This window comes from Ochotona curzoniae, unplaced genomic scaffold (genome assembly GCF_017591425.1).
Source record: "Ochotona curzoniae isolate NIBS_2020 unplaced genomic scaffold, NIBS_Ocur_1.0 scaffold_4701, whole genome shotgun sequence".
NCBI classification, from domain to species: domain Eukaryota; kingdom Metazoa; phylum Chordata; class Mammalia; order Lagomorpha; family Ochotonidae; genus Ochotona; species Ochotona curzoniae.
Genome location: NW_024467122.1, coordinates 16,275,052 through 16,560,987, shown reverse-complemented (window position 1 = coordinate 16,560,987; position 285,936 = coordinate 16,275,052). Strand labels below are relative to the sequence as shown.

General features: G+C 46.7%; 6 protein-coding genes and 2 long non-coding RNA genes across 21 annotated transcripts in view; 5 read left to right on the top strand and 3 right to left on the bottom strand.

Annotated features, from left to right (window-relative positions):
- Positions 1-2,578, top strand: part of LOC121148884 — a 5,918-nt gene extending 3,340 nt beyond the window's left edge. The window contains exon 2 of the long non-coding RNA XR_005882598.1: positions 226-2,578. This is a non-coding gene — a long non-coding RNA (uncharacterized LOC121148884). The remainder of the gene's footprint in view (positions 1-225) is intronic.
- A 2,050-nt stretch (positions 2,579-4,628) lies between these two features.
- On the top strand, positions 4,629-18,886 carry MAPK1IP1L (mitogen-activated protein kinase 1 interacting protein 1 like). 2 transcript variants are annotated; one of them, XM_040968668.1, is made up of 4 exons: positions 4,629-4,761; positions 11,683-11,700; positions 13,291-13,989; positions 14,790-18,886. In XM_040968668.1, exons 2-4 carry the CDS (start codon positions 11,683-11,685, stop codon positions 14,799-14,801), a joined length of 729 nt encoding a protein of 242 aa, XP_040824602.1. In that variant the 5' UTR covers positions 4,629-4,761; the 3' UTR covers positions 14,802-18,886. The 2 variants fall into 2 exon arrangements, with proteins under 2 accessions (XP_040824602.1, XP_040824601.1); XM_040968667.1 differs by having other exon boundaries at positions 11,679-11,700.
- A 24,180-nt stretch (positions 18,887-43,066) lies between these two features.
- Positions 43,067-74,924, top strand: LGALS3 (galectin 3). Of its 2 annotated transcripts, XM_040968666.1 has the most exons (7): positions 43,067-43,240; positions 62,292-62,360; positions 68,545-68,566; positions 69,018-69,287; positions 71,094-71,182; positions 72,998-73,163; positions 74,620-74,924. In XM_040968666.1, the coding sequence occupies exons 3-7, from the start codon at positions 68,549-68,551 to the stop codon at positions 74,773-74,775; spliced, it is 699 nt and encodes a 232-aa protein (XP_040824600.1). In that variant the 5' UTR covers positions 43,067-43,240; positions 62,292-62,360; positions 68,545-68,548; the 3' UTR covers positions 74,776-74,924. The 2 variants fall into 2 exon arrangements, with proteins under 2 accessions (XP_040824600.1, XP_040824599.1); XM_040968665.1 differs by lacking the exons at positions 43,067-43,240; positions 62,292-62,360 and adding an exon at positions 62,783-62,866.
- A 2,316-nt stretch (positions 74,925-77,240) lies between these two features.
- Positions 77,241-117,860, bottom strand: DLGAP5 (DLG associated protein 5). Of its 4 annotated transcripts, XM_040969241.1 has the most exons (20): positions 117,752-117,860; positions 115,297-115,535; positions 109,222-109,415; positions 105,704-105,763; positions 104,035-104,119; positions 103,826-103,945; positions 102,681-102,751; positions 100,811-101,085; positions 98,288-98,412; positions 95,674-95,797; positions 95,104-95,189; positions 94,303-94,463; positions 92,317-92,412; positions 86,467-86,686; positions 84,388-84,556; positions 83,756-83,781; positions 82,519-82,568; positions 81,817-82,033; positions 79,818-79,867; positions 77,241-77,650 (listed from the first exon to the last, which is right to left on the bottom strand). In XM_040969241.1, the coding sequence occupies exons 2-20, from the start codon at positions 115,532-115,534 to the stop codon at positions 77,498-77,500; spliced, it is 2,520 nt and encodes an 839-aa protein (XP_040825175.1). In that variant the 5' UTR covers position 115,535; positions 117,752-117,860; the 3' UTR covers positions 77,241-77,497. The 4 variants fall into 4 exon arrangements, with proteins under 4 accessions (XP_040825175.1, XP_040825174.1, XP_040825176.1 ...); XM_040969240.1 differs by lacking the exon at positions 83,756-83,781 and having other exon boundaries at positions 77,244-77,650; positions 82,519-82,579; positions 84,364-84,556; positions 117,752-117,859; XM_040969242.1 differs by lacking the exon at positions 83,756-83,781 and having other exon boundaries at positions 77,244-77,650; positions 82,519-82,579; positions 84,364-84,556; positions 86,563-86,686; positions 117,752-117,859.
- A 3,934-nt stretch (positions 117,861-121,794) lies between these two features.
- Positions 121,795-151,824, top strand: LOC121149099. The gene is made up of 4 exons (XR_005882616.1): positions 121,795-121,906; positions 132,596-132,834; positions 149,053-149,121; positions 151,716-151,824. It is a non-coding gene; the product is annotated as an uncharacterized LOC121149099 (long non-coding RNA).
- Positions 151,825-172,312: 20,488 nt separating this feature from the next.
- On the bottom strand, positions 172,313-172,930 carry LOC121149385 (translation initiation factor IF-2-like). The gene has a single exon (XM_040969986.1). The coding sequence runs from the start codon at positions 172,928-172,930 to the stop codon at positions 172,313-172,315; it is 618 nt and encodes a 205-aa protein (XP_040825920.1).
- FBXO34 (F-box protein 34) lies at positions 172,398-245,595 on the top strand. 9 transcript variants are annotated; one of them, XM_040970271.1, is made up of 4 exons: positions 225,324-227,215; positions 228,248-228,304; positions 234,051-234,156; positions 242,438-245,595. In XM_040970271.1, the coding sequence occupies exon 4, from the start codon at positions 242,448-242,450 to the stop codon at positions 244,569-244,571; it is 2,124 nt and encodes a 707-aa protein (XP_040826205.1). In that variant the 5' UTR covers positions 225,324-227,215; positions 228,248-228,304; positions 234,051-234,156; positions 242,438-242,447; the 3' UTR covers positions 244,572-245,595. The 9 variants fall into 9 exon arrangements, 6 of the variants coding, with proteins under 6 accessions (XP_040826209.1, XP_040826205.1, XP_040826204.1 ...); XR_005882666.1 differs by lacking the exons at positions 228,248-228,304; positions 242,438-245,595 and adding an exon at positions 237,568-237,590; XR_005882667.1 differs by lacking the exons at positions 228,248-228,304; positions 242,438-245,595 and adding an exon at positions 236,276-236,309.
- Positions 245,596-254,055: 8,460 nt separating this feature from the next.
- On the bottom strand, positions 254,056-284,806 carry ATG14 (autophagy related 14). The gene is made up of 10 exons (XM_040969003.1): positions 284,571-284,806; positions 272,862-272,924; positions 269,789-269,831; positions 267,040-267,121; positions 264,816-265,053; positions 262,225-262,454; positions 261,100-261,217; positions 260,567-260,657; positions 260,402-260,487; positions 254,056-256,478 (listed from the first exon to the last, which is right to left on the bottom strand). The coding sequence occupies exons 1-10, from the start codon at positions 284,789-284,791 to the stop codon at positions 256,172-256,174; spliced, it is 1,479 nt and encodes a 492-aa protein (XP_040824937.1). The 5' UTR covers positions 284,792-284,806; the 3' UTR covers positions 254,056-256,171.
- Between the last annotated feature and the right edge of the window lie 1,130 nt (positions 284,807-285,936).

The following is a 285,936-nucleotide window of genomic DNA, read 5'->3' as shown; positions in this document are numbered from 1 at the left end:
GTACTTTGATTTTAAAATTTGAATCCAGACTTGTGAATCAATTTAATATTAGTTTGTGGAATAATTTATGTTTCATATTGTTTTGTGACTAACTTACTGTGTATTACACATATCTGAAAAAAACAGTGCATGGATTATGTATACTGTGAAAAATTATATATGTGTTTTAAGATTTGTCTTACATCAAAATAACTTGTACTAACTTGTTACCACATGTCTGAACAGGCTCTGATTTGAGACAGTGAAAGGATAAAACATCGGTTTGAAACTCCGTCAGAGCAACATGAATTCTGTTAAGATTGAAATGAGAAGAAACATCAAGTTCATGGTGAAGCTTGGGTGGAAGAATGATGAAGTCATGGATGCTTTACGGAAGGTGTATGGGGACAACGCCCCAGAGAAATCAGCAGTCTACAAGTGGATCAATCGCTTCAAGGAGGGACGAGACGACGTCGAAGATGAACTCCGCAGTTGCACCCCATCCACGTCCATTTGTGAGGATAAAAAGTAATCTAATGCCTGCCATGATGAAAGGGACCAGCAAGTAACAGCAGAAGGAGGCAACACCGTGGATATTTCAAATGTTTGGACTATATAACCCTGAATGAAAATTTTTAAAGTGGAGCAAACTTTCCACTTGACATGTACCAAAAGTCTCGTAGCCAAATCAGCTGCATACAACACTAGAACTATCCGTGGAAATTTCAAACAAGTAGGTTCGAGATCATCCTTCTTCAAAGAGTTCTAACTGCAGGTAAAATTTGGCTTAACCAGTATGACCCTGACAACAAAAGACAATCAAAGCAATGGCTATCAAGCGGAAGTGCATCGGTCAGGAGTATTGGATATGAAAATAGTTTCAGAAGAGTGCTCAAGGGATTTGCTTGTTGGGTTTCTGGAGGAAATGGCATCTCCTTGGAATAAGAGTGCTCCAAGAAAGTTCAAGAGAAAGGCTTCCCTCACCACAGCCATCTTGTTCATTCCTCTCTTCCGGCATGAGTGATTTCCTGAGAGGTTTTTTGAGCTGTCATTAAGCACCCACCTTCCCAGGAGTGCTTCGGCTTCTCCCTTCTTTTTCTTAACCTTAAATCTTTAACCCATTTTTCTTCAGTCACTAGTGTGTAAAAGACCACGTTGATGTGGCTCAGTCGTTGAGATCATTAGTTCTTGAAGGATAGGACGGAAGGGCTGGTACCATCACTTGCAAGGTTTTGCACTTGATAGTGAGATACAGTGTGCATTGTTTAGTTTTGCTCTCCGTTTCCCAGAAGCTTGACTTCCCGAAGGTTAATCCTTCGGTGAGAGGTGACCCTTGGAGCACACTGGAAAGTAATGGACATATACCCCAAGGACTAACACGATGATAGGTTTTCAGAATATCCTGCATGGTAGACCCTGTGCTATCACATCCACTCGTGGTGACAGACAAAAACAACACAATTTGAATTTGTAGTGTAGTTCTACAACTAGATGAACATTTGCCATTTCTTCCTAACATTTTAGAGTCTGTAGAAAATTGACATTTTGCCTCACTTTCCTTAAAAAAAAAAAAAATCCATTTGGGGTCAGTGTTGAGGTATAGCAGGTCAGACTGCCACTTACAATACCAGCATCCCATATGGGTGCCGATTCAAGTCCCTGCTGCTCCAGTTCTGATCCCAACTCCCTGCTAATGAGCCTGGCAAAGCAGTGAAAGACAGCCCAAGAACATGGGTCCCTACCACTCGTAAGGAAGACCCAGATGGAGTTCCAGGCTTCTGCTTTTGGCTTGACCCCACTCTTAGCCATTGCAACCATGTGGAGAATGAATGATTAGATGGACAATAACGCTTTTTCTGTGTTCTCTTCTTTGTAACTCTGCCTGTCAAATAAATAAAATAAGTCTTACATAAAAGTGCTTCTGGGATCAGTGCTGCAGCATACAGGTAAACTGCCACCTGCCGTGCCGGCCTCTCCTATGGGCACAGGTTTGGTTTGCATCCTGGCTGCTCTACTTCCAGTCCAGCTCCCTGCTAATGCACCTGGGAGAGTAATGAAGGGTAGCCTTGTCCCGAAGTGGGACACCTGAAAGAGGCCTCAGGCTCCTGGCTCAGGTCTGGCACAGCCCACTTGTGACCATCTGGTGAGTGAACCAGCAGATAGATGGAAGATTGATTCTCTGTCCATTCCGCTCCCTCTCTGTAACTTTGACTTTCAAAAAAATTAAATTTTTTTTCTTTAAAAATTGCTACAATTTGTAGGAAATAGAGATGATCACTTCTACCATGGTTGTAGTCAAATATAAACTTTCAGACTTGATAGCCATGGTAATACTGAAGATCTACTCTAATTATGCTTTATTATTAGAGAAAAAAATTCACTATTAAGCAAATATGGGGGATATATGCCTGAATAAATAGCTTAAGTAGTAGCTATAATTGTTGCCAGTCTTGTATGACCCACTACTTACCCAAAGCAAATAAATGATTCCATTTGTTATTTCTAATCCTGAAGTTGAATTTTTTTTTTTGGATGTGAATTCAGATAAGTTGGTCAGAAAATTTTTACTTCTTCTTCATTAAACTTCATATGTAAAATCCAAAGCTCTTGTCTTATTTTGAAAACGTATATATTGGCATTATACATACCAACTTTGAAAAGGAGAAACTGAAACATCGGCATGCTGACACATTTGGATGTATTATGACACCGTTAGGCTTCGTGTGTCAGTGTGGGTCTTCCGGAAGCAGCTGCTGTCTACAGATTAGATCTGGAGGGAGTCACCTCTGGAGGCTAACAGGGAAGAGGGCCTGTCTCCAGACCTTACAGTCTGATACTAAGAACACGTTCACGAAGGGATTGGCTAGGGTGGGCCTTGGATTGCAGAACATCCTGAAAAAGGCCAAATGAGAAATGAGCCAGGCAGGGCTGCATGTGGCCAAGTCCTCTGGGGCCAAGTGGCCTCGGAATCCCACAGTGCTCCAGACTGGCCTGCTGCAGGCAGGGGACGCTGGGGACTGTCCCTTAGCGTCATGGAGCCTGAGCACTGGGGAAGACGGTGAGGTGACTTACCTGGGTATGAGCTTTTTTTTTAAAATAAAAAAACTAAATGAGGAGCTTAATATTTCAAGTATGTAAAATAAGTTCATGTATGAAACAGCTACCATGAACAAAATAAAATTTACATCAAGACAAAAACATAATTCCTGGGGCTAAGTGGTAGCTCATCAGGCTGGCTCTCTGCCTTGCAGTGTTGGCATCCCATATGGGTGCTGGTTCTAGTCCTGGCTGCTCCATTCAAATAATAAAACAGTAGGTCTTGGGGAAAAAACCCTGCAATCACTGGTGTTTCACTTTGCCTCAAATCCCAATGGGGGGGGGGAGGACAGTGCAATGGCTCAATTGGCCAATCCTCTCCCTTCAAGTGTCAGAATCCCATATGGGTGCTGGTTTGTGTCCCAGTTACTTCACCTCCCACCCAGTTCTCTGCTTGGGGTCTGGGAAGCGAGCAGAGGACGGCCCAAAGCCTTGCACCTTTCACCCACATGGGAGACCCGGAAGAAGTTTCTGGCTTTGGGGGAATGAATCAGCAATGGAAGGCCTCCCTGTCGCTCTATACCACTCTTTCAAATAAATAATTCCATATATATGCGTGTCCCATAATGTATGTATTTGCAAAAAAAGATTAAGACACCTTTACTAGTTAGCAGGCTCTTTAACGGCTGGAACCTGTGTCTGTCATCTGGCTGAACAAGGTAAATACTTGAGAGAGAGAGAGAGAGAGAGAGAGAGAGAGAGAGAGAGAGTGTGTGTGTGTGTGTGTGTGTGTGTGTTCAGGAATGAAAGGGGGCGGACACATTGCAGAAAATCTACAGGGGCTCGTGGCGTGGACCAGCAAGTTCAGCTGCCGCCTGTCGCCTGTCGTGCAGGCATCTCCTGTGAGCAGTGGTTCCAGTTCCTGCCCTTCTTTTTCTGATCCAGCCCTCTGCTAATGTTCCTGAGAAAGCTAAGGACTGTCGTGACACTTGGAAGACCCAGATGGAGTTCCAGGAGTTCCCTGGCCCTGCCCCTGCTGTTGTGGCCATTTAGCGAGTGAGCCAGGGGGTGGAAGATGCTCTCCCTTTTTCGCTTTCAAAAAATACATATATATGTGTGTGTGTATATATATGCATATATGTATATGTATGTATGTATGTATCAGCGAAGACACATGATCTTGTAACAAATATCAATGTGTCACGTGTAAACGGCTTCATTATAGAGTTTTCCCCAGTCTTGCCCTGATGTGCTGCAATCCTTCATCTGTTTTCCTCCCACACGAAGCAAATCCCAGGCTTGATTAAAAGCCGCTGCGTTTCGGGAATGCAGAACCTGCTCTCGGGGCAACCTGTTAGCCCTTTCCGCGCGGGCGTGTGCCCCGATTGCTCTGGTCCGGTCCACGCGGGCAGTTTTCCCGCCGTCTACCTGCGGAACACTGGCCGGGCTCGGGGTCCCCTGGCCTGGGGTCCCCGCGGCTCCCCCTCCGCAGTGCCCCGGGCGGCCTGCAGGGGGCGCGCCGGGGCCAGCGCCGGCGGGAACGGCGTGCGGGGCGGGGGCGGGGGCGGCGCGCTCGCGCTCGCGCTTCCTCTTCCGGCGCCAGGAGGAGCCTCGCGCTCTGCTGGTGCCGCCGCTGCTCCCGCCGCCGCCGCTGTGTTCAGTCCGGCTGAGCTCCGTTGGTCAGCCTTCAGGTCCCTCGGGCCCATCGTCGACTCTAGACTCTGCTGTGCGCTCCAATCCGGCCAGGTGAGGCTGCTCCCGAGCGGGAGGCGCGCGCCGTGACGGGCTTGCCTCGAGGCGCCGTCGGGGCTTGTTGGGCCGCGGTCCCCCCACCCTCCGCGAGGACCCGAGCTAAGCGCGCGTCCCGGCCGCCTGCCTCGCCGTTTTCGGGGTGTCCCCCGCCCGCCGGGAGAGAAGGTATAGGGGCACCCTGACGTCAGGCTCGGCTGGGGGCGGGGCGGCAGCGGGGCCGCCCTTCCCCCCTCGATCCCCGGCCCGCGCGACCCACTCGGAGGCCGGGTCGCTGCGGTCGATCCGTACTCCCTTTGTTCGATCGGCCCCGCAAAGGTCAGTGAGCCTGTTCCTCCTCGGCCTCCCGGCGCCATTCATTAATGTCCGGTGGGCGCGGGAGCGCGAGGCCAGCTCCGGGGATCGGGGGGCGCGCGTTGCGTCCTCGAGAGGCCGTGCTGGCGCTGACCCGGGGGACCCTCGTGGCCCCCTTGGGGAGCGCACCTTCTGCCTGGGGGGACCGTTCCCCACACAGGGTTGGAGCATCACAGCAGGCCCACGGGAGCGACACGACACGGTCGCCTCACTGCCTGGGACGTGCCCACCGCCTGCACCGGTGTCTGTCACGCGAACCCGCGTCGCGCGCAGAGGTGGCCTCGGCCAGCGCTCAGGGCTGCTTTGCTCAGTCTCGGGGTGGGGCTGGCGGTGAGGGACAGGAGGGATGGACAATGTGGTGGCCGCAGGTGTCTCAACTCCTGCACAAAAGCCCCCCGGACACTGCGTGGACTCGGGAGTGTGAGAACGCGCTTCTCTTCTCTCTGGGAGGAGTGGGTGACGCCCCACCTGCTTTCCGACCAGGAGCCTTGGAACAGGTGTCTTGCGGCATTCAGCAATCTTTGCACTTGATTTAGAGATCTCATTGTATAGACGGAGGTGACGGAGCCCGGGAGGAGGGCTGGGAGGCACGTGAATGGCTGTGCCGCTGTGGGTGTGGATATTCCTTCGACCGGGGTTCACAGAAGCCATAACTAACCTCAGATGTTGCCACCGATTAAGCTTTGTACCAAAGCTGGGAAAGTTTCGTTTCCAGTGACTTGTGTTTTGAGAAGCAGAGTCGGGGTTGTGCACCTGTACTGATGCTAGCAGCTGATTCTTGTGGAGTGTTTCCTGTTTACCAAGGAGTCATAGGCATGATTTGTTTACATCCCAGAGCCAGTCTGTGAGCTGGGTGCCACTCCTGCCCTCCCTCACCTGTGAGGCCGGGAAGGCAGCTTACCCAGAGTGCTGCCAGCCAGGGAGGATCTGCGGGCCTAGCCAGGCAGCTGTATGGCAGCTCAGCCACTGGCCTTTCTCTCCACTCACAAAGGGAGAGGAAGAGTGTGTGTGTGGTGCCCACCTGCTGCCGTCCCAGAACTGTTGTGGCGCTCATCTGCACACAGCGGGCCTGGCCCGTCTGCGAGCTCGGAGGACCAGGTGCCTTCAGGTAGTTGCTGAGCACTGAGGTCTCTGTAGTCCCAGACCCCGGCCTCTGCGCGGGGGGGCCCTTCCCACTGATTCTCAGGCCTGGCTCCTCCTCACCTTAGAAGCCGCCCTTCCCCTCTCTCCTCCCTGCTGATTTCCTCATTCTTCTGGCCAGAAGACACCACTTCCCGGGAGTTTGTGGGCAATCCCACTGCTGATCATATAGTCTAGCCTCATGCCTGGGATGGTTGTTTGCATCTAAAACACATTGCATATCACCTTACAAATGAGCGTTTATAAGAAAGTACATACCCTTATTCAGATTTATAGTTTCCGTGAAGTACAGGCCATCCTTGACCCCACATCTTAGTACTAGAGAAATCAAAAGTTCTGATATTCCTTGTTGCTTTTTTCTATTTTAATTATTTTAAAGATCTGTTTACTTTTATTTGAAAAGCAGATTTATGGCGACAAGGAGACATGCAGAAAGATCTTCCATCTGTTGGTTCACTCCCCAAATAGCCACATCTGAAGCCAGGAGCCTGGAGCTTCTTCCAGGTCTTCTGCTTGGGTGCTGGGGCCTGAGGACTAACCCATCTTGCTATGCTTTCCACAGCGGGAAGCTGTACTAAATGTGGAGCAGCTGGGACTTGAACCAGTATCCATCTGGGATGCCTGCACTGCAAGCTGAGGCTTAACTTACCCTTGGCTCCCCACACCCTGCTTTTTGATAAACATCTTAACATGTGTTTTGCATTTCTAGATAATTGTTATTCTTAATCACCTGTAAAGATAGCTAAGTGTTGTAAGTTTCACAGTTGGCGCAATGGATTCCTGTTTAGAAGCTTGCGTTTTCCAGAGACGTGGAAGGATGGATGTGCCTGTCTCACAGCTGTGGTCTAACCCAGTGTCTCCCTGGCGGCGGTGGCTGGCCTTGTGAAGGACAGCTTGTCAGCACTGGGCATTGGTGGAGTTCAGTTGCTTACACTTCCTGACTGAAGTATCATGTTTACTTTAAATGTCTCAGGATTAGTAGAACCTTTTGTTCTACTTTCCTGTGATAATGTCAGAAGAAATTGTTACTGGTTTGGAGTTGTTAGTTTTACTGCTCAGAAAATAATGTTTTATTATTATTATGTTTGGTAGATAGTGCCATTAAATGGTAATAGAAATTTTAGAAGTAAAAAAGCTAACGGGGAAAAAATTTTGATTTTACTACCTTTTTTAAGTTCAAGATTACAGTTGAGGGCCCAGCGGCGTGGCCTAGTGGCCAAAGTCCTCGCTTTGAACACGCCGGGATCCCATATGGGCACTGGTTCTAATCCCAGCAGCTCCACTTCCCATCCAGCTCCCTGCTTGTGGCCTGGGAAAGCAGTCCAGGACAGCCCAATGCTTTGGGACCCTGCACCCACCTGGGAGACCCGGAAGAGGCTCCTGGCTTCCGGCTTCGAATCAGCACAGAACCGGCCATTGCACTCACTTGGGGAGTGAATCATTGGATGGAAGATCTTCCTCTCTATCTCTCCTCCTCTCTGTATATCTGACTTTTCTATAAAAATTTTAAAAAATATTGCAGTTGAGCTCATCTTAATTAGCATAATCCAGTTATTTTGAATCACTTTTTAAAAATGTCAGTAATTTCATCTTCCTCACGGAAATGCAGCTGTGTATCTGCCTTCTGCGGGGGAAGGGCAGAGTTGCCGAAAGGAGGGACAGGGCTGCATCTGCTGGGTCGCTCCCCAGATGGCTGCTGTGGCCGGAGCTGGGCTGAGCTGAAGGCAGGAGCTTCTTCTCGCTCTCCCACATGAGTGCAAGGGCCCAAGGACTTGAGCCATCTCCCACTGCTTTCTCAGGCCAGAAGCAGAGAGCTGGATTAGAAGTGGAACCATTGGCACAGGCGGAAATGCCCGTGCGGTAGCCTAGCAGCTAAAGTCCTTACCTTGCGCATGCCAGGATCCCATATGGGCTCGGTTCTAATCTTGGCAGCCCTGCTTTTCATCCAGCTCCCTGCTGTGGCCTGGGAAAGCAGTCAAAGATGGTTCAAAGCCTTGGGATCCTGCACTCATGTGGGAGACCCAGAAGAGGCTCCATGTTCCTGGTTTTGGATTGACACAGCTCCAGCCATTGCAGCCGCTGGGGAGTGAATCAACGGATAGATTTTCCTCTCTATCTCTCCTCCTTTCTGTATATCTGACTTTGTAATAGAAATAAACTGAATCTTAAAAGTGGAACAGTTGGGACTTGAAATGGTGCCTGTATGGGCTGTTGGCACCACAGGCAGAAGCTTAGCTTACTACGCCACAGCACCATCACCCTCATTTTTTTCTTTATACAAAACTGTCTGGGGGGAAGAAATGAAAGTCTTCAGAAAAAGTGAAGTAACTGGTAATAAAATTTGCTTGATACATTATGAAGTTCAATCTTTGTAAGGCTGGCACCCTGAATGGAGGCTGGTTTGAGTCATGGCTGCTCCACTTTTATTCTGGCACCCTCCTGATGGCTTAGATGAAGCAGCAGAAGATGGCCCAAGATTTTGTGCCCAAGCTCCTGGCCCCTAGCCCCTGGCTGGCTCAGCTCTGCTGGCCCTTGTGGTCATCTGGGGAGCAAAGCAGTGGATCAAACATGTTTCTCTGCCTCTGCCTCTTTCTGCTGGAATTGGATTGAACTGTTATCATGCAGCGCAGTGAAGAGCCTCAGAATACTCCCGCAGGGAACGATGCAGACCCTGCTTGGAAGGCCAGGCTCTCCAGCCTGACCAGCCTGACTGTCCCGTTTTTGTTTTTGTCTGTTTAAGATTAGGATTTGTTTATTTGAAAGGCAGAGCAGGAGAACATTGATCTTGCACCTGCTGGTCCCCTCCCCAAATGGCTGCAATAGCCAGGGGCTTGACTGAGGTGAAGCCAGGAGCCCAGAAGTCCATCCGGGTCTTCCCATGGGAGGCAGGGGCTCTGATCCACCCGCTTCCCAGGCATGTGGGTAGAGTGGGTTGGAAGCAATGGCTGTCCTGACCCCTGACTCGCAGCTCTTGTGGATCTGTGGGTTGGTTTTAACCACTGTGCTGCAGTGCCAGGTCCTGAGCCTGGATGGGAACCTCTGCTTGTCGCTAGCTTTGTGGCCTCAGACATACTGACTTGTTAAAATCCTTTTCTCTAGCTGTAAACCTTAAGTGATATAAACACTTCAGTCCTGGAGCTCTGGAACCGGTCATTGAAAATGGGCTACAGTGCCTGCCCCATGATGTGCAGTCAGAGAATTGTCCTGTGCGTCGCAGTGCAATGGCCAGGATACCTTGTCCAGTTCCTTGTGACTAGTTAGGTTGATTATTCAATAATTATTGTTTGGAAGAATTGAAAGATTTTAAGTAAGATGTTAAAACATAAAAATACTGTAAATTCAAAACAGTTTAAATCTCAGAGCAGTTCTTTGTGAATGTATCTCAAAATTCAGAGGACACAAAGTAAAAGATTGAAGAATTTTGACTGTGAAATTTAACACTTGTAATAAAACCAGAATTTGGGCCCGACACAGTAGCCTTGTGGCTAAAATCCTCACCTTGTACACACACTGACATCCGTATGAGCTCCAGTTCATGTCCCAGCAATTCCACTTCCCATCCTGCTCCCTGCCTGTGGCCTGGGAAGTCAGTTGGGGATGGCCCAAACCCTTGGGACCCTGGACCATTGTGGGAGACCTGGAAGAGGCTCCTGGCTTCAGATGGGCTCAGCTCCAGCTGTTGCAGCCACTTGGGGGTGAATTGGCGGATTGAGGTCTATCTCCTCCGGAAATCTGTCTTTCAAGATTTACTTGTTTTTATTGGGATATATCTTTCAAGTAAATCTTAAAAATAAACTATACTATATATATTAAAAAGTAATAACTTAGTGCATTCTCATGACAGCATGCCCAAGACCTGAAGATTTCCTACAAGGCTCCAGCGTTTAGCATCTTCACACTGAGGATAAGCTTCTGTACTAACCATAGCCTCGGACTGTTCCGTTTAAAAGATGTTCTAGCTTCCACTTAGTTACAATTTTATTTTTATTTTTTTTAGAAGATTTATTTATTTTTATTGGAAAGGCGGATATCCAGAGAGGAGGAGAGACAGAGAGGAAGATCTTCCGTTCCATGGTTTACTCCTCAAGTGACCGCAATGCCTGGAGCTGAGCCAATCTGAAGCCAGGAGCTCTTCCAGGTCTCCCACGAGGGTGCAGGGTCCCAAGGCTTTGGGGTGTCCTCAACTGCTTTCCTAGGCCACAGTCTGGGAGCTGGATGGGAAGCAGTGCTGCCGGGATTAGAACCAGCGACCTTATGGGATCCCGGCGCATGCAAGGCGAGGACTTTAACCACTTTTCTATCACTCTGGGCCCTAAAGTTACAATTTTAGACAAACGTGTATTCATTTGAAAGACAGAGTGACAGAGAAAGAAATCTTGGGTTTGCTGATTCACTCTCCAGAGGGTCACAGTGGCTGGGGGATGGCCAGGCAGCAGGTGCCCAAGCGCTTTGACTACCATCTACAGCTTTCCCAGTGGCACTGAAGGGAGCTTAATCAGAAGTGGAGCAGCCATGACCTGGGGCAGCTGCTCTTGTAAGGTGCTCGCTTGGCAGGCATGGCATAACCCACTATGTGTTGGACCCAATTTGCCAGTTTTTTTTAAATCATAATTTAATGTAATTTATAAATAAAGCAATATCCCTGGTAAAAGAAGTTAGGAAAAAAGGGTGACTGTTTCAACTGGTGTTGGGTTTTCAGATGCATTTTAGGCACACGTCATCTTTTTTTTTTCTTTAAGATTGATTTTTATTTTATTTTTATTGGAAAGTCAGATATACAGAGAGGAGGAGAGACAGAGAAGAAGATCTTCTGTCCAATGATTCACTCCTCAAGTGAGCACAACATCCCATGCTGCGCTGATCCGAAGCTGGGAGCCAGGAGCCTCCTCCAGGTCTCCCATGCAGGTGCAGGGTCCCAAAGCTTTGGGCCATCCTCGACTGCTTTCCCAGACCACAAGCAGGGAGCTGGATGGGAAGTGGGGCTGCCGGGCTTAGAACTGGCACTCATATGAGATCCTGGTATGTTCAGGGTGAGGACTTTAGCCACTAGGCCACGCCGCTGGGCCCCACACATCATCTTTTGACTCTTAAATCTACTTCTGGTGCTTTTTTTTTTCCTGATGACATGATTTCACATACAGAGGGGATTGTACAGAAATGTTCCCTGTATGGTTGTTTACAGCATGTGGACTGTCACAGTAAGAGTGTGTAAACTAAACTTCGGGTTCTTGTGTGATATGCAACTGTTGAAGGGACTGGCGCTGGTAGTGCTGTAATGAGCTGTTATGGGAAATTTCCCTAAATAAAGGAAAGCACATAACCGCTGAAGGTTCCTGAGAAGTCAAACAGCGTACGTACAGAACATAGAAACACAGAAAATGATGAACAGTGATTTCTGAATGTTTCTTTTTTTCTTTCAGAAAGATGTCTGAAGAGTTTTCGGTAAGTTGATACATTCATTTTTTTAAAAAAAGATTTATTTTTTTATTGGGAAGGCGGATATACAGAGAGGAGAGACAGAGAGGAAGATCTTCCGTCCGATGATTCACTCCCCAAGTGAGCACAACGGGCCGATGCTATGCCGATCCGAAGCCAGGAGCCTCTTCCAGGTCTCCCACACGGGTGCAGGGTCCCAAAGCTTTGGGCCGTCCTGGTCTGCTTTCCTGGGCCACAGGCAGGGAGCTGGAAGGGAAGCGGGGCTGCTGGGGATTAGAACCAGCGCCCATATGGGATCCCGGGCATGCAAGGCAAGGCGAGGACCTTAACCACTTGCGCCACCGCGCTGGGCCCCTGATACATTCATTTTTGACAAGTGTTTGTTCTCAGAAAAGGCAGTGTAATCCTGTAAGCCATAGGAAAGCTGAGATTTTTGTGATTCTTGGGTTTTTTGGTCATGATTTTGATAGGTTATTTGCATTGATTTACTCTGATATTACATAATTGAGAATATCCATTAGTGTTTATGAATCCTTAAATGGAAACTTCTAAGTGTTGCTTTCATTGTTTTTGTTTACCCTAGGCATTAGTGAGCAACATTTATTGAAATTATAGTAGGCACTAAGTGTAGTCTATTTGCTTAAAACTTCTTAAAAATAGTTGTTTATTTGAAAAGCAGGGTTGCATTAATGAGGAAGAGAAATGGTCCTGCCTATGCTGGTTCACTCCCCAGGTGTCCACAGCAGGCAGAGCTGCACCACCCCAAAGCCAGGAGCCTGGACCTGCAGCTGCGTCTCCCGTGCGGGTGGCAGGGGACCGGGCTTGTGGGAACCGTAACCTGCTTCACAGTGCTGGCCGCTAGGAACTTTTATTTATTTTTAAATTTTTTTTATTAAGATTTTTTTTTTAAATGGAAAGAAGGATATTCAGAGAGGAGGAGAGACAGAGAGGAAGATCTTCTGTGCTTTGATTCATGTCTCAAGCAGCCGCAAGGCTGGAGCTGAGCCAATCTGAAGCCAGGAACCAGGAGCTCTTCTGGATCACCCACGCGGGTGCAGGGTCCCAAGGCTTTGGGGTGTCTTCAACTGCTTTCCCAGGCCACAGACTGAAAGCTGGATGGGAAGTGTGGCCGCTGGGATTAGAACCAGTGTCCATATGTGACGCTGACGTATTCAAGGCAAGGACTTTAACTGCTACGCTATTGTGCCGGGCCCTTGCTAGGAACTTTTTAAAAACAAAATTGAGGCTCAGAGACTGTGTTTTGTTTGGAGTAAAGCCAAGATTGAAGTCCAGCTCTCGACCCTAAATTTGATCCTTTTGATTATTGTTTTTCCTATTAATACAGTACACAAGTGAAATACAGCATGTTTACTTGTATTTGGAAGACTTGATTCTCTGAGGAATTTGCATTGAAGTTGGTAGTCTTGATAAAACCTCAAGCTTTATATCAAGTGAAGTGGCTTTTTAAAATGGCAGGCTTAGCTTGTGCAGATGTTGTTGTGGTTTATGGTCCCTGAGTTAACTGTGGTGTTGTACTTGGTGTGGCTGGCTTGTCCCTGAATCAAGGAGATAAGACATGTCTGCTTTGTATTGCAGTTGGCAGACGCACTGCCTGAGCACTCTCCTGCCAAAACCTCTGTGAGCAGCACCAAGTCTGCCCAGGCGCAGGGCTGGCCGGGCTCCAGTCCCTGGAACACCCCGAGTGCTCCGCCTTCTGTGCCATCGGGACTCCCGCCAAGTGCAACACCCTCCACTGTGCCTTTCGGACCAGCACCAACAGGAATGTATCCCGCTGTGCCTCCCACTGGACCACCTCCCGGGCCCCCAGCCCCCTTTCCTCCTTCTGGACCATCATGTCCCCCACCTGGTGGTCCATATCCAGCCCCAACTGTGCCAGGCCCTGGGCCCACGGGGCCATATCCTACACCAAATATGCCCTTTCCAGAGATACCTAGACCATATGGTGCGCCCACAGATCCAGCCGCAGCTGGTCCTTTAGGTCCATGGGGATCCATGTCTTCTGGACCCTGGGCACCTGGCATGGGAGGGCAGTATCCTACCCCTAGTATGCCATATCCGTCCCCAGGGCCATATCCCGCTCCTCCTCCCCAGGCCCCAGGAGCAGCACCACCTGTTCCGTGGGGTACTGTTCCGCCGGGAGCTTGGGGACCACCAGCACCATATACTGCCCCTGCAGGATCGTATCCTACACCAGGACTGTATCCTTCGCCCAGTAATCCTTTCCAAGTGCCTTCAGGACCTTCTGGTGCTCCGCCGATGCCTGGTGGCCCCCACGTGAGTGTTCAGTTTGTTGCTCAGCACACAGATAGTCGTACACGTAACTAACAGATTGAGAATGTGTCAGAGGTGGGAGGTATGTATATAAAAGTGAATTGTATAGCCTCATATAAAGCCTTGCACAGTGTAAAGCATAAGCTAAGCATTGCTAGTACTGAAAACAAGGACAAAAGCTTCCTAAAGATCCCAAGCAGCTTGTGGTGTGATAAACAACACCCTGGTGGGGTCCTTGAGGTGAACTCGGAGGTGCTCGGCATTGCCTGATGCGGCGTTTTAGTATTTTGTGGTAGTGTTACAGCACAAATACCATCAGGCTCTGTTTGGCTGAGTCTTGAGGTTGAGAATCCAGGGTGATTGGTGTGTGATGCTTTGTGCTTTACCTCGGCCAAGTTGAAGTAGGATTGACTTCTCAATGTGAGTTTGTCTTGGGCATGTGATTGAATAGAAAAGCACCCCGCTTTTCCTTTGGAGGCTACGTGACTATCCATAATGCAGCCTTGAGCTGCTGCATGAGTGGGGAGATCTGTTAGCTCCTAACACACTAGCTAGCTCCTCACAGCATGCCCCTCAGCTGTAAAGGCAAGAAGGAGTTAAAGTGCCTCAAACTGCTCGCTTCCGTGGTGCAGCTACATGCTTCCTCTGTGTATATAGCCTCCAAAATGTGTTCTTTGCTAAGTCTGCCAGAATAAATGAGATGACGTGCTGTTTGGATGCTTAAGCAGTAAATTTAAGCTTCAGTAAGGAGTTAATAAACTATTTATAAAATCTAGAAGTTGACTTTCTTTTCTCTTTTGCAGTCTTACCATTAAGTTAACAGTGGCTGAAGAGATGAGGCTTTGCTCTTGGAAGCACCTATATGGACACAGAATGCGTGTATGCCGTTTGCTGGTTTCATTATCCTTCGAGGGCATTCATGATGGAACAACGTGCACCTCTCAGAAGTACTTGGATGTGCAGTGCATCAAATGGAACAATCATACTACGAGTCAATCATTCAGATGTGATTTTAATTTGGTTTTCATGTAAAGTGATTAAATGTTAATTCATTGATACAATTTGTTTGAATTATGAAGCAGTTGAAAGATTTAAAATGATGTGGATTGTTAGAACCTGCAACCTCATTGGCAAATTTCAAGTATTTTCTATAGTCACTTTTCCTCCCTAAGTAAACTTGGAAACAGTCACGTTATAATGTAAACAAATGATGACTCTCACCATTTAGAGCTGCCCTATCTACAGGATAAATAAATGTAGTCATCTTGAGGTTATGTGTTAGATATTCATTTAAGACTGTCAGTGATTGGTGTTGAATGTTGAGTGCATAGCCAGCCAGTATTCATTTTTTACCTTTGAGCTTATAGCACCAACTTGTGGTTTATTTTTAGCCATAAGGGTCATACAGCACTAAAATCTGTCATTTATGACAATTGACTTTTTTCTTAACCCAAGTCCACTTGTATGTAGGTGATGCTCTTAGAGAATGGATGCTCTCTTTATTGCTTTAGGGTGGGTTATGAGACGTGAGATAACGCTTTGGAAAGAGCTCAAGGACAGACGTCATTGACTCCTGTTGGGAACCTCAAGCTAGATAACCCCTAGAATGGCTTCCTTGCAGAGGCAGCTTTGCTGTGGAGCTGGTGGCTCCCCATCGCTCAGTCCTGACCAGAAGGGCATCCTACCTGCATACTCTAGGAGTAGAAGAGTCTGTCCTGCAAACACAGAGCAGGCTTACATTCAGAGAACTGGAGTCACACACACGTGATGGTGACTGCTCTCTACAAGTGGGCATCAGAAATCTGTCCGATTAAGCAGTGTCATTGTCTCCTGCATAATTTCCTGGATCTGCTTGTAACATGCTTAAGTCTGAAGTTCAGTTCTGTGTTTGTTGACAGGTACCTAAGTGAAACAAGTGCCATCTTGGAAAAAACAACATCTAGCCCTAATGCTGACCATAAGAACTTCTAGATCACTGCAAGGGAGTTTAAAGCAGTGTTACTGTATTGCTTAAATATTAGGCATTGTTTAAAAGCATCATAACAACACTGATTTTGGCACCTTACCTTTGAAATCAGATTCTTAGATTTCCAAAGGACCTGAGCTTATGTATCAAAGAATATTTTGAAATTTTGAATGTGTCATTGGATTTCTAAAGTGTATTTTGAAAGTTTTCAGATCAATGTAGGAAATATTTATGCCGGAACTCTGCTTTTCCTGAGAAAGAAAGTATTCTCAAGTTTAATTCTTCTGTAATTAAAATATCAAGAATGCCAACTGCTGCCAACTTTATGTTTTGTTAGCTACCTCCTTTTAAAAACAAGATGGTCACTTTTGAGAGGCACTTTGAGCATTCAAGCCTCATTTATTTTAGGGAGCTGATAGGTTCAGGCTTTCGGGGCTGACAAAAGTAAGGACTAATTTAACTTTCCAGATTAGAAAATGTGGCAAGAGTGTCTTTGTTTCTTTCACTTTGCAAGGACAGGTGGGATCTGTGGAGTCTGTTGTCAAAGTGCCCTCCGGCACACGAGGCAGGCAGCCTGGGTATGCCACCCTACAGCAGCAGCCAGTGCCAGAATGGAAGGAAGGGATGATGGGGAAGTGAGGCAGCAGTGGGGCTTTCTTTCTGTGGTTATTCTGGCTGCCCTGTACCGGCTTCACATGCAATATTATAACACTAGAAAGATTCTATTTTGACTAAAAAGAGATGACAAGTGTATGTAAGGTCTGTAGCTGGGTAGTCCATTGGTAAGAAAAAATGTTTTGCTAAAGGATTTGAAGGTCTGTAAATACAAGATTTTGAGATTACAACTCACAACAATAGAATAAATTGCTAGTGGCCCATTCTGCTCTCGGTGTTCTGTAAACTGCCATTTGGACGAACCCTTTGCTTTCAAAGACTTTATAAATGGTAGTTGGTAGATTTTTTTTCAGTGTCAAAGATATAAATCAAAGGGATAATACAATTCACTTTTATATTCTTTTTAATTTTATGGGACAGCATTTCTCCAGTTGTCGTGGGTGCTGGGAGCCACAAGTGTTATTAGATTCAGGATGGAAATAAAAGCAGTGGTTTCACCAGATAAATGGGAAAGCCGCAAGGGCGGGAGTTTTCTCCCCTTTGTACAAAATAATTGCAGTGCTTTAAAGGTAGGTCAGGCTGGGCTGAGGTCAGTTTAAGGAAGGGCTGCCTGTTCCTCTGGAGTATGCTGATAGTGTAGATAGTTGAGAGGTGGTCGGAGATAGTATTTCTGAATTCGAATGTTAGGTCTTGAAATGCTGAATCCCCAAAATGACAAACTAATGAAACACAGAGCTCAGGTCCTCATTCACATGAAGTTGTCAAGAACCAAATGCTCCTTGGCAGAGGAGTGTGCCCTGCGTTAGCTCCACTGCCACCTCTCTGTGCATTTGAAAACACTATTTTTGGCTCTGTTTTTGTACAAAGTGATGTGCTGAATATTTCAGAATTAAACAGTTGCCACTATTTAGTTAAGCAAAGACCCTCCTTTTTTTTGGTCCTTTTTACTATTAATTGTCTTCAGAAGAGAGAGCTTACTAGCAGGGCAGAAAAGAAAAGGGGGGTGAATTTTTGTCCTCAGTCACACCACTATAATGGCTGTTGGAATATTTTCTAGAGAAGTCAGCATGCTGGTGATAACCTCTCCCACAAAACAGTAGTGCTACCTATTGTATTCAAATGTATATAGCCTTTGAAACTAGATTGAAGTAGCTCTGCCCAAAGCTTCCCCTGAAAGACTGTGCCTAGTTTTGCATATCAAGCAGTTGCCTATGCTTCTAAAGTTAGTGCCAATGTCTCCCTCACCCTGAGTGATGTAAGCTCTGTCAGATGCCAGCATCATAGACTGCAGAAGTTACAACTCTGGCCAATTGAACTTCAGCACAGAACTTCCCAAGTTTTTGAAAGCATAACCCTAAATTCATATGACTCACATTGACTACCCTGTACTATGCATACAAAGTGGTGGGTGGCTTTCAGGGACAACTAGTTAAATTAATAAAGCAATATTTATTGTTGGAAGACAGATGCTGTTCTTTTCGTTTTCAGAATTTCTGCCAAGCAAAACAAAAATTGTCAGGAAACAAATCAGTGTTAAATGCCATGCCAGCTTCCGGCTGTGGAAAACATCAGAAAGATTACTTTGGTTCAGTAGTGGCTGAACTGTTGACACAGGCGCTATACCACATCAGAGAGGTGAGAGTCCCGTCCTTAAGAGCCTTGTAGCCTAGAAGTGACATTACAGGTGCCCGGGAAACACCACTTATTCACCTAGATAAACATTGTAGGCTTGCTGGTGGGAATTCCAGACCAGCCTGCGGGCGTTTGTAAAGGGTACAACGGGGGTCTACCTTTTGACTTTTTTTTTTTTAACTACAAAGTGAATGATGTTCGAGACTGTAGTGTTGATCATTGCGACTATTCAAGTGTGCAAAGCAGTGGGACATTTTCCTCCTCACTTCCCCAATAGAGGCACTTTCACTGCCTGTCACTGATTAGCAGATAACTGGTTTGTTGCCATTAAATAAACTTGACTTCTTAACGTGTGTTCTATAAAGGTTTTTGTAATTTTTCTTGAAATTGTGATCTTTCCATTGACTTAATGACAAATTTAATGTATGTAATTGTCTATGCATTTTAAGTTAAATTGCCTAAAATGTGATTTGAGACCTATACATTTGTATTATGAACTGTAAAAAAAAAAATCTGTTTGAGATACTAGGTTTTATCACCTGCTGCTGTATTTGTAAACAAAGACAAATGTTGCTTTAAGAAATAATTATGATTAGGAATAGGCTATGGATGTGATACTTGATATTTTTTAAGATAAACTTGTTTGCTTTTGTGTATTATATCTGAAAACTTTTTTTAAAAAATGTATTTTCATGGTTTCACGATTTTTTTTCACGTACTCTATTCTTAAGCCCATAGCCTGATTAGCTGCAGCTTCGTTGTGGTGAGGAGAATGGGAAAAAGACCCCGTGATGGCTCGGCCAACCCTCTCAGCAACACAGTGCCCGTTGTGGATCCCATCCTGCCAGGGCGAGACTGCCCTTCAGCAGCAGCTTATCTGGAACCTCCCCCACTTTGATTTAGGAAAGCTGGTTCTGTTTTTACTGCACCTGCCCTGCCTTTGCTGAGAGCTCCACTGTTTGTCCTGGTGGCAGTTACCCTTGCGTTTTCACAGGAGGTTCATAACGCTTTATGCTTTTGGCAAAAGGACTGCCTGCCTTTTACCTTATAATTGAACAAAATGCAACTGTAATTTTAAAATTGTTTTTGGTATCTTTTTCCTAATCTCCTGAAAGTGCTCATCTAAATGGAGCTGTAAAATGATGACTGTATGAACAGGACCAGCTTTTTAGCTTTCTTTTTTTCCTGTGATGAAATGATAGATACCCCTCTGGCACATGCATGCTGTCCTGGGTTACCTGACCAAAATAGGACTGTTATTTAAGTTAGAGATAAAGTTAACTTACTCTCCAAATTCCTGTGAGTCTAGGCTGGGCTGGGGTCAGAACCAGGAGCACGGAGTTCAGTCTCCACCTCACGGAGAAGCAGGAACTCAGGAAGCTGGAGCATGCCTCTGCCTCCCTGGTGTACCCATTTGCACGGAACTGGAATTAAGAATGCAGCTGTCACTCCAACTCTGGCATCCCCATATGGATGCAGATATCACCAGCTCTTAACTGCTGCACCAGATGCTCCCTCCAGGCAATTCCATCTTTAACAACATATTAATACCTTTAGCCCCAGGCCTTTCACAATAAATCTCTAAAGCAAAATAGAATCCTAATGTGTTAGCCCAATGATTTCGAATAAGATGTGCCATAGAATTCCACTACAAGAAGACCTAAAGGTTTTTGTTAACTTGGGTAGATGAAGCAGTTTCCTGTTAGGCTGTATTGCAGCTGACACACACTCCTGCTCCGGTGGGACTATTGGGGGTTGAAGCAAGGGGGTTCCAAGTTTGAAAAAGAATGACGTTTGCTAGTTAAGGTTTGCTCAAGTCACAATTGCAGGTTTCTAAGTATGACTAAATTGTCCAACCATCCTGGATTCTACATCATTCTGAACTGTTAGCATCATGTTAAAAAAAATACATTCCATTTTCACTGTAGTCATGTTTATGTCAGAACTCACCAACTATTTAAACTAGCATTCTTTAGATAGGTAGATAGCGAAACAATAGCCTCTTAGTAGAGATAAGAAAGCCAAGTTTAAAAGATTAAATTGCTCAGATCACACAGCACCAACGATGGCGTCAGTGCTGCGTCACCCAGACCAAGTTGTCGGGCAGCATTTGGCTTCGGTATTCAGTACCTTTTGGTGTGGTTCTTTGTTGAATCCAAGACCTTTGCCTTTTCCACAAGGCTTGGCTTGTTCTCTTAAGGGCCCTACTAAGTAAGTTTTAAAATTGGAAAACTGAGAACACTGAACTAACTTTATAGAAGAAGAGGCGAGAACTGCTCTTCGCCATGCGTTGCCGTACTTGTTAAGGAGCTTCGTTACCTGGGAACTAGTAATGGTAACTATTTGCATTTCATTTTTTTCACTCACCCCAACATCCTGCCTGTGTTTGCAGTGAGGTTGACACCACTTAACTGTGCTCTGTCCCATTTAAGCTTCACAACAAACTTCTAAGATGTATTATGTAGGGTTCTGTTCCTACTGCTTCTTACACATCTCAAGAGAAATGCCTAGTTTGCCGAATTGCAGCCGCATTATCTTCAGGAAATGGCTACAGCAAGAAGAGCACATTCCATGCTGAGATACGCAAGAACTTCAGAAAGTTTATGGGAGATGCGTTTTATAAGAATATATGTGGATTTCAGGGATTTTGCAGTACGACAGATGTACCTTTTAATGCCATTTCCCATGGCCTTTTCTAGACCTTGTGGTGGGGCTTGATCAGAGGAGGAGGAGCAATGGGCGTAGGGCGCCTGCTTTTCTGGGCATCTCTCCCAGAGCTTCTGGCTCAAGGGCTCAGTCATATATCTCTCTTTCTCCCAGATCGGAATGCAATTTGCTTTAAACTCCAAGTTTTTTTTTTTTTCAACTTAATCTCACAATTGAGGAGCATGGGAAATTACGTCCTTTTTAAGGGGCTGTCTTGATGGCTACGGAGTTAGCAGTAGAATTGCCTTGAGTTTGCTGCTCCTGTGGGTGACAGACATGTTGCTAATTCACGGGCCTAGGGGAAGGGTGGCAGTGAGGTCTTGATGTGACCAGATCCTTTTCTGGTAGACACTGGAGAGACGCCTGGAAGGCTGGAGGAAGCGTGGTCCGCCTTTGGCGGTTGAGGCACGTGTTTGAATACTAGAATTTGTAGCTAGAGCTGGCCATCACAACCAGTTGTTTTTTTTTTAGATTTATTTATTTTTATTGTAAAGTCAGATATACAGAGAGGAGGAGAGACAAGAGTGGAAGATCTTTTGTCCAGTGATTCACTCCCTAAGTGATCACAATGGCTGGAGCTACACTGATCAGGAGCCAGGAGCCTCCTCCAGGTCTCCCACATGGGTGCAGGGTCCCAAGGCTTTGCACCGTCCTCTGCTGCTTTCCCAGGCCACAAATGGAGCTGGATGGGAAGTGGAGCAGCCGGAATTAGAACTGGTGCCCATATGGGATCCCAGCCCATTCAAGGTGTGGACTTTAGCCACTAGGCCACTGCGCTGGGCCCACAGCCAGGTTCTTTCACAGTTTCCCTGCAAGGTTCTTGTGTGTTACAGGCAACAGCTATCACTCAGCACCTTAAAGTCACCACTGGTGATGCCAGCATTCCATAGTTGAGCGCTGGTTCAAGTCCCAGCTGTTCGCTTCTGAGCCAGTGTTTTGCTCATGTGCCTGGGGAGCAGCGGTGGTGCCCACGTTGGGATGCATGTGGGAAGCCCAGCGGGGAGTTTCAGGCTCTTGACTTAATCCTGGCCCTGCCTAGCTGCTGCAGACATTTTGAGAAAGAACCAGAGGATGGGAGGTCTCTCTCTTTCCTTCTCTGTCCTTCAAATAAAATAACTTTTTTTTTAAAATACATATCTTCCCAATTTATGGCAAAAAATTCATTCTGCACATTGCCTGCAGTGGTGACATCTCAACACGGAATTGAACTGCAGGACACTGATTGCAGCATTAGAAACGGGACAGCATCCATTGGCATGGAAAGCGCAGCCTCACAATACCCCAGCCTGAGTATCTGCTCCTGTGCCTTTCATTACAAAGTACTTTGGAGTGACATCTGCCCTGCCCAGCTGGGTTACCACTCTAACAATTATGCCCTGGATGTAATGAAAAGCCTGCTGACGTTGCTGGGGAAGGGTCACAGGGAGGAGAGTGTGGAGGGCTTGATAGGCTGCAGTCATGCTCTGCCAAGTGCTCAGTCTATCCACCCGGCTCCAAAGACGTAATGCTCCAGCAGGGTCGGGTGTTCTTCAGAATGTCGGAGACCCTGAGCTGCTAGTTCCGAAAGGAAACCCCAGCTTCCTCCCAACCCTAGGAGAAGTGGACAGGCCTGACTGCAGTGATGACTCATGGCTGAGGTGTGGAAAGCACCGGGAGGCCACACGTAGTGGCAGTGTTTTTGCTTCATGCTGACAGCTGCAGCATCTGTTACTTTAGGAAACATGCAGCCGTGGTGAAAACCACAAAAGCAATGGGGTCTTCCCAGGGGCCATTCCACCCAGGGTTTAATCTGGCAATAAGTGCCAAGATGTTTTTTTGTGAAGTTGCTTAATTGGGTCATAAACAGCTTGCCAAATCCAGCTCTACACATGAGAGGAGATGGTTGCAAAGAGCCCCGTAGCATAGGGCTGCTACAGAGACAACACAGAATAACAGAAGACAACAGCAATGGTAGCTTTCATTGTAGTATTAGAGCGTAAGTGGAGAAAAACAAGAATGCTGAATGAGGGTCAAGGTGATGTGGAAGGGAGGGGAGGAACACAGATCTGGAAGCCAATCCCCTGTGCTTCCCAGGTGCAGTGCCGTGGCTGAGTCACTTAACCTTTTGGTGTCTGCATTTATTCATCTGTAAAATGAGACTTGCAGTGAGACTTAACTCCATAGGATTTTTTTTGAATATTTTCTTTTTTTTTATTATTTATTTTTATTGCAAAGTCAGATAAAGAGAGGAGAACAGATGGAGAGGAAGATCTTCCGTCCGATGATTCACTCCCCAAGTGACTGAAACGGCCAGTGCTGCGCCGATACAAAACCAGGAGCCATGAACTTTCTCCAGGTCTCCCACGTGGGTGCAGGGTCCCAAGGCTTTGGGCTGTACTCGACTGCCTTCCCAGGCCACAAGCAGGGAGCTGGATGGGAAGTGGAGCTGCCAGGATTAGAACTGGCATCCATATGGGATCCCAGTGCATTCAAGATGAGGACTTTAGCCGCTAGGCCACGCCGCCAAGCCCAACTCCACTAGGATTATGTGAGTTAAATGTGGTCCAGGCAAAACACTTAGTACCTGACGGCATCTGTGAGCTCACCCAGGGCAACCAAGAGGAGTTGAACCTACAAGAGTCTTACAGTCTAGCAGAGGAAACAGAAGTAGATGAGTCATTGTTTTTGTATTTTCTCAAATGTTCTTTCCTCAAGAAATGGAGTCTCTATCCATCTGTTTGCTTCCCAAATGCCTGCAATGACGAGGTCAAACATGGGAGACAGGTTCTCTATCCGGGGTTCCCACGTGAGTGTCAAGAACCTGATTTCTTGAGCCAACACAGCTGCCTCGATGGGCCTGTATTAGAGGAAGTTGGAGTCGGAGCTGAGGCTTTGTACCCAAATACTGTGAGGTGGGATGTATGCATCGTAAGCAGCAGGCTAAAAGCCCGCATCCTACAGGCCATTTCCATCCAGGCTGATGTTCCTGCTGCAGGAGATGAAGGCTACTGTGTGGACAACCTAGGACCATGGAACAGCTAGGCACCTGCAGTTAGCGATCACAACGATGTCTCAGACCAAGGGCTTTCGTCACATTCTCCCCACGTCCTCACAGCTTCACTCCAGCAGAGCACACAGCATGTCCTTCCCCCTTGCTGATGTCTGGTGCCCTCCGTGCATCGAAGCACTTCTGAGAAAGACCTACCCCAGAGGGAGAGAGAACAGGAGTGAGTCTGTCCTCACCTAAAGCTGTTTTGCCCCTCCCGGCCGTGTTTCCAGTCAAATCCGTAGCTAAATGTTCACTTCGGGTTGGCGTTGGGGAAATCACCAACCTCAGGCCTGAGTGTATGAGTGAGATTCAGGAAGGGACAAAGGGTGGGTGGGCAAGTGCTCTCTGTGCGGGGACAATTCTGCCACTGACTAACCCTAACATTCCAGGGTAAGGCTCCACCCTGGGTCAGCTGGGCGTGAGTCAGCCACAGTGACGTCAGAGCCCACCTGAGAACAGAACATGCTTCTTGGCTGCCCACAGCTGTCCTGTTCCTCCTTGCTGGGTTTTGGGAAGACAGAAAACCTAATCCTTACGGTCTCGGGCCCGCTGGAAAGGGCAGCATTAACTTCCTCATCCTTACATGAGAAGATTTTAGCCTGTGATCAGCCATTCTTCTGATGGGTCGTAGATAAGAGAGGCGATCCTTAGAATTGAGTGTGGGAGGAGCTGAGCCCTGGACAAAGCCGACTTTGACCTGGGATAAAGGAAGACAGGACAGTGCTTAGATAAAGGAGCAATAGTCAGTTAAAGCCACTGGCGAAAGAATCCAGGTCACCTGCCAAGTAGGGCATGGGGTTTCAGTTCTGGCTTTACCTTGAAGAAGTTAGGAAAACCCTAGAATTGAATCATTTTCTCAGTTCATGCCACAAGTCGCTTTAATTTCCCTGTCTTACTGCTTGTTAGAATTTAGTTTTTCTTAACTCGGAAGAACCTGATTTTTAAACCTTGCAAATAGGTACAGGGAGACTTCAGCCGCTCGGTCAGTGGCTGCCATGGTAAACATTTACACTTCCCAGCCCTGTGAAGGCCCTGGGTGGGACCGCCCTGGGGGCAGCGCTCCTCCTGAGAACGCTGATAGAGCTGCTCTCAGAATAAAACACTCCGGGACCCACTAAGTTGGAGGACACGGCACAGCCACTCACGGAGAGGAATCACTCATTAGTGCATTAGGCCCCTAACCAGTAAAAATCCCAAGATTCCCCACGTATTTAACCACGTAAAACTTTTGTTTGCATGACTGTGTATTTCCATAATAAAATGACTAAAAGCTGTTTTTTTTAATTCATTTATTTAGTTGAAAGAATTACAGTGAACCAAAGTGTGAGAGATCAAGCTTGCTTCTATTGATTCACTCCCCGAATGACTCCAGTAGCTGGGACTCGGCCAGGCTGAAGCCAGGAGCTAGGAACTCCATCTGGGCATCCTATATGGACAGCAGGGGACCAAATATTTGGGTCATTTTTCACTGCTTCTCCAGGCGCAGTAGACTGCGATTGAATGAGAAGCAGAGCAACCAGGGCTCAAAACAGTACCCATACGGGATACCAGCACTGTAGGCAGCTGTGCAGCCCGCTGCATCATAATGCTGGTACTCTTAAGGCTTTTATGATTTTTAAAAATTTATTTATTCTTATTGGAAAGGCAGATATACAAAAAGAAGGAGATACAGAGAGCAAGAACCATCCACTGGTTCACTCCTCAAGTGGCCTCAGTGGCTGAAGCTGAGCCCATCCACAGCCAGGAACCAGGAGCTTCTTCTGAGTCTACCACTTGGGTGTAGGGTCCCAAGGTTTTAGGCCATCCTCGACTGCTTTTTCAGGCTATAAGCAGGGAGCTGAATGGGAAGTGGGGCCACTGGGATTAGAACCAGCTCCCATATGAAATCCCAGCATGTGCAAGGCAAGGACTAAAACCAATGAGCTACCATGCCATTCCTATTATTATTATTTTTAATGTTAGGTTTATTCAGCGTTATGTGCAAAATGTGGTGTCACAGGGAGGTGGGAGAACAGCCGGAGAAGGTTGACTGCCTTTGGTAAATAGCAAACTGCTCAACTCTATTAAAGGTGATCAGGGGAATGAGATGGGTGAACGCACTGGGCACATCGAGTGTAGATCAGTAATTCCTATGTAGAGCATGTATGTGTTAGCATGGAGGGGAAGAGCAGGAATGCTAAGAGAACGTATGGTAACAAGCTAACGGAATCTGGGTACCATATATTCTGCAGTGCACCAAAAACGTGTGGAATGCCCAGAATTAGGCAAACCTCAGAGCTGACTGGTACTTGCTCAGGGCCTTGGGAGACAGGGGCCAAGGCAAAAGAGCTCCTGCTGGACCCAGGGATTCCTTCCAGGCTATCAGCTTTGATGAGCTTTGCTTGTGGTGATGGATGCACCACTCTGAATATTGTAGGAAAACTGGGGGGCTGGTACTGTGGCGGCAACTGCCTGCAGCACTGGCACTGCTTATGGGAGTGCTTCAAGTCTGGGCTGCTATGCTTTCCATCCTGCTCCCTGCTATTACCTAAGGAAGCAGAGGAAGATGGCCCGAGTGCATGGGCCCCTGCACCTGTGTGGGAGACCAGATGAAGCTTTGGCTCCAGCCTGGCCAGCCTTGGCTGTTGGCAGTCATTTGGATAGTGAATCAATGAATAGAAGATCTCTCTCTCTTTCTCGCTCTGTCTCTCTCTGCCTCTGCCTATCTGTAACTCTGCCTTTCAAATCAATAGACCTTTAAAAAATAAAAAAGCAAACTACTGAATTGTGCACTTTTTTTTTAGGATTTTTTTTTTAATTGGAAAATCAGATATACGGAGAGGACGAGAAACAGAGAGGATTCACTCCCCAAGTGACCGCAGCAGCCAGAGCTAAGCTGGTCCAAAGCCAGGAGCCTCTTCCGGTCTCCCACACGGGTGCAGGGTCCCAAGGCTTCAGGCCGTCCTGTCTTGCTTTCCCAGGTTACAAGCAGGGAGCTGGATGGGAAGTGGAGTAGCCAGGGCATGAACCGGCATCCATATGGGATCCTGGCACTTGCAAGGTAAGGTTTTAACCATTGAGCCATTGCTCCAGGCCTTTATTCAGTCAGGAGAGATGAATAAGGAAACAGAGCTTGTATCTTTTTGGTTTATTCCCCAAATGCCCATAGTCTCCCAGCAGAAACCAAATCTTGTAGTAGGAGACTCAATCCAGGGCTCCCACAGGGTGGCAGGCACTCAGCCACCTTAGTCCTCCCTGCTGCCTTCCAGGGTCCACAGGGGCAGGAAGCTGGGGTCAGGAACAGAGTGGGACTAGGGCACGCACACCAACAGGCAATGTCAGCATCCTGCTCGCGTTTTAACCAGTAGGCAAACGCCTGTCCCCAGATGCTTCAAATGGAAAAATGCAGGATTCAGAGCCTTGGTGAGCTCTCCCACTGCTCCGTGTTTTTGTGTGTTCATCCCTGAGACAAAACCTTGAACCTACTGCTGCCATGGCCTCTCTCTGTCTCTGTCTCTCTGTCACTCTGACTTTCTGAATAAAGAAATCTTTTAGGAAATCATTAACTGGGGCTGTTTTCTGTGGCACAGCTAACTAAGCTTCTGCCTTTGACTGCAGGGTCTCACATGGACTCTGGTTTGAGTTCCGGAAGCTCCACTTCTGATTCAGCTCCCTGCTAATGGTCTGGGAAAGCAGTAGAGGATGGCCCACCTCCTTGGTTTCCTGTACCCATGTAGGAGAACATGGAAGAAGCTTCTGGATCTAGGCTTTGGACTGGCCAATCTTGGCCATTGTGGTCATCTGGGGAGTGAATCAGGGGGACGGAAGATTTCTCTGTCACTTCTTGTACATCTATCACTTTGTCTTTCAAGTAAAATAAGTAAATCTTAAAAAAGGAAGAAGAAAAGAAAGGAAGGAAAGAGGGAAAGAAGGGAGGGAGGCAGGATGCTTAGAAGTAGGGTAGCTGTTACTTGCACCGAGCACTCTAACAAGGAATGGGGGCATCTTAACATTTGGCTTAACTGTTTTTTTTTTAAATGTATTTTGAATTTTGAATTATGTGGTACAATTTCATATAGGCTGTGATTCTTCCCTCCAAACTCCCACCCCTCAACAGATTTTTCCCATTTTGTTACAATAGTGTAGTCTGGCTTAACTGGTTGTATCACAACAGCTACCCCAGAAACAAACATTAAGGGAGGAAGAGGAGAAGGAGAAGGCACCACTAACTTAGGGTGCCTTCACATTAATAGCTACTTATTTGAATAAAGGGCCTGGTGTGGTGACCTGGCAGCTAACATCCTTGCTTTGAATGTGCCAGGATCCCCTGTGGGCACTGGTTCTAATCCCGGCAGTTCCACTTCCCATCTAGTTCCCTGCTTGTGGCCTGGGAAAGCAGTCAAGGACAGCCCAAACCCTTGGGATTCTGCACCCATGTGGGAGACCCAGAAGAGCTTCTGGCTTCTGGTTTCAGATTGGTGCGACCAGCCGTTGTAGTCTCTTGGGGAGTGAATCATTGGACAGAAGATCTTCCTCTCTGTCTCTCTTCCTCTCTGTATATCTGACTTTGCAATAAAAATAAATAAATCTTTTTTCTAAATAGTTACTTATTTGAATACAGAAATAAAGTGGGCACATTACAGGCATTTTAGAAAACACTGCAGAAAGCATCACGCAGCAGTGCAGGTTGCTTAAACCTTACACAGTTCTGTGGGTCCATTATTAATCATCCTGTCACTGAGAATGTGGGTGTGTGTTTAAGATTTACTTATTTTGATTGGAAAGGCAGATATATGGAGAGAAGGAGACACAGAGAGGAAGATTTTCCATCTGCTGGTTCACTCCCCAAGTGGCCAAAATGGCCAGAGCTGAGCCAATCTGAAGCCAGGAGCCCGAAGTCTCCTATGTGGCTGCAGGGTCCCAAGGCTTTGGGCCATCCTCAACTGCTTTCCCAGGCCACAGGTAGGGAGCTGGATGGGGAATAGAGCAGTTGGGATTAGAACCGGCACCCATATCGGAACCCGGTGCATGCAAGGTGAGGACTTTAGCCTCTAGGCTCCCATGCCAGGCTTGGGAATGTGGTTTTTATGCTATGGATCAAAGCCCTTGTTCTGGATAGCCAGAGAAATGGACCACCACTCCGGTTTGCCTGGTTGCTTTCCACAAGCATCAGGGTTTAAAGATGCACCTGGTTGCCTTGTTCAGCTCTGAGTTTTGGTTGCCATGGCTGGTTGCATAGCAGATCTGCCCATGTGACTGGCCTTGTAAAAAGCCTTGGACTGTATGACTCAAACAGGCTTCCTTAGATAAAGACATTCCACTCCTGTCCCATGAGTAACTACTACAAAGTATTCTTCTGTGACCTCAGATAAGGAAGGACTTTGGAAGTCTTCTCTGGACCCAATTGATGCTTATCAAGTCCCGGTTGCTTTGTAATAAACACAGCAGTGAGTTGATCACCTGTCCTGGTGAGTCACTGAATTAAATACAAACACCAGAAAAACAAAACAAAGGAATCCAGCCTCTCCATCTACAAATAAGGCTTTGTTGAGTTTTACCAACAGGTTTTGACCAACTAGATCATCTTGCAAAAGTTCCTTCACACTGTTACGAACCAACCCAACAACACTGCAAATAAAACAGATGCTAGGGCCCGGTGCGGTGGCCTAGTGGCTAAGGTTCTCGCCTTGAGTGTGCTGGGATCCCATATGGGTGCTGGTTTAATCCCAGCAGTCCTGTTTCCCCTCCAGCTCCCTACTTGTTGTCTGGGAAAGCAGTCGAGCACGACCCAAAACCTTGAGACCCTGCACCCATGTGGGAGACCTGGAGAAAGTTCCTGGCTCCTGGTTTCTGATGGGCTCAGCTCCATTGTGGCCATTTGGAGAGTGAACCAGTAGATGGAAGATCTTCCTCTCTGTCTCTCTTTCTCTTTGTATATCTGACTTTCCAATAAAAATATTTTTTTTTTAAAAAAGATGCTAACAGCTGGTAGGATAAGGGTTAAACTGGACAGAAGCCTGATATTAAGAAAAAGAACTTTTGCTCAGGCACTTGGGCCATCTTCTGTTGCTTTCCCAGACACATCAACAGGGAGCTGGATTGGAAACAGAGCAGCTGGGACTGAAACCAGTGCTCTTGGGATGCCAGCATGGCAAATGGTGGCTTAACTAGCTTTGCCACCATGTCTTTCCCAGTCTTTATTCTTAAAGCTTTCAGGTGATGCGAAGCCCTACCCCCATGACGGAGGGTAGTCTGGTAGCCAGAGCTCACCCACGACAGCGTGCATGCCGGCATTTAAAGACCTCACCAGCACTCAGCCTCGTGTTGGACCATGTACTTGAGCACCACAGTCTAGCCTGTTAATACATGCAGTCGTTCATTGAGGGTGATTTTTCTTTTTGACAGAGGAGAGGATGGAGCCCTAAAATGACTTCATCAGGTCCTATAATAGCGTCAACATGGATCTGCCCAGAGCAGGCCACTTGCTCAGACACAGCCATGCAAAGGCAGCATTGGCCAGAAGAGGGCGCTGCCTCCTGCTAGTGTGGCCACCTGGGCACCCAGGATCCTCGCAGTCTTTTTCTTCGTTTTTCACAACACTCAATTGCACTTGGCCCAACGCTTAGAAAAATAAGTCTGTAGAGTTTCAGTCTTATTGAGAACCAGGACACTAACAGTTTTATTATCTGTACTTAAAAAATATTTTATTTTCTATGTTAAAGGTAGAATTGCAGAGAAAAGGAGAGACAGAGAGAAAAATCTTCCATCCCTTGGTTCACTCCCAAGTGGTTGCAGCAGCTACTGCCGAACTGATCCTGTCAGGAACCAGAAGCTTCTTCTGGCTTAACCTGCTGTCTCCCATGTGCATTCAGGGTTCCAAGGACATGAGCCATCTTCTGCTGTCCCAGGCCTTGAGCAGGGAGCTCGAATGGAAATGGAGCAGCCAGGCATCCACATGGGGTGTTGTTGCCACAGACAGAAGTTTAGCCTACACCGTGGCCCTGGCTGCTATTATTTGTATTTTTTAAATGTATTGGAAAGGCAGGAAGACAAGTAGCTCTTCCGTATACTGTTTGTGATGCTGAAATGAGTGCACCGTCTAATTTGTTTTTCCATGAACATTCTGAAGTCCCCTTGCATGACCCATCCCTCGGGCAGGACAGTCGTGCGGAGTAGCAGGTCTGATCTGCCCATCCTTTGGAGAGGTGAAAGCTCCCAGGAGTGTAGCTGTGCTCCTGTCCCCAGCTCAGGACCAGGAGCTGCCTACTAGGCTTGTCCACTCTAACGACTGCTCCCGGTTGCTCAGTGTGAGTCCGGGCGGGTATCTTGCCCACCACGCCGCAAGCACAGGAGCAGGTGTGAAGCCGAATGTGGAACGTGGCTTCCTTTGGCTCTCTGAAAGCCAAGCCTGGAAGGGCCAGAAGACTAGGGTTTCATCTCATTGGGGCGTTCTCTCCCCTGTTGAAATTACTTTCTTGGACCTGGCATGATGGCTTAATTGGCTACTCCCTTTCTAGCAAGCGCCAGGATCCCATTTGGGCGCTCATTCAGGTCCCAGCTGCTCCACTTCCCATCCAACTCCCTGCGTGTGGCCTAGGGAAGCAGTAAAGGATGGCGAGAAGCTGGGCTGCTACACGTGCGTGGGAAACCAAGAAGAAGCTCCTGGCTTGAGTGTGCACTTTAAACACTATGTCCAACCAAATATGCTGTAACAGCCTAGTTTGAAACAGCTCAACATGGCATCGCTGCAGACCGTGTAACTCAAATGTGGGGTCTTTCTATTACAGGGATTTCTATATATCCATGTAGTACAGAAGGAAACACAGAAATGAGAATGAACGATCAAGATCTGTAGGCAGGACCCGGCGGCGTGGCCTAGCGGCTAAAGTCCTTGCCTTAAACACGCCGGGATCCCATATGGGTGCAGGTTCTAATCCCGGCAGCTCCACTTCCCATCCAGCTCCCTGCTTGTGGCCTGGGAAAGCAGTCCAGGACGGGCCCAAAGCTTTGGGACCCTGCAACCCGTGTGGGATGCCTGGAAAAAGTTCCTGCTTCCCGGCCTTGGATCAGCATTGCATCGGCCATTGCTCTCACTTGGGGAGTGAATCATCGGATGGAAGATCTTCCTCTCTGTCTCTCCTCCTCTCTGTATATCTGACTTTCTAATAAACATAAATAAATCTTTAAAAAAAAAAGATCTGTAGGCAAAGGAAATGAATTTCACGCATGCATAAAGCCATGCTGTTTGAAAGTTAAGCAGCAGGCAAAATGAACACCAGGTGTGGAAGTCAGCCTAGCAGTTCAACTCCACGGAACTGGTTATTGTCAGGGGAAGAGGGGTCTCTAGGTGGCACTCATCTTTATTTATTTATATATGAAGGATTATTTGGAGACAAGGAGACAGAGCTCCCATTTGATGATCCACTCACCAAATGCCAACAATAGCCAAGCCTGAGCCTGGATCCGGGCCCAGGCCAGGGCACTCGCGCAGGTGGCAGGTGGCAGAGGCAGCCAGTGCACTGAGCCATCACAGAGCTCCTGTAGCAGAAAGCTGGAGTCAGAAGCCAAAGCTGGGAGGCCAAGGCAGTGATGGAGTAGGTAATGCTGGCATCCCGTGAGGCACCGATTTGTGTCCAGGCTGCTCCACTTCCCATCCAGCTCCCTGCTCGTGACCTGGGAAAGCAGCACAACATGGTTGAAAGCCCTTGGGTCCCTGTACCCATGGAGGAGACTGGAAAGAAGCTCCTGATTCCTGACTTTTCAAACCACGTAGCTCCAGCTATTGTGCCCATTAGGGCAGTGAACAGCGATGGAACCTCTGTCTCTTCCTTCTCGCTTTGTCATTGTGTCTTGCAAATGAATTAATTAAGCTTTATTTTAGAAGAAGAAGAGGCCCGACGTGGTGGCCAAACAGCTAAAGTTCTCAGCTTGAACACGCCAGGATTCCATATGAGTGCTGGTTCTAATCCCGGCAGCCCCGCTTCCCCTCCAGTTCCCTGCTTGTGGCCTGGGAAAGCAGTCGAGGACAGCCCTAAGCCTTGGGACTCTGCACCCACGCGGGAGATCTGGAAGAAGTTCCTGGCTCTTGGCTTCGGATGGGTGCAGCTCCATTCCGGTCACTTTGGGAGTGAATCATCAGACAGAAGATCTTCCTCTCTGTCTCTGCTGCTCTCCGTATTTCTGACTTTGCAATAAAAATTAAGTAAATCTTTTTTTTAAAGATTTATTTTATTTTTATTGGAAAGGCAGAGAGGCGGCCGCAACGGCTGAAGCTGAGCCAATCTGAAGCCAGGAGCCTCTTCCAGGTCTCCCACGTGGGTGCAGGGTCCCAAAGCTTTGGGCTGTACTCAACTGCTTTTCTGGGCCACAGGCAGGGAGCTGGATGGGAAGCGGGGCTGCTGGGATTAGAACCAGCGTCCATATGGGATCCTGGGCGTGAGCAAGGCGAGGACCTTAACCACTGCGCCATCGTGCTGGGCCCTAAGTAAATCTTTTTTAAAAAGAAGAAAAAGAAGAAGAAAAGCATAGCAAGCAGCCATGGCTGGGTGCTGAACCCAGGTTCTCTGCAATGATGTAGGCACCTCCACCTTCTAGGTCCAACACCCATCGTTAATGTTCCATTTCTTCTCCTAGCTAGTGTCACCTGTGTAAACTTGGTACACATCCTCCACGCTACACACGTAACTGTGCGTCACTGCCAGCATATGCTGTAGATGTTATATTTAGGTAAAAGGTTGCTTTAAAAAATCAGCTCATCTGGGCAACTTCCTGTTGCACAAGCGAGCTTTGGTTCTGCCTGTTTAGCTCATCACCAATTTAAGAGCAGCAGATCCTGCTCTGACAGAGAGATGGCACCACCATGCCAGGAGAGGTTCCACAGGGTTGGCCGAGCAGGCCAGCCTCTGCTGTGGCATCTGTGGCACCAAAATACATTTATGGGGACCAAATTCATGCAGCAAGTTCACGCCCTGTCTCCAGTGCTAGAAACTTCTGCACATTCCCAGTGTCCAGAAAGTAGCAGAATAGGGGCAGGCCAAATGCAGCTGAGGTGGCATCCCCGTGCATAGCCACCCTGCCTGCTCCTCCGTGAACGGCCACGCACACTTGCAATGTTTGACAGGGAAAGCAAGAAAATTACCTCTTATCCCCAATGGGCAGGTACTGCCTCCAAACAAGAGGACCGTGAACTGCAGAGCAGCAAACTAAATCGGCTCCAGCCCTGACACAGAAAGATCCAAGTTTCCGAGTCCCCAGGTAAGACCAGTTCCTTGCAACTCACAGGACTACAGTTGGAAACCTGAAAATAGGGCTGAGGAAAAAGGGTCGCTAAGGTCTTGGGGACCGCCAGCACAGTGATATAGCAAACTGATCCTCTGCCTGTAGTGCTGGCAGCTCATAGAGGCACAGGTTCAAGTCCAAGCTGCTCCACTTCAATCCAGCTCCCTGCTTCTGGCCTGGGAAAGCAGTGGAGGATGGCTCAAGCCCTTGGGTAGATCCCTGCACCCAATGTGGGAGACCAGGAGGAAATTCCCGACTGCTGGCTTTGGATTGGCTCAGCTCTGCCTATTGTGGCCATTTGGGAAGTGAAACAGTAGATGGAAGACCTCTCTCTGTCTCTCCTCTTTCTGTAAAATCTTTTTTTCCAATTAAAAAAAAAAATAATCCTTGGGTCTGGCGTCGTGGCCTAGCGGCTCAAGTCCTTGCCTTGAACATGCCGGGATCCCATATAGGCACTGGTTCTAATCTTGGCAGCTCCACTTCCCATCCAGCTCCCTGCTTGTGGCCTGGGAAAGCAGTCGAGGACAGCCCAAAGCTTTGGGATGCTGCACCTGCATGGGAGATCTGGAAATTCCTGGCTCCTGGCTTTGAATCAGCGCAGTACCGACCATTGAGCTCACTTGGGGAGTGAATCACTGGACGGAAGATCTTCCTCTCTGTCTCTCCTCCTCTGTATATCTGACTTTCCAATAAAAATAAAATAAATCTTTTTTAAAAAAATAAATTAGCCTTAAAAAAATTTGCTCTGGCTCTGCCAAGGCTACCCCAGGTGGGACTCAAATTCTGTAAGTCTATAATAGGCTAATTTTTAAATTGATGATGTTGTGCGGCACCCAAGAATGACACTACAGGCATTAAGAGAGGAACTGGCTGGCTTTGTTCATTGGCCAGACATTTTGTCTAGAGCTTCAGACACACGCACTGCGCACACACCCCTTCTGGGCCCTTTGCTGCTTTGCGGAGCTTCTACCACCACTTGAGCTCCTTGTACTTTCTTAATTAACCAAGAGTTCCTGGTCCACCAGTTCACACCTCCAATTGTCTGCAACAGCCGGGCCTGGGCCAGCCTGACCAGGCGAGATTCAGGGGATGGGGCTGGACATGGGATATTTTTTGAAAAGTTCTCCATGATGATTCTCATGAAAGCCAAGAGTTCCACTGTGGCCGTGCACATGGGTTACTACAATGGGAACTAGCCAAGCCATCACCGGCTGTCTTCCATGGTGCGTATTAGCAGGAAGATGGACTGAAAGTGGAGGAGCTGGGACTCGGATAGGTCACTTCCACGTGGGGTGCAGGCATCCCAAGCAAAGACTCCACTGCGAGCCAAACACCAGACTAACTTTCAGTGCTGCCTATCATTCTTTACCCTGTCTTTCTCAGAATTGCCTGGGGAGCCCAACTGCAAGCATATATCTGGACCCATAGGATTAACATTGTTTTATATTAGTAAATGTCCAAGGCTGAATAAATAGAACTTTCTGATAAGCAACTTGACTATATCATAAGTCTGAAGCATCTTCATACTATCTTGTTTAGCAACTAAGAGTTTCATCTAATGACATTTTAAAAACTCATATTAGGAGAACATAGGTGATGACTGTTTTCTTTATGGTTCTCTTCCCAAGAACTATAACTTTCTAAGAACCAGACAGGAAACCCAATGCTGAACGAACAGCAGGTGAATGGTTAACTAGGAGTGCTGACTCCACAGAACATTTCAGCACATTTAAGACAGTAATGGAAACCTATAATATGTAACAAATGTCTTCATGGTAAACTTGGGACATTTTTTGGCCCATAAGTACTTTTGTCCTAATATAAAAGTTCATCTAAGGGGAGGGAACACACATGTTTAGGTCCCCTCCCAGTCTAATTAAATCAGATATTCAGTGGGTGGGGCTGGACTTTTTTGAAAGTTTCCCCAGATGATTCTCATGTAAGTCAAGGTTGAGAAACAGCCATCATTACTGGGGCCAAAGGAACCCTCCCAGCGCGGCTGGTCTAAAGATCTCCAAGGGCAACGCTTCATGGTTGGTCCCTGGCCTTGTCCCTTGCATGTCTTTCTCATGCACTTAGGGGGTGAGTGGCAGCCCCAACAGGAGGCTAATCACAATTTTGGGATAGAGACCAGCTAGCTTTCTGTCTTCCCACAACCAGCAACCAGAGATTCATTAGGAAGGAGACAGTTAAAATAATCCAGGAGAGGGGACGGCACCGTGGCTCAACAGGCTAAGCCTTTCCATCTTGAAGTGTTAGTGTCCCATACAGATGCCAGTTCATGACCCACCTGTTCCACTTCTGATCCAGCTCCCTGCTTGTGGCCTGGGAGGGCAGCGGAGGATGGCTCAAGTCCTTGGGCCCCTGCACCTATGTGGGAGTCCAGAAAGAGCTCCTGGCTCCTGGCTTTGGATCAGTTCAGCTCTGGCTGTTGTGGTCATTGCAGAAGAGGGTAGAGGAACGGGGATGGGGGTGAGGGCGGGAAGTGAAGCACTAGATGGAAGATCTTCATTTCTCCTCTCTGTAAATATGACTTTCCACTATAAATAAACATTAAGAAGAAAACAGAATAATCCAGGTGAGGGTAAGGGCTGGAGCTGGGTCAGGACAGGTCCTCTTGGGCAATGAAGCATTCCCATTTATTGCTTTCCTTCTAAAATGCGGGCTCCTCTCGCCCGAGGGCTCAATGGCTAAATCCCCTCCTTGCAAGGACAGGGATTCCATATGGGTGCTGGTTTGTGTTCCAGCTGTTTTACTTCCCAACCAACTTCATGCCTGTGACCTGAGAAAGCAGTTGAGGGTGGCCCAAAGCCTTGGGACTCTGCACCTGCATGGGAGACCTGGAAGAAGCTGATGGCTCCTGGCTCAGCTCTGGTTGCTGTGGCTATTTGAGGAGTGAACCAGAGGATGGAAGATCTTTCGCTCTGATTTTCCTTGTTTCTGCAAATTTGTTCTGCCTTTTCAATAAAAACAAATAAATATTGTTTTAAAAATAAAAATGTGGGCTCCTGGGTTTGGAGCTGGAGTGCAGTATTTGAAATCACTGTTTGCAACGCCAGCATCCTAGATGTGTGCCAGTTTGAAATCCAGTTGCTCTACTTTTGATCCAGTTCTCTGTTGATGTGCCTGGGAAGTAGTGAAGGATGGCTTGGGTGCTTGGGCCCTTGCACCCATGTAGGAGACTTGACTGAAGCTCCTGGCTCCTGGTTTTTATCTCCTGGCTTGGGCCTGGTCCAGCCTTGTGCCATTGCAGCCATTTGGGGAGAGGACCAGCAGATGGAAGATTTCTCTTTCTCTCTTTCTCTGCCTTTGCCTCTCTGTAACACTCCCTTACAAATCAGTCAATCAATTAAAAAAAAAAAAAGACTTCGGAAAAGGATATTCCAAGGTTATTCCTTAGACTCAGCAACAGTCTGGGGAACTAGCTTGTGATTTATGCAAACTCTTTCAGTACCTTCTCTGTGCTTGGTATTGTGCTGGGAACTCAGAATGAAAGCCAGAATCACTTCTTGGCCTTTTTGTTTTAAAGATTTTTTTTTTAATTGGAAGGGCAGTTTTATAGAGAGAAGGATTTTCCATCCATTGGTTTGCTCCCCAAGTGGCCACAACAGCTGAAGCTTAGCTGATATGAAACGAAGAGCTAGGAGCTTCTTCCAGGTCTCCCACACAGGTGCAGGGTCCCAGGATTTTGGGCTGTTCTTGACTGTCTTCTCAGGCCACAAGCAGGGAGCTGGACGGCAAGTGGATCCTGGAGCATGCAAGGCCAGGACTTTGGCCACTAGACTACCAGGCCAGGCCAGCTTCTTGGGCTTTTGTCTAAGATCAAGTGTAATGAAGACAGAACTGATCAGGGGCTGAAACTGACACAGAAGCAAAAGAGATCATACATGACCCCGCCACTTCCCTGCAGGAGTTTTCTCCCTTGCTTGGGGAAAAGGATAACACACAAAAGACACAGACTACAGCGAGCAACTGCGAGGCCAGTCCAGAGCCAACGTGCAGAGCCAAGCTAAGTATCTCCAGGTCAAAGGCCTTTTCACACGTGTTCATCATTGAGCCACATTAACCCCTTTCCTCAGGATGCCTAGAAAACAAGCTATTGCAAACCCACTATCTCCTAAACAGTAATAGGGCTGCAGCTTCCTGGTTCTAAGCACTCCCTTAACTTCTGCTCTACACCAAGCCCCGTTCTTGCAAGGCCAAGTGCTTTTGAAAGGGAATTATTCATAAGCACTCTATGGGCGTTTACATAAACATGCACACCCACATTTTTTCACTTCTCCCCTCAACCTTGGACCCTGGCCACGTCTTGGGGGTGGGCTGAGGAGTTTCACATTTACTCAAGGTCCAACAAGACACATGGTTTCTGTCTGTCACGGTCATGCTCACAAGGTCCCCTTGTGAGGACGCCTCCCCCACTCTGTGCTGAGGCAGTCCTCAGTGGGAGGAGTGGACAGGGACCTTCTCCAAACTGCAGTTACGAGGCAGGATGTGGGGAAGGAGGAGCAGGCTGGCCTGACTCCAGGCAGCAAGCAGCGCCAGAGAGGGTGGGATAACCAAGCCTTTCAACCAAACTGTCATTGGTACATGCTGTTATCCTGGAAGTCCATTGCAGACCAGAGAACTGCTGGGGCTCCATTAGGAGTGCAGGGAAATGGTGCGTGGCTAGTGCAGTGGCTAAGACACTGCTTGGGACATTTGCACCCTGGGTTCAAGTCCCCACTCCGCTTCTGTTTCCAGCTTCCTGCTCACAAGTACCGTGGGAGAGATCAGGCAACGGTTTGAGAACTAAAGTCCCTACCATCCATGTGGGACACCCAGTCTGGGATGCTGGCTGAGTTTGGGGTGGCAGAAAGTGAGGGCAAATCTGGGTAAGCTTAGGAGTACGCATACAAAAGAAAATTGAAGATTGGACATGGAGGAGAATGAGCTATGGACGGGAAGAGTGCAGATTAGGGCACCAGGTGTCAGAGCTGGACACCAGGGAGGCCAGATGATATGTGCAGACAGATCAACATGCTGGGAGAGTGGTTCCCTCTGGTGTGGGGGAATTGGCTGGGAATAGTACCATTGGCTCAGAGAAGACACAGAAGCAATGTGCCGTGTCCTAGAGCTCTGGGTTACAACCATGCATTTCTCTCTCTCTCTTTGTCAAAAGCTATCAAACTATATGTTTTGGATTTCTGCATGTAAATTTTACCTAAAAATATATCAGAAACAGGGTCCGGTGGGTGGCCTAGCAGCTAAAAGTCCTCGCCTTGAACATGCAGGATCCCATATGGGTGCCGGTTCTAATCCCGGCAGCTCCACTTCCCATCCAGCTCCCTGCCTGTGGCCCAGGAAAGCAGTCAGGACAACCCAAAGCCTTCGGACCCTGCACCCATGTGGGATACCCGGAGGAAGTTCCTGGCTCCTGGCTTCAGATCGGCATAGCATTGGCTGTTGCGCTCACTTGGGGAGTGAATCATCAGATGGAAGATCTTCTTCTCTCTCTATCTCTCCTCCTCTTTGTATATCTGACTTTCCAATAAATAAATAAAATAAAATAAATCATAAACAAATTGGACTCTATTTAGGTTTAATTTTGGCAGTGTTATAGGCTAGCAGTTTGAAAATCATGTAGGTTCTTCCAAAAGTCCATGAAAAAATTTAATTGAAAGGTAAAATCGCTTTAGTGCAAATTTTTTGAAATCTACATATAGCTTTCCCATAAAAGGCATTTTCCATGAACTTTCTTGAAAATACTTCATTTGCATTATTTCAATTATTTTTTGCTTCGAAACAAAATTACCTGGTAATTCCACTTTTCCATGAATCTTTGGAAATCTACCTATGCATTTTGTATTCCTGAATTTCAGATTCATGGAAGCCAGATTTCTCACTATTGGGGAAAGAAGTTGCAATATGGAAAGAGTGTTGATTATAATTGTAGCCTGGGGCCCAGCGCAATGGCTAAATCCTCACCTTACAAGCACAGGGATTTCATATGGGCACTGGTTTGTATCCTGGCTGCTCCACTTCCAATTCAGCTCCCTGCTTGTGGCCTGGGAAGGCAGTGGAGGATAGCCCAAACCCATCCCTGTACCCACATGGGAAATCTGGAAGAAGCTTTTGGCTCCTGGCTTCAGATCAGTTTAGTTCCGGCCTTTGCAGCCACTTGGGGAATAAGACAGCAGATGGAAGATATTCCTCTCTGTCTCTCCTTCTCTCCATATAACTGATCTGCATTTCCAATAAAAATAAGTAAAATTTTTAAAAAGAAAAATTGTAGTATGAATCCATGTTTTCCAGTATATATCTGTGTCTCCATAGCTACCTATTTCTCTGTGTGTATAATATTGCCTAGTGCTGTCTACTGGGACGGTCTAGAAGTGAAGACACACCAGAAAGGAGATTTGGAGGCCAGATCTTGATATCTAAGACCATTTCCCAGGAAAGGAATCAGTGAACTTTAAAACATGGCTGCTTTCCGCATCTGGGACAAGGAGAGCAGAGAAAGAACTTGGACACCTGTTGTGGTAAGCAGGAAGTGCTGAAATGAAACTCAGCACCCACTCAAGTGGGTGCTCCCACTGGCCACATTTGGGGCAACTAAAGCATCAAGAAAAATGAGGCTTGCCATGGCTAATGCCTCAGTGAATACAAGGAGCATATGTGCCGACATAAACGCCTGGCAATGAAGGGAAACTCAGAAACACATTGGGAAGATGAAGGAGGAGCGCCATCAATGGTGACTGACACAGCAATCCACACCTGTGTCCCCATCAGAGAGGGATCCACTCCTGATGGCAGCCTCCTGCTCAAGCAGACCCCGGGAGGCAACTCGGCAAGGCTAGAGTATTTATTTGGGTCCCTGCCACTCACCTGGATGGGGCTCCTGGCTCCCAGCTCTACCCAGCTCAGCACCGGCCTTGAGTGTAGGAGATCACCCCTGGATCTCTGCCTGCTTAGCGTATGTGTAAGGTCACAGGTACACGGCACACTGTGTCCCTGGGGAAGCCCCCTGACAATGGTTTCTGCTAACTGAGACCTCCACCTGGCCTGTTCACTGGTCATGCAGGTGAGAGTGGTAGGCTGCACTCTAGTCTCTCCTCTCTGAGCTTGGTTGAGCTGTGCTGGGACTTCCTTGAAAAACAACTCTAAGATGTCAAATGAGACCCACAGCTTATTCATGTGACCTGAGGCACAGCTTCCAGATGTGTCTAACACAACCTGTGACTTGGTTGGAGGGTCCAAAGAGATAGACATGCCTTCTAGCCTTCAGTTACAGGGTCATTGTTAGGTCAGAGAACTGTCAGGGGATGCCCTTCCACCTATCCTAGTCTATATAAGTTGTGCTTGCTTTACAATAAACGGATGTGCTCCATCAGCTGTCCCAGGTGGTTCATCAGCTGTCCCAGGTGGTTCTTGCAACTCGGAACACTGTGGCCTCACCTCCTCGGTGGTCTTGGGCAGAAAAAACAAACAAACAAACAAACAAACAGAGATTTGAGGGCATTTGGAGAATCAGACAGTGGGAACTGTCTGCCTCTCAAAATTAGTAAATAACATCATGAATGAAAGCTAGAAAAAAAAACGGTGAGCAAAAGTTTGGTAAGAAATAGGACTACAACACAGTTGCAATGTATGCTCCCACAAATCACTTACCAATTACAAAGGGGGAAATAGGAACTTGCCAGTGTTAGCCCCTTAAAGAAGCCATCAAACCTAACATCACTGTGTTGGTATAAGCTAATCCCAGCCTCATGTGCCTCCAATTCAGAGACACAACACCGATTCTGACAGTCGTGCAAAAATGCATATGTTGAATCTAATTAGGAGCAAACATGAGACAAACCCAAACATGCTACAAGTAACCGGCCAGCACACTTTAAGAATATGAGGGCACAGGAGGAAGGGGATTTGCTCCCCTGTGGATGGCTGTCCCCCATATCTGAGTACCTGGGTCTGAGCCCAACTTCTGCTTCTGATGCAGCTTCCTAGGAACACGGTGAGAGGCAGGTGATGGCGGCCCGGGTACCGAGTACATGTCTTGTGTTGAGGAAGTGAATAAGCTCACTCACTTGCTCACGCTCTCTGACTTTCAAATACGGAACACTTAAAAACTGAAATATGAAGGTCTTCAAAAGCTCGTGGGAAATATACATTACCAACAAATATGCAAGGTTTCCAATTTTTTTTTGCATCAGAATTCTCTTAAAAATTGTTTTAGTTCTACTGGTTAATCCTCATCCAAGCACAGCTTCCCATATGGGTGCTGGTTCGTGTCCCAGCTGCTCCACTTTCCATCCAGCGCCCTGCTTGTGGCCTGGGAGAGCAGTGGAGGACAGCCCAAAGCCCCAGGACCCTGCACCTGTGTGGGAGACCTGGAAGAAGCTCCTGGCTTTGGATTGGCTCAACTCTGGCCTTTGTGGCCATTTGGGAGTGAACCATAGAATGGAAGATATTTTTTCTTTTCTCTCTGTAAATCTGCATTTTCAATAAAAATAAATAAATCTTTATCTAAAAAAAAGAATTTCTTGTTTGTGAAAGAGACATACACTGACACAAATAGGGGGTCAGGAGCATCATATCTGTGCCTTTTCTTCACATGGTTTAGGGAGAGAAAGCACGGGGAGGGGCCAGAACCAGAGGCAGAGAATGACAAAGCAAAAGCAAAGAAGGCAAAAATGCAACAGCTAGTAGCTGGGGAGGGAGGAAGGGAGGATTTCCCGGTACTGTCCTTGGGGTATCTCTGTAATGTGGAAACTATCGCATTCATTAAGAACCTGGCCCCAACCAAGCAAACCAACACTTGGGTGTGGTCAGGAGCCAGGAACTGTCTGGCACTAGCTTTCACTCGGCCTACACTTTCTGTGGGGGCCAGGACCAGACCCAAGTGTGGCTCCCTGGGGCCCAGCAGGAGAGAAACTGGCCTGGAGGCTAGGCCTGGCTGCCTGGCTAGCACGCGTCAGGAGTGGATTCTGACACGGGCTTAGGCTGTAGCTGGGGCACAGGGCCTGGTGGAGCCCTGCCTGTCCGTGGAGCAGGAGGCCTCATAGCTGTTCCAGGTGAGATGAGTCAGCCCTGGGGCAGCCCCGAGCGCGGGCGTGGGCGGTGTGTGCAGATGAACCCCTTGTAACAGGACTTACTGTGAAGTCTGCTCTTGTTGCAGCTCATTTCTTTCTTTTTGTTGTTGTTGTTGCTTTCTTTTATTTTTCATGATGATTACATGGTTGATCAGGGTGGAAGGATCGAGGGTGAAATTGTTGTGCCAAATTTTGTAATCCCCAGAAAATCATCAAGTCTGAAGTCGGTGCTAAGGCATAAAGGTGGTTTATTCAGGTTAACCTAGGTCTCCCAGCCGCCTCTCCCAGCAGGGCTGGGCAGGGGAGGAGCAGCCCCAGCTGAGGCTGCTGCAAGATCAGCAGGGAGGGCAAAAGAGGAGAGAGAGGCCTCCCACACCCCCCCGTTGAACAGCACAGGTGTTCTTATACATTTCAGGCTATTCATTATACAGTCATGATTTAGCAGGTTCCCATTGGTGGGTTTGAAGAAATCAAATTTTACAAAGTACAAATTGATGAGCTATAGGGCGGTGGATCTTATCAAACACTAGGTACCTCCTTCCTGAGGAGTTGTCTGCCTAGATACCTGCCAGGTTCATGTAGACTATCAGGCCTGCAGTTCACACAGCCCCCAGTCAATCAATTAAGGCAGGAATTACAAAAGGCAGAAAACACTAGGTTCTTCAAAATCATTGTTCCCAAAATTGCTATTGCAGCTCATTTCTTAACACATGGTGCATGCATTTTTGCAAGGAAGTCTGAATTTGTTTCTTTTTTTTTAATAAAGCATTTTTTTTTCAATTGGAAAGTCAGATATACATAGAGTAAGAGAGAGAGAGAGGAAGATCTTTCATCTGCTGATTCACTCCCTAAGTGGCTGCAATGGGCAGAGCTGAGCTGGTCTGAAGCCCGTCTGAAGCCCATCTGAAGCCAGGAGCTTCTTCTGCATCTTCCATGCAGGTGCATGGTCCCAAGTCATTGTGCCGTCCTCGACTGCTTTGCCCAGCCCACAGGCAGGGAGCCAGATGGGAAGCAGGACCACCAGGATACCGGCGCCCATATGGGATCCTGGCACATTCAAGGTAAGGACTTTAGCCACTAGGCTATCATGCCAGGTTTTGAATTATTTTCTTATTAAGATGTATTTTATTTTCATTTGAAAAAGGCAGAATTACAGGGAGAAAGAGAGAGAGAGAGAGGTTTTCCATAACCAGTTCCAATGACAAGAGACTGGAACTCCATTCGGGCCTCCCATGTGGCTGGCAAGAACCCAAGCACTTGGGCCATCTCTGCTGCCTTCCCAGGCACATTAGCAGGGAGCTGGATCAGAAGTGGAGCAGCTAGGACTGGAATGTCAGCATTGCAGGAGGTGGCTTATAATGCCAATGACTGCCAAAGCTTTTTTTTTTTTTTAATGAGGCCATCTATCAAGGTCAGAGGAAGCAGGTGGAAGCCAATGTCCTCTCGCCACATGGGAGTTCTTCCCCACCTCTGACGTGCTGGCTGCTTGCAGCTGGGAAGGGCCACAGGGGGCACAGTTGCTGGGGTGTGACAGTCCTGCCTTGTCCCTCTGTCCTCATGGGTGCTGGGAGCCCTTTTCACTCCCACACCGGCTCACCCAAGGACCAAACCGTGCAGGGCCTGGCAGCACCTGGCTGGAGTCAGCGAGCAACCCCTCCCCTGGAAGAGCCCGGAAAACACGAACTCATTAAAGCTGGGGCTGACTCATTTGGGTGTGGAGGCTGTTGGGGCACATTCTTGCGACATAACCAGAAACCAAAAGGACAGGACAGGCAGAACCCATCAGCGATTCAAGGACACTTCTCTGAGGCCAGCAGTGAGAGAAGAAATAAAAACCGAGTCTGTCCCCAGCCCCCAGTGGCAGCAGTCAATTTTATAGGGAGCTAGATTGTCCCCTTGAGATCTCCTCACTGGGATCTAAAGGCTCTGGTGGTGGCAGGCCATCAGATTTGGTCAATGAAAAGGTTTACGGTCAGGCAGTGTAACTGGGAAGCCACCTCTCTGTCAGCACTCCTCCTCCAAGCCTTCAGCTGTTCTAAAACTTCAGCAAGTTTTACTCCTGTTGGTCTTGAACTTCCACCAGGTGGACAGAACTTGTGAGAGCAGAGGCAGCTGGGCTGGGACTGAGGTCAGCTCTCAGGGTATGATTGGTTTGGGTTCTGACTCAAGAAGACACAATTCAAGTGTTTGTTTTTAGAGTGAAATTCTTTTTTCCTAACATTTTGTTTCCAAACACATTTTTTAAAAAGACTTATTTTTATTGGAAAAGCAGATATACAGGGAGGAGACTCAGAAAGATCTTCCATCTGCTAGTTTACTTCCCAAGTGGTCACAACAACCAGAGCTGAGCCAATCCAAAGCCAAGAGCCAGGAACTTCTTTTGGGTCTCCCAAGTGGGTGCAGGGTTCCAAGACTGGGCCATCCTCTACTTCTTTCCCAGGCCACAGGTAGGGAGCTGGATGGGAAGTGGAGCAGCTGGAACATGAACCAATGTCCATATGGGATACCAGTGCCACAGGCAAGAATTAGCTTGTTAATGTAACTCCAGCTTGTTACGGATCAACAATCCTGGGGAGGCTGTCAGGAGTGCATGGACGGCAGGCACCACAGTCTGAGGGAACCTAGCTTGCCCTCCTCAAAGCTCAAAACCAATTCCCCAGGCAGTGCCCTGCAGGGGTCCTCCAGGCCTTGGGAACAGACCACTTTATGGTCCCCATGAGCAGTCAAGGCTTCCAGCAGATGCAAGATGGTGGGAGAGGCAGAAAGGAAAGGGTGCAACCAGGAAGATGAGGAATTCTGCCGTTGGACAAACTCCTGTTCCTGCCCTGGAGTTGTGGGTCTGGGACCCAACTGGCTGGCCTGTCCCCTGGTATTCGGGCCGTTGCCTCTGCCACAAGGAACAGCCAGCACTTCGCAGGTGGGGCAGGTCTCTTCTGGGGCCTGTGCGCCATTTTGCCAATTATAAGCAAGGCTGTGTGGATGGCATGATAAGAATGTATTTTTCGCTCTGAAAAAAGAATTCAAAAGGCATACCTTTCACAGGGGTGGAGTTGTTTGCTTCTTTTAATCTGAGAGGCAGATGGCAGGGAGAGATGGGAGGGCTGGGTCTTCCAGGTGGATGGCAGAGACCCAACCAGCTGAGCCCTCACCAGCTTCCTCCTGGGGCTGCCTTCGGCAGGAAGCTGGGTTCAGGAGCAGCACCAGGCCGAGGCCTCACTGTGGTAGAGGACACAGGTGTCTCAACAGGTGTCAGCTGCTCAACTAGACACCTTCCCTTTCCCTTTAGAAAGGCGTGCCTTTCTAAGCCTGGGCACACGGTCTCTAACATTTGTGTATGGAGAGACTTAAAAAATTTGGGCTCTGGTCTGATGGCTCAGTGGCTAAATCCTCACCTTGCACACACCAGGATCCCATATGGGTGCGAATTTAAGTCTCAGCTGCTCTACTTCCCATCCAGTTCCCTGCTCGTGGCCTGGGAAAGCAGTGGAGGATGGCTTAAAGTCTTCAGACCCTGAACCCACCTGGAGATCTGCAAGAAGCTCCTGGCTCCTGGCTTTGGATCAACTCAGCTCTGGCCGATGCAGCCTTTGGGGAGTGAACCAGTGAATGGAAGATCTTTCAGTTTATCTGGCTTTCCAATAAAATAAATAAATCTTTTTTAAAAAGGTACGTTTATGTAAATGTTTTTGAAATCCAGGTATACTATTTTCAAACTATGCATTCCTCATGTCCTTTTTTTAAATTTTTAAAAAAGATTCTTTATTTGAAAGGCAGAGAGATGACATTAGGACTCAGGCTCCTCCCACCTGCATAGGAGTCCATGATAGAAACCCAGGCTTCTGGCTTTGGTCTGGCAAAGCTGCAGGCCATTGTGGCCGGCTGGGGAGTGAACCTGTGGGTGGGTCGCCTTCTCCTTTCTGAATCTGTGTGTGTGTGTCACTCTTTCCAATAAATAAATAAATCTTTAAAAATGTAAGAAAGGTCTTCCAAACAGTTCATAGGCAATACATTACAGGAAAACTAGGCTGGGACTTCAAAGTTTTTCTGTCCTCTCCTACTTCCTGGAGCGTGCCCTCTCTGCTTCACACTGTCTAATATTTTTCCATCTGTTTAAACGTGTCCTTTCCCTATTCCGCCATCTTGATTCTCTGACTTCAAAACCTTTATGCACCAAAAAGAACTTATTTTTTTATTCCATTTTTCATAAATAAAAAAATTTATTTTTATTGGAAGGGCAAATCAGATGTATGGAGAGAAGGCGAGGACATTGGCCACTAGGTTACTGTGCCGGGCCCTTTAATGTACCTTTTCAATAATTTCCTTTAACCTTTCTGACATCTGGCTTTGACATACCACTGCTGTTCCTATCAAGATATCACCCATGTCCCGCATTCCAGAAAGTTTTGTTGAGCTGCTTTCCATCACCAGCATCCCTCCCATCTCTAGTTTGAGGTTATAGATCTGCTCTGGGTGCTTGGGTGGGTTCCTGTTGCGGGACTCCCACGTACCCAGCTTAGCCGGTGCTGCGGCTCAGAAGCGGCTGCTTGCGTCCCGTTCTTGTCATGCCTCAGTGGAGAATTCTGAATGGATGTGTCACCTGCCATGCGGGCTTTTCTGCTTGCCAAAACCAGCTCTGGATTAAGGCCAGGCAGTTTGCCTTAGTGATTTTGGCGCCTGCAGCCCTCAATGGCGCGCCTGGCACCAGCCCCTGACTCCCACATTCTGCAGACAGGACAGCGGGAGGCAGCCCTGATGGCTCACGGGGCTGGGTTCCTCCCACGCGCTGTGCGAGGCCTGGGCTGAGTTTCCTGTTTCCAACCTTGGCCAGGCCTGGTCTCAGCCGTGGCAGGCACTTGGGGAGTGAATGAATAGAAGGGCGCTGTCCCTCCCATCTCTCGGCTCCTCTCAAATAAAAGCTCTCTCTCTCTGTTACTATGGATATTTCATTTTATATTTAGGAAAGGAAATTTGCTGGATTTGGGTAGTTTTCAATGTTCTTGTATTTCCTTTTGAAGCCTGGGTTTGCTTAATGAATAGGCAAATGACAAAGAAAGCAGCTTTAAAATATTTGTTTACCCTGTGCAAATGGACCAAGCAGGAGGACTGAGATTGATGGGCAATGGCAATGGACCGACTTAGGCTAATCCAATTCTCTGTTCATCAAGACATTTTCAAATATTGACTTTATTAAGGAGTAGATGCTAAGCAAGTTTTTAACTAAAAATATATATTTGAGAGTTGTTTAATTTTTCTCTTTTTTAATTTTATTTTTATTGCAAAGTCAGATATACAGAGAGGAGGAGAGATAGAGAGAGAGGAAGATCTTCCATCTGATGATTCACTCCCCAAGTGATCGCAATGGCTGGTGCTGCCGATCCGAAGCCAGGATCTAGGAAACTCTTCCAGGTCTCCCATGCGGACGCAGGGTCCCAAGGCTTTGGACCATCCTCGACTGCTTTCCCAGGCCACAAGCAGGGAGCTGGATGGGAAGCAGAGCCACCGGGATTAGAACTGGTGCCCATATGGGATCCAGGTTGTGCAAGGCAAGGACTTTAGCTGCTAGGCCACTGCGCTGGGCCCTCCTCTTTAATTTTTCGGAAGTAATGTTAAAACTTCATGCAAGATCGACCTGAAAAAGTTACATTATGAAAAAGTTTGTTGCCCACACTCTAGGAATCCTTTGAGTAGGCATAAAGACATGCTGGGCCCTCAAGCTCTTCACGGGAGGTTCCTGTCAGCATTCTTGGACTGCACCTGTTGAAAGCATGCTTTGGTGCAGCGCCATGCACAGTAGCGGACTTCCTGTCTCCTGCCCCAGATTCCCTAAAAGCTGCCTTTTTCTTCCAGGCTTGTTTGAAAAAGCCTTTAACATGGGGGCCCAGAGAGACAGCCTAGTGGCTAAATCCTGACTTTGCAAGTGCCAGGATCCCATATGGGTGCCAGTCTGTGTCTTGGCTATTCCACTTCCCATCCAGCTCACTGCTTGTGCAGAGCATGGCCCAAAGCCTAGGTACCCTGCACCTGCATAGGAGACCCAGAGCAAGCTCCTGGCTCTTGGTTTCAGATTGGCTCAGCTCCAGCCTTTGCGGCTACTTGGAGAATGAACCAGCAGATGGGAGATCTTTCTCTGTGTCTCTCTTTCTTTCTGTAACTCTGCCTTTCCGATAAAAATAAACAACTCTATAAAAATAAAGAAAGAAAAGCATTCTGGAAATCATTTCCTGAAATGAAGCGGGGGCAGAAGGCCAGGGCGTGAGGGCACTGAGTCATCGCGGAGCAGCTGAGAGCACGGGGCTGCAGGTGTGCCTGGGCAAGGCTGGCTTCCTCCTGCACAGGGTAGAGGTCCAGAAGCTGAGTGGGGACAGGGGTGGGGGTGAGGGGCGAAGGGGGCCCCACAGGAACCCTAGAACAAGGCCAATCTGATTCCAGTGTGGGCTGAAGTAGCCCCCGTGCCCCTCACATGGTAAGAGGGTGGGCAATGCCTGTGCAGGGGGAAGCTCCTGCTAGTGTTTGTAGGATTCAGTACTGCGGGGGCACCGGTGAGGTTCCCTCGCTGTGGCGGGCTCACTGCCCTGCCATTGGTCGCCTTCATCATTCTTTACCATACATGGAGATGATGGACGATCAAGTTGTGGCATGGACATCGTGACTTTGTCACTGAGCAGTTGTGTGAAACTGGCCATGTGTGGCCAGTGATATGACATAGAGGGTAAATGCCTATGACACCAGCATCCCACGTGAAGATAATCCATGAACTGGTTGTTCTGCTTTTGATCCAGCTCATTGCTAATCCACCTTTCAGTCGCTGGTTTACTTACCTCCCCCCAAAATGCCTGCAACAGCCAGTGCTGGACCAGACCAAAAGCAGGGGCCCAGAACTGGTTCTGGGTCTCTCACGTAGACAGCAATGTTGGGCCATCACCTGTTGCTCCCCAGCCCCGGGGTGTGCATTAGCAGAAGCTGGCTTGGTAGCTGAGAATCAGGACTTGTATCTCTGATGCAGGAAGTGGGTGTCCCATCAGCTGTTCAGCCACTGCCCCAAACACCTGCTTCTCCTCCATGAGATGTATTTCCTCTCGCAGATGGAGAAACCAGCTCTGCTATTACTTCTCTTTTCATACGTGTTCTTCCGCAACTTGCGGTGGTGAGGTTATATTTTTCTGACTTTTGTTAGGTTTGAGGGGAACATAGCAATCATTTGAAATGTTCCATGATGCTCTGCCAAGATGTAGCTTATGTGTGTTCAACACTTTGAACTTAGGGTTTTTCCAAGTACCTGTAGGTTTATGGAGGCGCAGCGCCATGGTAAGTTGAGGAGCATCTGATACCATGAATGAATAGGTCTTTCTCACCCTGCCAGGGGCCCATCAGAGGAGTAAATCCACTTGGGGAGGAGACACAAAACTTAGAGAGAGAGGCATCTGGAAGACTAATGTCTACTCTCATCTGCCTGATAGAATCTGTACATCTCTCTCTCCCACCTGCCATGCTGCATGGAAAAATCTTGCTTCAGCCCCTATATTCCCTCCCTGCTCCCTACACTCCTGGGTGTCAATTTCCCCCAACAAACTCTTCTCTTCCTGAATGGTGCCGCCTCCTCTACTCTTGGGTCTTAGAACTCTATGCCAGTTTTGGGGCATAGCATGACTTACTGAATTCCAATCACTTTCCTATTAGCTAACTTCAATGTGAGGTTTTCAGAAGAATGTTTACAATTTATAAATGACTAAATCAGATTTTAAAATTAGAGTTGGCTTTAATTTTTGATTCTAAAATTGAACTTGTATGATTACCGTTTTCTCCTTCACCTCCAGAAAGTGTAACTTTGTGGCTGCATTCAAGGCCCCATTTGCAGGCTGTCCACATTTGAGATATTTGCTGAAATGAGAGCTGGGTCCCTCATCATACCTTCTTATCAGTGCCCCCCACCAACTTGTATCAGTCCAGGCGCATGGAGTGTGTGTGGCTTCCAGTAACAAGGGGCCACCTATGGCACCTGCAAGCACAGAGGCTCCCTGGGGATGTGACCTGCTACCCATCTGAAGCAAGTCTCCTGGTTGTGAAAGTCCTTAGTGCCAGCTCAGCCCATAAACCATGCTCAGAGGCTTGGGTAACCTTGATGGCTTCCCTGTATGCACTGGAACTGGGAGGACACTGGTTGCTTAAATGCTTAGGGACATGCACCTGTAACAACAGGGACGGGAGAGATGTTTGAAAGGCTGTGTTGCTGAGAGAAGGAAGGGCACAAACAGATCTTCCATTTGCTGGTTTACCTTCCAAACAGCTGCAATGGCTAGAGCAGGGCTACTCTGAAGCCAGGAGCCAGGAGCTTTTTCTAGATCTCCCACATGGGTTCAGGGGCCCAAGGCTTTGAGCCGACCTGCACTGCTAAGCAATGACCTGGAGTGACGTGCATGTGGGATGCCAGTGCCATAGGCAGAAGATTGGCCTACTATGCCATGGCGCTGGCCCCGGGGTTCTCTTTGGCTTGGAAACGTGATAAACGCCTCTAAAGTCATGCAATCAGGAGGAGGGACTGTGATGCCCGCCCCAGAGCATGTGCTTTGAGCTTCACCACAATAAGAGAAGGAACTGCTAGCTCCTGGCATTGTGTTTGACAAGACTATGGCTTGGGAATGATGGTCATGAGATTTCCTTGGAATCTGCTTCCTGAAGAGTTGGGGGGACATTGAACTGTGGGTTCCCATAAGGTCAGTTGATTTCTAAGGAAAAACCTTGCTGAATTGTCTTTTTTTTTTTTTTAAGGGAATCAGCAGGGAGCTGGGTTGCAAGTGAAGCAGCCAGACTCAAACCAGCCCTGTGATGTGGGTACCCTGGTTGCAGCCAGTGGCTCAATGTGCTTTGCCACAACACCGGTTTGGGTTGTCCTTTCTCCTCAGAATTCCAAATCTGTGTTGAGGGCCTTAAGAAGGCCAGGGTTTAGCTCTTACATTCCACATGAAAAACAGGGGTTCCCCCCTTCTAAAAGGGGGAACCTGGGCCTGGTCTGTCTTTGGCAGGGTGCCTGATATTCCTTAGCTGGAGTCCATGCTCAGTTGGACAGATGAAATTGTGGCAGGGGATTGGGAGGGATGCTGTCAGAGAGAGCCACCTAGGGAATTCTGCAGCCTAGGGATTGCTGATTGTAGAAACACCTGCCCTTTGGACAAGCAGAGTAGCCATTGTGAAGGAACAGAATGACTCAGCATCGATATCACCAAAGGATGGGAATGACCTTTCCATATCAACACTGTCTTCATGATAAAGAGGCATGGATGTGATGGAGCTGCCGCTAGTGTGGCTTTGGCAAACAGGTGTGTAGCTTCCGTTTCCCATGGGCTTGTAGCAAATGAAAAAAACATTAAAAAAAAAAAAAGTGAAATTCCAAGGGAAGAAAGACACAAGGAGAAGCAACTCCATCTCCCTGCCTTCCTGACATGGTCACATTTTGAGAAAAGAAGCACAGCTGTTTTGAAATCTTCAGCCCAGCAGAGAAATGCTAGGATGTAGAGTTGGCTCCCTCGTAGCTGCCTTGGGTGTCTGCTCATGAAAGGAGAGAAAATTACAATGGAGCACCACAGCACTCATGAACGAGTGGGCTTCGACTAGAAGGCTTCTAGAACATACTAGAGAACTTCAAAGCCCATACAAAATGGAATTCCACTGTAAAGCACCCATTCCAGATGTAATTTTTTCACAGTACACAATTTTCATGAATTTTTAAAAGATCCCCGGTATGCATAGATTTTAACATCTTTTGATACTAAAATAAAGTGACCCGTTGCATGACATTTTCCGCAAACTTTTTGAGGTCTACTCCTGTTTGCAATGGAATATCAACAGCTGCCTCTCGTTCCTTCCTTTGCTTTAGGAGTGAGGATTCTGAAAGAGCATTTCTGTGACTTCTAGGTAGATTAGATCGTGATCCGCAGTCCCTCCCCGCTGTCCCCATCCTCCACTGGTGTCCTAATCGCCAGCTGAGATCGGTGGCTCCACCCCCCTCATCTGCAATGTCGGCCCTCCTGACTCTTCTTGGTGTCTCAGCACTTCCTTGGTGGCACTCAGCCCTTGCTGGGCCCTGCCCAGTCAATGCTTGGGATTTTGCTGGGCACTAGTGATAAGACAGTAACCAAACAGCAACAATCATAGAGTCCCATGAAATTTTGCTGTTCTTTCCAAGACGAACTCCTCCTTGTTCCTCTGTTCATCTCTCCTTGCCTTCTCCTGCCCTCAATTCCCCTTCCCTGAAGGGAGCCTTTCTTTTCCTGAACCCCTAAGCCTGTCTCACAGCTATTCACATGCTCAGGTTTCCCCCTGAAACCCACCTCCAAACATCTAGAAGAATTGCTTCCTACTCCTCATCATCTTTGTAGTCACCAAACCACACAAGCTCATGCCCATGCCCACGCCATCCCCCGTTCCCTGTCCCCCCACTGGGTTCTACCATATTGTTCCCCAGGATTGCCTTCCAGGTGCCTTGTGAGGTGGCATAGTGGGTTAAGGCCCAGCCTGCAGCACTGGCATCCCATATGAGCATCAGTTTGAAACTTGGCTGCTCCTTTCCCTGCTAATGTGTCTGAAAAAGCAGCAGAGGATGGTCCAAGTGCTTGGGCCCCTGCCACCTGTATGGGAAACTCAGACAGGGCTCCAGGCTCCTGGCTTCGGCCTGGCCTAATTCTGGAAGTTTCTGCCATTTGGGGAGTGAATCAGAGGATGGAAGATCTCTCTTTCTCTCTTTAATTCTGCTTTCAAATAAATCAATTTCTTTTTTCAAAAAAAAAAAAAAAAGCAAAACAAAACAAACACAGAAATAGCACACTGCTTACAAGTTTCCCTCCCAAACTGGATCCCAGTGGCCACCTTCGCTGTTGTTCTTGACAGCCCTGCAGTATCCAGTGCCCCTAAGCACTTGCGTCTGGAAGGGGCTCCTTACCAGCACGTTCTTCCTTCTCCTCTCACCACTCAGGGTCTGGGGCCAACAAAGTTCCCTTCTCAGCCTCCTCTGTCTTATTTCCCTTTGCAGAATAACAGTTTCTTTCCAAGTTCATTGACACTCTCCTGTCCCAGTTCCAGTTGGAGTCTCTCCTGAGCTCAGCCATGGGTTCACTTTCAGATGCTCTGTCCGACCGGCCGACCACAGATCTGAACCCGTCCAGCTCCAAACTCCCAGCTGTCTCTCCCAACCCACTCCTCTGCTTTCCAGTGCTATCCACAGCGTTCATTGCCATTGAGACAAGTCTGAAAGCATTAGATTATCCCTGCCCCAAACTCAAACTTCCTATGTGCCACAGAGTCCTGTTGGAGTCTGTCTCTGAAATAGCTACCTCAACAGGGACTGCACATAGATGGAATCTGGTGTACCAATGCTGCCCGGAGCACCGTGTTGAGGATTCTGAGGCAGCCTCTGGCCGCAGCAAGAGCAATCTGCCCATGGTCAGTTATCAGTTCTGCCTAGGGCACCAGGACACATGCCAGGTGTTTTTTCCACCCAGCTCTCAACCTTCCTAATGTCCTGTTCCATGGCCACTACCCTGGATACACAATCGGCTCTAATTGGTCTTCTAGCTTCTGTCTTTCTTCCTCTGCCTCCCTCCCTCTGTCATCCATTCATCCAGTCCTTGCATGTGCCACTCAAGGCAAATCCAGCATGGTAGAAAAAAAGCACAAAAGGTCATTAACCGACCTGCTTTCCTGGGTCCCAGGAGAGCGTGGGCAGGAGGTGTCCACATCACAGGCTGAGCCCTACCTGCACCATGTTTGGTGTCAAAACAGACCTACCGGTTGTGTGACCTTGACCAAGTTATTTGGCTTACTGTGTCCAAGTTTCCTCATTCACAAAATAAGGAAAATGATCATCTTGAGCTTATAAGGTTGTTATGAAGGAGTTAAAGGAGACAAAATGCCCAGAATTCTTCGAGGCACACAATAAACCCAGTGCCAATATTCTCTCTTATCACTGCTGCCACACCTGCCAGCCTGACCCTTGGGTGGCTTTGGTCAGGCCATTCCCATCAGCCCTGCCCCGGCTCTCCCTTCTTTAAAGACAGTAAATGATTTCTTGCTTGGTTCTCCCTAGCCTGTGTCCTGCTTCTCCATTACAGCGGTTGTCATGTTCTACATCAATGTGTGTGTTCGTGTGTGTGTGTGTGTGTGTGTGTGTGTGTGTGTGTGTATGTATTTGGGGGGGGTGACTGGGTGTGATCCATCAGTTAGGGGTCCACTTGAGGCCAGGCAATGTGACTTTCTGCTTCTGTCGGAGTGCCTGCAGCAGACACAATTACAAACGCTGACACGAAGGAGTGGAGGAATGGCTGAATGAATGGGCAGCAGAGGCCGGCCAGGGATGATGGCTCTAATTGACACAATGGTTTATCTCCAAGGGCGATATAACTCCACAGCGTACTTCCTGGAACACCACACCCAGCAGGTGGATGTTGACTTTATGCGGGTCAATCAGTAGGCATCAGCTACCCAACTGAGACTCTTTCTTTGTTATTCACGACCATGGTTCAGTGCTCATTCTTGTCCTTATCAATGGAATCCCTCCAAGTCTATGCTGGGCTAGGTTCAGGCCTACAGACACTCACAATCTGGCATTAATAGGGCCCTTGACCAGACTCTGTGGGAGGTTTTCACCAGCGTGAATGTCATGACTGCTGGCAACAACCAAGGTATTTGGAGAGCTTTGACTGAGCAACTTGAATAATAAAGTATCAGTCCTCTGCTGAAAAAAAAAAAAAAAAGCCTGCCACTCTTTGCTGCCTCACCCTGAGGCTGCAACCTAGAAGGTTCTGTGGTCGTCAACAGACTTTAATACTTAACAACAAACCAGCTTCCCTACAGCTTCCGGCTTCTCCGTGATGATGGTCACCTTGGGGCCGCCCTTGTGGACTCAGAGCCTATGGCATGCCTTTCAAAAGTGCAGCAAGCAGGAATTCCTCCACGTCCTGGGATTTTTCTACACAAACCGCATCTCCCCGGCAGGTGGGGAATGGGGTGGTGGGGTGGGAAGGTGGGTCCCAGGCTGGTGGTTTTAGTTGCTTGCCGGCAGAAGCAGTAATATGCACAGCACATTGGTAACGTGCAGAACGGGAAGACCCTCCCAGCAGGTGCCTGTCCTGTCAGGCCTGTTCAGCCCCACCCTGCTGCAGCCTGGCAGGCCTGTGGTTCAGTTAGCCCTGGAGGCCTGCAGCACAGAAGAGATGCTTATCAGTAGGTAGATGCACTCCCAGCAGCCCCAGCGCTCAGGCTGGCAAGTGGGAGGGTTTGGACTGTTCTAGTTAAATAATAGCTGGGACAAAGTCAGAGCAAACCAGCCTGCAAGAGACCTTCTTGGAAAATGCATATTATGAAACAAATTATGCGTGGCCTTCAAATGTTTTTTGCACCAAAAAAAAAAAAAATACATTTCTTTTACTTCTCTTTTTCATCAACTTAAGATTAGTTTATTCGAAATAGACAGGGAAAGAGGGTGGGAGAGAGAAAGTTTTTCAATCCACTGATTCATTTTCCAAATGGCTACAGCAGCCAGGTCTGGACTGGGCTAAAGCCAGAATCCATGAACATCACCAGAGTCTCCCCATATGGGTGGCAAGGCCCAAATACTTGAGCCATCTTCTGTTGCCTGTTATGCTAGCAGGGAGCCGGATTGGAAGTGAAGCAGCCAGGACTTGAACCAACACTCCGACATGGGATGCTGGTATCACAAACAGGAACTCACCCAACTTCGTTGCAACACCAGCCCATGTTCTTGCAGGGAATATAACCTGACTTGGTGGCAGAGAAGAGGGAAGAGCAGAATGTGCCGAGGGCCTGATGAGCTGTGGACAGGGAGTCATGGTGAGCTCTGTGAGAACGCAGTTGGAGCCATGGACACTGGGTGGGTAGAAGGTCAGAAAGTCACAGATCTGGGCAACCCAACACCAAGTTCCTTGAAGAGACTGCACCCAAGAGGAGGATGGGTAGTCTGGGCTTTATGGGAAAATCCTAGAACATGAGTCCCAGCAGAGCAGTCATGGCGACAGCCCAGAATGCCAGTTCTGACTGGTGCACCTGCAAGACCCAGCGCTCTGCAAGCCACACCACTTCCAGGGAGGCCGCAGAAGACCTGCGTTCTGGGCTAGGACAAAGCCAAGACCCTAGGACTCCACCCAGGTCTCCCGCGCTGACTGAGCCATCTTCTCTTCCTTTCCCAGATGCATTAGCAGGGAGCTGGATTGGAAGTGGAGGTGAGACTCAATCCTAGGCACTCCAGGATGGGATGTGGGCATTCCAAATGGCAGCTTAACCAGCTGTGCCACAGCACCAGCACCTGTGAGCCACGCTTTGATGAACTCATCTGTTCAGTGAGCTGGAAAGGGGGTGGTTTGATGGCTAAGGTGGATATTAGGTCCCTGCTAATGTCGTGGGAATGAGAGCCGACAACTCGGGGTAGAACCAGGGAACAACCCTAAATGTTTTGTCCTGGAACTAAGTTGCTGTCTTCAAAGCGTAAAAACTGTTTCCATGACATCCAGTCCTTGCTTCAGGCTTGCTCTGCCACCATGTGTCTGCCTTTCCAACTCAGGAGCAATTGTCACAGAGAGGTCTCGTGTCCCGTGTCCCATGTCCCGTGGTGTGACTCAGCTTCTCACTGTCACCTGGCAATGTAACACTGCTCAGACACACAGCTGCATGCTCCGGGGCCCAAGGGAGAACCTGGACAGAACCCGGCTCTCCTCCTGCCAGGTCTGCCTGCACTTGCGATCATAAGGCCTTTGATTGATATTCCCTGGGAGATGCTTTCCTTGTTTAACCCATGGCTGTGCTAGTTTCTGGAGAAACTTCTCATCTCTTTTCTGCCTTGTTCTAGAAGGACTCATACTTTTATTTGATGTATTTTTCATTTTGTCTGAAAGATAGACAGAGCTTCCATGTTCTGGTTTACTCCCTAACTGCCTGCAACAGCCAGGGCCTGCAGAGGGCAAAGCCAGGAAGGCAGCCCTCCGTCTGAGCAGGACGCCGGGAGCGGGGAGAGCAGAGCCAGGTCGCAAGCCCAGGCACTCGGACAGGGCACGCCTGCCTCCATACCTTTCCTATTTCACTCCTCTCTGTTTTTTATTCTTCCTCTTTAGTTCCATTTTCTTGTTTAAAAAATGACTCTTAAAAGTTTTGGCTCTGCTTTCTCCTCCAATGTATTGTTTCCTTTCTCCTTATTCCTTACCACAGGGGATCTTTTCATTGTGTTCATTGAGTGTAAGGAAAGGACTTTAGCTACTAGGCCACCGCACTGGGCCCCGTGTTCTCTTCTTCTCCAGTCAAAGTTCCCCTGCCTTATAGATCTTCCTGTCTTCCATCAATTTCTTCCAAGTTTTTCCTTTCCCTCCTCATGAGACACTTGTCTTGGGATCTTTTTTTTTTTTTTTTAAATCAGATTCAAAAAGCAGGTATATCAGTAGTACTCAGCCTATTGGGGATTGTCACAGTGGCTCCCCAGGGTAATCCTCTGCCTTGCAGAGTCAGCATCCCATGTGAGCATTAGTTCATGTTCCAGCTGCCCCTTTTCCCATCCAGCTCCCTGCTTGTTGCCTGGAGAAGCCTGGAGGATGGCCCAAAGTCTTAGCACTCATATGGGAGACGGGGAAGAAGCTCCTGGCTTTGGATCAGCTTGCGTCCGGCCGTTGTGGACATTTGGGGAGTGAATCAACAGATGGAAGATCTTTGTCTCTCCTTCTCTCTAGAAAATACATTTTCAAAAAAAAGTCAGCCTGTCTCCTGGTTAAGGGTTATGGGCTTGTCCTTTATTTCGAATAGCATAGTGATCCATACATAAAAGTTACTCAATGATATTTTTATTGGCTTTATGATACTGCTGTTTATAGTTATTTTAGAAGACGCATATATGTATAGGCTTTGGGTTGGGTATGAATGAGCCATTTAGTGAGTATGTCCAGATTGTAAATTCCCAGGCACACCCTGATCATATTGTAAGTTCCTTTTGTTAGCTCTCCCGGGCATGAAGTTGGCACCGAAGTTTCCACAGGGATGTTCAAGCAAGGACGTGAAGCCAACAGGATGTCCCCTCAGATTCCGGTGTGGGAAGCCCTCTAATTAGCAAGAACCTGGGGTTTATCTGTCTTTGAAATGACCAACCATTGTAAAAAGCAAAGGCAGGAGTGTGACTCATCCGTTGTTTCCATAGCAGCCCTGTTGACCCTCCGTCTTTCTTATTACTAGTTAGCCAACCCTGAGCTGCCACACCTGGTCAAGTGGCCTCATGACTCAAAGTCGTAAGATCTCGAGCATTTTCCTAAGAATCAAAGGGCACTCTCGTGGATAAGTCCTTTATGATGCCCAGAGATGAGTCATGTACTGAGATGAGCCAGCAGGTGCACGGGGCAAGGCCACCTCTGCAGATAGAGCTGGCATGTTTCTCTTGTCCCAGGCACATGGTAACTTGTGCCTGCCAGTTCAGAGGGGATGAGGAGGGAGCATGCCAGCCACCAGAACATCTCAGAGCTCTCCATGCGGATGCCAGACCTGGGCATCTCCCTGCCATGTGGCGGGGGGGATAAATGAAATATTTTTATGTGAGGCCCGGCGTGGGGGCCTAGCAGCTAAAGTCCTCACCTTGAACTTGCCAGAATCCATATGGGCATCAGTTCTAATCCTGGCAGCCCCACTTCCCATCCAGGTCTCTGCTTATGGCCTGGAAAATGTCAAGGATGGCCCAGAGCCTTGGGACCCTACAACGGTGTGGGAGTCCTGGAGGAAGTTCCTGGCTCCTGGCCTCAGATTGGCACAGCACTAGCTGTTGCGGCCACTTGGGGAGTGAATCATCAGAAGGAAGATCTTCCTCTCTCTCTGTCTCTCCTCTTCTCTGTATATCTGACTTTGCAATAAAAACTAAATAAATCTTTAAGACACACACACATAAAAGTTAAAGAAATAATGTTAAAATATATATATACATATTTTTTTATGTGACCAGATACTTGCTGCTTCAGGGAAAGTAGGAATTATTTGGGAACAGCATCAGGATAAGCCAGTCTCTGCCTGGATGCTGTTGCATGATGCCTGGATGCACCTTATTCTGTATCCTTGGGAGCACACATTTCAGACGTTGCAAGAAGCCTGCTTGGGTCCTGTCGTGTCAGTGAGATCAGATCACACTTCCTTTTTCCATTGTGGGTTCTGAGCAAACCACTGCCTTAAACATAGAGCAAGTGTAACACACGGTCAGGTACAAGCACCCACTGGTCAGTTCTGGTCAGGCCTCCTTGGTCTCACGGGATTACTCCTGGGCTTTCCACAGTCCCTGTCTTTGCACCTGCAATGGTCCCTCCCCTGCTCAATGACCCCCTACTCCCAGCCCTGTGCTCACAAAGCAGCCAGCCACAAGGTCTGCTGTGTATCCTTAGGACAGTCCCATTGCCTCCCTAAAGCATCGTCAGCAGTCCTCCATGCTGGGAGCGCCGTCCCCACCCCAGCAGGGCGGTAACTGGCTCTGAATATCCACTAGGAGCCAGCCCAGCCTGGTGATTGCGCACAGGGAGAACAAGGGCTACTCCCGCCTGCACACTGCGCTGTCACCCAGGCTTCCAGGGCCTCCCCCTCAGAGCTTCGCACAGTCAGCCCCTTTCCTCCTCCCTGGGGCTGGACCCAAGCCACAGAGACTAGACAGAGACCTGTGGTGACAATCCCTTGTCCTCACTCCTTTCTCTGCTCCCCTTCCTCCCCAGCCCCAAATTCCAAAGCTCCAACATATATATAGGCTCAGGCAGGCCCAGGGCTCTTCTCACGTCCATTTGAAGGCAGACACAGTCCAGCATGAGATGGGAAACTTGCTTGCTCCACATTGGAACATCAGAGCAGTTCTGGGCGCAGGTGTTTGGCATCACTGCTTGGAACGCCTAGAGATTGTTTGAATCCTGGATATGCCATAGGTACAGGTGATGGCTCAAATAGCTGGACTCCTGCCACCCACATGGGAGACCTGGCTGGAGCTCCAGGCTGCTGGCTTTGGTCTGGTGCAGCCCTGGATGTTGCTGGCAATCGGAAAGGGGACCAACAGGTGGATGAGCTCCTTGTGTCTCCCTATGTGTGTGTCTCTGAGTGTGCATCTGCATTTCAAATCACATGAAAATAATCACATCTTTTGTTTTTGAATGAGCCCGTCCACCCCTCGGTTCTTTCAGAGGTAATTCCACTTGTGGGCAATTTTTCTTTCATTTCTGGATGATCCCTTCCAACTTCTCAATCGTCTGTCTTTTGATGGCCTGGTAGGATCAGATCTGCATTCTCTCATTTTTGACTTCTGTTTCCTGTTTCCATCTATTCAATAGCAAGTATCCCATTTCCAAAACCTTAGACCCTGACTCACTTCCTACTTGATATCTGTTATGATCTGGGTTGCATCTCACTTTTTCATCTCTAAAGTGGAAATAAAAATAATAGCTACCCTCCACGTGCAGGTAAAATACTAGGTATGGTGCAACATACTCAGTCTGTGCTTGGTGAGTACTAGCTGGTGTTATCTGAAAAGATTATCTGTCTTGAATATCCTAAACCATTACATTCACCTCTTAGCCAGCTAGATGCTACCGGTAAATATCACCTCTCCCACAGCTTGGCCATTTATTCTACCAAGTGTTCATATAACCATGTTTGTCCTAATCCTGCCTTGATCAAAAGGGCCTTGTTATTTATGCATTCGACTTGAAAGGCAGCGAGGCAGACGAAGCAAGAACTTGGATCTGCTGGCTCACTCCCCAGTGTCTGCAGTAGCTGGAGCTTGGCCAGGTTGACACTGGGAGCAGGTGCTCAGTCTAGGTCTCCCAAGTGGGTGTCAGGGACACAAGCACTTAAAGCCGTCACCACTGCCTCCCTGGGGGTGCACTGACCGGAAACAGGAATCAATAAGGGCACTGGAACCCAGGTGCTAGTGCGAGATGAGGGTGTGCCAAGCTGCAGGTGCCCCCAAGCTGTGGGCTCAGCTTTAGGCCAAAGGGATGCCCTATCAAAGACACCTGTTTAGCGGTTCCCTGTTCTGCAGGTCTCTCCAGAATCTGCACAAACATCCATTTGTTCCTGCATTGTTCATCAACTATTTCCTGACAGCCAGGTATGCACCAGCAGTGGGAAGCAAGCCGAAGGAGGGCTGAGACTGGGAGGTGTCCCCACTCCCTCCACGCACACTCCCTCGGGGATCTCATGGACCCAGTCACTGCGCATTCCTGTGGTACGCTTGGGTTCCTTCTGGTCAAGTCCAAGAAGTAAGGACACACGGTTAGGACCAGCAGGTGAGCAGAACCGGCGAGGACGCGCCCACCGACAGCAGTTTCGCCCGCAGCGCGAGTCTGCGTCCTGGGAGCCGTCGTGGGGTCTGGCAGGGCAGCATGGATACCGCCTGCGTCACGGTCCCACCTATCCCTGTCCCCCTGACTTCTGTGCCCTCGGGGAGGTCCAGCCTCGGTGGCCGGTGTAGGGGAGGCGAGGCCGAGCGGGCAGGGCGCCGCCCCGCGAGGGCCGGGCCGGGCAGGGCCGGGCGTATTTGAGGGCAGAGCCGCCGCCCCGCCGGCGCCCGCACCACCTCGGCAGGAGCCTCCCGAGCAAGTGATCCGAAGCGAGGTGAGCAGCGGGGAGCAGGCCCGGAGAGCCTGGCTTTGTGGGAACTGTCTGGGCTCGGACTGCCCGTGGGGCTGCAGTGTGGGGCATCGGGCAGCGCCTGCAGAGTCCGGCGCGTGCAGGTGCTCGGGCGGGGCTGTGCACGCACCACCCTCTGCCAGCCTTTCTCGGCCGGACGGCAGGGCGGGCCGGGGCGAACCGCTTCCTCATCGCAGGGTGGACCCAAGCGACCCTGCCAGCTTGGTGTTAGGTGCCAGGATCTTCGGGATGTCTGTGGTCTCTAGGGCGCCTCCATGGTGGAGCAATATGCTTAGTCCTAGCAGATCTTGCTCGGAGGGGCACGAGTGAGATGCTCGCTCGGGTCCGGCAAGAGGTCCAGTGCCTTCGAACGCTAATCCCGCAGAAAAAGGCACTGCCGTAGGCCTCAGAGGGCCGGAGCCCGGCTTAGCAAACTGCGTACCCTAAGCGTTTGCAAACTCGTGACTCATCCCTGCCCGGCCCAGCGCATCCTGGCAACAACAAGCCGGACTCTGGGCTGGGGAGCTGAGGGGTGTGGCAGGGCAGGGGGAGTTTTGTGGAGTGCCCTGGCTTGGGCTTCACCGAGCTGCGTGACCAGCTGCACACAGAAAAACTGGAAGTGCCAGCAGCCTGTTCTAGCGGGGGGGGGGGGGGGGGGGAGGCACCTTGCTAAGGCCATGACGTAGACCAAACCCTTCAAGGTAGATGATTCCTATCCCAGACGTTGTGGAATATTTGAAAAGTGACTCCTGGGCGGTTGGGTTGCAGGGCAAGGAGAATGCCCCAGCTTTAGTGATCCCGTGGCTTCTGGGATTCTGGAAGAGAATGGAAGGAAGCAAGGCTCAGGTGACTGACTTCTGCAGAAAATGGCAGTGTAATGGTCACTTCCCCCCGCCCAAGACAGGGCAAACACTTCCACCAACTTCCAGAATTTTGAAATTGTTTGTCTCAAGTTGTTTCTATAAACTATTCATACTTCAAAGTTGGATTTCCATAAAAGCTACAGTTTCATATGAAAAAGTGTACTTTTTCTAGAACAACAGTCTTTGCATTGAATAGGCGAGAGAGCTGCTATCCGCTGATTCATTCTGAAAATGCCTGCAAGACCCAGGATTGGGTCAGGCCAAAGCTAGAAGCCTACAGTTCGATCCAGCTAGACCTGGTCTTCCCCAGGAGTTGGCAGAGCCCCAGCCACTTGAGCCATCGCCCTCTGCCTTCCCACAGATTCTATGAGCAGGAAGCCGGAACAGAGTGGAGCTGGGAGTCACACACGAGGTGGCAAGGGTCAGCCAGGTTGCTATGCCCAATGTTTGTCCCAGTCTTGTCAGACCTTGACATTGGTTCCTTGGTGGAGGCTTTTTCAGGCTCAGGATGGTCATTGCCACTTGTGGTCTTGAGAGGCCTACACCTGCTTCCTGGGGTCACAGGATTTGGGAATTCCATTAAAAACTGGCTCCTAGTCTGTGCTCTGGGGAGAATTTGGATGAAGGCCCTTAAATGGCTAGATCTTAGAGGTGGCAGGGGAGGGGTGAGGAGGACTGCTCGAGGGACTGTGCCCAAGTGGAACAGGCGAGTCTCGCTTCAGACATGCATGGTGCATTCTAGAAGCTTGTCCCTTACTGCTAATGAGGCCAAGAGGCCAGTAATGGTCTCATCTCTAAGATATCAATTACAGCTTTGCCTGGACCTCATTGTAGCCAGCCTCTTCTTTCTCTCTGCAGCAGAGAGCTATATTCATATTGGGTCACTTGAGAGTCTCACGCTGACAGCATGAGACCTTCTGTCCCCTGGGGACTGATCTAGAACATTGTCCTTCTCTCTTAGATCTTTGGAAACACAGGTTTTGGCTGAGACCGTCTGGGTGGTTCTTGGTACCTGGGCTGGTTCTTCCTGTTAAATTCTGTGTGGGTAACCGACGAGCCAGCCTGCACAGGGCTTGCCAAAACCTCCTCCCGTTTGCTGGTGACTAGCGTCACATGTCTGTGCTTGATTGCTCTGTAGCTTTTCCAGAGGGGGGGCGGAAATCACGGGTAATCGAACCGCTTAGGGTAACCCTACCTTTCTTGATCCTGGAGAACAAGTAAAAGAAAGTGATCCTAGGAGGGCGCTAGTCTCCTGGATCCCAATTCGGCACTGCTGTTTGCCCCTGGAGTGACTTTCCCCTAGGCTCTGCTTCGTGTTTCAGTTCTCCTGCGCTGTTTGGAGAGGAGCTAGGTTGGGAGGACAGTATCCCAAGGGCTTCAACAGAGTCCTCTGAAGGAGTCCGGCTGCATAAAAGCTGGAGCGATTTTGACCAGAGATTTCCAACTTATCCCTGGGAATGTGGATGGTGGGAGTGACTGCTGGGTGGGCTTGGAATAGCACAGTGGCAGGGCTACCTGCTCTTCATGAAAGGGAATGCTTTGCAACTACCAGCCAATTAAAATGGTCTGCATTCTAGCTCATGTTTATGTGCCCTACTATAAAGTCATACCTAACCATTTCCAGGACATGATTCCAAATGGGTAGAATTTCTCAGGTTAGGGGTTTATTTTTGATGACGTCTCTCCGCCCTCCATTTCTCTCTCCCTCTCCTGGTTTCTCTAATTTCTGTAAATTCTAGGAAAACCAGGGTGGAGCTTGTATGGTCACGGAATCTTCAGAGTGAGAAAATATCTTTACATTTGATTAGGTGCATCCTTATTTATCAATTGCACATCAAAAAATAAAAAGAGGGCAAAAAAGAAACAACTTGCAGGCAGCCAAGGAAGTATTGATCTTGAGATATCCTCTTGTTTTTCTCTAAAGTTCTCAGGCTGTCAACTTTGATTTCAAAAATGCATCAGTTATAACTGAACCCACTTTGAAAAAGAGTTGGGAGGGGTGGAAATACATCTGACCCAAATAGAGCTTACCAAAGCTCTGGAAAAGTACACTTTATTGGTTAAAAAATGTGGTTCCAATTAGTCCAGTGACTGTAGCAAATGGCATCCTACATAGAATGACTGTAGCAAAGGGTGCCTTACATGGAACAAGTCAGCCAGTGCTTTTTTTTTTTTTTTTTTACAAACAGCATCTTCTTTTGAATTTGTTTACAACTTCAGCATGTTACTTCTGGGTGAATAAACCAGAGAACTCATTTCTCAACAACATCTTGAACACTTGTGAAGGACTATTCTTTGCCATGGCCAAGTGTGAGGTTTTGTGTTCATGCAGGAGTCTGTGTGAGGAGTCCGCAGACGGGGGCCCTGGTCTTGGAGCTGCTGTGGACAGGGTGATCTGGGACTGCCATGTTAGCGCTTTGAACTTGTTTCCTGCGAATGCTTGTGGTCTCCTGTCACTCTCAGAAGATTGTTCACCAGAACCAAAGTGTGAAAGTGCTTTGTAAACAGACAAGCACCACCAACAGGGTGTCTCAATTCCAACGGGTGTGTGTGTTTCATCATATGACCCATATGTCAGGCCAGGTCTGTGGGGAACATAGTGGAAATACAGTGAAATACGCTTTGCTCTTCAAATTGCACTTGTTCAGGTTGGAAACTAAGCAGGCCAGAGCAGAGACTTAGAAAAAAGAATGAAATATGAAATTCTGAAAATGCATTGTTCATAGTTTCTGATTGTAGTTTGCCTTTAAGTACATCTTACTGAGTCCCTTTAATGAAGAGCTGTATGCAGCAAATGATCCATAGATAGCTTGTAGTTACCATGGAGATCTCTTAGGTCTCTGTTGACCTCTCTAAACACACCCATGCAGGATACGCATGTTCACCAGCCTACAGGAGTGGTTCTCCCCATGGATGGTTCTTACCATTGATCTTTGCTCCAGGGCATATCTGGCAACATATTCTTGGCTGGCACAAGTCTGAGGGTGGCATGCTGCTGACACCACTGGGGTTAAAGTCACAGATGCTGTGAAGGACGGACTGCAGTGTCAGCAGACAGGTTGAGAACAAACTCCTATATGGTGGGCACCTAATGCACAGCAAGTTAGAGCTGGGCTCTGCCGGGGTCCCCAGGGTTGGAAGGCGCATGCGTCATCCAAAGAGCAAAGTTCTCTGCTTTCCTTGAAGTTCAAGATCGAGTATTACCCGTGTTCAACGTGAGAGGCTTTATTTGCTGGGCTGAGACATTCCATTCCTTTCCCTTTCTATGACAATTCCCCTCCCAACTTCCTTTTGCTGTAGTAGCATGTTGTCTCGCGTGGGGGTGTGGCAGTCTTTAGGGAAATGGGGGCACAGGCAGAGCTGCTAGCTTGGTCTTTAGAAGGTCAAATCCTGTAGGAAACGCAGTGAGTGGACAGTGCGGAAAGTGCTGGGGGTCACTGTGACTTCTTTCTGAAGCTGGCTGCAAGCAAGGAGTCACACATGTAACTAGTGAGACATGTGATTGTGAATACACGCCAGGGGACGTCTAGAGTATTGAGTGTGTCAGTGACAAACGTTAATTCCCAGGAAGGACTCTGTGACAGACTGCTCCCTGCTAGGGGACAGCCCAGGACCACTTCCACATGGTAGAGTGACCATGTGAGGGAATGGCCACCAGGATATATAGCACTGGGCTTTTCTACATCTTAGGTGTGGGGGATGGAGGATGGCGGCAGCTTCTCAGTTCGTGCGTGCTTGAGTTTTTACAGAAATACATATACATAGTCTTTGGGACCTATCGGTTGTCATCATTAATTTGACCTCTTGGGGACAATGTCACTTCCTAAAAAGGATTTAATAAATATCACAAGTGGGCAAATCAGGAAACATGACTCCCCGAGAATGTCAAGATCTGGCTAACTTGGGTCGCAGCAGACTACTTGGAATCTGGAAACAGCTCAGTCAAGCCCAGGTGCCCTATAGTTCACACTGCCTGTTGTCTATACCAGGGGACTTCAAAAATGGAATAAAAAGAGGTTAATTTTGATGCAGAATTGTTTGAAATGCACACATAGCTTTTTCATCACTTACTCTGGAAACCCTTTGCTTCTACAAGGATTCAAATTCCTGCTGCACCTGCTAACTGCACTGATTTCCTAAACTTCCCTTTTTTTACACATGGGTCCCATCCTCTCTAGTGGATCACAAAACCTTTCGGCAACCCATACGTTGACCATCTCCTCTTCCCAGTTAGGCAGGACCCTGACACTGTGTCAGGCAGGCCCAGGGTGGCTCCAGAGTGTACCAGTGAAGGAATGAATAACCAGGCAGCAAGCAGGTCTACGTGTTTTGTGTCTCAGTAGGAATCCACCCACATTGCTGTTCTAGAACAGCAGGCAGGGCAGGCGGGCCACTGGAACCCACTGAAGCCTTTGGAGAGCTCCAGGCTAATGGCAGGTGGTGAGTGCCCAAGCAAGAGGCCACCACCATTTTACCATTATCCCCCTGGCACAGGGACAGCTATTTCTCCTTCCTACTTCCTTCTCCATCTTGCATCTGGCCTCTCCCCACCACGAGTCAGAACACGGGCTAGTGTGCTGCAAGTTGCAGTTTATGAGTTAAATAAGGTTCTGCAATCCAGCTGGCAGGCAGGCACCTCCGCCCCAAGAAAGGTTCCTGGACTCCCCACTGCCAAGTGAGGCGTTGCACCTGGAAACGGACTGCAGCTGGGCAGTGGACTCCACGAGGTTGCTTGCAAGAAATCCACGAGCTCCCTTCTAGCCTCCAACATTCACCTGTCTCTTTTTGCTTCCCTCACAGGAAAATGGCTGACGGTTTTTCGGTGAGTGTCTCCTGCTTTCTCACCCTAACACCCATTGCCCGGGGCCCGTCTACTAGTCTCCTAGCCTGTGGTTTCCCTGTGGCTCTGTGCAGATTCTGGAAGAAAGCCAGGCACAGGCGGGCCTGGAACCTCTGTAATGGCCCAGGGGTGGGTGTTGGTAGCTGCTTCTCTCCTGTTGATAGGCAAGTGAGAGCTTGGTGAGGAGAGCTAGCTCCTGGCCACGCAAATACAGCCCTCTCTGCTCTGAGAGGAGCCAAGAAGAAAGTGGAAAGGTCCCATCTCATCAGCTGAGTTTGGTTTGGAGAACTCTAGACTATTAAGAGATGGGAAAAACTCCTTACTGTTTTAGACCTTTTCCACAGCCTTTCAATTTGTGCATCACATTTTCTTTGCTTTCAAAAAACTGTGTAACTATTTCCTATTTTGTAATTATTTATGTCTTTCTTTCCAGCTCCACGATGCCCTGTCTGGGCCTGGACACCCAAATCGCCAAGGATATCCTGGCCAGTGGGGGAACCAGCCTGGTGCACCAGGCTACCCGGGGGGCCCCCATCATGGACCCCACCCTGGGCATGGACCCCCTGGCCCCTACCCTGGCCCTGGAGGCTACCCCGGGCATCCAGGTGGACCTGGCGCCTACCCACCACCACCCCATGGACAGCCAAGTGCTCCTGGAGGTTACCCAGGCGCCAGCCCTTACAGCACCCCTGGTGGAACACTGGTAAGGCGGGGCTGGGCATTTTGCGTGCTTGCCACATCAAGGCCTTCAGGGAGCTCATCCCAGCCACAGTGCCTGTCTGTGCTCACATTGCATTACCACGTGTTCTGACGCAAAAACACAGCAGCAACCTCGTTTCTTGTCTCACACGAAATAATAATTTTCATGTGGACAATTCCAGTTGGCAAAGCAGGATTTATTTAGGAAAAAGGGGGAAAAAGGGTTCCTGCCATGGTGTCCTGAGGAAAAACCCCAGAACTCCTGCCATAGTGTCAGGAGGAAGGAAAAACACTCAAGTTAATGGTGGAGATGGTGTCTTGTATGAATCATCTCAGGGGAGTTATTACAAAAGACAATGGCACCTGGTTTCGAATCAACCCTCATAGGGGTGGGACTGGTTAACTTCCTGCCATTCTAAAGATAACTGATCACGCAGGTACCATCTCTGACAGTGGCCCAGAGATGAGATTAGATGTGTCACTTCTTGCTTTTGTTACAACTTTGAGATGGTGAATTCCTATGTTAATAATTCTACCCCGTGTCTGGAGAAATTAAGACATGGGGGAGAAAAACAATTTTATATTTAAAAAAAAATAACTTGGGGAGCAGAAAAACCCTAGCTGCCTAGTGTCCCATCTGACCCCTAAGACACTGTGATGTACCTTTTGCAGGCATCACTAAGGGTGCTTTCATAGAAGCTGCATTAAGGTCACAGGACTGGGGAACAAACACCCCAAGTACCTAACACATGCAGCAGTGGTGCCAGCACACAGTAGACCCACCTGTAGGATGCTGTGGTTATGCCTGGTTTTCACCTGAGGAAATTGGCAGGAGATGCCTCCCTAAAGCTCATGCGAGACGTGTCTTATGGGGAAAAACATGCATGGTTTCAAAACCTGGTAGTAAAATGTATGCATCTTTGTGTTCCATTTGCTCATGATCTCTCTGAAGTCCCTTTGGCAATGGACCCAGGGTCATGGTAAGAGTAAGAACCCAGGTGACCCAATTGTGAAAGACAACATGGTGGTTATCCAAGGGTTGGGTTTTCGTTACAACAGTGGAAACATTAAGGCATAGAACAAGGAAAGTGCCAAATAACTTAGTGGGATCAGATCACTCTGGGACTCCAAGGAAGTTCCTCACATTGGAGGCTCCAGAAGGGAAACTTTTGGGGGACAGAGTGGCAGAGACCCCTGCTGTGCTGGAAGGCACTACTGGCAAACTGACAGGAGGATGTGCAGGGGTCACCTGGCTCTGGGCTAGAGACATCTGGGTGCAAGTTGAATGTGGGGGACACACTGTGAAGGGAGACAGGGCCACCAATGGGGTTTTGGGGATAGCCTCAGACTGGGAACACAGAGCATCACTCATTTGTGGAATGAACTGTGCCAACTAAAAAGTGTTCAGGTCACAACTACCGTGTGCCTGACAAGTAGGAGAGCCCCAGCATGCAGCAGGGTGCCTGCCTTGAGAGCAGGACAGCCACAGCAAGGCTGTGAACAGGATCCTAAGAGTGCACGAAGCACCCTAGCTAAAGCCTGACCCCAAAGAGTCCATGGGAGTGACAGCTGGGAACAGCCCAGGTCATCCTGGTGGCAGTGTTCCATAAGGGAGCTGCTTCCTCATAGGCAAACTCGTGTCTCCAGGCGCTGAGCAGGGTGGCCTTGAAGTCTGGAAATACAGCTTTGGGGAGGGTTGGGTGTTCCTCACTTGCAGTAACAGTGCCCAGGCTGGAACACCACCACCGTTCTTTTTTCCCAGCAAACCTGACCCCTAACTGTAATATGCATGTGCCCTTCTCTCTTGCAGGCCCTGCCTTATGAGCTGCCTCTGGTTGGAGGAGTCATGCCCCGCATGATGATAACGATTCTGGGCTCGGTGAAGCCCCATGCTGACAGGTAAAGAGGCCCAAACTAGCAAGCCCCAGGTATTTGCTGCTGGGTTGTTTCAAAAAGAAAGGTCTATGTTGAGTTTAAAACTTTCATGTATGTATTTGAAATGCAGAGTGGTGGTCATGGGGGGGAATCTTCATCTGCTGGCTCACCCGCTAACCATCAAAATGCCCATGACGGCCAGGGCTGGCTGTGACCCTGGAGTCAGTACGTCAATCCAGTCTCTTGCCACCTTCTAGGGAGTTCATTAGCAGAGGCTGCAATCAGAAACAGAGCCGGGACCCAAACTCCGGCACCCTAACATGGGGTGTGAGCCTCTTACGGGGTGACTTAACCACTGCCAAATGCCTGCCCCTTATCAGGCTTTTAAAAATAACACACTGAGACTTATAGCTTGGTATACAGGTGAGGTAGGATGCTTATACTCACACGTAGTATGAGGAGGCGGAGAACACATTGAAGCCACTCAGTGAGCCCGACCCTGGGGTTAGCTAAAGCCTTACCAGTGCATGACCCAGTGCACAAAAGGTTCACCTCTAGCCATGTGCACAGGTTTATTCCAGAATCCATGAAGAGCCCTAGGAATGTCCACTGCATTGCCCCCTGGGCAATTGGGGAGACAAAGCATGGCTGCCAAGATGAACCCTGTGGCTGTTGGGCCAATTCTGCACTCACACAGTGCCTGCACTCGCTCCCTCTGCAGCAGCCCGCTCTGCTCCTGCTCGATGCTCGATGCCGCCAGACTAAACTCACCCTTCTGTCCGCACAGCCGGGAGAGCTTCCCTAAGCACCCTCTGTCCCTGCATGTTTGACAGCAAGTTACAAAGAATATACCAAAGCACTACAAGTCCTGGGCAAAATGGATTAAAGAGGATTTCATTTTGGCTAAAAAAAAAAACAAAAACATTGGGGCTATTGGTTCTTTGCTCCAAAGGAATCCTATTGTCATTTTCCTCAATTTAATTGTCTGAGGATACACCTTACTGGGAAGATTAAAACATCCTGAGAATCTTTGTTAATCAGTCTGCAGTATAGGCCTTATTTTAAAATTTTATCATCTTTAAAGACAAACAGGGAAGGAGGGAGGATCTTCCCTTCACCAGTTCACTGTTGTCACCTGCAACAGTCAGGGTTGGGCCAGGCCAAAGCTGGTCAAGCAGAGCTCTACCCACATCGCCCAAGGCGGTGGCAGAGACCATCTCCTGCTGCCAGCCAGGCCGCAGTGGTGAGAAGCTGGTAAGAAACGAAGTATTCTATACAGGCAGCAGATGTCCCAAGCGGGGGCTTCACCTGCTGCGTCATGACGGCCCACCTAGGCCTTGCTTTAGAGCAAGAAGCTCCCCAACTCTGGTTTAGTCTCCCAGCAACACACCTGGGAAAATCAGCCTGGGAAACACAGGGGACTCTGTGTTATCATCCAAGGACAGGCTCCAAAAGCAGCACATGGAACGCTGAGTATTTTTATTGTTATGACTTTATACCTTGGCAACAGGGCACCATGAGGATGCTCGCTATCTGCTAACTTTGGAGTTGCCCATGACAGGCACGGAAAGCACCAAGGCAGGGCAGGAGAGAGAGAATCATTAATATCTGCAATACCTGGTTCTAACCCTCTCCATGGAAGGGCTGGCATGAGTGGAATCTGAAAGGGAAGGTATTAGAACGGAATAAGAACGGTATGACCCAAGACACAGACTTAAAACAATTTAGTCCATAGTCTTGCTGACTTTATGGCCATGCATAGACTGACTACTTGGCCCAGTGTATTTGCAGTTGGAACCCACACTCATCGTAGTCACTGTGGTCTCTGGTTTGAATCAGATTTGCTCTGAATTTCGAGAGAGGGCATGATGTCGCCTTCCACTTTAATCCTCGCTTCAATGAGAACGGCAGGAGAGTCATTGTCTGCAACACCAAGACAGACAACAACTGGGGAAAGGAAGAGCGGCACATGGCGTTCCCCTTTGAATTTGGTAAACCCTTCAAGGTAAGTAACCGCCGCTCTTCTGCATTGATTACGTGTATTTCTCAAGGCCAATCTAAAACTGCAGTGTACCAGTGTACTTAACATGAAACTATTTTTAACTTCTATTATAAGGGGGGCCTGGGGAGACAGGGAGAGGACATGGTCTCATTGGTTCACTCTGTGAAAGCCCACAAGAGTGTAGGCTGGACAGGGCAAAGGCAGGAGGAGCCGGTGAGAGATCCAGCTACTTAAGCCATCACCCCGAGGGGTCTGCATGGTACGACAGTGGCATTAGCAGCAGAGGTAGGACTTGAACCCAGGCCCTCTAATGTGGGATACAGGTATGTAAAGCAGCATCTTAACCAGCATGCCATATACCTGTCCACTGACATGAATTTCTATCACTGGTCCTGGGGCACCTAAGCCACTGGTCTCTCCACCAGGCCGAGAGCAATTTTCAGGAGTGTCACACTGCCAAGTTCCTTACAGTGGCCTCCTCAGTATCACTGTGCCACCTCTCCAAGTTCAAGCTTTCCGGAAATGAAAAACAGTATTTTCAATAATTTTTAAAAATCACATGTTTATGGCACAATTGTATTGAGACTTAGTTTTTCTTTCTTTCTTTTTTTTTTTTTAAGATTTATTTCTTTATTGGAAAGTCAGATATAGAGAGGAGCAGAGACAGAAAGGAAAGCTACTCCCCAGGTTGCCACAACAGCTGGAGCTGAGACAATCTGAAGCCAGGAGCCTCTTATGTGTCTCCCACATGGGTGCAGGGTCTCAAGACTTTGGGCCGTCCTTTCCTGCCTTCCCAGAGCTGGGTTAGAACTGGTGCCCATATGGGATCCTGGCACGTGCAAGGCGAGGACTTTAGCCACAAGGCTACTGTGCTGGGCCTGAGACTTAGTTTCTTAAAACACAGCATGGCGATCATAACTAAGCTTCAATAAAAACTGTAGAATGAATGAATACATTTGTTTTATGAAATAGAAAATCTATAGATTTTTAATTGAGTTTTCCATCATTTAGCCCTCTCATGTCCTCAGAGGTTACACCCTGCTGACCTATAACCACCGTTTTATACAGCTTTTTGTTGGGGGCTAGCATTGTGGTATAAGAAAAGGGCATTCTGCAAAGTTGGCATCCTTTGTGGGTGATGGTTCAGTCCTGGCAGCTCCATTCTGTGAGCTCTGTGCTCATGTGCATGGGAAAGCACTGGAAGATGCCCAAAGTGCGTGGGCCCCTGCACTCATGTGGGAGGCCCAGATAAAGCTCCTGGCTCCAGCCTGGTCCTAACTGTTGGACTCGTCTGGGGATTGAACCAGTGGGTGAAACTTCTTTCTCATCCTGAACTCAGGACAGACTAACTTGAAATTATTTGGCATCTCATTTCTACATTTAAAATTTGAGATATAGATGATGTGTCTCTGACATACCTGAGACTTCATCTAACAGTGTAGTGTGTGTGCCATTTCAGATACAAGTCCTGGTGGAACCCGATCACTTCAAGGTCGCGGTCAATGACGCCCATCTGTTGCAGTACAATCATCGCATGCGACACCTCCGGGAAATCGGCAAACTGGGAATTTCCGGTGACATAAACCTCAACAGTGCTTCACATGCTATGATATAATCTGGAAGGGACAGACAGCTTCAAAAAGCAAAATTTAGTCTAAACCTATGTTATAAGTTTTATGTTCACTATGAGGGAAAGGCTTCACATTTATTCACCAGCATCCTTCTTGTAGGTCATCCTTTTAATAAACATTCTTATGCCAACAACTGCCTGTCTTCATGTCACTTATTGCAGCAAAGTAGGTAGTGATACTAAAACAGTATTAGAGTCTCCTAGACTTTTCCATTCTTGTCCTTTTTATCCCAAAATGACAAGCACCAGGAAATGCTACAGGGAAATCACTTTCATTTTCTTACCTCAATAGTCGGGAAAGCAAGGTATTTCCACAGTTTCGACGTCTGTGGGGCCAGGACAGCATGACCCTGCTTGAGGAAGAACTCTGGGTTTGGAGGACCCGTCGGCATAGAGGGGCCAGGTCTCTGCCCCCCAATCAGGCTCGCTCACTGACTCCAGGATAACTGGAACATGGTGCTGGTGCCACTGGCCCAGGCAGCTTTCTCCAGCTGAGGCAGCACTCCTATGGGGGGAGGGGGAGAAGGAAGAGGGGAGAGGGGAGAGGCGAGAGGCAAGAGGGCAGAGCTGAGGGCTTCCTGCCATGGTGTTCAGCAGTGAGAAGTTTTTTTTTTTTTTTTAAATAATAATTACATGGTGGATCAGAGTGGGAAGGATCGAGGTTTAGGGGAAATTGTGTGAATTCATTACTTCCAAATTTGCTCTTTCTTCTTGTTGTTTCTGGGGGAGGGGGAACCACTCATGACTCTCCACATGTACCACTGTCCAGGGCTGAGGAACCACCACCTCATATCAACCCGGAGTCTCACTGTGCACATATTCCGAGGGTTCTGTCCAAGTGGTTTGGATAGTTCTGAAATGCTGCTGATTTCACTGATCCAAGGATGATGTCACCCTCCCAGAGTCCATCGGCTCCATTCACCGAGATTTTTTGCTGTCATCGTTTGTTCGGGGTAGTTGACCAGTTAGTTCTGTTCTGCTACAGCACCAAGTGAGCTGCCATATTGTCCTTTTACAACAGGGCCTGTATCCACTGCCCCAACTTTATCAATAAGTAGGGCATGTTCTTGAGAGTCCAAGTAGCTGTGTCAGGTGTCCCAAGCATTGCCGGATCCCCCACCCCTGGGGTACAAGAACTCGACATCCACCTAGAAGGCAGTTCTCAGGGCCCGGGACAGGAGACCCAAGCCCTGCCAGATCCCTGACCCCAGAGTTCATGAAACCAACACCACCTAGAAGGCAGGCCCCAGGATCTGGGCCAAGAGACCCACCCCCGCCACTGGTTCCCCTGTCCCTGGGGCTCAGGAACCCACCTTCACCACACATGTGGGCTCCATGACCTGAGCCAAGCTACCCAAGACCTGTCAGGTCCCCAGTCCCTGGGATTCATATATTTGGCCCCCACTTGGCCCACGATGGCATGAAGTTGTAAGTGCCTAAAGACATGGGATGGTACATTTCAGTGTATATTTCAATAACTATGTGAATCACTATCCTCAACTGTCTTGCTTGTATAAATAAATGGAAGAACACATAAAAGAGATTACTTGATTTCTGTAAAATTAAATTACCTGAACCTTGGTTTCTGTGATTGTAACAATGTGCATCATGTGAAGAAACCAAGTATACACTAGAAAAATATAATACCCAAAGCTGTTACAAGCCAATATATTTAAAATTCAAACTAAGGGGCCTGGCGCGATAGTGCAGTGGTTGAAGTATTCGACTTGCACGCCCAGGATCCCATATGGATGCTGGTTCTAATCCCAGCGGCCCCCGCTTTCCATCCCTGCTTGTGGCCTGGGAAAGCAGTCAAGGATGGCCCAAAGCCTTGGCACCCTGCACCTGAGTGGGAGACCCAGAAGAGCTCCTGGCTTTGGATTGGCTCAGCTCCAGCTGTTGTGGTCGCTTGGGAAGTGAATCATCGGACGAAAGATCTTCCTCTCTGTCTCTCCTCCTCTCTGTATATCTGCCTTTCTAATAAAAATAAATAAACCATAAAAAAAATTCAAACTAAGAATTAAGCATTAAAAATATAATATAAATAATCCTGGGCCCAGCATGATGTCTTAGTGATTAAATCCTCACCTTGCACACGCTGGTATCACATATGAGCACCAGTTTGTGTCCTGGCTGCTCCATTTCCCATCCAGTTCCCTGCTCGTGGCCTGGGAAAGCAGTACAGAATGGCCCAAAGCCTCGGGACCTGCACCTGCCTGGGAGACACAGAACTTCCTGGCCCCTGGCTTTGAAATGGCTCAGCACTGGCAACTGTGGCTGGCCACTTGGGAAGTGAGCCAGCAGATACAATATCTTTCTGTTTTGCCTTCTCTCTCTAAATCTGTCTTTCCAATAAAAATAAAAAATATGTATACAAATATAAATAATTCTGTCAAAGTTTAATATAGTATTTCAGTTGAACCAAGAAGCATTTATAAGCTCTAAGTGAGTATAGTTAACTTTTAGTTTAGACATTTTAAACAAGAGGCAATGCATAATACTTTTTATTCTGCATGGTTAATGTATAAAATGTTCCACTATCCACAGAAATATATCTAAAACACAGTTTGAGAAATGCAGAATATTAACCCATTTTATGATACTATATAGTGAATCAAACAGAAATAAACAGAAATACATATTCTACAAATTTCCATTGTTGAAGAATATATCACAGCACTGATAACGTGAAGGAAAATGTTCTGATTTACTTTTGAACTCTGAGTTCCTCTGGCTGCTCAGCACCGACGGGCCTCAGAGGGGAAAAGGCAATCAGGTTGCCCCCAAAGGAGACGTGTCGGCCATGATCCAGAGGCCGCCTCTCCATCGGGGTGTAGAGATGGCCACAGTTCATACCTGGCTATAGAACAAATTCAGAAATGTTACTTACGTAATTGTCAGGAATGACTAATTAAATCTTTACACAACTAATCACATATGTAACTAACATAGTTATTTAGAAAACCAATAACAAATGTTATTTGTTTTAACAAAATTACTGGGTAGAATGGTGGCATTTTTCAGATCTATTTTCAAATATTCTAATTTTGATACTTAAGAAGGTGATTATTATCTCAATGGTCTTAGCGTATGCAGGATAAATATAACGGAGACCAGCTGTTAAGACATACATGCATCTCCACAAATCCTGCACCTGTAGGCTTTTTACAAAGAGAGTCTGCTGGGAATTTTCTCCATGTTCAAATGCTGCTATGGGGCAAGTTAAACTCTGGGCTTAGAGCACACCAACGGACTTCTTTAAAAAAAAAAAAAAAGAGAGAAGCCTTTAAATTCTTATGATATGCGAAAATGGGAGAAAAAATAATGTGAAGCTAAATCATAAGATAAAAAGATTAAACATTTGTGTCATTGATAACAAAGACAGTATATCAAGATTCATTCATTTCTATATTTACCTAGATCATAGAGGGTGAGAGCCAATCAACAATGTATATTTTAGACCAGAAAACAGGAACAAATCTTTGTTACAGAAGTTGGCTTATGCTGACACCTCCAACCCTCCAGGTCTGTATTCATTCAAAGAAGGTGAAGGCCAGGCCCAGCTGGGGACCTGGGTGGCTGGGGTCCTAGCCTTGAGCGCCAGGATCCCAGAGGCGTGCCAGTTCCTATCCCAGCTGCTCCAATTGCTATCCAGCTTGTGGCCTGGAAAAACAGTGGAGGAAAGCCCAAAGCCTTGGGACCCTGCACATGCATGGGAGACCCAGAAGAAGCTCCAGCTCCCTGGCTTAGGATTGGCTCAGCTCCAGCTGTTGTGGCTGCTTGGGGAGTGAATCAAAGGACGAAAAATCTCCCTCTCTGTTTCTTTTCTGTCTATCTGACTTTCCAATAAAAATTTAAAAATAAAAGTAAATAAATTCTACAAAAGAACCAGCCTACAAAAACAGTAATCTTAAAGAATTAGAATACAGGACCTGGCGTAGTAACCTAGCAGCTAAAGTTCTTGCCTTGTACAAGTTGGGATCCCATTTGGGCACTGGTTCTAATTCTGGTTGCCACACTTCCCATCTAGTTCCCTGCTTGTGGCCTGGAAAAGCAGTCGACGACGGCCAAAGCCTTGGGACCCTGTGCTTGCATGGGAGACTCAGAAGTCTCCTGGCTCCTGGCTTCCGATTGGCTCAGCTCTAGCCCTCCAGCCACTGCAGCCACTTGGGAAGTGAATCATCGGATTGAAGATTTTCCTCTCTGTCCTCCTCTCTGTATATCTGACTTTCCAATAAAAATAAATAAATCTTAAGAAAAAAACAAAACAAAAAAGAATTTGAAAGCAAAAAACCAATGACGTCAGACATAGCCTAGCAGCCATGGTAGCTTAGCAGGTAAAGTTTTTGCCCTACATGTCTGAGATCCTATATGGGTGCTGGTTCTTACCCCGGTGGCTCTGTTTCCCATCCAGCTCTCTATTGTGGCCCGGGAAAGCAGTAGAGCATGGCCCAAAGCTTTGGGACCCTGCACCCATGTGGGAGATGCAGAGGAGATTCCCAGCTCCTAGCTTCGGACTGGCTCAGCTCTGGGCACTGTGGCCGCTCACTTGCGGAGTGAATCAACGGACCAAAGATCTTCCTCTCTGTCTCTCCTCTCTGTATATTTGACTTTGAAATAATTAAAAACAAAGAAAATAATAAATGTCATAAGGTGGGATACCTACCTCTCCTCAACCGTGTCTGTCAGAAGGGCGGTAAGCTTGCCGCATACTTTTCTTGCATCCCTGGCAAATAGCTAGCATAACCTAAGCCACATACTAGATTTAGAATTATCCAATCAATCTGTCCTAACAAATTTGATGCACAAATCATATTGGAAAACAAATCTTGGTTTACACAACATGACACCTTTAAAAGCAAACAAGTTTATAGAGATTTTTCCACTCAGAAAAAGATAATTCAAGAGTAAGCAATGCAATGACAAGATTAAAATTCAATTTGTATACAAACTGAAATATTAGTATTCATTTTATAAGACAAAGAGACAATATAAAGAAACTTACAAAATGAAGTTAGAAAACTTACTGAATCAAGAAGGTAGTGTTCAGTAGTGAGACTTCCATTATCAAATAGTACTGAAAAACAGAGAAAAAATTAGTGATTTCTAGCTTTAAAAAACACTCTCAGTCAAGTGTTGGCAGACGCGAACCAACCCCTAAAAGGTAAAATTGCACATGGCAAATACAAAAACAACAGAGGCATAGTTACAGAGGAAGGGAGAGAGATCTTCCGACTGCTGGTTCATTCCCCAGACGGCCACCACAGCTGGGCAGTCAAAGCCAGGAGTGTGCAACTTCATCTCCAACATGAGTCAGGAACCTTCCCCAAGAACTTGATCTGACACCAAATGGGATGCTAGCATCACAGGAAATTTAATCCTCTAGAATGCAACACCAGTTCTTATAATTATTTTTTTTAAATTTATTTTTTAAAGACTTATTTTTTATTTTTACTGGAAAGTCAGATATACAGCGAGGAGGAGAGACAGAGAGAAAGATCTTTGGCTGCAAGGCTGGAGCTGAGCCCATCGGGAGCCAGGAGCCTGTTCCAGGTCTCCCACGCTCCCAAGGCTTCGGCCCATTCTCTACTGCTTTCCCAAGCCACAAGCAGGGAGCTGGATGGGAAGTGGGGCTGCTGGGTTTAAAATTGGCCCTGTATGAGGATCCTGGGGCATGCAAGGACTTTAGCCTCTAGGTTTCTGCACCAGACCCCTGAAAAATTATTTTTAACATAGGTAAAAATTTTGGCACAAGTTCCTTTTAGAACTATTTATTCATTTAAATTATTTGACATATACACAGAAAGAAATCTTCCATCAACTGATGCAATCTCCAAATGCCCCTGGGACTGGGCCAGACTTTAAGAAAAGAGTCAGTATCTACAGCTTGGTCTCCTATGTGGGTGGCAGTAATCGAAACACTTGGAGCTGGAACACAAGTGGAGTAGCCAGATTTCAAGCTGGCGATTATATGGGATGCCAACACTGTAGGCAGCAGTTTAACAAACTGTGCCACATGCAAGCAAGCCCTGCTCTTGGTAAAGTTCTGATCCTTAATTTTCGCATTAAAAAGTTTCTTGTAAACAAATTTCATGCATATAGCAATAAAGGTACCCAAAACATGAAGAACAGCTGAATAACCTGGCGATAGTTATAACATTTTTTTCCCTTGGGTCCCAGCTAAGTCAGCAGCAGAAAGTAGCAGGAAAGGGCCCGGTGTGGTAGCCTAGTGGCTAAAGTGCTTGCCATGCATGTGCCAGGATCCCATACGGGCACTGGTTTGTACCCCACCTGTTCCACTTCCATTCCAGCTCCCTGTCTGTGGCCTGGGAAAGCAGCAGAGAATGGCCCAAAGCCTTGGGACCCTGCACTGCGGGAGGCCTAGGGGAAGCTCCTGGCTTTGGGTCGGCTTAGTTCCAGATATTGTGGCCTCTTGAGGAGTGGACCAGCAGATGGAAGATCTTTTGTCCCTCTCTCTGTAAATTTGAATTTCCAATAAAAAAAATTAACTTTAAAAACAAACAAACAAACATCAGCTAAATCTGGCATACAGTACTATATGTAAAAAAAAAAATCTAAGAGCTGTTTCCTACTGTAGAACAATCCCACTAAAGTAGTTAAGGATAAGATAAAAGGAGGAAAAATGGGATTGTGAAGGAGGAAGAGGAAAAACAAGATGCTGAAGGTTTGCAGATATTTGTTGAAAACGTTAAAATGTGAGGGATAGTCTCCCGAGCTTTCACTCACAGTGAAGGGTCCCCGGCCACTCGATGACGCAGAGTGCCTCTCACAGCCAGACCGGACTGGCCCTGCTTGTGGCTTGTATTAGACTCCAGAGTTCAGAACTTGGGTGAAGAGCGGAGTATCATTCAAGCTAATATTTATAAGCTATTTATAGTGAATGTCCAACTTTACAGTCTTTATGTTTGGAACAGAAACTCATAGGCATTTGTGATGCGCTAACATCTTAGTCCAGGTTTATGTCCCTAAACAAAGGCTCACTTCAATACACTTGGAAAATCTTACCTGAATGAGAAGCTTGAGTTTCTTCTGGCGACATGTTATTTAATGATGGCATAATTTTTTCAGGGCTAGTCATCAGAATGTCCTGTAGAACCGCTGGAGCATTTACTTTCATTTCTTCTTTTCTATTCGCATTAATATCATCTGCTCCTTCACCAACATGAAGAGGCAAGCTTATTCTGGATAAAGAATCCACCTCCAAATTTATCTTATTTACATCCTGAAAATTAAAATGCCATTAATTTCATTATTGAAACTGGGACAAATAAAAGCTTAATTAATAAATTAGAAATACCAAGAAGAGTGACATTTTAAACACAGGTTAAAGAACATTATCTCATTTTTTTTAAACAACTAGTTTAGACACTATTATAGAAACACCATGGTTGAAGGCAAGTTTCTTAGTATGTTACTAAGCTCTAGTTAGGCAACTGACATTTTCTGTGAATGAAATAGTAAATATTATGCTTGACACTGGGTCTTGTGTGAAAACTATTCAACTTTACCAGTCCATTGCAAACACGGCTGCACGTAATACGCAATATTCCACAGTGTCACTTCAAACAACCCAAGGCCATTGTAATAAGAGCCAGCATTCTGTATCAGTCATCCAGACTTCCCATGGAAACCCGAGGTGCTGGTTGCTAGTTCAGTCTATTCAACGATCAACAGATGCCATAGACTGCTGCCTCTGACAGCACTTACATGGTTTCCTTCAACAAAACCTTGTGCTCCGGGACACTGAGAATCTTCTACTACTTGGTCTCTGAAAAAGAAAAAAAGGCAACATTATGCTCAGATAATTAAACATTCTATTACCACCTATGATGTTTGCAGCTTATCTTTTATGGAGAGAATTAGCTTGGGAACGGACCAAAGATGATGCCAGGACCCAGCCTGACGCAGACAGCGAGGCTCTGGACTCCTGCTGCAGCAGGCGGCCTCCCAGGCGTCGGGCTAACACGGCCATACTTTGAACCTTAACAGTCAAGATGAAACTGATTTCTGAGTGAAAGCACAACTTCCTATCAGATTTACTACACATTTATGTTGCCTAAGTAAGGTCTCTTCAGGTAATTTTGATGCAGTTGTGTTAAAGGAACCATTGTGCAAGACTGCCCAGTGTCCAGTTTCACCAACTAAAACGTGAATACACTAAATTACAACCTTTAAGTTTCTCACTTAAAAACTGGGTGAGTGGGTATTTTGTACCTCACGGGGTTGCTATTAAACGAGATACTGTTAAAACCAGAATCACGCCTGGCCCATAACGCATGTTCAGCACGCGTTAGTCCTCTAGCTTCACGCTCTGCCATCTGTCATGATGACTATGTCAAGGGACTTTCCGAGAAGGATAGTATCAAAGTGCCTACTTCTCAAAGACTCTGGAGGGAAGCATCCCAACTGCCTCCTGAGCTTCTTCATTCAATCCGAGAGGCAGAGAGCTGCACAGAAACAACTCCCATCTGTGGGTCACTCCAAGCACCCACAATGGCCAGGGAACCCAAGTCAGCTGAACCAGCTCTTGCATGTGCATGACAGGAACCCGGTCGCTAATACAGGAAGCTGGAATCAGAGCCAGGGCCAGGAGGCAAATCCAGGGATTCAGATGGGAAACACGGGCAACTCAACCAGCACCTGAGCTGCTAAATCAAACACCTGCCCTAGCAATGCTTTTCACAGAGGCTGAAAAGAGTCAATGAACTTGCCCCAGAGTTGCATGGTCCTAAGTTATGAAGCTGATTCTGAGCTCAGATGTGCTGAGCACCAAAGCATACTGTACTGTATCCGTTTCCTTAGTGCCATCCTCCCTGCTGCAATGCAAGTGCTGGCGTCCCATATGGATGCTGGTTCCTGTCCCAGCTGCTCCACTTCCCCTCCAGCTCCCTGCTGTGGTCTGGCAAAATAGTGGAGGATGGCCCGAGGCCTTGGAACCCTGTACTCAAAGTGGGAGACCTGGGGAGGCTCCTGGCTTCAGATCGGCTTAGCTTCAGCTGTTGCAGCCAACTTGGGGAATGAACCAGCATATGGAAGATCTTTCTTGTCTCTCCTGCTAATCTTTCAAGTAAAAATAAATCTTAAAAAAAAAAAAAGCCTGTATGTTACAGCGTCATTGTGAAATCCAATATAAAATATATGACGCATTTTACTAGCTTAACAGTTTAAAAATGGTAAGCATCTATTAAACTTCTAATAACATGTTAAAAGAAATAGCTAGGGCAGGCTTGATGGGTCAATTGGCTAATTCTCAGCCTGCAAATGCTAGCATCTCACATGGGTGCCAGTTCATGTTCTGGCTGCTCCACTTCCCAACAGCTACCTCTGCTTATGGACTGAGAAATCAGTGGCAGATGGTCCAAGTCCTTGGGACCCTGCACCCATGTAGGAGACCTGGAACAAGTTCCTGCCTCCTGGCTTTGGATTGGCTCAGCTCCCGCCATTGTGACCATTTGAGGAATGAACTAGCGAATGAAAGATCTTTTCTCTGTCTCTCCTCTCTGTAAATCTGCCTTTTTTAATAAAAATAAAGCTTTTTAAAAAAAGCAATACCTGCTTTCAGAAGCGTCAGCACACACAGTATTTCTCTCTTCGGCATGATCTTGGCTGGTGGCTTGAGAAGCTGGGTCCTCCGCAGACACAGCCTGGGTCAGGTTCGTGTCAGCCCTGCTCTGAGACCCAGCTTTGCTGACATACCTAGGTGTTCCCAGCCTTTCCGAATTCCGATCTGAAGAGATAGAAAGTCCTAGAAGATAGAAGAAATCACCTTAATAACATCAAATAGTTCTTTAAGTCTTTTTAATAATGAGAAGACAGTGTAGATTCTAACAAGCAGCCCCTATCTCCTATTAAACAATGTCTGTTACTATGAAAAGCTAGTGGCTTGGGCTGGCGGTTAGAACAGTGCGTTAAGCCCCCCTCTGCAGCACCAGGATTCCATGTGGACACTGTTGTGTCTTGGCTGCTCTACTTCCAATCTATTAGCTCTCCGGTAACGGCCTGGAAAAGCAGAAAATAGCTCAAGGACCTGAGCCTTTGCAACCATGGGGAAACCAGGATGAAGGTTCCAGTTCTTGGCTTTGGCCTGGCCCAGCTGTCTTTTGCAGTCATATGGGGAAGTAAATCAACAAATGAAACATCTCTCCAACACTTTCAAATAAATAAATAAATATTTTCTTTCTGTAAAAGATTTATTTTTATTTTGTTTGGAAAGGCAGTACTGTGGAAACCAAGGTGGCGTGGTAGGAGGGAAAGCACTTTGCAGGACAGGCCCTACTCACAAGTCCAGAGCTTCTAGCCAGCGCCTCACACCTTATCCTTACTAGGAGTAAGCAATAAGGAACCACCAGCATGAAAGCCAGGAAATCTCCCAGCACGCAGAATCAAACAGCAAGGACAATAAGCAAACATAAGAGTCAAAGACTTTTTTATCCACTGATCTACTCCCGAAATGTCACAATCACCAGTTCTGGGCCAGGAGGAAGCCAGGCCCCTAGAACTCCATGAGGGTCTCCATGAGGGTCTCCCTGACGGCTGGCAGGGGCGCAGGTGCTTTGGCAGGAGGCGGAGTGCACTGACCATCAACTGGCACTCTGATACAGGATGGCAGTGTCACAAGCACAGTCTTACATCCACTGTTGCCAACTGAACAAAGTCCTAATACAAATGAAAATAAAAACCAACTGCCTCCTTAAAGCATTCGTTTTAGAGCCTAGTTAGAAAAGTGTGCTGGTTTGATGCTGGTTTCCTTTTCATCTTAAATTTAAGCCCAACTTTTAAACGACTTGTGAGGTAACAAAGTAGTGAGAGATGTAAACTCACTTAGAAAGGTGGGTGTTCAGCCTAGCAGCAGAAATACCCAGGTTCTGTATTAGAATACCGGGTGTAATCCTGGCTCCGGCTGCAGGCTCCGGCTTCCTGCTGACATACACACTGGCAGGCGGTAGTGATGGCTCAAGTACTTGGGTTCCTGCCACACGTGTAGGAGCCCTGGATTGAGTTCCTGGCTCCTGGTTTCAGCCCAGCCAGTCTCAAACATTATGGGCATTTGGGAATGATGACTAGATATGAACTCTAACACTTTCTCTGCCTCTCATAACAAACTAAATAAACAGATACAAAAGCCACATTAGAAGACACGTCACACTTGAGCTAATCTGATTAAATCCAGCAAAATGTGATACTGTATTTCATTAAAATGAAAAATCTTGGGCCCAGTGTGACAGCATAGTGGCTAAAGTCCTCGCCTTGCACACACCAGGATCCCACATGGTTGCCAGTCCTAATCCCGGTGGCCCTGCTTCCCATCCAGCTCCCTGCTTGTGGCCTGGGAAAGCAGTGAAGGACGGCCCAAAGCTTTGGGACCCTGCACCCGCGTGGGAGACCCAGAAGAGGCTCCTGGCTTCGGACCGGCATAGTATCAGCCGTTGCGCTCACTTGGGGAGTGAACCATCGGACGGAAGATCTTCCTCTCTGTCCCTCTCCCTCTCCATTTATCCGCCTTTCAATAAAAATAAATAAATCTTAAAAAAAATAAAGAAAAATCTATCTCTATCTCTTCATATGAAAACTTTTCCACAACTTACATAAGTCCTACTGATTCCAAATATCTCTTGAACAGTCTTGGAAGAAACAAAACAATAACAAAAAACTAACCTGAGAATGATTTAATGGGGCTCTCAATTCTGAAAAATCCAGCATCAAACACAATTGTATCAACTTCTGTTGGCATCACTGAGGCTGTTGCCTCACCTCGTTCTGCTTGCTTAATTCGCGCTCTCATTGCATTTTTTATGGCAGCTAGACGATTTTTGGCTGCAATTTTTCCACTATCATCTTGTTTTGGTTTAACAGTTACTTTTGGGACAGCTTTTTGCTGCAAGAGAAATTCTGGTGTTTAATAAGGTTTATATTATGATCTTATAAGAAAAACACAATTTTTGCCCTCTAATTAAATTAAAAAACAAAAACAGGGCATTCATACCTTCCACATATCCATCATTTATTCAACAAGTTCTTAGTATGTGTTAAAAATTCTGGGGGCTGAAAGGTAAATGGCAAAGTCTCTGCCCTCCAAGTGTTGACGTGGAGGACAGATGTCCGTGGTCAACAGCTCACAGCGCGGCAGACTGTGAGCAGGACACCCCACTCCTCTTCAGACATCAGGGAAGGCTAACGGGAAACAGCAGCACTGCTATCTATAACCGCAATAAGGCAGGCTAAAGAATGAGAGAGGAAGGAACTGAGTCAGTGAGCACAATGTCTGCAAAGTCCAAGGAGCAAGGAAAGCGTGGTAGAGCTGCCAGAGCTAAGCGACAGTTAGACTCTTTCCAACCTAATTCTCTTAAGAAGCTACATTTATTAAGACAAAGAAAAAAAGAGTTACTGGTGGTTTCTCAACTGGAAATTATTATCAAATGATTACTGGCTACAGCCTAGATATTGGACTAGGGGACTTATAAACAATTAAGAAGGCAACTATTGCAATGATACAGGCAACAGTTAGAAAAAGAGGAAGAAAAGCGGGCAAAGGGAAGTGATTCAAGGGGCATGTAAGAGAGACAACCAAGAGACTTAGACTCACTGGCCGGGCACACGGGGTGCAGACGGTGGACCACAGCGAAAGGAGGACCACAGGGGAGCCTCACCCTCCCACCTGCACACCTGATGCAATGGCAATACCTATCTCTGTGGCAGAGAAACATGAGTACGTACAGACTTGTGCTCGTTTGGGACATACTGATTTCTAAGGCACACTTCTGAGTCACAGGGCACTGATTGCAAGAACCTCCACAAAAACAGCAGTTACAGATATCCAAGTCCTTTGCAATAAAGTGGTTGTAGCACTTACATTTAACTTGAATACATTCTCCCATTTCCAGCTTATAACATCCAATACACTGCTAGACTGTGCTGTTTAGGGAATGACAAGAGAAACATTTGTGTACATTCAGTTCAGACAACTCACGCACTGATCTAATCTGAGTGAGTGACTGCAGCTGTGGACCCCAAGGTGCAGTGGTCGACTGCATACAGAAACGGAGTGGAACGGCAAGTGTGCTTTGAGGTGAAGATCTGAGAATTGCACAAGGTGGGCAGGACTGTACAGGAAGAACATAGAAGGAAAAAAGAGCTGGTGCAGACATTTTAAATATTTAAAATATTTACGAGATAGAAGACCTTGCAGCTGGGCGAATTTGGAAGGGGTTCAGGCCTTGGGGCTGGGGGCATCTGCCGCTCCTTGCAGTGTGGTGACTGTGGGGGGTGCCCCTGCCGGGTCAGACCCAATGCTGGGGACTCACGCCAAAGACACTGCTGGAAGGCAGTGAATGAGTCCTCAGCTCTCCCAGGGACTCTGGGATTTTTAAGATATGTAGTTGCTGCCTGGGGACACCCATGACTAAGGCCAGTTTGAGTGTAGGTGAGAAGTGAATTTTTGGGTATTCTCAGTAACAGGGTCATGAAAGATTCAGGCATGCATGGGGACCAAGATCTGGTGGTTTGGAGGGAAGTACCCAGAAGATAATTTGGGTTAGACAGATTCACCAGCTCAATTAGAATACAGAGATGGGCTGTTAGCATAGAACATCACTGATCGCCACACACTAGCCCACACCAAAGCCATGGATGGGTGCCACTTTGGCAGGGTTAGGTATCATTACCCGTCTGGGTGGTGGAGTGGTCACAGTTGGCAGGATCAAGATACTATCCAGCATGCGAGAGAACTTGGTCGGGGGGTAGACTCTGTGGGGTTGTGTGGGCCCAGCCCTCTGGAACACAAGTCCCCCTGGTTATCTCGCAAGCTGGAGTTGCAATGGTCTAAGCTAGGTGTGACCATGCCACCTGCCATCTCTCACGGGTAAAGGAACCCACAACAGTCAGGGTAGGTCAAGGCAGCAGCACTGAATGTGCATCTTTAAACAGGATGTGGGGTGGGCCGGGTTACCACTGGAAGGGGGCAGAATGGGCAGGGCTGAACAAACCTTAACTCACAAGAAACAACAGAAATCAGGTTGGAGCACAGGTCATGCCACATAGGTCCTTGCACCTACTGATCTGCGTGAGGCAGGGACACTAAGCCACAGCATCCAAGGGGCCAGGGCAAGTGAAGGGCTGAGCCAAGCTAAGACAGAGCAAGCACTGGCCTGCATGTGATCTAAGGCTGGGAATAGGCCCGGTTGGGGAGCTAAGGGGACACCCTAGCTGGGTTGAGGTTCCCACCAAGGGGCGCATGGGCTGGAATTGGGGCTGCGTTCTAATCAGGATACGATTATAATCTCACTTGGCACAAGTGTGGACTGGGACTGGAAGCACCAAGGCGGGCCAGACTCCAACACCATCTGGTGCTCTGGAGGACCGGGGGGAGATGTGTGACAGACTAGGCCAGGTCTCAGCCCTTACTGAATCATGTGTGAGCTGTGTGGGTATGGAAGAGCTGTGGCTGGGTTGAAACACCCAACAGTAAGAACCAGTTTGTGCTGAAGGCCAGTCAGGAAAAGCCATTGTTCCTGCTAGGACAGGAGGTGAACTGAGTAGGGCTGGCTCATGGACTCACTGGTATGAAATCTGGCACTGGGAGAGTTTCTGATGGAGGAGCATGGACAACTTCTCTGGCAGGACACAGTCCCTGCAGGTAAGTGAAACAAGCACAATAGGGAACAACCCAGAACAGGAAATTGAAACTATCCCACTGGCATACACATGCCATGGGTTGGGGGCAGACCAGGCTGAACCTGTCCACATCACCCACTGGAGAATCCGAGCACCAGAACAGGGTGTGGGTTGAGCCAGGTTTGGTTGCAACACATACCAGTGCACAATAAGGAATGCCAACGTGAGATGAACCATCAGATGTGGTTGCAGCGCACAAATAGCACATGTGACAACCAGGGAGGAGGCAAAGCCAACAGGGGAATGTGGGCTCTCCTGCTGGACAACTACTTCCATTGGAAAGTGTGAGTTGGGATGGGGGCAGATCAGACTAGGCAGGGCTATAACGCCTGAGGGCCTCATGTGAGCTACATAAGGGAAGGGCCACGGTGGGCTGACTGTTCTGACTGGTGCAAGCAAAAATCAGAGTGGGTGAGGGTTGGCTGGGCTTAGCTGCAGCATTAGCTGGCAGAGGCTGGCACTGGGAGCTAATTCTGTCAAGTCAAATGCCAAATCACCTGGAGAGTGCATAATCTGGGAGTGGGTGTGGCCTAGAAGGGAAATAGTGGGCACCTCCCTCAGGGTCACCACTCTCACTGGACAGCATGAAAACCAGGACAGGGGAAGGGGTGGCTAGAAAGGCACCTGCCAGTAGGTGTATGGGCTGGATAATAGGTTGGTTGGGTTGAACTAGGCTTCAATGTCCACTGACACGTACGAAAGCTAAATGGGATGTGGGACAGACTGGACAAGCCTGAGGTACATACTGGCAAGTATGGGAACCAGGGTAGGGGGCAGAACTGGTGGGGGTTATGGGGAGTTGCTCCAACTAGGCTGCAGCTCCAACTGGTTTGCGTGAGGACCGAGTATGAAGTGGGTAGGATTGAGCTGGACTACAACACCCATTGGTTCATGAGGAAGACAGGGCTGGAAACAGAACGGACCCAGCAATAGCAACGACCAGCATGTGCACAAGCTGATTGGTGTGACAGACGGCGCTGGAGTCTGTACTAGCAAACTCACTCAAGAATCAGATCTGGGATCATCTCAGATGAAGTTTCTTTGGCGATCCCTCCAACTGAACTGCTGATCTCAGAACCCCAACCATGAAGAGACTATGTTAGTCAGTGGACTCTGAATAGGTTTCGTTGTGATTGGAACTGTGAGATTGGCAGCAATCCAGAACTGATGAACTATCAAAACTGTTCGAACAGGACCCTCGGAACGTGCCTCATGTTGGGGACCGGGGATGGGTGGGAGGTTGGGTGGGACTTTTTCCTTTGTTACTCCCCTGATCCCAGATACAGGGAAAAATGATAATATTAGTGTGGAAACAATGGTATTACCCACTTTCACCCTGTAGCCCTTGACCCTTTGTACCCTAATCAACTAAGATTATTAAAATAAATTTTTAAAAAATTATTTAAGAGATAAATGGAGAAAGAAACTTGCAGACAGGACTGAGGAATGAACAGGAAGCAGGGACCAAGTCAGTGGAATGTAATTTCAAGGGCGCAACAGGGGCAGGTGTGGTGGCTCAACAAGTTAATCCTCTGCCTGAAGCAATGGTTTTAGTCCCTGCTGCTGCACTTCCAACTCAGCCTCCTGTTTATGAACTGCAAAAGCAGAGCAGGATGGCTCAAGTCTGTGGGTCCCTGCACCCACTGGGGGACCAGGAAGAAGCTCCAGGCACTGCATCCATCTGGGCGGTAAACCATGGTCGGAAGATCTCTCAACCTCTGTCTCTCCTCCTATTAATCTGCTTTTCAAATAAAAATTACTATTTTTTAAAGCAGACATATTAAATTGTGCAGAAAAGCTGCATTTGATAATTAAGTAGGTAATGCCTAAGAATTTAAAATGGATTAGTGATGACAATGAATTGCAAGGAGTTGCAGAGATGAACAGGAATCAAAATTGTAAAGATAAGGGTAAAAACAGCCTTTTCAGGAACCATCTCAGAGTGGGAAAAAGACAGGAATACAACGGGACAAAACGAAGGAATTGTGAACCCCACAGCATAGCTGGCTTGTTTTAATAAGCTCAAAGGTAAAACACTTAAACCTGTCAAAAAGTTGCCAGAGAGCAGAGGGGAGGAGGGACAACTGACAGAATGGGTGTTTAATACAGGGGAGTGGGAGACAGTGGTACCAAAGCATGGGTAAAGTATCAGTTTCAGCTCAATCATCTTAAGTAGACCACAAAATAAAGTAGAACAGAGACACCTGGTGACAAATGACAGAATTACAAGTCTCTGATAGTTTTAGAAAAAGGTTCTTACAATATTTTAACACTTTAAATCCCTAATAAATATTTGGATTATAGCAATAATATAAAATATCAATCTAGATATCTTAAGTTTATCACCACAGATGTTTCTCTAAAATCACAAAGAAAACCAGTAATAGAATTTGAACATATGACAAATATCTACCTAAAGGAAAAACATTTAAACTCCAGAATCACTACAGAAATAGTTCCCATTGCGCAAGATTTACATAAAGCTTACTAAATCAACACAGGAGAATACTCAGAATAACATCTGGCACGTACAAAACACTATGCAAATTATCTCCTATTGTTCAAGTACAGATTAACAAATGAAGCTAGGATGGAATCACTGTGGCACTAGTCTACGAGGCACCATGTGGGTGCTCTGATTTAATCTTAGCTCACTTTCCTCTCCCAAGATAACCACCTAAATTGTGTGATCATTTCTTTGCTCTTTCTTCAACGTCAATAATATATGAAGTTTACTTTGATGAGAAATTTTAAGCTGCATATTTTAAAAACTTGGCAATAAAATTGTACTGTAATAAAAGATCAGGAATTTTGGTGTAAAGGCCAAGAACTTACCCGAGAGACTTTTTTACTTGCATTATTGTTAGTGTTTTGCCACCCAGATTCTTCCAGTTTGGTCAGATTATTAAATTTTTGGTTTACATCTTCTATCTGTTAACAAAGGACAAATTTACTGAAGTTAATGGCTAACTACATTAACACTACAAATTAATGAACTGAAGCTTTAAAAACAATTTTAGATTGATAATTCTGTATGGCCCATGAATGATATTACAAATATTTAAAGAGCCACTGGCAGAAAACAGGCTTTCCACCCCTGAAAAATGTCATATACAAAAACTCCCCAATTACTTAAGTATTATTAAAGAAGTTTATCAATGTTTTTCTTCCTTAAATTGTCTACTTTTTTTCCTTTTTTTTTTTCTTAACAGTTATTCACCTCTTCTCCCACTGAAGGACATTTTGACTGCTTCAAAGTTTGGGCAATTAGGACTAAAACTGCTATAAAAATATCCAGGTGGGCCTGGCACAGTAGCCAAGCACCTAAAGTCCTTGTTTTGCATGCACTGATATCCCATTCAGGTGCTGGTTTGTATCCTGGCTGCTCCACTTCCCTTCTGGCTCCCTGCCTGTGGCCTGGGAAAGCAGTAGAGAACAGGTTACAGGTGGGGTGGGTGTTTGCTCTATTGAAAGGGTGAGACTTGGGCTAAAACTCCCACACCCTGCAGCACAGCTCCTAAGCCTGATCCCAACTCAGCTCCTGATGCAACAGGTGACACCACGCCTGGGTTCTGTCACCCACCTGTGATGGCTGGCATCCCCCTCCGGAAGGACCCAGGCTTGTATCTAGGAGTCAGAAGCATCTGGAGAGGGAGCCAAAGAAAGCAGCTCTCCGTCTTCCTATCTCTGCCTCTCTGCTTCTCAAATAAATACAACAAAACAAAATGCCTCGGAAATTTTGAAGCTTTTCCTTTTATGTAAATAAAAATGATTCAGGATTAATCAATTATGAGTAACTGCCAATACAACCTAATGAGGCAAACAGTCTTTCAAACCAGCAGTGCTAGGAAAATTGGTTTTTACAAGCAAAAAGATGAATTCAGACTTACCTACAACATACAAAAAAATTAATCAGTTGGATTACAGAGTTAATGTAAGAGCTGAAACAGCAACCTTTAAAATTATTTGTGGCACTATTCTTAACTATAATGTCATAATCAAAACAGACAACAACAAAAAAACCCTGACAAACAGAGCTTCACCAAAATTCAAAATGCCCCGCACTCCAATCTGAACTCGAAGGTTCCTATGCTTGCTGCACTGCAATGACCTGATCCACTTTCTTCACACACCATGTTCCCTTCAACCCTTCATAGGGACAGGTCCCACACACTTCACCTTTTCTTGGCTTATTTCCTTATTCTTATAAACTACATTATCAATTTTCCAAGAAAGAGAACATGGGAGGAGAAAAAAGAAAAAACAATACTTGGTCATTAATATTTTGCTATTTCTTTTTTTTTTTAAAGATTTATTTATTTATTGGAAAGTCAGATATACAGAGGAGGAGAGACAGAGAGGAAGATCTTCCATCTAATGATTCACTCCCCAAGTGAGCGCAATGGCCAGTGCTGCACCCATCCGAAGCCTGGAGCCGGGAGCTTCTTCCAGGTCTCCCATGTGGGTGCAGGGTCCCAAGGCTTTGGGCTGTCCTCGACTGCTTTCCCAGGCCACAAGCAGGGAGCTAGATGGGAAGTGGAGCTGCCGGGATTAGAACCGGATCCTGGCACATGCAAGGCAATGACTTTGGCCACTAGGAAACCATGGAGACCCTGTTTCTGTCCTTTTTATGGACAGTTCATAAAGGCACTTTCTAATATCGCTATATTACAGGTAAGCTAAGACACTATGGACTCATTTTACAAGTAACTCTACTAAAAATAAAATTTAATAAGTTAGTATATTCAAAAAAATTAACAAAAGTTAATATATTCAAAGCTAAGTTAATATATTCAAAGTTAATATATTCAACTTACATACCTGAAAATTGACCATATCCCAGAATCCATCCAGGTCTGTACATGTTGTCTCCTTTTCCCCTCGTTTATATTCACAATCGTTTACCAGTCCTTCAAACTGCTTGAACCTTTCCTTCATGAGCAGCCTTGTCTGACCAACTGTTGTGCGAATAAGATCTTTAGCTACAGGAAACACAGGGTTTTTAAAAGTTAAAGGATGAAACAGGACCTTTACCGTGAGCTAATGAGTGGATAGTTGGGGAACACTTTATCCCAAATATTCTAAGGTTTATGGAACTAAATCTTAACCTGAAGGGAAACTCCCATAAAACTATTTGCTTCCATTGCTAAAAATCAGTAATATTAACTCATATATATACTTCATAATTAAAAGCATTCTACACATTTTGTAACAATTCAATCTTAACTCACTGCACACTAGTACCTACAAAGGACTTCGTACTGACAGCAAGCACACAAATGGTTATTTTTCTCAATAGGTTTCCTCAAAGTAAGATTAACAAGTTCCTGAGGGAATCTTTTCCATCTCAGTTTAGGCAATGTTTACACAGAATGCTTTTACATAATTAAACAATACCAGATACAAACACCCACAATGTCGTAGTAACAAAATGTCAAATTAATAAATACAGAAAGGTCTAACTCAAAGGCGTGACAGATACTTTAGTTACCCGTGTCTGTTAGGGCACATCCAATTTCAGCACAGAGACATTACACAGCATTTGTGGACACAGGAAGCTATTAAGCTAGACACTATCTCTTTTATTATCAAAGACATCAGAAAATACAGATGTTTCCTCACCATCTTCTGGAATTTCCAATTCAAGCTTTCTGTCCCATTCAAGGCAGCGTGATGTTAATTTCTCAGTTTCTGACTGAAGGATATTTCTAAAATTATGACATGTTAGTTTGATAAGTGCTTCTCAGCCTAGATTCTAAGTATCAGCATTATAACATTTTCGTGTGTGATATTAGGAAGGTTTAAAAGGTAGATGCAGCATAAGCTTATTTCATAGATATGCAATGTTACTGCGTTTATCCCTTAGGTGGGCAGGTGATCACAAGGACCTACTTTTAAGCTAACATTTCTAGTATGCTGTTTTCATTTTTCAGAGGTTTTATCAGATTCTGTTATTGTCCCTGGAACTAAGGCCAGTCAAAGCGCCAAGAAGAAACTGAAGATGGATACAGTGACAGGGCCTTACAGAGTCTGCTTACTTGATCAAAGGCAGCAATTAACACCTAAAAGTAAGTGACAATCACCCAAAATCAGTTTTCCTCTACTCATCTACTAAATTAAGCAAATATTCTAATTTTGATTTTTAAATGTTTAAATATTAATGCAAAATTTTTATTTCAGGAATAAACAAACCTGAAATATGGCACGTCATGCTGTGGCTGAGAGATAGGACCACTTATGTCAAGCGATGAGACTTCTTTTATTGGAAGGTCATTTGAATTTTGAGTAGTAGCTTCTTTTTGATTTGAGACATGATCTATCAATTGAAAAAATCCATATGAATCATTAGAATGACATCCTTTACAAAAGGATATTTTAGAAAACTTTCACTTCTTCTGATATTGAATTAAAAAAAAAACCTTCAAATATCTGTTTTAAAAATTTCATTCGTCTAGGTTCCAATAAGATGGCTCAGTGGCTAAATTCTCACCTTTCAAGTGCCGGGATCCCATGTGGGTACCAGTTTGTGTCCTGGCTGCTCCACTTCCCATCTAGCTCCCTGCTTGTGGCTTAGGAAAGCAGTAGAGGAGGGGAAAAAGCACTGGAACCCTGCACCCACGTGGGAGACCCAGAAGAGGCTCCTGGCTCTATGCTGGCTCAGTTCTGGCTGTGGCAGCCACTTGGGAGTGAGCCAGTGGATGAAAGATCTTTCTTTCCTTCTCTCCATACATCTCATCTGCCTTTCCAATAAAAATAATAAATCTTCAAAAAATGGTTTCATTCATCTCTCCTCCTCTAAAATTTAAGTTATATGCCTTTTCTCTCCAATGTGTATTCTTCACCTCAACAGATATCTTGCCCATCTTTCCTGACTCTGAGGTCACACCCTAAACTGTATGGTGACAAGGACTTCTATAAAAACCTTTAAAAACTCCTAATCGGGCCTGGCGCAGTGGCGCAAGTGGTTAAAGGTCCTCGCCTTGCACGCCCGGGATCCCATATGGGCGCCGGTTCTAATCCCGGCAGCCCCGCTTCCCTTCCAGCTCCCTGCCTGTGGCCTGGGAAAGCAGCCGAGGATGGCCCAAAGCTTTGGGAACCTGCACCCGCGTGGGAGACCCCGAAGAGGCTCCTGGCTTTGGACCAGCATAGTATCGGCCCGTTGCGCTCACTTGGGGAGTGAATCATCGGACGGAAGATCTTCCTCTCTGTCTCTCCTCCCTGTATATCCGCCTTTCCAATACAAAAATAATAAAAAATAAATCTTCAAAAAAAAAAAAACTCCTAATCTAGAAGAGTAGGTAAAAGTGTAATTAAAACATTATACCTTCGGCCACCTCATGCCTACTTCATACGAGCCCGCCACCACTACGTCCACTGGGCGGCCAGCGCATCATTTGGCTCATGGCTCCGCCTGCTGGCCACCCGGCAAGGGAACTCTGGGATTTTCATTCTTTGATATGCTGCTTAGATAGCTCCTTGCTGAACCCTCAGTGCTTTGGGGACGTGAATTAATCCTAAAGATTCCCAAGGACAGTAAATCTTCCTCGGATAAACCTGTAATTAATACTGTCTCAACCCATGTGTTTTGAAAAATTGTAAAACCTACTGTACTTTCAAAACCTTGTGCTACTTAGAAATGGGGCGGGAGAGCAAAGAAATCTTCCATCTCCTTAGAATGTGTGAGGAAGACGTGTAGTGTAACCTATCAGGAACATAACAGGTAACTTATTGGTAATAGATTCAAAACAGTATTAGACAATAGTTAAACTACACAAACATAAGGGGGGGAACTAAGAGTGATCCTAACAACCTATGCACAGAGCAGGGGGGGACCCCAGGGTGGAGCAGGTGGACAGGAGGAGGCTTGTATCCCAACCCTGTAGACTCCTGGATCCCCACTAAGGACTATCAGTACGGGCACCAAGGACTACATCCCAACTGCCAAAGAGACCACGGGGAACTGGAATGCCTTTGGAGCCCGAGAACTCAGAGGGAATTCCCCTCCCTTTGGATCTACCACACGGGATGAAAGAAGCCCCAATTCTTCCTCGTAGGGTCTAAGGTCATCGGAACAACAGCCAGGAACCCTGACCAATCCTCGGAATCACAACAGTAAACTTCCTTCAGGACTAGGGAGAGGAGCTTTCTCTGGTCCTTACTTAGTTCCAACTTTGGGTCTCCACCCTCTTTGCAATGACCATCAGGGTCGCTCCAGAGCACCCCCCCCACACACATAAATTAGGATAGGCAGAGAACAACAAGGAAAGCTTGGTCAGCATGGACTCACACATACCTTACTAGGTAGGACACAGAGTAAGTACTTCTCACCAAGGTATTGAAGATTTTTCTGCACACCCCTCCTATAACTCTTTTGCACCTCAATTGTTGAAATGTCAATGGAGTAGTCACAGGATGTGGTTAAGAACTTGCATTATTTTTAACATATTGTTTACTCAATACTATGTCAATTAATTCCATAACGTTGTATATTGTTGCTAATGTTATGTTGGGGCTTTTAATTGATCGGGATTTTACTGTTGGCTCTACCTTCAGACCAGAGAAGGTCTCCTCAAGAAGCCATTGAACTTATCTGGACAATAAGATGTTGGATTCTATGCTTGGTATATGCTTACAATGAAGGAATCTCAACTGAACTTGAACTATGGTTACACAACAAGGTGGAGGAATCCACCATGGGGAGAGGGTTATGGGAGGGGTGGGGGGAATGCCAGTACCTATAGAACTGTGTCACATAATACAATGTTATTAATAATAATAAAAAAATAACAAAACCAAAACATTATACCTTCATTCAAACCTGTCAGAGAACCTAAAGGACACTGAGAGCTAGCTGAATCTTGATGTACACTCTTGACTGAGCAAGTTCCACATTTTTGAGCCAAATTTTCTTTTGCTGCTTCAGTTTTATCACTAAAAACAATAAAGAGATATATATACCACATTAACTTAGAACTCCATAATCTTTAATTTATTGATTTCAAAATTCTGTTCCTTTTGTAGTGAGATTCAGTTATTCTGAAAGACATTTTAATAGAACTGAAGTAGTAAAGAATCTTGGATATTGTTGAGCAGTTTTGGCATATCTGCTACTTGCCAAGCTTTGGAAAATAACTCTTTATGTTTCTGCTAAAGATTCCAATTGACTTTTCCACCACTTTGCAAGTTCATCATTTTATTTTCAGAGGTGCTTTTCTAAAATATTGAGCCCAGCGCAGTAGCCCTCGCCTTGTATGCTGGGATCCCACATGGGCAAAGGTTCATATCCTGGTGGCAGCCTTGCTTCCCATCCAGCTCCCTGCTTGTGGCCTGGGAAAGCAGTCCAGGAAGGCCCAAAGCCTTGGGATTCTGCCCTTGTGTGGGAGACATGGAAGGCTCCTGGTTTTGGATTGGCTCAGTTCTGGCTGTTGTGGCCACTTACGGAGTGAATCAGCAGCTGGAGGATATTCCTTTTTGTTTTTCCTCCTCTCCGTATATCTGACTTTTCCATAAAAATAAATCTGTTTTTTTTAAAAAGTATTTAAAATAATACTATGAAGGAAAGCAAAGGTGTAGCTGAGTCACAATGCTGAAGTCATTAATTCTCTCCTTTAAAACTACTTTTAAGTGTTATAATTAAAAATTTTAAAAATTTATTTATTTTTATTCTTGGAATGTCAGATATACAGAGAGGAGAGACACAGAAGATCTTCTGTCCGATAATTCAGTCCCCAAGTGAGCACAGTGGCCAGTGCTGTGCCCATCCGAAGCCTGGAGCCAGGAGGTTCTTCCAGGTCTCCCATGTGGGTGCAGAGTGCCAAAGCTTTGAGTCATTCTGGACTGCTTTCCCAGGCCACAGGCAGGGAGCTGGATGGGAAGTGGAGCTGCCGGGATTAGAACTGGCGCCCATATGGGATCCTGGCGTGTTCAAGGTGATGACTTTGGCCACTAGCCGGGCCCAAGCTAAATGACTTCTTAAAAAACAAAGCCAAATTTAAAAAACTCAAAAATCCCCAAATACTCAATAACTGTATGGCAGGAATAGCAAGATAAATAAAGACTTATGGTAATTGGAATAAATGTTGATTTTGGAGCAAAACCTTTTAAAATCTGTGATGGATATCTAGTATAACAGTATAAAGATGTGAGTTAAGATAGTTCTGTCAGGGCAGATGCTGTGGCATGGTAGGTTAAGCTTCTGCCTACAGTGCTGCAGCAGTCCTGGCTGCTCAATTTCCAATCCAGCTTTCCACTAGTATGTCTGAGAAAACAGTGGAAGGCGGCCCAGATTTTTGCCTCTGCATCCTCATGAGAGAGCTAGAAGCAGCTCCTGGCTCCAGCTCTGGCCACTGTGGTCATCTGGGGGGTTGGGGAGTGAACCAGCATATGGAAGATCTCTCAGTATCTTGCTCAAACAAACAAAAAACAAAACAGCAACAAAAAACTTTAACCAGAGAAGAGAGAGCTTTCACTGTCCCATATCAGACTACCTGTGTTTGATGCCTGGATCTTGGATCCAGCCTCTGATTGGAGCTTTCTGGCAATGCAGACCCCAGGAGGCAGCACTGAACGGCTCAATGCCAATGGTTCCTGCCACCTATGTGGGAGGCCTGGATTGAGTTCTAGCTCATAGCTTCAGCCCAGCTCCATGGAGACCTTTTTGTTGGGGATATCGGTAAGTCAATGGTTGGGAGCTTTCTTTTTGTTTCAGGGAAAAGAAAAAAGAAGAAGTTAAAATCTTTGTATAACTTTTTCATATCAGTATTTGCATGAACTTTTAAAAATGCTCATGACAACAAAGCATATGAAGCATATTAAGTATCAAAATTGTCAAATGCATTCTGGTAGGCTCCTGAAGAATCTTCTTGGATTTTAATTACTGTCTTAAAGGCAGATTCACAGACAGGAAGACTGGGACAAAGAAATCTTTCACTTGCTGACTTAATCCCCAAGTGGCTGCAACAGCTAGAGCCAGGCCAGGCCAGGCCAGAGCCAGAGGCCTGGAAGTGTATCATCCTGGTCTCCCAATGGGTGGCAGAGTTCAAGCAAAATGGGTCATTTCCACTGCTCTCGCAGGCCCACTAGAAGGAAGCTGGATCAGAAGCGGAGTAGCCAAGACTCAATCCAGCACTCAAATTGAATGTCAGCATCTCAGGCAGCAGCTTAACTCACCGTGGCATAACACCATCCTCTGAAGAACATTTTAACAAATTTTCATGATTTGTAAAGTTGGTTCACTAGCAAATAAACAGTAACTTTTAAACGGCATAAGCAAAACCTAAGAAATTAATTTCTCTTAGCATTACTACATATTTAAAGATTTTGTTCTTACACTTTTGCTTCTAAAGGGGTCCAGATGTAACTGGGTGTTAAGAAAGCATTAGCACTTCTGGGAGTCATGGGTTTTACTTGATAAGTCTTCAGGCCATCCAGTGGCTGGAACATAAAATCTTTAGGTGCAAAGGAAACTTTCCCTTTTGTTCTTGCAAGATTTGTCTTGGGTACATTTTCCATTTTTGACAAAACTTCGTCTTGGTCCATTCCATTCGTTGTACTATTTTGTGCATCCAATATATTTTCTGTATTATCAACTTTTAGAGAAATAACCTAGGTTTAAGTAGACAGAGCAAAGTAAGAAATTTTCCTATAGGGACATACTTGGCCAATTTTTGAGATTCATGTTACATGAGAGTACTTCAAAAAGCTGGTGAGTAAATAGATTAAAGAGTAAGTTTATCTTGCTGCAAAAGAATCTACTTTGGTGAAGAAGTATGCATAAATTACAAAGTATGCGTTTTTCATGAACTTTCTGAAGAACCCCTTAAGGTAAAAACAGACATAATTTAATGCATACAGGTAGTTAATCAGAAGACCAGCCACACTGAACCACTGCTACAATAAGGGAAGACAAAGAATCAATCTGTGTTAAAGGACTAAATGATACTGCGAGTATTAAAACAAAACACACATTAAAATTATATGTTGTTTCACTAAACCAAACATATTCTCAGATGGAGAAATTCACTCAACAAATCAATCTTTTATGCCGATAATTATAATACCTTGAGAAATCACAAATCTAATATTTACTGGATATCTACTATTATCATGGGCCAGCCCTAAATATAATCTTATCAGAAGAGTGGTACTTTTCAATGTGACACAGTAAGATGAAGCACATAAAAATGAAGCATGTTTTTCAAGTCAAGACCATTGTCACCTGGCTTTGAAGTGCATTTTTAGAGACACCCAAGTTGGTGCTTATTAATGATATGAATTCACATCAAGGTATTTCAACTTGGACAAGAGCTGAAGTGATAACACTGTTCCTGAGGCCAGTTTGGTAGCAAACATAAAATGATAATCCTGAAGGGAGAACTGATCTCCAGGAGGGAGCCCTGAGGTCTAGCTGGCTTTAAGAGTCACCCTTTACTGTATCCTTTGAATCACCTATTATTGATATTTAGCAAATTCTAAGACTTTAAATCTTTGTTGTAATATTTTTGAGGCTTAATCAGACTGTAGTAAATTGTTATTGCACATAACTCCCCCAGCACTGTCTTAAACAGCAAACAGCACAAACTAACACAGAACAGAGGAGCTGGTCAGTACCAGAACTGAGTAAGAATACCAAAACTTTGATGGCATTTTCCCATGTTTTCAAATTTGGTTAATGACTGTTAACAACGCAGACTAAGGGAATGGGTCCTCAGAACAATACCTCTTTTTCTGAGGATCTGATGTGAGGTAATTTGATTTATACTATTCCGTATTCGAGCTGGGGGAAAAAATCTGAATTGCATAGCTTGTTCTTAGTTATACAGTTAAACATAAGGAGAGATAATAATCAAATTCAAAGTCTAATTTACTCCAATGTCTACATGTTACCATTCTTCACCCTATCAGAAAATTGCCACATAAAAGCTTATTTTGGCTCACTTTACATTTTTCCTCCAACAGCTTTTGGCTAACAATATTATACTTTCACTATTTATAAAGCTCTGAGAATCTGAGAATCAGATACCCTCTCCCCCTACTCCCCCCCCCCCAAAAAAAAGGTGCAGGACAATAATAAATTCTTTTAACATTTCCTATAGCTCAAGAAGTTTTAACAGGCAAGTTAAGCTAGCTTCCTGAAACTTGCATGCTTAATTTCAACATGAGATTCTTAAGACATATAGAAAAAGATGTTTATACTCTACCTTGCCAGGGTTTGTTTCTGTACTTTTAGCAGGTATTCCTTTATTTGGTGCCTTTTTTTCTGGTTCATTATCTGAAACAAAAGTAAAATAAATATGCAGCCAAACTAGATAGAAATGTTGAATTGAAGGCATTGGTAATTTGTAAAGAAAGGGCAGCAACAGAAATACATGTCTTAAAGGACTTTTAGGATTTTTGTTATAAAATGGGATAAAAACTAAATGTATGGAGCCAGCATTCTGGCACAGCAGGTGAAACTGCAGCCCACAAACCAGCATCCCACATGGAAGCTGGTTCATGTCCCAGACATGTTCCACCTCTGTTAATGACCTGAGCAAAGCAGCATAAGATGATGGCAGTGTTAGGGCCCCTGCCTTACATATGGGAAAGCAGATAGAGCAAGCTCCTGGGTTTTGGCTTTGGCCTGGCCCAGCACTGAAGCTGCAGCCATCTGGGGAGCGAACCAGCATATGAATGATCTATCTTTTTGTCTCTCCCTCACTAACTCTGACTTCCAAATAAGTAAATAAAAGTTAAAACAAAAAGCTTTGCAGTTCAGGCAAAGTATTGTTTCATTTTTAGAACAAAATGGTGTTTTACCTTTTTTTCTTTTAATAGCAAGTACATAGTAATTACACATTAGCAAAGAATAGCGCACGCACACACACACACACACAGAATAAAAGTAACTAATATTTATATACATGTCATCCAAGATTCTAATACTCATTTGATACTTCATGGTTATGTTTTTAAGTCTTTTCCCATGCCTGTTTCACACATTCATTTACTATTTTTAAAAATGTGACTGAACCGTTCACAATTTGGTGCTATTTTTTCTTTAGTATACCTGAGTCCTGTCATCAAGTGTTCTTTTTTACATTATTTTTAGTGGCTACACTGTTTTGCTGCCAATGAATTTATATGTCACTGCGAAACACTGCTAACATGAAGAGTGGTGTTCCATCATCTGTGTATTCACCCAACTCCACCAGATGCCAGGGCACAGAATCTACATGAAGAACCCTCTTCCTCTTCCACTCTTACTCTATGAAGTTTGTACTGATTTTTAAAAACATAAAAAAAAAAAAAAACCCTCAAGACTGCAACATTCTGGTTGAGTCCCTGATCAAAGGAGAGTTCTTACCATTAGCGGCTCTTGCACCTGGCTTTCTTGTGGTGGCTGAGACCGTTTTGACAACCTGCTTTGCTACTTGAGTGGCTGACCGTGTCATCCTCATTGATATGGGCAGGGCAGACCGCACAACTGGGGGGAAACACAAAATCTCTTTGTAATTGCGAAGTTACTATTGTGGTAACATTAGCATTTACAAAAATAATTCCTATTACTCCTACCTGCTCGCTCTTTGTCCAGCACTTTCTTTTCAGAAGCAGGCTTTTGACCAGGTTGAACAGCCCGAGCAGTACTCCCATTAGCAATCTAATAAAGAAATGAGCTACCATGTGACACAATTGTACAATCAAATTATCACATTTTTTATTTGCAAACTGACCCCACATCTAAATTCTGATAATTATGAATAACTGAACAAACACATGTATCCAAATAGAATGAAATAAATAAATACATCTTCCATTACACCAAAGGTATTTCAAAAAGTTCATGGGAAATGAGATTAAAAGATAGGGGCTGCCATGGTGATGTAGCATTAATCCTTCAGCTGTATCCCACACAGTCTAAGGCATAAGTGCCTTTATCCCATACAGGCTGCTTCACTTCTGATCTAGCTCCCAGATAACGGTCTGGGAAAGCAATGAAGGATGGTCCAAGTCCTTAGACCCCGCCGGACACAGGTGGGCAATGCAGAGAAGCTCCTAGCTCCTGGCTTCAAATCAGCCCAGCTCTGGCGACTGCAGCCATTTGGAGAGTGAGCTGCTGGATGGATGATCTTTGTCTCTCCTACTCTCTCTGTAAACCTGTCTTTCAATTAAAAATAAACAGATCTCTTTACTTATCTCCCCACTTCCCCCAGATGCAGGAAGAAGAAAATGTGGAAGCAATGGTTTCATCTACTTTCCCCTAATTCTCAACCCTTCCCACCCTAACCAACTATGTAAACATCATCAAACATAAAAACTTACAGTAAATAAATAAACCTTTACAAAAGGGTAAGTTCTGGCACAGTTTTTTAAATTCATAGCTTCTTCATAATATACATTTTCCATAAAATTTTGAAGATCTCATAAAAATTTCTTATTATTCTTTTTCTAGAATCCTAGAATTTAAAAAATGCTAATATCCCAAGATGCTACTTAAACCTGTCTGACACTGCTTAACTTACATGGAATGAAGACAGGCAATTTTGGCTGTTTGGTTTACCCAAAAAATAGTGTCAGAAACCTGACTCAAGGTCTATTGAATATTTATGAAACTTACCTTCCTTTGTTTCATAAAGCCTACTATTCCCTGTGGCAACTTTATTTTCGGTTAACTCTCTTCATAACTTTCTAGGAGTATTTTGAAGACCTAATTTTTTTTAAGGATTTATTTACTTATTTGAAAGGCAATTAGAGAGAGAGGGAGACACAGAGGAATCTTCCATCCACTGCTTCACTCCCCAAATAGCTGCAATAGCTAGCTAGAGTGGGCTATTGTGTCCAAAGCCACAGATTTTTTTTTTGTTTTCCACATGTGTAAGGGGAGGTAGATTCAAAGTAGAGCAGCTAGGACTTGAACCAGTGTCCATACGGGACGCTGGCAGCACAGGCAGAGGCTTAACCTACTGTGCCATGGTGCCAGCCTCCACCCTGCTCACTGTACCCCACATATATTTAATCCAAGCAACTTGCAATGCTGATAGTAGCCCAGTAAACAAAAGAATATGGCACAAAGTTTGGTATGGATCTCAAAGGAATTTTGAGCAAAGAATATTTTAAGTGAAAACTGACTGACTTTGGTAACTAGTAAATTAGTCACTGTTTGAGCTGACATTAGCAGTGAATTTACTTATTCTAAAAAAAGTGGACATTTTGTTATTTTAGTAACAATTATTATCAACTATACCTTAGGCTGCTCCATTTCTTCTTTTGCCTTTGACCTTGTTATTCGCGAAGGTGGAATAGCCTTAAAACAATCAAAAGAAGACAAAGTTTAAAGATAACTGCCAAAAGTTTACTTCTAAGTCTCATTATGAAACTACATTTCCCATTTTATTTGTATTTTATCTACTTACACAAAGTAGGACAATTATCTACCTTCAGTCTGCTGGTTCATTCCCCAAATTGTCACATGGTTGGGAATCGGAAAAGCCGAAGCTGGGAGCCAAAACTCCCTTTGGGTTCCATGAGGGCAGAGGGCCTTAAGTACTTGGGCTATCTCCACTGCTTTTCCAGGACATCAGTAGGGAGCCAGTCAGAGTGGTTCAATGCACTACAGCACAATACCAGCCCTAAAGTTCCAATTTTAAAGCTAAACTTCATCCTTAATCCTTTACAGTAAAGACACCTTGTCTACTTAACTTCCTCTTTTTTCCAGGTTCTTGGCCTGGCCCGACCCAGAGGTGGCTCTTCCAGCCATTTTAAGAGTGATCCAGGGCCCCGGCACAATGGCTAAGGTCCTTGCCTTGCATGCCCGGGATCCCATATGGGCGCCGGTTCTAATCCCGGCAGCCCCGCTTCCCATCCAGCTCCCTGCCTGTGGCCTGGGAAAGCAGTTGAGGACGGCCCAAAGCTTTGGGACCCTGCACCCATGTGGGAGACCCGGAAGATGCTCCTGGCTTCGGATCGGCATAGCATCGGCCGTTGTGCTCACTTGAGGAGTGAATCATCGGACGGAAGATCTTCCTCTCTGTCTCTCATCTCTCCTCTCTGTATATCCGTCTTTCCAATAAAAATAAAATAAATCTTAAAAGAAAAAAAATAAGAGTGATCCAGTGAATCTAAGAGCTCTCACCCCCATTCTATTGCTCTGCCTTTCAGGGCTGGTCTTTTGGCAAACATAGGAGGTAACGCCTCAGCCTGCAATGCCAGCATCCCATATGGGCACTGGTTCATGTCCTGGCTGCTCTGACTCAGTGCCATGCTAGTGGCTCTGGAAAAGCATTAGAAGATGCCTCAAGTGTTGGGGTTACCACCCATGTGGGAGATCTGGAGGATGTTCCTGGCTCTTGATTTTAGTCTGGCGTACCCCTGGCCTTTATGACCATTTAGAGGATGAACTAGCACATGGAAATTGAGCATTCTTTCCTTCTCTATAACTTTCTAGTAAAAAAACAAATCCTGGGGTCCCAGCACGGTAGCCTAGCAGCTAAAGGCCTCACCTTGTACACACTGGGATCCCATTTCAGGACCAGTTCTAATCCCAGTGGCCCTGCTTCCCATCCAGCTCCTTGCTTGTGAACCGGAAAAGCAATCAAGGACAGCCCAAAGCTTTGAGACCTTGCACCTGCGTGGGAGACCTGGAAGAGGTTCTGGGCTCCAGGCTTTGGATACATTCATCTTCGGCTGTTACAGCCACTTGGGGAGTGAAGTAAAGGATGTAAGATCTTCCTCTCTGTCTATCTGTCTTTCAATAAAAATAAATAAACCTTGACACCAATGTGATAGCTCAATTGGCTAATCTCTACCTGAAAGCACTGGCATTGCATCCATGTGAGTGCCAGTTCCATGTCTCCACTGCTCCACTTCCCAGCCAGCTCTCTGTGGCCTCAGAGCGTAGCAGAGGACGGTCCAAATCTACCTCCCTGTACCATGTGACCCTTCACCCACATGGGAGACCCAGAAGCTCCTGGCTTCTGGCTTCAGGTCAGCTCAGCTCCGGCTGTTACAGCCACTTGGGGAGTGAACTGACAGATTGGAAGATCTTTCTCTGTCTCTCCTACTCTCTGTATACCTGCTCTTCCAATAATAACAATAATAACAAATCTTTAGAAAATAAATTCTTAAAAATTTAACAGCTTCAAAAAATTTTTAGTGAGAAAAAATTTCAGGTATTAGAATTCTCTTTAACATACTTAGCTATGAAAATAAGGTACATACGCATTTTATTTTACAGAATGGCAATGAAGACTTTTCTAGTTTTAACATTTGTTTTCACATCTCATGATTAAGTTCTCATCCATTATCAATAGGAAAATAAAGAATCCTTCACAAAATATGGGGAAATTTTAACAACACTGAGTAAAATGTGATAAGATATTCTTCCAACTGGTAATATTTTTCAAGAACTGTAACAGACTTCTCTAGATCATAGACCATTTGCTTGTCCAAATCTCAGTGCTAAAAAAAAAAAACCATGCAATTTAACAGCACACATGCTAACCAAATCAGAAAAAATAATCTCACTGAATCTGATAACAGAATCATGACTCTTTGCTCCCACTTATAGTTGTTTAAAGCTGTACGCAGCTTTTAAATAGCTGTTCGCGGAACAACGACTGGCACCCTACATATTCTCAGAGTCAGACTAATTCTAACCCTTCCAAGAGGCCTTCCTTACTTTTCCCGCCAGACACAAACCACCTCTCCCTCCTTTATCACTAGAACAAATTATAGCTTTCTGTACATGAAGTATGTTTTATTGGCTTTGTCTCTACTAAATTATCCTAAGGTCATTTGCGAAGTAAACAATTAAAGATCACCAAATTAATGGAGATTCATGAAACTTAGAAAAGTGGGCAATACTTTGGTCTATTATTAGTTCTTTCTTTAAAGCAGGAAAAGCTATGACAGTGCATTTAAAAACTCATGAAGAAAAGTAAACTTACATATAGATCTACCTTGATTCAAAAAATATTTGCAATCTATGCTGTTTTCTCATAATTTGTTTTCCACAAACTTTCTAAAGAACTTTAATACTACCAGAGATTTTTTTCAACATATTAAAAAAAAAAGTACGCATATATCTCCTAAGCAAAGCACCAGTGCCCACCTAAGATCCAATCCGCCTGCCTCTGTACCAGTTTCCTCCTTAGACCCCAAGACCCGCTCCCACTTTTCAGATGACCCCTCCTTTCCCTCCCTTCGCTTTCAGCTCTCCTGCCCTTAAGGCCTACAGATTAAACCCAAGAACCACACTGCTAATGTTGTATCCTAGATATCTACATAGCACCTACCCCATCCTGCTTTCCCATTTTTATTCTCAATTACCTGTTATCTAAATGTCCCCAAAAAGCTGGGAGGATAAAAGGCTATTATTAACATGCACTTAACAGTTGTTGATTTACCTTCCACAAGGCTTTTAGTAGTAGCACAATTGATACAACTGCTCACACTAATTGCTTCAAAATCATCTCATCCCTGTCTTCCTGGTCCCCTATATTGACCCTTAACATGCCTTATAAGAATTTCTTTCCTTTTAAACTGACCCAGTCCACTGATCCTGGTTTACTTATTCTACCTATTTTACTTATAGTTCTTTCTAGAAACTGGATTTTCACCTTCTATGCTACCATTGCCATCTCCAGCTCTTACCAACTAGTTAAGTGCAGAAAAGGACTAAGAGACAGCAATTATTTTTATTTTCTCTTACAAAAAATTCCAGATGAAATAGACACTTCCTTTATATTAAGATATTAAATTTACCTTTTTTGGCTCAGTTTTCATAGCATTCTGATTTGATGAAAGAAAACCAGGGTTAACAGGTCTATAAAGGCCCACTTTAAATACTCCTCGTTTAGCTTTCTCTCTCTGCTCTTTCAATTTTTGAAGCTGTTTTTCTTCTTTGTATTTTTGGAGCATTTGTCTACGTTGATCTCCTAGAACAGTTTTCATTGACCCTAAGCAGGAGAAAATAAACCCCACACAGTATAAGACATTTTAGATAAAGCAGCCTTGTGAATATTTAAAAATAGAAAATTTTTGTCAAATTTCAACTACTTCTAAGAAAGATAACAACTTAATTCCTTATCATTCTGAGCATATTACTACAATTCCTAGTTTTATTTATTTGAAAGGCAGAGTAACAGAGATGCAGAGAGTGACCGTCCATCTGATGGTTCACTCCCCAAGCAGTCATAATGGCAAAGGCTGGACCAAGCTGAAGCCGGGAATTCCACTGAGGTCTCTCACAGGGATGTCGGGGGCCTGAGAACCTAGACTATGACCTACTGCCTTTTGAGGAGCACTAACAGGAAGCTGGATCAGAAACAAAACAGTCTAATAGAGAACGCCAGATGAATCCATAGCGCCATTCCGCCAGCTCCGTGCTGAACCCTGGGCATCCGGTAACAGTCAGGCCCAGGTGTTGACTTTTATGACTAAAAAACACAGACTCTCCATTTAGGGCTGTGTCTGCCTCTCTGGGACCATTGCTCTGGAGGACGTCAGTGGCCATGAAGGCTTAGGGATACTCTGAGCAGCCCCATGGAGATGTTAGGACAAGGAACGAAGGCTTCCAGCAAAGGAAGCAATGTCCTGCTGCTCATGTCCATCAGTTATCTAGAAGTGGACTCTCCAGTGTCAGCAAAGCCTATGACCTGGGGCTGGTGTGTTGGTGTTGCACATTAATCCTCCACCTGTGGCACTGGCATTCCATATGGGTGTCAGTTCATGTCCCAGGAACTCCACTTCTGATCCAGCTGCCTGTTTATGGCCTGGAAAAGCAGCTGAGAATGGCTCAGTTCTTGCATTCCAGTGCTCCACTGTGCCCATTTTGGTAGTAAACCAGCAGAAGGAAGATCCTTTCTATTTCTATAAATAAATTTACCTTTCAAATGAAAATTAATAAGTCTTTTTTTTTTCAGAATTACTTATTTTTGGGCCCAACACCATGACCTAGCAGCAGCTAATGTCCTCACCTTGAATGCGCAGGATCCCATGTGGAAGCCAGTTCTAATCCCAGCAGCCCAGCTTCCCATCCAGCTCCCTGTTTGCGGCCTGGGAAAGCAGCTGAGGATAGCCCAAAGCCTTAGAATCCTGCACCCACATGGGAGACCCAGAAGAGGGTTTGGGCTCCTGGCTTCGGATATGTCAGCTGCAGCTGTTGTAGCTGCTTGGGGAGTAAATCATCAGATAGAAGATCTTCCACTCTGTCTCTCCTCTCTGTACATCTGCCTTTCCAATAAAAATAAATTAATCTTAAAAAAATAATAATGATTCATTTTTGGGCCTGGCAGCCCCACTTCCCATCTAGCTCCCTCCTATGGCCTGGGAAAGCACTTGAGGACGGCCCAAAGCCTGGGGATGCTATACCTGCGTAAAAGACCCAAAGAAGCTCTTAGCTTCTGGTTTTGGATCAGCGCAACTCCGGCCGCTGCGGCCACTTGGGGAATGAATCAATGGTCAGATCTCCTTCTGTCTCTCCTCTCTGTATATCTGATTTTGCAATAAAAACAAATCTTTGAATAATTCTTTTTCTTTAATCAGAAAGTGAGATGGTACAAAGAGAAGGAGAAACAGAGAGGAGCTTCATCCAGATCTCCTATATTAACATGGAGCTGTATTAGAAGTGGAGCAGCTGGGATGCAAGCTGGTCTCCATATGGGCTGCCTGTCATAGGCAGTGGCTTAATATTCTGTGCCACAAAGCCTGCACTGTCCTTTCTTTTTTCTTTCTAAGTTTTATTTTATTTTTCTATTGCAAAGTCAGATATACAGAGAGGAGGAGAGACAGAGAGGAAGCTCTTCAGTCCCCAAGTGACCACAATGGCCGGTGCTGCGCCCATCCGATGCCAGGAGCCAGGAACTTCCTCCAGGTTTCCCACATGGGTGCAGGGTCCCAAGGCTTTGGAATGTCCTTGACTGCTTTTCCAGACCACAGGCAGGGAGCTGGATGGGAAGTGGAGCTGCCCATATGGGATCCTGGCGTGTTCAAGGTGAGGACTTTAGCCGCTAGGCCACCACGCCAGGCCCCCGCACTGTTTTCTTAATGGTAGCATTCAATAGAAAGGAAAAAATATAGGTGAACGAGAGGGTCTTGGGTATGTGTAAAGGGATGGAATACATCTATTGTAATAATTAATGGAGTTGCACTGGTTACTTCAAGCTTAGAAACTAAGAAAATAAATGTTTATTATTTCATGAGTTTTGTGGATCATGAATTTGGGTGAATGATTTGGAAGATGGTAGTCATGGTGAATCTTCGGGAATGTAGTGTAGTCTAAAGAATCTGCCCCCCCACCCCCGCCTTTTTTTTTTTTTTTAAGATTTATACATTTTAGGGCCCAGCACAGTAGCCTAACGGCTAAAGTCCTCCCTTGCATGTGCTGGGATTTCATATGGGTGCTGGTTCATATCCTGGCAGCTTCACTTCCAATCCTGCTCCTTACTTGTGGCTTGGGAAAGCAGTGGAGGATGGCTCAAAGCCTTGGCACCTTGCACCTGAGTGGGAGACCCAGAAGCTAGCTGCTCCTGGCTCCTGGCTCCAGATCAGCTCAGTTACAGTTGTTGCAATTACTTCGGGAGTGTGGGCAGACAAAACAACAGCAACAAAAAGACTTCTTTATGTGAAAGGCAGTTAGAGAGGGAGAAATTTTCCATCCACTGGTTCACTCCTTAAATGTCTGCCATAGCCAGAAGTGGGCCAAGCCAGAAGTCAGGAGCTGGAAGCTTCATCTGGGACTCCACGCAGAGGCCCAAGCCCTAGAGACCTCCTCCACTGCCTTACCAGAAACATTAGCAGGCAGCTGGATCAGATGTAGAGCAGTAAGAACATGAAGCAGCACTCCTACAGATGATGGCTTTACCCACTACACTACAGTCACTCAACCCATCTCTTCAAGCTACTTGTCTTGTTTTTCCAGTCTTGTTTATGGCCAAATTTGTCTAGTAAAAAAATTATTTCTATTTCACCTTACATTTTCCCCTTAATATTTTCAAAATTCTGAAAACTGTCCAATGCATCCTAAAGTAGAATTAAACTCCAAATAATCCAGATTCAGTAACTATGAACATTCTGCTGTATTTGTTTTCAGAAATAAATTCTATTCATAATATTCCATCCCCAAATATACTGAAGGTTCAACTTTTAAGGCAAGAATATGCCCTAAGCAGGGCTGCCATTCTCTCTTAAACCCAGACCAACTGGCTTTCCCTGCATGCAATCCATTTCATCAAAGCTCCTCCCCAGGGTCCCCCCAGTGTCCAAGGCGGTGAATGTGGAGGTCTCATTTCTGACATTCCTCGCTGTGAGCAGCAGCACTGACTGACACAGGGACTCAGGCACTTTCTGCTTGGTGTCTAGAAGCACGTTCTTCTGGCTCCCCTCAGCTGACTTTGCTCAGCATCTGGGTTTCCTGCACAGGTGCAGGGTCCCAAACCCATGCCCATATGGGATGCTGGCATGTGCAAGGTGAGGATTTAGCCACTAGGTTATGGCCTTGAGCCCTCTCAGCTCCTTTTTATTTATATATTTTTTTACGTTTAATTTTTTAAATTGGAAAGTCAGATATACAGAGAGGAGGAGAGACAGAAAGGAAGATCTGTCTGCTGGTTCACTCCTCAAGTGGCTGCAGCAGCTGGAGCTTAGCAGATGCAAAGCCAAGAGCCTGGAGCCTCTTCCAGGTCTCCCATATGGGTGCAGGGTCAAAAGCTTTGGGACATTCTCTTCCGTTTCCTCAGGTCACAAGCAGGGAGCTGGATGAGAAGTGGGGCCACTGGGACATGAACCGGTGCCCATATGGGATCCCGATGTGTTCAAGGCGAGGAATTAAGCCACTAGGCTACTGCACTGGGCCTAGCTCCTGTTTTTCGCTTGCCTTCCTTCATGTGCTCATTCTCTCACCCTTCCCTTCACACCTGAGCTCTGGAAACCACAACCTGTCTTGTAGTTTCACACATCATGAAATGTAGATAAACCCCTGAACTTGAGAGATTTTCCCCCAAATCATCTTGTATATCCAGTCTTCATCATCTCCCCTCTTCATGTCTAATAGGCACCACAAATTCACAAGCCCAAAACTGAACTGTTTTTAGGAGCTACTTATTTGAAAGTGGACTTCCAGAGAAAGGAGGAGAGAGACTGAGAGACTTTTTTTTTGTTCACTGGTTTATTCCTCAAATGGCCATAATAGACAAGGCGGGGCCAATTCAAAGCCAGGAGCTTAGAACGCTATCTGGGTCTCTCACATGGGTACAGAGGCCCAAGGACTTGGGCCATGTTCCAAAGCATTCCCAGGTCTGTAAGCAAGAGAGCTGGATTTAAAGTACAGCAGCTGGAACTCAAACTGGCACCCATAGAAGATGCTGGTATCACAGGTGGTGAGTTAACGTGCTGTGCCACACTGCTGGCCCCACAAACTGAACTTTTTAATCTCACTGTATCTGTCCAAAACCTTTCATTCTTTAGAAAGTGACCTCTGAAAACTTTACCTCATTCAGGCTTAAAATCTTCAATCATGCTAAATTCTCTGCCTCAATCTCACATCTAGTCCATGGGAAATCCTACTGAATGAACCTTAAAAAAATGTATCCAAATTGTAATCACTTCTTTGCTGCTATTACCTAGATAAATCAACTAATACCTTCTTACAGGTGTTCCTGTAGCCATGCTCCCTCTCCTATAATCTGGATCTTTTTAAGATATAAATCAGATGACATGGTCACTCATCAGTCCATTAGTGGTATCTCCTTTCCCTTGTCCTAAAAGCCAGCATCCTGGTACCGATACCCCCCAGGGCTCTTTCTGATCCAGCATCCTCTCTGGATAATTCCCTAACCTTGCTCATTTGCTTCTCTGGAACATACTGAGCACACTTCCCGCCTCAAGCTTTGTAAACAGGAAATAAAATATATTTTAATAGCATACTGATATGGTTAAATTTGAGAGGACAGGAGTAGAGGCAAGATGACTGACCACTTAGGGGTTCAGAAACTTTCCTCAGAAAATACTTGTTTTTCTTTAACAACTATCTTATATCATTCTATGCCCCCACTTTACTTCCTCCCACCTAAAAGATGTTATTCTTTTCTTCCTCTCAATTATCTGCAACTCCTTCAAATAACCACACTGTTTGAACCATAACAGAAACAAGAACCCCAATTTTTTCTACAATTCTTTTTTTTTTTTAATGAAAAATCTAGATATCTTTAGCCCAACAGAACCCATGACATAGTCAATCTCGAAGACATTAAATATGTTGTGTTACACATTATACTGATCCAGGAAAATGATCAAACTAAAGCTACAAACAGTTAAACTAAGTGACACCTCATTTCATCCTCTATAAAATCTCCATCCTAGGGCCTCACGTGATGGCTCAAATAACTAAATCCTTGCCTTGCGTGTGCCAAGATTTGGGCAAACATTAGTGTTCTGACTGCTCCACTTCCCATCCAGCTCCCTGCTTGGGGCTTGGGAAAGCGGTAGAGAACAGCCCAAAGCCTTGGGACCCTGCACCTGCGTGGGAGACCTGGAGGAAGCTCCTGGTTTCAGATTGTCTTCAGGTCAGAGTGTACCAGTGAATAGAAGATTTTTCTGTCTCTTGTCTCTCCTTCTCTCTGTAAATATGACTTTCCAATAAAAATTAAGAAAAAAAAAAAAAGCAAAACAAAAAACACAGATGAACCATCAGAGATGGAAGGTCAGCTATATTTAATTGCAGAAAATACCAAATTCTAAAATTCCACTCTTTTGGCAAGGAATTTTTGTTTTACTTACTGGCATTAAACCAACTTACTTCACTCTTCAAAGTACTTAAAATTACAACAGACCTTTACTTACTTGGCTTCACAATGGATTTTTCTGGAACAAGATCTTGAGAAGACTCTTCTAACTCAACGAGAGTTCTACCTTCCCAGGTTGGAATGTTGACATCTTTCAAACCAAAATGCCTATTTCGCTCATATTCCTTATGTCTGTTTTCTTTCTGAGACAATGATTTGCGATGAGCAAGTTTAGTTCTAATCATTTCAGTACTTAAATCCTTCCTGTGTCGACTGGCAAAAAGTGATGAAGACATCCTGTCAGGAAAAAGAGAGACACCAACTTACGTGGATTTTCATTCCATTCTTAAAAAAAATCAAGATTCCAGCTCATGTGCTGCTCTTCCTGAAATCAAAATTCAGATAAGCAGCTCTGCACTCCTACACAGAACACTGTAGAAAGAAGGTGGAGGGAAGGCAGGAAGGAGGAAAGCAAGGACAGGTCTGTAAGCCGAAGTTCCATGATCTCCCCTTGCTGCTGAATGTAGGTAGCTTACCACTGCCTTTCAGGAAAAAAAAAAAAAAGCAGCAGCACATCATTGGAGATGCTACAAAACACACAGGGATAAACAGACGGTTGGTTGTCAAAGATTGAGACAAAGGGTTTTCATTTAAGCAGTACCCTCAGAACATGCTCCACACTGGGGACCCTGGGATGACACACCGAGTGGCTGTCCCACATCCGGGGTACTAATGTGGCTAGGCTGCTGCTGTGGCTGTTGCTGCTGAGAGCCACCCTCTTACAAACCTGGAAGCAACGGCCTCATCCACTTTCTCCCATACCTTGGAATTCTTCCTGAAGCCAGAGCACTACCAAGCTACACCCGAAAAGAGGACTGATAATCTGGGAAAAAGGTCTCAGCAGCCCCGAAAATGCCAGGGAGCCTCTGTGAGGAGACTGAACAAGCCACACACCCTAACACCACTGGGATAAACGCTCAGTCTCCGTCTCTCCCATTTCTTCTCCTGACCCACTTTTGACATTAGGAGTACGGAAGGTCTTCCCCCATGTCAAGCAAACAGTCGGCTCTGCAATGAGTACCAGGCAAGTGTCCCTAATGCAAGGCTGTTCACACACCGAGTACTTGGAAATAGCATCAGATCCCATATGTCAAGGGCCGTTCCGAGCTTCTTTCCAATCAAAAGCCCAGCTTGCTTTACCTGCACCACTAGCCATCAAGACGCCAAGAACTCCCTCGTCAGGCCTGATGAATCTGCTTTGTGATTGACAGAACTCAGAGAAACTCTCACCTTCACTGCTCTCTTATGGAAAGCTTATGGCCAAAGACAGAGGTGCAGAGACACACAGGGCAGGCTCTGTCAGGGAACCGCTGCGCAGGCGCCCTTCAGCATGCCATCTGCCAAGCACCGCTCCACATGATGCCATCTGATGCAGTTCCTCTGCATTTTACGTGGACTTTATTTATTTCATGGGCATGATTGATGGAACCAAGTGCTGCTGTATCAGCTACCTTTTTGCCCCCTCCCTACCCTAAAGGTTGAGCAAGGTGGGGCTCAACATTCCAATCCTCTAGTCCCACTGGATTTTTTTTTCCAGTGGCCAGCATCCCTCCAAAGCTGTCAACAGGCTGCTGGTCATCGCCATCGTTCAACCCCTTAGTACATAGAGACTTGTCACTTCAAAGACAGCCAAGATTCCACGCCAGCAAAGGCCTGTGTGTGCATTCAACATTACAAGGTACAACAGCCTTCACCAAGAATAATTAAACTCCACTGCAAGAACCTCAATCAGAAGAAAAACTGGCCCATGAAATGCAATTGTTAACATTTCACATTATTTTGAGCAATTAATGAAGTACCAGAAAAGGCACACTCACTTGGATTCCAGTACCATTCTTAAGAACCCAAGGGAAGTGACCACCGACAGCCTGCAACTTCCATCAAGAATTCTCTACGATTTTTTTTTAAAAAAAGATTCCTGTTATTTGTTACCTTCTGCAAGTACTAACTTGTTAAGCATTAAAAAAAAAAAAAAACCTAAACGGACGAATTTGTTAAACATAGGATAGTACTAGCCACGGCAAGTGGGACGTAGAGAGAACATTAAATAAACATTATTTATCACCATAATCCTAAAAGGCAGCTCCTTTTCTTTTGGAACCACCCTTGTACAGATGAAATAAATTTACAGCCATATTGGAGTATCTGCGCGGTGGTCGGCCCCAGCCCGGCCGCCCGGCTCCCCGCACACAGCCCCGCGTCCCCGGGCGGCTGGGAACTCTGCCGGCAGCCGCACGGCTTCCACCTGCTGACAAACGGGACCGCTGCGGAGACCAGTGAGGCCACCTGGGCCACTTTTACTATTCCGGGAGACCGGGTCACCTGCCACCGCGAAAGCCAGGTCCCGCGGTCTCAGCGGAGTCTCCCAGCCAGCAGCGTCCAGACCGTTCCAGAACAAACCGGAAGCCGGCGAGCGTCCTCCTAACCCGAAAAGCTCCCCAGTCTCCACTCACCTGAGGAACCGCCTAGTGGGAAACCTCTAGAGAGAAATAAAAAACGACCCAGTCGGCCTGGTCCACTTCAGCCTCCTCCGAAGCACAAATAGCTGCCTCTCCCGGACCTCGGCAAAATTCAAACTTCCCGCACCAAGATGCTGATTGGAGGGACTTTAACCCACACTTCCGCGAAAGGTGCCCGCCCCTTCCCCTCCAAAGAAGCTTGCGATTGGTTCTCGCCCTGCGACTTTTGAATTGGTTGAAAGGTAAAGGGGCGGTTCAAAGGGTGGGCGTGGGAGAAGAACGCGCGCGGCGGGAAATGAAGAGGGGTTGGGCGGCGGGGGCGTCGGGGTCGGGCGGCTGGCCGGCTGGGGAGCCGGGGGAGTCGGGGCTCGGGCGGCCAGCTGGGGAGCCGGGGGAGTCGGGGCTCGGGCGGCTGGCTGAAGGGGCGGCGGGGCCGCCGAGGTGAGGAGGCACCCGGCGCGGACCGGGAACCCGCCCTGAGCGTCTCGCTTTCCTCAGCAAGGGTCGTGGCGGACCCGCTGCGGAGGCGAAGCCGCCTCCCTTGGAGCCTGCCGAGAGGTTCAGAATTTGTAGGGCTTTGGGAAGCCCTCGTTTAGTCACAAAACAACAAGGCCGCAGCTGACTGTATTGGATTCTTTATTGGATGGTTTAGGCTTACCACACCAGATTTCCCTTTTACGTCATTTAGTGGTACTGCCGGCAGTCTTTCAAGTTTTTTTCTCTGGTCAGGTTGTTTTGTTTGGTTGGTTGGTTTTGGGTTTTTTTGTTTTTTTTTTTTTTTTGTGGAAGCGAAGTGACATTCAGTGAAAAGCATGGATTGGACAGTTGCACCCCGGAAGGCAGCGGTGGTGCCAGGTCGTTGGGTCCTTAGTGGCGCTCCAGGCAGGATGGCTTTCCTTGCCTCCCGCTTGAGCGCTTGGGAGAGGGAGAAAGCTCTGTATGCCTCACAAATAAAAATTGAAAATAAAAACTCTCTATTTAAAGACTGGAAATAGTAGATCCTCTCTTAGGTCAGCCTCCTTTGTCAGCACGATGTATTTGGGATCCACTTCACAGCTTTTGTTGTTGAAATGTCTTCCCCCACTGAATATTGTGTAGCACAAATATTTTTGTAGGCATCTTTTATTTGTCTTAAATACAAGTGTGGAATTTCTGGGTATGTTTGTAAGAACTTATTCCAACCATTTATGCATACGAGTTCCACTTGTTTCCCGCGCTTTCCAACATTTGGAGTTGCTAATCTGACTAACCCTTCTAGTGGGTGTGAAATGGTAACTTGTTTTAATTTTGCAAGTTTTCCTGTGACCAATGGTCATGAATATCTTCTCACATGCTTATTACTATGTTTTATTTTGTGAAATGTTTGTTCACCTCTTTTTAAAAAGTTTTATTTTATTTGAAAGGCAAAATTACAGAGAAATTTTCCATGGGCTGGTTGATACCCCAAATGGCTGCAACACCCAGGGCTGAATCCAAGAGCGTCTTTTGGGTGTCCCACGTGGGTGCAGGGGTCCAAGGACTTGGTGCATCTAACTCTGCTTTCCCAGGTGCTGCAGGCTGGCTAGGAAGTAGAGCAGTCAGGACTAAGCTAGTGCCCATGGGATGCCCGGGACACAGGCAGCACCTTAGCTGTTACACTACAACACCAATGCCTTTGTTCCTTGTTAAAGTTAAAATTTGGGTTTCATTGTTGTTGCACATTTGTACATTTGTAGCAGTTCTGTCTCTTATGGGGAAAGGGTACAAGTCCTTTATCAGATATGTATATGATCACTATATTCTCAAAGCACGTGGCTAGCCTTTTTAAAAATTAAAATGTTTAATTTTGGAATCACATAAAAGGTGCAAAGTTAGAATTCCAAATGTCCACACTCGTTTCTTCATGTTAACTTAAGGATGGAACGTTTGTTAGAGTGTTTGAAGTGACACTCAAATCCATACTTTGTTCAATTTTCTTCCTTTTTACCAACTCATCTTTTTCTTCTCCAAGATTCCATTGAGAATTGTTAAGACTGTTTCTCAGACTTTATTATTGATGACCTTGACAATTTTGGGGAGAACTATTGACTTATTTTGTAGAATGCCCTTCAATTGAAATTTGCCTAAGATTTTTCTCATGATTTCATTGGCATTATGGAGTTTTGGAAGAAAGACCATAAAAATTAAAATGCCATTTTCATCACATCACATCAACAGGATATATTATCAACAGTGCCTCACTGCTAACATGAATCACCTGAGTTTTTAAGTGTTAGCTGCTGTAACATTTTTGCTGTGTGGGTGGTAGGAACCCAGTTCATTAAGGCCTCATCACTGTCTACAGGTGCAGTAGCAGGAGGCTGAAGCAGAAGCAGAGTAACCAGAACTCGGGCTAGGCTCTGAGATGTGGGAGTCACAAGGAGCAATGCAGACCTCTATGCCAAACCCTCTGCCCCGTCATTTTCATAAGGTTTCACTGGTTAGTAGCTGGTTTGTTTGCTCAAGCCCAGTGTTTTTTTTTTTTTTAATTTATCCTTAGTGCTTTGCTTCCTGTCTAAGTGTCATCTTTGCTTAACACAAGATCATTCTCCATGTATTTGGGGGGAAAAAATTGATTTGTATAGCTGCTTCTCAGTAAAGTTGTCTCTGCAAACCAATTTCTGGTGACTAAGTTAAACTGATACCTGATAGAATTAATAAATATGGAAACGCTTGATATATAGGAATAATGTAACATTACATAGTTATTTAAGGAAGGATGTGATGGGGCTCGGCACAATAGTGTAGCAGTTAAAGTCCTTGCCTTACACACACCAGGATCCCATATGGGCACTGGTTCTGATCCCAGCTGCTCACTTCCCATTCAGCTCCCTGCTTATGGCCTGGGAAGGCAGTAGAGGATGGCCCAAAGCCTTGGGATGCTGTACCTCTGTGGGAGACCCAGAAGAGGCTCCTGGCCCCTGACTGGATGGGCTCAGCACTGGCTATTGTAACCACTTGGGGAATGAATCAATGGATGGAAGAACTTACTCTCTGCCTCTCTTCCTTTCTGCATATCTGCCTTTCCAATAAAAATAATTAAAAATTTTAAAAAAAAGCACGTGATGGCAATCTTGATGAGAACAGGGTCAGCTGAATAACAGTGGTATACATTCATATTACTTCATATCACAATGAAATAAAGATTCCTTGGAAATTACTAAAACAGATCCAAGTGTGATCAAGGACTCAAAAGTTTTAGTGATGAAAAGGACATGGATGGCCCAGCGCGGTGGCGCAAGTGGCTAAGGTCCTCGCCTTGCACGCTCAGGATCCCATATGGGCGCCGGTTCTATCCCAGAGGCCCCGCTTCCCTTCCAGCTCCCTGCCTGTGGCCCGGGAAAGCAGTTGAGGATGGCCCAAGGCTTTGGGACCCTGCACCCACGTGGGAGACCCGGAAGAGGCTCCTGGCTTCGGATCGGCATAGCATTGGCTGTTGCGCTCACTTGGGGAGTGAGTCATCGGATGGAAGATGTTCCTCTCTGTCTCTCCTCTCTGTATATCCGCCTTTCCAATAAAAAAATAATAAAAATAAATCTTTAAAAAATAAAAAAGGGCTGAGGAGTTGATTAGCATTTGTTAAGCTTGGCTCCTGCAGGAAATGGGCCTGGAGGCTAGTGGCACCTTGTCTGTCGGACTCATTAGCATCCTATTGTTCTGCTAGAGGCTTGGGGGTAAGGGATATCTGGCTGAATAAAGGGAGGCCTAGAGAGATCTCTTCCACCACTACTGGTCTCCTGTCGGTGTCTGTTTCCCTGCCCCTCACCGTGTCCATGCTACCGGCTGTGCTGCCCGGAACAGAAGATTAAGTGACTTGATTAGATCCCAAACTCTCTTGAGTTGCAGGATCAGGACCAAAACTGAATTCTTTTCATCTTGCTGACTAGAAATGGATTTTTCTACACTGGTTTGAAAATATTAAAGAGTAAAGGCTTTAGTGTTGAATAGATGTGACTTAAAATCACTGCTGGACAACTGGCAAGTTTTAGCATCTCCATTTTCTTATCCACTCTAGGATCATTGGGAGAATGAAATGAAATAATTAGTTCTGGTTCTTCTTCCTACTAAGATGTTTACATGATATAATTACTGAATTTCTCCAACAAGATCAGCAGAAGAAGGGGGCAAATGGTAAGCTATGTGATAAACACCAAAATATGAAGAAATAAAAAATTCTGCGGCAATGGGGCTGTCTCACCTGGTGTCTATGGGATGATAGGTATGGCTTGGAGCAGAAGTCAGTGGGAGGGTAAATTAGGAAAGGAATTGTTGAGTGGTTTTGAGAGAGGAGTTAGAGTGGGTAGTAGGCAGTTAGGGTATTCTGGGTCCCTGAGTAAAAGAGAATTTCCCCACCATGTCTTGAACTCACCAGAGCACGTCTCTTCCAAGGGACAGGGGTGCTATTAGCATATCAATTCCCCACCTGAAGTATTGGCCATTACCTCTGGCCATTGTGGGAGGGCCTCAGGCCGATTTCTTTATCATTGAAAGGAGAGCAGGAAGAAGTAATACACATCTGCCCAAGGCCTGGAATGTCCTATGTCTGGCACCTCTGTGGCCTTTTGTCCCAAGGCCAGGTACCATGGAAACTAGGAATTTTCTTTGTTCATGGAGAAACATCTTTGAGGGAAACCTTTAAAAGGTGCATTCCCCACCATTAATACGGGTTTTGGGTTCTTCTTCTCTTCCTGCCACTATGGCAGAGGGTTTTTGGCTTCTTGTCCTCCTGCCACTATGGCAGAGGACTAGGGTTCTCATTTTCCTCCTGCCACTATGGCAGAGCACTAGGGTTTTGCTTCTTGTCCTCCTGACACTATGGCAGGAGGTAAGGGTCTTTTCTATCTCAAAACCCCCTCCCGTCGCTAGGACGGGAGTCTTCTTTTCTCAGCCTTCCTAATAAATCCTGCTTTAAAACTAAACTGTGTCCGCATGAAAATTCTTCTTTCCTGCGAGACAAGAATTTGAGGTTGCTGCCATAGTCGGAGTCAAAATTCCTGCAACAGTTTCATTTTTGTTTCTCCTTGCCATATACTTGGTGAAAGATGTGCGCGTTCCTTTATAACTAAGATTGCTTGGGAATAGAAAAATAAATATTTGAAGGTAAGCAAATATTTTAGTACTATCATTTTTTTAAATTGAAAGGCAGATATACAGAGAGGAGAGACAGAGAAGAAGATCTTCCATCCGACGATTCATTCCCCAAGTGACCACAACGGCCGATGCTATGCCGATCAGAAGACAGGAGCCTCTTCTGGGTCTCCCACACAGGTGCAGGATCCCAAAGCTTTGGGCCGTCCTCGACTGCTTTCCCAGGCCACAGGCAGGGAACTGGACGGGAAGCGGGGCCTCCGGGATTAGAACTGGTGCCCATATGGGATCCCGGTCGTGCAAGGTGATGACCCTAACCACTGAGCCACCATGCTGGGCCCAGTACTATCATTTTTTTTTCCTTTTTTTTTTTTTTAATTTTTTATTTTAACAATCTTTACATGGTTAATTTGTGCATAAAGGGTCAAGGGCTACAGGAAAGTGGGTAAGACTATTATTTCCAAGTATTATCATTTTTTAAAAAACTGTTAAGACCAAAGGGAAAAGATGACATATAGTTACAAAAACCTAGAAGGAACAATCCATAGATAACAGCAACATAAGGAGAGTGTGTGAGTCAGGAGAAAGCAGGTTGAGAGGATGTGCTAGCATTGTTGTCTACTTAGGGACTTTTACACATATAATTTTTTTTTTTTCATTTAGAAAACCTTATTTGCAAAGGGACCAGGTGAGTGGGGAAAGAGGAGGAAAGGGGCAAACACCCCCCAAGAGAAAGCTGGGAGGTGGGATGCCTCTCAAAGGAGAGAGGGCGAGAGACACATATAATTGCTTAAAAGCAGGAAAGAAAAAATGGAATAGACTAAAATTACAAGTTAAAGTGATTTTTAAAAAAGATTTATTTGTTTTTATTATAAAATCAGATATACAGAGAGAAGGAGACACAGAGAGGAAGATCTTCATCTGATGATTTGCCGCTGTCCTGCAGTGATGGACTTGGTGCAGGGAGCCGATAACACGCGTGGACTCTGACAGATGGTCAAAAGCCAAGGTTAATTAGCAGCACCAGACTTTTTAAGGAAGGTTGTCAGGTGGGTCTCCAGGGAGGAGGGGTTTGAGTCATTTACATCTCAACAGCAAGGTACAGTTGCGCAAAACACGGCTAGTTCCTCAAGCAGGTTCTCTCTCTAAACCTGTAACCAGGATGCATCCTACTCATTCATTGATGCGAGTAGGGATTGTGTCTCCCTCTTAAATAAATAAATGACACATAAAGAAAAAAAAACCAAAAATCCAAATATAAGCACCAAGAATTGTTTTGGGCAGGAAACAGAATGATGCTGTTGTGCCGGATTTTGAAGTCCCCAGATAATCATCAAGTCTAAGGCATAAAGGTGGTTTATTCAGGTTAACCTAGGTCTCCCAGCCACCTCCCCCAGCCCAGCATGATAATGCTTTGATAATGGAAACAAAACGACTTTGGAATTTGCAGGATAGTTCCGGAGACCAGCTCCAGCTGACTGAGAGCTTGCAAAGGATGCGTGGATCTGCGAGATGATAGGAAGAGATAAGACACGGACCACTATGACTTGATGCTCATAATGGACAACTCAGAAAAGTTGCCTTCTTTATTTATACACAAATCATCACAAGTTTTTTCACAATATCCAATTATTTCATGTTTACTTCATGGTTAAGAGAATACAAAAAACAATCCTAAGGAAAATATTTTCAACAAACCATTACTCATTGAAACCTGCATCACCTGGCTGAAGCCAGGAACTCCACGGTTGGCAGCACATGCAGTTACATAGTGACAATTAGTTTACTTATACTCAAAATCAACTTTTACTAAACACAAACTAATATTGATTAAAATATTAAGAATACAGAATTAAAAGATCATAAATGAAAGGATTTTATAAAAGCATATAACATAGATTCTTTGTTAAATTTTATAATCAAATCATGCATTAATTACGGTCACCGTCACCTAGTGCTGATTCAATTGTTTTTTATTCTTTTGTTAAAGGGCAGTGAAAGGGATCAAGGCAATTCAGCTAATCTACAAACAGAGGGCCTTTACAAGAAACTTTCTTTCATCTATATAAACTGTTTTCTTTCCCTAAATATAAGTGCCAATATAAGATTGAGATTTTAAGCCAATTTGAGAGAGTTCACATTTATTTCCTTATAAAAAATGCCCCATATACTTTTGTTTTCTGTGGTAAGAAACTAAAATGCGTCATATCATGTGTTGTAACAGTTCGAGGTGCATGGTAAACAAACTCTTTGTACCTCCATGATTGCCATCTGTTGCAAGATATTATCAAGCCATTTCTTAAGGAAAACATTACTTATACTAGGGCAAACTTTAGGACAAAAGTGGGCACATAGCAGGATGTTTGGAAACATAGTGGGCTCAATTGTATTATTGTATACTTTTAACTGTGTGTCATAGCCTTACGTTACTACAGGTGTTTTTATCATAACATGATAGATCAATTTGAGGTGTCACACCACTTACAGGAATCACTTCACATTAGCAGAAAAGCAACAACAAGACCCTCAGAAGAATTCTATGAAACATCAGAGAGGTGATTGAGTTCCATACAATGGGTGAGGCAGCAATGAGGTGACCAGAGACATTCTGCCGGGCCTTGCCACGCGGCTAGAAACTCCTCGCAGCCTTGCTAACTGAGGAGCGGTGTTCATCACACACCCATGCCATCAGACCCAACTGCACGGCTCCCCACAGGATAGGCCAAAAGTGAAGTTTTGAGGGAAAGCTCAAGCCTGAAGTGCTTCTGTTGAAAAAGGACACTTCGGGCCTGGCGGCGTGGCCTAGCAGCTAAAGTCCTCCCCTTGAACGCCCTGGGATCCCATATGGACACCGGTTCTAATCCCGGCAGCTCCACTTCCCAGCCAGCTCCCTGCTTGTGGCCTGGGAAAGCAGTCGAGGACAGCCCCAAAGCTTTGGGACCCTGCACCCGCATGGGAGACCTGGAAGAAGTTCCTGGATCCTGGCTTCAGACAGGCATAGCATCGGCCATTGTGGTCACTTGGGGAGTGAATCATCAGATGGAAGATCTTCCTCTCTGTCTCTTCTCCTCTCTGTATATCTGACTTTCCAATAAATAAATAAATCTTTAAAAAAAATAAAAAGGAAAAAGACACCTTCACATTAATCAGCTGTGTGTGTCCCTCCTCAAACGTTAGGAAAACAGAGTAAACCCAAAGAAAAGAGAAACCATGAAAAAGCAATCTGATTAGAAGGCATAGACAGTTTTTTAAAAATGCAAAGTTAAAATGTTAGTGTTTTCTTTAAAAATCATATTGACTCCTCTTTTTTTATGTATATAAAATGAATTCTCTGAGATTTATTTTTAATGTTCAAGTAGTATTTTTTAAAAAATTATTTTTATGGGAAATGCAGATTTACAGAGAGAAGGAGACAGACAAAGATCTTCCATCTGCTGGTTCACTGTCCAAGTTAAGTAGTATTTTGTAGCAGCTGTGATTCAGCAGGTTCAGCTGGTGCCTGTGTTGCCAGTATTCCACATTCAAGTGCCAGTTGACGTCCGGGCTACTGGCTTCTGAACCAGTTTCCTGCTATTGTGCCTGGGAAGAAACCATAATAGCTCAAGTAGTTGGATCCCTGCCCATCCATGTGGGAGATGTGATTGGAATTCCAAGCTCTGGCTTTGACCTGGCTCAGCCCCAGCTGGTGCAGGTATTTGGAGAATAAACCAGTGGAGAGATCTCTCTCTCTGTCTCTCTCCCTCTTTCTCTCCCTTGCACTGTGTCAGTAAGCCTTTCAAAGAAATAAGTAATGTTTAATAAAATAATAAAGTAGTAGCTTATCTCCTACATCTTTGGAAGTGTTAAGTGCTCCATAAGCAAGCCCCATTGTTATTCTGTGGTTAGATATTTGTTAGGGTGAAAAGTATAGAAGACTGATTTGTTACATTCTGAAAGAAATCCAGAAGCAGAGTTTTCCATAATTTTCCCTTATGTCTCTTATGCCCTTTATATTTTGGGCCTATTTATAAGCCCATTTTCCAAAATCTGTTTCTTTGTAGTGTAAACAAAACCTAGCTACAGATCTACCATTGTCTGTACAGTTCCAGACAGAAATCTGCTTTTAGAATATGTAGGATAATCTATTTCAAAGACAACTATCTTACCATTTCAACTGAGACAGGATAATCTTTTTCTAGTTCATTGTAATAATATCAGTAGTCAATTGAGAAAAATGTATTAAGTGTATTAAAATGAAGCATTAAGGTGGAAAGTTTCAAATGTATAGTGTTACTTTCATTGTAACAACAACAAAAAAATTCCTGGTCAGGAATTGAAACTGGATTTCAGTCCTTGCTGTACCACTAATTAGTTATTTATCTTTGGCTCTTAGCACAATATTCCCAAAATGCAAACCATGGAGTTGTATCTATGCGCATACCCAATTGTTGGGTTAAGGGAAAAGTGGAAATAACACATATAAAATGTTCCATAAACTGGAAAGTTCAGTATATGTAAAGTGCCACTGTAAGTACAGGTTTGCAAATTTTTTTGTCCTTATTTAATCCCCACCTATGGAGCATTAATGGTATAATCTCACTTAAAATAGTGATGACTGAAAACCAGGATGAGGCCTAAGTACTGAAAGTTAATGGATCAGCAGTTACTGAAACTGGAAACCCTGAAATAAAAAACCGGTGAGAAAGAATGGGAATGGGGTCATAGCACTGCTCTAAGAGACATGTACTATTCCATTAGTGTGTGTGTGTGTTCTTCCAAATAGTCATGGGAAACGAAACCTCAGAAAGTTCACTTGGTTATAAAACAGAACTGAAATAGGTACAGTTTTTTCATAATATTTGTCTTCCAAGAACTTTTTGAAGATGTCTCCTATACATGGATTTCAAAAATGTTTACACCAAAGGGAACTTTTTGAAGTACTTTTATATTTTAGAAAAAAATCAATATCATATATAAAAGTTAAAATGCAATAAATTGTCAATTTCTCTGTGACAGGGAAGTTACACCAAGATCATATATAGAACATTTAATTGTGGTTAAATGTCATATGTGTTTTGCTGAGTTACTCTTATATAACGAATGACACTATAATATAATACTTTTAGGAAAAATTTTAGCAGTATGTGCCAAGAATCATAAAAGTTTTAGAGCCTCTTTGACCCCAAAATGCCAAATCTAATGATTTACCACAAAATCATATGACTAAAAGTGTTCACCAGTTTTCTCACAATGAAAAACTGGAAGCAAATTAAATGTCAACAATGAAAGAATGTTTAGTGGAAACTAATTTATTTGACGGCATATTATGCAATCACTAAAAATAAAAACTATGAAAACCAAATACAAATATGGTACAAAGTATATGATATAGTATTGAATGAGAAGTACATTTTTGTTGGTTTTGGAAAAAATGAACTGGAAATTATAATACCAGCATTAAGTGGAATTTGAGAAAATGTTCCTCTTTTTAAATTGCTTCAAAATATTTAATAATATACTGCTACTTACAATTGCATGAAATTATTATCAGACTACAAGTCTTAAATATGAATTTTAGATGTTTCCAATGGATATTTGGAAGCTTAGAGATGATAAAATTTGAATGTATTTATATTATTTATGTACCAATTGCTATAACCATTTGGGGGAGAAGTATTTTTTGTTGTTAAGCTTTACTTGTGTATTTGAAGGGCTGGCATTGTGGCATAGCAAGCTAAGCCTCTGCCTGTGATGCCAGCTGCTCCCTTTTGAGTCCGGCTGTTCCATTTCTGATGCAGTTTTCTGCTGGTGTGCTGGGGAGAGCAGCAGAGGATGACTTGAGTCCTTGGGATCCTGCACCCATACAGAAGACCCAGAAGGAGCTGCTGGCCCAGTTCCAGCTATTGCTGCCATTTGGGGAGCAAACCAAAGAATGGAGGATTCTCTGTATCACCACCTTTCTCTGTAACTTTGCCTTTCAAATAATTTTCTTTAAAAAGATGTTTAAAAAGACTTATTTATGTATTTTGAAGGGCAGAATATTAGAGGAGAGCTGGATATACAGCAATCTTCCAACCACTGGGTCCCTCTTCAGTGGCCACCTATCTGAAGCCAGGAACCAGGAGCTTCTTCGGGTTTCCCATAGGGGTGGCAGGAGTCCAAGCCATTTTCTGTTGCTCTCTGTCATTCATTAGTAGAGAGCTGGGTCAGAAGTGGAGCAGCTGAGATTCAAACTAGTGTCCATGTGGGATGCCAAGGTGTAGGCAGCAGCTTAACCCATTGAGCCATAGCACCATCCCTACTATAACCATGTGTGATTCTCTAAAAATGAATATTAATCTAGGAATCAACAGCAGCTATTGGCATGTATAGAGAGTTCCCCAAAACTCAAACTGAACCAAATTGAAGTATTAAATTTATTTATGTACCTATAATGTATATGTGTTTTTTAATCTGTTTTATTTTTCAAACATTGATTTGGGAGAGAGCAGTCTTCCATGTGCTGGCCTACTCCCCAGCTGCCCACAATAGTCATGCCTGGGCCAAGCTGAAACAGGAGCCAGGAACTCAATCTGGTTTCCTGTATGGGGAGCAGGGACCTAAGTGCTTGAGCCATCACCAGCTGCCCTCCAGTGTGCACATGAGCAGAAGCAAAGCAAAGACATGAACTCAGGCACTCCAATATAGGATGATGGTAATCCAGGTGGTATTTGAACTCCTGCACTAAATGCCTGACACTATAAAGTATATATTTCTCTCAGAATGCCTATCCCTTTTTATTCAACTGATTGTCTAATACTACAGTCTTTTTATGGAGGCTTAACAGGCATTGAGGCCCTCCTAAGTGCTATCAGAGACAACACAAATGTATTAGATACTTCTCTTGCCCTTATAGTTGTTTTTTTTAATTTATTTATTTCTATTACAAAGTCAGATATACAGAGAAGAAGATCTTCTCCCCAAGTGACCACAACGGCCGGTGCTGCTCCGATCTGAAGCCGGGAACCAGGAACCTCTTCCAGGTCTCCCACATGGGTGCAGGGTCCCAAAGCTTTGGGCCATCCTCAACTGCTTTCCCAGGCCACAAGCAGGGAGCTGGCTGGGAAGTGGAGCTGCTGGGATTGGAACCGGCGCCCATATGGGATCCGGGTGCGTTCAAGCGGAGGACTTTAGCTGCTAGGCCACACCGCCAGGCCCAGCCCTTACAGTTTTAATGCCTAACTTGTAAGCAAACATGAGAGTACTTCAAAAGTTGCTGGAAAGGGCTTGGCACAATGGCCTAGCACCTGAAAAAAAAAAAAAAGGGGTACATTTAGGGCCCAGGGTTGTGGCAAAATAGGGTGACTACTTGCAGTGCTAGCATCCACTATAGGAGTGGTTGTTTGAGTACTTCCTGCTCTGCCTGCAATCCAGCTTTCTGTTAATGTCCCTGGGAAGACAGCAAGGCCCCTGCCGCACCGTGGGGTCCTGGATGGAACTTCTGGCTCCTGGATTTAGCATGGCCTCAGTTGCGGCCATGTGGGGAGTGAACAACAGGTGAAAGATTCTCTGACCACTTGCTCTGACACTCTGCCATTCAAGTAAACCATTAAATCTACTTGCTGCTGATTTGGCCTAGCAATTGAGAAAGTGAGTTGGAATTCCAATGTCCTGTCCAGAGTGCTTAGACTTCAGCTTCCTGCTAGTGTAGGACCTGGGGAGGCTACAGTACTGACTCAACTAATTGGGTTCCTGCCACCCATGTGGGAGACTTGGCTCCCAGCTCCCAGCTTTGGCGCAGCCCAGCCCTGGCTCTTACAAGCATCTACAGAACAAACCAAGAGGTTTTTTTTTTTTTTTTTCTCCTTCACTCTCCATCTCTCCCTTTTCTACTTCTCAAATTGACAAATTAATTGAAAAAATTTAAGATCAAGTTTCTTTAGGTACAGGTTTTAATCTGAGGTTCAAGCATACCCTTTGCATAATATGCATTTTAAGAAAAGATTTATTCGGACTGGCAGCGTGGCCCAGCAGCTACAGTCCTCCCCTTGAACGCACCTGGATCCCATATGGACACCGGTTCTAATCCCGGCAGCTCCACTTCCCAGCCAGCTCCCTGCTTGTGGCCTGGGAAAGCAGTTGAGGACGGCCCAAGACTTTGGGACCCTGCACCCGTGTGGGAGACCTGGAAAAAGTTCCTGGATCCTGGCTTCGGATTGGCATAGCATCGGCCATTGTGCTCACTTGGGGAGTGGATCATCGGATGGAAGATCTTCCTCTCTGTCTCTTCTCTCTGTATATCTGACTTTCCAATAAATAAATACATGTTTTTTAAAAGTTTTATTTATTTTTATTGGAAAGACATTTACAGAGAGTAGGAGAGACAGAGAGAGAAAAATCTGCTATTCACTGGTTTGCGAGATGACTGCGATGGCCAGAGCTGAACTGATCTAAAGCCAGGAGCCAGGAGCTTCTTCTGGGTCTCCCACATGGGTGCAGGGTCTTAAGGCTGTAGGTCATTTTCTCTGTTTCCCCAGGCCACAAACAGGGAGCTGAATGAGAAGAGGCACAGTTTGGACAGGAACCAGCATCCACATGGGATTCTGACACTTGGAGGTGTAAGATAGCCAGTTGAACCAACACCCTGGCTCCCTATAATATGCATTTTCCATGAAATTTTGCAGATCTCTCCTACAGAGGAGCCAATTTGACCCCATTTAGTGTTAATCAATTTGGTTATTTTTTTTTCCTTTTAGATTTTTTTTGTATTATTTATTTATTTAAGATTTATTTTATTTTTATTGGAAAGGCGAATATACAAAGTGGAGAGACAGAGAGGAAGATCTTCAGTCCGATGATTCACTCCCCAAGTGACCACAACGGCTCATGCTATGTCGGTCCCAGGATTCTCTAGAATTTCCATTGCCACAGTCAGGAAGCAGATCAAACATTAGCTGACTACAGGTGAGTTCTTGTGGTCTGCACTGATGGAGCTTTGTCTAGACATTGCAATGGAGCCTTGAGTTTGGATAGCCGAAAGTCTTAGCAGATATAATGGGGTGTTGCCAAATTAGCTTGGAGTGTGAGGTTGCTTAGAGGAAAGCTTTGATTTACTTGTGACCAGTAAAGGAGGCAGTGGGACGAGTTCTCAGAAAGCACTACCCAGAGCAGCAGTTTGCTAGGGCTGGAATAACAAGGGATGGAGGAATGTCCCTAGAAAAGAGAGATAGGAACTCCCTCTGCCCCATCCAATTTTAGCAACATAACTTTAATACATTGTATGTTTTTAAAATGATGGCAGTCTCCTCTCCTGGGTGGAGAATTTAGTAATTAGTAGAGTGTGCTTTATGTTACCATGATCTGACCCAAAACTGGTTTCTTGCAACTCTAGCTATTCCTTGTTTGTGGTGATCTGGCTCCCTCTAAGTGCAGTGTTGCAAGCTAAGCTTTTCTGGAACCTGAAAAATAAGCCCAAGAAAATGTGTACTCACAAACTGTCTGCCCTTGTTGTAGTGCCAACCTTTTTGCCTAGATTCTACTTTCTTGATCACCAAAGAGCAAGAGAAACTGTTTATACTCTCAAATGCGGTAGCATCAAGATTGAGAGCAGAATTTTAGTTCAACCAACTTGAGCCTGTAGTTCTGGAGCTGCTCAAATTCTGTTCTCTGCTAAATGCACATCTCAGTACCTCCTAGGAGAGATTGTTACGAATATCAGTGTTGAGAGAGAGATGGAGAATGAAGGCAGACCTAAAGCATCTCATTGCTTTTCAGGTCCTTGCTTGCATGACAGAACAGATTCCAACCCCTCAGACCTCCCACAGCCCCCTACAATCTCCCTTAGCCAGCTTAACCTCTCTTCAACTGTAATCCTGCTTTCAAAGAAGCCTAGCAAACCAGCTCAACCCTGCCTAATGCCCGCCCAGACACAACCCTCTGCTGCCTTAACTCCATGAACCCGGGTCTGTGAGAGAGCGCACCTCTCTACCAGGTGCTCTGTGCTCTTGCTAATGGTGACTTCCTCTCTAGTAAACCTGTCCTGGATGTTGAGTTTGTAATCTGTGTCTCGTTTTGTGCCTTTGTGCTTATAAAAATATTATTTTTATAGATTTTATTTACTTCTATTGGAAAGTCAGATCTATAGAGAAAAGAAGATACAGAAACAAAGATCTTCCAACCAGTGGTTCGCTCCCCAAGTGAGCACAATGGCCGGAGCTGAACTGATCCAAAGCCAGGAGCCAGGAGTTTCTTCCAGGTCTTCCACGCAGGTGCAGGGTCCCAAGGTTCTGGCCCGTCCTCGACTGCTTTCCCAGGCCGCAAGCAGGGAGCTGGATGGGAAGTGGGGCAGCCAGAACATGAACCAGAACCCATATGGGATCCTGGCGCATGTAAGATGAGGACTTTAGCCACTAGGCTTCAGCACCAGGCCCTCATAAAATATTATTAAAAGCACTTTAAAAATCTCACTAAAATTTCAGCACACACTTCCCAAAACATTTCTGAAAATGTGTAAATGAAAAATTGACAGATGATTGTTTTTTAAAAGTTATGCGGGCATACTGTCACATGATGTGGCCAGCTTGTGATCCTTTCCTGCTTTTCCGTTTCTACCAGGCTTGTGGTAACTTAATAAACAGTAGCTTAAAATGATTGCAAAGTACTGAATCTCTCTCCAAATATATATCCCTGGGGAACTAAATGTTACATTTCCCTCTTACTAAGAAAGCATTTCTTTCTTTAAAGGAAAATATTTCATTGGTAGCCATATAACTATGTTTTAAAAATTATGTATTATAAATCATTCATTTTGTTAGCTATTTATGCACTATTAAAATTTCCTATTAAAATAATCCTTTCATTTTTAAAATGTCAATTTCTTTTTTATAAAGATTTATTTTTATTATTTTTTTATTGGAAAGGCGGATATACAGAGAGGAGAGACAGAGAGGAAGATCTTCCGTCCGATGATTCACTCCCCAAGAGACCACCACAGCTGGAGCTGAGCCAGTCCGAAGCCAGGAGCCAGGAGCCTCTTCCAGGTCTCCCATGCAGGTACAGGGTCCCATTGCTTTGGGGCATCCTTAAATGCCTTCCTAGGCCACAAGCAGGGAGCTGGAAAGGAAGTGGGGCTGCCGGGATTAGAACCGGCGCCCATATGGGATCCCGGGCGTGCAAGGCGAGGACTTAACCACTTGCGCCACCGTGCCGGGCCCCATAAAATGTCAATTTCTATAAAGCCTTTTGTGCCACCAAATTCTTTCTCCAGTCTTCATTGTGAGGAAGGGTGATGGTGTAATCAATTTTAAAACCGAAAGTGCCAAACAATTCACCGTTTACACGTTAGAAAGTGAAAGGCATTCAGCCCCATCTGTCCCTCCCCAGCACTTTAATCTCCACCTGTCATCTCTTTTAGTGTGCTAAAGTTTCTGGTCATTTCTTAGGACACAGTATCAGGAAATTAATAAGGGTTCTAATAAGTTGCAGAAATATTGAAAATTGATGGTGGTAAAATAGAAATATTCACATATCATATAGCTAAAAAATCATTAACATACACACAAAGAGACAAAAAGAAAATCGGGACCAAGTGTCTGGTTTAGCAGAAAAGATGCCTATTAAAATCCCAAGTCCCACATCAGAGTAGCTGGGTTTGCTTCACAGCTCTTACTCCCAACCCCAGTTTCCTGCTGGTGCAAAACCTTGGGAAACAGTAGATGATGGCTCAAGTAGGTGAGCCTTGCCACCAACATGGGAGACAGAGATCCCAGCTCCTGGGTCTAGCCCTAAGCCAGTGCGGGCTATGGAGAGTGAACCAGTGGATAAGAAAGGCTTGTCTTTCTGTGTCTGTCTCAGTTGCTTTTCTTTCAAGATTTATTCATTTTTATTGGAAAGGTAGATCAAATTAACAGGGAGAAGGAGAGACAGAGATAAAGATCTTCAATATATTGGTGCACTCCCCAATTGGCTGCAATGGCCAAAGCTTAGCCAATTCAAAGCCAGGAGCTTCTTCAGGGTCCCCCTTGTGGGTTCAGAGTCCCAAGGCTTTGGGCCATCCTTTACTGCTTCCCCAGGCCACAAGCAGGGAGCTGAATGGAAGTGGAGCAGCTAGGACACAAACCAGCACCCATATGGGATTCCAGCATGTGCAAGGCAAGGATGTAACCACTGGGGCTATTCCACTGAGCTCAAAAAGAGAGAGAGAAAGGAGCGAGAGAGGAAAAGAGAGAAAGAAAGGAAAGAAGGATGGATGGAAGGAAGGAAGGAAGGAAGGAAAATGTATGACTTAAGACTTTTCTTTAAACAAACCAGATAGCAGTGCAGCAATCTCACCATGTGGTGGCACTCACATCTGTATTGTGAATTTGTTGGAAAATTTAGGCAGACAGGAATCCCGTGGGTAACAACAGGAAATAAACAGTTGTAAGACTATTGCATTAAAAGAATGCTGGAAATGTTCTACATCTTGATCTGAGTGATGACTGCATATGTATATACAATACTTAAGGTCTATGCATTTTACCATATGCATGTGTATATTGAACCTCAAAATAAGATTGTCATTATTAATGAGAATCATTTTATATAAGCCATATTAAACTTCGATTTTTGTTAAACACTAGCAAAGGATTTCAGAAGCAGTATGAGATATTACCATTTCTCATATTGTGAAAGCTTTTTTCTTTTTTCTTTTTAAGAGAAGTCAGATTTTACAAAGAGAGGTAGAGATAGAGAGAAAGGTCTTCCATCTGCTGGTTCACTACCCAAGTGACTACAGCAGCTGGAGCTGAGCTGAGCTGAAACCAGGAGCCAGGATCCTCCTCCAGGTCTTCCACACGGGTGCAGGGCCCTAAGGCTTTGGGCTGTTCTCAACTGCCTTCCCAGGCCACAGTCAGGGAGCTGGATGGGCAGTGGAGTAGCCGGGCCTACACAAACCAGCACCTATATAGCATCTCAGCGCATGCAAAGCAAGGACTTTAGCCACTAGTCTACCCTGCCAGGTCCTGTGAAAGTATTTTAACGTAGTTATTTTAGTTTATGGCTATGTGTATGTATGTATATTTAAATATTTATTTTATTTATTTGACAGAGTTACAGAGGGAGAGCAAGAGACAGATGGTGAGATCTTCCATCTACTGGTTCACTCCCCAGATGGCTGCAACAGAAGCCAGGAGTGAGGAGCTTTGTATCACAATGCCACTCCATGTGGCAATATATTTAAAACATTTAAATGGCCAATTTAGGGTCCAGCATTGTAGCATAGCATGTAAAAGCTGTATGGGTGCTGGTTCAAAGTTCAGGTTATTCTGCTTCCTAGCCAGCTTTCTGCCAATGTGGCTGGGAAGGCAGCGGAGAGCGTCCCAAGTCCTTGGCCCTACACCTGTGGGGGAAACCTGGAAGAAGCTGCTGGCTCCAGGTTTTTTCAGGCTGGCCCAGCTTCTGACATTGCAGCTATTTGGAATGAACCAACAGATGGAAAAAATCTGTCTCCTTTCTCTCTGTAACTCCATCTTTCACATCAATAAATAAATCTTTAAAAAAAGGTTGTCAATATAAATTAAAACTATACCATTAACAGCACAGCAGTACAGGATAAATATATAACTACCTCCTGAAAGTTCATACGGAAGAATTATGGAAACTCAGCTGCATATTGTCAGTATAGATGAATTCATTGACACCTTTTTGGGCGAAAAATCACACAGCTCACTTATGAATGAATTTTTATAGAAAGTTAAAAAATGGTGAAGATGAAGCATGTTGTTTAGGGAAGTTCACGTAGAGAATGAATATCATGCAGGTCTGGCTGGTGGTTGGCCTTGAGCCACAAGCTGCAGGGTTGCCCTGGAGAGCCTCGTATCGTTCTGCTCTGGTTCTTCATGTAGGTGTTGGTTACGTATAATTGTTGTTTATGTATAAAGCAGGGAGATTAAAAAATAAAAGCCCCAATAATTATCTATAAAAAGTGATTTTAGCAAAATTATCTCTTTGTGCTAACATGAGAGTTTCTCTGAGTTATCCATGTACAAGTCAATTTGCTGGGCTGTAAGGTATTCATGTCTTTACTGGATATTACAAAATTACTCTTCAAAACAGCTATAGAATGGAATTTTTATTCAGTCAGTAGTGAATGGAAATTACTGTTTATTTATTTTTCTGTCTCTGGTTCAGCTGTCCTTTGGCAATCATGGGAGATTGGCTGATTGGCTCCAGGGATCTCATAAGTAGTACAATTCCAGGAAGCTCACGAATGGCATGGTATTTACATGTAACATATGCCTATCCTTCTGTATGTGTTAAATCATCCCTGGGCTACTTGTAATACCTAATACAACGTAAATACCACGTTAATAGTTGTTATCTGAATCAAGTAGGGGATGGTGACAAGAAAAAATATGTATGTTCCAGTATTTACTTGAGACAGATATACAGATGAGAGCTACCATCCACTGTTTCATTGTACCAATACCCTTGAAAGGTTGGGGCTGGGTTAGGGCCAGGCCACAGCTACGAACAAGTGGGTGACAGGGACTTGACACTTGAACTGTGACTGCTGCATCCCAAGGCGCACATTAACAGGAGGCTAGAGTCACAAGTGGAGCCAGGATTTGACCCTAAGCACTCTGATATGGACATCCAGTGTCTTAACTGCTAGGTCCAACACTGCTTCTGGTAGATTTTGTTTGTTTTTTGTTTTAATTTCTGCCTGTGGTTGGTTGTATCTGTATATGTGGAACTCCTATGCAGAGTGCTGACTGCGTTTTTGTATGGGGGTAGCATGATTTTGATAGTAACATGCTCTACCAAGCTACTTCTTATGTCTTCTGATTATTTTATGGTACATATATATATGGTTTGTCATATTCAGATTTGGTAGTGATTATTACAATTTAAGTTGCAAATACAACTTGTTTCATAATGATGAAATTAAGAGAACGCTGCGACTTGTCTCGAAATCCTATAAGACTTTAGCACAATTCTGTCACACTTCACCTGCCATGTATTAATTGGGGCCAAAGTAAAGTCAAATTAAATTCAGCAAACTAAACATTGTATGTCATAGGCCAGTAATAGCTGGACATTCCTATGGAAAGGTTTTGCTTATTGCACTGGGTTATCTAGCACAACATTAATTATTGTATCATATCCAGAGTACAGTTAATCTGATAGGTTCCAGGATTGTTGTTTATTCACTTCATCTTCCTCTTCCTCCTTTTGAAATGGTTTTGACTTTCCTTTTCTTATCAGATTAAAGTTGCTGGAAAATCCTAACTATAATATAGTTTAGACTAGAACTATTTTTGCCTTGAAACCTTACCCAAGGCATTAAACTCTGTCATACCATCCTACCTAAAAATAAACTAAAACTCCAAACCTGTACCATAACCAGATGTGACATCTGCTGAGCCGTCCTGTATAAATAAGCGATGCATTACAGACGGAGAAGGAATGTAGCAGGTGTGGTAAATCAGGAATGGCTTCTTGACATAAACTAATGGTATGTTTACTTCTAAAACAATCAGAGGTGTTTTCTTAATTGATGCATTCATCCCTTTTTGTAAAATACATTTCATGACAGGGTAAGATCTAACAATAGCTTCTTATACTATCTCTGGGTGTGGTAGTAGAGGTTACATTCTTTTACCATCTGTATGTCCCAGAATGAAGAGGCTTTTTTTTTTTTTACCTTAAGTATTCTTAGGAAAAATTAGAGTTTATTTATGGCAGTTTCCTTTGAGAGAGTCCATCTGCTTTAGGAAAGTTTAAATCTTACAAAAGCATAGTTATTTTGTTTTCAGTATTCCACAATGAAATCCTTTTGGCTAGACCTAGCTTTTTTTAAATGAAGAGAATTCATAAAAAGCAAGTTTTCCCTCAAGATATCCATACTTGATGAAGTCTTCACAGAGCTTTGTGGGAAAGTCATATTTTGCTTTATGTTCGAAATCGTATTCTCTCCAAGCAAACTCCAAGACTCTCTTGCTTCCAGTTTGTGTTGTGGTATCTTGGATTTGTTGGAATTCACTGAAATCTCTGCCCATCAGTTACCAGATGCCCTTCCCCTGGTGCCTGTCCTCCTCTGATTTCAGCTCTCAGGCAAAATGGGGACGCTCACTGGGAGTGGGGACCCACTGCGGGAAGCAGGCGTTTGTTTAGGACAACAAGCCTGAAGTTCTTCAAGACCATTACCCTCTCAGCATAGAAATCAAATAAAATTCTACAGATACTTAAAAAAAAAGATTCATTTATTTTTTACTGAAAGGCAAATTTATAGAGAGAAGAGACAGCGAGGAAGATCTTTCTTCCATTGGTTCACTCCTCAAGTGTCTGCAATGGCCACAGCTGAACTGATCCAGAAGCCAGGAGACAGCTTCTTTTGGGTCTTCCGTGTGGGTGCAGGGTCCCAAGGCTCTTGGCCATCCTCTACTTCTTTCCCAGGCCACAAGCAGAGAGCTGGAAGGAAAGTAGAGAAGCCAGGACATGCATGCCACCCATATGGGATGCTGGCATGTGCAAGGTGAGGATTTCACCACTTGGCTATCACGCCAGACCCTTTGTTTTGTTTTTTAATATTTTCACAAAATTTTTTATTAGCAATATACATGTAATAAATATTGTATGTTTTATGTATTTTGAGAGAGGAGAGACAGAGATCTCTCATCTGCTAGTTCATTCTCTGAATGCCCACAACAGTAGGGACTGGGCCAGCCTAAGGCCTAGAAACAGTCCAGTCTTCCACGAGAGTGGTGGGAACTCAGCTACTTGAACCATCATCTGTGACCCCAGGGTGTGCATTAGCAGGAGTCAGGAAACTGGAGTCAAGAGCCCAAGCCAGATGAAACAAGTGTTCAGTCTTGGGACACAGGCGTCCAGGCAGCATTTTAGCCTGTGCCAAATGCCCACACATAATACCCATCCCTCAGAACATGCTTTCTCCTGGCTTAGATGCCATCATTATTAGCTCATTGTTTCTTTTCCTTTTTGTCATATTTTAATAGAGCTTGCTAAAAGTTTGCAAATATTTTAGAAGATATAAAGCCATATTTAATCGTTTCTTAAACTGCTGAGTTTGATAGCATAGGATATCATCTAGGAATACTGCAGACTAAGACTACAGATACAATGAGTAATAATTAGCATATTAATATCTCTGGTTTAGATCTTTCATTCAACATGAAGTGGTTGATTTATTAGCATAACAAAGCTATTTCTCTGTGTCATAATCACCAAGGAGTGAAAGCTTTTGCCACAAGTACTGGCTGAGCTGTGTCTCTGTTGTGAAATCTTCTGTGGTGAAATATAAATGTACCAACAAATGCAAAAGGCACAGGTCTTTTAAGAAGTCACAACAGGGCCCGGCACGATAACATAATGGTTAAGGTCCTTGCCTTGAATGTGCTGGTATCCCATATGGGCACCGGTTCTAATCCCAGCAGCTCCATCTCCCATCCAGCTCCCTGCTTGTGGCCTGGGAAAGCAGTCAAGGATGGCCCAAGGCCTTGGGACCCTGCACCCACCACGTGGGAGACCTGGAAAAAGATTCCTGGATTCTGGCTTTGGATTAGTGCAGCACCAGCTGTTGCAGTCACTTGGGGAGTGAATCATCGGACGGAAGATCTTCCTCTCTGTCTCTCCTCCTCTCTGTACATTTGCCTTTCCAATAAAATAAGTAAATCTTAAAAAAAAAAAAGTCACAACAATTCAAGGCAAAAACCATTTTTAAAAAAATTTATTTTTGATGATGTTTACTTAGTTAAGAAGGATGCATGTCCATGTGGGCCACTGGTTAGAGTGGAAAGAGTCGAAGAATAGAGGAATGTGGATGAGATATCATTGCTTCCAATTCTCTTTTTCTTCCTGTATTTGTGGGAAGTGCAGAGAAAAGGGGAGAAGCCACACTCAGCATGTTAACTGCATCAGTACCCAGAGACAGGGAACGGCCACCTGGTGTCATCCCATGGTCACGGATGTGGAGTGTGCTGTCGGAGTTCTGCTCAAGTGGCTTCAGTGGTTCTGAAATGCTCTTGATTCATTGCTTCAAGAATGAGGAAATCCGTTCAAGGTCCATTGGCTAACAGTCTACCTTAGTGTCTCTATTTACCAGGTACTTGATGTCAGTGCTTGGCTGGGAGAGTTGTCCAGCTTGTTCTGGCCTCCATTGTACTAGATGTCCTATGCAGACCTCAATGAACTGGTTGTCATGTCCCCCATGTGCATAAGCATGCTGTCTACTGTGCCATTTTCAGCAACTAAGGATGTCCAGTTCTGTCACATACACTCCACAGTCAGACCACAGAGCCTGCAATTCTCCCCATGACTGGAGTTCTAAGTCCAGTGGTTCAGTTGCGGGGTTCCCAAAGAACCCTCATCAGAAGTGACCCCAGACATGACTCCTGTGTATGCTTGCCAGTACAGGGTCCAGCTCAATCTGTCACCCACATCAGCCTACACACACACTGGTGGTTGCAGTTGCTGGGTCAGTTCTGTCTCCAGCTCCATCTCTTATGCAAATCAGGAATGCTTTGGCCCAGCTCAACCCTGCCCACCACACACTCAGCCCTCACGGACACCAGTGGGAACTGCAGCTCAGTTGGAGCGACCCCCAATCACTCCCACCAGGCCTGCCCCCAGCTCTGATTCCTGTGCATGCTGCTATGTGCAGCAGACTGGGCCAGTCTGTCCCACTCCCATTCAGCTTCTGTATACACCAATGGATGCTGCAGCTTAGCTCTGCCCAACCAACCTCACTATCCACACCACACTTATGCTAGAGGGTGTCCAGCCAGGTCCACCCCCAGCCCTGGTTCTCATGCTAACCAGTGGGAGATGCAGCCCATCAAAGAGGTGCCCAGTTTCCCTACTAGGCCCACTCCCAGCCCCAGATCTTGCACTTCCTAGGTGGTTGTGCAGTCTAGCTTGGCAGGACTTGCTCCCATTCCCATCTAATGCTTGCCATGTAATGCTGTCACAAAGTCCAACCAGCCTGTCCTTACTGTGGTCTATGCATGTACCAGCGGATACACTCTCTTAGCTCAGCGTGTCTCTCCCATTCAACCAGCTCACATTCAGGCCAACAAGTGTTAAAACCCTGCCATGCTGGTCTGCCCTGGTCCCAGTTTTCATGCTCACCAGCAAGAGCAGTGGCCCAGTAGAGGAGTCCCTGATGTCCTCTTGCAGTCTCTCCCCCATACACCTTGCTCTTACTTGTGCTTGCTCTTACTTGTGCTATGGCCCAGTCTAGCATGGCCTGACTCACCTCGATATTTGCCAGTGGGTGCTGTAGATGGCTGGGCCTGCCCCCAGTTCCAACTCATGCTGGTGGGTATTCTAGCCTAGCCTAGCCTAGCCTAGCCTAGCCCAGTCCAGCCCAGCTCAGCCAGTTTCCAGTCCCAGCCGTAGGGTGAAGCGGCTGGTGTTGCATCCAACCCAGCCTATCCTGCACCACTTCTTGTTTCTCACATCTGCCAGTGGGTATTATGAACTGGCGCAGCCTGTCCCACACATATGCTGGCAACTGCGTCCTTACAGAGGAGTTAAAAATCACTTTCTGTGACAGTAGATGTGTTAACAAGATCCCAGAATGAATTAGCTTATTTCTGTCTTCTGATACATTTTCCCTCTCAGTGTACATTGACTATATTTAGAAGGAAAAGGAGCATAATAAAACCTTTGAGAAGAACAATCTCAATAAATGTGATGCCTTTAGATTGTTTGTACCGCCCTTGATGGTAGTTAGATCACTTTCACATCTGGAACTTATAAGTCAACCCTGTTTAGTTTCAGACTCTCCTTGCTCATGACTAAACCCAATACAGCTGGTGGTCAGCAGGAGCCTTCCTAATCAGAGAAGCACGTGCTACCAAAACATGCTTCTCGAGAGCAGTGGCATTTAATCCACTTTCCTTATTATTCTCACCTTATCCTCCATGAAGCAACCCATAATGATTTCCTAGCTTCTCATACAAAACACAGGCATAGAAGAATGTGGAATTTGGAAATAGAGTGCATAAATTGGAGTCCAGCTCTAAGCTGTCTGCGTGACCTTAGGCAGAGAACTTCCTCTCTCAGCCTTGGACTCCTCACCTGCACATGGAGTCGCTTGTTACTTCACAAGATGGTTTTGATTATTAAATGAGGTAATAACGCATGGGAAAAGCAGAACACATATCTTTTTAAAAATTTTCCAACCATGCCACATTGTGGCAGAGTGGAGCTGCCACCTGCAATGCCTGCTAGCATCCCATACAAGCAGAGGTTTGTGTCCTAGCTGTTACACTTCCAATTCAGCTCCCTGATATTGTACTTTGTAAAGCAGTAGAAGATGACCCAACCTGTGTGCTGACTGACCCAGCCGGGCTGTTGTGCAATTTGGGGAGTGAACTAGGGGAAGAGAAGTCTCTCTCTCCCTCCCTCTCTCTTTCTCTCTGCATCTCCCTCTCTCTAAGTCTGCCTTTCAAATGAATACATAAACCTTAAAAAAAAAAAGCATGGACAACAGTTTCAGATTTTCCTGTCTGTGCTCCTTTCTTCCAAGTGTCAAAGGAAAATCACAATCATTAAAAACAAAGCAACAACAACAACAACCAAAAAACCCTCTTTCGGGCCCGGCGCGGTGGCGCAATGGTTAAGGTCCTCGCCTTGCATGCCCGGGATCCCATATGGGCACCGGTTCTATCCCGGCAGCCCCGCTTCCCTTCCAGCTCCCTGCCTGTGGCCCAGGAAAGCAGACCAGGACGGCCCAAAGCTTTGGGACCCTGCACCCGCGTGGGAGACCCGGAAGAGGCTCCTGGCTTCGGATCGGCATAGCATTGGCTGTTGCGCTTACTTAGGGAGTGAATCATCGGATGGAAGATCTTCCTCTCTGTCTCTCCTCTCTGTATATCCGCCTTTCCAATAAAAAAAATAATAAAAATTAATCTTAAAAAAATTTAAAAAATAAAAAAACCCCTCTTTCAACTGATGCTAAATTTGAGCATATTTTTAGTTAGAAAAGCACCCCATGTACACATCACCCAACTTCAATATCAAGCAATTATCTTTTTGTGTGTGGCTGATGATGCTCCATCTGAATTCCACCCCCATATCTCCTTCTCCCTCCAATAGGGGTATTATAAAACAAATTCCACCTGTAAGCATTTAGTTTGTTGTTTCACAAGTAAATGCCCTGGGCTCTGGTGATCCAGTACCATAGTGATATACTATCTTATGTTCATTAGAATGGCTACAATTTAAAAAAAATATATAATAAAGTTGACTAAGATATGGAGATATTGCAGTATTCACTGCTGGAAGAAATGTAAAATAATGTGGCTGCTTTGGAAAAGTTTGGCATTCCTTGAAATACTAGATATAGAATTAACATGTTATATATCTTATACATATATTTTGTGGATACACAAAACTTTTATGTGAAATTTTATAGCACCTGTATTTATAATAGCCCAGAAGGGAAAACAACCAAAAACATTCTATCAAATGATGAAAGATATATTTTTTAAAAATCGATTTGTTTGCACAATGGAATATTATTCAATCAAAGTATTAAGTCTTGAAATATGCTATGACATGGATAAAAGTTGGAAATATTATGCTAATTGAAAGAAGCCAGACACAAAAGGCCACATAATCTTAGGAATTGTTCAGAGCAGGGAACTCTACAGACACAGGAAGTAATTGCTTTGGGTTTGGTACGGAGATTTGGAGGGTATTAATAGGAAATGGGTAGGGTATGCTAATGGGTATAGGATAGCTTTCTGGGATGATGAAAACATTCACAAATGGATTTTCATGACAGTTACAACTTTCATAATATGCTATAATCAATTGAGTTGAAGACCTCAAATAGGTGAACTATATGGGATGTGGGGTATAGGTGAATAAAGCGGTTATTTTTAACAGGGCAGTGGGGACTGATGTCTTCCCAATGCTCAGTAACTGAACAGCAGCTGGGTTTGCAATTCCTCGCTCCTCCGCTTAGGTCTTCCTTCCTGACTGCCTGTGAGCAAGCCCTGCCCTGTTCCCACGGAGAACCTCCCATACTGGCTGCCTGCTCTCTGGACTGCAGGCTTGGTCGGCCAGCCACGCAATTACATAAGCCAATTCTTTTGAAACTAACTGGCTAACTAATTAACTAACTTGTTCTTTGACTCTGGTTGAAATCTGTTCTAGAAACCAGTGATCTGAAGGGTTCATCTGAATATTTATTTCATGAACCTGGGATATTTATCTTACGAATCCGGTCCAGGATTAAAGAACTCTGGATTCTGCTCCATGTCAAATCAATGGCAGCCACTTTGCACCTCACCTCAGAGACTCATTGCTAGTTTAACCCTCACTTGCTGTCTCAAAAAACTTGGAGGAGAAAATGGACCTACGTATCTTCACCACATGTTTCTTTCTCTTGGACTGAACTTTTCTTCTTCAGGGAGTCTGCACTTTTCCCTGCTCTTCCATCCCGTGGATTTTATTCATATTTGAGTCCATGTGAAGAGGGATGGATTAGCCCAGAACTGTTTAGACCTGGATGGACAAAAATTTTTTTTTAAAGATTTATTTATTTATTGGAAAGTCAGATATACAGAGAGGAGGAGAGACAGAGAGGAAGATGTTCTGTCCAATGATTCACTCCCCAAGTGAGCGCAACGGTCGATGCTATGCTGATCTGAAGCCAGGATCCAGGAACTTCTTCCGGGTATCCCACACGGGTGCAGGGTCCCAAGGCTTTGGGCTGTCCTGGACTGTTTTCCCAGGTCACAAGCAGGGAGCTGGATGGGAAGTGGAGCTGCCGGGATTAGAACCGGTGCCCATATGGGATCCTGGCGCGTTCAAGGCTAAGGACTTTAGCCGCTAGGCCATGCCGCCGGGCCCAATAAATAAATTTTTTAAAGAGAGAGAGAGTAGTGATGCTGTTTTGTGTCCCACAGGTAAAAGTCAATTGTTCTAGTCTTTCCTAATAGTAATGATAGTGTGTCATCTCTTCTCAATCCTTGGTGTCATATTTTTGCCCTGTACTGTATATGTTAATTCAGAGATTGAGGAGTTTGTCACCTCCCCCAAAGCCTTCAGCATGGGACAACAGAAGGAACAGTTTATAGGAATGCTTTGGGTGTGTACAATTCGCAGTGACTGGAAATTACACATATTTTGGAGTTAGGAGGGATCCTAGCCAGATCTTGCAGGCAGTTTCTAACCCACAGAAGTTAATATGCTGCCTCATTTTTATCTGCTTCCCAGGGGATTAAGATTTTGTCAGTGCTGTAGATGAATAATATAAATGCAATGTAGGTTAAATAATTTTGGGAGTAATAGGACTTAATGGAGGTAACCTGGAAATGGGATATAGTAGTCTAATTTTAATCCATATTTGTACTCATGGGATCGTTTTTTCTCTGTCAAAACGCTGAAGTAACATAAATAGAAAATTGTGTCCCCAGGAAGTACAGTTTCTGCTGTAGTCTTTGGTTCATGTGAATCAAGCACAGCCTCTGGCTCCTTTCCTAGCATGATGTCATGGTATGTGTGGTATTAAAATTTCCTCCAAAAGAATAGAAGGAAGTAAGTGGAATAAGGTGTCACTGCAAAACTCCAAAGCCTGTGATCTTAATTAACTCTGAAGTTTACTGGCTCCCCATATCTGTAAGGAACAAAGATACTTTTTTTTTTAACACAGTGAAATCAAAGTTTAGTCAGTTTTCCAGAAGTGATTAATTTATACATTATTCATTAAAGCAATGGAATTTAGCACTTGAATGTTTGGGAGATTTCTCTAACTAACCATCCTGTAGTTTTATGGCTGGAAATGTTTTTGTGTGAAAGATATATGTTAAGCCACAATATGGCCTGGAGATGACAGTGTAAAGAATTATTTTGCAGACTTTGTTGTCTGTTAATTAGGCCACAACTCTGATTTCCTACAAGTGAATTTGATTTAGATTTCCTGCAAAAGTTTTTAAACCCTGGGTGCATTTGTTGTTGGGCACTGTTTTAGACACTGGGAATACATGATAAATAGAACAACAGAGTTACTGATCTCATTGAATAGAACACATTATAAATGCTAAATAGAATAGAGCCCCTCCTTTCCTGCCGTTAGGACCCACGTATCTCCTTTGGATGTAGTAGTTATGTTTGTGTCCCTAAAAGCTTGTGGTCAGGGCTGGGCATTTGGTGCAATGATTGCTTCACTGCTTGAGTCCCCTGTGTTTCATATCAGAGTGCCTGGTTCAAGCTGTGGATCTTACAATCTCAGCTTAATGCTAACGTGCTCCCCAAGATACAACAGGTGATGGCTCAGGTGGTTGGGTCCCTGCCATCTGCAGGAGACCCAGCACAAGTTCTAGGTTCCTGGCTTTAATCAGGCCCAGCCCTCGCTATTGTAGTAGGCATTTGGCAAATAAACCAGCAAGTGCAAGATCTCTCTCTGTGTCTCTCTCTCTTCTAGTCTCTTTCAAATAAATTAATAAATAAATGAAGCATTAAAAATGATCAAGTTTGGGAAATAATGCAATTATACGGCCTTTTTATTGCTTTAAAAAAACCACAATAGGGGGAGATATTTTGCACATTGGTTGATACCAGTTAACATGCCTGCATGCTGGAGCAGCATTTGTAGCCAGTGGGTTAAGCAGCTGCCTGAAACATTGCCATCACACATGAATGCCAGGTAGCTGATGTGCCTGGGAAAGCAGTAGAAGATGGTTCAATTGCTAGGGCACCTGCATTTGTATGAGAGACCCAAATGAAGTTCTAGGCTCCTAGCTTCAGCCTGGCCCAGCCCTGATCATCGCAGCCATTTTAGGGGCAGAGCAGCAGCAGATCGAAGACCTTTCTCAGTGTGTGTGTCACCCTGAAGTCCACATCTCATACCATAATGCCCAAGCTTGATGTCTTCTCTCAGCTCCTGCCTTCAGCTTCCTGTCAAAACAGAGTACAGGAAGCAGTCACTGGGTTCCTGCTGCCCACAGGAGAGCTCTGGATTGGGTTCCCAACTCTTACCTTTGGCTCAGCCATTACCGATGTTTAGATTCAATCAGAAAATGGGAGTTTTCTCTGTCTCTTTCTAAATAAATGTGTAATAAAGCTTACCAAAGACTCCAATATTACCAGATACTAAGGAAACTTTTTTTAGTTCTATTTCCTTAACTTACTTGACTATTTAAGCTTAATTATTCCCTTATATTGAATTAATATTCCAAGGAGTTGTTGTTAGAAAATATTGAGGTATACTAACACTTGGCATTGTACAGATTTACACACATGTACACACACAAAACTCTATACACAGACTTTTTTTTATAATTCTCTATCAGTTTTTGTTATTTTATGTGGTTAATTCTTAAAAGACATAAACAGATCTGTACTATCCAATATATAATAACTTTATGATAATGATTCTCTTCTGGGTTTTTTCATATCATCCTTTAAATTGATTTGTATAAAATATTTTAAGTTTTAAAACCTTATAAATGAATGTTTGAAAGCCAGAACAGCAGGAAAAAAAGGGAAAGAGACATAGAGAGACTTTTCATCCATCAGTTCACTCACCTGTAATGGTCAGGTCTGAGTTGGCCAAAGCCAGGAATTTGGAACACTAGCCTTGTCTCCAAGACAGGTGGCAGGGGCCCAAGTACTTGGGCTAGTAGGTGCATCAGCTGGGAGGTGGATCAAAGCATAGGAGCAGGGACTTAACCACTGCTCTGGTAGGGGATGCTAGTGATGCAAGAGGTGGTTTAGTTCGCTACACCACATAACCTTAAATATTTTTATTATAAAATGGAGGTATAAGACTAACGAAAATAAATGTAGAACTAGCCCTAATACAAGGTGAACACTCTTATAGCAACTATCTATGTGTTTCCAATACCCTACATGTCATTCATTGGGCCTCGTGTCATTCATAGCTCCCTCTCTTCACAAACAGGGTCTAATCTGACTTCCACAGCAAGCACTTGCTTACCTTTTTGTGGTTTAGTCACTCAACTGCATATTCCTAGACATTACAGTTTGGTTGTTCATTTGAAAAAAAAAAAAAAGAATCAGCAACCTCATTCCATATATTTTAAGTCTCTTGTAGTCTACAAGTTTTCATACTTCCTCCCCCGACCCCATGCCATTTATCTGTTGTAGAACTCAGTTGCTGTTTGAAACATGGAGTTTCTTACAGTTTGGATGTTGCTGACAGTGAACTCAGGAGTTAGTGTTCAACAGGCTGCTCGGTCCTCTGTATATTCTAGACGGGAGCAGCTGGATCCAGAGGATTCGTCAGCCTTGGACTGGATCCCTTTCTGTTATTTTGTCAGCAGGTATATGATACTGGCTTTGATTATTTTGTTAAACCAATGTTCTAATTATTAAAATCATACACTCAGTCTAAGTCTGCAGATTCTACTTGTCTCCCTAGTGTTTGTTTAAGCCTTCTTCCATTATGAATCAGTGTGGCAGTTGAGTGAGCCTGCCCACACACGCCACAACTTGAGGTGGGCCACATATTAGGGATACTCCAAATTACAACGTGTGGAATAGTGATTAGTTCAGCATTGTGTACTTATGTCAATCAGCTTATAGCTTTCCCTGAACCTAGTAGTTGGTTCCTTTACTCTCTTTTTTAAAGTATTTATTCACTTTTATGTTAAAGTCAGAGTTATAGAGAGAGAATGACAGAGAGAGAGAGAGAAAGATCTTTAATCCACTGGTTCGCTCCCAAATGGCCACAATATCCAGAACTGAGATGATCCAAAGCAAGGAGTCAGGAGCTTCTTCTGGGTCTCCCATGAGGGTGCAGGGTCCCCAGGACTTGGGTTGTCCTCTGCTACTTTTCCAGGTCATAAGCAGAGAACTGAATGGGAAGTGGTGCAGCTGGGATGCCAGCACTACAGGTAGAGGATTAGTCTACCTGTGGTTGGTTCTTGTAAAGCATCATGACAGCTTTTGGGAAAAGAGATAGCTTCAAATGAAAATGTCAAGCCTATAGCTTTAGAGAAACCAGGTTGATCATAGAGCTATCTTATGAATTGGTGGAGGAATGTAGAAACAGGAGAATTGTGGGTATGTATCCTCAGGTTGGACCAACTATAAACTCTACCATACTTGTGGTCTTTTAAGGAAAATGAGCCAAAAGCATCCAGTTATGTTGTTTAAGCTAATTTGAATTTGGTTTCCCATTCATTGCATCCAAAGATATCTTAACTGAGATATATTCCAGATCATATTCATGTCTAACAATGTAGATCAATATTTCTAGGGAAGTTTTTCGACAGGTGGTTCCAGGTTAACACAAGTTGTTCCAATGGCTTACCCTATTGCTTTATTCTCTAACTTTAGTCTCAAAAGTACGACGTTTTATTTATTTTTTTAAAGATTTATTTTTTATTTTTATTGGAAAGGCGGATATACAGAGAGGAGAGACAGAGAGGAAGATCTTCCGTCCGATGATTCACTCCCCAAGTGAGCGCAACAGCCAATGCTATTGCCGATCTGAAGCCAGGAGCCTCTTCCAGGTCTCCCATGCTGGTGCAGGGTCCCAAAGCTTTGGGCCGTCCTCGACTGCTTTCCCGGGCCACAGGCAGGGAGCTGGATGGGAAGCGGGGCCGCCGGGATCCCGGGCGTGCAAGGCAAGGACCTTAACCATTGCGCCATCGCGCCGGGCCCTGACGTTTTATTTTTAAAAGGTGAAGATGAATGTGCTTATATTCAAATGTGGAACTTACCCTTTTTAGAAATTCATGGCTTGTATTTTTCTAAGCTGTCTCATTTCTGCATCTTCTTCTTTTGCCCGTATTGCCTTTGTTTCTGCACTGACACTTCATGGCTGTGCTTTTTCTTCAGCTCCCCAAAAATGGAAATGTCCTAAGGTTTAGTTTTTTAAATTTTATTTTATTTTAGATTTTACTTTTTTTAAAAAAAAAAGATTTATTTATTTTCATTGGAAAGGTAAACTTACAGAGAGAAAGATCTTTTGTTTGCTGGTTCACTCCCCAGGAGGCCACAATGGCCTGAGCCGAGCTGATCCAAAGCCAGGAGCTTCTTCCAGGTCTCCCACATAGGTACAAGGGTACAGCCTTTGGACCATCCTCTACTGCTTCCCAGGTACAAGCAGGGAGCTGGATGAGAAGTTGGACAGCTGGGACATGAACCAGTGCCCATGTTGGATACTGGTGGATGCAAGGTGAGGATTTAGACACTAGGCTATTATGTTGGGCCCAACATAATAATTTTGAAATATGTAAACAGTGTGGACTGGTTTTACTGAGCTAATTAACATACACATTATTTTATAGCCACCATTTAAACTTTTTTTAGAAAGTTTATTTTTATTGGAAGGACAGAGTTACAGAGAGAGGAGAGACATCTTCCATCTAGTGACTCTTTCCTCAAATGGCTACAATAGCCAGAGTTGGGCCAGTCTGAAGCCAGGAGCTCGGAGGTTCTTCTGGGTCTCCGACATAGAACTTGAGCGGTCCTCTGCTGTTTTCCAAGACTTAAACAGGGAGCTAGATGGGAAGTGGAATAGCTAAGGTACAAATCAATGCTGAAATGGAATGTTGGTGCTACAGGCAAAAGCTTAGCCCACTACACCATTGTGCCAGCCCTTCTGTCTTTTAAAATATTTACTTAACTGAAGGCAAAATGGCAGAGAGAAAGGTGAGGACTTTAGCTGCTAGGCCAGGGCGCCGAGCCCTTCTCTCCACCTTTTTCCTTACCCTTTCTAGAGTCAGGTACATATCAAACCAACACAGTGGAGGATATGTTCACTTTCAGCAAACTTTCCAGCAGGTTTAGAAAATGTCTACAGGAGGATTAAGTTCATCTATGAATAATCCAATTATTTTATAGGTACCACTACCTGGGAGAAGATCACCAACAAAGTCTTTTTCTCCCCACTTCTTTCTACTTTTAGCCTCCAGAATTGGAAAACCCAGGGCCAGATGGAGGACCATAACAGGTAACAGGCTGACAGTGTGCACAGGAAGCAAACAGTCCTGGGTGTGAGGAAAAAAGGAGATTAAGAAAAAGAGAAGCTCTCTACATGGTGGGAGGATTTTCTGCTAAAGAAGGTTGGGAAGGAGGGATGGAGACCTGGCCTTAGCGAGAGAATCCGGGGGAGTAGAAACTGATGGTTGATAGGAGTCACCTCTGTCTCTCCAAGGCTAGAATCTGTAAAAAGGTTTGTGTTGTGAGGCTGGTGTGATGGCATGCACGTTAAGCCTTTGCCTGCAGTGCTGGCATCCCATATGGGCTCTGGTTCAAGTCCAAAAAGCTGCTCCACTTCATTTTCAGCTCCCTGCTTATGACCTGGAAAAAGCAGTGGAGGATGGCCTCAAACCCTTGGGCACCTGCAGCTATGTGGGAGATCCAGAAGAAGCTCCTGGCTCCCTGCTTTGAACTGCTCCTGCTCCTGCTCCCACCACTGGTGTTGTTCTGGCCATCAGCCCAACTCTGGCCATTGTGGCCATTTGGGGAATAAATCAACAGATGGAAGATCTATCTTTCTCTCCCTCTCTCCTTCCCTCCCTCTCTTTGAGTAATTCTCTCAAATGAAAGTAAAGGAGTCTTAAAAAAATTTAAAAGTTGTATATTTTTTTCAGACCATGGGGATTTGACCTGCTTGATAAGATTAAGTAGTAAAACTAACTCAGGGACAAGTACAGAGTCAGGCCCTTCTTGCTAGAATATAAATATAACATTAGTCATGGTGGTAACTGGAAATAGATGACACACTTAATGGATTTCACTGAAGAGTTTAATAAAGGCCCTATTTTCAGAGACATGGGCAGGGTTAAGGGATCCAGCTGAGGCTGGAGAACCACCCAGGGATTTATAACAGCTAACAGCTATTACCATTGTGGGCCTGAAGAGATGAAGGAAGGAAACCATGTCACCAGGGACCTGAGTAGCTGGAACTGGGAAAAAGAGGCTGTTGTGCAGGAGCTGTGGCCACAGCGTCACACCCTATGCTGGGACCACGTAGGGTGATGGGAAATAAAAACTAAACTCTCTCCTTCCTGTGTGACCAGGAGCAGGGTTGCTCTTTGGCCACTCCCAGTGGAAAACCACAGGACAAGGGAGCACAGGGCATGTAATCCTTGGGGGACACTCTAGGGCCAAAAACAAAGCCCAGGGACAGCAGATGGTGGATCAGGGGTTAGAAGCCCAAGATGTGTCGTGCCTTGGGGTTATAACAGTGGGTGTTCCATAATCTCAATGCCATTAGAAATCATTGCTTATCCCCTCATTTCAGTTTTTAATAAGCATCTCCTGAGTGTTTCCCATAAGTCCTGGAGGCTGTGTGCACATTAATCCAACATGGGTACTTTTAAGAGTTCAAGTCTGATGGGCGACATTTGGACACTTAGAGTTACTACTTATTTTAGGAGTGCCTGGGGTTGGACTTTCTCAGGAGCAGAGGTGTGTTCAGGTCTATGTCAGGTTGCATATAAAACTAGAATCATAATCCACGTACTCTGGCAAACCTCGTGTTTTTATAAATACTGCTACTGAATCAGAAGATCCCTGCTTCTGTCAGTATTTTTTTTTAAGAATATTTATTTATTTGAAAGGCAGGGTGACTGAGAGAGAGTGTGTGTGTGTATGTGAAAAGAGAAAAAGAGTAGCTTAAACAGCTGTGCCACAAGGCTCACTTCTGTTGGCTATTTTTTTTAAGATTTATTTATTTATTTTTGATGATTGTTACATAGTTAATTAGAGTGATAAGGGTCAAGGGCTACAGGGAGGTGAGTAAGACCATTTCCACATTATCTTTTCTTTTTCCTTCCTGTATCTAGAGGAAGGGGGGAGATAGGAAGAGAAGCCACAACCAGCCTCCCAAACGCCTCTGTACCCTCTGCACTGAGGGATGAAAGACAGTCACCCAACCATCCCAGAGTCCCTGATGTGAAGCATGTTCCAAGGGCGGTGCTCAGGAGGTTTTGATATTTCTGAATTACTGCTGATCTCCAGAATCTACTAGTTGACATAGTCTACCTTAAGGTCTCCATTTGCCCAGATATTCACTGTCAACACTTGCCTGGGTAGTTTTTTCTGTCTTCCATTCTCTGTTATAGTACCAGGTATCTTCTGCAGACTCCAATGCACTGCCATATCCTCCATGTACACCTGGATATGCTGTCCACTGCTCTGTCTAAGCCACTGAGGAGGCCACTGACCCATACACTCCACTGTCAGACCATGGAATCTGCACTTCTAACCATGGTTGGGTTTCTGAGTCCAGTGGTTCAATTGGAGGGATCCCTGAAGAAACCTCATCTGTGGTGATCCCAGACCTAGTTCCTACATATGTTTGCCAATACATGGTCTGGTACATCCATCCTCCCAATCAGCTTATGTGCATGCTGGTGGTTGCCCTGCCTTTTACACAAACCAATAGGTGTTACATATAGCCTGATCCTCCTTATCTCACATTCAGCCCTAATGCAAACCAGTGGGAGCTGCAGCCTAGTTGGAGCAACCTGTAGGCCCACCCCCTGCCCTGGATTCCTGTGCTTGCCAGTATGTACAGCTGACTGGTCCACTCTGTCCCACATTCCATTCAGCTCTCATACATTGTCAAAGGTCATTGAAGCCTAATTCAACCAGCCTCACTATCCAGCCCACACATGTGCCAGTGGATGCCATTCTGTGTCTAGCCACCATTGTCCCAGTCCTGGTTCTCATGCTCACCAGTTGGAGTGGAAACCCAAGAGAGAGGTGGCCACTATTTCCCTACTAGGCCCACTCTTACTCCTGGATTTTGCAGTCTCCAGGTGGTTCTGCAGTTTAACTTGACAGAATTTGCCTCCATGCCAGCATCTGTCAGCTGAAACTGTGGCAAAGCCCAACCAACCCACACCCACTCTGACTTACACTTGCACCAGTAGGAACAGTCAACCCAGACTGATTTTTCCCTGATCCAGCTCAGATGCAGGCCAACAGGTGTTGTATCCCTGCCCGGCCTGGTCTGCCCATATTCCAACTCTCACACTCACCAGTGAGAGTGGTGGTCCCGCAGGGGAGCCCCTCACAGTCGCTCTACTGGCTTTGCCCCCTCCCTCCCTCGTTCCCACGTGTGCTGGTTGGGTGTTGTGGTCCAGTCTGACATGGCCTGCCTCACTTTGGCATTTGCCAGTGAGTGATGTAGCCTGGCCTGCCTGGCGTTATCCCCAGTTCCAGCTCATGTCAGTGGGGGCTATAGCCTAGCCCAATTCAACCCAGACAGCCCCCAGTCCCCACCTTAATGTAAACTAGCTTGCATTGCAGCCTGACCCAGCCTGATCCATATACCATTTTGGTTCTCAGATTTGCTAGCAAGTGATATGATTTTGCCCCCAGTCTTCAACCTAGACCTGAGCCAAATTGTATGTTGGTGGGTACTATTACCTGGCCTGGTATGGACTGCTCCCTGTCTTGGTTCTTGTGCTCACAGCAGGGAGTATGTCATGACAAAGTTTCCCAAGCTCTTCCGTCAGAACCTCTCCCAATGCCAGATCTTGCACACTCTGGTGGGTCCAGGGCCAGCCCTGCTTAATCGACCTTCCATCCTAGCAGGAACAGTGGCCTTTCCTGACTGACCCTCACCCTTTCCAGTTCTTATTGTTGGGTACTAAACCCCAGCCAAGTCTGGTCCATACCCAGACACAGCTCACACATGGCTCAGCAGGGACAGAAACCTACCCCAGCCCATTCTACACCCATCCTAGTTCTCATGAGTTCCAATGGGTGCTGGAGTCTAGCCTAGTCTGGTACACCACAGACCCAGCCCACACTTGTGTGAAGTGACACTACAGCCATGTCCAGACCAGATAGCAGCCCCCACTCTGGCCCTGCACTCACCAGCTGGACCCTCAACCCAGCCAGGGCATCTCCTTAGCTCCCCAACTTGTCCTGTTCGCAAACACAGATCTTGCACGTGGCAGTGGTTGCTCTGACCCAGCTTGGCATAGCCCCTCACCTGTCTTGGCCTCTTTACCTTTGGATGCTACAGCCTGGCTTGACCTGGCCAGCCCCCATACCAACTATCCCTGGCAGGTGCTGCAACCTGGCCTGGCTCAATCTGCTCTCATCCCTGGCTCTTGCAACCCAGCAGGTATGGTAGCCTAGCTCAGAATGACCTGCATGCACTCCAGCCTGGTTTCTGCACTTGCCAGTGGGTTAAGGTCTGTCTGCTCAGCCTTGCCAAGTCCACTCCCTTCCAAAAGCAGCCCACATACTTGCTGATGGATAGAACTACCTTGCTCAGCCTGCCCGACACCCAGGCCTGGATCATGTGTTCGCCAGAGGGAGCTATTACCCTAATGGGGAGTTGCCCAGTTTCCCCCACTTGGCTACTCCCAGACCTAGATCACACACATGCCAGCAGGTGCCAGGCCCCCACCTGGAACAGCCTGCCCTCTCTGCCCCAACCTTTGTAAGAGCTGGTGGATAATGCAACCTGGCCCACAGTATACCCTGTTTTAGGGTGCGCATGCAGGTGCTATAGCCTTTATCTGCCCAGCCTGTTCCCAACCCCAGTGCCCATGAATATTGGCAGATTCCATGGTTACACTTAGCTCACCTCCTCCCCACCTAAACCTTGTATTTCCACAGGGTTAGGCTCATGTATCCCTTACAGGATCTACCCCAGTCCTGGTTCTCTTGTGTGCTGGTTGGTGTTATGGCCCAGCATAGTGTGACCTGTTCTGACATTCACAGTCAGATACTGGGATCTAGCCCTTGCTGGCCATTCTTGTAGCCCAACTTTCTCTGCTTTTTGCTGATTCCCTGTGTATGAGAGAGTTTCAGATTCATGGAATATTTCTCTACTAGAATTCTTTTACAAGTCACCTCAAGAAGTTTGATTCTATGTTCAATCTACAGATCTGGGTAATCAGATACATGAGATAAATATGGCATTTGTAATGAGCATGTGTCACTCAGGTCTACCCCAGCTCTTCTGATCATTCTCTCCCCATTATTTACTGTGTGGGTTTCCTCGTGGTAGAAACTCTACCTTATCAATGTCAAAACAAAATCTTCCACTTCAGCTTGTCCTCCAAAGGCTCTCGTGCACCTCTGTCATTGCTAAGGAAGATGTGTCTGTGCTTTCCTGTTGTTCTAGGGGGAGAATGAGAGGCAGGTGGGGGAGAAGTTAGTGCATAGCCAGAGCCAAGCTGCATCAGCTGATTCGCAGTTGACTCAGAGATACACTGAGTTTGCCCAGTCCAACCCTCCCCCAAGCAGCTGACCCCAAGATACCTGAGTGAGTCCTGCCAAGCTCGACAGAACCACCTAAGCCAGCCCAGATCAGATGACTTTTATGCACACTAAGTCAGTAGGCCTACTCATTCCTACTCAATTAAACCAGTCAGCCTCCACCTAACTCACAGTTTTGTGGTTAACGATGTTGAGCTTCTCACTGAGCTGATAATGCCTGGACCTTTGCCTGGCTTCTGCAGGTGCAGGCGTGCTCATGGGGGCCTGGAGGTACAGGCTTGAAGGGGGCCTGGGGCATGCATTGAGGGATTGTGGGAAGTGAATCTAGAGTATTTCTCCATGTACTTGAGGGGAGATCGGGAAGGCAGGAAGGGAGGGAGGGAGGGGAGAACCCTAGGTTAGCATCCTGGAGTGGTGTGCTGGTAGACTGGGCTTGGGGAACTGTGAATGTGCTTGGATCTTTGGTGAATAGAAGGGTAGGTTTCCAGGCCAGTACACGTGCCAGGAGCTTGGGTTCCTGGTGGGCAAGCAGAGCTCCAGGCCAGCACACCACCCCAATGAAAGACTATGTTTTGGAAGACTGAGCTAGGAAACCCATGCACTCCTGGACATAGGAACTATTCAGGGAAGGAATATGGGGATGTGTGGCAGGGAGGACCAGTGAGAGAGTATGTTGCAGGCAAGGAATGACAAGGCCACTGTACTTGCAGGTAAGTGAGAGGGCTGAGACCAAGCAGTTTGGAAGAGCAAAGCTGGAAGATCTTTCTGAGTCAGATTGATGCATATGGAAGACCTGAGCTGAGCATGGGCCACTGCTGACCACCACACACTAGCACACACTAAAGTAAGGGCTGGGGACCTATCTGGCAGGCTAAATCACAATACCTGCCAGTGAGAGTCAGAACAGGGAAGATTTTTAAAGATTTATTTATTTTTTCTTGGAATGTCAGATATACAGAGAGAAGAGACAGAGGAAGATCTTCCATCCAACAATTCACTCCCCAAGTGACCGCAATGGCCAGTGCTGTGCCAATCCAAAGCCAGGAACCAGGAACCTCCACCCATGCAGGTGCAGGGTCCCAAGGCTTTGGCCCATCGTCGACTGCTTTCTCAGATCGTAAGCAGGGAGCTGGATGGAAAGTGGAGCTGCCAGGATTAGAACCGGTGCCCATATGGGATCCAGGTGCGTTCAAGGTGAGGATTTTGGCCGCTTGGCCACCATGCTGGGCCTGGGAAGGGAAATGTTGACTGAACCATGACACTAACCAGCACGTGAGAGAACCAGGTCTGAGGGCAGATTATGTGGGGGATATGTGGGCTCCCCACTATTGAACTGTAATATTCACTGGTTTGCTCAACAGCTGAGTTAGGCATGATCTGGTGGACTGGAGCTCCTGCTGGTGAACATGTAATTCAGGTCTAGGTATTGGTCAGGCTGAACAAGATTGTTTAACTTGTCAGCAAATATGTGGACTGATCCTGGAGTGGGGATGGGGGGACGGACTGGGCTGGGCCAGGACAAATCTTAGCGCACTGGCATGTGCAGGAGCCATGATGAAGTTTAGGCCATCCAGGGCTAGGCTATCACATCTACTGGTCTCCATGAGAGCCAGGGATGGGGGCAGAATGGGCAAGGATAGGCTGCAGCATCCACCAGTGGGAATTGGGATTGGGGGCACGTTGGAACAGGCCAGAGTAACTTTTCCTTTGAAGAACTTGTAATCACTGAACAATGTTGACTCAGGGGCCCGGCACGATGGCGCAGTGGTTAAGGTCCTTGCCTTGCACGCCCAGGATGCCATATGGGTGCCGGTTCTAATACCAGCAGCCCCACTTCCCATCCAGCTCCCTGCCTGTGGCTTGGGAAAGCAGTCGAGGATGGCCCAAAGCTTTGGGACCCTACACTCACATGGGAGACCTGGAGGAAAGCTCCTGGCTTCGGATTGGCTCAGCTCCAGCCATTGCGCTCACTTGGGGAGTGAATCATCTGACGGAAGATCTTTCTCTCTGTCTCTTCTCTCTGTATATCTGCCTTTCCAATAAAAAATAAAATAAATCTTTAAAAAAAACAAAGCTAAGACTTGGGGCTTGTGTAGCAGGATCATGTCCTATTACCTGACATGACGATGGGTCGAGAGACAGGTCACGTTATGTAGGGCCATGACATTAACTAGCACTCAAGAGAACCATATCCAGAGGTAGATTCTGTGGGGCATGTGTGGGCCAAACCCTGTGGAAATTCTAGCCCCAAGAGTTGGGGTGGTGATGGTCTAAGCTAGGTATGACCAAGGAGCCTGCCATCAATCACAAGTAAAGGAACCGAGAATAATCTGGACTGCTCAAGGCAGCAGTACCCGAATTTGCATCCTGAATAGGGTATGGGGGTGGGCTGGGCTGCAACGTGCACCAGCTCATACAAAGCCAAATGGAAGGCCAGACGTCACCAGGCACTGGCCTAAAACCCAATGGCATGTATGAGAACTCGGTCTGGGAGTAGATCAAGTGGAGGAACTTGGAAAACTCCCCTGGCAAGTCATAGCTCCCACTGGTGAATATGTGGTCCAGACCTGGGGGTCAGACAAGCTGGACAAAGTAGCTCCAATGGCTGGCCAGTGTGTGAATTGGTAATGGAACGGGGTTTACCGGGCACGACTGAGCAAACCTTATTCCACAGCAAAACTAGAAACCAGGATGGAGCACAGGTCATGCCAAGCTAGGCTTTTGCAACTACTGGTCTGTGTGAGCCAGGGACACTAAGCCACAGTGTCTAAGGCATGGGTTGGGACAGGTGAGGGACTGAGCCAAGCTGAATCAGAGCAACCACTGGAATGTGCGTGATCTATGGCTGGGAACAGGCCTGGCTGGGGAGCTAAGGGGACACCCTAGCTGGGTTTAGGTTTCCACCAAGGGGCGCATGGGCTGGAATGGGGGCTGTGTTCTGATCAGGATACAGTTGTAGTCTCCCTTGGCACAAGTGTGGACTGGGACTTGATGTGCCAAGCTGGGCCAGACTCCAACACCGTCTGGTATTCTGGAGGACCAGGGTAGCTGTGGGATGGACTAGGCTAGGTCTCAACCCCTACTGAGCCATGTGTGAGCCATATGTGGGTATGGAAGAACCATGGCTGGGCTGAAACATCAACAGCAAGAACCAGTTTGGGTTGAAGGCCAGTCAGGAAAAGCCACTGTTCCTGCTAGGACAGGAGGTAAACTGAGTAGGGCTGGCTCATGGACCCACTGGTTAGCGTGAAACCTGGCATTGGGATAGGTTCTGATGGAGGAGCCTGGACAACTCCTCTGGCAGGACACAGACCCGCAGGTAAGCACAAGAAGCATGAAAGGAAACAGCCAAAACAGGCCATGGAAAGTTTCCCACTGGCATACATTTGGTATGGGTCGGGGGCAGACCAGGCTGAATCAGTTCATATCATCCACTGACAAATCCAAGCACCAGAACAGAGTGTGGGTTAGGCCAGGTTTGGTCACGACAAAAACCAGTGCACAGAATGCCAAGGTGAAGTTACCTGTCGTGGATGTGACTGCAGTGCCCAACCAGCACATGTGAGAACCAAGGAGGGAGGGGGCGGAGCCGGCAGGGGGAATATGGGGGCGGGTTTCCCTTGCTGGACAGCTACTCCCACTGGAGAGTGTGAGCTAGGATGGGGACAGACCAGACTAAGCAGGGCTACAATACCTGTGTGCCTCATGTGGACTAGATCAGGGAAAAGCCAGGCTGGGCGGATTATTCCTACTGGTGCAAACAAAATTAGAGTGGGTAAGGGTTGTTTGGGCTTAGCCACAGCATCAGCTGGCAGAAGCTGGCACTGGGGGATAATTCTGTCAAGTCAAACCACAGAACCACCTGGAGAGTGCATAATTCTGGAGTGGGAGAGGCCTGGGAGGGAAATAGTGGGCTCTTCTCTTGGGTTACCACTCTCACAGGAATGCACGAAAACCAGTACAGGGGCTGGGGTGGCTAGACAGAGAGGTACCCAATAACATCCGTGAGGGCTGGATAGTTGAGCTGGTTAGATGGAACAAAGCTTTAATACCCATTGACACATATGAGAGCTAAATGGGATGTGGGACAGACTGGGCTAGTTTGCTACACATACTGGCAAACTAGGGTAGGGGGTGGGCCTGGTGGGGGTTATTGGGTTGTTCCAACTAAGCTGCAGCTCCCACTGGCTTATGTGAGGGCCGAGTATGTGCTGGGCAGAACCAAACTGGACTGCAACACCCATTGGTTCCAGTGGAAGTCATGGCTGAAAACAGAACCAACCCAGCAATTGGAACCACCAGCTGATCGGGGCAACAGACTGTGCCAGGCCCTATACTTGCAAGTACATACAAGAATCTGGTCTGGGAACACCTCAGATGAGGTTTCTTTGAGGATCTCCCAAATCGAACCACAGGACTCGGAACCCTAACCATGAAAAGACAGAACACAGAACAAGTCAGTCAACCACCTCAGCTGTATGTTGGCAGTGAAAAACTGGGCAGAGACTCTAGGATGGACTATGTCAACCAGTGGCTTCTTCTATGACCTCATCGTGCTTGGAGTGGCGAGATTGGCAGCAATTCATAACTGTTGAACTATCAAAGCCACTTGAGCAAGAATCTCGGAGCATTCCCCACATCAGGAACCTGGGGTGGGTGGGAGACTGGATGGGAGACTGGATGGGGCTTCTCCCTTAAAATCCCCCTTTACCTCAGATACATGAAGGAAACAATGTGGAAATAATAGTCTTACCCACTTTCCTGTAGCCCTTGAACCCTTTTACCCTAATTAACTATGTAAAGATTGTCAAAAATATAATTAAAAATGGGGAAAAAAAATCAATAAAGAAGCACTCCATAACCCCACTTGTATACAAAGGCCAGAAAAAAAAAAAAACAAGGAGGGGGCCCAGCGGCGTGGCCTAGCGGCTAAAGTCCTCGGCTTGAACGCGCCAGGATCCCATATGGGCACCGGTTCTAATCCCAGAAGCTCCACTTCCCATCCAGTTCCCTGCTTGTGGCCTGGGAAAGCAGTCCAGGACGGCCCAAAACTTTGGGACCCTGCACCCATGTGGGATACCTGGAAGAAGTTCCTGGATCTTGGCTTCAGATCGGTGTAGCATTGGCCGTTGCGCTCACGTGAGGAGTGAATCATTGGGCAGAAGATCTTCCTCTCTGTCTCTCCTCCTCTCTGTATATCTGACTTTCCAATAAATAAATAAATCTTAAAAAAAAAAAAAAACAAACAAGAAGGGAGCTGAAAATGGCCATTGTGGCCAGGACTTTAAGACCTCGGAATGAAATATTTCTCCCTCCAGAGAGGGAGCGCTGTTAGCTAGTGTTGTGCTGGGCCTCTCTCCCTCATCTCTTCCTCCACCGTAGTGCCTGTTGCCCAGTGTAGTTCTGGCTGGAGGCTCATTCATGTTCTCTGCAGTCTCGTGTGCTTGGCAGTCCATGAGGTCCAGAGTGATGGTGGTAAAGTTCACTGTCATACCTGTCTTGCGGCTACCAATGCCTGGTGGTGGCAGCACAGATTAAGGGTCCTCAGCCCAGGTCCAAATCTTCATGGATTGCTGTGGGAAGTTATGAGAGTTGGGGGAAGAGGAGCTTGGTGATTATTAATGGTCTACTTTATGCAACTAGAAACAAAGAATTGGCTATTGGTATTTCTGGGGGAAAATATCACATATTTGGACAGATTCAGTCAAAAAGAATTTAGAGGTTCCAACTATATGACATTCTGGAAAAGACAAATCTATGTAGACAATAAAAAGATGAGTGGTGATTGCCAAGGACTGGGTGGGGGAGAAGAATTGGCAGAGTGTGGAAAATTTTTTGAGCAGTGGGACTAGGCTATACAATACTTTGCTGGCTGATGAGACACTTTTCATTACATACTTGTCAAAAACTAGAGCATGTACAACCAAGAGTGAGACCTACTGTGAACTTACACACTGAGTGATAATGATGTGTGCAAGTAGGCCCACGCCAGTGGGGGTTATTGATAGCGGAGTGAGTGCTACATATGTGGGACAAGCACATATGGGAGCTCCTGTATTTCTGACTTAATTTTTCTGGGGGTTTAAAAATTTATCTAAAACCATAAAGTTTGGTAGGGTTGAAGATGTGGCACAGACAGAAAAGCCGCCATCTGTATGCCAGCATCCCCTGTGGGTGACTGGTTCATGTCTCAGCTACTGTACTTGTGATCCAGCTGTCTGCTAATGTGCCTGGGAAAGCAGTAGAATACACCCAGTATTTGGGTTCCTACCACCTACATGGAAAACCCAGTTCTAGGTTCCTGGCTTTGGCCTAGCCCAGACCTGGAATGGAAAATTTCCCTCTATCTCTCTGTAACTCTGACTTTCAAATAAACACTAAAACTTATGAAAAACTTGCAAGAAGGCACTGGGAAACTTTATCTTATCACTTTATCACTTGGGTGTAGGTTGCAACCCAGTGTCTCCCAATCCCCAAATATGTTTGGGGTATAATTAGGATTTGCTTGAAATCCACAAAATAACCATCAAAATCAGGAGACTAGCAATGGAAGTTAACATCTCTGTGAATATGGAGGAGAATCTTTGCGAAGTAGAAGTAAAGAGCATGTTAAGAGCAAATTTCTATAAAACAGAAACCAAAGTTCTTTCAGAAAAACTTAAAGAATTTCTGTTGTTAAAGCTATTTAATTTTCATAGTAGAAGGGCACCCGATAGTGACTTGAAATCTCTTTTGGCTGAGAGAAACCTTTATCATTTCGACAAAACCAACACCTTAAGGGTTCTTCATGTTCCTGACATTCCAACTGGGCACTCTTCTGGGTAACTGATTTTCGAAGAAAGCAGCAGCATCCAGCTGTGATGTCATGGGGATCCAGGGACTTGTGTCCTTAAAGGGCCACAGGCTGCTCACAGAGGGTTAGGATCTCCAGAAAAGGATTCTCCCATCAGGACAGCTCCGTCCTGATGCAACTTCTGTGCAGGGGCCACAGTATTTGCTAGTATTCCTCAGTCTGACACAAGTGCAGGTCTGATCCTGCCTCAACTTGTCCCCTGAACTGGGAGCTACCAGCCCAGATGGTTCTTTCATCCTCCTATCAGGGGATCCAATGGTTCAGAGGCACAGAAAAGCCCAAGCACACCACAAGCCATTGCTTTACACCCCCTGCTGTGACTTCATCAGCTCTGCTGGAGGTAGCCCCTGGGGACCATGCCATCCAATAGGGTGCACCTCTTTTCTGGTTCCACATTGTGTGCCTTCCCATGAGTGGCTTGAAGTAAGCATGAGACAAGCAACTGCTATGGAAATCAGAGCTTTGCATAGCTGGTCCCCAGCCCCAAAAGCCACTTTACCAGCGCAGCCCTGACCCCATGGTGGTGATTCTCCACAATCCGTCAGAATCCCAGATGTCTCCTCTCCACCTCCCAGATTCTGATTCCACTGCTCTGGGGCAGTTAGTTTTCAAAAGCCCGCCAGGAGATTCTCACGTGTATTCAGAACTGAGAACTGAATGTAAACAATTCTGTTGCCTTTGATCTGTTTGTTGTAGAAGAGATATTTAAATGTTATCTGAACATTTGTTTAAGGGAAAAAAGAAAAAACTGAAGCTACTTTATTGAGTGGTGAGTTCGTTTCTGTCTGGAAGGCACTCAATCTCCTCTGAGGCAAATAAAGAACATGATGTGACAACTTGGTGGAGCGTGTTTCACAGCGCCCCGGCTTCTCTTAGCAGGAAATCCCTCCTGAGTATACTTTGGTGTTACTGCCTCTCTGAGCATCACAAAACTAACATCATCAGAGAATGACTTCATTATGCTGGAGGCTGTTTTTGACTTTAGTCTCTGGCACTAAGGTGTCTTAAATAACTGAAATCTTTTCTCTTTTTTCCATAAGATTTTAAAATCTTTTAGGTTAAACTAAGCAATTTTTAATGACTATTGAACTTACTGTTTCAAGCTTACTGAGGCTACATTAGCCCTAAGAGTAAAAGGATACTTCAAAAGGCGCATTAAAAATTGATTTAAAAGACAGTTTAATTTGGTGCAAAAAATCTGAAATCCATGCACAGTTTTTTTTTTTCATGTATTTCTGTGGTATTTCTGAAGACCCCTCATTTGCCTGAAGTTTATTTTATGAGCAGCATAGCAGGTGATGAATCAGAGTGAGGCAGTCACAGACACTGCCTTCACAGCTCTCAAGCCTGTGGGTCTCAGGCCGCTCTCGCTCCCTGGGTCCGCTTGTATGTGTGGCCATTGAAGCCTGCTGCTTTCTAATGGGTTAGCCGTGAAGTTCTCTCCCTCATTTGTTTGCACTGCTGCAGGATATAGAGTCAACCAACCAAAAAGGAAGCTGCTAGGGAAAAGATTTCAGGGCGAGAACTTTTATATTCGATTCTCATTGCCACTTCTCTGTCTGATCTTCATGGAATTAAAAATATTGGCTCCTGGAATTCAGATTCCAAGAGGCTTGTAAATGCCTGGGAGTTAAAATGCCTGAGAGCCATTGTCTTCTCAGTGGAACACCAGAGCAGTAATTCAGGCTAAATGGAGAATTCGATCTTAGATTTACTTTCTCGCTTAACAAAGAAGTGGTTTTTTTCTTGAAAATTTTAAAAGATTTATTTATTTTTTATTGGAAAGGCAGATATATATAGAGAAGGAAAGACAGAAAGATCTTTCATCCACTGGTTCACTCCCCAAGTGGCCACAATGGCCAGAGCTGAGCCAATTCAAAGCCAGGAATCAGGAGCTTCTTCTGGGTCTCCCACATGGGTACAGAGGTCCAGCCCCTTGAGCCATTCTCAGCTGCTTTCCCAGGCTGTGAGCGGGGGCTTGGATTGGAAGTAGCGCCACCAGGACATGAACTGGCACCAAGCTGGAATACCAGTGCCATAGGCAGAAAAGCTTAGCCTATTACACCACAGTGTTGTCTCCTCAAATAAGAATTTTGCAATCACTGATTACATTCATGAAAGTTATCTGGGATGCTAGAAATGTCAGAGTAATTTCACAGATGCCTTTGCATTTACCATTGACATGTTTAAAGATGTTAACAATTAGCCAGGCATGTTTGGTTTACACATTTTCTTATTTTAGAAACATGTTTATCTTAAAAAAAAAAAAACTGTTACACACAGAGAAAGGAACAGAACGAGATATTTCTGCTGGTTCACTTTCCTAATGGACCCAGCGGCCAGGGCTATGCCAGCAGGAAGCCAGGGGCCAGGAGCATCATCTGGGTCTCTCATGTGGATGGAGGGTCCCAAGGACTTGTGTCATCTGCTGATTCCCCAAGTTCATTACTAGGGAGCTGGACTGGGAGTGGACTAGCAGGGACTAGAACCTGCAACTATATGGGATGCAGGCACTGCAGTGGCAGTGTACCCTATTATGCACGCACAGAACACTGGCCCCTAGACCTTTTTTTTGTAAAGTACTAAGATGTTGCAATGTTGCAGATATAATTGAAATCCTCATTGGTGTGCTCTTTGATTCTTTCCCCATTCTTTCTCTGGGTCCCAGAAATAACTGTTATTCAGAAGTTGTCTTGACCTTTTTCACATGTATCTTTATACGGTTAATCAGTTATAACCTTGCATAAACAATATTTAGCATTGTTGTGTGTGAATGTGTTTTGTACTTTTTTTTAAAGATTTATATACTGGGGCCCGGCTCGATAGTGTAGTAGTTAAGGTCCTCGTTTTGCACGCTCCGGGATCCCATATGGGCATCGCTTCTAATCCCGGCAGTGCCACTTCCCAGCCAGCTCCCTGCTTGCGGCCCAGGAAAGCAGTCAAGAACAGTCCAAAACTTTGGGACTCTGCACCCGCGTGGGAGACCTGGAAGAAGCTCCTGGATCCTAGCTTCAGATTGACTCAGCTCCAGCCATTGCGGCCGCTTGGGGAGTGAATCATCGGCCGTAAGATCTTCCTCTCTGTCTCTCCTCCTTTCTGTATATCCGACTTTCCAATAAAAATAAATTAATTAAAAAAAGATTTATATACATGGTCACCTGTACAACACATCATTTCTGCAGTTTGCTTTTACTGCATGGAACATTATTTCTGAGAATTATGCTTGTTGGCTCACATAGGTCTGGATCATTCGTTTTAACAGTTCTTTTTTATTCCATCATATGAATGTAGTCATTTATCTACTGTATTTACCCCTGTAGGCAGTTATCCACTCTCTGTTCAGATCTTCTTTTTTCTAGTTTTTCCCCTAATATAGAAGGACAAACAAAATTCAAGGAAATTTTAAAAAGTTCTTGGAGGGGGCCCAGCACAGTAGCCTGGTGGCTAAAGTCCTTGCCTTGCATGCACTGTGATCCCATATTGGTGCCAGTTCTAATCCTGGCAGCACAGCTTCCCATCCAGCTCCCTGCTTGTGGCCTGGGAAAGCAGTTGAGGATGTCCCAAGGTCTTGGGACCCTGCACCCACGTTGAAGACCCAGAAGAAGCTCCTGGCTTTGGATCAACTCAGCTCCATCTTTGTGACCATTTGGGGAGTGAACCAGCAGATGGAAGATCTTTCTGTGTCTCTTTTTCTCTGTAAAATCTACTGACTGGGCCCAGCGCGGTGGCGCAGTGGTTAAGGTCCTCACCTTGCACGCTTGGGATCCCATATGGGCGCCGGTTCTAATCCCAGCAGCCCCGCTTCCCTTCCAGCTCCCTGCCTGTGGCCTGGGAAAGCAGTGGAGGACGGCCCAAAGCTTTGGGACCCTGCACCGGCATGGGAGACCTGGAAGAGGCTCCTGGCTTCAGATGGGCATAGCATCGGCCGTTGTGCTCACTTGGGGAGTGAATCATCGGACGGAAGATCTTCCTCTCTGTCTCTCCTCTCTGTATATCCGCCTTTCCAATAAAAAAAAATAATAAAAATAAATCTTTAAAAAAAACATCTACTGACCACTGTCTAGTCTTTTTCATAAAGCTATCAGTTGCATTATGGGAACCCCACACTATTGACTTTATCTAACCCTAGTCACTTTACAAAGGCCATCATGACCCCTGTGTGCATCTGGGCATGCTGTCCATTGCACAGGCAACTGAGAAGGCTCAGTCTCCGTAATGTACACCAAGGCTGGACCACGCATCCCATGGTTTTCGCTGTGGCCAGAGTGGTCCCCACTCCAACTTGTCCCCAGAACCATTGGCACACTGGTGTGGTTAACCCAAATTTGGCATTAACCAGGTATAGAATGCCCATCTGCTATTGGCTTCTCAGCAGTGAAACACTTGCCTGGTACGAGGCAACCTAGTCAGTTGCCTACAACTGGGATAAATGCTGTTTTCTTAACAATTTGAAAAATGTCACATGAGCGTCTCTACTCACCCAGAGAACATAATCTTATGCATTAATAGACAATTTTCTGAGTGATTTGATCAACTTCTAGTATCATTAGTCTAAGATTATTCTGGAATCATGGTAAAGCAAAAATAATTTATGGATTAGAAAACTGTAGAACTTGCTCCCAAAGGAGTAAGTTAGTGATTTCCACACCACATTTTATTTTTGTACTCAGCATATCAAACAAAACAAGATGATGATGAAATGTGTATCAGTTAGTATGTTTCTAGCTACAAAAAATTTTTCAAAACCCTATACATGATCTAAACAGTAATGGGATTTATTATCTCATGTTAGAAGAGCTGTTCGAGTTTGGTTAGATCAGAAGTTCATTGAGGGTCTCTCTCTCTCTCTCTCTCCCTCTTTTTTAAAGATTTATTTATTGTTATTGAAGGGCAAATTTACGGAGAGAAGGAGAAACAGAGAAAGATCCCTCATCTGCTGGTTCACTCCCCAAGTGGCTACAATAGCTGGAGCTGGACTGATACGAAGCTAGGAGCCAGGAACTCCATTCTGATCTCCCTCATGGATAGCAGGGCCCAAATACTTGAGCCAATTTCTAATGCCTTCCCTGGTGAATTAGCAGGAGTCTGAATTGGAAGCTGAGCAGTCAGAACTTGAACTGGCATGCTTCTATGGGCTGCTGTCATCTTAAGCAGTGGCTTCATTGACTGTGCCACAATCCCAACTGCTAGATGTCTCTTTTTCAAGACTCAAAAAGCCTTTTCCGGACATATCAGCAGACTTCGCAATGCATTTTTTAAAAAATTTATTTTATTTTTATTGGAAAGTCAGATATACAGAGAGGAGGAGAGACAGAGAGGAAGATCTTCCGTCCGATGATTCACTTCCCAAGTGAGCGCAATGGCCAGTGTTGTGCCAATCCAATGTCAGAAGCCAGAAGCCTAGAGCTCTTCCAGGTCTCCCATGTGGGTGTAGACTGCAGGGTCTTTGATCTCATCTGGGCCATCTCTTTTTGTCTTTATCCACTGGCTGTGGAGAGAACGTCTCATGAGGAAAAACCTCACTAAGAAGGCTCTTCTAAGAGAAAAAAAAAAAAACACCTCTTTTTTTGTCTCCCTTTCAAAGACTTCTCCCATTTCTCATAGCTGTAGGTATTATGTGAATCTTAAAATAGATTACTGTTGACCTTGCAGAAAAATCTACCACCTTCTAGTATCAGATGCTGTGCTTGCCATTGGTTTACAGCAATGGATCAAATTCAGTCCCCATTTTCTCAAAGCTGTCACTCTACAGACAAGTGTATTAAATTAAAAAACAGTATCATGAGGAAAAAGATCATCATTTTGGCTGGGCAAATCCTGACATTACAAGGATGTAATTGCCTTCCCAAATAAAAACTGTAATTGCATAATGGGCATTTTAATCCAGAAGTCATGATGCAGATTAAGATGTCTGCATTCCATATTGGAGTACTGGTGTGCCACACCAAGCTCCGGCTCCGTGTACCAGCATTCTGCTAACAAAGTCCCCAGGAGATAGCAAGTGATGGTGGAGACGGGCATTCAGTTCCTAGCTCACAGCTTCAGCTCGGGTTGACCGGACCCTGTCTGCCTTGCAGGGCGTTTGAGAAGTGAGCCGGCAGTTAGGAGCTGTCTCTCTCAGCCCCTCAAAAACTGAAATCTGTGCTTATTCAACAAATGTATTTTGAATTCTTGGTTTTATCTCGCCTTCCCTCCACTGTCTCTCCTAAGTAGAAATCCTAGTACCCCCTAGCTCTGAAGAGACCTTTAGCCAATACCTAAGATGCTACTGCAGGCATACTGCTCCTGACACCTAGAGTGGAGGTTGGGAGTGGAGCAGAATCTTCCCAAGCATTTGTCTGGCTGGAAAGAATGTGAAGATTTTCATCTAAGCCTCACTCTGAGCTCCATGGCAGGGAGGGAATCCCCTCTTCCTGGGCGAGAAGTGAGACACATGGTCTGGAGTGGCTGTGTTCCTCGGGCCACCTGCTGCCAGCGCTGGGTCTGCTAGGGCGAGGAGGCTCCAGAGCCTGCCTGAGGCTCGGGGTGGCATTCCCTGCAGGACGCTGTCACCATCGCCACGTGAGTCCTCTACTATCCTTTAGGACATGCAGATCACCAAAACGCAAGTGAACCAACGCAACTTTCTAAGAAGTTAAAATTATTTTCAAAACGATGTCTCTGTATCAGTCTGTATCTTTTACTTTTGAGGGGAGTGACTCCTGATTGGTCGATTTTATCAAGTACTCTGCTTAGCTGGTATTCTGCGGATTTTAATACTCAGCTCCATGTCCCTCATAACTGACATCTCAGTTCTGAGACAGGCTTCTGTCCGTTGAAGGTTTGGGGATGGTCCTTGGTTTCTCTTTAGTTGTTCAATAATTGTGAATGACAGGTTGTCAGGGTCACCACTGTGCATTCTTTTTTTTTTTTTTTTTTTTTAAGATTTATTTTTATTATTTTTTCATTGGAAAGGCGGATATACAGAGAGGAGAGACAGAGAGGAAGATCTTCCATCCGATGATTCACTCCCCAAGTGAGCGCAACGGGCCGATACTATGCCAATCCGAAGCCAGGAGCCTCTTGCGGGTCCCCCACGCGGGTGCAGGGTCCCAAAGCTTTGGGCCGTCCTCGACTGCTTTCCCAGGCCACAAGCAGGGAGCTGGAAGGGAAGCGGGGCTGCCGGGATTAGAACTGGCGCCCATATGGGATCCCGGGCGTGCAAGGCGAGGACTTAACCACTTGCGCCACCGCGCCGGGCCCACCACTGTGCATTCTATAAGAGGACTTCAAAAAAGGCATGGAAAACAGAATTAAAAGACAAAAATTTGAAATCCATACATAGAAAAGGTCTTCTAAAAAGTTTGTAAGAAATGAACATTATGAAAACACTACATAGTTTTCATACCCTTTCTAACAGTATTACTCACCCACAGAGGTCTTTTCCTCATTAAAAGAAGCCACTTGTAATCTCTGGATCATAATCAGGAATGCGATCAATGCCATTTGCAAGCAGACACTGTCTTCACTTGTCACCATGAGAAAGGTGCAGGTCAGGAGCCCGGTTACAAGGATTCCTTGCGCATTTAAGCAGGAGGGAAGGACCAGACCCTTGTTCTGCAGGGCTTAGAGTCCAGCAGGGGGTGTTTAAATCCACACACAGAATGTGCACCGAGGGTCAATCAGGTCAAGTAGAACAAGGGGCTTGGAAAAGGGAAAAAATTAGAGGAACCAATTTCTTTTTATTTCTAGAATCATGTGGTTTTCAAGAGAATATTATTTAAAATGAATCTGTCAGGACACATTGAAGTTTTATAACTTTGAGTTTAATAGGTCTTAGTTTCATAGGACCATATTAATCACATATTAAGAAAAAAGAAAAAAAGGATGGTTTGAGCTGTAAAGATGTTCGGTATGGCATCCCATCACACTTTTAAAAAGAGGTGCGTATTGTCCAAAGTGGTTGAACTTACTTTTATAATGAAAAATGGTGATCCTAAAGGTCAACGATAAAATAACCCCTTCGGCCCTCTGCTGTGAATATGAGGTCCGAAAAGCTTACAGTGTTCCACAGATGCGAACAGCCTCAGACTCTCGGCCTCAGCGTTCACCTGCCGTCCCACTGGACTTGCCGCCAGCACCTGTCTGGAAAGGGCTGACTCAGGGAGTCCTCCCAGCTCGTCCTCTGAGCTGGCAGGACACCGATTCCGTTGGCAGGCCCAGCAGTGGCTAATTCCATTTATGACTTCCGGCCCACCCACGAGCATCCATAAACCTGTCGCCTGTGTGTGGCCCGAACCCCGGCTCCCCGGCTTGCTCGGCGGACCGCGCCCCGCCAGCCGCAGCCTCACCACCAGGAGGCCGGGTTCTCTTTTCCCCTTCCCCGCGTGCTGCTCCCAGCGCCCGGCAGGGGGCGCCGTGCCGGCGGCTCCCCGGCTCCGCCCCCGGCCAACCGTCGATTGGGCCGGCGCGTGACGTCACGGCGTTCCAGCCAAACAAATGAGTTTCGGGGCGAGCGTTGGGCTCCGCCGCGCCGCGCTGGGCGCTCTGTCCGCCTCAGCGGAGGGGAGCGAGCCAGGCCTCCCGCCGCCGCCTCGGGCTGCTGCGGCCCCGGCCGGGGCAGGAGCGCAGGTGGGTCGGGGCCGGGCCGGGGCGCGGCGCGAAGGGCAGCGCGGTCGGGGGCCGGCAGTGGCCACCGTGGCCGCTCCGGGGGCGGTGGGGGCGGGGACGCGGCCCGCGGGTCCCGGGCTGGCCCCGAGCTGGCCGCGGCGCGTCCCGGGGCCCGGAGCCCGGAGCCGGCCGGCCCGCACCTCCTCCCGGGCGGCCCTCGGCTGCCCGCCCGCGGGCCACCGCGTCGGCCGGGAGCGCGGACCGGGGCCGGGTTGGCCCCGAGGAGATCGCGGATAGGCCGTGCGCGGGCACCGGCGCGGCGTCCCGCGGGGAAGCCGGGCTCCGGGTGGGGTCGCGCCGCGCCGCTCCTTGCCCGTCCCTGGACCAGGTGAGCTGGCGCTTGCCCTTCCCTCGCCTTCCTCGGGGACCGGGCGGGACGGAGGCGCAGGGCGACCGCGGCTGGGCCTTGTGGGCGATGAGGTCATAGCGCGGCGAGTCCGCGGGACTGTGACGTCACGAGCGGCCGGGAGGTGGGCGGTGACGCCACAACGGGCCCCGGGCGCGGACCTTGGCGCGCCAAAGGGCCTGGAGGACCCTCAAGGGTGCAGAAGGAAGGGGCGTTTTGTGTCCATCTTCCTGGAATCGCTGCGGGTTTGAAACGAAACTTGTTTGATGTCGGCGTTTCACAGTTAGAACACGATGGTTGTCAAGTTCTTGAACTTCGTTTCCAACAAGCGTTGTCAGCAAGGTTCGGGCATTGGATTCAGGAAAATGTAAATCACGGTAAGGGGTTTCTGGGTTTTTTTTTTTTTTCGTGGAGGGGAGAGTGGCTGGGTGGGGATGTGATCACATTTGCTAAGAAAAAAAAAAAACCAATTGGAGTGTTGATAATTCGGTTTGCCTTCTTTTTGCTGTGTAATGCCGATCGGCTTATTATTCTTGTTAAAGAATGACGAGGAAGAGGGATTTTTTAAAAAAAATTACTTTGTTTTTAAAATAAGAAAAAAAGTTATTTCCATTTTATTTGAAAGACAGAGGCAGGCAGAAACCTTCCATCCCCTGGTTTAGTCTCCAGATGCCGGTAGCAGGCAGGACTGGGCCAGCCGTGGGGTGGCAGGGATGCAGGGCCTGCCAGGTGCTGTTAGCAGGAAGCTGAAGTGGGGAGTGGCAAGGGTCTGGGGGCTTGGCGCCCTTCACTCCCATGGGATCTGGGTGTGTCACGCAGGACCTTGACCGCGCTTCCAGCGCTTTCCCTGATGGCTTCGTGTGTTTATTTGAAAGAATATTTTGTGTTGTAGAAGTGTTGTGCTAATTAATGCAACCTTCTTAAGTAATAATTGTGTGAGGATTTAATCCACCCAAGTGCTGCCTGCCCCAGCCTTACTGCTGTGGGTAATTGAGGGATTTTTGGAGCCCAGCTCAGCACCCGCCTTTTCCACCTTGCTTTCTTACAGAGATTGAGCTGTGGCTTTGTGTAATAGCATACTTACAAAACTGCTTGTCTGAGCAGGTCACTGAAATTTTGTCTGTGCTTCTTTTGAATATGAAATTAGAGAATTTGCTTAAAAAGGGATCTAGCTGTATTGTTTTTCTTCCGTCGCTTCAAGAGGTGTAACTGGAAGCTGAGCTGGTCTCCTTGCACACTGACCCTCCTCCGATGTCCCCGTGTATCAGTGTGTTCATCATTTCCTCCTTCCTGTACAGTCACGGAAATAGAATCTGGCTCCAAGGCAGCTGATTAGGATGGCCAGCCTGGTGCGCCATGGGGTGCCTGGTGGATCCTGGGCTCTGCCTCTGGCTGCAGCTTCCTGTTGGTGGGCGACCTGGGAGGCAGGACTGAAGACACCTAACCGGGTTCTGCAGCTGTTGGGGAGCCTGGGTTGAGGTCCCGTTTGGTGTTTTGGCCTGGCTCAGTCCCAGCTCCAACTGTTGCAGGTTAGAGGAGTAAATCCACGGATGGCGGCTCTCTCTGCCTCTTAAGTACATGTTTTTAAAACGAGCTGGTTTAAAGTGGAAGCGTGACTACAATTGGTGTCTTCGGCAGGAAGCTTGGGCTAGAGTCCTCATTCCTTCCTGGCTGACCTTGAATTGTATGTTTTTTCTGTGTGTGTGTAGTTTTATAATTTTTTGGTCAATACTTCCTGCTCTCTGTTTGATCTTGAAAGATGATTGATAAGGTGTGTCTGTTGATTTTGCAGCAAATTGAAGGTGAAAGTTAGACAGTGCTCATTCTCATTAATGCAGGAAGTGAAAGCTAAAATTTACCTCGTCTATTGGAATTGACTGGAGGTTCACAAGATAAAGCTTTCCTGTAAATTGTCTATTTTCTCACCACACATTAGGATTCAGTAGCATTGTTTGTACTGCTAAGCGCTCTTTGTTTTCAGTCCTTTGAAGGATTAAGGATTGTGATGTAGCCATTGTGGTGCAGTGGGTTCAGCTGCTCCCTGTGCATCTGGATCCCGTGTCGGAGTGCGGCTTTGATTCCCTGCTGCCCTGCTTCTCATCCAGCTCCCTGCTGATGCAGCTGGGAAGCAGCGGATGGTGGCCGAAAGCTGTGGGAGACCCAGCAGACTGCCTGGCTCCTGGCTTCAGTCTGGCCCGGACTTGGATATTGTGGGCATGTGAGATGAATATGTGAATGAAGACCTTGATCTCTCTGTTACTTTGGCTTTCAAATAACTAAAATAAATCTTTAACAAAAGTCATGAATTGTGTGATGACAGTGTTGTGTGAAGGTGCTGAAGTTATAATATGACCCCTTGACTGGTCAAAGGCTGGTAGGTAGCTGAGTGAAAATCGGGTCCTGAATGAGAATGGGCACTGGTCCTGCAGGTGGGTGTGGGTCTCTCTTGTTTGTCTTGACTGTGGGAGCTGAGCGCACAGCAGCCAGGCTGAGTCAGGCCCTCGGTCTGGCTGCCCAGGAAGACTGCGCGGATCCCATCTACAGGCCATCCCCGGCTGCCTCTGAGTGCATGCTGGCAGGAATCTGGATCCAAGGCAGAGCCAGGACTCAGACCCGGAGCTCTGCTACATGGTGCAGTGTCAGCATGCCCAGCAGCTGCTCCGTGGGAGGCTTTAATTCTGTTCACGACCAAAGCATGTTGGTGAGAGAGGGTGTAATGAAATTGAAGGAATTGGGCCTGGACGTGGAGGCCTAGTGGCCTTGCATGGGCCGGGATCCCATCCGAGCGCCTGTTCTAATCCCGGCTGCTCCGCTTCAATCTAGCTCCCTGTTTGGAGCCTGGGACAGCAGTCGAGGACAGCCCAAAGCCTTGGGACCCTGCACCCACGTGGGAGACCCTGAAGAAGCTCCTGGCTCCTGGCTTCGGATCGGATTGGCTCCGGCTGTTGCAGCCACTTGGGAAGTGAATCAGTGGCTGGAGTATCTTTCTCTGTTTCTCCTCCTCTCGGTATATTGGACTTTCCAGTAAACATAAATAAATCTTAAAGAATCTCACATTTTTTTCCAATAAATAAATAAATTGAAGGAAGTACAAAGAGACATGAGCGTGTCTTTCCCAAGCAGCAGCCTTTCTGACTCAAGCTGCCTGGCCTTGTGTGGATAACTATGGATATGAATGGAAAGTTATGAAGGTCAGCCTTAATGTGGGCTGACGACAGACCTACAGGTGACATTAAAATAAGCACGCTTTGGAAATGCATCTTTCTTCTCTGTTTGGCTTAGCAGCCAAAGGTAGAAAATGAGTTACTAGGTGGAGAATAAGTGTGTTCTGATGTGACCGGGAGCAATGGCAGGTATTAAGAAAAGCCAGCTATGTGTCACTTTGTGTAGATATTTAAGAAGCCATAACTCTTACAAAACATTCCTGCAGTCTGTTTCTGCTTTTGACAGTGTGTTTCACCCACGCTTTGCAGTTTTGGGTCTAAGAAGCAGCTTTTACTTTTTGTAAATGGTTTTATGGAAGTTTATTTGAGATTTGGCTGAGTATTTTAAGACATTTTGTTATTCATTTGCAACATTAAAAGAAACTAAATCGTCCTTTAAAGTATGTTTACTGGATCATTATTAACATAATATGCTTAGAATTTAAATTTCATGAATATTTTTGCTTTATCATTTCCTAAACTTAATTAGTGGTCAGCCAGTTTAACTTGTGCAGCTTTGATATTCTTGGTAAGTTTTAACCTTGTTTTAATGTTTGCTGGGGAGCTTTATCTGTAGAGACATCATTTGGTGTTATCTTGCAGAACTTGCAGCTGTGTAGAAGCAGACACCGGGTGAAGCGGCCGGGGTCCGATGAATGCCTTCCTTGTTAGGTCATGGGGGACGGAGGCAAATTCAGCAAGCGCGTCATCTGCCATGCTTTGGCATCAACAGCAGAAAACACATGAGCTCCAAGTCCATTTGGGTCATTTGGAAATTGAATGCTTGTCCTTTCTTATACTCGCCTAATTTGTTTTCCCATTAGTCCATGTTTGCGGTACGTTGAAGTGCAGGCACATACCGTGTTTTCCAGGAAAGCGTTAATAGTCGACATGTAGGTGTTTCTTGGTGCTGGTCACGTTGTCAGCCTTTCTTTCCCAGTTTCCTCCTCTAGTTAGCCTTCTAGGGCAGAGGCTCTAGTCTTCCCTTTGTAGACATTTAGTTTCTGAAACAAACATGTAAGTTTCTTACACATTTTAGATGTGAATGTGAAACTAAGCCCTGTGTACGTGCTCTCTGCGTTAGTACCAGGCATGGATTTCATTCCTCCAGTCGGTTTTGAGCTCCCCTGTGCTGGGTGCGCCTCGCCAGGGACTGTGCCACACTGACGACATAGCTGCACTTCTAGGACTCTTGACCTTGGTTTTAGTGTTCCTTCACCATGGAGGGCTTTGGGTTTGAGAGGCTTGGGTTGGGCCAAGAGGATCAACTATGTATGTAATGCCTGAGTGGCCATGAGTGTCATGTGAGGGTCAATTTAAGGAGGTGTGAGAGACTCAAGAATAAAGCATAGGGAATAGTTTACCTAGCTGCAGACAGACAAAGGGCGGAGTGGCTGTGGGTTTGGATTGCCCTGGAATGAGCAGTTTGTTGAGCTAGCACTTGGCTTTGAGCATGAGAAGCACCTGGCGCCAGGACAAGTGTGTGTAGCCAGTCTGAGTAGAGACATGGAGAAGTGGGTCAGTTCGGACTTCTGTGCTGTCGCCTCTGGGGTGTGCATGCTTTCTCCTTACTGTCACTTCTTATGCAGGAGCGTTCACACCTTAATCTGCAGTCTTCGGTCCCTAACATTTTAGCGTAAAAACGTTTATCTTTTTATTTTTTTTGTGGGGTGAAGTAGTATTTTTAATTTTTAAAAAAGATTTTCCCTTATTTTTATTGGATACACAGAGAGAAGCAGAGACAGAGAAGATCTTCCGTCCATTGATTCACTCCCAAGTGGCTGCAACAGCTGGAGCTGAGCTCATCTGAAGCCAGTAGCCTAGAGTCTCTTCCAGGTCTCCCACACAGGCACAGGGTCCCAAGGCTTTGGGCTGTCCTCGACTGCTTTCCCAGGCCACAAGCAAGGAGCTGGACGGGAAGTGGAGCTGCCGGGATTAGAACCGGTGCCCATATGGTGTCCCGGTGTGTCCAAGGCGAGGACTTTAGCCTCTAGGCCATGCTGCTGGGCTCAGTCATGATATTTACTCCTGGACCTTAAGCACTATCAGTAACTGCTTACTTTTTTAAAGTAAAATGCATTTGTAATAAAATATGTGAATTCCATTCCCTTGATTTGTACAAGTTTATGTATCAGTATGACCATATTCATAATGAAGATACATGTTACTATCAGCTCAAAAAGTTCATGTACCTTCCAGGTGAATTTGATTAGCATTTACATTTTAATGCTACTTTCCCCTAGTTTCTACAGGAAACTGTTTAAAGGACCTATGTTCATCTGTGTGACATTATTCTAGGTGTTTAGAATATAGGAAACAGACATAGCTCTTGCTATAGTTTAAACTTATAATTTCGTTTGGGTTTTGGCTGAGTGTCTGAAGAGGACTTGAGAAATGTCACATAACTTCAGGGAAAGCTCCCTTGGTGTGGGTCTTGTTTTTTGCTGTTACTCTGAATGTCTGTGCCACCCCTACTTCATATGTTGGAACTTGGTTCCATGGGTGACAGTTTTAAGAGCTGAGCTATCTCCATCAGGGCACAGAGCCCACAAACCGTAGTGGTGTTGATATCTCCACCAGATGTCACAAAGTTCCTGTAGCAGCCTTGGGGCCCAGGCGGAGAACTGCCCCAGAGGTGGCCAGAGCAGAGATAGCCCTCCGTTACCACTGTTCGCAGCACCTCGGAACTGGGGGCCACTAGAGCACAGCTCTGGCCTCAGCGTGACAGGCAGCCGACTGCTCTGAGAGCTGTACTCAGCAGAGCCATGGATGTGGGCTGCTGGGAGCCCTGGAGGCCCGACCTCAGACTGCAAGTCTGCAAGGCAGGCCTGCACGATGAGGCTGGAGTTGTATCACTTGACATTGGGGGCTGCCGTGTAGTGTGGTGGGTTCAGCACCTGTGTGCGACATCAGCATCCCGAATTGGAGTGACAGTTTGAATCCTGGCTGTCCTGCATCCCATCCAGCTTCCAGCTGCTGTGCCTGGGAAGGCAGTGAATGGTGGCCCAAGTGTGTGGACCCCTGCCACCTATATGCTACCAGGCTAGAGCTCCTGCCTCCTGACCTGATTCTTGGTTCCAGCCCTGGCTGTTGTAGCCATTTGGGTCATGAACCTGCAGATAGAACTCTCTGTCTCCCTCTCTTTTTCTATTGTTTGGCCTTTGAAATAAATAGATGAATGTTTGCTGTGTTGGATTTGGGTTTTGGCTGGGATCCGTATCTCTGTTTTACGGCTTCTCCCTTTCTTGATGGAAGTATCTGTCCTGTGACATTTTATATGGGCAGCACGAAACTTGTTTGGTTTCACGGGCTCATAGCTGGAGGGGACTTTGCCTCAGGATGAGTCACATCTTTGATTCTCATATATCTGATTTAGTTGAGACTCTGGAATTGGTCCTGGAATTAGTCAGGACATTTGAGGGTGGGGCTGGTGCTTTGGCATAGTGGATAAAGACCCCGCCTGCAACACTGAAGTTCCATATGGACGCAGGTTTGAGTCTTGGCTGCTGCTGCTCCATTTCTGATCTGCCTCCCTGCTAATGTGCAGGAAAAGCAGCAGAGGATGGCCCTTGTGCCCATGTGGGAGACCTGGGAGAAACTCCTGGCTTTGACTTGGCTCAGCCCTGACTATTGGGGGCCATTTGGAATGTGAACCAGTGTGTGGACGATCTCTTCTTTCCTCTCTCTGTTAACTCTGACTTTCAAATAGATGCTTTTGGGGCCCGGCTCTGTGGCCTAGTGGCTAGAGTCGTTGCCTTGAAAGTGTCGGGATACCATATGGGTGGTTCTAATCCCAGCAGCTCCACTTCCCATCCAGCTCCCTGCTTGTGGCCTGGGAAAGCAGTCGAGGACAGCCCAAAGCTTGGGACCCTGCACCCTAATGGGAGACTGGGAGGAAGTTCCTGGCTCCTGGCTTCGGATGGGTGCAGCACTGGCTGTTGCGCTCGCTTGGGGAGTGAATCATCAGATGGAAGATCTTCTCTGTCTTTCTTCCTTTTTGTGTATCTGCCTTTCCAATAAAAATAAATAAATCTTAAAAAAAAATAGATGTTTTTGAAAAAAAAAAGACGTTTGGGGCTATTGGGATTATAGATTGAATATACTTTGCATGTGAGAAGAGTGTGAATTTGGGTCTAGAAGCAGAATATCATGGTGTAAATGTTGATACCCCCCCCATCTTGTTGGGACGTGATCTCCAATGTGATAATGTTATGGGAGGGTGGGGCCTTTTAGGAGGTGATTTCATCAGAGGGCAGGGCCCTTGTGAATGGGATTAGTGCCCTTATAAAAGGCTGGATGGCACGCTTTGCCCCTGTGTGTGGGAAGGCACAGCACAAAGGTGTAGGGTGCTGTTCCTGGCAAACAGGGCCTTGCCAAACCTTTGTCACAGTGAGCATCTGTGTTTATAAATTTCCCAGTGTGAGCACTTCATTATGTGGCAGCCTGAACAGACTAAGACCTTTCACGACCCAGAGAAGAAGGTGTGTTTTGTGTGACTAGAGGTTGTGGCAGGGGGCAGTGTTTGGGTACAGCTGTGACTGGTGTTTTTGTATTTGTGCCATGTCAGGTCCATCTAGTTCCACTTCCTGTCCATCTTCCTGCCAGTGTGCCTGGGAAAGCAGCAGCAGATGGCCTGGATGGACCTTTGTGTCCGCTTGGGAGGCTGGGATTGAGTTCCAAGCTCCTGGCTCGTGCTGTGGATTCCCGTTAGGAGTCAGGGTCACAGGGAATGAACAATTGAATGTGAGCAGTCTGGGTTTTCTGCTTAAAAAGAAAAAAAGAAAGTATCTCTAAATCCTAGGAAATGAGATTTGTTCAGAGAGAGGTTCTTTCAGGGGAATGGGTGGACAGCTTACACTTCTAGAAACAGTGTCAGGAGTGGTGCTGTGGACATACCTGCTAAGGGGCTCCTGCCACTGTGCTCGGCAGAAGTGTGACTTTGATCGAAGTGTCATTTCATGTCATTTCTTTCTGCCCTTTATATTCTAAAAGGTAGGTAGGTGTACTTGCTCAAAGCCTTTTATCTTCCAACCAGCTGGGAAATGTGTTTGCCTGTCCAGCTTACGAACAGGAAGTCCATGTAAGACTTGATCGGAGCACATTACACTCAGTTTGAAAAACGGAACTCTCTTCCATGTTTCCTTAGTGTGACAAAGGGAAGTCTTTCTAATGTTTTTTCTGTCTAAATGTCATACATATTGTTCTTGTTTTTTTTGTTTGTTTGTTTTGTTTGTTTGAAATAAAAACTAGTGAAAGCAACTGCATCTTTTTGAACTGTCCACTGGTTCACTCCCCAAGTGGCCGCAGTGGCCGGAGCTGAGCTGATTTACAGCCAGGAGCCAGGAACTTCTTCCAGATCTCCAGTGTGGGTGCAGGTCCCAAGGCTTTGGGCCATCCTTGATTGTTTTCCCAGGCCACAAACAGGGAACTCAAAGGGGGAAGTAAAGCATCCAGTACACAAACCAGCACCCATATGGTATTCCGGCACTTGCAAAGCAAGAACTTTAACCACTAGGCTACTGTACTGGGCCCACTCCAGTGTCTTGTAACTATTTTGCCAAATGCCTGCTCCACCCTCTAGTAGGTTTTAAACTTCATATCCTGTGTCCCTAAATTGCAGGCTCATAATTAGAAACTTATCTTTTCTTTATCTTTAATAAGGATAGTGGGCTATTTAAATTTATAGCTTTAAATTTTTTGAAATTGTTTTCACCTTTTAGCAGATCTATTGTAGGAAGTTTTGCATATTAAAGCGTTACCTGCTTTTTGAAAATTTAAAAATGTGCTGATAAGTCAGTTTTATTTGAAGCTGTGAAATCACTGTTGGAACTGCAAAAAGGAGTTATTGATTAGCTGGGGTGCTGAAGATGAAATTGAGTTTGTTAAGGAAGTCTCAAAGGACACATTTGCTCAGTTGTCCAGGAACCAGGAAGGCAAACTTGTTTTTAAAGTAGGACAGGAGATTTTATTTCAGGTTCAGTCACCATTGCTGATTCCCTGGAGGGTTTAGTGCTTTCTACAAACCCCAGTCACCAGCCCTAGGGAGCAGGTCTCTCTAGTTCAGCCTGGCGGCTTTCCTCGCTGAGGAACTCCACGGTCACCACCTCTACCTCAACCCGCACTGCCACCACCAGCACTGCCGTCACTGCTGCCACCACCTCCTCCCCCCCACCTCCTCCCCCCCACCTCCTCCCCCCACCTCCTCCCCCCACCTCCTCCCCCCCACCTCCTCCCCCCACCTCCTCCCCCCCACCTCCTCTCCCCCACCTCCTCCTCCACTTCCACTTCCTCCCCCCCCACCTCCTCCTCCACTTCCACCGCCACTTCCACTACTGCCACCTACTCCACCACTACCTCCACCACCTCCTCCTCTACTACCTCCATTACTACTGCCTTTGCCACCTCCACCACCTCCTCGTCTGCTGCCACCACCACCTCCTCCACCACCACCTCCTCCTCCACCACCTCCTCCTCCACCACCACCTCCACCACCACCTCCACCACCACCTCCTCCTTCACCACCTCCTCCACTACCACCTCCTCCTCCACTACCACCTCCTCCTCCACTACCACCTCCTCCACCACCACCTCCACTACCACTGCCTTCGCCACCTCCACCACCTCCTCCTCCGCCACCATTGCATTTTTGATTGTTGGTAGCTCTACAAGAGGTCACAACACAATTTACCTCAAAATAAGTCTCTTAGAGCTTTATGATTTAACTAGTCATTACATTTCATTTGATGCTTTCTCTGTTTTTATTTGGCATTTATATAATTAATTTCATAAAAAATACATCAGCATTTTCACTTGTGGAATTTCAAGACCTCTTATTTACTGGAAAAAGTAGAGTGTATTTTAAATGCTAAACATAATAACATTGCTAATTTCTGTCATTTTCCTTAGCACAGCTTTATGAATTTTAGTTATAGTTGTTTAATGACAATACCTATGTAAGGTTTAAGTCTTATTAAAGTAGTGCTTTCTTTTTTTTTAATTTATTTTTATTGGAAAAGCAGATATACAGAGAGGAGGAGAGACAAAGAGGAAGATCTTCTGCTTGATGGTTCATTCCCCAGGTGGCTGCAATGGCCAGAGCTGAGCCAATGTGAAGCCAGGAGCTTGGAGCGTCTTCCGGGTTTCCCACGCAGGTGCAGGGTCCCAAGGCTTTGGGACATCCTTGACTGCTTTCCCAGGCCACAAGCAGGGAGCTGGATGGGAAGTGGGGCTGCCAAGATTAGAACCGGCGCCCATATGGTATCCCAGTGCGTTCAAGGTGAGGACTTGAGCTGCTAGGCCATGGTGCCAGGCCCTTACTCTTATTTTCTTATCACTCTTTATTATTTCCTCTTTTGGCAAATAATATTAATAAAATTGATTATTAAAGTCTAAATGAATATTAACTTTGTTATAGAACTTAAGTTTTTGTTTTATTAGCTAAGAGAAAGTGATTTTTTCCATAAAAGTTAAAGAAGTTATTTATTCCATTAATTGTAACTTCATTTTTTAAAAGATTTATTTGATACCAAGTTAGAAGGAGAGTCAGAGGGCCCGGCGTGGTGGCCTAGTGACTTTTATAAAAATTAATTTTGTTTGAAAGGTAGAGAAATAGTACTGAAAATATAAGCAAGAATATTAGGGAAGTGAAAGAAATAAAGGGTAACAAAATTAGAAAGGAGGAATTAAAATGTACCTGTTTGTGGAAATGTATTTTGTGCACTCTACTGAAAAAGCTGCTAGAATCGATAAACCAACTCGTAAACTTGTAGGATATAAAATCAACATGCATGGCAAAGTAGAATTGTTATACATTTGTAATGATCTTTCTGAAAGAGAAACCAAGAAAAAAGCCTACTCATAAGAACTACAAAATCGGTGGGTCTCAGGACGGGGCGTCTCATGCCTGGATCCCAGACAGCCGCCATGTGCACATGGTGAGCTGTTTCCCGGGTCTGCTGGGTTCCGGGGGCTGCTTCCTTCGGGGTGAGTAGACCGAGGGGGGAGGCCTCCGGGACTGGGCAGGTCCGGGACCCACCCGCTGCCTTCATGGGGTGGTGAATGGGATTTGGGAGGGGCACGACCTTGGGGCTGGGTTATTTAAACCTCCAGCAGCCTCCCGGCAGCTGGTGGGTCTCAGGACGGGGCGTCTCATGCCTGGATCCCGGACAGCCGCTATGTGCACGTGGTGAGCTGTTCCCCGGGCCTGCTGGGTTCGCCATTTGGTGCCAGGCTTCGCCTGCAGGCCTCCCGGCCGGGGAGCTCTGAAAATTTGGTTCTTTGAATCGCTGTTGAATTAGCTCCAGGTTGAACCCATTGTGCTTCTTGGACTTGAAACAGGCAGTAACTCTTCCTTTGCAAAACTTGTAATCACTAATAATGCTGAGCACCAAATACCAGTCCATGCAGAAGATATGGCTTGGGACTTGTCCTGCAAAAGTAGCTCCAACAGCTGGCCAATGTGTCAACTGGTAATGGAACAGAGTAGATCAGGCACGACTGAGCAAACCTTAGCCCACAAGTAAAACTAGAAACCAGGAGGGAGCAGAGGTCATGCCAAGCTAGGCTGTTGTACCTACTGGTCTGCGGGAGCCAGGGACACCAGGCCAGTGTCTAAGGCATGGGTTGGGACAGGTGAGGGGCTGTGCCAAGCTGAGTCAGAGCATCCATTGGAAGGCAAGTGATCTATGGCTGGGAACAGACCTGGCTGGGGAGCAAAGGGGACACCCTAGCTGGGTTCAGGTTCCCACCAAGATCCACGTGGCCTGGAACAGGGGCTGTGTTCTAATCTGGAAACAGTTGTAGTCTCCCTTGGCACAAGTGTAGACTGGGATTGGATGCACCGAACCGGGCCGGACCCCGACTCTCCCTGGTGTTCTGGAGGACCAGGGCAGATGTGGGATGGACTAGGCAGGGTCTCAAACCCCTACTGAGCCATTTGTGAGCCACATGTGGGTATGGACAAACCATGGCTGGGCTGGAACATCCAACAGCAAGAACCAGATTGGGTGGAAGGCCAGTCAGGAAAAGCCACAGTTCCTACTAAGACAGGAGGTGGAGTGAGTAGGGTTGGCTCATGGACCCACTGGTAAGCGTGAAACCTGGCATTGGGAGAGGTTCTGATGGAGGAGCCCGGGCAACTCCTCTGGCAGGACACAGATCCAGCCGGTAAGCGCAAGAAACATGATAGGAAACAGCCCAGACAAGGCCATGGAAAGCTACACACTGGCATACACTTGGCAGACGTGGGGGCAAGACCAGGCTGAATCTGTCCACGTCATCCACTGGCAAATCCAGGCACCAGTGTGGGTCAACCCAGGTTCGGTCACAACAAAGACTAGTGCACAATATGGAATGCCGAGGTGAGGTTGCCTGTACCGGAAGGGACCGCAGCGCCCAACCAGCCTGAGAACAAGAAAGGAAGTGGGCAGAGCCGGCAGGGGATTAAGGGAGGGTTCTTTTGCAGGACAGCTACTTCCACAGAAGAGCATAGGCTGGGATGGGGGCAGACCAGACTAGGCAGAGCTACCACACCTGTGAGCCTCATGTGGACTAGATCAGGGAAAAGCCGGGCTGGGCGGATTATTCCTACTGGTGCAAACAAAATTAAAGTGGGCGAGGGTTGTTTGGGCTTAGACGCAGCATCAGTTGGAATCTGGGAGTGGGAGAGGCCTGAGAGGGAAATAGTGGGCTCATCCCTCTTGGGTTACCACTTCCACGGGAGGACATAAAACTAAGATAGCGGCTGGGGGGGTAATGGGGTGTGGGACAGACTGGATTACTGCTACACTTACTGGCAAACCAGGGTAGGGGGTGGGCCTGGTGGGGGTTATTGTGGGTCACTCCAACTAGGCTGCAGCTCCCACTGGTTTATGTGAGGGCCAAGTATGTGCTGGGCAGAACCAGGCTGGACTGCAACACCCATTGGTTCCAGTGGAAGTCGGGAGTGAAAACAGAACCAACCCAGCAATTGCAACCACCAGCTGATTGGAGCGATGCACGGTGCCAGGCCCGGTACTTGTTAGCACATACAAGAAGTTTGTTTGGAGATCTTCCTAGTCTAAATGCTGGACTCAGAACCCTAACGAAGAAAAGAGAGAAGACAGAACAGGTCAACCAACCATCTTAGCTATGATGGACTATGTCAATCAGTGGATTTTTCAAAGCCCTCATAGTGCTTGGAGTGGCAAGATTGACAGCAATTCATAACTGTTGCAATATCAAAACCACTTGAGCAAGAACCTCAGAGCATGCCCTACACCCGGGATCTGGGGAGGGTGGGAAATTGGGTGGGCCTTCTCCGTTAATACCCCCCTTTAAACATGAAGGTAACAATATGGAAAACATACTAGTCTTATCCACTTTCCTGTAGCCCTTGAACCTTCTTACCCTAATTAACTATGTAAAGAATGTCAAAATAAAATTAAAAAAAAAAAGAACTACAAAATTAATCAAATATTTAGGAATAAATTTAGCCAAAGAAGTGTGATGTCTCTACAATGAAAATTTTAATATAATCAGTGTTTAATACACTGATGAAAGTAATCCTCAAGAACACAGGTAAGAAATGAAAGATACTCTGTGTTCATGGATTGGAATGAGTAATATCGATTATTGCTGCCTAAAGCAACCTACAGATCCAACGCAATCTGTATCAAAACACCTACTAAATTCTTAACAGAATTAGACAAAAGAACCCTAAAATTCATGTGTAACCATAAAAATCCAAATAGCCAATTTTATCCTTAGCAATAAAAACTGGAGTCATCATGAAACCCATCTTCAAAACATTCTAAAAAGCCAGAGTAACTAAAACAGCATGGTAATGCCATAAAAAGTGACTCAGATACGGAGGAAACAGAATAAAGAACCCAGGAATTAATGCATATGCACTTAGCCAACTGGTTTTTGGTTAAAGTGACAAAGACCTATGTTGGAGAAAGCTGAGTCTGTCTAATAACTGGTGCTGGTGAGAATGAAAACATTTTTTATTTTAATTTTAATTGAAAGGTAGAGACAATGATTTTGATCTCCTGATTCACTCCCCAAATTCCTGCACCAACCGTGGAACTCCGTCTGGGTGCTGGAGCTGTCACCTGCTGGCTCTCTGTTTGTGCTTCAGTGGAAAGCTGGATAGGAACTGAAGGAGGCTGGACTCCAACCAGGCACTCTGGTATGGAGTGTGGATTTCCCAAGCAGTGATTTAACCACTGTGCCACAGGCTTACTTTTTTTTTTTTTCTTAAAAAAAAAAACAACAACCTTTTATTTGAAATAAATAAAGGCTTTAAAGAGAGAGAAAGAAGAGAAAGAAGCCTTCATTTGCTGGTTTACTCCCCATATGGCTGCAAGCGCCAGAGGTGAGCCAATCTGAAGCCAGGAACCAGGATCTCTGTTTAAGTCTCCCTTGTGGGTGCAGAAATAGAGCAGCCAAAGCATGAACTGGTGCTCATATGGGATGCTGACACTAGAGGTGGTGAATCAGCCTTCCATGCCATCACATCAGCTCCCATTTTTTCTTTTTAAAAAATTTGATGGTCTTGGAAATTAAAGGAAAACCCTACATGTCATCTGAGATGCCAGTGCTATAGGAGATGGCTTTACCTGGTACGCCACAACAATACTCCTAAAATGTCTTTTCATTAGTTGAGTTTCTGAGCATGTTCTTAAAATGCTTGTTAAATCTTGCTTGTGCTGAATATCTCTGATTTCAAGAAGGATTACCTCCTGACTGTAGTCATGGAATCCATGGGGAGTTCCTGTTAGAAGTCCTGAAGATTTGTAGCCTAGAGGAAAGAAAGTTGTATGGTAGGATGGCACGGTGGTTCAACTCTTTAATCTTCCACCTCCAAGTAGTGCTAGCATCCCGTGTGAACACCAGTACGTGCTCTGCCTGCTCTGCTTCCCATCCAGCTTCCTGCTTGTGGCCTGGGAAAGCAAGAGAGGATGGCCCAAAGCCTTGGGACCCTACACCCGTGTAGGAGACCTGGAGGGAAGCTCCTGGCTTTGAATCAGCTCAGCTCCAGCTGTTGCAGCCACTAGGGGAGTGAACCAGTGGATGGAAGATCTTTCTGTCTCTGCTTCTGAGACTCTGCCTTTCCAATAAAAATAAATCTTAAAAAAAGAAAAGAAAGTTCTGTAGCACTAATGTGACAGTTTGACCAAACTTTGTTGCCTGTGGACTTGAGAGTGCTTGCTGTCTTTAGATGTTCGCTCAGTCATTGGTTAGAATTGCATTTGGGAGCTCCTGGCCTGAGATGTGTGCTCTTCAGCCAGCTTTCTCCAAATGCTGTTGTGAAGTTAGCTTCCCCTCCAGTTTGGTAACTTTGGAGATATTAAAGGATTAACCTCTGCTTTTTTCTTCCCCAATTAAGAAAGAAGTGAATGTAACCTCTCACCTTTATACTTGCAGGCCTATTAATCTTTTATCTTGAAGATTCAGTGTGAATTCAATTCAGTGTTCCTGGCAAACACAAAGAAAACCGTGTCACCATTTGGTGAACTTGATGTGGATGGGGGGTGTTTATCCTTTACAGACTCTTATCAGGCACAAGGATAAGCCCTCTTAGTGCTGACACAGTTAAGGTACACAACATGATAAAGTTTATCAAAAGGTGAGAAAGTTCAGGTTGTGGTGCAGTGGATAAAGCTGCCACTTGTGATGTTAGCACCTCATATGAGTGTAGTTTGAGTCCCTGCTGCATCAGTTCTGATCCAGCTCCCTGCTAATGGCCTGGGAAAAGCTGCGGAAAATGGCCCAGTTGCTTAGGCCTCTACAGCCATGTGAGAGACCTGGAAGAGGCTCCTGGTCCCTGTCTGCGCCCTGGCCCTAGTTCTGACTATTGTGGCCATCTGGGGGAGGAGTGAACCAGTAAGTGGAAGTTTGTCCCTCTCTTCCCCTACCTCTCCCATAGCTATTTCAAGTAAAAATCTTTAAAAAAGAAAACAAAAAGTGAGGAAGGGCACATGTATACACATACTATCTTGAGTTGCCTCACACAGAAGTCCATATTCTGAGTGGGCTGTGAGCCAGAAGCGTTAGCCAGAAGGGGAAGAGGTGTGTGCAGTGGGGAGACAGAGTGGGTGTCTGGCAGTTCCTCCAGCCGTAGCCTGCTACAAAAGAAAGGGCTCTCACCGACTTAGTGGCCTCTTTGATGAGGTGAGTGCCTCTACAGGTAGAAAAGCATCTGGGAACTTTGACACCGCCACAAGTTCCACATGGAGCTCAGTACCTGTATTTTCATGGTGTCTCCACCCTCGTACCCATCCCCTGCCCAAGTCCCAGACGAAGCTGCTGCATCCCAGGCAAGGGAATATTTTAATTGACGAGTAGGAGGATAGAATTACACATCGAAGGGGGGTGCAGCCTGCCGGTACCTCCAGTTCACCAGACCTACCTAATTGCCTGCCTCACCCACATCAAACTCAGTGTAAATCCACTTTTTAAAAAAATTTTCTTATTAAATCTACTTTCTCTAGAAAATTTGCTTATTACATTGTGTGGCTACAGTGTGAACGTCTTTTTCAAAAGAAGTGAAGGTCACTCTTCATTCCCCTGTGCATTGTGTTTGTTTTTCAAATGTTACTGTTGAGCTCACTTGCAAGAGGCTGGTGGCTTGCCTCCTCCGAGCCTTCTGTGTTGGATGTGTTTTTTGACAGTTTTCTTTGCAGGCTAATGTAGAGTCCTGCGCTTGTATTGTCTGTCCTCCGTGGCTCTTCCTTGTAAGAGTGAACCATCACTGTCTGCAAGTGTTCCTGAGCCTCTCAGCGAAATTTCTACACTAGTTACCACGGATGTCTGAAGGGTTAGTGATTTTGTTAGTAGCTCTCCAACCTTGTTATGTACAGTTTGGTGTTTGTACTGTCAGCCAGAGATATAAATGATATCTCCCTGTGGGTTTAAATTGTCTGTGGTTGAAGAGGCGGTTGGGATTAAGATGGATTGGCAGCTCTTGGTAGCTTCTGCTTTAGGATCTGTCTGGCATGGTGTGAGAAAGAAGACTACTAAAAAGAAAAACCTAGCATTTCATGGGTGCTTTTTTGTTATTATTATTATTTAATAATCTTATTTAATTAGGGTACAAAGGGTCAAGGGCTGCAGGGTGAAAGTGGGTAATACCATTATTTCCCCACTAATATTATCATTTTTTCCCTGTATCTGGGGTCAGGGGAGAAACAAAGAAAAAAGCCCCATCCAGCCTCCCACCCCTCCCAGATCCCCAACAGGAGGCGCGTTCTGAGGGTCCTGCTCAAGCAGTTTTGATAGCTCAACAGTTCTGAATTGCTGCCAACCTCGCCGTTCCAATCACGATGAAACCTATTCAGAGTCTACTGGCTAACATAGTCTCTTCATGGATGGGGTTCTGAGATCAGCAGTTCAGTTGGAGGGATCTCCAAAGAAACTTCATCTGAGATGATCCCAGACCTGATTCTTGCGTGAGTGTGCTAGTACAGGGCCCAACACCGCTAGTACAGGGCCCAACACCGTTGTTGCTATTGCTGGGTCAGTTCTGTTTCCAGCCCTGTCTTCCTCGTGAACCAGTGGGTGTTGTAGTCCAGCTCAATCCTACCCACTTCATACTCTGTCAGTCCTCACACAAACCAGTGGGAGCTGCAGCCTAGTTGGGGCAACTCCCCATAACCCCCACCAGTTCTGTCCCCTACCCTGGTTTCCATACTTGCCAGTATGTACCGCAGACTTGTCCAGTCTGTCCCACATCCCATTTAGCTCTCATACGTGTCAGTAGGCATTGAAGCCTAGTTCAACCCAACCCACCTACTATCCAGCCCACACACATACTGGCAGGTGCCTTTCTGTCTAGCCACCCCTGCCCCTGTCCTGGTTTTCGTGCTGTCCAGTGGGAGTGGTAACCCCAAGGGAGGTGCCCACTATACTACTAGGCCACTCCCACTCCATGGGTGCTTTCTAAAAACATATTATGATGACAGAAATAAGTGTGTGCAAATGGAATATAGAATTAATTACACACACTGGTCATTGCTTTGTGAAAATAAGATCCTCGTTGACTGATTGTCACAAAATTAAAGAACCAGTTAGTTTTCGAGTAAAAACTTTTAGTTTTTGCCACAAAAAAGGCTGGTCTTACATATGCATGTTTTAAGAGTGTTAAAAAGAAAACCACCTTAGTTCAGCTTAATATTTTTCTCAGAAATGCTTGTTTTATGTCTGTGTCTAACTTCATCCAAACTTTGAAAGGTCTTCCTGTTTGTTACTCTGACCTGTACTGGTCTGGCTTAAAAAGCCCCTTGTGTTACCCTCAGCTTGTTTACCTTTTCTCATTCAGCTGGTTGGTTTTGTTTGCACAGAGAATGAAGATGTAAAACATTTAGGGCGAACTATATTTCAGCGGCAGAATGACCTTGGTGCTTGCCTCTCTGGTTGAAATCTGTTTTCTTACCCTTTTCTTTCACGAAAAGGATTCTAAGCTCTGGTGGTTACTGAAACAGTGACTTCAGTGTGGAGTCTTCCGGAAGCTGTAGTCTATTATAAAATTGTCAGGTCTTTGAAGGTGAGTTTTTAGGAGGGTGATAGAGCAGTAAGTTTTTGAAAAGCTGATACATTTATATGGTTGAAAACACCAAAGGTGTAGAAAGGCTTTCCTTCCCGTCAGGCACACTTTCCGCCTTTGGAATCAACCTGTTTCTGGTGTACAGTCTACCTTCCCTCCTCAGAAAAGCGCAGGGACATCCTCTGCGTACAGTTAGTTACCTTGCCTTTTTGTACTTAAGACATTTTTCCATTTTTTACATAATAGTATATGCAGAGTTTATTAGAGATGCAGAAAACCTCAAAGTAACTGGCTTTTAAACAGCTTCTTTGCATTATAAAATGATCTGGCCTAGCACTTCTGGTCATGGTGGTCTTTTTCTCTCCCCTTTTAAATGGAGGTGTGTAGAATACTGTGCCCAAGTGTTCAGTGGTCAGTTCAGTCGAGTTTTGTGTGAAACAAATGCTTCAGTGGAGGTAGGAAGCTTCTGGACATCTGGACTGGACCTTTACTGCTTGCTGCTGCTCAGGGTGTCTTCTGCATCTTCACTGAACTCACTGGGTTTCTAGCTGTGGCCACACATTCCAACCAGCAGGCTGGGAGAAGACACGGGTTACCATACAGCTTTTTAGAGGAAGCCTTCTGGAAACCTCTTTTTCATAGCCCTTCTAGTCATGTTTCCTTGGCTGGCACCTTGTGTCATGGCCACATCTGAAAGCAGAGCAGGATTAAGGGTAGGTACCATTTCTACAGTCTTGCTAGTCCATTCGAAGCAATCCTGGGGCAAATAGCTTGTACATAGCTATTTTATGGGATGATTTCCTTCAAGTGGATCAGAGTGCTTGCATTTGAAGAGTGCACCTGTTTTTTTCATATCCTTGATGATACTGTTTTAATGTATTTATAGTTGGGTCTGGGTAAGCTGAAGCCAGAAGTCAGGAATTCAGGCCTGGTCTCTCAGGTGGGTGGTAGAAACCCACATACTTGAACCATCCATCACCTGCTGCCTCCCAGTTGCTCGTTAGCAGGGAGCATAACCTGGGCTCCATCTGAGGCACTCAAGTATGGAGTGTGGATGTCCCAATAAAACATTTTCATCTGTTTGAAGAGCAGAGAGACATATAGACAGAACTGTGTGCTGGCTGGCTTTGCTGCAAAGGTTGGGACTGGACCAGACCAGTGCCACGGAGCCTGGAGTTGAGTCTGATTCTCTCACACATTAGTGCACCGAGGCAGGGAACAGCTGAACCACACAGGAGTCTAAATGTGGGAGTGGGGCCAGGGACTCACAGGCAGTCTTTTTTTAAAGTTTCTTTTTTTAATGAAAGATTTACTTATTTATTTTTAAAGTTACAGAGATCCTCCATTTGCTAATTCACTACCCGGGTGACTACAGTGGCTAATGTTGGACCAGACAAATCATGGGCCAGGAGCTTCTGAGGTCCACATGGGTACAAGGGCTTATACACTTGGGGCATTTCCAGCTGTTTTTTTCCAGGCCATTAGCAGGGAGCTGGATGGGAAGTGGAACAGCTGGATTTGGGACACAAGCTATTGCCCACATGGGCTGCCAGCAATGCAGACAGTAGCTTTACATACTATTCCACTGTGCTGCCCAGGTTCTCTAAGGGATGTGGAGCATTCCATGCAGTGTCTTCACTGGGTAGCCAAAAGCCTGCCTTGACCCAATTTGATATGTTTATTTCATGGCTGAATAATGACAGGGTAGCTCTTAATTTGCACCTGATAAAGACATTTAGGTAGAAAGAGAAAAGTGCTTTCATCCTCTGATACTGATGGGGAAACACATTGGAACTGATGTTTTGTGTTGTGGAGAAGGGGGTTAAGTGTTGGCTTGCTAAAATGCAGTTTCTATTCTGCCTCTGGTGTCCTTCTGGTAAAGCGACTGCTCGTAGTTCTCAGTAGTAATTGAGTTAATTGGAAAGAGAATAATTAAAAAACAAACTACCCAACCCCTCTCCCACATTGCTTTTCTCCTGGAGGAAGCATTCCACATGATTGACCATATTAATACCTAGAATTTTTCTTAGCTGGAGTAGCTTTCTGCATGTACGTTCTCTTTTAATCGTTATGAACAAATCTATGAGGGTAAGTACTTTTGTTTCCTGTTTATTGTAGAGAACCGAGTTGGACAGATAATGCATCTTAACTAGCTTCTAAGTGATAAAACTGGTGAAGTTCAGGCAGGGTGCCATCTGGGAGAAGCTTGCTACACTAGCAGTCCCTCCCTAGTGAACAGTGCCCAGAAGTGACAAAGAGTAAAGAGTGACTTTATGGAACGTTGATGTCATCAAGAAACTTTTATATTTCATTTGTTGTACCTTTCCTTGATTTAGCAGATTGAATGAAACTACTGGTATTAAAGCAGTAATGTTGATCAGTGATGATTTATGTAAAGTAAGTATTTAGCGTGTCTCTGGGGAAGAATCTGTATGCTTCTCTAACTTGAAATTAGACTCAAGAAAAAGGATAAGTACAGTTGTGTAACTTAGTGGAGAAATTGACCGTGGGTAGATTATTTAATTGAAAGCGTTTGAGAGAGAGAGAGATCTTCTATCTGCTGGTTCACTCCCCACATAGCTGCAACAGCCAGAGCTGGGCTGTCCCAGGGCTTGGAGCTTCCTCCAGGTCTTCCAGGGGGGTGCAAGGAGGGGCCCAAGCACTTGGGCTTTTCCATGTGGCAGGTTCACATGCTTTGTCACGTTGCCTGCCCTTGATTCTGGATTTTAATGTGTGTGTTCCTGTGGTGTAACTCAACATCTGTTAAGTCCTATTTCCTTTATGTTGGAAATTGAATCTTAAAGTATACTTGGTTTCTGAATATATAATATATGCACATGTTAAAATTTTAAATGATTTAACACAAAAAATATAAAAAAAATTTTAAAGAACAAAAATAAAAAGGAAACAAAAGAAGCATTTAAATGGTTCAAAAGACTGTGAAAATGAAAACTTATTTTAGTGTCTTCCTCACAGGCAGTTACTGTGTGTAGAATGAATGATCTGTTTTCATTAGCCTGTAGGATTACCTTTGATCTGTTAGATTGTCTTGTAATTCCATAGATAGGAGTAGAAAGAGTTCTTAGACATATTGTAGAATTTGTTTTAAATACTATAGAAGTGCATGATAGGGCCTGGTGTGATAGAGTAGCAGCTAAAGTCCTCACCTTGAACGCGCTGAGGGACACGCGCCTCTGCTCTGTGTCCTCATTTGCATCTGTGACCTTAGGCAGACCTTGAATGAGCAAGTGACAAGGGACACTTCCTTGTTGGTTTTCTCTGTGCATGGTCATAATTGTGAATTTTTAAAAAAAGATTTATCATTTATTTTTATTGGAAAGTCAGATTTACATAGAGAAAGAGATACAGAGAGAAAGGGCTTTCTCTCTGCTGGTTCACTCCCCAAGTGGCCACAATGGCCAGACAGAGCTGAGCTGATCCAGGAGCTTCCACGCGGGTGCAGGATCCCAAAGCTTTGGGCTGTCCTCGACTGCTTTCCCAGGCCACAAGCAGGGAGCTGGAAGGGATGTGCAGCAGCAGGATGTGAACTGGTACCCATATGGGATCCTGGCATGTGCAAGGTGAGGATTGTGCTGGGCCCAGGAATACTTTCTTTAGTCAGGCCAGGGAAGTCATATGCAGTCTAAAGGGTTAAGTTGGGACAAGAACAAGTCTGTCCCAGTGAGGCAGAATTTATGGTGTGCACAGGTGTGTAAGGGGTGACTACCTGAGGTGATAAGTGCCCTAGGAAGTCTGTTGGTGGGAGAGCCAGTGTCGGATCCCTGGGCTGTTGTACTCAGGAAGTGTTTGACTGTACTCACTGCAAAGCCCCTGCTTGTTCTGTTCTTGTAACAGGGCATTTCTCCAAGTGGGTGAGAGGTGTTTTGTGTTTTGTTCATTTGTTTTTGAGCCGTGGTGATTTTGAGTGTTTTGCACATGTCTAAAAGGAGTGGAGTGCAAGAAATTGATAATCAGAGAAACCGTGCGTTGGTGGTTGGGCTACAGGTGACCACACCTGCCTAAACTGATCCTCATGCGTACAACAGTACAACAACAGAACCCCAAGATTCTTATATTTGAGTGATCTGGAGATCCATTCATCATAGTAAATATATAGGAAACATAAGTTGATTAAATTTGCATGTTTTGGCTTGGTTACTGCTGAAGCCGTCATTGTCTTTCCCTGCATAAAATAAGACAACTTTCTGGTTGTGTCATCTGACTTGGATGCTGTGATATTCCCCAAATGCCCCTGTGAAACTGAGACCCTGGAAATACAGGGTTTAACACTATGATGGTATTAATAAACTTTTTTTTTTCTGTTGGAATTTAAGATTTAGAATTGGAAACCAATTGGAACCAAACCAGTCAGTGCATTTAAGGATTGGTTTTTCTCCATTTCTGCTTCTATTTTTCTGTCACTCAAGCTTCCAGATAAATTAAGAAAAAAAGGGGGGGGGAGTGTAAATCACCATCCAAATTCTAGTATATGCATAAACAGCATTTCTTTCATTGATGACAGGTCAGCTGGTAAATTTTAAGTCCCTCTGTATTTTGAAGGCAAGTTGATTTGGGATAGGAGAGAAGGTGCAGGGTTTTATGTGGCAGCCTTAAATGAACTTACTAACTTAGCATTTGCCCATCTCTGTATGCCTTTTCAAGAAAAAGTAGGCAGACTTGCTAACTTCACCAGAGAAGAGACACAAACAAGACATTATACTTTGGAGTATAGCAGCTGTTTCAAAACTTTGTCATTCTGCTTTGAAAATACTAAAAATAGAAAATAATACTACGGGAAGAGATGCAAAGGTGCTTTGATGCCAGTGCAGAGTTGAATGTCACATTTTCAAACACTTAAGGAAGACTTTATTGTACAGCGTGCTTCTCTTAGCTTGTTTGAATATACTTCCTGGCTCTCCGGCACCTCTGCAGCTCTGTGAACAATGGACCTCACTCACTGGTTGGGTTATCTCTGTCCATGACCAGATTTTGACGAGAAATTCCTGATTCCAGAGATGTATTTACTTAACATACTGTTCGCTTTATAAAACGGTGCTGAAATTCACCACCATTGATATTAGGAAAAGGCAAGACTGAGTTTGACACTAGTTTTGATGAGTTTTACTTGTGAATAAATTTGAAACCTATTGAGGAAGTGTGGTATCTAATGTGGCTAACTTTGGAAGAACTCCAAGAGCTCTTGGTTCATATAAAGATCTCCCCTTGATTGCCTGCTTGTGTGCTTGGCATACATGAGTGTAAGGGCATAGAACTATTATGGGTTTCATTTTAGACTTGCAAGTGAGTTGGCACTTTAAAAAATTCTTTCTTTTTGAGTGTTGTTTGAAAGGCAGAGCTAGTGATAGAGATCTTGCATCTGCTGCTTCACTCCTGAAACGCACACAGTATCCAGGGCTTTTTCAGGCCGCAGCCAGGGGGCTGCCCCCCCCCCCCCCAATCTGCCACAGAAGGAATTGGGCCCTGATCTGCTTCCCAGGGTGCACATTGGCAGGAGGCTTGACTGAAAGCTCAAGGAGCTGGGACATATATATATATATAAGATTTATTTATTTTTATTGGAAAGGTAGATATGCAAAGAAGAGGAGAGACAGAGGATCTTCCATCACTGGTTCACTCCCCAAGTGGCTACAACAGCCGGGGCTGAGTCAATCCAAAGTCAGGAGCCAGGAGCTTCTTCCAGGTCTTCCACGCAGGTGCAGGGTCCCAAGTGTTTGTGCCATCCTTGACTGCTTTCCCAAGCCAAGTGGTGTCTTTAATGTTGCCCTCCCTCCCACCCCAAGAGCCTTAGAAGGTTCTGATTTGCAACTAAGGTTGCCAGTTGCATTGGGAGGATTCTTTGGTTTCTGTTTGGATCTCTTGGTGAATGGTTGTGTTGTTTGACAAGGAACTGTGGAAAGAGATGTGATGAGTGATGTGTGGTTGTCAGTTGGAAAGAGTCTGAAGCTCAGCAGCAGGTTCTCCTGAAGGTGACATGGTGGGGCATTATTGGGAGCCAGAAGATTCTGTGCTATTAGAATGTTATTAGAACAGTTATACTAGAAATGTCGCGGGCTTGGCAGGAGTTTGCAGCACCAGCTGGTTGGGTTTGTCTTGTTCCCAGGAAATGTGGCTGCTGCTTAGACATGGTACAGCGCCAGTGGTATAGTGCTCCGTGTCGTAGCCCCTCCTCTCCGTGGGGTCACAGCTTCCCTCTGCCCGGTTTGTTGAGGAGTGTTGCCATCTTCTGGATCACAGTTTCCACCTGGTTCTCTATCCTGTAACCTTTAAGAATGAGTCCTCTCCCCTTGTCTCCCACTTCCACCAGCTCCAGGAAGAAAAAATAATGGAAACAATTGTCTCATCCACTTTACCCCATTCCTTGACCCTTCCCACCCTAATCAGTGGTCCATACTGGCATGCATTCTTCTCAACTTATGTAAATATAATAAAAAATAAATTTATTATATGTATAAAGAATGAGGCACATGGACAAGGAAGAGTGAGAGAAGTGAAGAAAGTTGTTGTTAAAAATTTATGTTTATTATTGCAAAGTTAGAATGAGAGAGAGAGAGAGAGAGAGAGAGAGAGAGATTGCCATCTGCTGGTGTTGACTCCTTCACAAGGCTGCAGCTGAGGGGCTTGGCCAGGCTGAAGCCAGGAGCTAGGAGCACCAGTCGGATTGTCCACATGGGAAGCAGTGGTCTGAGTACTTGGGCCATCTTGAGCTGACTTCTCAGCTACATCAGCTGGGAACTGATGGGACATAGAGCAGCTGGGACTTGTCCTTATAAATGGGCTGCTAGAATTGCAGGCAGTAGCTGAACCTGCTGTGCTACAATGCAGGCCTTTCCGCAGCCAGCAGGGGTTAGCCCAAAAGAACTGCTGTTTAGGACTGCCTGCCAGGCAGTTTATGGTTTTCTAAAGAGGACACTCGCCTGATCAACTGCCATGTATGCTAATTAGGTATTCTATGTATTTCAGTCAGAGTCAGCAGAGTCTGCATGTGATTAGTTCACCCAAAGCTGAACAACAGTGGCCCAACAGGGAGCTCTCGTTGTCTCTGAAAGTTAGGAGTTTGCTTAAACAGGTCTGTGCTGGGCTGGGCCTGGTGGAAAGCAGGAATCACTAAGCAGGGTGATCATCAAAGTAGAAATGTTTGGAGCCACTTGACTGAGTGTCCTGGCCTTCCAGAAATTTCCTCCAGGGGCTCCCTGTGTCAGAATTGGGTGAGACTGCCCTCAGAGAGACAGGACCCAGAATCCTGAGGAACCATGAAATATTTGAGACTGTAGAAGAAGAACAAGAGGAAGACCTAAGTGCCAGAAAGCAGCAGATAATGCTGGGGGAGAGGGGAGCTAGGGCTAGCTTGTGTGGCTTATCATGGGAGCTGACTAAATACTTCAAGCAATATTCAGTCTGAGTCATAAATTTTCAACCTAAGGAGGTTGTTGGTAGCTTGGGTAAAAGTGATTGGAGTATTCCTACATTTTTCTGGGGCTTCTTGGCCCCTCTTGTAAGCTAATGAGTCTTTGCTGTAACTGTTGGAATTCTGTTGGGGTTTGGTCTGGATTAAGGGCTCTCTGAGCATGGTTCTCCACACTACCAACAGCACTGTTACCTGGCAACTTACTAGAAAGGAAGATGCTCAGGTCCCACCTAAAGAGGAACTTTCGGGGTGGAACCGCTGCCTGTGCTTGAGCAAACCCTCCCTCCAGCCTACTGGGATGCCTGTTGAAATGTGAAAAACAGTATTTTAAGCCTTTCTCTGTTTTCACCTTATACCTTCAGTTTATTTGCATGCATTCAGTTGTCACATTATATGGCCAAATTTCCCAGTTTACCTATTGTTCTTCTAGTGACTAGGTCAAACTGCCTGTTGCTCATCTTGATTTTGGCTCAGTTTATTCAAAGCTCAAAGTGGAAAAATTTGTCCCTGCCTCCCTTTCCTAGGCTGAGTAAAAGTCAGTACCATTATCCACCCTTACATGCAGGTGAGAAGGCTTAGCTTTGTCTTGTCTTACAGAAATATCAGTGAATTCTAGGCATGTTCTGTGCTGGCTCAGATGATATATAAACACATGCATATAGAAAGAACAGAGATAACAGTGAGTAGATCTTCCTCCTAACCCTGGCTACAGCCCTAAAGTCAGTGTGTACCAGAGATAGCCTTCAGGAAGTTTCAGTTCTTGGGGTTGTTCTGAAGGGGCCAGCCTTCTTGATGACTTTGATTTCAGAGTTTAAAGGTTAAGTGTAAAACATGTAATCTCAGCTCAGGTGCTTCAGTTGCTGCTTCACAGAAGAAGTCAGGCAGGGGTGAAAGTTCTTACAGAAGTTGGGACTGTGAGGTACATGACTAGTTCATGTCCAAGTTTCTGGTTGGTTAGTGTAGTTTGTGAGCTTCCTTTGGCCAATGATACTGTGCTCTTTAGGGAATTTATGATGGCCAGGTGGGCTCTGGTTGGTCTGGGGGATACATACAGGTGGTGGTTACATTCTGCCCAGATGTGACAACACTGGCCATCAAAATTCTTACCTTTTGGAGAAGCAAATGATCTGAATCTTGTAAGGTCAGGTGGATTATTCCCTTGAGTCAGTGACTTCCTTTTAATATAAGACATGCAAAGACACCTTGGGTTCAGGGAGACAGACAAGAGACATTGTCGGGTCCAGTTTCAGCATCACCACTTGCTGCTCGAGTAAAATGGGGAAAATGGCCATTCAAAGCTCAAAGAGCTATTAGGATCATTGGTGATTCTGAAAAGGACAAGTGACTTCCCCCAGGGGATATGACCAGAAGGTACTGACTGAGTCTATGAAGGCTTTCAAGAAGCCTTAACATCCAACTTGTCTACTTTTAAATTTGCATTAAAAATTTTTTCTCTTTATTTGGGGAGATACCCAGAGAGTGCCTGAGAGCACAGAGCTGCTAGTTCACTTCCCAGCTCGCATTATCCTGGCGTAGGGTGGGCCAGAGTCAGGAGTGGGAATTCAATCCAGGTGTCCCTTGTGATGCAGGCATGCAGTTACTGGAGCCCTTCATGTTGTCTTCCAGAGTCTGCATCAGCAGGAGCCTGGGACCTGGGGGCTGGTGTGGCCCGAGACACTCCCAACATGGGGTAGAGGCATCCCGATGAGCCTCTTAGCTTTCAGGCTAGATGCCCCTCTGGCTGTTTTTAAAGCTAGGAACTGAATATTTTGTTAATGTTGCCAGGAATTGGATTAAATTGTAGATAAGTTTTGGAGGTTTTATTTTTTGTAGAGATTTATTTATTCATTTATTTGAAATACAAGTAAGTGTGAAAGGCAGAGTGACAGAGGAAGCATAAATCTGCTAGCTTATGAACCCTAAATGACCTCAGCAGCCAGGGCCGGGTCAGGCTGGACCCAGACTTTGGGGACTCCATCCGGGTGTCCCACGTGACTGGCAGAGGCTCATGTATTTGGCCCATTCTCTGCTTTCCCAGGCACATTAGCAGTGAGGTGGATTGAAAGTGGAGCAGCCAGGACTTGAACTAGTATTACAAGTGGTGGCTTAACCCACTGTCTCACCTGCCAGCCCCAGGAGACTTTAAATAAATGTGCTTATTTGTGATTGTTGTCAGTTCCAGGAACCTGGTCTGTATAGCTTTATGTGATGGTGTTTCATGCCTGGGAATGTAAAACATTTGCTTTTAGACTTGGGGGATTTTATTACTATTGCTCACCACTGATTTTTAAAATGCAATCTGATGTCACTTCCTTTGTGTATGTGCGTGTTTTAATTATTGCTGTTTATGTGAAAAAGCTAGAATGGGAAGAGGGATAGGGTGGGGGGACCACTGTCCTGGTTCTTCCGCTAATGCTTACGAGGGCAGCAGGGGAAGTGAGGGGCTGGGCCAGGACCAGTCCTGGGAGGCAGAAACTCAGATCTCCTTTTTGTGTGTCAGGAAGTCAGTGACTTGAGAGGGCGCTGCGTCCGAGTGAAGCTGGAATGGGAGCTTAGCTGGGAGTCAGACCCACATGGGCTGCCAGCTTAACTGCGAGCCTACGTGCCGGCGTCTCCCTGGGGTTTAGAAAGACAATGTTCTCATTATTTTCATTGACCAAGAGGATTTTGTAGACTTTGTCTGTCATAGGTTGTGTTACTCCCTCCTGTAATACGCATTTGGGGTTAAGGTGGCATTTTGAAATGAAGGCTTTGACGTGGAGTTATGTTGATTATTGTGATTTTTCTTTCAAGAACAGTGAAATAATAGATTTTTTTAAAAAGGCTTATTTATTTTTATTGGAAAGGCAGATATACAGAGAGGACAAGAGACAGAGAGGAGGAAGATCTTCCATCCTATAATCCACTCCCCAAGTGACCGCAACAGCTGGTGCTGTGCCAATCTGGAGCCAGGAGCCAGGAACCTCCTCCAGGTCTCCCATGCAGGGGCAGGGTACCAGTGCTCTGGGCTGTCCTCGACTGCTTTCCCAGGCCACAAGCAGGGAGCTGGATGGTAAGTGGGGATGCCAGGACTAGAACCGGCGCCCATATGGGATCCCAGGCATGTCCAAGGCGAGGACCTTAACTGCTACGCTATCGTGCCGGGCCTGAAATAATAGATTTTTGTTGCCATAAGCCTGTGTATTCAGTCTTTCAAGAAGGAGAATTGGTGTACTGATAATGACTAATTTGTGGATAAATTACCTCGCTGAGAGAGTGTTTTGTGGTTAGTGAGTTTCTCTTTTAAAGTAATTTCAGGGCCTGGCAAGATAGCATAGTGATTAAAGTCCTCGCCTTGAATGCACTGGGATCCCATATGGACACCGGTTCTAATCTGGCAGCCTCACTTCCCATCCAGCTCCCTGCTTGTGGCCTGGGAAAGCAGCCAAGGATGTCCCAAAGCCTTGGGACCCTACACCCAAGTGGGAGACCTGGAAGAGTCTCCAGGCTCCTGGCTTCAGATCAGCTCAGCTCCAGCCATTATGCTCACTTGGGGAGTGAATCATTGGACGGAAGATCTTCCTCTCTGTGTCTCCTCCTTTCTGTATATCTGACTTTGCAATTAAAAAAAAAAAAAGCTGTTGGCTTCAGCTGTTGTGGCCATTTGGGGATAAACCTCTCTTTCCTCTCTCTGAAGCTCTGCTTTTTAAATAAAAACCAAAATTATTTAAATAAAAATAAATACAAAGTTAATTTTGAGAGAGAGAATGTCCCTGTATGCTGGTCCCTTTGCAAATGCCTGGTGGGCTGGGGCTGGTGCTGAGCCTGGCCACAGCTCTGAGACGGGAGCTCAGCCCGGGTCTGCAGGGCTACCACTGCTGCCTCTCAGCAGCTTCATTTGCAGTCTAAAGCCAGAGCTTGGCATCGGATCACACATGAAATGCAAGTGTGCTTTTGTTCCTGTAAGATTCACTGATTGATTTGAAGGAAAGGTCTTCATCTGCTGGTTCACTCCCTGGATGGCTACAGATGGCCAGGCTGAAAGCAGGAGCCAGGAGGCTTATCCAGGTCTGCCGTGTTAATGGCAGGGCCCGAGCCGCTTGGGCCATGTTCTGCCGCTTTCCCCAGGCCTTAGCAGGCAGCTGGATGCCCACTGCTGACCTAGGCCATGCCTTTATCCTTTAGGCCACGGCACTGGCCCTACAACCATGTTGCAGATGTCTTACTGACCAGACTAACGGCCTATCCTTCAATAGCATACTTTGATTTTTAGGGAGTATATATGCTAAACAAGTTTAGGATTTTTTTTTTTAAGATTTACTTTATTGCAAAGTCAGAGTTACAGAAAGATCTGCCATCTGCTGGTTTACTCCCCATGTGGCTGCAGCAGTGGAGCTGAGCCAATCGTAAACCAGGAACCAGGAGTTTCTTCTGGGTCTCCCATGGGAGTACAGGGTCCCAAGACTTTTGGATATCATCGACTTCTTTCCCAGTCCACTGGCAAGGAGCTGGATGGGAAGTGGAGCAGTTGGGATATGAACTGGCGACCGTATAGGATCCTGGTGTTTGCAAAGCAAGGACATTAGCCACTAGGCTACTGAGCTGGGCCCAAGTTTAAGATTTTACATTAGAAAGTAAACCATATGATCTTTTTTGTAAGTATCCTCAAGGGGAAGAATCATTATTTGGATTTGCTGCTAGATTTTTTTTTTTCACTGCTAGATTCTAACGACAGATCTGTACTGCTGAAGTGATGACATTGTTGAATGTGAGTTAGCGTATGTTTCATTTGTAATGATACTGGCTTTAGGTCTGTGTTTATGCTTGGATTGTAGCTTTTGCTATGGTAACCTCATTTTGTTATTAACTGTAAAAAAATCTGTCGTGTATCAAGTGCTATGCTTTTTATGGTGGAAATAGAGGATTATGTTCAGCACTTACAGCATGAGCCCCTTCGCTGATTCTTCACCATCATCTCATCCATGAGAATACACCGGACATATCTTAGCTGTCATTTTTATAGTAGAGACCTTGATGAATTCTGCATTTCAGTGTCATTCATCACCATCACCATCCATTTTGTTTGTTGTGAATTTGAATTTTTTTTCCTTTGAATGATTTTGTTTTTATTTGGTACATAGCAGTCAATTAAAATGCAAAGAAATAAGCAAGTGAACCAAAAAAACAACAGCAACAAAAACCCTTGAAACATCCCAGACTATATCTTGTACACGTCTGGAGAAAGCCAGCGTTCCTGTCGTTCGAGGTACAGAGGGTGAGCTGGGTGCTTGCTGGAGAGGAGTGACTCAGCTCTGCCCTGTTCACCGTGCGAAGCCGTCTAAGCCGCTGCTTCGTGTGGGGCTTTAAGTTCAGGGTAGATCCAGTAGGCTGGATGTTCTGTGTTTTCTTGGTTTATTAATGTATATTGAAGAAGTTACTGCTTTTGCCATGTTTGCCATTGTGTGTGGACCTGTCACTGCCCTCCCCAAGATTTGGATGCAGTCCCTTTAGCGCTGAGGAGAGAAGCTGAGGTCAGCGTGCAGGCTTGCCCTTGGGGGTGCGGGGTGTCTCTCTCGCCTGCTGCGGGGCTTTGGCAAAGGCGATCTCCCAACAGGCCAGCCTGCCTTTAATCATGTTTTCTTGGTTTGAAGCTGAATGAGATGGTTTTTCAAAAACATTTCATAAAAAACTGTAAAATGTGATGTATTTTAAAAATTTTTATGTTTGTGAGGGTTTTTTTCTTTTTCTTCGGTGGAAATGAGCATAACTGCTTCCTGTTCTTGGGGTAAATTGGAACAGGAGATGTTGAGCCCAAATGCTTTGACTCTTTGTGGTTCTTTTTGAAAGTGACCTGAGAAGATCTCCTCCCACTCCCATTTTAATTTCCTTTCGGTTTGAACAGGATTCTCTCCCACTAGCAGGTCACTAACTTAAAATGTGAATTCTGATTAGGGTAATAGAGTTGCAACTGAAAAATGAATTGGTGAAGCCAGCAAAAAATTGTTATATTTTCACTGGATTGGTTGAATGGTGGGGTTTTGTTCAGTACCTGGATTTTATCCTCAGCCTTATGGTCAAGGACTGTATGTGTAAGGTTGCATTGATACTGTTATAAAGACCAGCTTTATCATTGTCGAAACTGTTCTATATCCCTTTTCTGATATTTGCTTTAAAAGCAGTCAACAAACCGTTAAGTAAAGTGATTTAGACTTAAATTCATTGAATAAAACATTGACAAGCCATAGTTGAGGATTATGTGCTACATTTCTGTAAATATTTGTTTTTAATTTAATTTTTAGAAGATAGATTTATTTATTTATTTATTTGACAACATATTTATACAGGGAAGAAAGAAAATCATTTATCTGCTGGTTCATTCCCCAAATGGTTACAGTGACCAGGGCTGGGCTGATCTGAAGCCAGGAGCTAGGAGCTTCTAGCAGGTCTTCCACATGGGTGCCAAAGTCCCAAGGGCTTGGGCCGTCCTCCACTGCTTTCCCAGGCTCTAAGCAGGGATCTGGATGGGAAGAGCAGCCAGGACATGAACTGGCACCTGTGATGCTGGCTCTTGAAGGTGGATGGTTAGCCTGTTGAGCCAGGATGCCAACCCCCCAAAATTTATTTGAAAGGCTTATTTTACAGAGAAGAGAAAGAAAGAAAGGTCTTCCATTTGCTGGTTTACTCTCCAAATGGCCCCAGTGGTCAGAGTTGAGCCCAGCTGAAGCTAGGCTCCAGGAGCTTATTCGATTTCCCATTTAGATTCAGGCTTCCAAGGAATTGTACAATTCTCCATTGCTTTCCCAGGCCGTAAGCAGAGCTGGATCAGAAGTGGAGCAGACATGATACAAAGGAGTGCCCATGTGGAATGCTGGCCCTGCAGGGCATAGGATCAACTTGCTGTGACACCCTGTGGACTCCACTGTGCTGTGTTTTAAATCTATATGGTTTAGTAATACAGCAGCTCAGGGTTTTATTAAATGAACTTTACCAGCCAGCTGAAAGGTCTACTTATGTGTGTATAATACATAAACCACCTCTTTCACATATCAGTCATTTAAAAGACAATTTGAGTTTATACTCTGCTTGAAAGTAAGCCGTGAAATGGAATTGCAAGCGCTCACTTTTCAAAAATTGCTGCTTAATGTTTTGGGCTTTATTAATGGAGTCAAAAGCCATATGAGAGAATAATTCATTCCTGAGAAATAAAAACAGTAGAACAACCACTGTAAGCCAACGTTAGGCTTTGGGTTGCTCCTTTTTGCCTGCATTCCATTTCCAAGTTAAATCTTTGGGAATTAGGCTTTCTCAGGAGTTGCAGTGTAGATACTTTTTGTTGTTGTTTTTAATTTCCACAATGTTTTTGCACAGAATCCTTTTGCAAATCATGTCAAATCCAGCACCCAGCGCATGCTTTAAGTTTACAAAATATACAAGGAAACAGTTTGTAAAATTTGTGTGGGTAAAAATTAGTCATGTTTAGGTTCTGGTAAATAGAAGCCCCTTTGAGCAGTGTTTTTCAAATAGCATGATGTTTTGTGGTGTAAAGGAGGAACTTAGCATGTGCATTAGTATCATTTTTTCCTATATCCTATTAGCTAATTCCAAGATTGTTTCATTTGGTATCCACCCATTTCGTTTGGCTGCAACCTTTGCTCTCATGAAAGTCAGACTGATTGTTCTAAATTGCTGTGTGTGTGTGCTTTGGCACAGCATGAAGGCCTCCTTAATAAGGTTGCCATTGTCTTTGAAACAGCTTGCCCTTGCTGCTGCAATGAAAGGATGCCCACAGGAGGGCATGACAGATAATGGCTCTCTTTTCCTGCTGCTGGTGTTGGGCAAATCTGCTTTGTACTGCTGGCCTTCTGTGCCTGGGACTACCTGCTGTACCTTGTTACTCAGTCACTAGAGCCTGTCTGTATTATTTGTTACTACAGCTTTAACTGGTCTGTAGCCGACCCCTTGGAATTCTTTTCCTGGAGGCAAATGAAATGTGTGTGAAGAAGTTGAGTTTCCTTGTCATTAAGGGCATTTTTCGCACCTGTATGTTTATGTACTTAAGACCTTAAATTATGTTGTGTGACGGATCCTCCTCCAAATGATTATTTACTTTTGTCTGGCTTAGAAATTTGGTTTTAATCCCTGTGGCTTTTCAATGCACATAACTGGTTTCTTTTTAAACAAAAATTTCTGTGGGGAAAAAAGTCTGGTTGCTTGAATGGCTCTGTCTTGAAACTTCTGAGAATTTATGCTAGTATGAGAAAATATTTTATTTGTGCCATACTTTAAGTAACTTTATCAAATGATATAGGAAAATAATTCAGGCCTGGCACAATGGCTCAGGCTACACCTCACCTGCAAGCGCCAGGATCCCATATGGGTGCCAGTTTGTGTCCCAGCTGCTCCACTTCTATCCAGCTCCCTATTTGTGGCCTGGGATAGCAGTCAAGGATGGCCCAAAGCCTTGGGACCCTGCACCTGCTTGGGACACCCAGAGGAATCTCCTGGTTCGGATCTCTGAGCTCTGGCTATTGTGGCCACTAGGGAAGTGAACCAGCGGAAGATTCTTTTCTCTCTGTATCTTTCTGTCTTTCAGTCTCTCTATAAATCTGCCTTTCCAATAAAAATAAATTAATTTAAAAATAGGAAGATAAATAAAGTAAATACCCTAATGCAAAAATCTGGAGTTTCCAAGTGGGCTGGTGCTGTGATGTGTCAGGCTAAAGTGCCAGGAGTTTGCTACTTTCTGTCTCACCTGTTTGCCCTGCCATCCAGCTCCCTTCTAATGACTTGGGAAAAGCGATGGAAGATGGCTCAAGTGCTTAGATCCTGGCAAGATGTGGGATGCCCTGATGAAGTTCCTGGCTCCTGAATAATGCCTATCTCAGATTTTTAGGGAGTGAGCCCGAAGATTGCTGTCTCTACCTCTCCTTGTAACTCTGACTTGCAGTAATAAATAAATAAGTAGATAGATTTATTTGAAGGGCAGAATTATAGAGAAAGAGAGAAGTAACTTCCACATATTGGTTCACTTCCCAAATGGCTGCAGTGCCTGAGCTGGGCTGGCCGGAGCCAGGAGCTTCTTCTCGGCCTCTCATGTAGGTGCCAGGACTCAGGCACTTTGCTGCTCTCCCACGCACATTAACAGGGAGCTGGATTGGAAGTGGACCAGAACCAGGTGCTGGCACTGCAGATGGTAGCTTAACCCTCTAAATAAATAAATCTTAAAAAAAAAAAATTCCTGGGGCCGTTGCTGTGATGTGGTAGGCTGTCTCTTCCTGCGACACGGCATCCCAAATGAGTGAAGGCTCGATTCCAGGCTACACCACTTGGCGTTTCCAGGCTCTTGGTCTGCATAAAGAATTTTTTTTTTTAAGATTTATTTTTATTATTTTTTTATTGGAAAGGCGGATATACAGAGAGGAGAGACAGAGAGGAAGATCTTCCGTCCGATGATTCACTCCCCAAGTGAGCGCAACGGGCCGATACTATGCCGATCTGAAGCCAGGAGCCTCTTCCGGGTCTCCCACGCGGGTGCAGGTTCCCAAAGCTTTGGGCCATCCTCGACTGCTTTCCCAGGCCACAGGCAGGGAGATGGAAGGGAAGCGGGGCTGCCGGGATTAGAACCGGCGCCCATATGGGATCCCGGGCGTGCAAGGCGAGGACCTTTAACCACTTGCGCCACCGCGCCGGGCCCCATAAACAATTTTAAAAAAAATTTTTCCCTGTATTTTTTACAATCTACATAGTTAATTAGGGCACAAAGTTTCAAGGGCTATAGGAAAGTGGGTAAGACTATTATTTCCACATTGTTTTTTTTCCTGTATCTGGGGTAAAGGGGGAGATAAAGGAGAAACCCCACCCAGTCTCCCACCCATCCCAGCTCCCTGATGTGGGGCATGCTCCGAGGGTCTTGCTCAAGTGGTTTTGATAGTTCAACAGTTATGAATCTGTATAAATAATTCTTAATGCTGGCATATTTAAAGTAAATTTTACTCAGAATGTGAGAAAGCAAACACACATGTACATGCAGAAGCAAACATAGGTGAGGAGAGGACCAGAAGGAGAAAAGGGGTAAGGGAGTGAAGTGGAGAGTGGATCAGAGAGGAGAGTGGCTATTCACATGGTTCAGGTGAAGGAGACACATCCTGGGAAGGGGCTGCTTGACTGAGAAGTGCACGGGTGATACTACACCTGGGGCTGGGCTTGTGGCTGCAGGTGTCTACAACTCAGCAAGCCTGACTGGTCCTTGCCTTGTCCCGTAGCAGTGCTTTATACAGAACACAAGCAGCTGAGCAGCTAGACCAAACTCCCACTCCAAACGCCTTGTTCTTTACATTTACATCGGAAGTGCTAAGTATTGGTGCATATGAAAGATTCAGGCCTTTGGAAGAAAACAATGATTTACTAGAAACAATACCTAGTGATTTGAAATCGGAATACTTCAGGCAGGAATTATCAATTTCTCCTTAGTTCCCTTATTTTTAAAATTGAAAGAATTGTACCAGTTGATGTCTTCATATGCTCTAGTATGGATTATGCTTTAAAAATTGTAGGGGTTGGGCTCAGTACAATGGCCTAGTATCCTTGCCTTGCATGTGCTGGGATCCCTTATAGGTGCCTGTTAGTATTCTAGCTGCTCCACTTCCCAAGCAGTTTCCCTGTTGTGGCCTAAGAAAGCAGTAGAGGATAGCTCAAGGCTTTGGGACTCTGCACCCATGTGGGAGACTCCAAGGAGGCTCCTGGCTCCTGGTTTTGGATCAGCTCAGCTCCAGCCTTTGTGGCCACTTGAGGAGTAAACCAAAGGATGGAAGATCTTTCTGTCTCTTCTCTCTACATATCTGCCTTTGTAATAAAAATAAATAAATCTTTAAAAAGAAAAAATTGTAAGGGTCCTTGGGTTTAAATTAGGGAAAAAATGTTTGTTTTTGCTAATTTGTACAATTTGGTATTCCTGTCCAGCCACAGTAATATTCGCAATAACTAAGTTTGCCATCAGTTGAACTCACAGATACTTTGTTTCTTCTTTGCAAAGATGCAGTTTTACTTGTTTGAAAGGCTGAGTGTGTGAGGATGGCAGGTAGAGGAAACAATCCATCTTGCATCAGTTGACTCACTCCCCAAATAGCCTCTAGTTAGAACTCAGAAGCTGGGATTTCATCCAGGTTTCCCACATGGGTGATAAAGGATCAAGAACTCCTGAGCCAACCTCTGCTGCTTTCCTAGTCGCAGTAGCAGGAAGCTGGATCTGAAGTAGAACAGCCAGGCTTTGACCCAGTGCTCCCATATGAGACACCACTGTCAAGCACTTAACTATTAAGCTACAGTTTTGGACCAAAAATTATAGATATTTTCTTGCTGCAATGTTGTGTTGCAGTCATCTTGAAGGCATAAGTTATTTATTAATATTTGAACATTATCATAATTTTAATAATTTGTCATTAGAACTTCTTATTTTTCATATATTAGAAATGAAGTGTGTTGGACAGTTTTTAATATGGTTTGAAAATATTTTAAGATATTTAATCTTTATGTGTATATATATTATTAAATATTGCTCGTGTAATTTTTTTGCTTTAAACACTTTCAGAGGGGTAGGTGTTTGGCTTAGTGGTTAAGGCGCTGCGTGCATCCAGTATTGGAGTGCCTGGATTCAAGGCAGCCAGTGATGCTTTTAGTAGCTGGTTCCTGCCACTCAGAATGTGTGTGGAGGGATTTGGTTGGCAGGTCTTGGCTCTAACCAGACCCGTCCCAGCTATTTGGGGAGTAAACCAGCAGAAAGAACTCTTTCTCAAGTAAGTAAAAACATAAAACATTTTTGTTTTTTCAACGAAGGGGTCTGTAATAAATACAGTGCCAAAGGGATTGAATTGCACGGGCTTCCACAATGGCCCAGATTGCATTCATAATAATTCTTTGCATATAGTTTTTGTAAGAATTAAGCTTCAGGCGTTTGTTCCTCTAATGGGATGTAGGAAAAGTCCTCTTATGTGAGTGTATTTGCTGCTGGTTTTCCAAGCAGGAGGACTAACTAGCTTGCCGAGAACAAAAGTTACCCACACAGCACATGTACTGCACACAGAATATTTCTGACACAGAAGATGAGTTGAAAGGCCACATTATCTTGAAATTTTAGGGTATTTACTGCCAGTTTTTGTTTTGGTTTGGTTTTTTGCAATTTTTGAATTTTATGGTACAATTTTGTAGGGACTAGGACTCCCTGCCAAACTCCCATCTCCCGACAGTTTCCCCTACATTGCTACAATAGTATAGTCCTTCATAAGGAGTCATGATTCTATCAGACTGAATAGCATGTTGTTAACAGCAGTTAAGAACTAGGAATACACACAAGACTCTGGTTTTGTTGTTGTTGTTTAAGATTTATTTATTTTTATTGCAAAGTCAGATCCACAGAGAGGTGGAGAGACAAGTGGCTGCCATGTCTGGAACTGCACCAGTCCAAAGCCAGGAGCCGAGAGCCTCCTCGAAGTCTCCCACATGGGTACAGGGTTCCAAGGCTTTGGGCTTTCCCAGGCCACAGACTCTGGTTTGATTGGAACATGAAGACAGGGCTGTGCAGTGGTGCTTGATTGCATTTGTAATGCTTGATTCCATTTGTAATGCATTTTGTCTTTAGATGGGGTAGGGTGGGATTGCATTCCGCAAGTTACAATGAGTTTCCAGATCCTTATCAGTCTGTATTAGGAGTGACTGTTTTCAGTAGTGATAATGAGGCCGCTGTTCCCAGGAGGGCTTTAGTCATTGGCAGAATTGAAAGACCCTGAAATAGTTTGGGAAAACTCTGGATGGAAAAAGTAAGCTGTTTCAACAACAAAGCAAAGCACTTGGGCTGCTGTTTGGGGAAGGGTGACGTGAGGGTGGGTGTAGGCAGCAAAAACCAGCTGAGCTTTTTGAAGTCTGAGCTACATAGAGACTGGCAGAGATAATATTTATGTTAATTTCTGCTCTGAGAACATGAAGTTTTGACTAAGATTAAGCTGGCAGCAGGCACTAATCTGGAAATATGTCTCTGTGTAAATCAGTGAAAAATTAATTTGACTTTAACAAAAGTATTCAGGTAGCAACTTGGCTTTTGTCTGTTTTTGTTTTTTGTTTTTGCCAGTTTAGAGGCAAATTTAAGTAGCATTTCCTGTCAGTAGAAAAGTTTTATGGCCTTGGAGTGGGAATCTCCAAGCCACACAAACCAGGCCTTACTAAATAAAGATTAGACCATTTTTGGCATCGTAAGAGAGAATGGAGATGAGGTGCAGGCCGTGCCCTCAGGTATGTCTATCCTACCTCCATTTTAAGTGCAAAAAAGTCTCCGTAGGTTAGAGTTTCTTCATGGCTGCCTGTTGAATTTTAACAAACTGTAAACCTTGTTTAGTTTTCCTTAAATCTAGAAACAACTCTATACTAAATCCAAACAAACTAAACTGTTCTTAAAGGAGTAAGTGAAAACATGTGGCACTGCTGTGGCTGGACCACATCTGTCTGCAGATGGGCTCCGTCCTGGCTAAGCACATTCTGTCTCTAGTGTCCTGTGGTGCCCATCGCTGTCCTTGTCCGTTCCGGAGGTGAGCGGGGACGGGCCTCGATCTGCTGTCTGAAGCTGTTTTCTGACGTCTCCCCAAGAGCGATCTAGCCAGATAAGCATCAGCCTGATTGGCATGTGGAGACAGAAAATAAAAACCAGTGCTGAGCATAAAGAATGTATCACAATGTAAACACACATCTTGAAAAATTTTGGTATTGGAAATACTGCAGAGAAGAAAAATCAAGTAACTACCATTTTAGGGTATTTTTATAATTTGAATTTGTCATGGCAAAAGTGGAAACGGCCTGATTCTATGATTGCCCAGGGAAAAGCAGTGTGAACGAGGCGGGGAGTCAGCAGGTACAGGCCTCAGTGAAACGCAGTGTTCGCTCCCGGAGGGGCAGCGGCCGCCTCTCCTGTCCCCAGGCAGCCAGGCTGCAGGGCATGTGACCCCAGCGTGGGAGGCAAGTGCTGGACGTGCCCGCGGTTGGGGCTCTCAGGTGATTATGTTCTTGTGGTGCAGTCATCTTTTATTGTAGAAAAATTGCAGAATGCAGCAAATGAAAGATACTTGGGCACATTTTTAATCTGAACTGAAATACTTTGGACTTTTTATTGCCATGTTTTTATTTTATGTTATATTTTATTTTGTTTTTTATTTTATAAAGTGGTTGAGTCAGTAACACTGTTTAAGTCTTGTTTTGAAAAGCTGCAGTTTAGCTCTCACCACTCTCCTACATGTCAGTATGTGCATTTCTTTCTCTTTTTTTAATGATTTGTTTATTTATTGGAAAGTCAGATATACAGAGAGAAGGAGAGACAGAGAGGAAGGTCTTCCATCCATTAATTCACTCCCCGAGTGGCAGTGGCCACAGCTGAGCTGATCCAAAGGCAAGAACCAGGAGGTTCTTCTGGGTCTGCCACGTGGGTGCAGGGTCCCAAGGCTTTGGACCGTCCATGCCCAACTGCTTTCCCAGGCCACAAGAAGGTAGCTGGATGGGAAGTGGAGCAGCCAGGACACAAACCGGCACCATATGAGATCCCAACATGTGCAAGATGAGGACTTCAGCTACCAGGCTACTGTGCCGGGCCCAGTATGTTTCTTTCTTGCAGCTTATTGCTATTGCTTTTACCAGAACATTCCTAATAGCTTTCTAACGCTCTGATTTCTCAGCTTCAGGTACTACCTTCTAATTCCCATTCTGTCAAATGCATCCAGCTCTTTTTCTCACTCAGCAGCATCATAGCTGCTTGGATTGGAGGAGTGCAAGTGTTGTTCACAGTTAGGCTTTATAGTGATTTGTAGCCACTTTTACTTCACTTTGCTCTTAGTTTGTCATTAATTTAGTTTATATTGCAGCTTGTGCAGATCTCTTCAGGAAGCTCAGGCACTGGGGTCTTGTACTAGCTTCCTGTTTCTGAAGAAGGGCTCCCGCTGTGGACTGCTGCTGGCCACTGTTTCACATAGAGCTGGAGACCTGGGGCTTCCTCGGAGTCATCTTGGGCTTGGTAACTGCCTGTTCACGGTTGGATTCCTCCCTTTATAGATGCTTTCTTTTTTCATGGTTTAGTCTTTTATGATGGAACAAAATCTCTAAGTAACTTGCCTGAGAAAGGATTTGAGACTTTTTTTAAGATTTATTTTATTTTTAGTGATTTATTTATTTTTATTGCAAAGTCAGATACACACAGAGGAGGAGAGACGGAGAGGAAGACCTTTTATCCAATGATTCACTTCCCAAGCGAGCGCAATGACTGGAGCTGCACCAGTCCAAAGCCAGGACCCGGGAACTTTCTCTAGGTCTCCCACGCGGGTGCAGGGTCCCAAGGCTTAGGGACGTCCTCAACTGCTTTCCCAGGCCACAAGCAGGGAGCTGGATGGGAGGTGGGGATGCCGGGATTAGAACCGGCGCCCATATGAGATCCCGGCGCATGCAAGGTGAGGACTTAAGCTGTTAGCCCACTGTGCCAACCCTGAGATTTATTGTATTTTTATTGGAAAGGTAGATACACAGATAGGAGATACCGAAAAATCTTTCGTCCAGTGATTTGGAGCAAGCATTTGGCTTAGTGTTTAGGCTTCAGTGGGGACACACAGGTCCTGAATTGCCTGATGTTAAGTCCTGGTTCTGTTTTCCAGGGTTGTGCTTAGGTAAATCCTTGGAGACAGCAAGTGATGGTTCACATGGTTAGTCCCTACTGTACCTGTGGACTGAGTCATTGAGACCTATCTCCCCACAGCCCCTTGTGGCCCTGTGGGGAATGAATCAGTGGTTGGGAGCTCTCTCAAATGAGTAAAAACAGTCAAACGGAACCTGGCATGATGGCTCCATGTCTAAATCCTCACTTTGCAGATGCCAGAATCCCATATGGATGCTGGTTCATGTCCTGGCTGCACCACTTCCCATCCAGCTCCCTGCTGTGGCCTGGGAAATCAGTAGAGGCTGGCTCAAGTCCTTGGGACCCTGCACCCATATATGAGATCTGGAAGACTCTCCTAGGTCTTGGCTTCAGTCCAGCACAGCTCTGGCCGTTGCAGTTTGGAGAGTGAACCAGTAGACGAAGATTTTTCTCTCCTTCTCTCCTTCAAGCTGCTTTGTCTTTCCAATAAAAATAAATGAATATTAAAAGCAAAACAAACAAAAAGCATGCACCTTAGAGACATTTCTAGATGGGCCCAGCGCAGTAGCCTAGTGGGCTAAAGTCCTTCCCATGCATGCCCTGGGATCCCATATGGGTGCCGGTTCTAATTCCAGCAGTGGCCCTGCTCTACTTCCCATCTAGCTCCCTGCTTGTGGCCTGGGAAAGCAGTTGAGGATGGCCCAAGGGCTTGGGACCCTGCACCCACATGGGAGACCAGAAGAAGCTCCAGGCTCCTGGCTTTGGACTGGCACAGCACTGGCCTTTGTGGTCACTTGGGGAGTGAATTTTCAGATGGAAGATCTTTCTTTCTGTCTCTCCTCCTCTGTATGTATCTGACTTTCCGATAAAAATGAACACATCTTTAAAAAAACACTTTTCGGGACGTTTGGATTTATTCTTTCTCCTAGAGATGGGATCCATTTTGTCTATGAAGCGTGGACTGTGAAAATATACAGAGAGGAATGTGTGATTTTTATTATGTGCCAAATCACAGGAGACATACACATTCTTTTGGAGAGTCAAAGAGGGTCACAAGGATCCTGATGGGCGAGTTCCTCTGTTTGAAGCAGTGATAATGTGCCCTCATTTATGACAAGCCCTGCCAGCTAGGAAGTGCTGCCTTGTCTAGTCTAGATGACGCTGTTCACCCCGCTTTTCCCTGTCCTCAGTTTTGTCTTGGATTCTGGTTACTCAGATACTAGATTTCTTGTCTGCTCTTCCAGTGTTTTTTCCTTTTCTTGACTTTTTCTTTTTTGTCTTTGTATTTTGAATTACTGAGAAAGCATGCTTTCTTCATGCCCAGTAACTGACTCCTTTTAGTCTTATTGGTAGCATACTGAGTTAAAAAAAATAATTTAAAGGCACACACCCAGTTCCTGTCCTCAGGTTCACTCCCCAGTGTTGACAATTGGTGGGTGAATGGAACTCGAGTGCCCCACATGGGCGCTGAGGGCAGCCAGCTACTTGAACCATCACATACTCTGTTCGAAGATGTATGTTATCAGGAGCTTGGATTCAGGAGTGGGGCTGTGATGGGAGCCCATGTGCGAACTTCAGGGCTGTCCTTTGCTTCTTGTTTGTGATTTGTCCTTGATGTTTCTAAAAAATATGATTGTTTATATTTTCTTCTGCTTGGTTGTAGTTTTCTTGTGCCCAGAACCGGAGTCGGCCTGCCCACCAAGCTTTAGTCAGATCATGGAAGCAGGGAGTTGGGGAGCGAGCAGCTGCTGCTGAGTTCTGAGCTTCTCAAGGGGGAGGGGGACTCCCCCAGTGTTGGCTGAGAGGCACATGCTCAGCTCCATGCCCTCCTATACTTGGTCAGTGAGGTTGTGTTCTTTTGTGAGTCATGCTAAAATGGGCTGCGGCCAGTGATGCTTGCTGCTGCTTTTTTTTTTTTTTTTTTTAAGATTTATTTTATTGTTACTGCAAAGTCAGATATACAGAGAGGAGGAGAGACAGAGAGGAAGATCTTCCTTCCGATGATTCACTCCCCAGGTGACCACAACGGCCGATGCTATGCCGATCCGAAGCCAGGAGCCAGGAACTTCTTCTAGATCTCCCACATGGGTTCAGAATCCCAAGGTTTTGGGCCATCCTCAACTGCTTTCCCAGGCCACAAGCAAGGAGCTGGATGGGAAGTGGAGCTGCCGGGATTAGAACTGGCGCCCATATGGGATCCCGGGACTTTCAAGGTGAGGACTTTTAGCCACTAGCCCACGCCGCCAGGCCCGGTGCTTACTTCTTGCTTTCTATGGGCCTGGGATCCAGCAGGAAGCTGGATCAGGAGTTTTGCAATCAGGGACCTGCTGTGTCTCTTAATTTAGAGAACTTTATTTTTTAAATTCTTAATAAAATTAATCATTTTAACTACTTTTAAAAAAATTAGAAAGGTTAATTTACAGAGAGGAGAAAGAACTTCACTGGTTCACTCCCCTAGTGGCTGCAATGCCTGGAGCTGAGCCGATCCAAAGCCAGCAGCCTCTTCCAGGTCTCCCGTGCAGTGCAGGGTTCCAAGGCTCTGGGCCATCCTCGACTCCTTCCCAGGCCACAGGCAGGGAGCTGGATGGGAAGTGGGGCCACCGGGATGATTCCTTGTTTCTTATAGTTGATGCTTTAATTTTTTTCATAAGTTTCAAAATTTTAATGTTTAGTCATAGTCTTTATTAAAACTTATGTAGAAATGGGTGTACTGTGGAGTTAACAGATGGCTGTGGTAAAATGGGAACATGTCAGCTGTGAAAAAAGCATGCTTAAAAATACCTCCATGAGTCATGACATTATTTTTCCTTCAGATTAACTTTTAATGTTAGAAGTGTTCCTGTTAGTCTCTCTTTAAGATTTATTTTACTTTTATTTGAAAGACAGATTTACAGGTAGAAGGAAAAACAGAGAGAAAAGGTCTTCTGTGAGTCCCTAAATGGCTGCAATGGCTCGGGCTTGTGCAGGCTGAAGCCAGGAGTCAGGAGCTTCTCCAGGTCTCCCCTGTGGGTGCAGTGGCTCAAGTCTTTGGGCCATCCTCCGCTGCCTTCCCAGACCATAAACAGGGAGCTGGATGGTAAGTGGAGCAGCTGGGACACAAACAAGTGCCCAGGTGAAATGTCAGTGCGTGCAGGTGGAAGATTAGCCTGTTGAGCTACCATGCTAGCTGCTTCTGTCTTCTAATAAAACCAAAGAAAATAGCCAAGGGTTCATTTGGAATTTCATGCAAATTTAAAAAAAATACTTATTTACTTATTTATTTATTTTTACTGGAAAGTCAGAGGAGGAGAGGCAGAGACGAAGATCTTCCCTCCAATGATTCACTCCCCAAGTGGCCTCAACGGCCAGAACTGAGCCTGATCTGAAGCCAGGAGACCGGAGCCTCTTCCTGAACCCCCAGATGGGTGCAGGGTCCCAAGGCTTTGGGCCGTCCTTGACTGCTTTCTCAGGCCACAGGCAGGGAGCTGGATGGAAAGCTGGACCGCTGGGATTAGAACTGGTGCCAATATGGAATTCTGGTGCGTGCAAAGTGAGGACTTTAGCTGCTAGGGTACCTCGCCAGGCCCTCATGCAGATTTTTAGGACTCTGACTTTCTGAAGTCAAAGAATCTGAGTAAGGTGATTACTTGTAGGAGGTAGGCCAGTAAGAGTTTTCAGCTTTCTGTCTTGAGGGTTGTCAAACACTGCTTGGCGATTGGGTCCTTGCCACTGTCAAGGGAGAGCTGGATTGTGTTCCTGGCTGCCTGGTTTACTCTCTTTCACCCTTTACTATTGTAGTCATTAAGGAGCCGATCCTGTGTACAACCATTCTGTGTTTTCTCAAATGAAGAAAAAAATATGGGCCCACTGCAGTAGCGTGGTGGCTAAAGTCCTCACCTTGCACAGCTGGGATCCCATACGGGCGCCAGTTCATGTCCCCAGCGGCCCTGCTTCCCATTCAGCTCCCCACTCAAGAGAACATCTTTAAGTGTTTGTAGGGCAGGTCTGCAAGAGGCATATGCTTTTACCTTTTCTTTATTGTGGAAGAGTTTTATTTCTTTTCAAAGACAAAGGAGAGCTTTGCTGGTTATGCTATTCTGGGTTGACAATTTTTTGCTTTTAGAATCTGGAATATATCACTCCATTTTCTTCTGGCCTGTAGAGTTAGTTTCCTGTGAGAGATCAGCTGTGAATTGCCAGTCCTCTATATGTCAATTGATTTTTTTTACATGCACATTTAAGAATCTTTTCCTTATGTTTGATTGAAGAGAGTTTGATGAACATGTGTCTTGGTAAAGATCGCTTTTGGTCAAGCCCAGTGGGAGTTCTGTGCCTCTCCTGGGTGTTATTTCCCAGTTTTTTCTCCAGGTTGGGGAAATTTCCTTTTATTGTTTCATTGAATACGTTTTTAAACCTAGCTTCTGTTTCTGTGCCTTCTGGAACTCCTATAACTCATGTTTGGCCTTTTAATAGCATCTCTAAATTCTTGAATAATTTTTTTAAGTGTGACCCAGCTCTGTTTCCAGCTTCTTAATTGTTTCCCCAATTCTGAGATTCTTTCTTATGTCTCCTTCATTCTATTGAGACTTTCCACTAAATTTTAATTTGCTGTATCTCTTCATTTCCAAAAATTTGGCTTGATTTTGTTTTGGTGTTGCTATTGCCTGTGTTACTTATTCCTTGCATGCCTGCTTTATGTGCTTCTCGTTGCTGATAAGCTTTACAATTATTTTGAATTCTGTATCCCCCATTTTCTCGATGTCTTCCTCAGTGAACTCTAAGGTTGGCAAAGGGTTTTGCTCCTTTGTAGGGGAATCTTCAGTAATATTCATTGTACATTTGTCTCTTCTTTTGTTCTTGGTCATTATGCTTCTGGTTAGCAGATTCTTCTCATTGGGGCAGGTTTCTAAGCTGTGTCATCCACAGGTCTGTAATTCGATTTTACTTATTGTGGATTGTGCACGATTCTCTGTTAACAGTCACTTGTGCCACTCCCTCCAGAGTTCTAGTCTGGGTTCTTATGTTAGACTTCCACTGTGGTCTCTAGTCCTAGCTCCTGGCTCAGCACTCTCCACATCCTATGATCCTGTGCTGCTGTTAGCACTGTTGTCTGTTCAACCTTTCTCTCACTTCTCAGAGGTTCACTCAGTTCCCAGGATTAGGGAGACACTAGGAGTCCTATATAGGTAAGTTGGTGGTGTTGCTGATCTTGCCAGAACCTGCTGGCCGTGAGCTCTGAGGCCTGCACAGACCTGTTTTGATCCGTACAATGCCATAGTCGGTATTATTCTCCTTGTTGGACCAATGCAATGCACTGAACTCGAGAGTTTGCTCCCAGCTCAGTGCCTGTGCCGCTCACTGTTGTCCCTGCAGTCTCAAAGCCTTTGCCATACAGTACAAAATGGTGTATGATGTGCCACTCATGGAGTTCTTGATCTGTTGGCCATTAGGTCTGTGGGCTACTTGGACCTATTTTGGGTAGAACCTGTACAATGCCACATTGTTTCAATTCTTTGAGCCAGAAATTATTTTGCTCCCAGCTTATTGCATGTGCAGTTCTGTCCCATAGCTTTTGCCTACCTACACAAGATGGTATCCAGTTCGGCTCTACTGGGAGTTTGGTCTGTGAAATCCACTCTGTTCTGGCACTGCCAGTTTGGGATCTGCTGTTCTGTCTCTGTGCCTGGTCAAATCAAACCAACCAGCAGGATGGGTGGTTCTTTGTCTGGGTTTACCTCCTAAATTCCTGGTAAACTCCCCTTCTGACTTGGTTGCTGGTGGAGTTCAGATTGCCACTGGGATATCTGATCATTGCAGCACTGCCCTGTTGTTTCCACTGATTTCCTGTGTCCATCAGTCTCCAGGAGCCCCTATGCCATCCTTCTGTCCTTTCCTGTTTCCTGAAATGTGCCCTCTCTGCTTCAACCTGGCTTGTTTCTCCATCTGTTTAAACCTTTCCTCATCCTATTTGTTCATGTATTTGTGACCAGATTGGAAGCTTCTGATGTGTTCTGGAAGATCATGATGCTGAGTTTGCACGGGTGTAAGGCTGTGTACAGTAGAAAGCAATCTGACATGTCTGTTTTTCTTTGGACTTCTTATTCCTTTCGTGTTTTCCTGTAAACTAAGCAATATAAAATCTTGTTATTCAGAGTCAAGAAACATACTTTTTACATGTTTATAAATCTGAGCCATAATTGTTTTCTTCCTCCTACCTCATTCCTGATTTAAAAAAAGAAAAAAACAAAGCCACAGCATGCATCCATTCTCCCTCAAATGGCAAATTATATCTGTTCATGGGGTGCTCATTACCATGGAAACCAGACACCAACTGACTTGTGAAGTGGGGCAGGATACTGGTCCATGGCTCTCAGAAGGATCTAAAATAATCCAGATACCTTTTTGTTGACAGTATGAGCTGCTTGAGGTGTGTTTAAACATTCTTAGCATACATAGGCACAGATGAGATTGTTTTAGAAGTAAAATCCCTTGAGCTGAAGTCTTGTCACATTACCAAGGCTGAAACAATCAACACATTGGCTTCATTTCTGCCTGAGGGTCATGAAGTAGCTTGCTGTTATTCCTCCATCCCTCCTCACGCCACAGTGAAGACACCTAGAAGACCAAATCTGGAGAAGTGGAGAATTAAATACAACAGAAGTTGGAGTGAGCATTTGGCAAGGACTTGGGTGACCCACATCCTGTATTGACATGTCTAAGTTCGGATCTCAGCTCCACTTCCAATTCCAGCTTCCTGCAGGAGGTGACTCAAGTGGTTGGATCCCTGCCACCACCCCACAGGAAGGCTCACCTAGAATTCCTGGCTCCTAGGCTCTTGGCTTGGGTCTAGCCACCCAGCTGTTGCCCGGAGCATTTAGGGAGTGAACCAGTAAATAGAAGGTCTCTGTCTATCTTCCAAGTATATACAAATGAGAAGCAAGACCAAAACAAAGCATGATTTTTAGAGTCATTATTAAGCTTCGGCAGGTTAAGCCGTTATTTGTACACTGGAATCCCACATCAGAGTGCTGGTTTGAATCCCCGCTGCTTTACCTCTGGTAAAGCTCTCTCATAGTGTCCCTGGGAAGGCGATAGAAGATGGCCCAGCTGCTGTGCCCCTGCCACCCACATACAATGCCTTGTCTTTCTCTGACGTTGTATTTGGGGCGTGAATGGCAGATGAAGCGATTGCTCAGGCTACTTTTGGTCTCTCCCTCTCGATTTGCTTTCAAACCTTCTAAAATACAGAATAAATTTTAATGATAATAATAATACTTGTTGCCAGAATGAATGAGATAGATTCCTTCAGTGCGGATACCAAATTTTGAGAGGATTCAGAAGATTAGGGTGAATTGCATAATGGAGGAACATTAGTGAATCAAGGGACCAAATCCAGCTTCAGAATATGAACACCTAGGAAGTTTATCTAGGAGAGAAAGTCTGGAGGAGTAGAGAGTTAAATAATTATAATTATAACTCTATTCAGTTGTATAGGCTGAGAGAAATCTAATAAGCTGGTTGGATGACTTTAAAGGAGTTTTAACAGGTTTTATGTTACTTGATACTTTTGAATCACTTCCCCTTTGTTTCTGTTTGAAAGGCAGATTTTTACAGAGAGAGAAGGAAAGAGAAAGAGGTCTACCATCCACTCTTTCACTCTCCAAACAGCTGTTAGAAGCCAGAGCTTAGCTTACCCAAAGCCGGGAGGGAGCTGGGAGCAGCATCTCAGCCTGTCACAGGGACGAGAGCTGTCCTCTGCTGCTTTCCCAGGCCACATGCAGGGAGCTGGATAGGAAGTAAAACAGCTGGGGTGCAAACCAGCGCCCACATGGGGAGTAGGTATTTTCAGGTGGAGGTTTAGCTGATATGCCAGCCACCAAACCATCTGTTCTAAGGATTTAAAATTCTACCCAATAGAATCTGTGAGAATCACTGAATTGTCTTTGAAGGAATTGAGTAGAAATCTGGTGGTGGAATAGGATTAAAACATCCGCAGACCTTTTTTTGGGACCAGTGTAGTTGCTCTACAGGCTAATCCTCCACCTTTTCATTCAGATTTAGTGTTAGTATTATCAACTATTATGAACTTGGGAAATACTGTATATACAATTGCTAAAAGAGAGTGCCTTAAAAAAATAATTATTAGTTTTTAACCTGATTCCAGAGTGTTCTTTCTCTGTATTGTATTTGTGTCCCTTTAAGTATTTTGGGGTCTACAAACATTTTAGAACTTAATTCAATGCTGAGTTTTCCAGTTCCAGAAAACCAAACAAAAAAACACTACCTTACTTTTTGTGATGTTTTGTTTCCTTGTTATCCTGATAACTTAATACCCCATTTCTGAATTTTTCATGTGATTTTTCCCGTCAGCAGGCCCCGAAACCACTGAGGGTGTGAGGTGATGGTCTTCTTAGGCCACAAGATCAGGCACATCTGTTTAACGATTTATATAGACTAGGAAAGGAGAAAGCAGAAGGGCGTCCCTGACAGTCCTCCTACCCAGCAATGACATTGCAACTGGCTAGAAGGCGTGTCTATCTCTGGACCCTCCAACCAAGTCACAAGTCATGTTAGATATGTACATCTAGAAGCTGTGCCTCAGGTCACATTCATCACATGTGGCTGGCAAATAGGCTGTGGGTCTCGTTTGACTTCTTAGAGTTGCGTATCAAGGAAGTCCCAGCACAGCACATCCAAGGACAGAAAAGAGAGACTGGGGTGTAGCCCACCACTCTCAATGTATGCCCAGTGAATAGGTCTCAGTTAGCTGAAATCATTGTCAGGGGGTTCCCCTGTAGGCACAGTGTGCCGTGTGCCTATGGCCTTCCACGTAGGCTAAGCAGGTTGGTACCATGGCTAATCCTCCCCTTGAAGTGCCAGTATCCTATATGGGAGTGTGTTCATGTTCCAGCTGATCTACTTCCTGTCCAGATCCTTGCTTGTGGCCTGAGAAGGCAATGGAGGATGGCCTAAAGCCTTGGGACCCTGCACCCACGTGGGAGACCTGGAAGAGGCTCCTGCCTCCTGACTTCAGATCAAGTCAGCTCCTGCCATTGTGGCCATTTGGGGAGTGAACCAGCAGCAGATGGGAGATGATTATTCTCTCTCTTTCTTCCTCCCCCCTTCTGTATGTAAATCTGTCCTTCCAATAATAAATACGTCCTTTAAAAATTTTCCTTGTTTTCATTTTATTTGAAAGGCAGAGTGTATCTGATTGACTGTTCAAGTGCCTACAATAGCTAGCATTTGGCTAGACTGAGTCCAAGGTCTCCCAAGGCCGCCAGGCATATCAGCAGGAGGCAGGATTGGGAGCAGAGGAGCCCCACTGGTGCTCTGCACAGCATCTCACTCATTGTTTTTACAGGCTTTACTTATAGGGACTGGTTGGCTCTAGCCTAACTATAAAATTTTAAGTGTAACCGTCAGTTGTGTTTGGCCACACTTACACACTTACATTGCTTCCTGCTCTCCCCAAGGTTCTTGACCTTCTGCATTGTGTGTACTTTAGTAATCCATCTCCCAGCTATGATGTAAACTTGTAAAGGTTGGATATTTGTTCCCCAGTCCCTGAAAGCATGCTTGGTTCTTAGTAGCTGCTTAGTAGCTGGTAATTGAGTGAAAGATTGGTTGAGTTCCCCTCAACTCATCTGTTACTTTGAACCAGAGAGTCTGCGGATTTGAACCGGAGAGATGATTTGCTTGAACTTGAACTGAGAAACTGAAAATTATTCTGTGCTTCTGTGAAATAGAAGGAAATTCACTTGGTTTAAAGAGTGTGCCTTTGATACCTTATCTCATTCCACTCTGAAGATGGTTTTAGTTTGAGCAGGTTGCCAGCAGTATGGATCTGGTCAGGGTAGAGCCAGGAGGTCTCTGCCATCTTGGGGGCTTGTATTAAACCTCTGGGGAGTGACCATGTCAGTAGCTTTCTCTAAGCTATTCTTTTCCTCTGCTAGCCTGAAGAATTTTTTTTTTCAGAATTTATTTACTTGAAAATAAATCTTAAAAAAAAAAAAAGATTTACTTGAAAAGTGGAGTTGGAAGAGGGCAGGGGAGAGAGAGAGAATCTTTCATCCACTGGTTCACTGCCCAAATGGCCCTACAGGCCAGGCCAAAGCTAGGAGCCAGTGGTTTATTTATTTTTATTATTTTTTTATTGGGAAGGCGGATATATAGAGAGGAGAGACAGAGAGGAAGATCTTCCATCCAATGATTCACTCCCCAAGTGAGCGCAACGGTCGATGCTATTCCGATCCGAAGCCAGGAGCCTCTTCCAGGTCTCCCACGCGGGTGCAGGGTCCCAAAGCTTTGGGCCGTCCTAGACTGCTTTCCTGGGCCACAGGCAGGGAGCTGGAAGGGAAGCGGGGCTGCCAGGATAGAATCAGCGCCCATATGGGATCCTGGGCGTGCAAGGCGAGGACCTTAACCACTTGCGCCACCGCGCTGGGCCCTTGTCTTTTGTTTTGATTTGACTTTTACAGATGTAGCTTTTGTTTAAGAAAGTTATAGGCTAGAGGGAGAGGTAGAGATCTTCCATGTGCTTGTTCACGCCTCAGTTAGCTGCATGAGGTAGCAGTGAGCCAAATCAAAACCAGGAACCAGGAGCTTCTCTTGGGTCTCCCACAGGGGTGCAGGGGTCCAAACACTTGGGTCATCTCCCCCTGCGTTTCCCACGCCCTTAGCTGGGAGCTGGTTTGGAAGTGGGGAAGCCAGGACATGATTTGGCACCCATGTGGATTCTGGTATTGCAGGTGGTGACTTTACCAGCCAGGTCACCACACGGGCCCTGCTTACTGGCTGTGTCTCTCCTTTTTAGGATTCTGTGATAATACACAAGCGTTGTTTTTCTGTATTGAGACTGCTGCTGAAACCTTTCTTCACACCTTGTATCTCATTTTGCTTCCATTAGATCATGGTTTTCTAGCACATTGGGATTTATCTTTGGTGTTAAATTTATAGCTGTTTTCCTAGCAAGTTCAGGAAATAAAGAGCATCCTATGTGATTATTCTTTAGTGTTTAATGTTGTTCTCACCCATCAGTTTCACTCGCAACAGGAATAATGACAGTAAATGCAACTTTTCTTGAAAGTGCTCTTTTGTGAGACCCTGAAGGATCTGAAGGTAGGAGAATCTGCTGGAATACTAGCCTACCGAACGATGCAGATTAGCTTCTAGTATGCCTCTGGGTCATGTCACTTGTTGATCCCTGTACAAGTCATCTTGGACTAAACGCTTTTTCTCAGATTTGCCTTTTACTTTGCTCTCTAAAATTGGGAGGGAAATGTTACTTAATACATGATGGATGATGTATCAGTTCCCAATGAGATAGAGATATATTGCTGAATGTTTTCATACAGTGGGGGATCAAATGATTAAAACTCAAAATGTGGTATATTTTACAAATCTTGCTCTCTAATGTTTTATACATGTTGCCCTCAGTGGCATCTGTGGGTGCTGTGAGATTGAGCAAGATTCACTCTGTGAGCTTATGTCTCGTTTTCAGCACAGTGGTGGCAGGTCGTGAGGTTCCAAGGTAATGAGTCACTGAGTGTGGGAGGCCCCGGCTGACTGGGGACTGGGAGGCGTGTGGTAGCTGCGGTAAGGATACTAAAACATACTTTACATCTCAGATGCAGCTAGGCTTGGGGAAGATGCATTTGCTTTCTCTATGTTTAGCTTCAAGGCCTTCTTGCCTAGGATCCCGTATGAAAGGTTGAGAGGAAAAATTTGGACCATAAGTCATAAATGAAAGCAGTTTGTGAATTGTGATTACAATTATTTACTTGTACTAATAGTTATTTGCCATAAAATTGGCAATTGGAAACAGAAGAACAGGTTTATTACCAGAATTTTTTAGGTGCTTATTATTTGAAAGGCACAGAGAAGCAGACTTCTCCCCTACACTGGTTCACTCCCCAGATGCCCGCAACAGCCAGGAACCTCTACCCAGGTAGGAGGCTGGTGCCCAAGAACTTGAGCCATCTGTTAACTGAGTGCTAAAATCTAATCTTGGGTATCCAGTTCTCCTTTGTGGTTTGGTTTGTTAATAATTGAAGTACCTAAGGGTTCTGGGTGTGAACTGTTCATACTTTATAATTAACTTAGATGGAATCCAGGAAGCTAAGATTTTCTGTTGAAGTAACTAAGAAAGTATGTGTCTTTAAAAATACATACAAATAACTAACATATGAAAATGGGAAAAAGCTTGATTATCTTTTTATAACATAAACCTTAAATATGGAAATGTTTTTAAGCTTGTTACTGTCTTCCTGCTTTTAGTTTGGGTGTATAGGAGTCTGCTTATCAAAAATTTTATTAGTGTTGATGCTGACTGGCCTTTTTTTTTTAATCTGTGTAAACATGACCCTAGACAGCTGTGTTTAATAAAGTAAAGATCCATGGGGAGACTTTGCAGTGTCTGTGTGTGTTAGTATCTAAAGGACGTCACTTAGGCTTTGAAGCTGAGGTTACCTAACTGAATGCGGAATGCCTGTATGTCTGTATAGTTTTCTGTTCCAGAGGTTATTGACAACAAAGTTAAACGGACAGTATTCAGTCAGATAACTATTGTGGAAGTATTTGTTTTCACATGGCTGGTGAGTAGGATTTTCTTTAAAATCTGATGTTGCATAACTAGAGTGCTGGGGGTGGGAAGCTGCTATGCAAGTCAGACTACTTTTTGCCTTGCAGAAAAGTGAGCTAGATGAAGAGTGGCCATGGCCTGGGGTGTGTGCTCTGAGCCCTCACCTCCTCCACTTCCTGCACCTCTCATCTCAGAGAAGCAGGGGTTAGGGCAGTCTGCTTCCCAGACTGTCCTGCTGTTGATTAGTCAGACTCCCCTAATGTTCCACTTAGGAGACTCCTGCTGCTTGGCAGTGTGCAGTCTTTAGAAGTGACACTGGTTAGTGCACGCTGGCATCACAAGGCCCTGGGCTGAGTGCTGTATGAAGGACACAGCAAAGGTCTGCTTCAGGGACAGGGTGCCTGGTGGTGAGTGGCCGTGGAAGGCATAGTGCTGGAGTTGAGAGGAAGCAGGAGCCTTTACTTACATAGAGGTGTGGTGCTGGGGCCGGGATGCATGCGCCTGTGAGGAGGGGGGGCCCAGCCGAGTTAGTGCTTCGGTAGTTCAGTGGAAAAAGGGATGTAAAGCTGTTAACAGGTGATGGAGACAGGCGAAGAGTGAAGGGCAAAATGGAAGAACTAGGGTGGGAGTTGGCAGAAACATGGAGATTCCCCCCTACATACTCATAGACACACGTGTTCTGTTAAAATTGTTTAGGGGTGCACTTTTGTCTTTTTAGGGGACATAAAATGCCAGCCTTTCCTCAAACATGGAGAGAAGATGGGCAGTGGCTGTGTTAAGTGACCGATGGCTGGTGACTGAGGAAGAGGATGGTGGAGCAGACTTTTCCACAGCAGGGAGGGAGGGTGGCATTTGGGGTAGGGTTTGTGAAGTGGCTCTGCTCTTTACACTGGGTCTCCTACCCTGTGAGTTCTGTTGACTGTGGTATCTGTTGGGTGACATTTGAAGGGTAGGTGTTTGATGAACATGTGGGAGGCTCAGTTGCTATTGCAGAGAAGTTGGTTTCTGGTGTTTACTCCTCATGGAAAAGCGCTACTTCTGTCAGTGTTCTGTTGCCGGTCCACCAGAGATCTGTCTGGGACTTTCCTTTGGATCTGTGCAGGTCAGTTACCTTCTGCTTCCATGAGCCAAGAGAAATGCTTTTATTCAAATGGACAGGAGTAGTGGGCCTTCCTTAGAGCTGTTAATACGCTGCTTGACAAAATGGAGAAAATTCTGTCGGGGGACGGGAGTTTGTGGAGGGGAAATCCCAGTCTATACAAAATTGTACCACATAATTAGAAAATTCAAAATAAATAAATAAGATGCTGCTTGTTTCTGCTGAGGCTGCCCACGGCCCACCTGAGTCCCAGATTTGAGCCACAGCTATGTTCCTGATTGCAGCTTCCCGCTGTCGTTCATCTTGGGAAATAGCAGGCAATGGCTTGAGAGCTTGAGTGGCTACCCAGAAATAGAACTGAGTTCTAGGTCCTCGGCTTTCACCACCCCTGAATCCCCATCCCTATCCCCACCCACTGTTGCAGGCAGTGGGGGAGTGAACCAGCTGATGGGAGGTATCTCTGCCTTTCAGAAAATAATTTATAATGACCTTGAAAAGACTCTGGTCTGTAACATACTTCAGTTTAAGAGCCATCGGGAGGGCCAGCCATGTGATGCAGCTGCTGATATCCCATATGGGTTCCAGTTTGTGTATCAGCTGCTCCCTGCTAATGGCCTGAGAAAAACAGTGGAAGATGACTCAGTGCTTGGGCCCCTGCCACCCGGGTGGAAGACTTGGGTGGAGCTCTTGGCTTCAGCCTGGCTGGGTCATGGTTGTTTGTAGGCCACCTGGAGAATGAACCAGCAGACGAAACCTCTCTGATGGGCCCTCTCTTTCTGTAACTGATTCATAAGTAGAGAACCATCAGCGCTAGAGAGTTTATTTATTTGAAAGGCAAAGCAACAGTGAGTGAGTGAGTGTGTGTGTTTGTGTTTCTATCTGCTGATTCAGGCTGCAGAGGACTGCAGCAGTCAGACTAGATCAGGCCAAGCCAGGAGCCAGGAGCTCCACCTGGGTCTCCCATGTGGTGGCAGGGCCTCATGTCGTAGCACATTAGCAGGAAGCTGGACTTGAAGCAGAAGCAGGACTTGATCCCAGGTGCTCATGAATTTGAGTTGGGAGCATCCATGTTTGAAAATGATCCAAAGCTGATTATTCCAAGTGGATTTTAGAATATTCGTTGCTCTTTCACGGACCATTTGTCACAATGTGAAATGGGAATAGCTATTGTGTCCTGAGATGAAATTAATACATACATGCACATACATAGGGAGACTCTTTAGAGCAGTATAAAACTGCGTAAGTGCTCAGTGAATATTGATGGTTACCTCATTATTAATCCTACTTTAGGATAGCTTATTTGGGCCCGGCGCGGTGGCGCGGTGGTGCAGTGGTTAGGGTCCTCACCTTGCATGACCGGGATCCCATATGGGCGCTGGTTCTAATCCCAGCGGCCCCGCTTCCCATCCAGCTCCCTGCCTGTGGCCCGGGAAAGCAGTTGAGGACGGCCCAAAGCTTTGGGACCCTGCACCCGTGTGGGAGACCCGGAAGAGGCTCCTGGCTTCGGACCAACATAGCATTGGCCATTGCGGTCACTTGGGGAGTGAATCATTGGATGGAAGATCTTCCTCTCTGTCTCTCCTCTGTATGTCCGCCTTTCCAATAAAGATGAAATGAAGCTTTAAAAAAAAAAAAGGACAGCTTAATTTTTCTCTCTGGGTGAATGTGGGAGGTGTCCTTCTTACAAAAGCATTCAGGTGCTTAGGGCATTTAGTACAGCTGTTGAAGAGATTGTTTGAGCTGCATGCCTTTTTGGAACCTAATCCTGGCCCCTCCCCTTCTGGGGTGGACCCTGGAAATAGCAGGTGCTGGCTCAAGTGCATTTTTCTTTTAACAAAAGGCTTTATGAAATTCCTCTAAATAGCAAAGTTTCCCATGTGTTTAAATGTTTCCTTTGTATGTGATTATCTTGAAGTTATGAAGGTTGACCTTTATACAGGCAGATTCAATAAACTTACTGAACTGCTTTGTTTAGGTTATAGAGTAAGGAATTGAAAATCATATATTTAATTAAGAAATGGTTTGATAGGGCTGACCCACCATTGTCATTCAATTCTTTTTTTATTGTTTGACTTCCTGTGTGTTTATCTCCTGCTCTTTTTCTTTTTAGTTTTATTGTTTATTTCCTGTTCCATTTTCAGTAATGCAAGTAGAATTTGGCAAGAGCTTATGCCAGTGCCTGGAGCCTGAAGCAGTAAGAGGAGACTGCAGCTGACAGCATGGGACTTGGGGGATGGGGCCTGGCTCCGTGGAGCTACCCCATCTGAGGACTTGCTCCTGGTCCCACAGCACCTGGCCTGGACCATGTGGTGTACAGCTCCACACCGTGTGTGCACAGTGAACAGTTAGAGCTCCTTCATCCAGTGTTGTGGGTTTTTTTGGGGGGGAGGGATTGAGTTACATATGTGGAGAGATGTTCCTTTTGCTGTCCTCCCCACCCCCCGCCATGTCCACAGCTGCCGGGTTTGAAGTTTCTTTGAGTCCTCCAACCTGGGTAGCAGGGACCCATGTGTTTGAGTCACTGCTGCTGCTCTTCCTGGGCCATTTCACAGGGAGCTGGATTACAGGCAGAGCAGCTGGGACACAAATGACACCCATTTGGGATGCCATCATTGCTGGTGGTAGCTTAAATGGTTACACCCCATTCCTAGCCACACACCCCCCACCCCGGTCTGGAGTTTTGCAAATGCTTCCATTTGCTAATTTATCCTTAGAAATCAAGAATGGACTTTCATGGAATAGGTTAAGCTACCACTTGTGAGACTAGTATTTTTTTATCCGAGTTCTGCTTTGAGTCCTGACGACTCAGCTTCCTAAGCTGCTCCCTGCTAATAGATCTGGGAGGCAGCAGCTGATGGCTCAGTACTCCTGTCCCGCCTGCCCTGGGGGAGACTGGAGAGTCCCTGGCTCCTGGCTTTGGCTCAGGCCTGGTTGTTGTGGACTTTTGGAGAGTGTACAAGTGGATGGAGAGTGTTTCTCCCTTTTCATGTGTCCTCTTTCTGTATCACTCTGCCTTTCTAACAGTAAACAAATGTTTTAAAAAAATAATTATGGAGGGCCTGGCAGTGTGGCCTAGCAGTTAAAATCCTTGCCCTGAACGCACTGGGATCCCATATAGGTGCTGGTTCTAATCCCAACAGCTCCACTTCCCATCCAGCTCCCTGCTTGTGGCCTGGGAAAGCAGTCAAGGACAGCCCCAAAGCCTTGGGACCCTGCACCTGAGTGGGAGACCTGGAGGAGGTTCCTGGCTCCTGGCTTCGGATGGGCACAGCACCGGCTGTTGCGGTCACTTGGGGAGTGAATCATTGGAAGGAAAATCTTCCTCTCTGTCTTTCCTCCTCTCTGTATTATCTGACTTTGGAATAAAAAAAAAAAATCTTAAAAGAAACAATTATGGAAAAAATTAGCTATGTTCAGAAATAACTCCCCCTCACTGCAGGGGCAGAAGAAGGGTGTAACCCCTGGGCTGCTCTCCTCCTGTGCCATTTGTATAAATAAACCTGAGACAGGGAAGAAGAAGAAAGAAAACAGCTCCCCTTACCAGCTGTGGCAGTTCATCAGTTCGCGATTGCTGTTCTGTGCTATCCCCTACTGTTTCTTTTCTCCCATGTTCTTTTGGAGGAAATCCCAGATATCATATTATTCAATCTAAAAATATTTTAGCATGTGTCTCTGTGATATAAGGACTTGGAAGTGTGTGCATGCATACTCATGCCTGTACACTGTCTCATGAGTGAATTACCTTTCTTTTGACTGTGTTTCACTTAGGGAACATACATGTTATGTGTGTATTATATTTGATTGATTTGACTTCCTAAAGATCCCCCTTGGGCCGGTGCTGTGTATTAGGTAGTCTCCCTGTGGCACTGTCCTCTCCCGTGGGCAGTGCTTCATCCCAATTGCTCCAGCTCCACTCCAGCTCCCTGCACTCTTACAGGAGATTTGGAAGCTCCTGGCATGAGCCTGACTCTGCTATTTGGGAAGTGAACCAGTGAATGGAACATACTTCTGTCTGTCTCCCTTTGTCTCTTTATAACTTTGCCGTTCAAATGAATAAAAATATCTTTTTGAAAAAAGTTTCTCTTCTAGATTTTGCTGTTTTGTCTGTTACCTGTAAATTAATTGTGTACATAAGCATAGAAGGCAAATTAAAGTGATAGATCAACTGATAAAATTTAAGCCTTTTGGAAACCAGTATTGTAGCATAGCACATGAAGCTTCTGCCTGTGATGCTGGCAACCTGTACAGTTGCCGGTTTGTGCCAGCTCCCTGCTAGTGTCCCTGGGAAAGCTGCAAAAGATGATCCTAGTGCTTGAGCCCAGGGGAGGACGCCTCTTGGAAGACACCAAAGCCTTTGGCTTTGGCTTGGCCCAGTCCTGGCCTTTATGGTCATCTGCAGAGTAAAGCAATGGGGAAAGTCTGCATGTCCCTCCCTCTCTTTCGCACTGATTATCAAATAAATAAAACTTTAAAACAGAATTTACATTTCTCATTGGTTTGTCAGAGGAGTCTTCAGGTCATTTTTTTAGATAACTGTAGATAAGAATGGTGTGATTGGTCTCATGAATGATTAACTTTGTATCACTTCATCTTGCCACTAATATATTCTTGGATCCATCAGAAAGTTAGCTCACTTGTTGGGAGGTACTTTGTACAGTAGGGATGGTCAGTTACCGTCATACCCTTATAGATAAAGGATGTCTCATCTGGAATACATCATTGTTGAGGTTCAGCGAAGATTTAAAGAGTGTTCTGGATGAGGCTCTAAGCATGTGTGGTAGGCCAGTCAACATCGTCGTTGGATCTCTGTCATAGCGATATGTCTCTGTGTCTCCATGTGGAGATAGTTACAGCCTCCACAGGCGGTGGAGAAGCATGCCATGTATTTTTATATACTTTTCTTTTTGCCTAGTGGTCTGCACATTTCCAGAGTTGCTTTTTGAGGAGAGTCAGATTATGGTTTCATGTGAGGCAAGCAGAGTACATGCTAGGATTTATAATTTCACAACATAATATTATCTTGGTTGGCTGTGAGTTTGGTTTGTAGCAGGAAACCCGCTGATTTCTGCCTTTTTAATGCTGAATCACATTAGGCTTTCTGAGATGATATTTCTTATTTTCTAAAAAAAGATTATTTAAAAGAGTTTATTTGAAAGGTAGAGTTACACAGAGAAGGGGAGAGAGAGATCATCCATCCACTGATTCACTTCCCATGTGACTGCAACTGTTGCTGCTAAGCTGACCTGAAGGAAGCTTACTGTTCTTCTGTTTCTGCAGACTGCTCAAGGCTCCTGGCTGTTGTTCCGATGACCTTAGATCCTGCAAGGAAGGGTTTGGGCTTCTTCCATCCCATGTGGTAGATCCATAAGGGGGTGGATGACCTCAGAGTTCTTGGCCTCCGAAGGCATTCCAGTTCTCCGTGGTCTCCTTGGCAGTTGGGATGTAATCCTTGGTGCCCATACTGATAGTCCTTGGTGAGGATCCAGGAGTCCCCAGGGTTGGGATATAAGCCTCCTCCTGTCTACCTCAGAGGCAGATTTCTAATGTGAAGCATATTCCTTCCAATTCTTATTGTAAAACGCTAGCCCACAGAACACTGGAGGGTGGGCACCCAGGCAGGCTGGCTGTTGTCCTCTAAGGGCAGATTTGGAGACAAGAGTAACCTGAGGGGGCTGTGTGTGCAGGGGGAAGGACTGGCCGGAAGCCAAGGAGCAACCGAATCTACTGGGGCCTTGACTTTGACCTTTAGCCTCCAGAACTCTGTGAAGGAGATGCTCTCATCAGGTCAACTACTCCAATTGTGACGTCTGTTATGGCAGCCCTGGCCCGCCAACACACCTGTGAGGGAGTAGCAGGTGAGTGCTCAAGGGAGGCGTCCAAGAGCGCCAAGGTAACTGTGTGTCTTTGCCCAGTCTGTTGTGGGAATGGGGAAGTGTTGTGTGGTGTACTGTGCGTGGTGCATTCCTTGGAAGAGCTGGTAGGACTAGAAAGTCGAGATAGAACAGACATAGTCTTCATCGTCACTCCTATGTTATTTCCTGTTCTTACAGGTCTTACTCTTGTTGTTTAGCGTTTTAGTTTCCTATTTGCTTATGGTTATATTGTAGTGTCATTTGCTCCTGTTCTTTGGCACCCCTCATTTGGTGGACCTAATTTAGCATACAGAGATAGGCTGGCACCAGCGCAGTGTCCCTGTGTTTTCCCGTGGGTGCTTCCTGTGGTCACACTTGGCTTCATGTCCCTGCCTGCCTTCAGCCCTGTGCCATAGACTGTCAGAATCAGCTTGTGTTTTGAAGTTTCTCTTTGCCAAAGGCAAAACCTGAATATTCTGATATCTGCTTAATTGCTAAGTTGATCTCAGTACACTGGAACATTCCAAGTTAGGAAATGAATGAAAAGCTCAGGAATAAACATGTGTTTCTCAGTTTGCCATAAGAGACAGAAATTCCTCAGTTTCCTTCCTGTGCAAATCCCATGACCCAACACAATGGCTGATAGATAGTTAGAGGGACATTACATATTTAATAAACAAATAGATTATTTTAAGTAACGTGTTAAGCCAGAGGCAGCCAGAATGGAACCCACTGTCCAAGCTCTGCTCGCTTTCCCAGTAGACTTGCCTGTGTGCCAGTGGTCTGTCAGAGGGCACTTCTGCTTCTTCCTCTCCGTGGACCCGTGTCTGCACTCACCTTAGCACACTGTGGGTGTTGAGAGCAGAGCCCTTGACCTGACCTGAGTGTATGTGAAAACTGTGATGAGCAAGTTCCAAAGCCTTCCTCTGCTTTGGTTTCCTCATCTACATACATTTCAGGGCTTTGTGGCTGTTTTAAGTGTAGAACAGTGCCTAGTGCACAAGGTGCTGTATTCTCACTTGTTTTGCATTTCTAGCTTTGCCTTGGTTTATTTCTTTGTGCCTACTTGTCTTTGTGATAGCATGAAAATTAAGCACTATCCATTTGGTGAGTCGTTAGGCAGAAAAATACTCAGACTCTGACTCAGGAAGTCACTTGAACCTTTTTAAGGGCATACCCTTAATGCACACGAGCCATTACCCTTGGAGGTGTTACATTACCGTGTCTAGGGTGGAAGGAGTGACTGTAGGCCTTGCACTTACGCATTATCCAGATGATGGGTTTGAAGATCATGTAATAACATGGAAAATACGTACTTGTGATGACCAAGTTCAGTGTTGTACAGCATGATTACAGCCTTGTTAGTAGCACACCATACTTACGGCCAGGAATTAGCTGCAATAGGCCCTGGGAAGCTCCTTCCGTTCCCCTTTGCTCAGCGTTGTATCTATGCAGAACTGCCTCAGTAGTAACCAGTTTTGCTCCCAGATTAGGCGTTCTGTTTTTCCTTGTTAAAAGCCATTCTTGTTTACCCACCACACTACAGTGTCTGCCTCTAGTAATCTCTTTTAACCCTAGAATTTAAATTGACTTTGGTAAGTTATAAAAATAGGCCTCAAACAGCTACTTTTTCGCCTTTATGTAGCTCATATAGTAATAATTTTCAGAAAAATGATATTTATTTGAAAGCATGACAGAGAGGAAGGGAAAAATCTTTCATCGGTTGTTTCATTGCCAGATGCCCGCAGTGGCTGATGGTGTACACCCAGCAAAAGCCAGGAGCGTGGATCTTCATCTTGATCTCCCTCAGATGTGACAGGAGCCCAAGTACTTGTACCATCATTCACTCCCATTCCAGGCACATTCACAGGGAGCCGGATCAGAAACACACAGCCATGAGGTTGTGGCATTGCAGGTTGCAGCTGTGCTCGGTGCATCCCAGCACTGACTTTTGCAGGTACTTTGTTCAGTTGTGTGCAGTCTGCTCCTTAGTCTTAGGCAGTATTCCCTTGGTGGGGGAGTTGGGAGGATGACGACTCAATTGGCTAATACATTCCCCTTTCAAGCACCAGGATCCCATATGGCACCAGTTTGTGTACCAGCTGCTCTACTTCCTACCCAGCTCCCTGCTTGTTGCCTGGGAAAGCAGTGGAGGATGGTCTGAAGACCTTAGGACCCTTCACCTGTGTAGGAGATCTGGAAGTACCTGGCTCCTGGCTTTGGATTGGATCAGTTTTGGCCACTGCAGCCATTTGTGGAGTAAACCAGCAGATGGAAAATCTTTCTTTTTGTCTCTCCTTCTATCCATAAATCTAATCTGTCTTTCCAATAAAAATAGTGATTCTTGATTTTGGATGTTCATTTTAGTGACATGTAGGAAATACAAATTTCTCATCTGCTTAGGTAGCAATAAATGTGATGTCCTGGTTTGGTGGGTTAACATTACGCCACAGGAGCAATAGGAAAGGCCTTTTAGTGGTTCCCTTGATTGACTGGTTAACTTGGGTGTGCGTGGCTAGGGCAACCAGAATTGGGTCTTCAGCATGTCTCCACCCTGAACTATGAGTTAGTAGGTCACAACAGGCTGAGCCAGCGTCCATGCCCTCTGCTTTCCTCCCTACTGCAAAGAATTGGTGGTGGGAGACGGCAGGAGACACATGTAAGCTTGAATAGTATCACAACTCCAGAGTTTGGCCTGGTGTCACACCTTTTGGGAAGTTGCTTCTACTGTGATTGCAATAAAAGGGCAAACACAGGGACTGTCCTTCTCAGCTAGTAACACTCCTTTTTAAAAATATTTTGGAAACTTTGTTGCCCTCATAAAGCTAATGGTAAATCTTGGTTTATTTTCTGGAAGGTGGCTTTGATTGGCCTTTACGAGTAACTTTGATTCAAATATTTATCCTTGTGGACACTGAGGTGACACCTATGAGTGTAAGGATTGTGTGGTTACAGGGGTTACTGGCTGCTGTTCACAGATGACACAGGAGTGTTTTTATTGTGCAGAAACCGCCCAGGCTTCCCAAGGCGAAGGTCACAGGTTCTGTGGACTGGCCCTTGAGAATATTCCTTCAAAAGAGGCAGTTTGGAGCTTGGTTTGAGAAACAGTCCTCCTCGGGCTTTTTTAGGGGCTCTATTTGAGTTGGGCATACCTGCTCAGCATTCCACCAGGCGCATGGTGTAGGCACCTGGGTCAGGAGAGTGGCTCTGGAAGAAATCTCTGCTTATACAAAGCACTGGGGGTGAGGGGTGGGGGTCTGCTGCATACGTCACTGCTGTGGAGAGTGGGGCAGGGTGCTTACATGGTGTTCTAAGAAAATGGTACAATAGCCTAGTGGCTAAATCTTCACCTTGCTTGCACCGGGATGCCGTGTGGCACCAGTTCATGTCCTGGCTGCTCCATTTTCCTCCCAGTTCCCTGCCTGTGACCTGGGAAAGCAGTAGAAGATGGTACAAAGCCTTGGGACCTTGCATCCTCATGGGAGACCTAGAACTCCTGGCTCCTGGCTTCAGATCAGCTCATCTCCCATCATTGAGGCCGTTTGGGGAGAGAACCAGCAGATGGAAAATCTCTCTCTGTCTCTCCTTTTTCTCTGTAAATTTGACTTTCGAATAAAACATAAAAGAAAAAAAAATTCTTTAAAAAGAAAAAAATGGACCCCAGTGTTGATTTTAATCCCGGCAACCCTGCTTGAGGCTCGGGAAAGCAGTCGAGGACGGACCAAAGCTTTGGGACCCTACACCTGCATGGGAAACCCAGAAGAGGCTCTTGGTTCCTGGCTTCAGATCGGCTCAGCTCCAGCTATTGTGGCCGTTTGGGGAGTGAATCAGTGAATGGAAGAGCTTCCTTTCTGTCTCCTCCTCTCTGTGTATCTGACTTACCAATAAAAATAAAATAAATGTTAAAAAGAAAGAAAAAATGGACCTAATTGGAAAGATGAAAACCCTTTGAAGGGCCTGGAGGCTGTGGTGGTGCCTTCTCTGGAAGGTGACACAGCATTCAGGTAGCAGCTGGTGACTTTGCTTGCTACAGACTTCCTGGTTCTTAAGACGCTAATGAAAGACCCCTTCTAGAATCAGAATTCCTGTGCCTTTACTGAAGCAGAATAGGGAATGGTTTATCTTCTAACCTGTTTTCCCAGGCAAGCCTGAAGAGTAAGAGTGACAAGTTAGCAAGTAGGCCTCTGCCTGTCAGCAGCCATGGTCCTCTCCCGCTTAAGTAAAGGCTGCCAGATATCTCCTCAGGGGTCAAGTTCACTCTCTCTGGAGAGAGTCAATCTTGTTCTTTAGTCTAGCATTTATAACCCCTGCTTTTTTTAAAAAGAAAATAATATTTGGCTGTCTTGTGTTGGTTTATATTGGGATTGAATACTATATAGGTGAGAGTTTATCCAGATTTTTGGAAATGCAATTAGTCATTGGAGTCCAAAAGGAATACCAAAATTCTTGGAAGCCAGCTTTCAGCCTCCACTGGAGTGAAATTGTGTTTTAATTGGTTTGTTTTTACTTCTCACCACATTCCTGGCGGGCTCTAGGGCCATAGATGTGTCCCGAGACGGTCCCCTTCAGGACTGCGCATGGTGTAGGTGGCCTTGGTTACAAAATTAGTACATGCTAGTCGTGGAATAGCTTGGACAGACTTGTATTCCAGGAAACTTGCTGCTTGTTGAATCTCTGTGCAGCTGCCTTCTCTTCCCCTGTTGATTTTGGAGAGGCCCAGGACAGTGTGGTGCTGGGTTACTATCTTACCGTGGCTTCTCAACATCTCTGGGTGCTGCCCTCCCCTGACCCCTGTCCCCCAACTCCAGGTCTGCCTGGCCACCTTGCCCTCCCCTGGGCAGAGCAGGGGGCTGTACTCTTCCTAAGGGACCCATCACTCCCCCTGCATGTCTTCTTCTGTATTTTAAATCACTCCGTGGGCTCCTCTGGTTCTTGCTGTTTGTTCACATACTGTCTCTGAGCATCTCCGCACTCTGCACTCCCTCATGCTCTGTTTCTCAGCTGCCTCCCAAGTTCCTTGGCATCGTGGGCTTTTGGGGTCCTATGCCTTTAGCCATTAGCGTCATGGTTTTGCCTCAAAAGCTTCTCTGATCTGTTCCTGCACACTGAGACTAGGCTTGCTACTGGTGGACCCCCTCTCCTATCACACACTCCAGGCAGCCGGTAGGGCATGATAGAGGGAGGCCTTCGTCAGCTCACACCAGGAGGGTAGAGATAAGGCCTCTGTGTGAACCCAGGCACACGCTGAAAAGCTGTGCACGTTTTCCTGAGCTGGTGATGGGGTGTGGGGCCAGGAGCCAGGGATCCAAGGGCCCCTCCTGCCCTGATGGACCTGGTGCTTCATTTGTAGGTTCTTGATGACTTTGAGGTGAGTGTCTACTGGATAGTGGGAGTTGTGTGCATGCAAGTGCTAAAGCCACATGTAATCATGGGGTTGCTTTATAAGAGTCATGGTCCAGAGAGAGGATTCGGAGGAACTTTGTGCAAGGGCTGGAGCAGAAAGTCTGGTGGACAGGGCTGTCAGCAACACTGAAGAATTGCATTTGGAGTTGAAGGGGGGATTCAGCAGTCAGAAGGCTCTGACCGCATTATGCTTTCCTAGAATGAGCATCGTAAGCATACGGGGCTGTTGGAGTAACTGCTTCCTGTGGACCATTGTCGGGCAGTCCCACCTCACCTGTTAGTTGCCAGTTCCCTAGCCCAAACCTTAGGTCTGCTACCTTTTAGATCGACACTGAATCTGAAGACAGAAACCCCAGGAACCCTCTCGCTTCTGCCAAAGGTTACACATGAAGCCCAGGGATTCCATGGGCCTGGGGATCTTTTTTCTGAATATCTAGGGAACACAGATGTGTAGGTGCTGTAAATCCACATTTCAGTTAATTTCAGAAGAGCAATACTGTGTTGTAACAGATTTTAACATAAAGCTATGATGGAGAGGTTGGCAACCATGGAAACTTGGCTGGAACTTTCCACAGGGCCTGTGTGGGGGCAGTGAGGTGGAGTTGGGGAACTGCCTCCATCTGCTGCAGCCTCTTGGGAGGTTGAGAGTTCTTACACGTGATGGATTTCTGCAGCAGATGCTCCTGGGGCCTGGAGTCATATCCTCTTAGTTCACCAAAACTCAAATTTCAGCCAAAATGTAGATTTCTGCAGCCTCATCGATGGCTGGCCAGCTCCTTTTTGTGTCCTGCCTGGCAAGGGAAGGAGAGCAGTTGTCCTTGAACAGCCCTTGCCCTGTGGAGGCGGCCAGCAGGTGCCTGGATGTCGCACAACCTTATAGGGGCCCACAGAATTGACCCTGCTTCCCAGGGCTCGCTCCCATGGCCATGGCCCTTAATGGCTTTTCTTATTTCCTGTCACACTTTGCTTCCTGCATCACTGTTTACTGGGGTCACCACTTGTTTCACCTTGCTGCAACCACATGTGCCAACTGACCTCACTTTATAGGTCCACTGCCAACAAAGGCCTTATCTCATTTAGTTTCTTCATGTCCCTGTCTGTCAATAATAGCACCTAAAATAATGTGAGGAGGAGGGCGAGGAGAACACGCAATACAGTGCAGGAGCAGTGCACACATTGCTGAAGTTTAAATTTATTGACACTATGTAATGAGACCATTATATAAGAATTTGTTGGTTTCTCCACAAACTCCATTTGTTTCTTCTCGCTTGGGGGTTTGAATGGATATGAGAACGCAGAGCACTTGGCACCAAGAGCACTGGGTGTATCTTTTTTTATTCCTATAGATGTCACCTTGTTCTTGAAAATTTGTGGGTGGTACTTTTTGTGAGATTAAATGACAGAATCTGATGGTGGAACTGTGCCTGCCTTAACTGCAGAGACCCTCTGCCCCTGGCATGCCCCTCCAGGAGGGAAAGGCTGGGATAAAAGCTAGATGGTTCCGGATGATCACTTTCACTCTTGACAACTAAAACTGATCATCCGAAAGAGAGGAAGACGTGGACCAAATGAGAAGAAAATGGGCAGAGGTACCCAGCGTGGAGTCTGAGCCTGCCATCCAGGGGAGGAGAGGGGGCAGACCCAGCAGGTGCTCTTCCCTGGCTTCTGCACCCTCCAGGGCCCTTCTCATTTGGGACTGTAGACTCATTTGCAGGAGACCAGCTAGCTCTAGAGAGCACTTCTCAGCCCAGAATGTTTTGGGTGGCAGTGGTCTGTTTTGACATGTAGGTTGGCACGGTCATTCAGTTATGGTATTGTTGTTCTTCAGTTACCAATCCAGCTCAGGGCCAGAGAGAACAGCGCCGTGTCTGGCTGCTCCGTGAGATGCACGGCCTCTCACACAGGTCTCCGCCATGTTCTCGCTGCCGACTCCAGCCCCAGCCAGGCATGGAGCAGAGTCCTGTTTCCCTGAGCTGCGTGAAATGGCTCTATGTTGATTTGGTTTTGATTTCAGTGGTTGTAGGAAACATGACTGTGTTTCAAAAATTAAGACTAAAATGAAAAATTTTGAATTAGGCAGCTGTGGATTAGAGAGGTGCTGAGCAAACAGTGCAAGTAGACAAGGTTGCCGGGGCGCACAGCTGGCTGGGCTGCTGTGAGCCAGTCAGTGATGGCCTTGGGGGTGGCTTTCAGCGCCTCAGTCAGTCAGTGGCCCCCTCACTGTGGTGTAAACTCCACTGGTTTGAGCCCTTGGGCTGGGTGTAAATGCATGGCCTTCTACAGATATGTAACAGCAAGAAGAGCAATGCAGCAACTTTGGGTAAACTGCTTGTAACTAATAAAATGCTGGTTGTAATGGTCTGTTATTTTATTTGAAACAGATGGAGTTTCTATCCACTGGCCCACTCCCCCGATGGCCACAATGGTCAGGGCTGGGCCAGGCTGAATCCAGGAGCTTAACCAGGGACTCCCACATGGATGCAGGGCTCCGATCACCTGGCCCATGCTCTGCTGACTTCCCAGGTGCTTTAGCAGGGAGCCAGTGGGAAGTGGAGCAGCGGGACCCAGCCCACCGCTATATGGGATGCTGGCTTCGTAGGGGACGTCTTCAGCCACTATGCCACAACCATGACCCCCCTAAAGAATTGTTTTGATGTGTAGAATGTAAATCCATACTTGAAAATCAGCATATATTCTTCCTGTACAAAACTGCAGATCATTTTGCATTTGTTCTTGATCTGTACTTTAAAGCTGGCTGCAGTGAGAGGCGACGAAAGCTTAGTGTGCCTCTAGAGAGGGTTCCTGTGCCTTGCCTGGGCCTCTTGAGCTTTCCTCGGAGCAGAATTGGTTTGCTAATCAAGTGTGTGTTTCTTTCCTGTAGGGCCTCTGGTATGCACCTGAAGCCACACTGGAAACTGCAGAAGGGAGAACACCCCCTGGAAACCCGCAGGGAACTGCTGGAGACTCTTATGAGCCCTGCAAAGGCCAGCCAGGAAGCCCCACGGAGAGCCGCCTGCCGGAAGCCAGCCTTCCCTTGGCATACACCTGCCAGCACCTCGGCCCGCCAGCCTTTGGGGATCCTTCCCCCAAATGTCCTGTGCAGAATGAGTGGGCAGAGCCCTCTAGAGAACGGCCTGGATGTCAAGACTAAGAAGAATGCGCCATCTACAACCATTCACCAGGGCGAGCCCGCCGACGGGCCACTCGATATCTGGGCTGTTGTGAGGCCGGGCAATACCAAGGAAAAGATCGCCTTCTTCGCGGCCCACCAGTGTAGCAATCGGATAGGATCAATGAAAATCAAAAGCTCCTGGGATATCGATGGGCGAGCTACTAAAAGAAGGAAAAAGTCAGGGGAGCTTAAAAAGGCCAAGAGCCAGTTAGAAAGGATGCAGGATGTGAGCGGCAGGAGCTGCCCGCCTGAGCCTTGTGCGTGTAGCGCTGAGCTCTGCACCCTGCAAGCCGGGAGTGACGGTGGTGAGGGTGGCCAGGCCGGCAGGCCGCTCTCTGTCATCCAGATGGTGGCCTTGCTGGAGCAGCGGGCCAGCGCCCTGCTGGCCAGCTGTGCAAAGACCAGCACTAGCTCCTCCGCCATCGCCAGGCCGAATGGCCAACCCCGCACTGGGGCCCTGTCCTCAGAGCCCTGCGGAGCCCAAGGAGCTCGTGAGGAACCCGCGGGAAGGGGAAGCCCCGAGATTGGGGAGCCACCGAGCGAACCAGTGCGTGTCCTGGACATGGTGGCCAGGTTGGAGTCGGAGTGCCTGAAACAGCAGAGCCAGCGTGAGGCCGGCAGCCTCTCGCGCAACAACAGCTTCCGCCGGCACGTGGGTAGGGTGCTGCTAGCCACTGGTGCCCAAGCTGAGGATACCAAGACATGCCGTGGCATCCCAGAGGCCCCCAGCACCCGCCTGAGTCCCGCACGCTCTTTGTCCGTGGACCGCTGCTCCCCTGCGGGGGAGCGTGCATGGGATGGCGGCCCCCGGGGCTGCCCCCCACTGCCCATGGGTGGCAATTTCCACCCCAGCTGCCCAGGATTAGAGCCAGGACAGCCAAGTACAGTGAAGAACAGTGACAGGTATGATGTGGAGATGACAGAGGAACTTGTGAGGCCTCCGTGTCCTCCTCACACCTGCCCCCAAGCCGCCGAACCAGCCCAGGGTGCAGGCGAGCGTGGGAGTCGGGAGCTTGAGCCGCTGGGTGGCCAGAGCCCCAAGCCGCGAAGTAAAGAGTCTGTGTGCATTCGCATCACCGTGGCCAAGGTGGAGGCCGACCAGCCCTCTCCGTTAGCTGCCTGCGAGGACCCTCTTCCAGGGATGCTCTTCTTCCTGCCACCTGCTCAGCACCAGGCACCCTGTGTCCCGCCAAACAAAAGCACAATGCAAGAGCCCTCGGCAGCCACAGAGCCTGACACCCCCGCCGAGGGGCATGCCGACCTTGACCCCGAAGGCCAGAGCACTGCCACTGAGCCCGGCGCATCCCTGGCCTCTCCCGCTGAGCCGCCCCTGCCCGTGCTGGAGGCCTCCGCTTGCAAGAAGCAGGTGTCCCATGACTTTCTGGAGACGAGGTTCAAAATCCAGCAACTTTTGGAGCCTCAGCAGTACATGGCTTTTCTGCCCCACCACATTATGGTGAAAATCTTCAGGTTACTGCCCACCAAGAGCCTCGTAGCTCTTAAGTGTACCTGCTGCTACTTCAAGTTCATCATCGAGTACTACAACATCCGGCCAGCGGATTCCCGTTGGGTCCGGGATCCACGCTACAGGGAGGATCCTTGCAAGCAATGCAAGAAGAAATATGTGAAAGGGGACGTGTCCCTCTGCCGGTGGCACCCCAAGCCCTATTGCCAGGCCCTGCCCTATGGGCCCGGGTACTGGATGTGCTGCCACCGTTCTCAGAAGGCCTTCCCTGGTTGTAAGCTGGGGCTCCATGACAATCACTGGGTCCCTGCTTGCCACAGCTTCAACCGGGCGATTCACAAGAAAGCCAAGGGCACTGACACCGAGGAGGACTACTGACTTGCAGCACAGGGAGGCAGCCGCAGGCCCGGCCGGAACCACTGTGGGCCTTGCTGACCAGGTGTCACTCTGCAGAGGTCCACTGGGACCGGGACCTCTGGCACGCAGGCGTTTTCTGAATCTACGTACAAGCTGGACAGAACTGGTCGCATTGCTCCTGGGGATGCCTCACTGTGGAGCTGGCCTGGTGCCCGCAGCTTGATGCACTTGGCTGTGAATTTGTCTTCCTAGCTGCCGCCCATTCTCCAAGGATAGGGGCCGACGCTGTCAAGGACATTGTTAAGAGTTTGCTGCAGATTCTGCAGGCAGGCCCCTCGGAGGGTCAGAGCACCGGTGGCGTCCTTGAAGTCTTGGAATGATATCCCCTGGGGGGCCCAGCAGACTCTGGCTGGACGGTGTGCTTGCCCGGGGAGAGTCAGCACCTTACCTTTGAACCCTGTATGCCTGGTCCGGGAGCGTGGTGTTTGTGGTGGGAGATGGCTGTCGTGCCCTGCGGTGTTTACAGTGTATATAGTGGTTGTGTTTTCCTAGGGCTGTGAAAGTGCACATTAAACCCCGGGCGCCTTTCCCTTCCCCTGTAGACAAGTGCTTTGCCCTCTGTACGTGACGCGATGAGAGCCCCGCTGTATATTACGGATGCTAGCGCAACACCATAATCACCACAGTGCGGCTAGGGTAGTGTTGCGGCTCGAATTGTGTGATTTTTTTTTTTATTGTCTCAAATTTGTACATTCTGTATAAAATATGAATATTGCCTAAATAAACTATGAATGTTTCCTGTGTAATCTATGAATGTTTCTGGGAAGAGACTAAATAGCTAAGGGTTACCCTGTTCAAAGGATACCAAATGATGGTTTAACTGGACAACCTTCCAATTAGCATAGATAGAGAACAATCTGTTATATTTTAGTGATCCACCAAGAATGAGAGAATTATATAGTCAGATTATAAACATTCTTGTTTACTTTATTCTTTGGTTGCAATTTTTTTTAAAGCTTCAATAAAAACATGCATTTTAAATGGGCCCAGAGTTTCCCCTCCTTGATTGATGTGAACAGACCAGGCGTGTGGCGCGTCTTCCCTCGGTCCTTTCGGATTCCCACTTCAGCCAGGTTTGTTTGAGGAGAGGCTGTAACCTGTGCAGGCGCAGTAACCACTGCTCGGGCCTTGGGGTCCTGTAGTGTTGCCTGGTGGGGCTGGGAAGTACTGAGCCAGAAAGTCGGTGTCGGGGGAGAGTGGCTTCACGGAGAGTTCTTGCTGCTGCCACTGCAGAGCGATCGGAGTGAGACCGAGCCTCCTCACTGTTCTCCAGCAGCAGGTGCAGGAGCTGAGGGGGGCGTCTCAGCCAAGGGAGGGTTCAGTGGGACTCGCGCTTCAGGGTAGAAGAGGGTCTATGGAGTGGCGTGGTGGAGCCAGTGCCTCAGCTCTTTAGTTATTCCTGCACTGGCTTCCACGGGGGACTCATGCGCAAAGGCCGAGAGTGTGGTAGGACCACCATGCATCCCTAGGTGTGTGGGATCCCCGAGGACCCGTCCTGCGCGGGGCTGCCCTGGCAGAGAGTACCACCGTGGGGGGGGGTGTGCTCAGAACAATGTGCTGTGGGGCTCCCCCGTGCCAACCTGGAAACATGCACCTGCCAGGGGACCCAGCCTCTCCCACTCCTCCCCTACTCATTCATACTCAGAAGAAGACTGCTTTTATTTTTGCTTGGGGCCGGGGTGGGTCTGTCTGCCTGCTCTCCCCCTTCATTCTCGGTGAGTCACTTGAAGCAAAGCACACAAGCCAAGATGGACAGTCCTCCTGTCCTGTGGGGTAGTCAGGCTGTGAAGAGGCGTAAGAGTCAAGGAAGGAGACAGCACTGCAAATGGATAAAGGGCAAAGAGATGAAAATGTGCTTTTAAAAGGTCTTGTGAAGCCCTAGGGAAGGACTGGGCACCTCGGGAACTCGGGGATTGTCTGGCCTCACCGAGCTGGGGCGCCCAGCACCCTGGGCCATGGGACTACAGGCTGCTGTGGGCCACACACTCCCTACCCAGGAGGAGCCTGAAGGAGGGGCACTCTTGACTGGGGAACCCCTCATGCGTGGTGCGGGTGGGGTTTGCATGGGCACTATGGGCAGTGGGGGTGTGGTGGTGGAGGGAGGCAGTGGGCCCTGGTCTGGGCTCCATGTACTCACCCTGCAGTTTGGGCTGGGCAAGTCCATGTGCCAGGCTCTCTGGGCTGTGCTTGTGTGGCTATCCTGTGGCAGTTCCATGCCCTTCCACCCTCAGCAGGCAGTCCGTGGGACCACCCCTCCTCCATCTAGGGCAGCCCGCATGGGTGCGAGACCGGTCCTGGGCCGGTGTTCTCCCTGGGCAGGGCCTGGCCCTCAGGGAAGCAGTGTTTCCAGTCCTGTTTTCTTTTGGGTGTGTCTGAGCTGGTGTCGCAATGTCTGTGCCCTGGACAGTGCCTGAGGGAAGGAGACATGTGACAGTCCGTCCCGCTGCTGGATCTTTGCACAACCTCATGGGATGAGCAAACACCCTTAGGGACCGGCTCCTGCGTGGATGCCAGCTCTGTGGGAGACCCGGATGGAGCTCCTGGCTCCTGGCTGTGGCCTGGCCCAGTCCCAGCTGTGCAGGCATTTGCAGAGTGAACCAGGAGACAGGAAGTCTTTTCAAATAAATGATTTAGAAACAGCAGCAAAACAAAATGTTCCTCCCTTGTCTCTGCAGGCCCCGCCCATCCATCCACTCACTCTTATTTAAAAGGCAGGGTTACAGAGGAAAAGAATCTTCCATCCATTGGTTCACTCTTCAGTGGCCACAACCACCAAAGCTGGGCCAGTCAGAGGCTAAAGCTTCCTCCAGGTCTCCCATGTGGGTGCAGGAGCCCATGGATGAGCCATCTTCTGCTGCTTTGGTAGCTTCCTCCCAGCAGGGAGCTGGAGTGAGTGGAGCTGCTGGACACGAACACCTGCACCTGTATGGGAATGTCGGCACTACAGGTGGTAGTTTAACGCGCTATGCTGTGGCATCACACCTGCATCCACTCATTAGTTGGCAAAGATCGGGCCCCAGAACAAGTTTGTTTTTGGTCCCTCTAAAATTCATTTTGAATAAAGGTAGGTTACTGAAGTGTTCAACTTTAGAAGATCCTGCTACATGCTTTTTTCTTGATGGATGGATAAAGCACAGCAGGGATCAGTGACTTACGGGGGTGGGGAGGAGAGCCAGGTGGCTGGAATTAGCTCATGAGTTCCCCTGGGCCCACTACCCAGCCAAGGAATCTGCAGGGGGCTAGGGGCTCCCTGACTTGGGGAAGAGCGGCCCCTTTCATCTGTCTCTTAGCCAACGGGTACCATGATTGAGGGGACCCTTCATCACACCACTGTCCCCACAGCATGAGAGATTGCAGGGGCCCAGGTGGTTGCCAGCAACGATCAGGTTCAGGAGATTCCTCTGTAAAGTCAAAATGGTTTCCTGGCCTCCCTCAGGCCTGTGGAAGGGAAGAATGCAGGATTTGTGGCACCTGTGGGCCGGTCCAGGGTTTGCAGCTTTGGAGGGGGTGCGCTTGGCGCACAGAACCGAACAGCAAGGCACGGCACGGGCTCTTCTCCGTTAAGCCGCGAGGTGGGCTGGACACACAACCTTTGACCTTTCCATGGGCAGCCGGGGGTCTTAGCCTCAGGCCCCTCCACTTTGAGGACTCCACAGTCTGGGTAAGCCATCCTGTGCAGCCCCCACCCGGCTCCCTGCCCTCTACGGAACTGCCCCATCATGCCTCAGGCTTAACGCAGGACCAAGCTTGGGCCCTGCTGGGACTCCAAGCTGCAGGCCAGCTGCAGGCCAGCTGCAGGCCTGCCCACAGGGTTCCCAGTGTCCTGGCGGAGGGCCAGCGGGAGACCCCAGAGGCAGCTGGTGGGGGACTGGAGCCCCTGCTGTGGCACAATAACCTTTCCCTGCCCTTCCACTGCATCTCAAGGCTACCGCACAGTGCCTTGCCTCGGCCTCTGCTCTCAAAATGCTCCACGCCCCTTGCCCCTCAGTGCCCACGTGGGCACACGGCAGGCAGGCTCCAGCGCCAGACATTGGCCAGTCCAAGACGAAGCTCGCACAAGAACAGGTATGGCTTTCTCAGTTGCTCCCGCGGTCAAACAGCGCTTTGGGACAGCCTGGATGAACATGCAGGTCGCACCTGTTGCTGTTTGTGCTTTTAAGGAGGCTGGTAGAAAATGTAAAACCGTACAGGTGTGTCGACAAAGATGCGGTGGGGCTTAGAACGTTTAAGAAAATGTCGGCCATCTGAAAAGCTGTGTTTCTAGGGTACTGAGTGATGTTCCAGTACCCGAGGTGTAGACCTGAGATAATGTCCGATCGGGAAAACCTGTCTGTTTCCCAAACGTTTCTTCATGTTGCAAGCAAGTCAGCATCCTCTTCCTCCTGGTTGCAATCCCCCCAGATGTCAGGGAGCCAGGAACTGGTTCAGGCGTCCCTGCCATCGGAGCAGGGACCCAGCCACTGTACCTGTCATTTGCTGCCTTCCAAGGGGGCATCACTGGTCTGGAATGTGAGTGCCCAGCAGGCACCTGATTGTTGCACTAAGTGCCCATGCCTGCCACTCCCCTGTGCTGTCCCACACAGGATCTGTGAGTTATAACACCAGGGATCTTGCTCTTTCTGGCTAAGCAGTGCTCCAGTTCATCCCTGGCTTGCCACTGCTGGCCTGATTGCACTCATTTCTCCAAGCTTTATTTTGAAAGGGAGACTTGTGGAGAGAGGGAAGGAGAGACAGCACCATCTTCCATCCCCAGGGGGCTGCAACTGCCAGGGTTGGGTGAGGCCAAAGCTAGGAGCTAGAAACTTCTTCCAGGTCTCCCACATGGGTGCAGGGGGCCAAGGACTTGGGTCATCCTCCTCTGTCAGGCCACAAGCAGGGAGCTGGATGGGAAGTGGAGTAGTCAAGACTTGAACCAGCACCATGGGGATGCCAGCATTGGAGGCAATGGTTTAACCTCATATCCTACCATGCTGGTCCAAACTCTCTCATTTCTCTGCTACCTTTTTTGATTTTCACCAAGAAGGTCATGCTTGGTGCCTTCTGGTTAACATACCAACCTCCAGTTCCACTTGCCTGTAGGCAGTGACGGGGGGGCCAGGCAGCATTACATCATATGCATGTGTCACAGGTTTCTGATGCCTGTCAGCTGATGGACAGTTTGGCTGTTTGCATCTCTCGGTTATTGTGACCAGCTCTGTACTACACTTTGGCAGTGCAGGCCTCTCTTGGGCAGCCTGGTTTTCCGTGGACACTTACCTGGTAGTGGGACTATGGAGTCAGAGGGTGGCAGTTATTATTTTTTTTAATATTTATTCTTATTGGAAAGGCAAATATACAGAGAGGAGGAGAGACAGAGAGGAAGCTCTTCTGTCTGACGGTTCACTCCCCAAGTGGCCGCAATGGCTGGTACTGAGCCAATCCAAAGCCAGGAATCAGGAGCTTCTTCCGGGTATCCCACATGGGTGCAGGGTCTCAGGGCTTTGGGCCGTCTTCGACTGCTTTCCCAGGCCACAAGCAGGGAGTTGGATGGGAAGCAGTGTTGCCGGCATTAGAAGCGGTGCCCATATGGGATCCTGGTGCGTTCAAGGCAAGGCCTTTAGCTGCTAGGCTATTGCGCCAGGCCCCAGTTATGTTTTTCTTACTTTTGGAATAACTCCAGCCTGGGTCCCATAGCAGTGAGCTGGAGCAGCAGCCGGTTCCTCTAGCTCCCCCTCCCAGCCAGCACTTGCAAGTTTTTTCCATTAATAGCCAGTCTTACTGGAGTGACAGCTCACTGTAGCTCTGACATGCAGATTTCAAAATGTTGATTATGTTATCTTTTTCAAAGACTCAGCTCTCTGAGATTTTTAGTGGTTTAAGTATTTATTTATGCTTTTCAATTATTTCCCTCTAATTGACTTTTTAAAAAGATTGATTTATTCTTATTGGAAAGGCAGGTATATAGAGAAGGAGAGACAGATCTGTCCGTTGATTCACTCCCCAAGTGACCGCAACAGCCAGAGCCAAGCTGATCCAAAGCCAGGAGCCAGGAACCTCCTCTGGGTCTCCCAAGCAGGTGCAGGGTCCCAAGGCTTTGGGCCATCCCCGACTGCTCTCCCAGGTCACAGGAGGGAGCTGGGTGGGGAGTGGGTCCTCTGGGACACAAACCAGAGATCATATAGGGTTCCATAAGATTTTGCTTCATCTGTGCCTGGAGCTGGCCCCTTAACTTTTTTTTTTTTTTTGAAAGACAAATTTATAGAAAGATCTTCCACTTTCATTCACTGGTTCACTCCCCTAATGACTACAATGGTCAGAGTTGAGCTGAAAGCAGGAGAAGGAACTTCTTCCGGGACTCCCACATGGGTGCAGGGTTCCATTCTCTCTTGCTTTCCCAGGCCACAAGCAGGGAGCTCATGGGAAATGGTGCAGCTGGGATTAGAACCAGTGCCTGTACGTAATGCCAGTGCTTGCAGGCCGAGTATTAGCTAGTTGAGCCATTACACTAGCTGCACCTGACCTGCTTTTATTTAAAAGCTTACCGGAGGGACCAGGGCAATGGCTTATCAGGCCAATCCTCCACCTGGGTGCTAGCATCCCATATGGGTGCTAGTTCATGTCCTGGCTGTTTCACTGGTGATCCAGCTCCCTGCTTAAGGTCTGAGAACATAGTGGAGCATGGCCCAGGTTTTTGGGACCCTACATTCACATGGAAGTTCCTGGCCCTGGCTTCCGATTGGCTCAGTTCCAGCGTTTGCAGCCATCAGGGGAGTGAACCAGCAGATGGAAAATCGTGGTCTGTCCTGTAAGTGTGCCCTTCTAATAAAAATAAAGTTATTTTTTAAAAGCCTTCTGAAGTAAACTGACAATAGGAATAGTCATCCCATATGGGTGAAGGTCAGGGCTGCTCCATTTTTTTTTTGCCTTGTTTCTCTTTGACAGAGTTAGGGAGAGTCAGGGATTTTCTGTCCAGGGCTTTGCTCTCCCAATGACCACAAGAACACGAGCTGGATTGGTCCAAAGCCAGGAGTTTCTTTGAGGTCTCCCACATGAGTACAGGGGCCCAAGCACCTGACTGCCTCTGCTGCGTTCCCAGGCTAGGCACAGGGAGCTGGACAGAAAGTGGAGCAGCTGGGACTGGAACCAGTGTCCAAATGGAATGCTGATGCCCTTGGAAGCGTCTATACGTGTTATGCCACAGTGCAGCTCCCTGCTGTGGCTCCGGGAAAGCAGCGGCAGATGGTCTGAGGGCTTGGGCCCCTGCACCCATGTGGGAAACCTGGGCTGCGGGGCTCCGATTTAGTCCAGACCCAGCCATTGTGGCCATTTGGAGAGTGAACCAGCATATGGAAGAGCTCTCAGCCGTCTTCTCCCTTTCTACATTTCAAATTAACCAATCAATCATAAAAGAAAAAGTGGCGTGTTCATGGACTTCACAAGTGGTGACCCACTGTCGGGGTATGTGCGAACTGCTTTGAGAATCCTTTTGCCTTGCAGGGTTCTTTTGTCTTGAGGTCACTCTGACTGGTCACCTCGGACCCATACCCAGGGCAATTCTGTGAATTCTGCAAATGCTGTTTCTTCCTGAATGTGCTGGGTTTCCACCCGGTCTGCAGTCCCACTGCCTTCTGCATCTCAGCAAGTTCTTTTCGCATCCCCAATGTTTCCGTTAGCTCTCCTCATTGCTTCTTTCTCCCCACTTAATTTTCAAATAGCCTGGCTCTTAGCTCATTAATTCTATTCATTTTACTTAATTAAAAAAATTATTTCTGTCAAGTTTGCTGCGAGATGCACTTGAATGCTAGATAATTTCTCTGTGCAGTTCAGTGCTTTTCCCTGAAACAGCTGTTCTGCAATCCTCACCTCAAGTCTCAGCTATCATCTGCTGCTCGCATTGCCTGCTGGCATCTTTGTCAGGTGAGGTCAAGGTTGCCAGGAAGTTCTTGGCCTTTGCTGGCACAGTGTTGGTTGTGCAACGAGTTCGGCCAGGTTTTGTAATCTGGCTTTGGTCGGGGTATCTTTTCTAGAAATCTCAAGCTCTCTGCCTCTTTCCTCTGAGCCTGGGGTCAGGCCTGTCAGCATGAGATGGACCCATGGTTGTGCCTTGCTGTCACTGCTGCTGGTGTTCGGAATGAACTAGGGACTTCTCTGAAAAGGGGGAAGGGGTGGTCTCCCCCAGCAGGCCCCTTCCTAGGGCCAGGTCCTCTGGTCACTGATGCTAGACTACTACATGCCCCTGCGCTCACAGCCCACCGGGACCAGCGCACAAGGCAGGCGGGCCTGTAGCTCCCACCATGGGCCGAGAGCATGCTGCTAAGATGGGCGCTGCTTGGAACTGGAGCTAGGGGCTGACCGAGAGCTGTCCTCAGACCCAGGGCAGGGACAGTCAATCTGCCCATCACTGGCAGAGGGGTGATTAGGTCAGTCCCTTCATGACCCAGGTGACACCAGAATCCTAGTCGCCAGGCCCTGGCCAATCTGCTGGGGGCGTGGGGTACATACAGTGTGTATGAAGCTGGCAGTGACTGCAAAGTGCATCTGTCCCACCTGGGTGCAGGTGTCCCCTGGATGCCTGGGGAGGTACCATAGCTCCGTTGGAAAGCAGTGGGCCTCTGGGAATACGCCTTTGGTGCTGGGTTAGCACTAAGGCCGAGTCCTAAAGCTCTTTCCATGTGTACTCGCTGGTGGCGAGTCTTGCTCAGTTTGCTAGAGGTGGGGGGGGGGCGGCGGTGGGGTAGGGTGAAGCTGGCGCAAGCGCATCTGGAAGTGGGTTTGATATGTGAGGTCTGCCCTTCAGTTCCCTTCCCTGAGGTGGGAAGCAAGGCCTCTGCACTGTCCAGCATGGAGTGAGGACAGGTGATGCGGGCAGTGCTTTCCGTCTTCTATCCTCGGTGTTTCTCATGGTCACCCATCTTCCTTAACTCTCAGTGGGTGACCCGTACCTGCTGTTACGGTGAGCGTGCCAGGCAGTCATCATCTTGCAGTGTCACTCTATAATCCTGTTTCCAACAAGCTCCCCCGTGAGGCCAATTTCGTAACTGCATGCACTGCACTGAGCAGCAAAGCTGAGGACACAGGCTGGTGCTGAAGGCCACGCCCCCACGCAGAAGCCAGGGTCGTTCCCCCCACCAGGTACTAGGCAACCGTTAGATTGCTCCTTTAATCTGGTAATCATCTTTGGTTTGGCTGGCATGTCTCTTCCAAGTACTACTTCCATCTTAACCAAAACAGAGGGTCACACCAGTTGCTTATGCTGCAGACCCATCTTCCTGCTAGGGAAACCTGCTAGAAAGGGGAGGAAATGTGTGCTCCTTGGGCGGCTGTCTTCAGAAGCCCCACAATGTCTGGTGATGCCTCCCTGGCCTGCAGGATGAGCGCCCGATGGTATAAATGCATGTTCTTCAATAAGATCTCCTCGCGTCCCGAGGTGTAGCAGGGCACGGAAAAGACGGACGCATGAGCCCCGTCCTGTTCAAAGTTTTATTGCAGTAATACAATTGAAATCTAGAAAACATGTGACTCAAACCAGTGGAAATGGCAGAGTGGAGGGCCGTCCCCGCAGCTCGGGTGGCGTGACCCGCCGCACTCCTCTGCCTGCAAATCGGGTCCCTCACACCCTCACCTCGGCTTTCAGCCGTGCAAACTTCATTATCGTCCATCACAGGAAAATGCCTTTATCAGACCTTTTCAGGCAGGCTATTTGGTGCCTGTGGGTTTTCACTAGTATTACCTTGTTTCAAGAAATCATTTTAAAATGGAAAAACACGACCCAAGTTCTATGGCTTTTTGTTTAAAAACAAAAACAAAAACCAGCTTCTGTTTTGTCCCCAAGAGCCGCGTCCATACGGCTCCGGCCCTACATGGCAGAGCTCAACGAGCAGCAGCAGAAACCACAGTGGTTGCAGTGTGGATGTAGTATTTACAGGGTGCATCCAGTGCAAAAGAACGAAACCCAAGATACCTCAGCAGTGTAGGCCGGCATGCTGGTGCTTGCCGAACCCTAAGAAAGTGCCTCGAATTGACATCAGTAACGAAATACACTCCCTCCTCCCAAACTTCCTCGACCTTGTAAGTCTGAGTTACTCTCCATTCAGACACCCGTTTTCCCCATGCGCACAGCATCCTGGGAGACTGACTCCAGCCTGTGTCCAGTCTGCACAGCTGCTCTCTGGGCACCGGAACTGGGCAGGGGAATGGGAGGCGGCAGCCATAATAGTGAGGCCACCTCCAAATGATGACACCAGAAAGCCCCAGGCCAGGAGCCTGCTGCCTCCCTGTGGGGGATTCCCTAAAGCTAGGGACCCCAGGGCTCCCTGTGCTACAACAGAAGCTATTAGCACCTCTGGCTGACAATAATTCCATGGGGAAGGGAGGCGGCCAGCAGGGCCCCGGGCATGTCCGAGGCACCGCGAGGCTCGTGAGACTCACAAGATGGGAGCAGTAATGCCTGTTAGGAATCTCCCATGGGATTTCTTTTTTGTAGTTGTTACATAGGACTTTTTTCTTTTTTGCAGTTATTTGAAAATGAAAAAATAAATCTACTTACATAGTTGTACATAATGCCTCTCAGTTTCCTTGTAAGATTGTCATTGACAGAACAAGACACATGAACTGAAAATGATCTCTTAATGAGGGGAAAATTTCTTGTTCCCGGCTGTCCCCAGGGCCTGCTCTGCGCTTCTGAGCACAGGTGATGTTCTAGAAGCCCCCCAGACCTCTAGGAAACAGACTAGCTCGGGGGTTCTGCCTGCGAACACGCCCCTGCTAACTCCCCTTGGCCAAACGGGGACACCGAGCATCACTTGTGCCCAGACAGGTGGTCAGCTTGCTCTGAGATCACTGAAGGTCAATTTCAAAATGCACACAGTGCATTGCAAAGAAGGAGTGAGCGGTGTGCACTCAGAAGCCCGGAGACTCGGGCACGGCCTCCAGGCCATTATTGCAGCTCGGCCTTCTGCCGGTGGAGCCGTCCAGAAGAAAAGACCTGAATTTCTTTGGTGCATGGGGGACAGAAATGCAGGGATGTCAGATGAGCTACGCCATGACAGCGCAGGTGAAATGATCTGTAACCACCACAAAGCCCTCCCTGCCCAACCTAACCAAAACCCTGACCCAACAACCAAAATAACCAAACAACAAACCAAGCACATATCTGAACCTGCCTGCTGGTTCTCTGCACAAACAAAACAAAAAACAGAACAAAACAAAAGTTGTAGGGAATAAAGATAAACCCTATAAACAGTTTGTATCTTTTAAGTCCTAATCGGTTAGAACCAATTCCTGTGGTTCAACCAAAGTCTACAACTTCAGAGTTGGGGAACAGTCTGAGCAACCAGGGCCTGAGCAAGCCCCAGGGGACAGCAGCAGTGCCTGCAGCTAGAGGAGGGGGGCCTTTGACCGACCCCTGGGTTCTAGTCGGCACCCTCCTGGATCACCTGACAAACCTGTGCGTCCATGGTTCAGACAACTAATAGCAGTTCCACCTCTTGCTGTTGCAGGCGCCGACTTAGCATCTCAGGGGCACTGCGAGCCCGGGAGCCGACGCTGGGAGCTGGCTAGCTGCCGCGGCAGGTGCACACACACTAGCGGTGGCCGGTGTAAGCCTTGAACCAGGAGGTCACCGAGGCAGCAGCCGAGGAGATCATGCCGCCCGCACTGCTGCTGGCAATGGGTGGGGACGCCTGGGTGCTCTGGCTCTGGGACACCTCCACAGGCTGGGAGGGGATGTCGCAAAACCGGGGACTGGGCAGGTTCTCCCAGTCTGTGCCCAGGTCTGTCTCTTCATCACTTACACGTTCATCTCCGCTCTCCTCGGACTCTCCAGCGACACCAGGGTCCACGAATTCCATGGACTCTTCGAGGTCGGCTCGCACTTCAAAGGGTCCTGACCTGCACGGACACAGCGAACTGCCCCTTAGGCTGACCCCCAAGTGCCTCCCAGGGCCGAGCTACCATTGGGCTGGAAGTGGGCGGCTCTCCCCGGAGATACCGCCGTCCCTCCAGGCTGCCCACTGTGTGTGGCCTGCGTGGGGAAACCCATTCCCTGCCCACGGTCCACGCAAGCGAGTGGCCGCCGCATGTGTGGAGTAAACACACAATGTTTCAGTGAGACTGACAGAAATGACGTACAGCAGTAGTGGAGGTACACCCAAATGTTCACTGCCTTCCAGAAGCCCTGGCTCATGAACCTCCTGGGACTGGAGAGAGGGGAGCCTGCAGCTGCAGCTGTGTACCCAGAAACAGGTCGCGGAGACCCAGCCCTTCAGAACACTCACCTGCAGAAAAACCCGACTTTCCCAAGGTACCCTGCAGCTAACCTGCCTGCCAAGGATGGGCGGTCCTCTGCAGGCTCCCCAGTGGGCCCACCCAGCACCCCGCCTTTGCAGGACTGTTCCCCAAGGCTTTTCAGTGCCCCCCAACTCTGGCAGGACATTTTGCTGCTGCAGCCCCAACAGTGCCCTGGGCCTCAAGATGGAATGAACAGTAACAGACACAGTAACCGAGCCACCAAGTCCCTGGCTCCTGGTGTGTCCCCTCTTGGTCCCCATTGGAAGACAAGCCTCAGCCACTCTCCCTCCTCCCACCCCTAAGCCCTGCCAGAGAAGGCACTATGCATGGGGTGATGGCAGTGAGAACCTTCTCGGCCCAGCCTGCTCCTGATCCTGCTGTCCCTTGTCCCTTTCCTCACGTGGCTTATCTCCCATGGCAGTCCTCTACGCCGTTCTCTGTGTCTAACCCAGAGCCAGCTCTGGGTCCCGTCCATCAGCTGCCCTAGCCTCTCGGCCTCGCCTTCTAACACCTGAGTAAGCCAGCCTGCAGCATGGTGGCCAGTGGGGACTCCAGCCTCCCATCCCCCAGAGGGGCCCCTACCCCCCGGCAGCTCCTGGCTGGGCCTTTCCTTGTCTACACCGACTCTGGGGCCATCTGTTCAGCTCTGCTACCGTGCTGGCTCTGCAGGTTCAGCTTTCAGCTTCTGTTTCCCCACGCCTTGGGCTCCTCCCCAGCCTGGCACTGCCCCTGCCCACAGATGTTCTTTTTGGGTTTTCCCAATAAACAGGCAGGAGGGACCCAGGACCTCCTGCAGGCAGCGTCCCAGTCCCCTGCCAAGAGCCCCTGGACTCCAGCTCCCTGCTGGGACACCACAGGGCCGACACTAGCTGGCATGGAGCAGGTGCTCGGCTGAGTCCCAAAGACATGCAAGGATCCCCTGGGAAGAACCCCAGTGGGGCTGGTGTGGAGCAGCTGTAGTTCCCAGTCTTATTCCTGAAAAGCCACAGGAGGGGTCAGCCTGGGCCGAGGCATTTGGGCCATGCCAGTGGACACCGTGGGCCCCACCCCTCGAATGGAGAGACAGACATAGAATGAACTAGCAGAACACGATCCTCCTTTAAAGTCTGTGGAGGCTAAAGACTATAAAATTGCTTCTCTAAGTTATAGTTTGGCTAAATAATTGACATTTTCCTCCAAAATTTAAAAAAAAGCTGGCATTCTCATTTTCTCATCAGCTGAGGCAACAACAGGATGTGCTGCCTTTTGGAAGACCTTATTTCAAAACACCCTGGGATGCCGCACAGTGTGGAGTCCAGCTGCGCCGGCGAGCATCATCCACAGGTGCCCCACACAGGGAGTCTCCCCCAAAGACAGCAGAGGAGGGGCCAGGAGGGCGAACGAAGGACCCGCACCTGATGTGGCAAAGACCCAAAAACCTCAGTTCATCTGTGGATGACACCACGTCGAGGAAGGACAGACAGGGACAGGCGCTGCTCCTCCTCGGACAGTGTGCAAGACTAGAACCCACAGCCTGCAGCTTTCCCCCAAAGGAAAGTTTCTCTGGAATGAGGAAGAGGGATTGGCGTTGTGCACAGTGAACAAAGCTGCTGCTGGCTGTGCCTGGCTGCTCTACTGCCCATCCTGCCAATGGTCCAGAAAAACCAGCAGAAGATGGCCCAAGTGCTTGGGCCCCAGCAATCACGTGAGAGACCTGGAACATTCTCCTGGGTTTGGTCTGGCCCAGCCCTGCATCGCAGGAAGTGAGCCAGGGGATACAGGGTCTCTCTGTCATTCCCTCTCTGCAACTCCAACTAATGGTAGAAGTGGTCCACACTGAAAGGTGGTTATGGAGTCAGAGCAGCTAAGCGTAGCACCTGATCCTACACCGGATCCCACACTGGAGAGAGATAATATGGAGGACATTACTAGCACTGACAAAATGGTCACACGGACAGATTCATGGACTGACATTAAATCCTGTGATGTCAATCAGAAAACGCGCCTATTTGTAGGAGATACACATTCAAGTATTCAGGGGATCAAGAGCCACAACAAACGTACCTTACCCTCAGGGTTAGGGAAGACAACCTGTGCACACATGCACATTCACACAGAGCAGAGACAGGAAACAGGTGACACCAAGGGCGGATGACTGGGGTTTGTTCACTATTACGTCCCACATGGTTCCATGAATACTGACCTCAAACATATAAGCACTTCTGCTGGGCAGAGGCCTCTAACTGAAGGAGCTGCACATGGAGAGCCTACAGAAACTGCCCCCAGATCCATCTTCCACCAGTGTTTCCCTCCAGAACCTCCCAGCCAGCGGCATTAGTCCTTGCTATTTTGTCAGTCAGGTTAGACTTTAATCCAGTGTCTGTCTTGCAGGTTACAAAGACCTATCGACTGTCGTCCAGGCTGGTAATGTTATCCTTGACCAGAGTCATCAGAGTTTCTGAGCAATAAAATCTATGAACTACTTTCCTGCGTGGTTTTCCTGGCTTGCTTGGGAAGTGCCTCTCCACCCTAGGATTCAACAACATTGCCCTGCTTCTGATTGTAGTTGTTTTTTGTTTGTTCTATTCCCACTTGGCCCAGGACTTGTTTTGAACTCTACTTCCTTTAGTACCCCTCATCCCAATTGGCACTCCACTCCCCGCACACTGCGCCTCCAGCTGCAGTGGAGAAGCACCTGTTGGGATGTGAGCTTTCCTTTCAGGGGATCTCTAACAGGAAGGCTCAGCACCCCAGAAAACCACTCTATCTCAGGCCTTTCCTTCCCACCCCTCTCAGCCAGGGCCTCCCACAGGAGCATGGCCTAGCACTGCCTGTCTTTTATAAGGATTATTGCTGTGGCAACATGGGGTCTTTTTCCTCACTGCATTTTCTAACTGGCTGTTAGCACATAACAGGAACTGCTTGCTGACACCAGCGCAGGGAACTAGCACTCCTAGCAGTCCTTTCTGCTTGGCGATTCACTTGGACAACCACGTTCAGTGATGTCCACTGAGTCTTCCCAATCCCAGTATCCCTTGCTTTGGCTTGTGTCAGCCCGACAGCAGCCTCGTGGCTTCCCCCTGACCACGAGGGCTGCGTCCCTCCAGTGCTGATGTCATGAAGGACCACTCCCACAGGCTGTATTAATACCGGATTTTTAACTGGCTGTATATAATTTTTCCTTAGTGGGAGCTGCATTTCGTTCAGTTCTCTCTCCTGGCATCTGTTCAGGCTGACCTAAGTTTCCTCTTTCAGCTGGGGACAGGATGCTGTAGCGTGCACTGGGTCCCCCCTGAAAGGATGCTTCTCTGGAGTCAGCCAGTGTGTGTACCGGGAGCCTGGCCCTGCTGCGCTCCCTGCAGAGTCCCTGGCCCTGAGTTAGCAGACCACACCACTGCTTTCCGTCCTCCTTTTAGCATGGCAGTAAGGGCAGGACTGAAAGCAGGAAGGGGATGGCCAGTGTGCAGCAGTGTCTCGACATACTAGCCGATCACTGGTCACAGGATGGAAGAGCCGTCCCAGAGAAGGCTGTGAGTGGCCCTTACCTGCCCAGGTGTTCAGAGCTGGAACTGACCAGGCACATGAGGTTCCTGAGGGTGTGTAGTGGCTGTAACTGATCCAGATTGACATGCTGGAAAACAACAAACAATCAGTGACTGTTGTCCACCACGGCCCCAGTGACACACACGCTCCCGGCACACTTTCCGTACCTGAGAAAAACAAAGATAAAGGATATTTGTATTCAGTTTCTTCACTGCTCGATTAAATTTCTGTTTGGTGAGATTTTCTCCACAAAATTCACTGTAGAATAAGCAGAAAATTGGTAAAGTCAGTTTTTTTTTTTTAAGGCAATTCTGTATTTCGTGGTTCCCTTTGAAGGGCATGCTTCCCAGCCTGTCTGACAGACCCTCCCTCTCAGGGAACAGGCTCACCACCACCATGTGGCACTCACACCGAGGATTCCTCGGTAGAACTTGGCCCACAAAGACCAAGGGTGGGGGGCAGGGCTCAGTGGGATCTGGGGCAGGTATCGATGAGTATGGAATTACTGGTTTTCCCTTTGTCTTACTGCTTTCAAATGGGGGAAAATGTGGTGTTCTCATAGACTCCATGTGTAACTCTAAGATCATGAATCAACATCTGGGGGAGCCCTCGGTTACATCTGGGAGACCCCCCTTAGTATGTCAGCCAGACTGTTCCCACCCCATCCCCGTGGCGCTTCTGGCCTGGCCCACCGACTTGCCTGTTGCACAGTTTCTTAGGAAGGTTCACGTCCAGGATGTGGGACAGGATATTGACCAGCTGGGCGGCATAGCACAACGCTGCACTGATGGTGTAAGCGGGGGTGCTGTGCTCCATGTCTGAGGATCAAACAGCACACACATCCCTTTAATGTCACCCCAAACATTCATGAACCAAGCTTACACCAACTGCATATCTAACATGACATCACCGTCAGGCAGATTCTCCTCCTGACTTACTGGGAGCAGCACTGGTACAAAAGTCGAGCGCTGACGTGTCCTGGCTGGCTGGGAGGTAACACGTGCTGACTGGATTAGATGAGCCAGCAGGAGCTCAAGTCTGGGCCACTGGAGTTGATGCTGTGTCGTCAGAGTGACGTGACCTGGCTTGGCACTACCTCCCCCGGAGGGCTCCTCTAGCCTCACTGCCTGACACCCTGCATCAAGCACTGTTTTCCTGGCCTCTCTCCCAGAGGACAAACAACCACACCCATCCTGGTCACCGCTGCGTCACCAGTGGCCAGTTCTGCACGTGATGCAAGGCACGTGTTAAGCATCAGCTGAACGCCAAAGGAACAACCCCTCCCAGTCAGTATGCCACGCCGAGGACTGCGATGACAGAGGCTGCAAGGTGAGACACCAAGTAGGACACAAACTAACAGCACTTCTTTCAACAGCGAGCTCTTTTCATAGAAGTCAAAGTGGTTTTCACCCTCAAGGCTGAACTATTACAAAGATGTCTTCAGCCTTCAAGTGAATGAGTGAAAAGACGATGGGATGTTACTCAGACACAAAAGGAACCCATTCTGCAACATGGACAGACTGTGGAATGGCGCGCTAAGCAAACGTCAGAAGCAAGAGGCCACATCCCGTGACAGGCATTCGGGACAGACTAGGCTACAGACAGAAAGCCTGCCAGGTCACCTGGCGCTGGGGACTGTGACATTTTTAAGCCCGGGAGCTTCTCTTCGGGGAGATGATTGTTTCTGGAGCTACACAGGTGATGGCTACAGTGCTGTGACCGTACCACCTGCCACTCAACTGTTCACAGTAAAAAGCTACACTGGCTATCTAAGCTTCCCTCAGCATATACATACTAGATGTAATTTCAAAGACTGCAGTCTTACCAGGCCCCTGCGTTGTCTTTTTCTCTTCCACCCAATTGTAGTAAGCAGAGTAGTCGCCGTTATTGGGGAGGCCGATCCACGGCCCCGTGATGCTAATGCTGGTGTCCCCGTTGTGGTCATCGCAGACCCAGCGGCCCGACAGGTAGGTGGTCCTCCGGGCTTCGGCCAGCTTGCTCACAGTGCTGGAGGTCATGGCGCTGTCGCTCTCGGAGGACACGTCCGCGGGATCTCTGAGAAAGCAGAAGACCAGAGAGCGAGCAGCTTCTAAGAACAGGAGACGCATCTGCCAGGCGATGCCAGGTGATGGGCACAGGTGTTGGGGAGGGGGGTCTCCCACAGGTTCATGAAAATGCATCAAGAAAAAACTGCATGGCTTTCAAAATATTCTGTACCAAAAAACCTTATTTTCCCATTTTCCACATGTATTCTGAAGTGACCTGGCAGACCTAAGTAGCTGCTACCAGAAATGAAGATTGAACCGACTCAAACAGCTGCAGCACAGGAGGCCAGGCAGGAGAGAGAGGGTGGCCCTATGCCCGAGCGGGAGCCCCACACATTAGGCTCTCGGACGGTTTGGCCTTAACACCCTTCCACATGCTCCAACAAATCCTGAGGGTGCCCCCAACTTGTTAATCTGGATTAATTATCATTTTTCTATTTGTATTAGAAATTGAAACTGAGAAAACAGAAACTAGTTCATTAAAAAAAAAAAAAATACTAAGCCTAATACTATACTGTTAAGAAAAGCGTCTCTCTTTCAGGGCCAGAAAATGTGTAAAAAGAGTGACGCTATTTTTACATTTTGTAAACTCAAAAGAGACTAAGTATCAAGTAGCCTCCCATGACCAAAGCAGCGAGCCGAGCAGAGCTGGGGACCGGCCACTCCTGGAGCCAAACACACAATAAAGACCTACATTCAGGAGTCAAGCTGTTGATCAAAATTAGTAATTTTCACGCTTCGGCATGGACATTCTTAAACATTACTCATATTTTTTTCAATTCCAAGTGCAAGGTGTTAAGTGATGGTTACTGCCACACTTGGGAGTCTCTGCTTTGAAGTGTGTCAAGACAGCAGAGGTTTTCCTGAGCCTGGCCTGAGCCAGTCATGCAAATGTTGTAGGGCCCAGCTGGGCCTAGGACTACCCCCTCCTCCACAAGCAAGTCCAAAGAAATGCAATGGATGAGAAACATTAGAACAAAAACTTTGAAACTAACAACCTAAAAATATTGCCTGCACTATCCATAATGTACACTAATAAGATAGTTCCAGAACAGCACCCAGAGGCAAATCATTTCTGCATGCATGCACGCCCACTCCCCCACCACACACACACACCACATACACACACCACACCACACACACACATACCACACCACACACACACACACACACACCGCACACCACACTGCATACACACACCACACACACACCCCGCAGACACCACACACACACACCGCACACCACACTGCACACACACCACACCGCACACACACCGCACACACACCACACACACACACATCGCTTAGCGGCAGGCCGCCTTAGCATACCACCAACACCACTATGACGTCACCAGACAAGGTGACCTCAGGGGACTGTCAGTATGTACTTGGCACGCAGCTGACTGTACCATCATAAAGCACATGACTGTGGGTTCAGATACGTGCGTGACAAAAATAAAAACAGAATTAAAAGTTTACTTTGCTGCAAAACACTGTAGTTCATGCACTTTTTTGATAATATAGATTTCCATGAATTTTTACAAGACTTGAGTATGTATCTTTTTTCGATATAAAATATAAATAATTATTTATTTGAAAGGAAGAGTTATAGGGAGGAATAGACAAGAGAGCTAAATCTTCCAACACACACACACACACACACACATTCAGGCGAGCATGGTAGTTAGCCCGGGAACAAAGGAAAAGTGGCTGCGGCGATGCGCATCTCCAGAAGAATTCTGAGATGGACTGGCCAAGTCCCTGGAACTACGAAGAGCCAGGTGGGGGACACTCTTGTCCAACCCGCCGCCTCCTGATGCTCTGCACAGGCCATCTGCTAGCTCTGACGTCACAAAATGCATGCTCAGAAGTAGCCGGCACAGGTAACGAGCTGCCAGGACGAGGCTGAGTCAGCGCGCAGCCCCCACACACGGCTGCCTCCAAAGTGACGCAGGTGCTTTTGTTGGCTCACACCGATGTCTCTGTGAATTAGTCATTTCCCAATCCCTTTTCAATCGACAAGGACATATGACTTGGGCTCAAGTGTGTGCGTCACACATTACACAAGTAACAAACAGCCTGGCTGGGACTGTGGCCGACACCAGCCATCAGGTGGCTCCTCACCTGGAGTGTGAGTCAGCAGGACACCTGGCAGCCTGGTGACAGGACACAGGCCAAGGCCCACCCCTCGCCTGGCTGCCTCCCCAGCTCTCGCCGCGTTCTCGTTTGCTCAAGCAGAGAACACGCTAGTTTCATTTCCAGGAACTCTAATGACCCCACCTTGAGGTCCAGTAAAAGAGGTGCTGGCATCCTTGAAGGATACTGTTTGCCACTCGATCTACCCCTGGAGTTGTGATGCTCGCTCAGCATACCTCACCGCGGTCTTGACTTCCTCCATAGGGAAGATGACGGACGTGAGCTCCAGGATGTGCTCCCGCCGCAGACGGGCCAGGCGCTCGTGGTGGCTGCGGAGGTCGGCGGCCTTCTTCTCCACCAGGTCGCCGAGCTTGCGGTTGTGCCTCTGGATCTTCTCCTTCTTCTCCTGGTGCCGCTGGGCGCGACTGTAAAGCTTCTGATTCTTTTCCTTGGTTTTCAGAAGGCCTTCAGAATCTAAGACAAGTCACAGCCAACAGTTACTTCAGCAAACAGTCCCTGGGCACCACAGAATGCCGCGTCACATCTCAGGTGTCAAGAGCTTTGAACCGAAAGCAAAATCTGCATAAAACCCACTCAGGAAACATGGAGAGTGTGGCTCAAGCAGGCCTCGTGGAGGGCACAGGCAGCCACTACTGCCATGACACAACCGTCGCAGTTCAGAAGAGTTCACACCTGCTGAGGCTGAACTTCAGCCTAGGATGCACCTGACATTTCCAGCAGGGCGCACCAAGAGCACTCGGGTTAGGAGAAAAGAGATCTCATTTACGACCCGATGACTTACTACTTAGCCTCTTCAGCGTGGCCTGGATTAGCAGGGGATCTGGGGACAATCTCACAGCAAAGGATGAGCCGCAGCAGTGGCCTAGGAGCTCTGAAAGTCACAGCGGAAGCAGGGAGCAGCAGGGAGGGGCTGCCATCTGCGAGTCCTCCACAGCACAGGCGCCCAGCCCGAGCGGGCCTGGCGGTGCCCTCCTCCCCTCACACTGAGGGAGGGCCTCTCCGGGAAGCCACCAAGGGGTCCGGACCCTGAGACCTGCACAGGCAGCTGGGCTGTGCTCAAACTTCAGTAACAGCAGTGACAGACAGGAGTCACATATATACTCACGTTCAAAACCACATTCAGAATTTCTGCAAGAAATTTTTTAGTTTCTTTATTTTCATGATTATTGGTGACCTGTCCACTGCCTTGACAGCCAACTCCACTAACTGTCCTGACCATTCTTTACACTAGACCCTTATTTCCATCCCCAAAGCCTCAGGACTAGTCAGCTCCCAAACCTTTACCTCGTTCCAGCATGGTTCAAATCACTTGCTTGACTTTTGACTTAACAGACCAGTCAGCACGCAGTGGTTCTCACCTAACCACAAGCAGCCCAACGGCCAGCATCCCCCGGTGCCCTCATGGAAGCCCTTCACCCCAGTGCCATCGCCAGGTTACTTGGATGTTTGCTGGGGAGGGAAACCGCTGTTGCAGTGGCACTGCACTGAATCTATGCCTCTACATGCTGCGGTATAAGGTTTTGCTTTTAGGGGTTAGGAAACTTCTCAAAAGAACAAAACAAAAGCTTCAACCATGCTTTTCTCAGACCATCTGAGAACTGTGGACCTGGTGACTTCGGCGGCTCATGCCTGCTGGTAAACCCTGAGCCGATCGGCACGGGAGGATGGGCGAAGGTGGTGAGCCACTGTTAGGTAACGAGTTCCTGAAATACTGCTGAGCCTCGACCCCACCTCCCTGTGCTGCCCTCTTCCGGGCCTACTCATCCCGGGAACACCCCGTGAGCACTTTATGAGAACAAAGCTGTTCAAAGGACGCTTCTAAACCACGCAGACCTCCATAAAGCACTTGCTTCTGAAAGTAATGAGGAGACGGGAGAGGAAGTCCGGACGGACAAGGTGACTCATTCTCATTTTAACACAGGTTCTAGGGTCACAGGATTTCCAATGTCTTTAAATTCTGACAACCACCCCAATTAACCATGAAGAACAAAAGTCCTCTGCAGACTTCAATTTCACATCTGCCTGCTGCACGGGGAAGGGAAGCCCGTGACCGTGGCTCCCTGAAACGAAGGCCATCTAGATCCTTTCTGTATATTCAGCTGAGTTATTCTTTCCCTGGTGGTCGGTGAATGTAACACCCATCTCCATGTGTCTCCTTCTGTAGGACAATATTACCCACTTTGGGCAAAATCTGAAAGCTCAGACTCTGCCACTTGCATATTTATAACATCATTTGTGGGTCACACAAAATGATCAACTTAAAAACCGTCCTGCTCTATGCACTGTCAGAGCTTTCAGTTTTGCTGGCAGGTGCCTTGATGGGGGCAGTCCAAACCACCTCGTTGTCTTTTTACGGCCTGAGCAGGACTCGCTGATTCAGCCCATGAAATGCCACAAGAGCCTCGCACACCGCTGAAGGGAAGGGGACAATCCACTTACTTTTCTTCATTTCCTCGTTTCCTTTACATATGGTTTGTTTCAGCTGTTCAATCCGCATCTTGCATGACATTATTTTCCATCTCTGTAAAAGTATGCAACAGATATCACAGATACTGATCACCAATGCTGATGACTGCAAGACCACTATTTATTCCTAGGTCTAAATCAGAAAGTACAATGAAGGGGTCTGGCGTGGTGGTCTAGCAGCTAAAGTCCTCACCTAGTACGCACAGGAATCCCATATGGGTGCCAGTTCTAATCCCAGTGGCCCCATTTCTCATCCAGCTACCTGCCTGTGGCCTGGAAAAGCAATAGAGGATGGCCCAAAGCCTTGGGACACTGTGTCTGTGTGGGAGACACGGAGGAGGCTCCGGGCTCCTACCTTCAGATCAGCTCAGCTGCAGCCACTGCGGCTGCTTGGGTAGTTAATCAAAATCTGACTTTCCTAAAAAAATAAAATAAACCTTTAAAAGATATTCTGTTGAGGGATGAGCACTGGGCATTCAGGCTAGTGACTGAGCCTCACCTAATGGGTGACACCCACACCCAACACTAAAGGCCCTGAATTCAATGCAAGCTGCCCTTCCAGCTGCAGCTAATACAGACCCTGCGAGACAGCAGGTGATGGCTCTGTCAACCTGGTCCCTGACGGGTCCCTGTCACCCTGGTGGGAGACCTGGACCAAATTCCCAGTTCCAGGCTCCCGCTGCCTTAGCCTGTGCACGGCAGGTACCTGGGGCAGTGAAGCAGTGGGTAGGAGCTCTCTGATCTGCTTTCCAAATACGTAAAATTTAAGACTCAATTAGGAATCACATAAAATTACTCCATTCGTTACACTACCCACATATCAAGTGGTGAGCCCATGCCACCACACTGGGCAGGGTAGACACAGAACACCTGCACTAGCTCAGAAAGTTCCACTGATGTACAGCACTACTCTGACTGGTTTCTGTTGAGCCTACGAATATCACACCTCATTCAATGTAACAAACTGCAGAAAAAACACAAGTCTTTTTAAAATTTAGGTACTAAGGAATTTGTAAAAAGCATCAAGATTACATGAAACAAAATCGCCTCTTCACATTGGCAGGATTTAGGTACTGCTACCTATGAAATGAACAAAGGACTGGTAAAAACGGCATCTATTTAGTTAAAATTTAAAACTAATGCCTCCTTAGATGTGGGTGTTAAAACCTTGAAGCAATGTTCAAACTGTTGCGGTATCACGTTGGTCTACACTGCTGGATTGATTACAGGGATGTTACAGTGGGCCAAACTGCCAGAGACACTGGGAACAGCTGCACAGCGACTCCTGGGCTCAGGAACCAGAAATCTAGCACTACAAAAGACTTAGGAAAATCTCCCTTAGAGCCCAGTGTGGTGGCCTAGCAGCTAAAGTCCTTGCCTTGAACACGCCAGGATCCCATGTGGATGCCGGTTCTAATCCCGGCAGCTCCACTTCCCATCCAGCTCCCTGCTTGTGGCCTGGGAAAGCAGTTGAGGACGGCCCAAAGCCTTGGGTTCCTGCACCCGTGTGGGAGACCTAGAGGAAGTTTCTGGCTTCTGGCTTTGGATTGGCTCAGCTTTGCTTGTTGCAGTCATTTGGGGAGTGAATCATCCGATGGAAGATCTTCCTCTCTCTCTCTCTGTCTCTCCTCCTCTGTATATCTGACTTTGCAATAAAAAAATAAATAACCCTTAAAACAAAAGAAGACAATGTACGAGATCCACAGCACAAACACTTCTGTCCAAACACTCACACGCAATACAAAATCATGACCGATGCTTGCTGTAAGAAAAACTCAGTACTGCACAACTCTGAGTCTCGAACTCAGCCTCATTCCTTGGGTCATTTCTTAAAATTTGACATTTATATTTTCAAAAATGTTAGAGCATCTTTACATTTAAAATGCATGTTAGGAAGAGCAAACTTCAGCCCCACCCCCCACCGCTTTGCTCATTTCCCACTTTGTTCTGTCCAACAGGCATCCTGGCCCATCTTCCTGTATCAGTACAGATAGATGAACCATTCTCTATCAATTACCGAGTGCTATAATTTTTTTTTAAAAGATTTATTTTATTTTTTTATTGGAAAGGCAGATATACAGAGAGGAGAGACAGAGAGGAAGATCTTCCGTCCGATGATTCACTCCCCAAGTGAGCACAACGGTCGATGCTATGTTGGTCCGAAGCCAGAAACTTCCTCTAGGTCTCCTACGCGGGTGCAGGGTCCCAAAGCTTTGGGCTGTCCTCAACTGCTTTCCCGGGCCCCAGGCAGGGAGCTGGAAGGGAAGCGGGGCTGCCGGAATAGAACCGGCACCCATATGGGATCCTGGGCGTGCAAGGTGAGGACCTTAACCACTGCACCACCGCGCCGGGCCCAGAGTGCTATAATTTTTAATCTCACTAAAATCGAGGTGATTGACAACCATTTGGACTAGATCGCTTGCACATTAGCTTCCCTGTCATCAGCTTCGTGGCCCTCAGCTGCGAGCTGGACAGCCAGCCCCACTCAGCCTTCCCCTGAGCAATTGTGCAGAGGGAAAAGGCACTGCTGACCAAACACTACTTCTGTATTAATAGCAAGACTCCCTAATCCTCCTTCAGGAAGGGTTCATAAGCATCAGCCCTGTTTCTGGCAGCCCGATGAAATCTCCGAGAAGCCCACACTACAAATGGAATTCAACAGATAAAAAACAAATCTGAATTCACAATGATGTTTCGCATCCTGCAGACACCGCTAACTTACCAACTGATCTGCAGCCCATTTTCCTTCCATAGCTTTGGACACTCTGGAAAAGGAGACAGAAAATTAACATTGTTTAAAAACAATCTGTAAACACTGTACTTGAAATGCACGAGTTATGGGGAGAGGGAGGGAGGAAGGGAGAGAGGAAGACAGAGAGAGCCTCTCCATTTGTAGGTCCACTCCCCAAGTGACTGGCGTTGGTCTGAAGCCAGAGCTTCTTCCAGGGCTGGGCATCCTCCACTGCCTTCGCAGTCCATTAGCAGGAAGCTGGATTAGAAGTGGAGCAGCGCCCATGCGGGTGAGTGCCAGAGTGGAGGCTTAGCCTGCTACGCCTTTGCACCAGTCCTGAAAATTAAACTCTTTAACAAGTTCTCACAGCCAGGCTGTGTGGCTGCTTTGGGGGAGGGGTTCTTAAGGTGGGCCTTCAGGAAGCCCTGCTTGGAGGCTTTTGTTTTTTCTCTTTTTAAAGATTTATTTATTTATTTATTTTTATTGGAAAGGCAGATACACAGAGAGGAGGAGAGACAGAGAGGAAGATCTTCCACCCGATGGTTCACTCCCCAAGTGCTGAGCCAATCTGAAGCCAGGATCGCAGAGCCTCTTTTGGGTCTCCCACGTGCATGCAGTGTCCCAAGGCTTTGGGCCATCCTCGACTGCTGTCCCAGGCCACAAGCAGGGAGCTGGACAGGAAACAGAGCTGTTGGGATTAGAACTGGTGCCTATAATATGGGCTCCTGGTTCGTGCAAGGTGAGGACTTTAGCTGCTAGGCTACAGTGCTGGGCCCTTGGAGGCTTTTCTAACCGGCAGCTATGCACAGCTGAGCACGCTGGCTCCCTGGGTCGGCGGCGGCGGGTCTGGCAGGACAGTAAGTGGGCTTCCAGGACCACCCCATCCTGGAAGTTAAATTTTTTTGACTTTCATGAGTGCCTATAGCTGGGCCGCGTGGCTTCCTCCTGAAGGCCTACGCGCCAGGTTGCTGGGTAAAGCCCCTCGGCCGCCAGGTGGCACACCCTCACGAGTTGAAAGGCCTTGATTTACAGGGGAATGATGGGATCTCACAGGTGGCAGCGAGAGGGGACCTGTGGTTTTTATGCCCAGGTTAGGAATTGCAGCTGAGGGACGTCCACAGACAAATCCACGACGTATGTGTAAGTAGGGGGCTGCTAGCAAATTAGTTTGGAGGGAGAAGGGTGAAAAAAGTGGGTCTGACAGCAGCATCTGTGCGGGAAATGTGGGCTCACTCCTGTGGAACTGCAATCCCTGCTGGTTCGCCCAACAACTGCGGATGGGGTCAGGCCTTGCTGGGGAGCCAAGGGGAAGCCCCAGCTGGGTTGGGGTTCCCACTGGTGAGAATAGGACAGCAGGGCAGCAGGGGTGGCTGTACATGGCTACGGCCTGCACCGGTGTGGGCGTGCACTGGGACTGTGCAGGGTCAGACTGGGCTAGACTCCAGCCCCCACTGGTACTTGTGAGAGCCAGGCTGGGTGTAGAACGGGCCAGGCTAGGCCTTAACTTCCACTGAACTACATAAATGCTGTGTCTGGGCGCGGACCAGGTGGCCCTGGGCTGCAATAACCAAAAAGAACCAGAATGGATGTAACAGGTTGAGCAAGGCCACTGTTCTTGCCAGGGCAGGAAGTGGACAAGCCAACCTGGGCCAACAGTCCTCTGATGTGCGCAAGAACTGCCGCTGGGCGGAGACTCGATGGAGGAGCTTGGGAAACTCCTTCACTGGACGCAGTCCCTGTAGGTAGGTGCAAGAAGCAAGGCAAGGAACAGCCCAGATCATGCCAGGTTACAGTACCCACCAGCATACATGTGGGTCAGGTCTGGCGACAGACAAGTCGGGGCTAGCACGTAACACCCAGTGGCAGATCTGAGAACCAGGGCATGGGGCAGGAGAGCCATATCAGGCCACAGCAGCAGCCAGTTCACATTAGAACCGGGACAGCAATCATGCTGGGCCGGGCTAAGCTGCAGCACCCACCAGCACGAGCTGGAACAGGGGGCAGACCAGAATAGGCCAGGCTGTGCAATACGATGCGGACGCTGAGGCAAGGTGAGGTGAATCAGGCCAGCGGGGGGCTGGGTTCTTGAGTCCCAGGGATGGGGGATCTGACAGGGCTCAGGTAGCTTGGCACAAGTGCTGAGGTCCACCTGTGTGGCTGGGGCTGGGTTCCTGAGCCCCGGGGACAGGGGAACTGGTGGGGCCTGGGTCGCCTGGCCTAGATCCTAGGGCCTGCCTTTTAGGTGGGTGCCCGTTTGTGAGCCCCAGGAGTTGGGGAATCTGGTAGGGCTCGGGTCACCTAGCCCAGGTTCTGGGGCTTGCCTGGGGAGGTGGGTGTAGGGCTTGTGAGTCCCGGGGCAGGGATCCGACAGGGCTCAGGCTGCCTGTTCTGGGTCCTGGGGCCTGCCTGTGAGGTGGGTGTCAGGTTCGTGAGGCCCAGGGACAGGAGATCCAGTGGGGCTTGGGTTACCTGGCCCCGGTCCCAGTGCCAGCCTACTCGGTGGGTGTGAAGTTTGTGAGCCCCAGGAGTGGGGGATCTGGCGATGCTTGGGAATGCCTGGCCCAGGTACTAGGACTTGCCTGCAAGAACATGCCCTACTTATTGATAAAGGCGGGGCAGTGGACACAGGCCCTGTTGTAAAAGGACAATATGGCAGCTCACTTGGTGCTGTAGCAGAAGAACAGAACTAACTGGTCAACTACCCCAAACAAATGATGTCAGCAAAAAATCTCGGTAAATGGAGCTGACGGACTCTGGGAGGGTGACATCATCCTTGGAAATCAGCAGCATTTCAGAACTATCCAAACCACTTGGACAGAACCCTCAGAATATGTGCACAGTGAGTTAGAGAGATGGCTGAGTTAACAGACTCAAGCAGGGGAGCTTCGAAGATTCAAGTCACTCATGTTTATCAACCGCCGTGGGCTTGGCAGCAGCTCAGGTCCACTCGGAGAACGTCTCACACACACAGCAACTGTTTACCATCTGCTGTCACGTACAGCCCTGAGACGAAGGGACAACAAAACCATCTCCACAAATTCAAAAGCAAAACCAAAATACTCACTCTTTTTGAAATTCTTCTTGCTTGCTCTTAAGTCGGTTTAATCTTTCCTTCTTGTCAATAAATCTAAAAAGAAAATTCAATGTTTTATTTAAACGTCTGCTTTTCTTCCCAGTTCAACAGTAACATGCACGTTTCTGAGAGCCGATTCTGTCTGCAGGCTCCTCCGCCAGCACGCTGCCCCAAGAGCGGCACGCACTGCTTCTAAGTCCAAAATTCTTTTCTGCAGATTTTCCGTCCCCACCAAGTTAAATTTTCAAAACATGTACATCAGACGGAGCAGATATAAATTCAAAGAAGCTGAGGTTTCATTATAAAAACAATTTTGATCATTTCACTTAACTAGCTACCCTCTCCTATGAACTGATTCCTTATAATTTTCTTAGAAGGTTTATTTATCTGAAGGGAAGAGAGAGAGCTGGCAAGAGAGACCCTTCCATCTTCCGCCTGTTGGCTTACTATTGCGATGGCTGCAACAGCTAGGGCTGGATAAGGCTTAAGCAAGGAGCCTGGACTCCACCCTGGGCCTCCAATGTCAGTGGCACGGATGCAAGAACTTGGGCCTTCATACGCTTCCTTTCAAGTGCATTAGCAGGGAGCTGGACTGGAAGAGAAGCAGCCAACATGGGATGCAGGCGGTAGCTTGGCTGGCTGGGCTACAATACTGGGTCCAACTCATCATTTACTTTTAAGATTCATTTACTTTTTTTAAAGATTTATTTATTTTTATTGGAAAGGTGGATATACATACAGGAGAGACAGAGAGGAAGATCTTCCATCCAATGGTTCATTCCCCAAGGGGCTGCAACAGCCAAAGCTGAGCCAATCCGAAGCCAGGAGCCTCCTCTGGGTCTCCCACACGGGTGCAGGGTCCTAAGGCTTTGGGCCGTCCTCAACTGCTGTCCCAGGCCACAGGCAGGGAGCTGGATGGGAAGTGGGGCCGCAGGGATTAGAACCGGGGCCCACATGGGATCCCGATGCATTCAAGGCAAAGACCTTAACTGCTATGCTATCACGCCAGGCCCTGGATTCGTTTATTTTTATTGGAAAGATAGATTTACAGAGAGAAGAAGCAGATCTTCCATCCACTGGTTCACTCCCCAAGTGGCTGTAACATCTGGAGCTGAGCTGAACCGAAGCCAGGAGCTAGGAGCTTCTTCTGGGTCTCCTACGCAGGCAGGGGGTTCCAAGGGTTTTAGCCATCCTTCTCTACTTTCCAGGTCCCCAACTCAGACTTTTTAAAAGCAAATTTTCCCCCTAATTGTACTGTTAACTCTTTACAGACTAACAATTAACACAAGAAACCAAAAAGGGAGTATCATATTGGAGATAAATTTCTCCATGTCTGTCAGACTTTCTTCCATCCCTGCTCTTATTTTTTGGACTTTTGTTTCACTTGCCCTCTCACCTTTTTCGTTGTTGTTTTTATACTACAACCTAGATCATCAATTCTAACAGCTTTCTCATTTTTTTAAAAAAAGATTTACTTTTGTTAGAAAGACAGATTTACTGAGAAAAGAGAAAGATCTTCCATCTTCTGTTTCACTCCTCAAATGGCGGCTATGTCCGCAGCTGCGTTCATTGGAAGCCAGCGGCTTCCCCCACAGGCCTCCCATGCGGGTGCAGGCCTCCCATGCGGGTGCAGGCCTCCCTCTGCTGCTTTCCCAGCATTGGAAGAGGAGCACCTGTGACTTGAACTGGTGCCCATGTGGGATGCTAATGCAACAGGGTGGATCAGCCTGTTGAGCCACAACACAGGCCCCACTTTTAATATAACCATATACAGCTGTCAATTCTAAATACTGCCTCAGCCACAGCTTAAGACTCCTAAGATATTGTGCTCCCATTACCACTTGATTTGAAATTTCCAACTTTTCCATAAAATCCTTCTTTGATTCAAATGTTATTTAGAAGTATAGTGTTGGGCCCGGCACGGTGGCACAAGTGGTTAAGGTCCTCGCCTTGCACACCCGGGATCCCATATGGGCGCCGGTTCTAATCCTGGCAGCCCCGCTTCCCTTCCAGCTCCCTGCCTGTGGCCTGGGAAAGCGGTTGAGGACGGCCCAAAGCTTTGGGACCCTGCACCCGCGCAGGAGACCCAGAGGAAGTTCCTGGCTTCGGATCGGCATAGCATCGACCGTTGCGCTCACTTGGGGAGTGAATCATCGGACGGAAGATCTTCCTCTGTCTCTCCTCTCTGTATATCTGCCTTTCCAATAAAAATAAAATAAATCTTTAAAAAAAAAAAAAAAAAAGAAGTATAGTGTCGATTTCCGGATTGTTTAACTTCCAGGTAACTCTGTTTTTTTATCCCCTTCCGGTGTGATGTGATCACAGAATGCTGAGAGCTTTCCATTAAATTGGGACAGTCTTGTGGCCTGGCACATGGTTTGCCCTGGGGAAAGATGCATGCTTACTGTCTATAACATTAGGTCTGCGAGTGCTGGGCGCCACGCACAGATGCCAAAGAGCCGGCAGTGCTGACACTCATTCAGATCTGTGCCTGGTCACATGCGGCTGCGGCACACCTCACATGTGGCAGGCTACTTATTAAGAGAGGTACGACCTAAAGATAATCTGAACAACAACGAAAGAATAAAAATAAATGAAAAAGGTATAAAGAAAAAAAATTAAAAGAATAAAAATAAAATAAAAAGAAATAAAGAAAAAAAAGATAATCTGAACAAAGAAGTCCGTTTAAAATATTTTCTGAGGTCAGGCACAATGGCCTAGCAGCTGAAGTTCTCGCCTTGCATACCCGGGATCCCACATGGGTGCAGGCTCATGTCCCAGCTGCTCCACTTCCCATCCAGCTCCCTGCTTGTGGCCTGGGAAAGAGGACGGGCCCAAAGCCTTGGGACCCTGCACCCAAGTGGGAGACTCCTGGCTCCTCCTGGCTTTGAATCGGCTCAGCTCTGGCCATTGCGGTCACTTGAGGAATAATCAACAGATGGATGATTTTTCTGTCTGTATCTCCTCCTCTCTATATATCTGACTTTCCAATAATAAATAAATCTTTAAAAGAAATAATTTTCTTCTGTAACCTCCATGTTTGACACATATCAGCAATATATCCTAAAGCAAAGGGAAAACACGTTCTCCCCGCTAGTGGTCACTGGAAAGTCACTATTCATATTAAACGAAGCCAATGTGGAAAGCAGACTGACAGTACAGACAAGGCACTGTGTAGTTCCTTCGCTTGTGAAATGGGCAAGTCGCTACCTGGTTCAACATGATGCACGTGGAAGCATTCGGGGAGACACCCAGCACACCACATCCCCTCGCCTCCCGATGCATCACGACTGTGAGATGTCTACACCTAACCCATAGGGAGCTCAACTGCAGACCAGATCTTGACAAGAGACTTAAGCACTATGAAGGCAGACCTAGCACCACATGCTCTGCACACATAAACACAGCAGCTGAGTTACCTTACCCTAAGACATCCTTGAGAGAAAACAGGAAACTATGTTTTTGTTTATAACATAAAAAGAAAACTGAAAGTAATTTTTTTTTTCTTGGCCAGAGTAACTTCAAACGATCCTAAGTTTAAATTTAAGAGGCAGTGAACCTGAGGCAGGAGTTTGGCTTAGCACCTGCAACCCACATCGAAGTGCCTGGTTCAAGTACAGCCTGCACCCACAATCCCAGCTCCTACTGATGTGCACCCCGAGACAGCATGATGGCTCGATCAGTTGCACCCCAGCCACTGCCGCGGAAAACCGACTCCACGTTCCTAATTCGTGGCTTTGACCTGGCCCAGCTCTGGCTGTTGCAGGCTTTTGGGGAGGAAACCAGCAGATGGCAGCTCTTGCTGTCTCTGTGCCGTTCAAGCAAATGATTTTAAAAGGTGACCTTTGGGGGCTGGTGTACAAGCTTAATAGCCTAATCCTCCATTTGATTTGGAGTGTGCCAGTTCTAGCACTGGCGGCTCCACTTGCCACCCAGCTCCCTGCCTGTGGCCTGGGAAAGCAAACAAGGACAGCCGAAAGCCTTGGAACCTGCATGGAAGACCCGGAGGAAGCTCCTGGCTCCTGGCTTCGGATTGGCTCAGCTCCGGCTGTTGTGACCACTTTGTGAGTGAACCAGAGGGCGGTGGATCTCTTTGTTTCCATTTTCTCTGTGAATCTGCCTCTCAAATAAAAATGCCTTTAAAAAAAGATCTTAAAAAACTGGGTAGCTTAACTGTGAAGAAAAAAAGCAATGCTGACAACACTGATGTGAGACATGTTCAGTAACGGAAGTGCAAAGAAAACGCACTGGCCACGCAGCATGGGTTACGTCATCCCCCAGCAGCAGAGGATGAGCCCGGAGATAAAGCGCTGCGGTGGCTCCTGCTGTGACAGCTGCTTCCATGGTGTGCCAGATTTTCCCTTTACGTTCCCACAGCATTCGCGTGAAACATACTGATGTTTCAAATACCATATTTAGCTTCCTTAAAAAGAAATAGGGAATTTGTATTTTTTGTCACTTTAAAAATATGAAACACTTCAACTGCATCTTGTTAGAAGAAAATTATCCTAAATCAAAATGTTTTGCTAAGCTAGGGCCATCAGCATCGAGCTCCAGCATGCCAAGCCACCTTGTGCACACCAGCATCCCATACAAACAGAAAGGCAGAGCTACAGGGAGAGACCAGAAGTGTCTTCTATCCACTGGTTCACTGTCCAAATGGCTGGCGCTGGGAGATGGCCAAAGCACCATCTTCTGCTTTCCCAGGGCATCAGCAGGGAATGGGTTCAAAAAGAGCAGTTGGCACTGGGAACAGAACTTAGAAGGGATATTAACCAGCAGCTTAGCCTACTAGGTCATAATACAAATAGAAAACTGGCCACAATATTTATTTGGCCAGCTCCAAAATAAATCTTTAAATAATCTTTAAATAATGCATATTTCCCCAGGCTCGGTGCCATAGCCTAGTGGATAAAGTCCTCGCCTTGCACATGCCGAGATCCCATGTGGGCGCCGATTCTCATCCCAGCAGCTCCACTTTCCATTCAGCTCCCTGCTTGTGGCCTGGGAAAGCAGTCGAGCATGGCCCAAAGTCTTGGGACTCTGCACCCGCGTGGGAGACCAGGAAGAGGCTCCAGGCTCCTGGCTTTGGATCTGTCAGCTCCAGCTGTTGCAGCTGCTGGAGGAGGGACTCATCGGACAGAAGATCTTCCTCTCTGTGACTCCTCCACTCTATCTTTAAAACATGTCTTTATATTTAAAACAAATCTTTAAAATCTATTTTCCCCATTTTAACAGGAAGAAAGTCGCCAGCATTGCCATCTGCCAAGGACAGGGTCATCAAGTGACTTACATGAGGTGGCGTCACAATGTTTACTTGAGATAGGCCGTTTCCAGAAGCGCTCACAAAGCCTGCCCCAAGCACTCTACTCTGATTTGCAAAGCAGCACATTTCTGACTACCAACCGCAAGCCCATCTGCAACAGCCTTTCAGGAGGAGCTTGACCAGGCCTGGGCCTTCCACCTAGCTCATGCTCTAAGTCAGAGACCTCACTGCAAAATGGCCCCAGAGCTGCCATGAGAACATCTGATCCCTGCCGATCTCCGGCAATCTCCAAGTCAACTCCTGTCCTTTCTGTGCTTCACTCGGCCCCCGAGCTCGGCCATGCTTGGGCGGGCAGTGCGCTGGCAGCAAGCGTCCTTGGCATCATCATCACGCCAGCTTAGCCCCTCCTGTATCAACAGCAGGTAGCAAGTCCAGGGTAGGAGGCTTTAGATTATGAAAACATTCAGATGGTGAGAGGCCCTGAAAATCCTTAGTGCAGCTCTCCTGGGCCTGGGCACTCTCAGAACCCAGCCAACAGCAGATGGCAGCTGCCTGCAGGGGAGGTATTCCAGGTACTTCAGGAACCTTCCCAGAACAGCTCTCCTGGGCCTGGGGACTCTTGGAACCCAGCTGGCAGCAGATGGCAACCACCTGAAAGGGAGGGAACCCAGGCACTTGAGGAATCTTCCCGGGGTGGGAGGGCACAGGGGCATGTAGTTCATTAGAGCACACCTGATCTTCCATGATGTATCTCAGGCTGTCAAAGGGCAGGAGACTTTCCTTTTCTGACACTGTTAGACACAGTCTATATGTATCTATATATTTATACATACATCATATACACATTTGTATATATAGTTCAATACCTGAAAGAATTAGCATGGCCCAGGTGTAAGTCAGCTATAACAACTTTTAAAATAAGCTTTAAAATGGGTTCATGAACTCAGGGGGCTGCAGTGGGGACCACCCGAGACAGAAATCACGAACCACTTTCATGAAATCCACAACGTATAATGGCAGAAAATAGCCAGCAATAACCAACTGAAAACCACAGTTATATTTCCTTAGCAAATCTGCATCTGTGGCGGGAACACAAGTGACAAGCTGCAACGGATGGGAGCTCAGATGGTTCCTGAAGGTCATTATCAAACAGCAAGGTCGGTAAGCTTCTGTCCAGAAATGGACAGCGCAGCCACATGCAAGGACCTCCAAAGGCAAGACCACTGAATAGCATGTTCTTGTTAACCCACACTGGAGAGCCACTGGATGCCAAGAGGTTATGTGTTGCATGGGCCAAAGGTTGACAGTGGCAGTTTGGGGAATTTGGGGAGTCTGGGGAGATAAAACAAGCTGAGGACCCTAGAATTATAAAGTCTTCCCCTTGAACAGCAAAAGCCATGAGTTCACAAATGAATGCATATTGTTCGTGAGAACAAAGACATGCGATCTTGTGTAACTGTGAGGTAGGTCTGATTTACTTCTCTAACAGTCAATTCTCCCTGAAGTGCTAAGCCATTAAAAGCCAACAATCTCCACTTCTCTGTTAAGGCAATCTGAACAACTCCATGTACATTTCTAAGAACCGTGATACGCGTTATCACACTCAAGATCCACTCACATTTAACGTGTACATAGGCACAGCTAATTTTGCTAATTTACTCAATTAGGTTAAAACAAGGGCTTTTCAACTATGCTATGAGGTACTATTTCATTTACAGTAGTCTCCGACAACTAATGAGGGACTTATCAAAAAACAAAGGGGCTGGAACTGTAGCACAGAGGGTAAGGCTGCTGCCCACGGCACTGGCATCATATGGGCATGGTTTCAAGTCCTGGCTGTTCCACTTCCAATCCAGATCCCTACTTAAATGGCCTGAGAAAACAATGGAAGATGACCCAAGTTCTTAGGGCCCTGAAGCTGCATGAGACCCAAAAGCAGCAGCTCCTGGTTCTGGATCAGTCTTGCTCCTACCGCTGTGGCCATCTGGGAAATGAACCAGCACGTGCAAGATCCCTCTCTACTTGCCTGCCTCTCTCTGCAACAAGGAAGGGAAGGAGGGAGAGAGGGAGGGAGGGAGGGAGAGAGGGAGGGAGGGAAGGGAAGGGAAGGGAAGGGAAGGAAGGAAGGAAGGAAGGAAGGAAGGAAGGAAGGAAAGTTAAAAGCAGAGTCTGAAAGCAAACACAGAAAATGTTTCCCAGATCCTGAAGGCTGGTGACATGGGGAACAAAACCAGAACTTAGGCCTTTGTGTACTACATTCCATTGGCAGCCACTTTCCACAAACCTGTGACACCACACACCACGCTTAATACCATGCAGGAAGCGATGCTGGCACCACAAATAGGGCAGAGATGGCGAGGGAAGCCAACAGTGAGGGAGAACAGGGGAGGCATCAATGAGAAAGACATGCTTCAGCTGACGGATGAAGGGCAAGGCACCAAACAAGTCTTCCATGCAGCGGAAGCAGTAAGAGATCACGTGTCCTCTTTCCCCCGTGGGGGATCCGAGAGAAGGGCCGTGACTGCGGAGCAGTCAATCAGAACAAGCATGGCATGGCTTTATTTCCTGGGTGCTTAATATATGCTGGATACCATGCTAAGCACTTTAAATGTATGCTCTTCATTAATCACTTTCAGAAACCCACAAAATACCTCAACATTTTCAAAATGAAATAAACACGTGTAGGAGAGAGATTAAGGATTTTTTTTCTAAAATTAGAGTGAGATAAGGTATGTGGGTACAACTCAAAAGCCCACATTTCTTTAACCCTACCCCAATATTAGAGACCTAAGCAGTGGCCAAAACCCATGGGGCTTCACACTGAAGTCAAGAGACTAAGTTTTAAAAGAAGTGGAGGGCCTGGCGCAGTAGCCTAGTAGCTAAAGTCCTCGCTTTGCACATGCTGGGATCTCATACAGGTGCCGGTTGTGTCCTGGCTGCTCCACTTCCTTTCTAGCTCCTTGCCTGTGGCCTTGGAAAGCAGTCAAGGATAGCCCAAAGCTTTGGGACCCTGCACCCAGAAGAAGCTCCTGGCTTTAAATCGGCTCAGCTCCGGCCGTTGCGGCCACTTGGGGGGCGAATCATCAGACAGATCTTTCTCTCTGTATATCTGACCTTTCAATAAAAGTAAAATAAATCTTAACAACAACAACAATAACAAAGAGTGGAAAGTCACTGAAAGGCTGCAGGAAAACAGGGACATGCTGATTTACACTTCAGTCTCACTATCACGTGGGAAGGAGTTGAGTACAAGTCAGGAGAGAAAGCAGGGTGGCGGCCCGCACTGGGAGCGGCAGACTCAGGACACCTATGGCAGCAGAGTGACTGAAGTGGCTGATGGTTTGGATGCGGGGAATACAAGAAAAAGTCTAGGATAACTCAGAAGCTGGCTTTTCCAGCAGGCAGATCATAATGGTTAATAATGAAATGGCTCAGAAATAAACTAAGTTCAGAAGGGAGGGGTAGACTCATTAAAAAATTTTAATAAAGGATGGAAGGGTGTTTGGCCTATCAGTTCAAACGTGATTGAGGCCACCTGCAACCCCAACCCATGTTGGTGTGCACGGGTTCAAGGCCTGGCTTTTCTACTTCCCATTCCAGCTTCCTGCTAGCCTGCATCCATGTGGCAGACCTGAGTCCCTGGCTCCTGGCTCCTGGGTCCGGCCTTGGCCAGCCTTGGGAGCATATGGGGAGTGAACTAACTGAAAGCAAATCAAATCAATATCTTTGTTTGTAAATAAAATTTTAGTAAAAATTCACTAAATCTTTAGTTTCTACCACATGGGGAGTAGACAAAATAGCAGTAAGCCATGAAATAGTGGCAAGTGCTACGGAAGGCAATGAAGTAGGTTAAACAGGACAGCGGGTACCGTGGGTCAGCGCTCGTTGTATGAGGGCTGAGGAGGCCGAGGATGGCACAGTACGTCATAAGGTAGAAAATGGTGAGATGAGGACAGAGAACACTGGCTTTTAGTCATTATTTTTTTTAGCAAAACAGGAAACGGAAGTTGAGATCAACTGTTGCGGGGTGCGAGCAAGATCACACCACACATGTCTAAGGTTTATTAAGGAGTCTTTATTAACCAATCTTGGTGATAACAGAACATACTAGAAATAGCAAATCACAAGTCCATATGGCAATCCAAACCAATCATAATCCAACCAAGCATAATTGAAAGGGGAACAAATGGTCATTATCCCTAAGTCCACCCATTAAACTGAAGACCTATGGCCCAGCTTCCCCAACAATATAAGTTATCCCAAGAGACATGCAACGAATAACCTGGACACATTTACAAAGCTGCAGACATTCACCTTTCCCTGCCTTCTCTGCCCACATTCCACTACTGCCAGGCCTCACCTCTCCTGGAACTCCTGATAGTACACAAACCAGAAACAACATTACTATATCCATTGTCCAATCGAAGCAGGACACAGGGACCATGCTCAGGGGATTACCTGTCCTGGTTCAGCCAAGAGTTCAGCTGCCAGAGTAATGGAAGCACCTGACCAGAGAGAGCCCCCCTGCTTCCCTGGCCTTTTAAAGGGGAGTGAGGGGAGTGGTTACACAACAATGCAATATCGCCCCCTCCCCTCTTAGTTGGTCCCCTCCCCTCTAAATTGATAAGGTATTTGCTTTTGCCCACCTGTGACTCACCTAAGTGTTGTGGGTTAAGGAGTTGATTAGTGCTCTTGGGATTGGCAGGAACCGGGCTTGTAGCTAAAAACACCTAGACTAATTAGACTTATCTGCATCCAATATCCTGGACTTAGGGGGAGTGGTTGAGGATGAGATTAACATTCCATTGCTGTTAGGCCCCACGTTCAGGACAGAGGGTAGGGGACACAGCCAAATTTCATTTGCCCACTGTCAATGGGTGCTGGCTATCACTGGCTGCACCCCATAATACAACACTGCTTACTGTAACATGGAAAAAGAGCTGCGTGGAAGCAGACACAAGAGGCGATTACCCTCTTCTGGATCCCACCAAAGGACGCTCCACAATCTGCCAGAGGACAGAGTTTTGGCTTGGCCAGACTGAGCAGAGCTGGGATGCAGAGCAGAGTCGGCAGGATTCTAGGTCTGTGAGATCAGCCATGGTAGGGGAGTCAGAGCGAGGCCTGGAAAGGATCGTGGCCTATGTCAGAGGAAGTGTGAGACTGCCATTTCCTGGGCTGGGATGAATTTGTGAGGAAGAAATCATGGAAAACTGGCAGAGTAGGCCATACTGAGACTACCGATGACAAACCCAGGCAGCTGTTTCCTGGAGACTAGGGATACACAGCTTGGAAGGAGACACAAGCGCCATCTTTAGCACACGGACATAGCAATGGAGCTAGCAGAAATATAAACACGTAAAGCTTGAGAGCCCTCATTTGGATACACCTGGTACTTTTGTAATAACTGGCTTAATGGTCACATCCATCACACGTTTAAGCCATTTAGACAGATTCTGTCACACAAACTTCCTCAAGGGAAAGAACTCCATGATAACAGGAACACTAGAAACTTAAAACGCTCCCACAGGGAGGCGTGATCCACTCTAGCTTTTCAGTGCGTGCACATTCGGGTTCAGGCTGTCTCGAATTCAGTTCTGGCTCCTACACTTATCAGCATGTCCGGAGGGAAGGAGGCACTCTTACTATTCGATTTCCCCAGGAGCAAGCTGGGAGGAAGGACTTGCTGGATTGTTGGAGATGAACGAACACTTGAACTTCAGCACTCTTGCAGTGAGCTACCTCACTATCACTGGCACCAAACGACTGAAACAGAAGTTTGGAATTGGAGATCCTGCAGTTACAACGGCTTTTCACATTTCTAGATCAAAGATTTACCTGTTCGGATTTCAAACGAAGCCAAATCACATTCCTAAAGGCAACTTTACCAACTAAAGACTTCCAACTCCCAGGGTGAACTACAAAGCCAAAATACATCCTTAAATTCTCAGCATCCCAAGGAATCCTTGGAGACAGAGATGAAAAAAAGCAAGTAGCTAGTTAGTCCTAGCGTACCCAATAACAAGGGCCACCTGTAACACAAACGCTCAGGCCTAAACCCCCTCATCAGTTAACGCGTTCCTCTCGGGTCTCCCCTCCAGAAAATCATTACTTGCGTGTTTGCGAAGAGACAGGCTAAAAACAAGCTTCTGAGTTGAATACAACAAACGGGGACCCAACTCCACGACAGTCACAGACGACTTCTCCAGAGTCGCCATCTATTTTTCCTCCCTCTGGCACCTCAGAGCGGCGTGGGACCAGCTACTCTCAGGTAACTGCTCTGGCCCCGATCCTAATCCCTCCCCGGGCAGCGAGGCGCTCAGGCAAAGCCATTATTACCCTCCCTCTCGCCGGGCTTCGGGAGCCCAGGCTCCAGCCTTTGGTAGCTCGGCAGGAGGAGACACCGAGAAACAATAGGACCGTGGCGGCCGCCGTACCTTTCCCGGTCGCGGCCGTCGAAGTAGACGAAATCGCCGCTTTGGATGCATTTGGCGCAGGTCAGCCGTCGGCGGGTGGTGTTGCACAGCGGACACCGCTCGACCGCCACGTACAGCCCCTCCGCGTCGTCCACGGAGTCCACCAGGTCCCCGGCGAGCGACCGGGGCCCGCAGGTCGGAGCCTCCGGCCCCCGGGCTCCCTTCCCACTGGGAGACGCCATGATGGTCTGAGAGCGGAGCCAGTCACGTGGGATTTTGTTTTCAACCGGGTGCATCCTGGGCGTGGGGGCGGGACGGGGGCGGGGCCGGGGCGGGGCGTGCGGGGAACCTGGCGGCGTGGTGCTCGGCGCAGGCGCTCTGGCAGGGAGTGTGCTCCCACCCGGGCACGCTGGGGCTCTGTCAGCCCTAGGCTGTGCGTTGGCGCCTCGGGCTCCAACAGCAGCAACAACAAACGGTGAGGCGACGCCCTAAAGATCTCAGAATGAGACCACGTGAAAGGGATCAGTTCGATTCCCTGAGATGTTTTTGGCTAAAATTGCAACCATCAGCCCGGGTCTGGGAGTCTGGGGACTTGGGACAGATTCTTAACTTCTTTGGGTCCCTTTTCTCATGTTCAGTGGATGCAGTTATGGTACATGCCTACCACCATCAGGGTTAAGAAATATATTTAATAATAGTCTAAAAATACTTGGGGGCGATAGCTTACTGGCTAAACCCTCGTCTTGCAACCGCTGGGATCCAGGCGCTGGATCACATCCCGGTTGCTCCGCTTCCCAACCAGCTCCCTGCCCGTGGCCTGGGAAAGCAGTCGAGGATGGCCCAAAGCCTTGGGACCCTGCACCCGCGTGGGAGACCTGGAAGAAGCTCCGGCGTTCGGATCAGCTCAGCTCTGGCCTTTGCAGCTACTTAGCTTGTGAACCAGCGGAGGGAATACCTTCACTTCTCTTTGTAAATCTACCTTTCCAATAAAATAAGTCAAATAGAAAAAAAATTGTATTGAAAATTCAAGTCCAGCTCTAGCTTTCTGAAGGCTGGCCCCTGCCCCTACTGCCTTTGGAATTCATTCCGTGTATCAAGCTTCTCTGGGGGCAGGGAGGAGGAACTCTGATTAGGGGCGGGAGGAGGGCATTACAACCACGGAAGGAAAGAACCAAAGTGGATTCCTACGTAAGTCACCTGATCCAGGGGTTGTATTGGCTAATGTAATGGGCTAATGATGGCCCAGAATTCTCTCTGCCCCTTGGAATTCATAGCACCTTCTGGGGATGAAGCCATAATCCCGTTTCCTGGTGGTGCTGGAAACAGAAGTCTGCCTTTCCACAAACCTCTTTCCTTACCTTGACGAAGGGTGTTACCACTGCCCACC

Bases quoted from the DNA above. Each gene is read 5' to 3' on its own strand.
- LGALS3 (XM_040968666.1), top strand. The intron at 69,288-71,093 runs GTAAGGCGGGGC...TCTCTCTTGCAG, and splicing joins GCACCCCTGGTGGAACACTG to GCCCTGCCTTATGAGCTGCC. The intron at 73,164-74,619 runs GTAAGTAACCGC...GTGCCATTTCAG, and splicing joins AATTTGGTAAACCCTTCAAG to ATACAAGTCCTGGTGGAACC.
- DLGAP5 (XM_040969240.1), bottom strand. From the start codon at position 115,534: ATGTCTTCATCACTTTTTGCCAGTCGACACAGGAAGGATTTAAGTACT. The intron at 92,413-94,302 runs GTATGTAAGTTG...CTTTGTTAACAG, and splicing joins GGGATATGGTCAATTTTCAG to ATAGAAGATGTAAACCAAAA. The intron at 84,557-86,466 runs GTTAGTTTTTTG...TCTATCTTCTAG, and splicing joins CCCCATTAAATCATTCTCAG to GACTTTCTATCTCTTCAGAT.
- LOC121149385 (XM_040969986.1), bottom strand. From the start codon at position 172,930: ATGACCTCATCGCCCACAAGGCCCAGCCGCGGTCGCCCTGCGCCTCCG.
- ATG14 (XM_040969003.1), bottom strand. From the start codon at position 284,791: ATGGCGTCTCCCAGTGGGAAGGGAGCCCGGGGGCCGGAGGCTCCGACC. The intron at 260,658-261,099 runs GCAAGTCGGTGG...CTTATTCTACAG, and splicing joins CCTAAGAAACTGTGCAACAG to TGAATTTTGTGGAGAAAATC. The intron at 256,479-260,401 runs GTAAGGGCCACT...GTGTCCGTGCAG, and splicing joins AGCTCTGAACACCTGGGCAG to GTCAGGACCCTTTGAAGTGC.